This window comes from Crinia signifera, chromosome 3 (genome assembly GCF_055691185.1).
Source record: "Crinia signifera chromosome 3, ASM5569118v1, whole genome shotgun sequence".
NCBI lineage: Eukaryota > Metazoa > Chordata > Amphibia > Anura > Myobatrachidae > Crinia > Crinia signifera.
Window position 1 is genome coordinate 52,233,661 of NC_139219.1, and position 288,358 is coordinate 52,522,018.

At 45.5% G+C, this 288,358-nt stretch overlaps 5 protein-coding genes across 6 annotated transcripts; 2 read left to right on the top strand and 3 right to left on the bottom strand.

Moving 5' to 3' along the window:
• Positions 1-42,566: 42,566 nt before the first annotated feature.
• COMMD1 (copper metabolism domain containing 1) lies at positions 42,567-163,069 on the bottom strand. Its single transcript, XM_083175805.1, has 3 exons — positions 162,846-163,069; positions 117,007-117,288; positions 42,567-42,741 (listed from the first exon to the last, which is right to left on the bottom strand). Exons 1-3 carry the CDS (start codon positions 163,020-163,022, stop codon positions 42,634-42,636), a joined length of 567 nt encoding a protein of 188 aa, XP_083031931.1. The 5' UTR covers positions 163,023-163,069; the 3' UTR covers positions 42,567-42,633.
• A 3,762-nt stretch (positions 163,070-166,831) lies between these two features.
• On the top strand, positions 166,832-180,635 carry CCT4 (chaperonin containing TCP1 subunit 4). Its single transcript, XM_083175807.1, has 14 exons — positions 166,832-167,145; positions 168,788-168,840; positions 169,030-169,119; positions 170,818-170,926; positions 171,089-171,231; positions 171,939-172,060; positions 172,354-172,486; positions 172,724-172,863; positions 173,991-174,087; positions 174,678-174,788; positions 177,013-177,143; positions 178,230-178,464; positions 178,553-178,666; positions 180,487-180,635. The coding sequence occupies exons 1-14, from the start codon at positions 167,010-167,012 to the stop codon at positions 180,499-180,501; spliced, it is 1,629 nt and encodes a 542-aa protein (XP_083031933.1). The 5' UTR covers positions 166,832-167,009; the 3' UTR covers positions 180,502-180,635.
• Positions 180,636-183,644: 3,009 nt separating this feature from the next.
• Positions 183,645-201,571, top strand: FAM161A (FAM161 centrosomal protein A). 2 transcript variants are annotated; one of them, XM_083175808.1, is made up of 7 exons: positions 183,645-183,867; positions 190,280-190,518; positions 191,892-193,049; positions 193,677-193,838; positions 195,488-195,587; positions 197,281-197,435; positions 198,528-201,571. In XM_083175808.1, exons 1-7 carry the CDS (start codon positions 183,715-183,717, stop codon positions 198,682-198,684), a joined length of 2,124 nt encoding a protein of 707 aa, XP_083031934.1. In that variant the 5' UTR covers positions 183,645-183,714; the 3' UTR covers positions 198,685-201,571. The 2 variants fall into 2 exon arrangements, with proteins under 2 accessions (XP_083031934.1, XP_083031935.1); XM_083175809.1 differs by lacking the exon at positions 193,677-193,838 and having other exon boundaries at positions 183,649-183,867; positions 198,528-201,570.
• Positions 201,572-205,339: 3,768 nt separating this feature from the next.
• On the bottom strand, positions 205,340-208,191 carry LOC146062487 (uncharacterized). The gene is made up of 3 exons (XM_083174610.1): positions 208,044-208,191; positions 207,193-207,316; positions 205,340-206,159 (listed from the first exon to the last, which is right to left on the bottom strand). The coding sequence occupies exons 1-3, from the start codon at positions 208,150-208,152 to the stop codon at positions 206,027-206,029; spliced, it is 366 nt and encodes a 121-aa protein (XP_083030736.1). The 5' UTR covers positions 208,153-208,191; the 3' UTR covers positions 205,340-206,026.
• Positions 208,192-210,331: 2,140 nt separating this feature from the next.
• Positions 210,332-228,723, bottom strand: LOC146062866 (uncharacterized). The gene is made up of 5 exons (XM_083174875.1): positions 228,213-228,723; positions 227,008-227,133; positions 217,743-217,934; positions 213,549-213,644; positions 210,332-210,433 (listed from the first exon to the last, which is right to left on the bottom strand). The coding sequence occupies exons 1-5, from the start codon at positions 228,645-228,647 to the stop codon at positions 210,332-210,334; spliced, it is 951 nt and encodes a 316-aa protein (XP_083031001.1). The 5' UTR covers positions 228,648-228,723.
• Between the last annotated feature and the right edge of the window lie 59,635 nt (positions 228,724-288,358).

The window sequence follows — 288,358 nt, forward strand, 5'->3', positions numbered from 1 at the left end:
ATTATTTTATTTAACAGTATAAATATAACTATAAATATATATATTTAAATAATGGTGTTTAGTTATATAAGGTGCAAAATGTATATACATATTCATAGATAACACATGGGCGTAAATTGGAATGAAAAAACGTTGTGCACTTAGCATGATGAACGGGTTAATGTAAAGTGGTAGTAAAGTGTTTAATGATCAATTAGAGAAATAATAGATGACCATTAAAAAAAATCCCTTTTGAATGAGGTTGGCTAATTGCATAAGCGGGTAATGGCACAGATTTGGGTCTTATGAGAATAGTGTTGATTTGTGCGTAAATACTCCGCATCAGTGCGTACGGCCAGCTTCCCGTACGTTCTGACGCGGTAAGACCGTGCTTACGCAGTAAGGCCGTGCAGAATCTGTACGTGTCCACCGCACATGCACGGTTTGTATGTCGTCCGTACACACGCCCTGTTCTTAAAGAGTGAGTCCGTCCGAATGCGGAGGACTCGTGGGCGTTTCTACGGACGTTGCCCGTACGCCACCGCACAGCGTGGCGTGCGGACCACACCGTAAGAATTCGGGAAAGTACGCACCGATCAGAATAAGGGCCTATGCTATGATTTGATTTAATACACCGTTTTACACGCTGAGTGCCGCCTCCTGTTTTTCCATTCATTTGGACAAATTTGCTTGTATATATATATATATATATATATATATATATAAGAGAGAGAGAGAGAGAGAGAGGTGGTGACCTGGCACTCCTGGTTAAGTGTACGATTACCTGGGTGCCTCTGCAGGTATACAGATATTCTATAGATGATGGTAGCCCCTGGGGGTAGATCATCGGCGTGGCACTCCAGGATTTGTGGGGGAAAAAAAACAATTTATTGTGCAACAGTTTCGGGGAGTATTACCCCTTCCTCAGGCAGAGGAATACTCCCCGAAACTGTTGCACAATAAATCGTTTTTTTTTTTCACAAATCCTGGAGTGCCACGCCGATGATCTACCCCCAGGGGCTACCATCATCTATAGAATATATATATATATATATATATATATATATATATATATATATATATATAGGTTGTCTTTACACTTGCTGTGAATACACGTTTTTACAAAGACCTGCGAGTGCCAGTCTCTTTCTTTGACTATATATATATATATATATATATATATATATATATATATATATATATATATATATATATGTGTGTGTGTACAAACAACAAGATGAGAAGGAGCGTCTCCTAGTGCATTAAAAGAGTATTTTAATAAGGGTAAAAACTTCAATCCAGGGTACAAATATTGGGGACTCCTACCAAAGTAAAAGACACTGTGGGCTGGTTACCACATGGCATGTATATAAAATACCACGGCAATGCAGCTGGGTAACAGGGTATTCGTCTGGCCACAGGTCCCGAAAAACGTCCACACGCTGGCTTGCAGTGCAGACCGGAGCCAGAGGATCAGCCGGGTGTCAGCAGGGGGAGCGTCCGCAAGCCACGCCTTCGTCAGAGGGCCCTGCTTGTAGAGTTAATTAAAAATATTTGCACCTCGTGCATCCAGATTTTTACAAACATTTTAAGGTCAATTTGAGTAAAAAAGAAACATAGAAAAAGACATAAAGAAGAGAAAAATGTCAACAAAAAAATCATAATACTTTTTTTTTATCAATGCACCCTTGGCTAACGTTATCCTGAGATGACATTAGGAGATGCTGTAGGGCAGAACTGCTGGTTTATGTAAATATTTGTTTTCTTTTTTTCGTTTTAATGTCAAATTACAGAGAGGTTTGTAATAATTCCCATAAAAGTCCATTTTGACTCTCTGGTGTAAAAAAATAAAATGTGGAAAAATCCGAAGAGGGTGAACACTATTTATAGCCACTGTAGTGTACACATTTATCACTGTCATGCATTTTACACTGAATGTGCAAATGGCATTCGATGTTTCCTACGCTTTGCCTTAGATGAACCCTCCCAATGGCTTTCTCTTCCCTCCCGAGTTGAGATTTTTTGTTACTATTCCTTTTTTAGCTCAACAATCTGTGACATTGCATCTGCCAGGAGACAGCTTTTCTCGTCCTCCCCGAGTTTTACACTACCGTGACCATCATCTCTCTGGATCTCTTCTCGCACTACCTCTGTCTGTCCCCAGGCCTCTCTCCTCTGTCTCGCTTGCTGTGTATGCTCACTCATGCCTGAAGTGTTTTCCACTTGCTGCACTGGAAATCCTGCTCGCATTTTATTATTTAAATAGAATAGGATGGATGTAAAAATATCTTTTGAGGATGGTAATGCCAGACATTGCAGGAACAGCGGGGCCAATTCAGAACCATTTGTAATGGGCCGAAATTGGCCCCGTCTCCAATGGTCGGGATTTCCACATGAGTGAATATGCACATGTGCAAATCACAGGAGCAAACAGCTTTGGCAAGTTTCACACTCGACCCAGGAGGGGAGGAAGCAGGAGAATCGGCAGTGTTTCAAGCTTCAAAAAGTGATAACGTGGAGAGTTATAAACAACCAGCCAATCAGGTCCTACCTGTCATTTTTGATTTTCCCCATGTGCAACACTGCACATGCACATAGCGTCTATTCACAGAGACAGAGGGACAGGGGTGTGGCCAGAAGCTCACAGAGCGCTGACCATGGCCCCATAGTGACATGGAAATGGGGGAGTGGCTCACGGCCGCTACATGCCCATGGGGTCACACCACCTTTTGCAGAGGTTATGCCCCCTTTATGCCGCCGGTGCAGCTTCGACGCACATGAGGTCCCGTCTGCAGCCCATGGAATGTTGTGAGGTATGACAGCTACAGTACATGGAAAGCCCAGAAAGAAACCCAGACCTGACTACTGGATATTATGGTTCAAAACAGAAGAGAAGCATCCGGATTAGACAATAGATGTCCCATTATCAGGTGGAAATGTCTATCCAGTAAATAAACAGGTTTTGGGGCTGATTCAAAGGTGGAATCCCAGCTACTGCATCGTTATACACATTGGCTGTGGTACAACCGGAGAAAATATGGGGTGAACCCGCCCCAATGGTGGGGAAGGGATCTAGGGGGCGCTTGGTAGGAGTGGCTTCTCAGCAGCTGCTCAAAAAACAGGTTAGTTAGGCCTGTATAAGTGTACAAAGAAGAAGAAAAAGGGGGTGGTAGCAGCGCTCAAAATTAAAATTGGCAAATTGGATGATCTTTGGTTGCTTGCAATGCCCTAAATGCCGCTGTTGGAATTTGGGGCGGCATCAGGAAATTTTCAAAAAAACAGGGAGGTGTCAGCCCCATTTCTGGGTGTGCCGGAGACAGTGGTTGCGTCCTCAGAGGCAGTTTCACTGTAGCGTGGTTTCAGCGGACATCCTGAGTATCCTTGGTTGCATGTGCATGCCAATCCAATGCCTCAACTTCGGACGTAGCAGTGGGTCACATAAACTGGCTGCGGTGTATTCTTACTTAAGACACCACAGCCGATGTAGAAGAAAAAGGGGGTGGTAGCAGCGCTCAAAATTAAAATTGGCAAATTGGATGATCTTTACACAAAATACTTTACTGAGGTAAAAACAATGACATAGACAAATGTATACATAATAAAAACAATATCATAAAATTTGCAGTAAATTGATGCCCAATTCCACACTATGGTAGTTAAGAGAGTCCGTTCCTATTTGGCCCAGATGGGAAAATGGAAGATTGTATATTTACCGCTCCACACACTGTAATAAGAATGTGCTGGTGATAAAGCTGCAGTAGCGGCGAAACACGTCAGAAGTGCTGTTACCCCTTCTTCCACCATCACCACTTTGGATTGTAGTCCGGACCAGCCCAGGAAAATTATTTGTTGACACCATCGTATTGGGATATTTGGAATCCGCTATTTCACCACATCACCCCATATTTCAACACCCAGGTACCTGAGGACTTTATCATCTGTCCTTGATTCTTCCAGTGGATTTCGGTTATTTGTGCCAATCTGGGCCGACCACGTGGACACCAGGACATTCTTATTATAGTGTGTGGAGCGGTAAATATACAATCTTCCATTTTCCCATCTGGGCCTAATAGGAACGGACTCTCTTAACTACCATAGTGTGGAATTGGGCATCAATTTACTGCAAATTTTATGCTATTGTTTTTATTATGTATACATTTGTCTATGTCATTGTTTTTACCTCAGTAAAGTATTTTGTGTAAAGATCATCCAATTTGCCAATTTTAATTTTGAGCGCTGCTACCACCCCCTTTTTCTTCTACATCGGCTGTGGTGTCTTAAGTAAGAATACACCGCAGCCAGTTTATGTGACCCACTGCTACGTCCGAAGTTGAGGCATTGGATTGGCATGCACATGCAACCAAGGATACTCAGGATGTCCGCTGAAACCACGCTACAGTGAAACTGCCTCTGAGGACGCAACCACTGTCTCCGGCACACCCAGAAATGGGGCTGACACCTCCCTGTTTTTTTGAAAATTTCCTGATGCCGCCCCAAATTCCAACAGCGGCATTTAGGGCATTGCAAGCAACCTCGCAGACCCGGATCTACACATGTTCAGAGTGGCTTCTGCGCATGTAGTTCTTAAAACATGAATGTTTAGCAAAAACAACAAAATAGTGTCCTCCCACGTCTGAATCAGCCCCATTATCATGGAAGTGGCTAGTAATTGTTGAAGTTGAAGAGCGCTACTGCCCATATTCCATGTTTGGTCTCAACAGGGAGGCCTCAAATTCCTAACCAAGAAGGCCAACGACCGTACCTCTGCACATGTGAGGCACCCTCTTGTCTCTGTTGCAGTGTCAGGTCTTCTTACCATTGTTTCATTATTTCTATCCAGTCTTGTTGCCATTCCTTTATTATCAGCGCCCTATTGTTATATTCTGTCATTTTTTAAATCATCCTGTGGTTTAGCTGATTATCTTTATAGGTTATTAGCTCTTGGGTGTACATTTATTAAATCAGATTTGATTTATCATTTGTCTAGCACCTTCTAGTAGATAATAGCTACATTTTGATTGGTCGCTTTGGGCAAAATCATTCACTTCCAAAAACTCACACCTTAATAAATTTACCCCCAGGAGGGGGGGGGGGGGGGGTTATTCAATCTTGGACGATATATCCAACAGTTGGAAATATTGGACGGACCTCCAGATTAGAATTGTTAAAAGTCGAGTCTGCATTATGGAACACGGCCGCTGGATTGCGAAATTCGCATCTGTTTTCGACTATCGGTGGCTATTTTCACGGATCCACGATTGTCCAAATCTTTTCTGACCGTTGGATAAATGTACCTGACATTGAATAGGTAAATAGAATGTAAATGCTTTTTATCGAAAACGGATGATGTTTCCACCTGTTGGAAATATGGCCAGGAATCGAATAACCCCCCCTAAGTATCGGATTACTTTCTCTGGACTCCTGACCATGCCTTGCTTGCTGTCGTTCCTTATATTGGTTGCTATGTCTGCCTACATTGCGTCTGAGTCCTATTTACTGTATGCGACGCGTCACCTTTCAACTGACCGTATAGTAGGAAATACCATATAGTTGGGTTAGCAACAACTCCCTTCTTCTGCAGGGCACTAATCGTCATCAGTGGCCTCATAAAGATGTATATCGATCTTGTGTGTCTGGTCTAACCAGCCTGGTCAGCATTCCGCCTCAGCATTTACTGCACGGGTCCCTAAGGGGATGTAAACAAGACACCATTAAGGCTCACCTTTGAACAGGCAAAGACCATGCCAAGTTTTCTAGTGACCATGGAGATTTCCGAATTCAGTATGATGCAATGTGCACTTCATAGATCTCTAGATCTATGGCCAAACATGGATCTGCTTTGCATAGGACAAACTAAGTTTCATATACCCCTTTTACACCGCCGCAAAAAACGGGTCATCGGCGGGTCAGACCTGGGTCAGTGGTGGTGTAAATGGATGCCGTGTCCCTTTACACGGGACTTCTACCCAGATCCTGACCTGGGTAGAACACGGCTAGGACCTTGGTAGAGGGCGGTGTAAACGGGTACACCGGGTCAATGGGGGACTTAAAACCTGTGGACCGCAGTGTCTACAGGTTGGACGGGGGGGGGGGGGGCACACACAGCCTCAGCTGCTATCTGCTATATTCTGCAGACAGCAGCAGAGGAGGTGAATGGATGCCTGTGTGCGGCATCCATTCACCTCCCGGATGAGGTCTGGGGGCAGCCCAGAGGATTAACTTAGTGCTGGGCTTGCCCCCAGTGCAGCGGTCCATGTCCCAGTGATCGGCGCTTGGAGATTATGTAATTTCCAAGTGGCGGCTCAGAAACTGCCTGCGTCAGGTGGGGGGAGTGCTGGTGTAAAAGGGACCAGACGCCGGATCGCACCCGGCTTGAAGCTGGGTCTAAAAACCCGGGTGCGACTCTGCGTTTTGGTATAAAAGGGGTATTATTGAAGTTTCTTATTGTGAGAAGTTTGTTATTGTGAAATATCAGAAAAACATTAAATTACATAAATTGTGTGTATAATTAGGTTCAGTTATGTGGGACAGAATTTGTTTCTATTTGCCCACAGAGTTTATGGTAGGAAGTTATACTGTACATTGACCATAAATCATTTTATTTAGTGGTTCTCCAATTCTGGGCACCCCTGGAAACCATTGAGCTATCAAGGGCACACCTCTTCAATCTCCCAGATATATTATACACAGGAAAGTGTATTTATACCGTCCTGATTGTTACGGTATTTTATATCTACAATGTCTAGGTAGACAATTAAAAGGTCGACAGGGTCAAAAGGTGGACAGACAAAAGGTCAACAGGGTAAAAAAGTCGACATGAAAAAGGTCGACGTGAGTTTTTTTTTGTATCTATGTCGACATAGGCTGGTAAGGACACTGTCTAAGGGCGGTATTCAATGATCCTGATTCGCCATGTTTTTATGGCGAATTTGTGCTGTTTGGCGAATTTTTTACTAAAACGGTGAATCACCCTATTCAATGACCAGATGGCGAATACATTTGAAGGTTTTTTTCGCCATGATTCACAGAGTAGCAATCGCTATCTTTTTATGGAGAAGTGGAATGTGAATTTTAAAATAAAGTGTTTTGTTTTTTACATTTGGTGTCAAAAAATCAGGAATTTTATTCTGAGGAGGGGCATGCTATTTTTATTCATGTGCTGTAAGCACATGAATATATATTTAATTTAAAAAATATATATATATTTTTTTTTTTACACAGCAGCCAGCAGGGGGCGCCGGAGCCGAGACGCTCATTAGATATTCATATATTCACTGCACCCGATCGTTACATATGCACGATCGGGTGTAGTGAATATACCCGGTCCCCTGCTGGCACCCCCGGGGGGCAGCCTGTGCTGCCTGGCACCCGGGGAGCCCACCTCCCCCACATACGCTCTGGGGCAGGCAGAGAGACTTCCATCTCCCTGCCTGCCACCGTCCTCATGCTCCCTGCGTCGTTCGCCGCAGGAGCTCATATTCGCCGGTCAAGGGCAGCGAGCCCCTGACTCGTTGAATACCGGAGCCGGCGAGGCTCCGGAACGTGGCGAATGTGCAGCGAATCCTGTTTGAATACCGCCCTAAGTGTGCCCCGCTTACCCTCGCATGGCTCTCCATGCTTCGGGCACACTATTATATTCTCCCTCTGCGCGGTAGTGGATGATAGGGCAGGAAATACTGCCTGACTGCACATGTCGGCTCAATTTTATATCAAAAATTCATGTTGACCTTTTTCATTTCGACCTTTTGACCATGTTGACCTTTTGACCCGGTAGACCTTTTGGCTGTTGACCTGTTGACTGTCAACCAATAGTGATTGACCTTATAACTGTCGACCTAGAGTCAATCTATCATGAGTCTGGATGCCGTCCTGATGTCCTTCCTCCCTCTTGTGACTTATTTAAGACATAAGTGAGCAGTATTTTACAAGGGAATGGAAAGATTTTAGCTCATGCATCAATAGTATGGCCCAAAAAAAAAACAATAATTTCTGGGGCAGTGTCTGGACAATGCAGGCATGTTCAGACCATTTGGGTGGGACCGTGACGGCTGCCTGACGTCACTCACAGTGACTCGTAACATGGCGACTGTGTGCCGGCAGCGCTGCCAGGGGCCTACCGGTGATGTGCCATTGTTTCACTGTGCAATGCAGCACTCATACAATAGCGATGCAAATGCAATACACTTACAAAATTACAATTAATGCTTAATTAGGCCCTATGTGTGGTAAGGCCGGTTATACACTACAACAATCTTGGAACAAAATGTTGTTTCCGGAGATATTTGCATGGCATTTAGGCCCGATCATTCAGTGTGTACCCGCGATTGTTGGTTGGTCGTTGTACAAGGCCAAACAGAAGATGCGTTGTACTTTGACATATTGTCGCATGCACCATGGCCTGTCGTGCCATTGTCCCCTGCAAGTTTGTATGCGCGGCAGAATGCAGAGTCCTATTGGATCGGCAGGGAACACATCACTCCTCGGTTTTCGGTGAAGGTGTGGATGACTGTGTTACTCTGGGGTCCATTTTTGATCAAGTTTTAGCTATTTAGAACTCATTATATATGATAACAGAGTATGAATTCATAGAAAAAGTGCTATGTAAGCTAGGGATAATGCAGAATACAATTATCTGATCTGTATTTCAGAACCCAATACACTTTGGGCATGATTCAGATTTCTATGCCAATGTCCGTGCAACAGAGCAATGATTGACCGACTGTGCAAGTGCCGTGATCTCACTACACATGAACCATGGAACCATAGTTAATAGTAATAATATACATTTTCAATATGATCTGCTGGTGGTGAGGCTGAAGATGCCCACACTGGTGCTATTTGGGCCAATTTCACCAGACAGATCGGGCCAAGAAATCGAGTGAAATCGGCCAAAATCAGATGAGTTTGATGTGATCAGATGATTGGTCCCCTGCGCATTGGATCAGACGTGCTCCACATAAGATGAATCGTATGTGCAACGTTTGCATACTGATGCAATTAAGCAAGACGATGGGAATAGCTCACACTCTACTGTACATTGGAGGAAACTGTTATGAATACATACTTTCAGTCTGAAATAAGCAATACTGTATCTTTGGTATAATAGGCCCCAAGCAGTAGGGAAATAAAACACCTTGTGATACATCTTGTGTATATGTAAACAGGTGTAATGGTTGTATAGCAATAACAAGGCACGAAAGACGTAACAATAGTTCCAGAACTCCAGTGTGTACTGAGATGTGGTAGACAGGAACATCATCTACAGGCCTCTTTGTGAACATGGGTCAGAAAACATAATTGGGTGTATCCTATGAATTAAACAATTAAATCATTTTCTGTTTTTATTGGATTGGATTGGATTTAGAGGACAAAAGGCAAAAATCTGGCCGATAACCTTCTTTAATATCCTAATTTGAAAAAGGCTATTTTCACACCTATTTCCTGATATTTTAGTATCACCTAAATGTGTTAAAGGGCTTTTGGAGCATCTTTGTAAAAACTCATAGGTAGATCCGATCTGGCCAAATTTACGAAAAATTGGAATGTGGATAAAAAAACAGCTGTGAGTCCTGTGATAAGAATGCCAGCTTCAGCTGACAAATCACAGGGCTCATATGCGAATTGGCGGTTGTGCCCCTAGGCAGAGAAAGCAGTGCAGGGACAGAGCCAGGGTGATCAGCTTTATTTATTCAGACCATGAAACAGCCCTTGAGGCTGAGATGCCAGCTGTGGCACCCCAAATTGACAAGACAACTACAAATTCAGTCACGTAAAGTAGAACGCCAATGGCGTAAATCTCATAATCTGACTGATTTCCTCACATATAAGTCTATCTACCACTCCTACTGCAATGCTTTTCACACTGCCAAACAAACGTACTTCCCATCTCTCATCTCTTCGCATGACACCAACCCTAAGCGACTTTTTAACACATTTAAGTCTCTTCTGTACCCTCCCTCTCCTCCCCCACCACTTACCATCAGTGCAAAAGAACTTGCCTCCTACTTTAAGGACAAGATTGATAACATCCGAGATGAAATGGTGTGCTCTTCCACAACCTCTAACCCTCTTTCCCCACCTGAACCCTCTGGCATTTTCTCTTCATTTGAACTCACAAATGAAAAGGAAGTTTCCACTCTTCTTATCTTCCTAATCTACTACCTCTCCCCTTGATGCTATACCTGCACAAGTCATTAAAACTCTGGGCGAGATTTATTGTGTTTACCGTTTTTCTGAAAATGCGATTTTTGCTCAAATCGCCCTGTATCGCCGTTCTTTAAAATCGCATTTTTTTCCACAAATCGAATATTTAATGAGGTGTGTATTCCAGCATGAAAAGTGCGAGAAAGTGCGATGTGGGGCGATTTTCGGGATGAAAAGTGCGATTTTTTAGTCATGAAAAGGTGCGATTTTTTAAAAATGTGCAATTTTGTGATTGAAAAAAAAAATGGCGTGAGGTCCCCCCTCCTGTTTATAACCAGCCCCGGGCTCATGGAGCCGGACCTGGTTCCAAAAATACGGGGGACAAAAAGCGTAGGGGTCCCCCGTATTTCTGAAACCAGCCCCGGACTCTTGGACCGGTCCTGGTTCCAAAAATACGGGGGACAAAAAATCTGGGGGTCCCCCGTATTTTGAAACCAGCACCGGGCTCCAACAGCCCGCAGTGTCATGCCACAGCCGGGGGACACTTTTTAATCAAGGTCCCCCGGCCGTACCATGATCACCGTGGCTGGTCAGCCTTGGACAGGGTACCTGGAGGCGTGGGGACCCCCCAATAAAGGGGTCCCCCCCCAGGCTTCACCCGTCCAGGGCTGAAGCCCGGGGCTGTCACTGGCGTCCCTGGCCATTGGACGCCGGCCTGATAGTGTTAAATTCTCATTCCTAACATTGCTTAATGCAGGAGAACTACAAGTGCCAGCAGACCTCCCCCGCAGGCTGGGACTTGGAGAACCACAAGTCCCAGCATGCGGGGCATTAATGGGCCCGCTGAGACTTGTAGTCCACCTGTAAAAAGAATGTTAAAATAAAACACACACACAGAAAAGTGTAACTTTAATACATACACACACACACACACCTCACTTTTACACCGCTATACATACCGATCCAGGATCCAGCGCTGGTCTCTCTGCAGCAGAGCCGGACAGCCCGCACTGACAGCGGGCTGAACCGGCTTCCTCCAATGCAGCTAACAGCTTCTGTCGCGCTGTCCCAGCGTTAAAAAAAATTGCACTTTCAGAAAGTGCGATTTCGCGGCAAAAAGCACGATTTCGTGGCAAAAAGTGCGATTTATGCCGCAAATCGCCACCCATTAAGTAGTCGATTTGGGAAAAAAATAAAAAAACGGCCGTTTTTGCGATAAAAATCGTCAAAAACCAAACATCGATCTGTAATAAATGTCACCCTCTGTCTCCTGTTCGTATCCCAACCTTAACTAAAATATGCAATCTCTCTCTTGCTACTGGTACTTTTCCTTTTTTGCTCAAACATGCAGTGATAACTCTCTCACTAACTATCGTCCTATCTCTCAGCTTCCATGCCTCTCCAAGCTACTGGAGAGACTTGTCTACTCTCGCCTCACACACTTTCTTAACTCTCACACACTATACCAACACTCCACTAAAACAGCACTGACTAAATTGGTGAATGATCTGGTAACTGCTAAGTCTAAAGGCCGGAACTCACTACTTATTCTTCTAGATCTCTCTGCTGTGTTTGGCACTGTTGATCATTCTCTGCTCATACAAATACTGCACTCCCTAGGTCTTATTGATACAGCCATTTCCTGGATCACATCTTACCTATCTGATCGCTCTTTCAGTGTTCACTTCTCTGACTCTACTTCCTCCTCACTACCTCTGTCAGTCGGAGTTCCGCAAGGCTCAGTCTTAGGTCCTCTGCTTTACTCAATCTATACCTCCTCTCTTGGCAAACTCATCAGCTCTTTCGGATTTCAGTATCATTTATATGCGGATGATACTCAAATATCTCTATCAACCCCAGAGTTGTCACCAGTGGTTTTTGGTCGACTCTCTGAATGCCTCTCTGCCATCTCATCTTGGATGTCTTCTCGCCACCTCAAACTCAATATTTCCAAAACGGAATTACTTATATTCCCACCAGCCAAGAACAGTTACCATCAGTTACCATCCTGATATCTCCATCACTGTTGACAACTCGACAATCTACCCTACCCCACAAGCTCGTTGCCTAGGGGTCATCCTCAACTCTGAACTGTCCTTTGTTCCCCACATTCAATCTGTCACCAAATCATGTTACATGCATCTAAATAACATATCCAAAATACGACCCTATCTCACTCAAGACACTACTAAATCTCTTATATACTCATTATATCCCGCATTGATTATTGCAATAGTCTCCTAACTGGTCTTCCCAAGAACAGACTCTCACCACTGCAATCCATTCAAAATGCTGCTGCTAGGCTGATCTTCCTAGCAAGATGCTCATCGTCTGCTGATCCGCTCTGCCAGTCCCTTCATTGATTATCTGTGTTTTACCATATTCAATATAAAACCCTTCTACTCGCATATAAAGCTATTAACCATTCTGCACCAGCATATAGCTCTTTACTTATCTCAAAATATCTCCCATCTCGACCACTCCGCTCTGCACAAGATCTGCGTCTCTCTTCTGCAAGGATCACCAGCTCCCATTCACTATTACAGGACTTTCATCGGGCTGCTCCCACCCTATAGAATGCTCTTCCACGCACAATAAGACTCTACTAGCCTCCAAACTTTTCAAGTGTTCCCTGAAAACTCCCCTCTTAAGGAAAGCCTATCATATTTAAATGTCATACGCATAACCCTCTGAGACACTTGTGTATTATATAGTTTCCCTTCTGGACCTACAAGCTATTCTATTACTGGTGCCTCCTATATTCCTATAGATTGTAAGCTTGCAGCAGGGCCCTCTTACCTCCAAGTCTGTCTGTTGTTACCCAGTTTGTTTTATCTCTTTTTGCAATTGTAAAGCGCAACGGAACCTGCTGCGCTAGATAAGAAACTGTAAATAAATAAATAATAAATACATTTAGTCAATGAACACACAGGCTGATCAGTGTAAACAATATTCAATACCCTACTATGGGCAGTACTGGTGGTATAATGGTTAGCATTACTGCCTCACATCACTGAGTTTGTATATTCTTGCATAGTACTTGCATGGGTTTCCTCCGGGTACTTCGGTTTCCTCCCACAATCCAAAAGTATACTGGTAGGTTAATCGGCTACCAACAAATTAACCATAGAATGTCTGTGTGTGTATCCTTGTGGTAGGGAACATATATTGTAAGCTCCACTGGGGCAGAGACTGATGAGAATGTTCAAATGTTCTCTGTAAAGCACTGCGGATTATGTGTGCGCTATATAGAAACTGTTAATAAATAATACCCAGGGACCGGTGATCCCTACTCTGGTAAGGGCTAACAATCTTCTGGGCTCCCTGCTGCTCTGTGCAGTAAAGTGAGCTTACATTACAGCACTGTAGGGTGACCAACTCATCCCTTTAATCCAGGACACATATTAATTACACAGGTTCTGTGGCAGTTTAAAACCAGGTGAAATGGAGTCTTGAGGTGTGGCAGTTTAAAACCAGGTGAAAGCCAGCCACAGAACCTGTGTAATTAATATGTGTCCCGGATTAAAGGGATGAGTTGGTCACCCTACAGCACTGGGGGTTACAGAAAGAGGAAATACAGGGTGAAATGTAATAGGATGAGAGAATCAGAAAGTGAGAGATTTGGTAAGAAAGCTCCAGGTTTTTTTTAAAGCGGCAACCAATCAAACTGGTTTTACAGTGTAAATGATTGCCGCTTTAAAAAAAACTTGGAGATTTCTTACCAAATCTCTCACTTTCTAATTCTCTCACCCTATTACATTTCACCCATGTGATGTTAGTGTATTAGAATGCTTAATATTTGTAGACACTCCTTTACTAATATGTGTAAGCCTGAATCTTCGGTGATGGTCCCTAGGATCAGGGGAATGCTGGGAAGTGGGTGGTCCTGAGGCAGTGTGTCTGGAGTATGATGGAATAAAACAGCACAGCAGCGAACTCACATGTCTCTGTGTCCTTATGACTGAATTTACAAACATATGAACAAAACATGGTGTCAGAAGAAGTTTAACTTGGACTGCTAGTGCTCTCAGAGTGTGAAAGATCCTGCAGTAGTCTGTAAGGCTGTGATACTCAGTGGGCGGTATTCAATGAGGCTGATTCGCCAGGTTTTTATGGCGATTTTGTGCTGTAAGGCGAATTTTTGACAAAAACTGTGAATCACCCTATTCAATGACCAGATGGTGAACACATTGCAAGGTTTTTTTCGCCATGATTCACCGAGTAGCAATCGCTATCTTTTTATAGTGAAGTGGAATGTGAACTTTTAAAATAAAGTGTTTTGTTTTTTACATTTGGTGTCAAAAAATCAGGAATTTTATTCTGAGGAGGGGCATGCTATTTTTATTCATGTGCTGTAAGCACATGAATATATATTTAATTAAAAAAAAATATATATATATATATTTTCTTTTACACTGACCAGCCAGCAGGGGGCGCCAGAGCCGAGCCGCTCTTTAGATATTCATATATTCACTGCACCCGATCGTTACATATGCATGATCGGGTGTAGTGAATATACCCGGTCCCCTGCTGGCACCCCGGGGGGCAGCCTGTGCTGCCTGGCACCCGGGGAGCCCACCTCCCCCCCACATACGCTCTGGGGCAGGCAGGGAGACTTCCATCTCCCTGCCTGCCACCGTCCTCAGGCTCCCTGCGGCGTTCGCCGCAGGAGCTCATATTCGCCGGTCAGGGGCAGCGAGCCCCTGACTCGTTGAATACCGGAGCCGGCGAGGCTCCGGAACGCGGCAACCAGTGGCGAATGTGCAGCGAATCCTAAACAGGATTCGCTGCACGTCGCCGGTATTCACATTGAATACCGCCCAGTGTCTGCAAAGCCTGCCGTGTGCTCCTCTCTTCAAACAGTGAGTAACCATGGATAAACTGGCTCCTCCAACCGGCATGCTGATGTCTGGTAACTTGTCTGAGAACTGGAAAAGATTTAAGCAAAGGTTTAATATATATCTTGCTGCATGTGGAGCTGATAAAAAGGCTGACAAAACGAAGGCATCCATTTTCCTCCATGTCGTTTCTAAACTATAAGACTTTTAGAGTAAAACCTAAAATTCATCCAGCCAAAGTGAAAGTTACGGTACACTGAGGTGTAAATTCCTGTGAAAGGTACATGCTTAGTGACACTGAAATATAAGGGACAACAGTTTAAAACATCTCTACTGATTGTGCTGTAAGCATCCTCCGCCAGGTTACCGCAGCGGGGGGGCATCACCAGAAAAATCTGGCGATGCCCCATAGAAGCCAATGGGCTTCTACCGCATCCCACCGCCGCCCCGCAATGACCCCCCCGCCGCCCCGGACGGACCCCCGCCGCCCCGCATCGCCCACGGACCTGTGACCTACTCCCTGCACTGATCCTCTTCCGGGTGCAGGGAGGAGGAGAGCCCGGTGCAGCAGCAGCAACGCCGGGTGTGGGAGGGAGGGGGGAGCCGCTGGCACCTGCTGGGACCCGGCGACTCTCACCACAAAGGACAGCTCTTAACGCAAGAGCTGTCCGTTGCTATAATTATCGCATATGTTAGAACATATGCAATAATTATAATTACGATGGGAGGCGAAGGGGGCGTTTTAGAGAATCTCCCCCCCTGTGAAAAACTTAGCTTGCTAAAGAAAGTTTTTACAGTACGGTTCTACTTTCACAAGTAGAAGATGACTGCAAATCGATGTTTACAGAATACAGAGACTTGTCTGAAGGTCTAGGTTGCTTGCCTGGAGAGCATAAAATAAATATAGACACGCAAGTTTCTTCCGTGATTACACCCCTGTAAAAATGTGCCGTTTGTGCTGAGAGAAAAACTGAAAAGTGATACAGAAAGTTGATGAGCCTACTGAGTGGGTAAGCTCCTTAGTAATTGTTGAAAAGAAAAATGGACAACTCAGAATATGTCTAGACCCCAGAGATTTAAACAAAGCTATTAAACGAGAACATTTTAAACTACCAACTAGAGAAAAAACCATGTCGCAATTTGCGGGAGCAAAATGATTCAGTAAATTGGACGCATCTTTAGGATTCTGTCAAATGAAGCTAGATGAGTCCAGCTCAAAGCTTTGTATATTTAATACACCAGAAGGTCGATACAGATTTCTTCGACCACCAAATGTTATTTTGTCTGCTCCAGAATTATATCACAAAAATATACACATGATTTTTGAACATATTCCAGGTGTTGAAACAATGATGGATGACATTATTGTCTGGGGATCTACAAAGGATGAGCACGATTCTAGATTGAGACAAGTAATGGACAAGTAATGTAACTTGTCAAGAAAGTGAATCTAAAGCTAAACAAGGACAAATGTGAATTTGGCGTGAATACACTTACCTTTATGGGCGACGTGGTCTCTGATCAAGGTGCCAAACCAGACCCAAGGAAAATATCAGCCATAGTGAACATGGAACATCCTAACAAAAAAGACGACGTCAGAAGATTCCTAGGAATGATTACTTACTTAGGAAAGTTTATTTCTCAACTCTCTGAATGAACAGCCTCTCTTAGATAGTTGTTGGACAAAGATAACGAGTGGATGTGGTCACACGAACAACAAGAGAGTTGGCAAAACTTGAAACAGAACATTACAGAGCAACCGGTGCTAAACTTCTTTGATCCTGCGAAAAGAATAAGAATTGCAGCATATGCTTCACAATTTGGCCTTGGCTCAGTGTTGTTACAAGAACATGAGGCTACATGGCAACCAGTAATTTATGCATCAAGAGCACTGACAAGTACTGAAACAAGGTATGCTCAGATAGAAAAAGAACTTCTAGCGATCACATACTGTATGCATGTGAGCGATTTCATCAATTTGTGTATGGTCAAACCTTTACAGTCCAAACTGACCACAAGCCATTGGTAGCTATCATGACTGAATCATTACATGACTGTCCCATGAGAATTCAACGAATGCTTATCAGACTACAGAAATATGATGTACACTTGCTGTACTGTCCTGGTAAATACATGTACATCGCTGATACACTTTCTCATGCTGGTTCCAAAAGTCTGATGGATGAAGAGATAGAAGCCTATGTTAATTTGATCGTAACTTCTCTTCCAGTGTCTCTTGTAAGACAAGAACAGATTAGGAAAGAAACTGAGACAGGTGACACAATGAAAGTGTTGAAAGATATCATTCTGAAAGGTTGGCCAGCAGGAAAACATGCGTGCCCGCTGTCTATCCATGATTACTGGATGTACCGCAGTGACTTTACAGTTGTCGATGGTATTATTTACAAAGGCAATAGGTTTGTCATACCTGCACGACTAAGAAAAACGATGCCGTGCAAGATACATGAAGGCCACTTAGGAGAAGAAAAATGTAAGCGGAGAGCGTGTGAAGTTATGTATTGGCCAAGAATGAACCAAGACATAGCACAGACTACAGCTACATGTGAATTATGTCTTACGTATAGACCGAAACAACAGGTCGAGCCACTGAGTCCTCATGCAGGGCCAGAGAGACCGTGCCAGAAAGTTGGTGCAGATTTGTTTGATTGTAATGGGAAAACGTACATTGTCGTGAGTGATCATTAATCTAACTACCTTGAGGTGAAGACACTACATACAGCTAATAGTAAAGCCGTAATCAATTGCATGAAGTCAATCTTTGCAAGGCATGGTGTTTCTATGGAAGTGTTCACTGACAATGGTCCTCAGTTTTCCAGTGCTGAATTTAGACAATTTGCTGATGAGTGGGAATTTGTCCATATTACGTCAAGTCCCCACTATCCATGCTCAAATGGCTTGGTGGAAAGTTCAGTAAAAACTATAAAGAGTCTCATGATAAAAGCTCAAGAAGGTGAAGAAGATTTCTACAAAAGTCTTTAACTCTACCACAGTGCACCTTTACAGAATGGGCTTTCTCCTGCACAAATGCTGATGGGAAGGAGGATTAGAGCAAATCTCCTGGTACATGATGAACTGCTTAATACACATAACTCAGCGTTGGTCAGACTGAGTAAGGAATGTCAACAGGCGAAACAGAAACTGTTCCATGACAGGCGAACAAAAATCTCAGCTGATCTAAAATCGGGTGACCAAGTCCGTCTCAGAGATCACGAGAAAGGTATTTGGTTGCAGAAAGGTATTGTGCAAGCACAAGTAGCATCAGGATCTTATACTATACGTACAGAGCGTGGAACGGAAGTAAGAAAAAATCAGGTGGATTTAAGATCTCAACCTAACCATAATGAAGACAACATGACTGAAGAATACCCTTCATCTGACATGTATGATGATCCTGATAATGGTGAACAAACCACGATTCTAGAAAGGTCCAACATGGTTGATGAAACACAGACTGTGTATGAAAGACCCAAAAGGGAAATACTCAGACCTGAGAGACTCATGGAAACGTGTTAGATGATGTTTGTAATATGACGTTGTTAATTGTTGCATTGAAGTGTACAGGGCTTATCTTTAAAGAAAAGAGGATATGATGTTAGTGTATTAGAATGCTTTATATTTGTAGACACTCCCTTACTAATATGTGTAAGCCTGAATCTTCGGTGATGGTCCCTAGGACCAGGGGAATGCTGGAAAATGGGTGGTCCTGAGGCAATGTGTCTGGAGTTGGATGGAAAAAAACAGCACAGCAGTGAACTCACATGTCCCTGTGTCCTTATGACTGGATTTACAAACATTTGAACAAAACAACCCATAATATTTTTTTACACAACATTTTTTTTAATTTGAATTTATATAACAAATGTGAGCGGCGCTGGCATTTTTAGCATATATTTTGAGCATCTCTCACAGATGTTGACACTGAAACGGTTAAGCACAGATGGCTCGGCACACATGCGATGCTCCTATGATGTGTGGTGAGCATGCTTATAGGCAAAACCCTGCAATCTAAGCAGCAAAGACAGTGCATGCACTGTTTATCTCTGCGGGCAATGGTGACAGGCAGGACCGCACATTGCCATCTCTATAGGGTGTACACACAGAGCAATGTGTGCTTCATTTCTAAACGACCTAGTCAGATCGCTTAGAAATGGGCTTTAATCGTAAATGTATGTTCCTTAAGCAGCCAGTTTGCTGGGCAGTGTACAGTACATTTGTGAGTCTGCAATTGCTAATGTTTAGTGCTGTTAATGATTCCCCTGTAGAGATGAGGTGTCAGGTGTAAAGCATCCATTAGAGACTGATTATCACAGGCACATGGCTACACACAGGATGAGATCGGAACAGACAGAGGACACATTTTGCCAGTTATCTCCAGAGATCTCACAGCCAGTGACACTGGGAGATGATGCCAACCTGTTGCTAGGTGGTGGAATATACAGACTGGAAACAAAACAAGTGTCAGCAAGATGGCAATGACGAGCGTGGAGGAAAGCAGGCGCTTTCTCCACAGGTCACAGATCAGTCACCAGACATCTTTAAACTGTTTTGAAAAATATTCGCCAAGTTAACTCTATATCTGAGATTATGTTCTCAGAACCTGGCAGAGAATCTCATTTATCACATCCCAAAATATATTTAGCCGTACTCCATCTATTGATAACAGTATGATGGCATAGTCCCTGGCACCGTAGGAACGGTCCTCAAAAGACTTAAACAAGGCCCAGGGCCCATAAATTCTTCAACTATCTGTGAGTTTTATTTAGAGTTTAAAACAGTATGTGCAAGCTATTTCTGTATGTTATAACCCAGATACTGCTATGGCTATATTAGTGTTAAATGCTCCTTCAGGTCTTTTCATCTGATTTTTACTGTGTTAGAAGATTCTGGGCCAGATGCACTAAGCTTCAAAAAGTGATAAATTGGAGAGTGATAAACAGCCAGCCAATCAGCTCCTACCTGCCATGTTACAGGCTGGGTTTGAAAAATGACAGGTAGCAGCTGATTGGCTGGCTGTTTGTCACTCTCCATTTTATCACTTTTTGAAGCTTAATGCATCTGGCTGACAGTCTTGGACATTTCCTTTATCCTAAGGCAGTGTTTTTCAATCAGTGTGACGTGGCACACTAGTGTGCCCTGAGCTGATCTCAAGTGTGCCCCCAGATCTAGAGACGCCCAAACCAGTTTACAGCCACCACCAGTACAACTATTTTTTACTGGTCTCTTCTTTTCATGTAAAGGGCCAATGTATTTTATTTTTGTTACCTGTGGGGACCAGTGTGATTGTTTTTTATATGGGTGCCAATAGGTTTGCTTTTTTTCCTGTGAGGGCAAATGTGTTTTGCCCTGTGAGGGAGGATCTCATGGTGTGCCTTGGAAATGTTAAAATCTTATTTAGTGTGCTGCAAGGTAAAAAGGTTGAAAATCACTGCCCTAAGGCTTTATCCTAATAAGTGTGTGCAGAAGTGATCCTCAGCATCACCCAAAGCCGGATCCAGGGCCAAGCTCTAAGCTCTAAAAGTAATAAAGTGGAGAGTGATAAACAGCCAACCAATTTTGGGCCCATTTCTACTGCCCCACCCCAGGTTAGTATTTTGCCACATGACAGTGGGTGGCAGGGAGAGGCAGTAGTTGACAGGTAGAGGGAGATGGTGAAAGGGTGACAGGAAGAGGTAATGAGTGACAAGGAAAAACAGAGGGCGATGGGGAAAAAAAGATGATGAAGAGGGAGGATGGTGAGTGGCAGAGGGTGAGGGGCAGAAATAGAAGGTTATGGGATGAAGACGAGGAGAGGCAGAGGGTGATGGAGATAGACGGATAGTGATGGAATGGGCAGAGGCAGGGACTCACTGGGTAATGCTCTGCTGGTTATTGTGTAACTCATACACTGTTGTGTCTGAACCTGCGATTGGACTATGGTCTCATTACAGATACCAAATCGGTTCCAGTCCAATGCCACTCTCTATTGGTTCCAGTACGATACCACTCACCATCGGTTCCAGTTCGACACCACTCACCATCGGTTCCAGTCCAAAACCACTCACTTCCAGACTGATGCCACTCACTACCAGTTCCAGGCCGATATCACAAAAGAGGAAGAACACCTTAGGCTGTGTTGCCCCCCTGGCAAAGATAGTTTGCTGTTACCGCCATTGGTTATGGGGCAGATTGTATACAACAAAACAAGTTGGATTCTGCCTTAAGAATAGGAGAAAGATTATAAACCAAAAAACAACATATGACAATAAACTATCTGGTGTGATTCCTTAATACGTCACGTTGGGTGTACAATATATGCAGACAACAAATAAGAATAGAGAAGACTCCTTTTTGGTATTACTTTGGGTGAGAGATAGCCCCAGGTTCTGTAGTGAATGATTCCCTGTAAATAGGGTGGTGAAGCACAGCCAGGACGAGGATTCCGGAGTTAGGTACAATATGTCTCAGTGGAGTTTAAATAAGTCACATATTAATTGCTCTTTATTGGAATCTGCAACCATTTAGATTGTATTAGAAAGTCCAAATATATACATAGAATGCCGGAAACAATTCAGGGACATAATTAGCCTATTAAGTATGCAAATTCATATATCATCATTGCAAATATAGTGAATCGGTATTGTCATCAATTCTGTTCATTAATAAGAAGATTATGTAGTTACACGATCGTTTATATACTCATAGTCTTTCTGTCTAAAATCCCACGTTGAAAAACTTTTTGAATTGACCATCAACTCAGCAATTGAATGATAGCAGAAATGGTAAACATCGACAAAGGAGCTGTCAGGTAAGTTTCGCATCAAGATCTTAACATGGATCCCAGGATTTGTTCTACATTTGTACAGACATTTTGGAACCAAGTTAGTATCTATCATGAAATATGGATCTTCCAGTATGATCCTGAGACAAAACGCCAGTCCATACACTGGAAAACCTTATGTAAGAAAGTATGTCAAAGCAAATCCAAATTCAAAGCCATTTTATTTTTTGTATTTTTTATCGAGGGTGTAATTTTGGCACACTGGGTACCAGAATCCACAACATTAAATTACATAAAAACTTTTTAGAATCATTGCAGGAAAGAGTTAAAAGAAAGAGGCCAGAGTGTTTGGCCGATAAACAAATCACAGTGCCAGAACACCTTCCATATTTGCCAGACCTAGCACCATGTGACTTTTTTCTCACTCCTAAAATCAAATCTGTACTCAAGGGAACCTGTTTTTCATCAAATACAGAGTTAAAGAAGAAACTGACAGAGTTTCTGAGACAGCTGACAAATAATGAGCTACAGCATGGCTTTGACCCAGGCTGGACTGGCCACCTGGCACTTCTGGTAAATGTTAGAAAGGCAGATGTCCAAAAGGGTCAGTTCTGCTGTCTGTAGTTAAAAAATGCCCCTTCCAAAATGACTGCAACCTTACAGGAGGCAATTGAGAACAGTAGCACCTTTAGTAACTGGGAACAGCGCATGTGCAAACAGGGGTACCCAAGTATACAGGACATGGGACGGTGGGCATCCCCAATTACAATAACTGCCCCTCCATCTATTTACAGATCCACTAGCTGTGGGTGCCCGCTACAATCTTCTGAGGAGAAGGGAGACAGTAGCAAAGACACCCTGCCCTCCCATGTATCCCTAGCCTCTGCTCCCACAGCCTTTTTTTACCCTTCCCCTAACCCTAGCATCCAGTCCCGCATCCTTAGTATAACATCTCCTGTAACTCTAACCTCCGCTCATGTAGCCTTACCCTAACTTCCCCCCTAACACCAGTGTTTAGTGCCACAGCCTTTCCTAACCACTCCCCTAAACTTAGCTTCTACTCATGCAGCCTTAATCTAACCTCCCAGGAACAACCACAGCCTAATCCGAACCATCCTACCCAGTGCCTAACTCTTTCTGTGTAGTATATGATATAAGGGAATCGGTACATCTGTCAGAATGAACTTAGGTCTACAGTCATTAGGTCGACCCCACTAGGTCGACTGGCAGGAAGGTCGACCTGATTTAAGGTCGACATGGGCCAAGGTCGACATGACTTAAGGTCGAATTTGCATAAAGGTCGACATGAGGAAGGTAGACTGGTCATAAGGTCGACATGGGTTTTCACTGTTTTTTGATCCGAATGTCGTCACAGTCGACATGGACACAGTTGGCAATGAGAATCGGACCCTCGCATCGCTCGCAATGCTTCGGGCACGGTGGCTCGCTTCGCTCGCCACAGCTTTAATAATCTCCTCCACGCCCTAGTGGATGGTAGGGCATGAAATACCGCCTGTTGGCACATGTCGGCTCAAAAAACAGTGAAAAACCCCATGTCGACCTTATGACCAGTCGACCTTCCTTATGTCGACCTTTATGCAAATTCGACCTTGGCCCATGTCGACCTTAAGTCAGGTCGACCTTCCTGACAGTCGACCTAGTGGGGTCGACCTAATGACTGTAGACCTAAGTTCATTCTAATAGATGACCGCTTCCCGATATAAGACATGAGGCATTACCTTGTGGATGTAATGTGAATAAGGGGCATTAGTGTGTGGGATAATTTGAATTGGGAGTACCATTATGTGGTCACAATAGTGGTGAAATCATACTTTTTTTTACGGCATGCACTCTCCCTCCATAAAGTATGGAGGGCAGCACTAATGCACTTTATGTAACCAGGGCACTAAGTTGTGTAGTTATGGTTATTCTGTGGTTTGCACAGATGTGTTGTCTGTTGCATCTGCCCTAAACACTATATAATCCTATACAGCCAGGGCTTGGTCAGTTGGGAAAATGTCTTTCCTATTCTTTGTGTGTGACCTGTATGTAGTCAATAAGAATTTTATTCTGAAGCTGGGTACACACTAGACTATGTTTACCCAGGGGAACTATTTTTTACTGGTCTCTTCTTTTCATGTAAAGGGCCAATGTATTTTATTTTTGTTACCTGTGGGGACCAGTGTGATTGTTTTTTATATGGGTGCCAATAGGTTTGCTTTTTTTCCTGTGAGGGCAAATGTGTTTTGCCCTGTGAGGATCTCATGGTGTGCCTTGGAAATGTTAAAATCTTATTTAGTGTGCTGCAAGGTAAAAAGGTTGAAAATCACTGCCCTAAGGCTTTATCCTAATAAGTGTGTGCAGAAGTGATCCTCAGCATCACCCAAAGCCGGATCCAGGGCCAAGCTCTAAGCTCTAAAAGTAATAAAGTGGAGAGTGATAAACAGCCAACCAATTTTGGGCCCATTTCTACTGCCCCACCCCAGGTTAGTATTTTGCCACATGACAGTGGGTGGCAGGGAGAGGCAGTAGTTGACAGGTAGAGGGAGATGGTGAAAGGGTGACAGGAAGAGGTAATGAGTGACAAGGAAAAACAGAGGGCGATGGGGAAAAAAAGATGATGAAGAGGGAGGATGGTGAGTGGCAGAGGGTGAGGGGCAGAAATAGAAGGTTATGGGATGAAGACGAGGAGAGGCAGAGGGTGATGGAGATAGACGGATAGTGATGGAATGGGCAGAGGCAGGGACTCACTGGGTAATGCTCTGCTGGTTATTGTGTAACTCATACACTGTTGTGTCTGAACCTGCGATTGGACTATGGTCTCATTACAGATACCAAATCGGTTCCAGTCCAATGCCACTCTCTATTGGTTCCAGTACGATACCACTCACCATCGGTTCCAGTTCGACACCACTCACCATCGGTTCCAGTCCAAAACCACTCACTTCCAGACTGATGCCACTCACTACCAGTTCCAGGCCGATATCACAAAAGAGGAAGAACACCTTAGGCTGTGTTGCCCCCCTGGCAAAGATAGTTTGCTGTTACCGCCATTGGTTATGGGGCAGATTGTATACAACAAAACAAGTTGGATTCTGCCTTAAGAATAGGAGAAAGATTATAAACCAAAAAACAACATATGACAATAAACTATCTGGTGTGATTCCTTAATACGTCACGTTGGGTGTACAATATATGCAGACAACAAATAAGAATAGAGAAGACTCCTTTTTGGTATTACTTTGGGTGAGAGATAGCCCCAGGTTCTGTAGTGAATGATTCCCTGTAAATAGGGTGGTGAAGCACAGCCAGGACGAGGATTCCGGAGTTAGGTACAATATGTCTCAGTGGAGTTTAAATAAGTCACATATTAATTGCTCTTTATTGGAATCTGCAACCATTTAGATTGTATTAGAAAGTCCAAATATATACATAGAATGCCGGAAACAATTCAGGGACATAATTAGCCTATTAAGTATGCAAATTCATATATCATCATTGCAAATATAGTGAATCGGTATTGTCATCAATTCTGTTCATTAATAAGAAGATTATGTAGTTACACGATCGTTTATATACTCATAGTCTTTCTGTCTAAAATCCCACGTTGAAAAACTTTTTGAATTGACCATCAACTCAGCAATTGAATGATAGCAGAAATGGTAAACATCGACAAAGGAGCTGTCAGGTAAGTTTCGCATCAAGATCTTAACATGGATCCCAGGATTTGTTCTACATTTGTACAGACATTTTGGAACCAAGTTAGTATCTATCATGAAATATGGATCTTCCAGTATGATCCTGAGACAAAACGCCAGTCCATACACTGGAAAACCTTATGTAAGAAAGTATGTCAAAGCAAATCCAAATTCAAAGCCATTTTATTTTTTGTATTTTTTATCGAGGGTGTAATTTTGGCACACTGGGTACCAGAATCCACAACATTAAATTACATAAAAACTTTTTAGAATCATTGCAGGAAAGAGTTAAAAGAAAGAGGCCAGAGTGTTTGGCCGATAAACAAATCACAGTGCTAGAACACCTTCCATATTTGCCAGACCTAGCACCATGTGACTTTTTTCTCACTCCTAAAATCAAATCTGTACTCAAGGGAACCTGTTTTTCATCAAATACAGAGTTAAAGAAGAAACTGACAGAGTTTCTGAGACAGCTGACAAATAATGAGCTACAGCATGGCTTTGACCCAGGCTGGACTGGCCACCTGGCACTTCTGGTAAATGTTAGAAAGGCAGATGTCCAAAAGGGTCAGTTCTGCTGTCTGTAGTTAAAAAATGCCCCTTCCAAAATGACTGCAACCTTACAGGAGGCAATTGAGAACAGTAGCACCTTTAGTAACTGGGAACAGCGCATGTGCAAACAGGGGTACCCAAGTATACAGGACATGGGACGGTGGGCATCCCCAATTACAATAACTGCCCCTCCATCTATTTACAGATCCACTAGCTGTGGGTGCCTGCTACAATCTTCTGAGGAGAAGGGAGACAGTAGCAAAGACACCCTGCCCTCCCATGTATCCCTAGCCTCTGCTCCCACAGCCTTTTTTTACCCTTCCCCTAACCCTAGCATCCAGTCCCGCATCCTTAGTATAACATCTCCTGTAACTCTAACCTCCGCTCATGTAGCCTTACCCTAACTTCCCCCCTAACACCAGTGTTTAGTGCCACAGCCTTTCCTAACCACTCCCCTAAACTTAGCTTCTACTCATGCAGCCTTAATCTAACCTCCCAGGAACAACCACAGCCTAATCCGAACCATCCTACCCAGTGCCTAACTCTTTCTGTGTAGTATATGATATAAGGGAATCGGTACATCTGTCAGAATGAACTTAGGTCTACAGTCATTAGGTCGACCCCACTAGGTCGACTGGCAGGAAGGTCGACCTGATTTAAGGTCGACATGGGCCAAGGTCGACATGACTTAAGGTCGAATTTGCATAAAGGTCGACATGAGGAAGGTAGACTGGTCATAAGGTCGACATGGGTTTTCACTGTTTTTTGATCCGAATGTCGTCACAGTCGACATGGACACAGTTGGCAATGAGAATCGGACCCTCGCATCGCTCGCAATGCTTTGGGCACGGTGGCTCGCTTCGCTCGCCACAGCTTTAATAATCTCCTCCACGCCCTAGTGGATGGTAGGGCATGAAATACCGCCTGTTGGCACATGTCGGCTCAAAAAACAGTGAAAAACCCCATGTCGACCTTATGACCAGTCGACCTTCCTTATGTCGACCTTTATGCAAATTCGACCTTGGCCCATGTCGACCTTAAGTCAGGTCGACCTTCCTGACAGTCGACCTAGTGGGGTCGACCTAATGACTGTAGACCTAAGTTCATTCTAATAGATGACCGCTTCCCGATATAAGACATGAGGCATTACCTTGTGGATGTAATGTGAATAAGGGGCATTAGTGTGTGGGATAATTTGAATTGGGAGTACCATTATGTGGTCACAATAGTGGTGAAATCATACTTTTTTTTACGGCATGCACTCTCCCTCCATAAAGTATGGAGGGCAGCACTAATGCACTTTATGTAACCAGGGCACTAAGTTGTGTAGTTATGGTTATTCTGTGGTTTGCACAGATGTGTTGTCTGTTGCATCTGCCCTAAACACTATATAATCCTATACAGCCAGGGCTTGGTCAGTTGGGAAAATGTCTTTCCTATTCTTTGTGTGTGACCTGTATGTAGTCAATAAGAATTTTATTCTGAAGCTGGGTACACACTAGACTATGTTTACCCAGGGGCATTGCAGACCACGGGACCCGGTAGGAGTTGTATCAGTAAAGGGCGTACACACTTGCCGATGATGGTAGCATTGAGAGTGCGCATTGTCAGTGACATAGCAGGGACACATTAAACGATGTGCCTGATATGTCAGTCCATCCCATTGGATCAGATATATCATCTAGTGTGTTCCCAGCTTAAGTAGGCAGCTCCTGTCATTAGCTTCATATTCTACAGAGTACATATTCTACATTCTACATATTCTCTGTGTGGTATACTATGAGGTTTCAATGAAACCACTGTGTGGTTTCAATTAATTGGGGACACAGCTGTGTTGTATCCTGCAAATGGGTCACCAGAGATTGGCATATAGCTAGTTCTTTTAGGCATTGAAGGGGCACATGTGGAAGTCTGATGACATGTGTGGTGGTCTAGGAGGCATTGAAGGGGCATATGTCAGGACGATGAGGTCCTTCTGCTAAAATGATAACCAAGTCCAGACCAGTCTCTGTGTAGTAAGTAAACTTACAGTATTGTCAACAAAATAATAATTTAGTGTGCTCCCTCCTAGACCAGATATGCTTTAAGCTGTTACTTTTCCTGATATCATAGTTAATGCAGAAGTTATGGCATTTCTAAAATAATAAGACCTGTGGTGGCACCAGAGGTGGGGCTGCAGAACAGTTTAAAATTCAAATAAGGGAACCACACCAACTGCCACTCCAAACTGACTCACTGGCAGTTGCTGTGCCTCCCCTATTTTAATTTTGAACTGTGCTATAGCCCCATCTCTGGAGCCTCCACTGAGTAAGACCCACTAGAGTGGGGAAAAGTCCATCTCCGTGATACCAGCGTACCCAACCCTGACCCTTAAAATTCCTTAAACCCCCAACCCCATTTATGGCTGCTCCCATAAAATTCCTGGGCTGCTCTCCCACCTTAAACCACCCCTGTCCTTGATGTTTCCTATTTATTATAGCCCACTGATTCCTATTTATTACTCAAAACCTCACGCGTTTCGCTTAGATCTAGAGAAATAAATGGGAGAATCTGCAGAATATATAGAACACATAATTTTATTATATATTTATTTACAGTTTCTAATATAGCGCAGCATATTCTGTTGCACTTTACAATTGGACATAATCTTCATTATACTCAGAACATATTATAAAAATGCATAATAGAGTAACATAAAATGACTTTTATACAGCAAAAATAAAATCTATGGAATGTGGGATTACAATCAGTAGTTACAATACAGTACAGTAGCTATATAACTATCCTATAAACATGGGTAATTTAGTTATAATACTCATATAATCCTAGTTCTCTACACATTAAGTATAACATTAACTATATAAATAAAGACCTTGAAAGATTTGCAAACCATCAGTTACGTCTTTATTGCCTAGCAACCTACATCTGCCCTGTGACCTTATGGCTTGGGACCAATTATTAATCAACTAGAGTGGAGGGGGGGGTCATGACCATTAGTGTAACTTTAGCATCCGTCCCTTGATCCTGTTTGCGAATATTTCAAAGATATTTAGGTGGTGGTAATAAGCCTAGGAGATACATTACCAAGCTCAACCAGTTAGCTTCTTACTGACACTTTTAAAACTCAGCCTGTAGCATGACAGTTAAGAGCTGATTGGCTGATCCTTTATCTCTCTCCACGTTCACTCTCTCCATGGCTTAGTGCATCTGTATAATTAATCAGACCTTGATAATGTAATATGTATCGGAATTGGATTTTTTTTCTAAAGTAAATTTTAGACTTATTTTTTAGATTTATTCCCCATCCATAGGGTCAGTTACGGAGTGGTGGACAGTGTTGTACTTATAGATAAATAGGGATATTGTACCTGTGCACTGAGATGGACTAGATGCAAACACGGAAACGGTTTGACCGAAATCATTATAGATACTTAGAATATAATATTGGATTTGTGTTGCGCTCTGTCCTTTGACCAGATTCTCTAAGCTTTAAAAGTGATACATTGGAGCCAGCCAATCAGCTACTACCTGCCATGTCACAGACTTTGTTTGAAAAATGTCAGGCAGGAGCCGATTGGCTGGCTGTTTATCACTCTCCATTTTAACACTTTTGAAGCTTTGAGAATCTGGCCCCTTATGTGTCTGGTATATCTACTACACTGTATAGGTGATAAAGTTGGAGTAGAACCCCTCCAATTAACCCCTTCATGACAGAGCCAGTTTTTGCCTTCCTGACAGAGCCCTTTTTTTCAAATCTGGCATGTATCACTTAAGTGGGGATAACTTTTTTTTGCTTTTACTTATCCCAGTGATTTTGAGATTGTTTTCTCGTGACACATTGTACTTCAAGTTAGTGGTAAATTTTCGTCGATACAGTCTGTGTTTTTTTGTGAAAAATACCAAAATGTCGTAAAAAAATGGAAAATTTTGCGATTTGCAAAATGTTAAATTTTCTGCTTGTGAGACAAATAATCTTACCACTCAAAATAGTGAATAACTAACATAGACCATATGTCTACTTTATGTTGCCATCATTATTTCAACCTCATTTTCATTTTTTTGGACACTAGGAGGCTTCAAATATGAATAGCAAATTCTCAAATTTTCAAGAAAATTTCAAACTCTGATTTTTTTAGGGACCAGGTCAGTTATGATGTGACTTTGAGTGACTTGTATGTGAGACACCCCCATAAATGATGCCATTTCAAAAACTGCACCCCTCACAGTATTCAAAACAGCATTTTGGAAGTTTGTTAACCCTTTAGGTGTTTCACAGGAATTAAAAGAAAGTGTAGGTGAAATTTCCAAATTTCATTTTTTTTGCAGATTTGCAATTTTAATACATTTTTCTAAGGAACACAGTAGATTTTACTAGAGAAATGTGACTAAAAATTGATTCCCCCAATTCTTTGGTTTTCATAAATATCCTATATGTGGCCCTAGTGTGCACGGTGACCAAACCACAGGCTTCATAATAGAAGGAGCACCTACTTGATTTTGGAGCCTCCTTTTTATGAGATTATTTTTTAGGCACCATGTAGGTTTCTAGGCACCATAAGATGCTAAAAGTTAGGTACCCCCCCACAAGTGACCCCATTTTGCAAACTACACCCTTCAGGGAATTCATCTAGGGGTATAGTGTACATTTCAAACCCCCAGGGGTTTCACCAATTGTGGTACAACTGGGCAGTGAAAATGAAAAAAAATAATTTTTCATTTTCACAGCTCAGTTGTATCAAAATTGGTGAAACCCCGGGGGGTTTGAAATGTACTCTATACCCCTAGATGAATTCCCTGAGGGGTGTAGTTTGCAAAATGGGGTCACTTGTGGGGGGGTTCCACTGTATGGGTGTTTCGGGGGTCATTCAACCAGAATCTGTGCTGCAAAATCCAAAAATCACTCCTTCCCTTCTGAGTCCTGCCATGCACCCAACTGGTATTTTTTGGTCACATGTGAGGCATTGCCGTACCCGGGAGAAATTGGGGCACAGATTTTGGGGTGCTTTGTCTCCTTCATTCCTTGTGAAAATGAAAAATTTTGAGCCAGATCTGCATTTTTGTGTAAAAAAATTTAATTTTTTACACAAAAATGCAGTTCTGGCTCAAAATTTTTAATTTTCACAAGGAATGAAGGAGACAAAGCACCCCAAAATCTGTGCCCCAATTTCTCCCGGGTACGGCAATGCCTCACATGTGACCAAAAAATACCAGTTGGGTGCATGGCAGGACTCAGAAGGGAAGGAGTGATTTTTGGTGGTGGAATGAATGGCGGGTGCTATGTCGCATTAGCAAGACCCCCGAAGCACCAATACAGTGGAACCCCCCCACAAGTGACCCCATTTTGGTCACCAGCTTTGGGAGGGGGGCTGGCGCTGCGGCTGGCGGGGGGGTGGGAGGGGTGCTGGCGCTGCGGCAGCCGGGTGGGTGGGAGGGAGGGGGGCTGCCGGGTGGGAGGGGGGGGGGGGCTGGCGATCGTTGGTGATCGGTGCGGTATACGCACACACACACACACACACACACACATATATATATATATATATATATATATATATGTGTGTATATATATATATATATATATATACATATATATACATATATATACACACACATATATATATATATATATATATATATGTGTGTATATATATATATATATATATACACACACATTTGCACATTTTTTAATTTTAATTTATTTTTAACTTTTCCAGCAGCAGCATGATGCTGCTGCTGCTGCTGCGGGGGGGAGGGGGGAGGAGGGGAGCGCAGCGTGCGCTCCGGACGTAGCGGTGGAGCCGCTGGAGCTGCTGCTGCTGCCGGGTGAGTGCCCGGCGGGTGGGAGGGGGGTGCTGCCGCTCGGTGGTGATCGGTGCTGCACCGATCACCACCGTTTTCTGTGTTACCGAGCGGCTTAGCCGCCGGTAACACAGGAAACGCTGTGATTGACTGTTCAGATTTGAACAGCCAATCACAGCGATCGCCGACCGGGGGGGGCACCCCTGCCCCCCCTGGGCGACGAGGGGGGATGTCTGCTGTCAGGGACAGCAGACATCACCTAACTGTCACTGCGTCTCTAGACGCAGTGACAGTTAGAAGTCATGACGTATATATACGTCAACGGTCGGGAAGTACTTCCCGACCATGACGTATATATACGTCAAATGTCGTGAAGGGGTTAAGTGAGTAATCTTCAGGAGTGCATGTTCTATGATGGAAGTACTGTAACAATGTGGTTTTATCAGATATTTTCTTCAAAAAAGTTCCTGCAAATGCTTAATACTTCAAAATACAGCAACGGTATTATACAGTGATGTTACAGTCCTGATTGAGACAATTCATATAACACCGAGCCCCGGTTTGTGCGCGGGGGTTTAGTCCCAGTAGAATAAAGTGGGCAGCAGTGGTCTCTAAAATGTCTGAAGAGGTGTGTGAGATTGAGTCCAATGAAGCCCAAATTATATTCCAATCCGGGAAATAAAGTCTCTAAGCACAGTCTAAAAAGTATCTGAATGCAGGGTCCCACTGTTCAGATATAAGTGATGCAGTTTTCAGGTACCCCTTTAACCAGGTGATGGTGCACTGGTTTTTAGCCTAGCGGGTGGAGATGCAGCTTAGGATGTGCCGGTGTGTCTCTGCTTATCCTCCAACAGCCTGGCGCAGCACACGTGTGGAAATACAGCGGTCAAATGGCTGCAGATATGGCCATTAGCAGCGCGTCCCCCATTGTGTCTGGGATCCCTCCTGCCTCACTCTCCACTCACAACCTCCTACTACCACTCCTTGCGGTCCATTCATACGATTTCTTCATCCGGTTCTGGCTCCTGCTCAGCTCTGCTGGTGTTCCAGGTGGTCTCCGTTGCGGGTATGGGAATGTGGTTCCCTGATGCTTCGTTATGTCAGTGGTGCTTGCTCCAACGCGTTTCAGCTCGTAAACCTTCTTCAAGGAGATTATGTATGAGACAGCACTGTTTAAATTTCAAATAAAGGAGCCCCACCCACTGCCACCAACTGCCATTCCAAACTGACTCACTTGTAGTTGGTGTTTCTCCCCTTTTTGAATTTGAAACTGTTCTGCAGCCACCCCCCCTCCCCTGCTGCTAAACACTCCTCTTTCAGCAATCGACTACCTTTGACTATCAGCCCTGTCATGCAATAATCTTTCTTTATGGGGCCTATTAATATTTGCAACATACCCACATCAAAGACTCCTGAAAATATTTAGGGTCCCCCCCTCCCCGAATATATGAAGGAGGGTCTGCAGAATATGTGTCTATACCTGACTCGGGCTATTTCCAACCGCAACCACAGATCCAATGGTCCTGCAAAATGATGGAACAATGTATCCGTAATCTCAGCATAAAACACTTGAATCCCCCCCATAGATGTCAGGAGCGGCATTTTACTATATAGGATTTGGGAACATGTTATTGCTGCAAAAAACAGTGCAATGAAATTTTGGTACTTATGTATTATCTGGGCTCCCATGTTAAATGCACCCCATTTTTTCATACCCCTACTATCCAACTACGCACGGAGTTGATTTTATATAGTGTGGCGAGCGCAGTGAGCCACGCGAGGGGACGTGGTCTCATAAGAAAAACGGAAGCCCAGATATTACATAAATACCAAAATTTTTATTATGAGGCTTAAAACTGAATAATTAGTAAATATGCACCATGTATAAAAACATCTTTTCTTCAACTTTCTTCTTTTAAATAAAACTTTTCACGTCATTCTCTGATCCTTCTGTAATCTGCACAACACAATGCACCATAAATAGCCTCCTTTCCTCGGAAGAGAGAGAAAGATGTTTATTGTGACCACCACGAACAACATCATCTATTTATAAAGCAGTACAATATTTGCAGCATCAGACAGACCACATAACAAATCATACATAGAAACAGAACAAGGACACAGGAGGTGCAGACATGAGATAGAGGGGGGGAGAAAGAGCTTACTACAATACTCAGTGGCAAATGCAGGAATCATAGCGGGGGGGGGGGGAATTGGAACAAGTGCGGGAAGGAGTCTAGGGGAGCGGTAGAAGAACCTAGGAATGGCCCTTGACATTAATGTAAACATTGGTCTTTTTTATACACTGGATTCTGCATGAAATACAGTATTAATAACCAACACTATAGATGGTTTCCAGTATAGGCGGTATTAAACTTAAATAATATAAATAAGTAGAAATGGTTAAACGTACCATAAAAAAAATACACAAACTAAAGACACATAATAGAACCAGTACTGTACTTTCTAAGCACACATTCTCCCACCTCTTGGTAAGGCACCTGTCTCTTCTTCATGGTAGCTACTCTCCAGTCCAGTGCATTAAATGAAGATCCACACACACAGCAAACATGGTAGAAGTAGCTGCTACCACTGGTCATGTGCAGCAGCTCTGCTGTTCCTTACACTGCATGATGTAGTAGTAATTGTATTATATGAGAGAGAGAGAGAGAGAGAGAGAGAATGAATTATATACCGGGTTCTGTTACACCCATTTATAAGGGCTTTTAAAAATTGACATATACTTTATAAGGGTCTTTACCGTCATTAATTTTTTCCTTAGACCAACCAATTCTGGGAAACGTAGATGATTGCAGTCCCCTCCCGAGTTGTGTAAATCACAATGAGTTTGCACACACACATTGGTATGTATCATTTCAGTAGCTATTGTTCTAGACGCTTTTTTATGACACATGCTCTCCTACATGCTCATTTACAGGATCAAATGTTTTCAGATACCATTTGAATGATCACAAAAGTAGTCTAATGTGACTTACCCTCTTACTTTAATCATAAAGAGACCCATTCATCGTTTAAAGAAAAAACATTTTTTAAAAACCTTCTACAGATGGTATGGGGATATGTATCTCTCCAACTAAAGATCCACTTGCTAGTAGTTATGAATTAGTGTTTAAAAGGCTCTCTTCCTGACCACCTAGAATCTTGCCTCTGAGGAAGTCATGATGACGAAACACGTTGGATGTTGAGTTCTACATTTGTGGACAGTACGATTACATCAAATAGATTGAAAATGTGTTCATATGTATTGCTTTTATGTTTTATTAAATATACATGATTAATTCTTCAAAATGGACTGTAAGAATTGTAGTCACCAGTTCTGTTGGTGGTGGTACCAACTTCAAAAATCAACTCTTACTTACAGCTGAAGCCAGGAAAGGGCCAACAAAGAACACTAGCAGCGATCACAGTTAATAGAACAATCAGCACCCATAAGATATTATGTTCAATAGAATGGAGTATGGGGTTATTGGAATTGGCTAACGTGCTGTTACGGCAATTCTAAAAATAAAAACCAATGAAGTTTTATCTTTGACATCAGTGTATAATTATCTCCATTAAATTATTTTATTTAATTTTCTGTGGTGTTGTGCTTTCTCTTAAAACAAATAATGCTGTGTGTACATTTTGTAATGATGTGCATCCTCTATTGCTTACTGTACATTGTTTTGGCTCTTCCATGTAGAATAAATAGAAGAAAGCCATTTATAAGTCTATTGTTTGTACAAAGCAGAATGAAATTAGATGTTTACCGTCTATTACTGAGAAATGATCGGCGAAGCCCTAATGAGGTTCTGACATTGGTATATCTACTTACAAAATCAACATTCAATTATAGTCACCTTTATATGTGTATGAGATGCTCACAATTGGCTGCCCATTTAGAGCAGTGTATGACTGTGTAGAACAATAGATCCTTTTGTTTTCTAGAAATGTTGACGTTCTATACTCAGATGTGTTAAAGAAACTGTTCCCCATTGTATGCTGTGGAAAGAACAGTACAGTGCCAAGTATTGGGGAAGTATATGACGATGATTTAATTGGGTGTTTGGTATCAGGTGGCCCGAGAACCTATGCAGCCTTCAAATAAGTCATAGACTTGGATTTAATGTTTATCAGGTTTTATATGTCTACCATGTCATACAATGAATAAAATAAGTATTGAACACATCAACATTTTTCTCAGTAAATATATTTGTAATGGGACTACTGTGATGAAATTTTGAGCAATTGTCAGCAAAGTTTGGGAACCATTGGTCGAACAGACTCCTCTACATGGAACCATGGGTTGCTGCGGAGCATCTGCTCCTAAGTAGGATGAGCTGATACTAGCAGGCTGGTTAGTATAGAATTGTGGTATAAAATCCGAATGGTTCAACAAACATCTGAAACACAGAATAGTAAGTCCAGGTTGATCTGACTTGCCAAACCAGACCTCGAGATCTACAACCAGTTCACGTTTTCCAGACACCTATCTGGTCCACAGTCAGGAATGAATGCAGCATGTTTGAAAATGTGACAGTTAGTGATGACTGCACTACTAACTGTCACATTTTCAAACATGCTGCATTCATTGCTGACTCACACGTTCTACAGATCCTCAGGTGGCCGGGAAAACATGAACGGTTGGTAGACCTTGAGGACCATTGTGGCCACTCCTTCTCTAGTCCGATTTTGGTGCACTGAAGACAGCAGCAGTTACATAATAAAATCTGGTGACTGCTCTTCTACATCAGACCAGAGAGCACCATGGTGATGGCAAAGATACAAAAGATCACTTATTCCAGTATTTAACAACCTATATGGTCTGTGGGGATATTATTAATATGTGGTATTTCTGACATTAAGTTACTTTAAGTAGACCAGCTGAAATATATGTTCTACTGCCAACCCAAGCTCATGATTAAAGTATAAAATGTGCATAACTTTAGGAACTAATTTACCCAATGTCCATCCTTGTGTAGCCGCAACAATCTGGAATACAAACACACCAACCAGGCTCCTGCTGCGCCCAAGCAGCCATACTTAAGAACCTCTGCCCTGCTCATAATGGAAGTGCAGCTCTGCTCTTGCTTCCTACCAACATGCTCTGGTCTGTCTAACATGGACAACTTCATACTTCCCTATTCACACAGGGTGTGTATCACATCTCCAGGTATTGCTTATCCCAATGAGATCCATGTAGTGTGTCCAACATGGCTTCCTCACCGGTTATGCTTGTGGGTAGAATTATCCATCTAGTTAACGGATGATTCTGTTTGCGTTAAGACTCTGCGTTTCATAACCAGTATTCACCCACCACCGTTGTGTTCTCAAGATCGCTGCCTCCTTCGCAACCTGGTTTATTGCAGCATATGGAAACCGCTTTGAGTCATTTTGGAGAAAAGCACTTTATTAATAAACAGTAATACTATTAACAATAATAATAGAAAGAACAGTGCCTGTGACTTGCAGTCTCCGTGTCTTCTGGTAATGAGATAGCTGCTCATATAGCTGGTATGGGCAATCATGTGGAGCACAATTCTAGGAAATACTAATTTACTGAAATGTGTGACACGTGGTTTTGCAGCGGCACTACACCGCAGAAATGCGAGACCACTTTTAATGGATTTCAACTGAACAAAGGGGCAGATGTATTAAGCCTTAACAAGAGATAAATGCAAGGGTTATAAGGAGAGATAAACGTCCAGCCAATCAGCTCCTTACTGACATTTTTCAAACACAGCCTGTAACATGTTAGTTAGCAGGTGATTGGCTGGATGTTTATCTCTCCTTATCACCCTGGCATTTATCTCTTGTTAAAGCTTAATACATCTGCTCCAGAATTTGTTTTGTGTATGTGATCATTATTGTTACACAGTGGATTTGAAGCATTTTATATGAAAAGCCCATTAATTTGACTACGCAGTATTGCAGACTGATGTCATATTTAGCAAACTCATATTTCGTACTTATTTTATAGTTACCCACTTTCAGGCTTCCCCCCTCTGAGAGACAGCAACCAGGTGTGGAGTGTGCGGTAGCCAAGTGGGTGACACAGATAATGGATCATCATCATGACCCTTCCACTAGTGCCTGATTAACCAATAGGCTGATTAGGCTGCAGCCGGGGGCGGGGCTTTGCAGGTGACCGCTGAGGAATAAAGTGAAGGCCTTATTTATTCCATGCTTGTTAGCTATCACCCGTCCCGATGTACTGTGGCGGGGGGTAAAGTTCTTAAGGTGACATTACTTTATGTACATTGTTCTACAGCACCAGCTGGGCAGCCTAAAGCTAAAGCCTCCTTTACACACCACAAGCACTGGGATGGGACTGGGGGTTGGACCATTGCAACCCCATTAAATGCTTACCATTTGATAGCGATAAAGTTGCCATCACAACAATAACATGGCTGTGAACCATTGCGGTGTTATGTCTATCCCTGATTTCACCCCCCATCCCCTTACCCAGACATTGCCCCTCCTGATTTGCAGGAGTGTGGGTCTCGGGGGCCTAATGAACACTCCTGTCTGCTACAGCGGATTCCTGCACTTGCAGACAATAGTTCATGGGCCGTACTATTATTTTTGGTAATGGATCATTAGCTCAATCAAAATTAGGTTGACTTGCACATTGTTGACTAGTTGTAAAGGTCAACAGGGTCAATTTGTAAAAGATATACACCTGAAAAGGTCAATAGATATAAAAGGTTGACAAAGTAAAAGGGTCGACACAGGGTTTTTTAATTTTTGGGGTGCTATTTTGCATCAAGTAAAAGCCAAATAAGTGGAAACTTCTAGCTTCGCCCACCATGCTTCAGGCAAGGTGCTTTGCCCCGCTACCCAAGAACTTGGCAAAGGTTACTGTTCCCAATCGTAGCCCACACAGATGGCACAGTATGAAAAAGTTGAAAATAGAGAAAACTAAGCTTCAAAAGTGAGAAAATGGAGAGTGATAAATAACCAGCCAATCAGTTCCTACCTGCCATGTCACAGACTGTTTGACAACTGTCTGGCAGGAGCTGATTGGTTGGTTATTTATCACTCTCCATTTAATCACTTTTTAAAGATTAGTGCATCTGGCCCTCTAACTTTTGTCAACCATGTGAACCTGTCCAAGCACAGTTGATTTTACATTTAGACCTTTTGACCTAATTAACTTTAACCATATAGGGTTGATCAATTGACTGTTGACCAATCATTGGACACCGTTATATGTTATGCGCAGGGAAAATACAATATTGCAAGCAGCCATATGTCATGCACCTAGTTCAGAGCATATTTATAGAGAAGCAGTTGAAACAAGAGATAATGTATAGGCTGATAAAGGATACACGCCAATGTCCGGCAGTCAGAACATAGACGGTAGCATCCTGATGGAGGGAAGTATACTTACTACCACCCTAACCCTCCCTTGTAGCAGCCAGATCCTACCCCCACAGCCTAATCCCAACACTCTTTGCTAGTGCCTACCCCGCACACCCTTTCTTCTTAACATAATTCCCTACCCCGCAGCCTAGCCGTAACCGCCCTCTTCTACGTACCCTGACGGCACTTCTGATGGCAATCGGGAAGTCAGCGTTGGTAAAGACCACTCACTAGCGCTACAGATGAGAAATATGTCCTGCACTTTAAGCAAGTGTGAAGGTAGTGGAACAATGAATGTAGTCTTTTTAAGTGTTGGTTTCTAGAGCTGCTGGTCCTTTGGGAAGATAGTGACACCCCTAATTATTTGTAATCTACATTATGTTGTTTTTCAGGAATGAGTCAGACACGTGCTTAGGTGTGAAAACTAATTACAGGCACAATGAGTCATCCCAGGCTTCATGTAAACATAACACTACACCACAAGTATAGTAATTATACAGACACTGTACAACAACACACTGAGTTGTGTACATGGAATAGATTCCCCAGTTACTGAAAGTGACGGTGTCTGGATGAAAGAAAATATTGTTAAAATGTTACAATAATGATTGGGTAGAATAATTATGCAGGTATATCAATTAGATGTAGCTTTTGCTGTAACAAGTCCTACGGCAGTGGTTCCCAAACTGTGCGCCTAGGCTCCGGGGGGGTGCCTCGGAGCACTTGCAGGGGTGCCTCAGGTTGGTGGTCCAAAACCAATTACAATTATTTATGGCCAATGAAATAGGCAAAATCAGTGCTTGTGGCTTCCAATTATAAAATATGTGGGTAAACAGAAGTGAATCAGGTTCCTCACCATATAACTGGACCTAAGGATACAATTTAATCACAACTTATTTGATTTAATATTTTTTCTGAAACTCTCAGTAACAAACTTTTGGCCTAGGGGTGCCTTGAAAAATATTATGATAAATTTGCCGTGATTCAAAAAGTTTGGAAACCCCTGTCCTACGGCATTCACATAATAGCAGATGGAACCGGTGGAGTGTGGCGTTTTTCTGGCCGATTTTTACAGCCTAGTAATGGAAAATGCCGGGTTGGGTGGATAAATAGGATACACTGCATGTTATGTAGACACAGACATGTGGGGTTGTTTATAAAGGTTGTTGCTGAGAGATAAATTATAGAAGTAGGCTCAGTTTCCCCAGGCTACTTACAGGGAAATTCAGGTAGCCATGATATTTTTGGGGCGCAAGTTAATGGCCCAATGTGTTTTCACTGCTGGATTTGTGAAAAAAAAAAATTGGGCATTTTTTGCCTAAGCCTAAAAAAATCCCTGACAATAGTTGCGGTGGCCACCGCTTAGGGACTAAATGTATAGGCTACAGTTACGAACTGATTGGCTGGTACTTTATTAAAGGCAACTTTATCACCAGGCTTAATAAATTTGCCCCACATTCACAAAGGTCAGATAAGTCAGGTCCACACTGTTTTATTACGGATATAATGTGTCAGGGATGTTAGGGATCCATCTGATGAGGTTCAACCTTGATGTAGTAAATAGGCAAGAATCTTTGGCCAAACACGTACCAAGAACTTTATTTATTTATACTTTATTTATACTCCATGAATTTTGTAGAGTGTGTAATTATTGATCAGGAGTCGTTGGGCTTGGAGTGTGCACCTGCATTTTCACAGCATGCAGGGGCATAGGTGGGTGGAACACCCGGAACCGGTGCTCCAGATGCTGACGGAAGTGTAGGGTGCTGTCCAAACCCTTCAACACTTTGGGCTATCAACCAGTGCACCTTGGAGGCCAGAGCAGGTAGACCACTGCTTCCCCTCATACACTGTCCAGGTTGTGGCTGTGCCTCCTCCCTGGGTATAGGAAGGAAAGTCTGGAAAAGGGCACAGCAAAAAGCAGAAAGCATAGCCACACCCACTTCAGGGGAAAAATATATTGTACAATGAAAATGGGGACAATGGCCCCCTACCGGACAGTTTCTTTCGGCCCAGGTCTGGGTAATCAGTAGCAGCTCCGGTCCTCTCTGTCCAGCTGATCATATTGCACTGCATGTGTACAGCAAGATGTCTGTATGCAGACACCTGCAATGAAGATGAAATCTATAGATGGACAAAGCATCTACAGTACTGTAGATGGTTGAGAAACAGACTTCTGTGTCTGACTAAAGCTGGGTACACATTGGACAAGAAGCATGGATGCTCGTTTTGCAGGATGAGAATATGTAAATAACATGAAGAAATCATCAGTTTACCTTCCAGCTACAGCTTTTTGTGGATGGACATTTCTAGGACAAATAAAAAAGACAGCTCCGAAAGCCCTATCAGTCTCATGATTGATATAGGATATAAATAAACTGAACCAGCCAATATTTCACACGATAGGTTTAATTGAATAAAACTGTTCCTACAGCATTAGGCAGCATCTACACATTGCTTTTTGATAGGTCCCTTTTAAAGGAGCCTGAACATTTAAATCTATGGCTGTGTCTACACATTGGGGCATCACGGACGGTGTAATGGTTAGCATTACTGCCTCACACCACTGAGGTCATGGGTTCGATACCCACCATGGCCCTGTGTGGAGTTTGTATATTCTCCCCGTGTTTGCGTGGGGTACTCCGGTTTCCTCCCACAATCCAAAAATATACTGGTAGGTCAACTGGCTCCCAACAAAATTAACCCTAGAATGTCTGTGTGTACGTGTACATGTGGTAGGGAATATAGATTGTAAGCTTCACTGGGGCCGGTACGGATGTGAATGTTCAACTATACTCTGTAAAGCGATGCGGAATATGTGTGCGCTATATAAGAAACTGTTAAAAATTAAATTGCCGTTTAGCAGGATGCAGTAAAACAGGAGCTGTGTAGCAGGATGCGTACTCAAGAGGATATATACACAAGCCTGCAATGTGTAAACACAAAAAGCTGCATCCTGCTAAACAGGATCCTGTTCAACTGCATCCTGCTAAAACGCAATGTGTAGATGAAGCCGTAGAGTGTGAAGCACCAACTGCATCTGTGCTCACTAGAATGAACACAATTTACACACATCTTTGCTGCAGTCACACCAAGCCGGGTAATATGCACTGTCCAGAACTCCACTCATTGGAGTAATATCTGCCGCAGACTAGTGCCTTCCTCACTGTACACAGCATTACATAACCATCCACTCCCAAGTTTGCATTCACCTCAGGCATCTACTTCGTTGTTCGTTACATTCAATCCCGAATGCCGCCAGCCTGGATGGTTAATAGGCACTGCCTGCATGCCTGATTGTGTATTAAATCTCATTGCCCCTTTAAATACAGCAGATGAGCCCGCCAAAGACACGCTGGCTTTGAAAGCAGAACATCTATAGCTTTAGCATGGCCTTATTTAGTAAGAAAAGACAAATTCATTCTTTTAAGTGCTTTATTAAAAAAAAAAAGTATAAGAAAAAGAACAAGCGTCTAGCGAGCAATTAGCTGACTTGCGTTAATGCAGCCAGGCTTTCCTCCACCTCTGACAGTTTCTTCAACATTTCATTCATCTTTGCTTCATTGAATTCTATGCACACAAATTCAGATTCCTGAAAAAAAAAAAAAGTTGAATTAAATTAGAGTGGAGTCTTTTAACCCTTTCAGTGCCAACGTTGTTGTGAGCGATTATCAAAATATCCGCTAAAAATGCCAGCGCCGCTCCCAGCAACTGTTCTTTTAGTATAAATAAATACAAATACAGCCAAGACAAGTCATTGAAGTTCAGTTAAATACTACACCATAAAAAAAAAAGAACAGTCGATGGAAGCGGCGGTGGCATTTTGAACGGATATTTTGAGGATCGCTCACAACAATGTTGGCACTCAAAGGGTTAAATGGCCTATTTCACGTATCAGTTTCATCATGGGACCAAAACGGATTTATTCTGAAATTATTCTCACTGAATAAGATAAATGATTATGTACAGTAAGTTATAATGTATAAACAGAATATAGATCTTTACTTAATAAAGTTCTAGTAAAAAAAAAAAATCAACAAATTGATTGGTAAGATTGTTAAAAAAACATTGGGGCAGATGTATTAAGCCTTAACAAGAGATAAATGCAAGGGTGATAAGGAGAGATAAATGTCCAGCCAATCACCTGCCAACTGCCATGTTACAGCCTGTGTTTGAAAAAAGTCAGTAAGGAGCTGATTGGCTGGACGTTTATCTCTCTATCACACTTGCATTTATCGGTACCTGTGTAGTTTCACAGCACCACTGCCCGCGGATGGCATCGCATGCAAATCGTGTAAAACAAGCCTAAAGCGTGGAGAGTGCAGCGAGCCCTGCAAGGGGCTGCAGATTACTTGACGTGTATTCCGCATCCCCACGCGGGGCTCGCTGCGCTTTATGCTCGTTTTCCGAGTGCGCTCGCCGCACTTTATAAAATCAACTCCACGTTGATAGTGGGGGTATGACCAGGTCGGGAGGACGCTTACCGCGTCCCCTCACCACGCTTCGGGCTGACGTGGATAGTGGGGGTGTGCTAAATCGCATCGCAAGCGAATTGCATGCGATTTGCGTGCGTTGCGATCCGCGGGCACTAGCGCCGTGAAACTACACAAGTACCCATTTATCTCTTGTTAAGGCTTAATACAGCTGTCCCAATATTTCTCTGGAGTCCATCTGTGTATATTTAAAGTTTAAAAATAAATAAATGTTGGGTATAGGGCTTATGGTGTGTACACACGGTAGATGTGCCTTAAGATCCTATCCACGATCCGATCAGATCAGATCGTGGATAGGATCTTAAGGCACATCCGATTTGCATCCTATCTTGACTATATAGTGCAGATCTGCACTATATAGACAAGGCAGCCAAGACTTTCTGGCTTCCGATACGTGAACGCGCATCGGGATCGGATCGGGATCGCAAGGGTTAAAACCCTTGCGATCTGCATCCGATGTCGATCCAAAGTGGACTATATCGTCAACATCGGAAAGGAAATCGGACCGTGTGTACACAGCATTACAGTACATTATGCATTTTCCCATAAGCTTCATCAGGAGGAACCAACAATATTTAAAGGAAATTCAATAATGTTATTAATGTTTTGGTCTCCCAGGCAGCACTGTAAAAGTCAATCATAATATAATGTAAAGGCTATGGAAAATGTGTCTACCCTGTTTCCCCGATAATAAGACACTGTCTTTTTTTTTTTTTTTATAAAAAAACACCATAGGGCTTATTTTTGGGGTAGGCCTTATTTTAAGCCCCCAGTCCTCCTTCTTTAACCCCTTACCGACGCAGCATGTTTTTGCCTTCCTGACAGAGCCCTTTTTTTCAAATCTGACATGTGTCACTTACTGTGGGGATAACTTTTTTTTGCTTTTACTTATCCCAGTGATTTTGAGATTGTTTTCTCGTGACACATTGTACTTTAAATTAGTGGTAAATTTTGGTCGATACAGTTTTTTTTTTGTGAAAAATACCAAAATGTCGTAAAAAAATTGAACATTTTGCTATTTGCAAAATGTTAAATTTTCTGCTTGTGAGACAAATAATCATACCACTCAAAATAGTTAATAACTAACATAGTCCATATCTAAACTTTATTATTACATCATTATTTCAACCTCCTTTAATTTTTTGGGACACTAGGGGGCAGCAGAGTCTAAATTTTACACATCACACAGTAAACGCTGCTTTTGGCTGTTCACGTTTGAACAGCCAATCACAGCGATCGCCGATGGCGGGGGGCATCGCTGCCCCCCCTGGGCAATGAGGGAAGATGTCTGCTGTCAGGGACAGCAGACATCGTCCCTCTGTCACCGCGTCTCTAGACGCGGTGGCACTTTAAAGTCATGACGTACATTTACGTCATGTGTCGGGAAGTACATCCCGACCATGACGTAAATGTACGTCAAATGTCGGGAAGGGGTTAACATGCCCCCAGGCCTCCTTCTTTAACATGCCCCCAGGCCTCCTTCTTTAACATGCCCCCAGGCCTCCTTCTTTAACATGCCCCCAGGCCTCCTTCTTTAACATGCCCCCAGTCTTCCTTTAAATAACATACCGTCACAGTCACCAAAATTAAAGAACTTTCCAGTTCTTCTTGGCTGCGCCACTGCTCTGTGCTGTGCTGCAGCCGCATGATCATCATGTGCCGCCCGCAGTGCATAACTAGGACCGGGAGCTGAAGCGGAGGTGAGGGGGGTTAGCGGGGGTGGTGATGGGGTAGAATTTAGTGTCTGAACTCTGTATAAGGAAATTTTACTAGGGCTTATTTTCGGGGTATGGCTTATTTTGGACCAGTGTCCAAAATCAAGGGTAGGGCTTAATTTCGGGGTTGGTCTTATTATCGGGGATACACGGTAAGAGGCAGTCCATGTGAGAGGCCTATGGCAATAGTCTTCTATAACTAAAAGTGGGAAAAATTGTCCAAGAGCTAACATAAGCTGGGAGACTTCCCAAATCTGGACTTTATAGGAGTATGGCAGACAGAAAGATGTTAAAGAAAACTCAAATGAAAGTTGTGCAAGACATGCTGGGGACTCATAGTTCCACAACAGAGGTTGCTGGAACGTGTTTTTTTTTTAATCTGTTCAATGAAAGCCCATCATGTGCTTTACAACAAGAGAAATCATGCTGTAGCTGTACACAGGATCCCTATGAACATGTAACGTGATCGTTGGCTTGTGCCAAACATACTGTCAAAGCGCTGGCAGATCATGAGATTAGCTAAAATAACAATGGGTCATGACACGAAAACTCGGCATCATTCGTCCAATGTAAATCTTATTGGTGGTGGCAAGTGCAATATATCATCATGTCTGCTAGGAAATAATTTTATTAGTGTTTCTTACGTCCCTGATCTCTATTTATAGAGCACAACTATATGTTGCACAGTTTGGTACAAGGCTATAGGGCTGCCATGACTGTTTTACACTAGGACTGAATAACACCAGGAAGGCTAGTAATAGGCCTGGTTCTAGGGAGATCCGCCTCAGCATAAGTGTGTCAATCAAATAACTGCATCTTCCAATGACATCTGCATAGTAATTTTATTTATTATTTATTAACAGTTTCTTATTTAGCGCACACATATTCCGCAGCGCTTTACAGAGAATATTTGAACATTCACATCAGTCCCTGCCCCAGTGGAGCTTACAATCTATATTCCCTACCACATGTACACGCAGGGCCGCCGCTACCCGCTCAGCGGAGGATGCAAAACAGGTAGGCGCGGCGCTCTCCCTGCTGTACATCCTCTGCTGTCCTCCGTGGCTGCCGGCTGCTGCTGCGCCTGTCACACTGCATGACAGGCAGCAACGCCGGAGGCACAGATATCCCTCCCGGCTCCTTATCATCTGGTCATCGTCAGGGACCGAAGGGGGTGTGGCTACATAGATCAGAAGGGGTGGAGCTACAAGGGAGCAAGACTGACTGAAGACACAAGGAAACAGGAGAGGATGAGCTGCAACCATTGTAAAATGTGAGTGTAATGTCGGCAACTGATGTGGGCACGTGTATAGGCAGCGCTACTAATGTCGGCAACTGATGTGGGCATGTGTGTAGGCAGTGCTACTAATGTCGGCAACTGGTGTGGGCACATGTATAGGCAGCCCTACTTATGTAGGCTACTGGCCTGGGCATATGGTTACACAGTGCTACTAATGTAGGCACGTGTATAGGCAGTGCTACTACTGTTGCCAACTGGTGTGGGTGTTATGTATAGGCAGCACAACTAATGTCGGCAACTGGTGTGGGCACTTGTATATGCAGAGCTACTAATGTCAGAAACTGGTATGGGCATACGGTTACACAGTGCTACTTATGGTCGGCAACTGGTGTGAGCACATGTATAGGAAGTGCTACTAATGTCGGCAACTGATGTGAGTGTATGCATAGGCAGTGCTACTAATGTCGGCAACTGGTGTGAGCATGTGTATAGTCAGCTCTACTAATGTCAGCAACTGGTGTGAGCATGTGTATAGTCAGCTCTACTAATGTCAGCAACTGGTGTGAGCATGTGTATAGTCAGCTCTACTAATGTCAGCAAATGGTGTGGGCATATAATTTAGCAGTGCTACTACTGTTGGCAACTGGTGTGGGCACTACGTATAAGCAGAGCAACTACTTTTTGCAACTGGTGTGCGTGTTATGTATAAGCACAGGTACTACTTTTGGGAACTGGTGTGGGCACGTGTATAGGCAGCGCTACTACTGTCGGCAACTGGTGTGGGCTTTACATATAGGCAGCGCTACTACTGTCGGCAACTGGTGTGGGCACTATGTATAAGCACAGCAACAACTTTTCGTAACTGGCCTGGGCGTTCTGAATAAGCAACGCTACAAATGAGGGCATATGCAGGAGTACTCGGGGCATTATGTGTAGCATAATATGTGTCAATGTCATATGAGCATTACATGTATGGCATATTGTGTAAGGGGAATTATGGCCCATAGGAACCAATCAGATTCTATATAATTTATCTAGCACCTTCTAAGATAATAGCTAAATTGTGATTGGTTGTTATGGGCAACATCTCTACTTCTAAAACCCTGCCTTTTGTAGAATACTTAGTTGATGGCGGTCATTAAAGCTAGCTGGTCTCCAAGCAAATTTTTGGCATATATGTATTACAATGACAGGGATGGCCATTGACATGTTCGCCATGGTGATAGTAAAACAGTAGCATACTACGTCACAGATGACCATCAATGGTTTCGATGGTGATCTATTTTCTGTGACTGATTGGCCCGTGAGCCAATCGGAACTTGGGAACACAGCTTCACAGGCATACTGGGCGGAGCTATGCTCCGTGTCCTGGCACCTTCAGGAACATTTTGAAAAAAACTATTTTGTGGTGCACAAGGTTTCCTAAGTAAATACTTGTTTGATGGCGGTCAGTAAAACCAGTTGATCTCCAAGCAAATTTACACAATGATGTACTACAAACATGTAACGCAAAGAAAGAACCGCACAATAGTGTGATAAATGGCACAACAACTTCTTTCCTACATGCACTGGTCACACACGGAGTACTGTAAGTATAGGCCCAGTGAGGTAGCTCGCCACTATGAACATCTGGTGCTATCATGTGAGCTTATAGCGCATTATATGATCCACAGCATCTACATGTGAATGGTCTAACCTCACAGATATGACCAAACTGGTGCACAAGGTTTCCTAAGTAAATACTTGTTTGATGGCGGTCAGTAAAACCAGTTGATCTCCAAGCAAATTTACACAATGATGGACTACAAACATGTAACGCAAAGAAAGAACCGCACAATACTGTGATAAATGGCACAACAACTTCTTTCCTATTAAGCGCTGGATTTGAAAAGAAAGTGTTGTACCATTTGTCACACTATTGTGTAATTCTCCGTCTATGTATGGAGTCCTTCATTGTGTACATACGCTTGGAGACAAACTGAACGCCATCAAACAAGTATTTACTGTACTTAGGCTGCACATCTCATCTTTCGGGGCGTCGAGGGGGACCGTCGGCGACGGCGGGGTAAGCAGTGGGGACCCCTGCCAAGCTCCGTTGCCACGGGGCGTGCGAGCGTCTCACGCTCCCCTGGAGGTAGCCGGCCGCTGGCGGGGGATGGTGGTAGAATCGCCATCCCCTGCAAAGATGTGGCTGGCAACATTTGTACTTTGTGGCCAGTGTCACACAGGGAGCGGCCTGTTCCCTAGAACATTCAGTAACAAGTTTAAAGCAACCATCAAACCATTGTTGCTGTATAAACACTGCCTGTGATGGGCACATTCTAGTTTGTAGATATCCATATTTTGCTGATTTTACAGATAGCTTTCCTAATAGATATAAAGAAATAAGTTCTGTTTGTGAAAAAGCCAAAGTGACGTCCTAACCAGAATAAATAAACGTGAAGTCTTATCATTAAATTATCAGGAATAGCGTCTCTCCCCCGTAGACCCGTTACTCTTTTTCCAGTAGATGAATGCCTGGATCCATCTATATTGTCCATCTTCAATTGATTTGGTATTTTTCAGCATGTGGCCAAGTCTACAGGTTTGTCCTGCCCCAGAAAAACCCACCACAGATCATAGGAAGCTCCCCCCCCCCCCACCTCCGCTCCGAACATCCCCGAGCCTGCCGCCTACGTCGCTGCTGTAATGGCAGGGGAGCTCCGGCATACGATCGCCGGAGCGGAGGGGGGCCGACAGGAGGGGGGTGACGGGGGTGCGTGTGTGATGCTTTAGAGGTGGTGTGCCAGTGGTGCACACCTAGACACCACTGGCTCACACCTATTCTATATTAGTGGTATGCCTGGAAATTTTCCGGGACAGCCCACTGCGGCTACAAAACCCCCAACAAATCAACATAAAATAAATAAATAATAATACAAAATCAAGCACTGACCATGTTAAAGTGGTCTCTGAAATGTTTCTACATTATCAAGGAAGGGTATACTCAGAGCTTACAGCAAATATTAATCAGGACATTAAGTGCAACTGATTGGTGCTTTACACATGGGTAGGTTCTAGAGATAAATACAGCATTACATACTGTACTTTCAAAGTACTAGCATTAATACAATGACATTTACAGACACTTCTCTAGAGCAATAAATGTACTTGAAAAATATCATTCATTTAAGTAGACAGGTTTTGAAGAATATTTATGTAAATGGATGCAGAAAATACTATGCTACTAGAACTAATGATTCTCAATGGCTAGTGCATTAGTCTCCACTCTGAGTCACCAGGAGAGAGAATAAACAAAACAATATGGAACCAAATCTCTTCATCTTCAGGGGAATTTCATGTCACTACAGTATAAATAAAGGGGTCTATGTACCAATGGGGCCTACACTCGGGGAGATGCTGCGCTGCGTTCTGAGCAATTCTGGATCGTTCAGCACACAGCAATGTGCCAGCTTTGTGTGCTGAGCCATCTCTCAGGGCCAGTGTTCTCCGGCAGGGCTTAGGGTGAGATGTACTAAAGGGAAAATGCGGTAAAACGGGGGTTTTACTGCATTTTCCGATTTACCATTAGCCGCCCGCTCCATCTCCGCTGGTCAGGGGCGATACCCTATAGAAGCCTATGGGCTTCTTTCGCCGCCAGCCGTCCGCGCGCCCCCCCCCCCCGTCCTCCATTGTCTCCTCCTCCCGCAGCAGGTGTCACAGCCGGGAGGACATCCGGCTGCAGGGGGGAGGATGAGACGCAGGGGGACACTGCCAGCCGCCGGGATGTGACGGAGACCCCCGCAGACCACATCACAGGTATCGCGGGGGTCTCCGTCACCGCAACCCGATGCTAGCCGCATATGTTAGTACATATGCGGCAGCATCGCGGCGGCTGGCAGGCGAAGGGCGGCGATGTAGATTAATACATCCCGCCCTTAAAGTGGTCATGCATAGGTGGGGGAACTCATTTTTTTTTGCCACATAACTTTGCCCCCCCCCCCCCATTAGGAAGAGACTAGAACACGTTTTCGGTACTTGTGAGTTATCCGGGCTGCCGATTTTTTGATTGTATGCCTTAAGTTAAGGCATACAATCAGATGCGATGCGATATCGCATCGCATGCGACCATCGGATGCGATGACCCGATTTTTCCATAGGAATCAATGTTAAAATTGACTGAGTCCATTTTAACATGGAATTCAATGGGAAAAAGGGGTCCTTTTCATACCCCTACTATCCAAGTGGGCATGGAGTTGGATATAAACCTGTGGCGAGCGTAGCGAGCCACCGAGCCCGAAGCGTGGCGAGCGAAGCGAGCCCCGCGAGGGGACGGTATTCTGTGTCCCCTCGCGGGGCTCGCTACGCTCGCCACGCTTCGGGCTCGCTACAGGTTTATATCCAACTCCATGCCCACTTGGATAGTAGGGGTATGAAAAGGACCCCTTTTTCCCATTGAATTCCATGTTAAAATGGACTCAGTCCATTTTAACATTGATTCCTATGGAAAAATCGGGTCATCGCATCGCATCCGATGGTCGCATGCGATGCGATGCGATGTGCCCGATCCGACCCGATTTAGAAATCGGCAGCCCGGATAACTCACAAGTACCCTTTTCTGTGAGAATTACTGTGCAGTGCCAATGTGGAGGTTAAAATGTCCCACCTCACAGTTAGAGGTGGTGGAACTCTGTTCCACCACATTCCCCCTCACTTTACCCCTGTTGAGAACACTGGCCCTGACCGGCGATTAACTAGAAAGCCGCACATCGCTATGGCCTTTAAACACGGAGCGATGTATGGGCGATGTAAGATGCCCATACAAGGGATGTATGGGCATCTTCAGATCGCTTAGAAGATGCCCTGGAATCGCTACGTGTGTAGGCCCTTAAGACTTTGAGAGAGATAAAGGGGACGGATATAATGTACAAGACACTCAGCTGCTATCATTTTTGAAACATAGGGGGCTATTCCAATGCGATATGTCAGACAGTCTGAAATATTGGCACATACCTATTCAATCTCTGACTTTTCGGGAGTCTTTCCCAATGCAGATTCAACTTTTTTTAAAAGTGGAATCTGAATGGTGGAAAACATGCGCTTGATTGTTGAATCTGACCGCTTGACAAAATACATATAGGAAAAGCTATGAACCTCAGGTACAGTTACAGCTGCTGTATAAAGGAGTGTGTAATGCTCCTTATATGGTTAAAGACAAGAAAAAACAGAGGAATACAGCGCTTGTGTTTGTCCTGAAAAATAATTACCTAAAATACAAGAGAATTCTCTAAATGTTGTTATATGTATTGTTTTGAATGTAATAAATGTTTTTATATAGCCTATTGTAGGTAATTATTTTTCAGGACAAACCCAAGCGCTGTATTCCTCTGTTTTTTCGTTTGACAGACTTTTCCGGCAGTTGGAGATTAAATAGCTATTGGCGAATTGGCTTTTATGTCCGACTGTCGGAATTGTTCTGACAGTTGGAAAAAAGATTGAATACCCCCATAGACATGACAGTTAGGAGCTGATTGCACGTACTTTAACTCCATCCACAGCTTAGACCGTGTTCATACGCCAAGTGTGAGCAACACGGCTTTTACCCAGCATTTATATGCCGGGGACTGCAGCGCCGGACCCCCGTTCTCACTGCTAGGCAAATTCCCGGGTGAAGCAGTTTTACCCAGTAATTTGCCTTTCAACACAGGTTTTTTTTTCCAGTGTCAACAGGTCAACCCCGGTCGGCATACTGGGTAAAGAGCAGGGTTGGAGACCTGGGAATTTAGACGCGAGTTGACCCTGAAAAAAACCTGTGCTGAAAGGCAAAATACCGGATCGGCCTGCTTATATAGATGATCTATATCTATCTATTCCTTACCTATATGAGGTGAAGTACCACCACTAACCACTAGGGACCACTCGATAGACCAAATGACTATTTTGTGTGCTAAAAGAAGTCCTAACAGAAAGTGAAAGTAATTTTTGCAGGGACATTGGTCTGTTTCATATGGATATAGAGAGAGGGAGCTGTGAAGACAGAGATTGGAGGTAGGTGCAGATAACGACTAGGGTGGCGTGGAGAGTTTGTGGGCTAAAAACTGCCACAGCTCAAAGTGAAAGTACATCGCACAAGCCCTCCATTTGACAGGCTTTTAACAAATTACAACATTTCAATGTGATATGTATTAGTGGCAATAAATGTTACATACAGATCTAGCTGTTTTTATTGTATTTCTGTCTACTACAGAAGGCCAATAATCCTGCATACAACTATACGGTGTGGGTGAAAACTGGTGTTGTTACTGGTTGCGATGTGTCGTTCTGAAACGCCACACACTGCGGCTCATCCGCTCACTGATTTCAAATATTCTCTTACCCCTCTCTGTCTGTCTGCTGTTACCAGGTCTTGTTCTATTACAAATGCATTCCTAATTCTAGAGAGCAACAGAATATGCTAGGGCTAAGCAACTGTTAAATAAAAATATTATATCATCACATTATATCCATGTCTTTATTGGTGCTTTAATTGGAAATATGTGGAATACAAAAATTAATTATGTAATCTCTGAAGACTACTGATTGCATGTGGCTTCCTGATGCCACAACAATAATCCGGACTGCACATGTGCAAGTCATGGTTGGCGACTTTCTGGCTGCCCTCTCCGGGAGAGGGAGGCCAGCTCAGTATGGCACGGTGCGGGGCCAAATCCGTGAGGAGAAAGGGGCGGAGCCACGACCGTGATGATCAGTTTAGGGCTGTGGCTAGAGTGGTCGTGCCATTTAGCCACGCCCCCTGTCGTGCAATGCTGGTATTTTATGCATTGCACTGCGGGGAGCATGGTTTAAATGACGGGATCGAGTCATTTGACCCACGGACCCCCCTCCGCTTGAGATGCAGGACAATGTGGGAGGGTTGCCATCCTTTCCAGGGGGGCCGGGAGAAGGACCTGATTTCCGGGACCCTCCCGGCCATTCCGGGAGGGTAGGCACCCTGGTGCAAGTATAAATGCTACGGTAATGGAGACTGCCAAAGAGGAGCAATCCAAGTCAGGGAGAAGTCATCCAGGACAGAGGCAGCCTCACGCTACACCTTCTGTGCTGTTCTCAGCATCAGCCTAGACAGGAAATGTGATTACTTCCTCTTCCTGTCTGAGGCTGTACACTAATGGCGTCCCAGAGGCCATGGAGCGGTAGCTGCAGGAAATGAACCAGCCACCACACACACAGTAACAGGGCAAGAGCTGGGTGTCAGAGAGACATGGGGCCAGATGTACTAAGCTTCAAAAGTGATAAAATGCAAAGTGATAAACAGCCAGCCAATCAGCTCCTACCTGCCATATCACAGACTGTGTTTGAAAAATATCAGACAGGAGCTGATTGGCTGGCTGTTTATCACTCTCCAATATATCACTTTTGAAGTTTAGTGCATCTGGCCCATGAGAGTGGGGCTGTGGGGTTTGATACCATTGCTATAGGGCAGGGATGTGGAACCTTAGGCCCTCAAGCTGTTGATCTAGACATCCCAGCATGCCCTGCAACAGTTTTAGTATGGCCAAATAGCAAGACTGTAGCAGGGCATGCTGGGATGTGCAGTTCAACAACAGCTGGAGGGCCAAAGGTTCCACATCTCTGCTATAGGGGTGGGGTGTCCGAGAGACCTGGATACTGGGGCTGTGGGGTATGATACCACTGCTATGGGGGGTTGGGTGTCAGAGAGACAGGGACAGTGGGGGCTGATAACACCACGTCAATTATGACCTGCACCTGCCTGCTGGTGTATATGCTTTTTTTCAATTGATCAATGGTGAATAATTCACAAAATAATTGATGTTCTATTCCCTGACTTAAAAAGACAATGGAAAATATGACAAATACGGTGAATTATTTTTATGACCACTGTGTACATTACTTTGTCGATATTGTACAGCGAGGACATTTTCGCTGCAGGAGCCAAAGGGATGACTGCAGAAATATGGACATCAATCTGCTAATGTACAAGAGAGGAGCTTTTCGGAGATCATCTCAATATATGCAATCTACTGAAAGCTCACATGCTGCCATATCAGCTGCCCGCAACTTCCCACTCATGAGACATAATCTGCTGATAGATTGTCAGATCCAGTCAAGCGGGAAAGCTGAAGGGTGATATTATCAAATCTGAAGTGTTCCAACATTTGTCACACAAACATTATTGTTATTGTTCTAGAGCGAGTGACCCATTTTCATGTAAACAGACACAGGAAGACAATAAACGTTATTCCAAAACGTTATTTTAAGACATGCTGCTGTTGGCCTGAGGAAGGGTGACCTGTGTGTTACAGAGCTGTGCTGGTTGTGTCAGAACAATTGAGGTAGGACGGGTAATATGTAGTAAGGGGAAAGAGGATTATGTGTGAAATTTATTTCAGTAGACAAAAACATTGACAAATAATCCCAGTCCCTCCAATTGCCTTACAGATGTGTCAGCATACAGGTTTCTGCAATTGCACCAAGCAGCCTCTCTCGGCGTGCCAAGTGTGACTCTGCTAGTGTCAAGCGTCTTGACTGAAAATGCTTTTGTTGCAAAAAAGGTGCGACTAGTACACACTGGGAGACTGTGCTGATTAATCGATATGAGACACTTGCATATCTGTGTGCGAATGAGTCTCTTAGGGGATATTCAATCTCCCGCAGCCATCTCCCGACAGGGGAGATGGCTGCGGGGCCCTATTCAATGCTGTCTTCCTCTACAGCATTGTACAGGGGATCTCGGCAGAACAAGCCGGACTTCACAAGCAGGCGGGAATTGACAAGCTCCCGGCCGCAGCTTGCCGATTCCCAGACACTTTTTGTGGCCACGCCCCCTTCTCATCCCGTGGAAGGCGGGACATTGAATCCCGCCTGCAAATTCTCGGTCGAGCAGACCGAGAACGGGACAGGGTCACGGCTGTCGGGCCAGCCCGACAGCCGTGACCCAAAATTGAATACCCCCTTGAATCTGCATACAGGAGGTGCTATGATGCAGCAGTTGTGGCTTTTTTCCATGCAAAGTTCCGTTGTGCTCCATATATAGATTCAGTCGCAAACAGAGATATTTAAACACTGAAATAAAGATGTAAAATTGAAAAAAAAAATTATAACTTTTTCAATTTAAATAAAAAGTGTAAATCAAGGTTACCTACATTATTATTCTCCCCTATGGAGAAAAACATAGTGGGGTGGTGTTAACAATGGGGGGCATTTAGCTATCAGGGTGGGTATACAATTAAAAATGGGGTCTGGGGGGCCATTTCACATATGAAACAGGCATCTGGGTGCCTGTACATATAAAAATTGCGTCAAATTGCGTCGCATCGCATGCAATGCGATTGTATGCGATACAACGCGATTTTAAGGTGCGATGAAAAAAATCGGGCCCCCAGATAATACACAAGTACCGTAATTTGCTTATGGTGTGAAAGGGATATCACAGGCATTCATCCAACAAATGTCTTCATCTGTTTCCCCTCTACTGACGCACCTATGAAGCAGAGCAGCAAACCGATCACTATGGAAGGCCACTGGAAGCTTGTTTTAGAAGTGGAAGACTCTACATCAGTTTAAGAGACCAGCATCACAACTATACGATATACATCACACTAAGCAAAACAGCAATTTCCACCAGTGTTTTGGGCAAATTCGACTCACCCTATTCAATGCCAGTACTGATTTTTCACATAGGTGAAATTGCTGTGAATTTATGTGGTTTTGGCGAATTCACAGCAGTTTTTGCGGTCGTTTCCCCCCCCCCCCCCCCATCCTGATTCAGCAAGGAAAAAAAAAAAGTGAAAGGGCATCGGCGAAAATGGACTTTAAAAAAAAACAACACGGCCTAAAACGCCTGTGATTGAATACTAATCAGCGAATTATTGCCGAATTTTTCGGCTGGTCAGGAAATTTGGCCAGAATGGAATACGCCCCATAGACCGTGACCAGAATCTCCCAGTGTGTACGGGGCTTTACCCGTGCAGAGAGATTTAGATTTGGTTGGGCTATATTTTTTTGTGTGCAAGGTAAATACTGGGTGCTTTTGCATGTAGCCCACAATTACTGGATAGATATATTTTTACACTTTTAAATATATAATTTAACTTTTTTTTTCTTTCATTAAAAAATTGTTAAAGTGGGAAAAACATCAGAAAGGAGGGAACATCTTTATAGCAGCTGTATATTATTGTCACCGGGTCTTTAAAATGATTTTTATGTTGATCTTAGAGATCAGAAAGGACAAGAGAAAATCTATAAAAAGACTGCCATTAACCTAGTTTCTTTGTAGGGACAATACATATTTTATGTGGCTGCCACTCTACATGTTTCAAAATCCCAGAATCCTATGCATTCCTATTTATGTATCTTCTGTTGAGATTTCATTGCATTGCCAATGTCACACTCCTAATCATAGGCTGAATGCCATCATGTCTATTTGTTAATTAAATAGGTGCTTAATTAATACAAAGAGCTGATGTGTGTGATCTGCCAGCATTGAATCACAGTTCAGAAACCTGGCCAATCCCTTCATTAGAATATATTGCAATTAACTGCTGCACCTCCAATAGAGTGCCAGGATAAATGCCGCACTCATTACTTAGAATCAGGCCATAAATAGAGATGTTGCTAGTATAGAAGAAGTCAGACACCTGCGTGAGGTTAAAATATAAACCCTTTGTGGTAGAGTGGTTAAAGCAGCTTGCACTCTGGCATTATTGGTAAGCATATAATACTGTTGGTATTGCTGAAGCTAGAAATACATAACTACTACAGATAATAGAGGTGTTCACATTTTCTGACAAGCATTCGCTTTGCATCAATATCGATGGTGCCTGCAGCAGCGTTAGCTGTAGGTAAAACTCAGCGGTCTGTAGGAATACTCCTTAAATACATTGTACACTATGCCGCAGGGAAAATTGAAACACATTAATGAATAGGCTTCTAAAGCTTTGTTAAAGCCTGGGCTTTAAATGTTTGTCAACACATACATGTACAAACTCTAAATATGTTCCTTCCCCCTTTAGCGGTCAAATTAAACAACCCTGTTCCATCTGCACGAACGACTTCTGTAGTGTCCATTGTAGCACCCGCCATCTTTGAAAACCCATGCAGTTCCTCTTCCCTGTCTGGGGTGTCGCTGTCTGCTGTAGTGCTTCTAGTACAATGTGGTCTGTATATCAGAACTATTATGCAAAATAGACCTGTGCTAGAAACACCACAGTAGACAGCGACACCCCAGGCAGGGAAGAGGAACTGCATGGGTTTAAAAAGATGCCGGGTGCTAGAATGAACACTACTTCAGTGAGCAATCCCATTAGGTGAGAATTCCCATTAATATGATTTTAAATGTATGACTTTCTGTTACCTTTTGGCAAAAATAAATAAAGTAGAATAAACTAATCAAACATGCCCAAAATACATGTTTATGAGATAAAGAAGGCGTAAATGGTAACCTGGCCTGGAATCGCCTCTGGCCCAGTACTGGATAGTATGCCTTGTATTACTGGAATGATGAGAAAACATTGTAATGGTGTGGTTGTGTTCTACAGGTATTGCTAGATTTTCTATCCTGTCCTGTAAATGAGCTATAATCACCTATGTGGGTCAGAGTTCCTCTGGGCAGTCAGAGAATTTGCGCAAGCCATTTTGCTGGGCTATTCCTGCCGGCATTCAGCTTGTATTGCCCGTTAGCTGTGGAATCCCTTCCAGCCAAAGTGGTTTAACTCTGGTATGAAACTGACTTATTTGGAGTTTATGGTCAAGGAAATTGGTCTTGTGTTCTATCCCAACTTTGTCAAGACTACCGGGATCTCTTCTCTGCAGGTGGTAGAACTTGGTTGAGGTCCAATACCATTTTCCATTAAGCATGTATGCAGCACAATGGGTTCTAGGTTGGGTTTCACTGAAGAAATTGTGGAAAGTGAATGGGACGTAAGAGATAGCTAGGTGACCATGTCCCTGTTGAATAGGAGACATTACTCCTATTGGACTGGTACAGAACTGTTCCTGTGTAAATACTAAAGCAAAGTTTACTTTACCTATAGCCCTGCTAATGCAGGCGGACATAGGGTGGTATTCAATGCCGCTGGCGAGGGAATGTCTTCGGCAAGGGTGGCTGTTTCAGCGAGGATCACCGAAAACAAGCCATCCTCGCCGTTTAACCCCCGCAGGCCACTCACCATATTCAACGTTCCGGGGGAATCCTCACAGTCACAGCACAGTGAAGAATTCCCCCGAAGGGCGAGGTTCGCGGCTAAAGCAGTTTAGCCGCGAGCATCGCTGTTTCAGCCGTATACGCCATTTCCACCTCGCTGTAAAAACCCAGCGAGGTAGAAACGGCAGGTGCAGGGGGGTCAGTTGAATACTGACCCGCGACTGCATTTGGTAAGGAAGGGTAATACTTCGGAGTGTTCTGTTGGATGAAAATCAGGAAAAAGTTTACATTTCCTTATGTACTGTCCTAGCTTTTCTGTCTCCCCGGCTCCTCCAGGATCCATATAGAAGCTAAATATATAATAGTTCTTACTTTATTTCATATTTATACTAAGTTCCGTTGCACAATAAAACAATGAAACTCACTGGCTCTATTTTTGCTGGCCATGCACTTGATAAACAACCGTTAATAATATATTAACCATTTTAGATCAGTTCATTCTTTATGATTTAAAGACCCCAGTCATAGGCGCACGGGGGGTGCCGGGGGTGCACAGGCACCTCCTAATGCCCACCGGCACCCCCCACGCGATTGCACGCTAAATGCAAAGCAGCACCGTTAGCCGGTGGCGGTCAGAACAGCCTTACTTGCCTGCCGCCGATCTCCAGCCCGCAGTGCAAAAATAATACGGTGGCCGGGTGACTAGGAAGCGCTGGCTGGGCTGTGGGCTCCATTCAATTTAGCCCCCGGCCCCGCCTCTATAGATATCACATGCTAGCGTGACGTGGTGACGTCACAGCACACACCCATCCTCCTGGCCGCACTCCTGTTCTCCTGGCCACGCTCCTGCGTTCCTGTCCTCCTGCCCACGCTCTCCTCCTCCTGCTGCCTCAGAGAGCCAGCCCAGCAGCACGCGCCCTGGCAGAGGCAGTGAATGATATCCACGCTGACCAGGAGCCAGCGTGAGTCGTGACCTAGCTACCTGCAGTGTTCCTCTAGCAAACTAGGTTAGGTATTTATTCATAGGAAAAAAATTAGCAATAGCAATTAACCCCTTGAGTGGTGGGTTTTGCTTGGGCAGGATAAACCTACTAGGGCAGGTTTGTCCTGCCCCAGCAAAACCCACCACAGATATTAGGAAGCCATCGCCGCCGTTAAGGTGCTTAATTGGTTGGTACTTTAAAACCTTATTCATGTTTGCTGATCCCTGCCGACGCTGATATTTTGGGGGAGGGAGGAGGTCAACATCGGCAAGTGTATAGTCATATACACAATTGGTGATGCTGGTTGCAAGGGAGCCGATGGCAGGTGGAAGCAACGGTTGTGCTGTAGCATGACCGTCATTAATGAGGACTCCCTTGTCCGAGCATGTATAGACGATGAAGATGGTCGTTAATGATGTACAGTGTACACACTAGGCAATATTTTTTTTTTCCCTGCTACTGCTGCACTATCGTTAGAGGCCATTTAATTTATTACTGTCTGTACAACCCATTTCCCATATGCTTCAGCACAGCAAAGAGGGTACTCTGGGTGTGGGTTAGGATTACTGTTACACACTTTATTTACAAATTATGTGTATTTCTTTTCTATTCCAAGCATGATAGACACGCCCAGTAGGCGGTGATAGACACGCCCAGTAGGCGGTGATAGACACGCCCCTCCAATTGTGCACCCACTAATAAAATGGGCTGCACACGCCTATGACCCCAGTACAAATGGCAGTGTGCACCTTTACACAGATTATAACAATTAACCCATAAAAGCATAAATGGGAGTATATTGCTGCGCTACTGTAAACTTCACAGACACCTTGTGAAGATTGCAGCTCCCATGGCAATTCCCAGAATACCCTGCAGATCCAGTAATAACACTGATCAGCACATTATGGGAAATATCCTGCTGGCTACTTTACTATTGGAATATGGGCGACGGACAGGTTCCATCAGGAGTTATAAATATATAAAAAATAAATCAACCAATGAAACGCTTGCTTTCATTTTCTTAAGCTGACAAAAAACAACAACACAACAGCTAGGGTTTGATAGGCTGCAATGGACCACACCCCTTTCCGGTACAATGCCCCAAATCATATTATTATTATGCAGAGTGTGCAGCGCCCCATCTTCTCATAAGGTTCAGAAGCCCCAAAAATTAGCACAATGAGAAACTAAAATTTGAGGCATCGGATACAAAAATTAAAAAGTTTCCTTACACTTTGTACAAAGGCAAATGTACAGAACCGTCTGGCAATTTCATCTAATGCCTTAACCATGGTTATTAAACATTTCAGACCTGACTGCTTGGGAGAAAATAAATTGGCCAGCAGGTATTTACTCAACCTTCTTTCAACCTTTCGCTGTACGACCGCCAAGTCAGATACACAGGAAGGCTTAGGCTGTATAAACCCCTGCTCAGTACCGTGACACAATGAAGCCACACAGAACATTTCATGCTTCAGGTTAAACATGTTCACAAAGTAATACTTGACTACCAAGAAGAAAAAGAACGCCAAATTAAATATTTAAATGAAATGAATAAATACTAACTTAAGTATTATTTTTAACCTTTCTAATCAGGCCACCAAGAACATAAATGAAAAAGGAAAAAAGAAAAACAAAGTTATTTTTTTCAAAAACACATCTAACATTTATTTTACACAATAATTGGGGTAAACTTAGCCCCAAGCACCAGTTCATGCTAGAGCTGTTGGAAACAGTAAAAATGACTGAATTCCAATACTATGGACTACAGGACAGCCGGGTGTGGTATAATTCACCGACAGTCGGGATTCCGACGTCGGAATCCCGACTGCACAGCGGGTGGAGTGCGAGCCACCAATTCTATTCTCCCTCTATGGGGGTCGTGGACCCCCACGAGGGAGCAGTCGGGATTCTGACGTTGGAGTATTGACTGTCGGAATCCCGACTGTCGGGGAGCTGTCCGGCACCCGGACAGTCGACTGGTCAGCCAAGCAGCATCCAATCAACTGCAATTCTACTGAAGGTAAATGGATCGATGTGGCGGCCATTTTTGTGGAGGATGTTTCTATACAGAAAAACAATAATATGCAGCTGCAGAGGCAGGCCCTATCTCTGTCTGGGTCTAGTACCGGAGTCCCGGTGGCCCCAGTCACTGTGGACAGAGCAGAAAAAAAGAAATTGCAATGGAAAATATAATACTAATAGGGTGGTTACCGTTGATAAGATCTATAGTGTCTCGGTACACAGACAGTCAATAGGCCTACCCTAAAAGGTGGACATGCAGATGGTCAACAGGGTCAAGAGGTCAACATGAGTTTTTTTAATTTTAAAGCGGCTTGTTCTTACTTCACTATTCATATTGCAGAGGGAGATTATAGTGTGCTGAGCATAGCTAGGCAATGAGCCCAAAGCGGGTGTGGTATAGGGTTCTGACAGTCGGGATCCTGACAGTCATTAGCCAGACGTTGGGATCCCGACTGGCCGGACTCAAACAGCATGGCGAGCGCAACAAAGCCGCTCGCCACGCTGCGGGCACGGTGGCTTGTTACACTCGCCACCTATTCTATTCTCCCTCTATGGGGGTCGTGGACCCCCACGAGGGAGAATAGGCGGTGGTAGTCGGGAACCCGTCTGCCGGTGTTTTAACAGTCGGTATCCCGACGTCGGGTAAATGACCGTCGGGATCCCGACTGTTGGGACCCCGTCCGAAGCATGGCTAGCAGAGCAAGCCATGTTAGGGGCCATGGTAAACTTATTGGTGGTCCATGTCAACAACATTGACATCCAAAACACGTGAAAAACGCTTGTTGACCTTTTTCACTTGTCTACCTTTTTCATGTCGACCTTTCCCATGTTGACCATTTTGACCCTGTCGCCCTATTGCATGTTGACCTTTTGGGGTAGACCTATTGACTGTCCATCAACACACTGTCTATCCAATAAGCCACACCCCTAATAGGACAAGTATAAAGAGGACAAATAGATTCCCTTAGCTGGCGATCACTGGCGGGGAGGCGCTCCAACTGACGGGGACACGCAAGCATCTCACACGCTCTCGCGTCCCAGTCACTTGGTGTGGAGCGGAATCCCTGCCCGTCTCCGATTCAGGGAGACAGGCAGGGTTAGGGGGGAGTGCAAGGGGCTACGAGCAAGATGGGGGATCGGTGGGAAGGTAGCGGAGAGCTCTGTTGGAATGGGGTGCGCAAGCATCTTGTGCACCCCCTTCCAGCAGATGGCGGCGCCAGGCGATTCCCTTGCCAGGAGCAGTTCAGAGGGGAGCTGCTCCATCTGTACCTAACTTTTATTACATATTATTTAATCCAAATTGCATTCACTGCTGCTCAGGACTACGCATCACCGAAACACCTGCACTTCTCATTTATCTATACTGTCATATAGATAAGACAATAAGGCATGTTGGAGGGAGATCCCTCAAAGCTACAAAAAAAAAAAAAGTGGAGGAAAGGGCAAGTGGAGAAGTTGCCCATAGCAACCATAATCATTTATTTTTTTACATATACACTGAATCTAGAGAAAAGAAGACTCTGCAATAACGCAGCAGAGTTTTTAATTGTTATTTTAAATGTTAATTTATTTTAAAAATGTACATGGTTCATGTGTTCTGACAAAAGGAACAGTAACCAATTATCCTAAAAGTTCTAGTTTATAAATAAACAAACACAGATAAAGTATATTATATATATAAAATGTTATTTGTAGATAACAAATTCTTTAGATTTAGTTTCTCTAATAAGAAGTTCTGGGGCCTAGCCAGTGCCGGATTAGAGGATATTTCAGCTCAGGAAAGGTGTTGGATTAAGAATTCCAGACCCTGGGACTAGCGCCAGAACATGGGTGGTATTATTCTCTTGTGCAGGACATCAAAAGCTTATTATGGTGGACTACAGATGTTTTCCTGAATTGGGGCACCTTCAGGGTCAGCGTCCATTGGTGGAAAACCTGCTCTTCTCTATTTGTGTTACTATTATTAGTTTAAGTTATGCAATCATGTTTTTGAATACCATAGAACTCTGCATCTTTTTGATCTTGTTTTTGTATATTATTCTTTATTTCTGCAACCTTCCATTCTACGCAACTGATATTATTAGGACACAATTCATTGAATTTTTTTTTTACCAACGTAGAATTTTTCTCATGCTCTATTTTTTTGTCTAGCGCTGGGGTAGCCAACCCTAGTCCTCAAGAGCTACCAACAGTGCATGTTTTGCAGGTCTCCTCACAGAATCACAAGTGAGCTAATTAGCTCCATCTGTGTATCTTTTAAAATGTGTCAGTGATTAATGAGTGCAGCTGTGCAGCAGCTAGGTTGTCTGGAAAATGTGAACTGTTGGTAGCTCTCGAGGGCTAGGGTTGGCTACCACTGGTCTAGCGCATGTCCGGTGTGTACAGTGACGTTCCAATATTGATCTAGCGAGCTCACCAGGTAACTGCAGCACAGGAAATGAAACACTACCCTCTAGAGCAGTAACGGCTAACCTTGGCACACCAGCTGTTTTTGAACTACACATCCCAGCATGCCCTGCTACAGGTTTACTATTTGGCCATGCTAAAACTGACACAGGGCATGCCTGGATGTGTAGTTCAACAACAGCTGGAGTGTCAAGGTTAGCCATCACTGCATCTAGTACAAGCCTTAATGTACAGTATAGTTGCAGTGCCAGTACATATATTACAGTAAATGGTTCTGTGTGGCAAATAAACAATGGATCAATCAGCATCGTAGAAGAAGTTCAGATGCTACCAGTTGTACAGTATATACTGACTACTGTTGCTAATGTAGTCTGTGACTGACAACAAGCTTGCCGTAACAGTGTAATGGACACTTATCGGTTTCACAGTGAATTAACTCTAAGCTGCTAGTGTCCAGTTTCTCACAATCTGGCTGCTCAGACTGCAGACATGGAAAACAACACAGATACTCTGCAAGATAATAGACATTAGTGATAGGTCACCAATAAATATAATGTCTGCTTATTTTAATGCTGGAATTTAAACAGCAAATGAAGAGGGTTTTTTTTTTGTTTCATTGTACAGATGACTTACATATTATTATTATCATCATCATCATCCTTTATTTATATGGAACAATAGGAGTTCTGCAGCACATAAAAAAAGTATGCAAAAAGCAGTGACTAACAGTACAAGATATAGGACACGTACATGGTATACAACATGGCTGCATCAGGGGACATCACAGTAAAATAAGCATCAGGATGGCAAAATTTGAGGGCCAGGTGCCGTTGTAGGGAGGATAGAGTACAAGGTAGTAGTCAGCTGTATTCCTTTAAAAAAGTGATATATTGGAGAGTGATAAACAACCAGCCAATCAGCTCTCAACTGCCATGTTACAGGCTGTGTTTGAAAAATGACAGTAAGGAGCCGATTGGCTGGTAGGTTATCATTTTCCATTTTATCACTTTTTGAAGCTGGATACATCTGGCCCTAATGGGGCGATTTCAGGGCATTTTCTAACCAATCTCATTAGATCGTTTAGATAATGCCCCTACATTGTTCCGTGTGTAGGGGCCATAGCGATAGGGATGCGTGGCCCTGCGCACTGCTATCGCCCGGATAAATCTAATTGAGCACTAGTCAGTGCCAGTGTTCTGATCGAAGAACGCTGGCCCTGAAAGATCGCTCAGAACACAGAGCTGTGCAGGATGAGGCAGTGACTTAATCTCAGGATGGTAATATGGAAGGATGGGGGGGATCCAAATGATCGGTCAAAAGTCAATATGTTAAAAAAAATTTGATCAGCTTGCACAAGGATGACACTGGGGTGTATTCAATGATTTTTTTGATATTCAGTGTTGACTGCTCGCTGTCACAGCTCGCACGGTCAATATTCAACTGACCCCCCCCTGCACACGCCCTTCCCACGTTGCTGGGTTTTTACAGCGATGTGGAAATGGCGTGTGCGGCCGCCAGTACAGCGAGGCTCGCGGTTAAATACAGTGGGCTCCCTGCATTAGCTGCGAGCCTCGCTGTTTGGGGGAATCCTCATCTGACAGCGAGGGTTCCCCCTGAACATTGAATACGGTGAGCGGCCGGCGTGGGGGTTAAACGGCGAGGGTCGCTTGTTTTCGGCGATCCCCGCCATTTTACCCCCTCACCGGGCACATTGAATACTGTCCATTGACAAACGGTTGAAGTGGTTATGGCCGACAAGTTTTTTACAATTTTGTTTAATTTTTTTGTTCATAATTTCTTTCTTTACTTCCCATGCTTTACAAACCACGTGGATTCCGATTGGGTAAGAGGACTAGCGGCGCTAGACTGTGTGGTCCCACCCTGCGATGTTACCGCAGTACATCGCTAAAGTCCGAGTGCTTCACTACACAGCGAAGCACTCGCACATTACCAGCTGCCCACTGGCTCTACAGCCTAGCTTCAAAGCAATGCGCATGTCAGCCATGTTTGGGGTCACAGCGGCTGCTTGTGACATCATACAGCAGCCACCGCACCTCCCACAAAACGCTGCATCGCCACTGCGAACTCCATTTCAGGGATGTCATATGCACACTGCCGCGACTTTCACAGATTTGTGTAGGGTCTGAATTAGGCCCTTTGTGTGGTGTTTGTATGGTTTGTTGTGTACATTCTGGTTTCTTCCCACTGTCAAAAATCCTACTGAAGAGCGAACTGACTGCATGTCGGCCAAGAGGCAAGATGTCATGGACAAAGCAGTATTACAGACCAGCGTTCCTCAAAAGTCTGTGTATAGAGCATTGGTTCCCAAACGGGAAACGGTCATCTGTCAGACCACACTTAGGTCGACAGTCATTAGGTTGACCCCGGAAGGTCGACTGGCCCCAAGGTCGACATGTGTCAAGGTCGACATGACTTAAGGTCGACATGGGCCAAGGTCGACATGGGTTTAGGTCGACAGTCATTAGGTCGATACGAGTTTTTCACTGTTTTTTGAGCCGACATGTGCCGACAGGCGGTATTTAATGCCCTACCATCCACTAGGGCTTGGTGGGAGAATAAAATAGTGTGCCGAGCGCAGCGAGTCACCGTGTCCGAAGCATCGCGAGCAAAGCAAGGGGCTGCGGTTCAACTCCAACTGTGTCCATGTCGACTGTGTCGACATTCGGGTAAAAAAACAATGAAAAACTAAAAAAACAATGAAAAACATTAGGTCGACCTTCCGGGGTCGACCTAATGACTGTAGACCTAAGTCTGGTCTGACAGATGTACCGATTCCTCCCAAACTGTGTGCCTAGGCACCCTGGGGTGCCTCAGGACACTTGCAGGGGTGCCTTGGGTTGGTGGACCAAGATCAATTCATATTATTTATGGTCAATGTACCAGGCAAAACCAGTGCTGGTGGATGCCAATCATAATATATGTGTACAAACAGAAGCAAACCCTGCCCCTCAACACATAACTGTGACATATACACACAATGCACTTCATTTAATATTTTTTTCTGAATTTCTCGATAAGAAGCATTTGGCCTAGGGGTGCCTTGAAAATATTTTGATGCTCTAGGGTGGCGTGATTCAAAAAAGTTTGGGAACCACTGGTATAGAGTATATTGGAAAACAAAGCAGTAGGTTGTACTAGTACATCAACCCTTTGCTGCATTTACACTGTGCGCTTCTACATCTGTATTTATATTTTCTATGTTATACTTACAGATGCTTTTAAATAGGGCATTTTTTTAATGGACATAACTGGAATTAAAAATGTCAAAAACGCTCTGGGATCCACTGCACTCAATGTTGTAATGTAATAGGCCTGTTCTGGTCAGTGCAAAGTTTGAACAATTAAATTATCTTCTGTGTTCAAATTGAATTACAGATTATATATAGCTAGTGTACAGATCGGCAGGATGATGCCAACATAACAGAATACACTCCAAGCGCATGAGTAGCTGAAACATAGAATTTGAAGGTAGATAAGAACCACTTGGCCCCTCTCGTCTACCCCTTTTTACCCTTTGATCTCTATTGATCCCTAGTTCTTTGTAAGGATAATTACAATGAAAGTTACAATCGAGGATTAGTGACCCAATTAGGGCTAGTAGTGAACTGTAGGTGTTTTATTTAACTGTATTGATATGGTGTTTTTGGGCATAAGATGACTGGCGAGTGCCAATTGAAGATATAGGGGGTACTCAATGTTGCCCTATTCAATACTGCTGCTTTTGGATGCAGGTTGGACTTTGTTTAAAGTTGATTTTTCATCTGTGGAAAATAGTCCAAAACGGCTGCGTTTTTGACTAAAGTACATGGATCGGCAAGTAATTCACCAATCCACTTTTTTTGGACTGTGACAATTTTTCTGCAAAAAATGCAGATTTCCTGACTGTTGAAAAAATCGGCGTGGATTGAATACCCCTTATCATTGGGTCTGCTTTTGATCCCAGTGGATAGTTGAATGTATGCAATGAGTGTGTCGGTACTGTGGACACACACACATATCTCTAATAGCAACATACAGATGGAGCCGGCGTCAGCCAGCCTGCCCAATCTCCAGATCTCATGTGCTGGCACAGGCTGGCGGACAGCGGACTGGCTGAGAGGGAGACGCTAGCAGCTCACTCGTGTGTCCCCGTCAGCTATGCGGCGGGGACCGAAGGCTTCCCTGCCTGTCTCCGCTTCTGGTAGATGGGCAAGCTTGGGCAGAACGGCCACACCGGCTGCTACAGCCTCCGACAGAACATGCGTGTGAGCGTCTAGTGCGCACGCGCCCCATTCTGTCAGAGGACGGCGGCTGGTGGCGGAGGGCGCATGGCCATACTATTGCCAGGGGATGCTGTAATGACAGCGACTCCATCTCTAACTGCTACTAGTGAGGGTAGAAAGGTTTTGCTACAGGGTATGGGTCATTGGGTCGATCACTTAAGGTTGACAGCTGAAATAAGTTGACATGAGTAAGGTCGACAATGGGAAGGTCGACATGAGTTTTTTTGCATTTTTTTGGGCACGAATGTTGACACAGACACCGTGAACCACATCCCCTCCTATGGCTTGCTGCACGGGCATGGACCAAATGCATGTCGACCCAATGACCTTATCCCTTGCTATAGGTATAAAGGTGAGTACACGCTAGATGATCTAATAAACCATACACATATTATCGATGTTCGGTAAGGATATTTTTGTGTATATCTTCTAGTGTGTACGCGCTACATTGTCACTGATGAACGCTCCGGCGGATCCTTCGCTGTGTCTTCCATTGTTTGTACAAACCGGAGAATGGAAAATATTGGGTACTTGTGTATTATCTGGGCACCCGATTTTGTCATCGTAGGGCATGCGATGCGATTGGACCAGATTTTTAATTGCACAGGCACCCAGATGCCTGAATCCTATGTTAAATGCCCCCCCAGACCCGATTTTTTATTGTACACCAACCCTGATGGGTAATGACTATGTTAAGTGCCCCCCACTATAAACGCCAACCCGAAGCGTGGCGAGCACAGCGAGCCCGCGAGGGGCGGAGGTACGCGTCCTCTGACCTTTTTATAGCCCCACTATCCACGTCGGTGTGGAGTTGATTTTAAATAGTGTGGCGAGCCCGAAGCGAGGGGACGTGGATTACTTCACATATAATTACGCGTCCCCTCGCAGGGCTCACCACACTATATAAAATCAACTCCACGCCGACGTGGATAGTGGGGGTATGAAAAGGTCGGAGGACGCGTACCGCCGCTCCTCGCTGCGCTCGCCACGCTTCGGGTTGGCGTTGATAGTGGGGTGACATTAACAATGGGGGGGCATTTAACATAGTCATTACCCATCAGGGTGGGTGTACAATTAAAAATCGGGTCTGGGGGTGCATTTAACATGGGAATAAGCCCAAATCGGCTATGGTCGCGTCACATCGCATGTCATGTCATTATAATGGCATGTGATGCGACGCAATATAAAAATTGTACACTCAGGTTTTAAAATCCCTGAAATCGGGTACCATCGCATTGCATCGCTTAATTAGTGGCATGCGATGCGATATATCGGGCGCCCAGATAATACACAAGTACCAAAAATTGCTATGGCCAGATGCACTAAGCTTCAAAAGTGAGAAAATGGGGAGTGAAAATCAACCAACCAATCATCTCTTGCCTGACATTTTTCAAACACAGTCTGTGACATGACAGGTAGGAGCTGATTGGCTGGTGGTTTATCACTCTACATTTTATCACCTTTGAAGCTTAGTGCATCTGGCCCCTAGTGAGAGCAATGCAGAGAAATACAGCATGACCCCCCCTGCTTCCAAACACCAATTGGCGAATACTACTTTCACACCAGAAAATGCAGGGACCCACCGGGAATACGGCCCAGGGATCATGATGGAGCATTCCCGGGTGGGCAAGCAGAACTCAAGAGGTGGGATGGCGGCGGAGGCGGGCAGGCGGTGGACAGTACTCACCCCTCCCCTGGTTTGCTGGTCCTCGGTGCAGGCCGGGGATCCACACAGGCTGCGGGCGCAGATGATGCAGCTCTCCGGCTGCAGTGAGGGCGCTGGAGAGCTGCGTCATCTTCACCCGCCTCATGTCCTGTCATCTGCGCCTGCCACCTGTGTGGATCCCCAGCCTAACCGCACACACGGAGGACCGGCCACCCGGGTGAGTACCCCTACCCCTTTCACACCGGCCAGGACCCCGGGTTGAACCTGGGAACAAACCTGTTCCATAGCAGGGTTGAAATTCCGGCAATTTAGGCTGGTGTGAAAGGGGTATAATATGTACACAGCTTAAGTATTATTGCAGATAAGAGAAAGGGGGGAAACGTCATCTGCAAAGGAGAGGGTTCATCCCTAAATAATGTACCATTAGGTTACCTCAGCAATAGGGATCACATGGGCATAGTAACAAAAAGGTTCTCCTTTTCCTTTAGTAAATTCTACTTGTTTAAGCAACTACCACCGCAAAGACTCTCACCTATTGTGGTTTGCAATGACTAGAGACAGGATTATATGCATTTGCATATTTATTTGCATATTTCACCTAAAATCTAGTACTGGTGCATATTTAAGGCCCTGCCCCCTTTCCACCCGCAAGTCACAGCACTGCTTTGCCCTGCTGCTGCTGGCCAGATAGTGGTAAAGTGTGCAGGCTGGGGCAATATGTGCGCAGTGTGGGGAACCTTGGATGTACGCTATGTCTGACACTGCTCTAGGCTGCCAATCCATGTTGATAAAAGTCAGTCGGGGCGGATTCCATTACGAAGCTCCTGAACCTTTGCCTGCCCCTGGCCTGGGACTTTACTCCAAGAGACAGACTTCTGCAGCAGAGGAGACGGGCAGAAGGGTTGTGATTTCATGCAGCACGGAGGAAATGCCGTGTCACAGTGAGTATGCTGCGCAGGGAGGAAGCTTTCCACTGCGCCGTCCTCACACGCTATGCTGACATTTGATCCATCGGCGCTGGAGGAGGGTCCATGTAGTTTATGCAAGAAGAGCTTTGGACTCTGCAGTCGGTTGCCGGACGGGTTCCCGACAGTCGTTTACCCGACGTCGGATCCCGACAGTCGTTTACCCGACGTCGGGATCCCGACAGTCGTTTACCCGACGTCGGGATCCCGACAGTCGTTTACTTGACGTCGGGATCCCGACAGTCGTTTACTTGACGTCGGGATCCCGACAGTCGTTTACCCGACGTCGGGATCCCGACAGTCGTTTACCCGACGTCGGGATCCCGACTATCAGAACGCCGACAGCCAGGTGCCCGACGGCCACCCGCTATTTTCCCTCGTGGGGGTCCACGACCCCCATAGAGGGAGAATAGAATAGGTGGCTCACGTAGCGAGCCACCGTGCCCGCAGCATGGCTCGCCATGCTGTCTGACTCCGGGCAGTCGGGATCCCGACGTCGGGATAATGACTGTCGGGATCCCTACTGTCGGAGTCCAGTACCACACCCCTGCAGTCTGCTGTAGCAGCCAGGAAGAAAGAAAATCCTGTGTATAGCACTAGACTTCTGCAGATGCTGTGGGCCTATTTTTGAGGTTTAATTGCAACTAATTGTATGCTGATTATTAAATAAGTTAAAAATGACTTTTTTATTATGTAATGTAGCATATTTTAAGTATTTTTCATGCATATTTGCATGCATATTTCAAGCTTTTTATGTTGCATATAATCCTGTCTCTAACAATGACATTTAGCATTTAGCTCAGGAATACACAGGCTTCGTATTACAGATTTCAAAGCCTATTCCTAGATCATTTATTACTCTGCTCCGTAAATTGCTTATATCACATAAACATTAATGCTTTCCAAAAACTTTGATCTAAAAATGAGCAGCGCATGAAATATTAATAATTCTCTGCAGGTGAAATGACAGAATTGGGAAGAACTCATTAATGGGTTTTGTGTGTACACGGTTGTTAAAGCTTAAAACTTTGCTAATGTTTTTGCTAAAAAAAAAAAAAAAAAGTCTGCTGCCATGGAGATCCAGTAAGTATTTTTACATAACGGAACTTATAAGATGGAAAAACTTATAAGAGCTTTGCAGAGTAATATTTAGTCTGTGAAGATTAAAAAAAATACAAATCACTCAAACGGGACAGATGTCAGCAATTGCGGCCTTGTAACAATAGACTCACTGGTGTGTTGTAGACCAGGGTTTCTCACACTCAAAGCCAGATGTATCAAGCTTGAAAGAGTGATAATATAAAGAGTGATAAACAACCAGCCAATCAGCTCCTGCCATGTAGGCTGGGTTTGAAAAATGATAGGTAGTAGCTGTTTGGCTGGTTGTTTATCACTCGCCATTTTATCACTTTTTGAAGCTCGATACATCTGGACCTCAGTCCTCAAGGCACCCGTGCAATCCTAGTTGTAAGGATATGCATTGTTGTGTTCAATGGTATAATGAAATTGACTGAGGTGCAAATGAAGTCACCCGTACTTAAGAATGGATATCTGAACTGTGAAGGTGCCCGTTTACTGCTCTAATTTTGGTTGTTGTCATCCGATTCCGCTGGATTGGATGAAAACTGGCCAAATCGGCTTGGCATCAAGTCCGATCCGATGCGCGTTTCAGTGCAATGGGATTGAAGAATGGAGACCTAGGATGGGAGTTTTTAAATCTCCTGACTGCCGCTACCAAGGTACTCCGGGAGTCCTTTGACATATGATTTGTTTACATGCAAAAAATCGTATGAACTAAATGGCACATCAAATGCCAAATCGTATGAAAAACTCCTGGGTAGCTTCAAAGAAAATCAGGAAAGGGCAGGTTGGACCTGCATATAGGGACCTTTAGGTTTCTTATAGGACAGAGTTTGGGAACCACTGATGAAACTCATAATGAGCCCGATTCAGAGACGGACGCCGCAGTGGATCAAAAACGCAACTATCATTGACCATTTGAAAAAGCCAAAAGCTTAAGCCCCATACGAAATAACTGATTTCATTTATTTTTTTTAACAGCTATTGTTCCAAAGGGCCCTTTTGAGCAATATCAATAAAGAAAAATGGGTAAAGTGTATGCTCAATATGTACAGAAGCGAGCATTGTTAAGGACTCTCCCGTCCTTTGTGCATGCTGGACAATCGGACTATTTTGTCGACTGCATGCACAGGGGGGGTCCCAGTGAGGTCATCTAATGATATCGGTTACAAAAGATTGAATATACCCAGAACAATCTCTGTTTGACCAGTGGCAATGCCGATATATAGCGGTGCTGCTAGGCGGCAAGTTTGTATGGGGCTTTAAACAGAACCGCCACCTACTGATTGTGAGGCCACTAAACCTGAAATGCAAGACACACACACACACACACCAGCCAAAATGGTCTCCGTTCTCTGTAAAACACAGGAAATCCCACCTCTAAACATCCACAACATGTCAATCATGCTGAGGCTTGGGGACACCATGTGCGATCTTGCAGGACTCGTTCAGTCCTACAAACATTGAATATGTACATAAAACATCATCAATTCCCTGTGTCAGTCTGTGGGTTCTATTATTTGTGGTTGTGTAGTAGGTCTATTCTACCGAGTGCCCAGGTTTTCTCACAAAAGTCCAGAAACCTACAGGTAAGTTAATCTTTTTCAAAACTACCTCGGAGAAATCTGGAAAGGGAAAGTTCAGAGTGAGAGTTGTGGGGATTACCACACCATGAACTGCCTTGCCCCACTATTGGTTGCAGTGGGTGGAGCTCTGATGACTTCATTCATAGCTGTATGTGTCATCATGGACAGGCACTGCTGCCATATTCTAGAAGTCTCCAAGAAATTCAAAGTACGTAGACAAGCAGGAAATGACTGGCTTCTGACTAAAGGTATACAGAAACCGAATAAGCCATATTAGATTGTATAGCGCTGTGTAATTATTAAAAATATTTAATATTTGCCCTATATAAATCTGGTACATTAATTATAGAGAAAACAGAAAAAGTGATTTGTTAAATGAAATATTTATTAATAGAAAAAAAAATAATGGATTTCTGCCTTTAGCCAGCCTCCCACTCAGTATATGACCTACAGCTGCCTGGATATACACTTTCATCTTTTATTGGAAAATAAGGTCACAAACACTTTTATACTCCATAGGGGTCTTATGCTGTGAAGAGTAATTCCCCAAATGGGGGATGTGCTTCCACTAACACAGGGGGGCGAGTCAACAAGTTTCTGAAACATATTCAAATGATTTTTTCTCTTACGTTCCCCTGATCTGGCATAAACACAGACCAGAGAAATGAATAGGCTTGCTTGTGTAGTGAATGCAGAAACTGTTTTCCAGGAAAACAACTCTGGTTGTACAGTGAAGATGGTTACACGGCCAAAGCCTGCAGATTTTTTCCACGCAGCACACGTACATAAGTCATGTTTGAATCCCTGTACTTGTTTGTCTTTTTCTAGTACGCTTTCATCCCTCCTGCCGACCGCTCGAGAGAATCGTGACAGCTAAATTAGACACTGGAGACTCTGTCACTCTACATGAAGTGAGACATGAAGAAATGGGCAACAAACACTCCAGAGGAACTAATAAATATTAGAGATGCGCAGATCTGGATATACCCGGATTTCAAAATGGGATCTTATTTGCTATCGGCTGCCACATGTTTTGGTTTCAAAACATGTGACAGCCCTATAACCAATAAGGTCCCGTTTTGAGATCCGGGTAAATCAGTATAGGCACATCTCTAGTAAAGATTGTGTGGAAACACAAAGATTTTGCATGTCAGAATCATCTATATATATGTCTAGTGTCCGTGAGTCTCCGAAACACTGCCATCTGCTGGCAGAGAGTGAAACTACATTGCTTTCTCACACATGTACAAACACAGAAGGTAGCAGACTAGCTTTCGATCTTTTGCTTCGAGCGGGCTTACTAGTAGAAATAGATCTATCTATCTATAAGCAAATCATAGCAGTTTCCATTTTAGGACAGCGCCACCATGTCCCCCCATTCTAACAAGTTTCAGGGATACACTCTCTGGACCTAGGAAGTGGCGGTTCCAGAGTTGGGGCCGTATGTAATATGAATGGGAGCACTACATGCAGTGTAGCGTGAATAGGACTGTGCTACTATTTGGAGTAATTTGAATTGGGGGTACTATTGTGTGACCATGCCCCTCCTTGTGAGACCACTACCCCTTTATAAAATATTGGCAGTAGGGCACAAATTTATAGTTTACAGGGAGTGCCTGAAATCAATAGTAATGGCCCTTAATCCACCTAATTGGGTGCAGGGCAAATTAGCTCCACCACCCCTCCAAGACCACTTTAACCCTGCCGGCTGACAATGTTTGGGGTAGCAGTTGGAATGGCTGAACTATTTGAATTTTGGACTTAGCTGCAGCCCAACCTCTGGAGTTGCCACTTCAGTAAGCTATAAATGTGGCACCTTAATAGACCGAGGTCATGGTCATTAGCCCTCATGTCAGCAGCACCAAAACTGTTGACCTGTGCTAAGGAAGCATATGTGGGTAAAGGGAATGGGGAAATTGACCGGTGCACAGGTTAAGCTTATTCGTTATAAGCTATGCGAGGTATGAAATGCGTTAGTATTGATCCACCAATCTGTTCGATATAGGAAGGAGTTTTTCTCCTAGAATTTATTGTGGTGGTGGTGCGCCCTTGAGAGTAATGGGGTATTTCAAGCAGGAAAGACTCTCTTTTTTTGGGGCACTCTTGTGGAGAGATTTAGTGAATGTAATCTCGGTTTTAAAGGATAAAGAGTCGAATTATACTCACCGATAATTCCTTTTTCTTCCTAGAGATCCCATGGCAGCCATACATTGGGATATTCCCTTCCCCCATCAGAGCAGACAGGATTGATTTCTCTTGGGACCGCCCACCTTGGGTATAATAGACCCCTCCTTCCCCTCTGCTGTATCTTTTGAGTGTCTCCGTACCAAGGTCCCTAGAGAAAACACATCATAATACAAGGGAGGGTAATCAGTGGCTGCCATGGGATCTCTAGGAAGAAAAAGGAATTATCGGTGAGTATAATTCGACTCTTTCTTCTACGATCCCCATGGCAGCCATACATTGGGACATACCCAAGACAAATAAACGGGAGGGTAGTGTTCAGCATGAATATTTTTATTATACAGAGGCATCCGCAGATACTGCCTCTTGGAGAACATGCTTCCCAAAGTGGGCAAGAGAAACATCAAGTGCATAATGTTTTACAAAGGTGTGTACTGACGACCAGGTAGCAGCTTTGCAGATCTCGGTCACTGAAGCTTTGGCCCTGTTCGCCCATGACGCCGAGACTGCCCTTGTGGAATGTGCCTTCACTATGGGAGGTACTTTCTTGCCTTCCAGTCTGTAGGCTGCCACGATCGTCTCTCTTATCCATCTGGATATGGTTTGTTTTCCTGGTTCTTTTCCTTTACGAACACCACTCGGGATGACGAATAGGTGTTTGGTCGCTCTAAGGACTTTAGTTCTTTCCAGGTATATTGAGATGACCCGGACTAGGTCCAACGTATGCCAACTTCGTTGTTCCTCATTTTCCGGTTCTGGGTAGAAAGTAGGTAACACAATCTCCTGATTGAGGTGAAATGAGGATATCACCTTAGGTACGAACTCAGGATGTGTCCTAAGTACCACTCTATCTGGGAAGATAACAAGATAAGGCTCCTCTATCCATAGAGCTTGGAGCTCACTTACTCTTCTGGCCGAGGTGACTGCGACCAAGAACACCGTCTTCCAAGTCAGATATTTTAGAGGACACTCTGTTAAAGGTTCAAAGGGGTGTTTAGCTAATACCGCTAACATAAGGTTTAAGTCCCATGGTGCCACTATCGCCTTGACTGGTGGTCTGATCCTCCTCATGGCTCTATTAAACCTCTTTATCAGCCTTTCTTCAGCCAAAGACCTATCTAATAGTACTGCTAGTGCAGAAATCTGAGCTTTTATTGTTGCTGGGGCCAGACCCAGCTGAAAGCCGTCATATAGAAACTGCAGGACTCTATCTGTTGATATTGATGAAAAGTCACCACAGAACAGACCCCATTCGATGAACTTGATCCAAGTTCTATAATAGGATAAGGAAGAAATGTTCTTTCTGGCCTTCAGCAACATTTCCACGACTTGGGATGACAAGTTGTGCCTACTTAATATGCCCCGCTCAATCTCCATGCCTTTAGCGACAACCTTGCTGGCTCTGGATGATAGACCAGACCCTGATGCAGTAGGTCCTGCCTGTTGGGCAGTGACCAAGGCTCCCGAATCGCCATCTTTAGGACGTTGACGAACCAGGACCTCCTCGGCCAGTAGGGCAGTATTGCCACTACTTCGACCCGATCTTCTCTCAGTTTCTTTAAGACTCTCCCGATCATCGGAAAGGGGGGAAATATGTAGCCCAGTTTGAAGTTCCATTTCACTGAAAGGGAATCTATGGCTAGAGCCTGCGGATGAAATGATTTTGAGAAGAAGTTGTTCACCTTTCTATTCCGAAAGTTGGCCATCATGTCTACTTCTGGGGTACCGAATATTCTCTCTATCTGGTAGAAGACTTCTGTATTCAGCTCCCACTCCCCTGGCGATATCACCTCTCGACTCAGGAAGTCTGCTAGTACATTCCTCTTGCCTAGGATATATACTGCTGATAAGGACTCCAGATTGTCCTCCGCCCAGCTCAGTATCTTTCCAGACATATGCATGAGTTTGATGCTTCTTGTGCCCCCCTGGTGATTTATGTGGGACACTACTGTCACATTGTCTGACATTACTCTCAGATGTGAATGGCGAATGTCTTCCTTCAGGAGTTGTATGGACTCCCAGACCGCTTGTAATTCTCTCATGTTTGAAGAGTTCCTTGCTTCTTTCCTTGTCCAGGAGCCTTGTATAGATCTTCCCTCTATATGAGCTCCCCAACCGGACAGACTGGCATCCGTAGTTAGTATTCGGAATGTAGGATTTTTTAGACTGGTACTCCTTTCTTCTAAACCCTGTTGCCACCACTTTAGGTCTTGTCTTACCTCCTGACTTAGCATGAACCGGTGATGATCGGCATAGCCGCTCTTCTGTAATGGGATGATGGACCACTGAAGTCGTCGCATTCTCCACTGCGCCCATGGGATGATCCTGATACAGGATGCCATCATACCCAACAACTGGATAGCCATACTCAGAGGGCAGCCATCTTTCCGTAACATTAGGCTTGTTAGCTCTTGAATCTTCAGACATCTTTCGGTCGACAGGGATATTTGGAACTGAACTGTGTCTATCATAGCCCCTAAAAACTGTATCCTTTGTGTCGGAGCAGTCTGGCTCTTTTCTGTGTTTATCACCCAACCTAGAAGTTGTAGCAGGTTTATCGTCTTCCTTACATTGTCCTCTGTTTCTCTCACAGAGTCTCCTGCAATGAGTTGGTCGTCTAGGTAGGGCCATACCTGAATCCCTCGGAGCCTCAGAACCGCAATCACTGTAACTAGTACTTTGGTAAAGACTCTCGGAGAAGTTTTCAGCCCAAATGGAAGACAGGTAAATTGAAAATGACGATTGGCCACCGAGAACCTGAGAAATTTTCTGTGTCCCTGATTTATTGGGATATGATAATACGCATCCTTTAAATCTATTGATGCAAGGTAGTCTCCCCTTCTGATTCCCATAACTATGGAACTCAGGGTCTCCATCTTGAATTTTATTTGTCTTATGTAGACATTCAGATCTCTGAGATCCCGGATAGTTCTGAACGTACCGTTCGGTTTCTTCACCAGAAATAGATTCGAATAAAAGCCCTTTCCCTGTTCTTCTTTTGGAACCTCCTCTATGGCCTCCGTCTGTAGGAGTTGCTCTAATTTCAGAAGTAGGGCTTTCTTTTCTTCGGGTACGCCTGGTATCCTTGATCTTACAAATCTGTGATGGAGAGGTGCTATCTCGAACTCGATATAGTAGCCCTGATGAATTATATTCAGCACCCAAGTGTCCCTTATTATCTCTTCCCAGTTCGCCACGAACCTCAGTAGTCTGGCGCCAATACTGTTCTTTCGGAGATAGTCATAGTTTTCCTTTCTGGTTCCAATCCTTTTCAGGCTGGTATCTGCCACGAAAGTTTTGACGAAATGACTGTCTAGAGGTACTAGTACTTCCCCTCTTGTAATACGTCTTCCCCGGACGGTATGTCTTCGCCTCTCTGTATGCTTGTCTTGTGGAGGCGGGAAAATTAAACCGATTCTTCTTCTCTTGGGGTAGGCGGACAGATTTTCCCCCTGAAATTCTCTGTATCATGGTATCAAGTTTGGACCCAAACAAAAATTTTCCTTCAAAGGGTAAGTTTGCTAGTTTATTTTTGGAATTAGCGTCCGCATTCCAGGGTTTTAGCCAAAGCGCCCTGCGGCCTGTTACGCCTGCCGCCATAGTCTTTGCTGCAAAAGAGACCCCATCAAGAGAAGCTTCACATAGGAAGTCAACAGCCTTCTGTATAATGTCCAGATTTTTAATAAGATACTGTTTAGATATCTTCTCATCTATGTCTGTCTTTAGATTAGAGGACCACAATCTAATCGCCCTGGCTACTGAGGCCACCGCTACATTAGTCCTTAGGGAACCCGCTGATGCTGAATGGACCTTGCGAAATGATGTTTCCATTTTCCTATCCATGGCATCCTTAAATGCCGCTGCGTCCTCTACCGGAATGGTGGATTTCGAAATAATTTCCGCCACCGCCGCGTCTACTTTAGGTGTAGTGCACCAGCCGAGAAATTCTTCATCTTTGAACGGGTACATTCTTTCCACCCTGTTCCCTAGGGTGACTCTTGTCAATGCTGACCCATTCCTTAAGTATCATCTCTCTTATGACTTTATTTACTGGAAAAGTTCTCCCTCTTTTGTCCCTGTCTTCATACAGTGGATCTTTGGTCTCAGAGGTAGATGCCAGCTCTTTAAAGTTCATAGCCTTGTATATGTGTTTTAACAAGTTTTCTACCAGATCCAAATTAAATGTTCTGACTTCTTCTAGTTCGCCTTCCTCTGACGAACCCTTATCCTCACATTCTAAATCCTCTGAAGAATCCTCTTCAGGTGTAAATTCAGCCTGCACTCTAGACCTCTTTACTGACTGGCTCTGGGTAAACTCATTTTTAGAGACAAAGTTCTCCTTCAGCCAGGCCATTAACTCCTTAATGACCTCAGTGTGTTCTGATTTTTTCAACACTTTAGTTTGTGCCATTTCACATAGGTCACATATTGCCTTTTTCTGTGCTGAAGCGAAGGACTGGTCACATGTCATGCATATGGATTCAATGAACTTTTTCTTAGCTGTTCTTTTCTTATGCTCCGGAGAAACAGGCACACTAAAAGAGAGAAGCTACACTCAATATCTATCTCAAAAATAAACAACTGATGCCCAAAATCAAAGGGCTTACCTCACTGGGGCATCATCCGGCTTCTGGGGAGAAGGCGCATCCATGGTAGCAAACACAGCACACAGTGTAGTACTCCACGCTGTAACCACTTTACACGCCGCTGAACTCGCCATTACTCCGGCTATTTAACCCCTGAGTTGCCGCCAGAATTTGCGCGTGTATCAGGATAGCCGAGCGGAACCAATTCCCCCGTCCCGTGTAACCAGGGGACTGAATTGCGAGACGCACTACCGGCGTCTATGGGCGGAAGTGACGCGTACTCGGCACTTCCGCCCCCTCTGCCTTAGATGCTGTCGCGTGCAGCCGCGGCTTCCAGCGGGGCTGACGCTGTGGGGAGAACATACGTGGACTTCCGGAAGCCTTGGTTGGAGCCCGTCCACTCCAGAATCCTCCCAGCCAGCAGCAGGGTATGTGCGCGCAAGGAGACAAGTTAGACTGGCCTCCTGCGCCCTCTTCTCCCCGGGGAGCCACCCCTTCAGCTCCATGCTGCCGAGGTAACCCTGTTTAAACAAAAAATAATTGCCTACTCTGTCTACTCTAACACGGAGACAGGAAAAAAGATACAGCAGAGGGGAAGGAGGGGTCTATTATACCCAAGGTGGGCGGTCCCAAGAGAAATCAATCCTGTCTGCTCTGATGGGGGAAGGGAATATCCCAATGTATGGCTGCCATGGGGATTGTAGAAGAAATTATTATGCAAGAATTTTTGGAAGGAGAAACGTCACACAGGAGTACCCTAGAGGTGCCCCTCGTAGTGACAGTCAAAGCAGACTAGTATCACAGATAGGAAACAAGAATTTATGTGTAAAGGATTTTGAGTGTAATAAAAATTAGCTTTTATTTCTAATTGCCATAAAAAAGAGAGTATTTCCTCTTTCATGCCTGTGCTAAGGAAGATATGGCGTGGCATGAGGACAAGCAAAACTTGGGTTATTAATTAACAATTATTTATATAGCGCACACATATTCCGTTGTGCTTTACAGAGAATATTTGTACATTCACATCAGTCCCTGCCCCAGTGGAGCTTACAATCTATATTCCCTACCATAAATACACGCACATACAGTCATTCTAGGGTTCATCTTTTTTTTGTTAGGAGCCAATTAACCCACCAGTATATATTTGGATTGTGGGATGAAACCGGAGTACCCGGAGGAAACCCACGCAAGCACGGATAGAATATACAAACTCTGCACAGTTAGGGCCATGGTGGGAATGGAACCCATGACCTCAGCGCTGTGAGGCAGTAATGCTAACCATTATACTGTCTGTACATAGTTACGGACTATGTATTTCTATGACCACCTCTCTTTATAGATTCACAAAAGTGTAATTATAATATCCTTAGGGCCTCTCCAAAAATGAATAATCTGATAACTATAGATGAAATTATCGAATCTCGATCATCTGTATGTGAGACATTATTTAGCTGAATGCTGCCGACAGGGGAGTGTGTGTGTATATATATCCTTTTATAAAAAATTGTTTTACATTTTTATGTTTAATAGCTCTATCTTAGTATTACAACATGTTGTATTATTCCCTCATTCCCAGTCGTGTGTTCCATATCAAGTGACAGGCATCTGACTAGAGGTTTAAATTCCCATTTTCCAATCATCTCGTCTTCAGCGGCCTCTTCCTCACAAGGCCGATGAGTCTCTTTATCAACAGCAGTCATGTGCTGTCCCGATGAATGGGCTGTGGAGAAGCGGGCAGTCTGTAAAGGGATTACTAAGAGATCTGAAACGAATGAGTTTGACAGGTTCACAATGGCCTCTATGAGGCAGGGTATAAATAACTAAAGACTGCATTTTCAGAATGAACTTCTGTTCCATTTTCCAGTCTATGAATTAAAGCTTTATTCAAAAAGATGATACATGGTTTCTGTTACATACATCTGTGAAAGAGGTCATAAATAAATGAACCAACTGAGTAGGTAACCCATGCCATTAGTCTGTCGCTGTGAATTTAAAGCCTCGCCTATTTGCTCTATCAATATTACCATCTGATATATATCAATATTTCAGCATATGAAAATCGTAACAAAGTGGAACAAAATGTTTGCTGCAGTAAAGTGTAAAAATGCAACAATAATAAAATGTGAAAATCAGACAGGTTATGCAATAGCTTTGCTTATTGAAGAAATTATGTACAGGTTGTGTATCCCTTATGCGAAATGCTCGGGACTATGAAAATTTTGGATAAGGGATTACTCCGGATTTCAAAATATATATATTTTTTCATACTTACCTGGTCCCCCGGCGTCCATACGGATCTGTCTTCAGCGGCATCCCCGGTCCCAAGGATGCATTGCGCAGGTGTGCCGGTGACGTCATGGCGTCATCGGAGCACCCGCGCAATGCATCCTTGGGACTGGGGATGTCGCTGAAGAGGATTTGGGGACAAGGCGAGTATAAAAAAAGGTGGTTTGGGGGGAGGGGGAAATAAATCCCGAAATATTCTCAAAACCTACGGTTTTCTGAATATTTTGGATAAGGGATCAGGTTAAGGGATACGCTACCTGTATTACTATTTATATTATTCATACTGCACCAGCCTATACTTTTGCTTTTACAATTGGGAACAGGACAGTAATAAACAAGACTGTCTAAGGAGGTAAGAGGGCCCTGCTCGTTTAAGTTAGGTACACACTATAATATATATTGGGGTAAATGCATGAAGCAGTGATAAGGGAAGAGAAAAGTGAGCCAGAGGATATGTGGATCATGGCAACCAATCACTCTGAAGTGACATCTATAATTTGCATAATATATAATTATACTGAGCGGCTGATTGGTTACCATGGGCTACTTCTCCTCTGGCTCACTTCTGCTCCCTTATTATTTCTTCATACATCTACTCCCTTGTGCCATACATCATTCCTATGTGCACCGGAACAATATACTGTATTGTTTACATTATATAGTGTGTATACAAAATCCATCATTTTCAGCCATTGCTCAGTCAACTGTCTCCTGGATGTGCTGCATGTTCAATAGGTTGAAATCATTGCCAACACGGAGTAGTTACATGCAGCTATCATCTGTCAGTATATTGCAGCATCGTACATTGGATTGTATTAAGTGCATGGCTGTGCGATGTACAGTATGGTTACATCAGGGTTGACTACCTGACCCTCTCCTTCAGGGAGAAAATGCTCTGTTCCTGGGCTTCCCTGGTAATGTAGGATGGCCATCACCTGTGGTGACACCTTTCTCATCAATTACCTAGCTCCCCACAGGTGATGGCAATCATACATTACCAGGGTCAGGTAGGCAACCCTGGGTTACACGGACACATCTCACTGATGGTAGGAGTGTACCCAGCTTCACAATCTAAAATCCCAGAGGTTCCCAAACTGGGTGCACAGAGTAAAGCCCCGTACACAAGGGCCAACAAGAGCCTCATGCTGAGCAAGGTGCTTCAGCACAGATCACTCAACACACATTGCTGGCACACATTGCTATGCACCAGTGATGTGTGCTGAGCGATCTCTGTGGGCCAGTGTTCTCCCCTTGGCTGCTCTGACGGTAAAGAAATTTTTCCTTCTAAGGCAGTATTTTTCAACCATTGTGCCGTGTCACACTAGTGTGCCTTGAGCTGTTCTCAAGTGTGCCCCCAGATCTAGAGATGCCCAAACTAGTTTACAGCCACCACCAGTTCAAGTGTTATTTACTGGTCTCTTCTTTTCATGTAAAGGGCCAATGTATTTTATTTGTGTTACCTGTGGGGACCAGTGTGATTGTTTTTTATATGGGGGGCAATAGGTTTGGTTTTTTCCTGTGGGGACCAATGTGTTTTGACCTGTGGGGATCTCATGGTGTGCCTTGACGATTTTAAAATCTTATTTAGTGTGCCGCAAGGTAAAAAGGTTGAAAATCACTGTTCTAAGGGAACAAAATCTTCTTTCTTCTAATCTAAACTCGTGCCCTAGATTCCTTTCTTGCAGTAAAAAGGGTGCTTGGCAGTTCCTTATATTGGCCCCTGATATATTTGTACATGTTGAGCATGTCCCTCCTTAAATGTCTCTTCTCTAGTGTAAACAGTCCCAATTTGCTCAATCTGTCCTCGTAGCTTAAATTCTTCATTCCACTAATTATCTTTGTGGCTCTTCTTTGTTTTTTTTTTTCCAGTTCTATGAATCCAGCCCATAGGGCGTACACACTGAATGATATGACATTATGCAAGTCAATATCACGCATGTCATTTAAAATTTAGCAAAGTATGTATGCATCTTAAGCCAAGGATATCTTTAAAACTTGCATAGTTAGCCTGCTTTGGGGACTGAGTTTGTGAACCACCGCTATAGACAAACAGAAATTGCTACAGGAGGATAGCCGCTACATATAGCAAACTGGTCAAATTTTTCCTCACAACTCTATGAGCTGCGAAGTTCAGTCCAACCGCGGGGCCTCACGTGTGCAGGGTATTCCCTGTTAATTCAATACTTTTGGCACAGTAATTACCCGCTTTGAGTGAAAGTGTGTTTATGGGAAGACCAGTGAGGAGACTATTGCAACACTCAATGTGGGAGATCATGAGCGTATGAAGTAACATTCTTTGCAGTGTTCTGTGTGAGACCTTTTTTACTTTTTTATGTGTGTCGATATTATAAAGATGGTAAGCTCAAGTGTAATAGGGCCTACTGTGAATCACTGGGGAATAGGTGTGTATTAGCACCGTAATGGTTCAATATACTGTATATACAGACAATTGTGGAATGGCGCCATGACAGAGTATAATCTCCCGATAGACCTTTAACCATATGTCAATTCTTAATCCAAATGACATGTGTAAATGAAGTCCATACAAAAAGTAGGCTACAGAGCCTTGTGTGAGTACACATCTATTACTGAGAGGTATATTACCCATAGGTGTATTACCATTGGACCTCATCCGGGCCAGTATAGAATTGACCTTGTCCTGATAGGGAGAGTACCCTGGTTTTTAAAACCCATAGAACCGGCCAATAAGCCCCTATAGAGGGTGAAACCCTTCTGACACCAGAAGAGATATTTGGAATTAAAAACTTCAGTGTGATCACATTAAAAGAATAGACATGGATAACATCTTGTTGTGCAGAGTTTGTATATTCTCCCTGAACTTGCGTGGGTTTCCTCCGGGTACTCCGGTTTCCTCCCACAATTCAAAAAAAATACTGGTAGGCTAATTGGCTCCCAACAAATTAACCCTAGAATGTCTGTGTGTGCATTTACATGCGATAGGGAATATAGATTGTAAGCTCCACTGGGGCAGGGACTGATGTCTGCGCTATATAAGAAGCTGTTAATAAATAAATAAATAAAAAGATCGACTTGTGAAGTCAAGCACCCAGTAGGGTGGAAAAACCTCCCTTTTGATTAACACTAATATACAAGGTCTCATTTCTCAAGATTTAAACATAATTTTTTGTGTTTCGAATATATCCAGTTGAAATATGTACTTGCTAACCCTTGATGAACCCTTGATGAAGTCTCGCCAGAGATGAAACGCATTGGGTGATTCAGCTTGTTAAATACCAACTATACACTGAAAAGTCTTCATTGAATATTACCTTGAAAAAAATAAAATAAAAGACTCTCAATTATAGTAGTGCCGATATGGAAAGGCGCAGAACAGTATGGTCATTTGGTATCAGCGGACATAACATGTGCTGCTACCATTGCATACCCATAACATAGGACTTTGCACCTACCCCTTTAGTCCTTTCCTAGACCGGACTACACATAAAAAGACATCATATCCTATTACCTATTATCACAGGGTTTTTGAATATAATCGCTTGTAATGTATAGATACAATAAAAAGTTGTATTTAAAAAAAAAAAAAAAAAAAAAAAGTTTTGTTAATCTATGTGCAGGTTTGGTGGAACCAACTGTGTGTTTTATGTGTCAGGCATGCTGCCAGTGGGAGCACCACAGTCAGCCTTTAAACCTAAAAAGTAAAAAAACTGCATCAATTAACAATGAGAAGGCAACTGTGGCAATCCAGCATACCCTGCAACAGTTTTGAGCAGGTCTTAGAAGCCAAGCTGATGTCAGTAGTTGGCTAGTGTGGAGTTTACTGCAATGTTAGCCGAAAAGAAAATGAGTAAGACAGAATTGTAGAAGCCGAAAGAAACATGGGTCTTCATTGCATATTGGTCACTAGAATGCGCGATATACTTTATGCCACAAAAAGGTTCCCTGCAATTTTATAGTTTACGCTTCTGGCAGCCAGCAGAAATGCGGGATCTACACTTCTGGCGGCCAGCAGAGTTTTTAATAAAGACAATAACCAGAGAGACCATCTATTCACTAGGAAATATCGATGGGTTCCTCAGCATGAAAGCACAGGTTGCATTTTAATTCAAATTTAATTCAAATTGGTTCAACATGCAGATTGGCTAGCTCCACTAGATGCAAGGGATGTAAATGTAAAAAGAAATAATCAATGTATACTGAATAGTGTTACATACGTCTTTAGACATACCACATAAAGCCGTCCACTTATAAAAAGCTTTGGTCCTGTGCAATTTCAATTAAGAAAAATGATTATATTGCAAATAGTGGTGCCCACATGGCACAAATGTTCGTTACATGGGACGGTAATGGTTTAATTGCTGCCATTTCCTTAGCTAAAGCAATGAAAATAATTACTTCTTGTGGATAAATGAATAACTCCTTCTATGACCCTTCTGAGAACACACAAGGAAACGGAAAACACTAATGACGGGGCTACTGGGACACTAACACAGTCGAGAGTTTCATTAAAGACATGGGCAAAATCTACTGCAGAATGATGGATACGGGTTGTAACATGATTTTCCTCTTATGCCTACTGCGATGTAACCAATGTTTTTCTCAATATTTTTTTTTCATTTATTCCTTTAATTTTTCTTTGTACTATCCCAGAACCAAGTATAATCTACAGCATAACTTCTCTTGTCATTTAACAATCAGTATATAAACTATGAATAATAAAGGGTAGCAAATACAAAAAAAAAAAAAAAAAAAAAAAATTATAGTGGGTAATTCCATTATATATGGTAATTTACCGTAGGTGTGAAAAGGGTGAAAGCCTTTGGATTTAATAAGGCCCAGACTATTCCATTTTCCTCACCCAGTAAATTAACCTGATAAGCCTGTGAACCCATGTGGTTTTATTCAATTAGATGGGAGTTCTATTAAAGATGGGATTATTTATTTAGCACCTTCTAGAAAAGGCATGTCCAACGTTGGCCCTCCAGATGTTTTGAAACTACACATCCCAGCATGCTTTGCTACAGTTTTGCTATTGGAGAATACTAAAACTATTGCAAAGCATGCTGGGATGTGTAGTTTCAAAACATCTGGAGGGCCAACGTTGGACATGCCTGTTCTAGAAGATAATAAATAGAATTTGGTTGGTTAATCATAGCAACATCCCATCAATAGAACTCCCATCTTCGCATATAACCCTTTATAATTTGGGATAAATTCCTGGACCAATGGGTTAAACTGTTCGCTGCACCCATACATCAGGCCATTTATGGTGATTTTCTTTTCAAACCTACTCAGAATTGAAAAGAAATACTCATTATCTGCAGGATGCTATTTAATTGAATAGCCCATAATGCAGTAAAATACTTCAGCAAAAAACATGCAATTATAAATGGTAAATACAATAAGCCCTCACCCCTGATATGACGAAACTCCGCCTCAATGTGCCTGTATTGCGATCAGCACAGCGTTCACTGTTCTATGACGGAAAATGACACAATGGGCCTTATTCTAGTTCACTCTTTCTGACAAAATCCTTCTTAGATGGACAAAACCATGTGCACTGCAGGGGGGCAGATGTAACTTGTGCAGAGAGAATAAGATTTGGGTGGGGTTTTACTTCAAAGTGAGAACTATATTGCAGTGTAAGAATAAAGCAGTCAGTATTTACCCTGCACAGAAACAAAATAACTCACCCAAATCTATATCGCTCTGCACATTTTACATCTGCCCCCTGCAGTGTATATGGTTTTGTCCGTCTACGAAGGATTTTGTATTCTAAAAAGCAGAAATATTCCAAAAACCAAATAATTTGAATGTTGACATAGACGACGCTCACACAAAGGTCCGTCCGCTGCCCGCATGCAGATTGCACCCGCATGCATGTGAATGGATGTTTTGCATAAACATCCATTTGCAGCTTGCGTGCGGGTGTAAAATCATTCGATGATCGCCGACCATCGAATGATTTGTACATCGCTCGTAGATCTAAGACACTCTCGGTTGCCTTAGATCTGCGAGTGCCCTGTTCGGGAAGCCTGGCACACGCACCATCAGCAAATTACTGAAACGCTGGGCGTTCCCATGGGCGTGACAACGGCCCGCCCCCCCCGCGGTGCTGAGTACGAGCGGCTAACGAATAATCAATTCATTGTGTCCGGTCGCACCAAGCGGCTGCGCATGGGCATAAATGTTTATGCGCAGTCATGAAACATTGCTCACCATTGCGAATTCGCAACAGTGAGCGAGAACCAGAATCATCTCCTGTGTGTATAAGGTGTATATGAAACATAAATGCATTTTGCGTACAGTAGACTTGGGCCCCATCCCCAAGGTATCACTTTGTGGTATGAAAATATTCCAAAATACAGAGAAATACAAAGTCCACCTAAGAATTTTGACTATGGGAGACTCAACCTGTAAATACAGTAAGTAATGGCCGTGTAACAAGAGAACTTCAAGGTGTATGGAGACAATTTGCAATTCGGGCTACGTTATTTGCATTGAAAAGCATTGCAAATACATTTGCAAAAGGTAACCAAAGAAACGGGATTAAGGATTTTTTTTTTTAAACATGTAACATTGATAGAGGATGATTCTATGGTTTTCTATATGAAAAAAAGTGTAGAAAAAAAAATCACTTTGATAATACGCTGGGGCAGATGTAGAATGTGCACAGTTATGCTGCCCATATACGTGTGCAATCGGATTCCATACGACATCAAAGTGCGATGTCCATCGAACCCGATCGCATCTTGTGGTGCTAAAGTGCCCCCTTTACAGCACCCGATGTTGTATGCCATCTTGAGATGGCACATCGGGTGCTGGAAGAGGGCGGGCAGAGGGCGGCGTTGTGTAGTGCAAGAAGTAGCGCTGGCGAGTGGTGGGGGGTCAGTCAGCGGTGGCGGCAGAAGTGTTTAAAACACTGGGCAGCCCTCTGATTGGCTGAGCTATCTCAGCCAATCAGAGCGCTGCCCAGTGTTTTAAACACTTCTGCCGCCAACGTGACTGCCCCCCGCCGCCCGCTAGCGCTACAGCTACAACGCCACCCTCTGCCCGCCGTCTCCCACGCCGCCAGCAGTCCCTCCGGCCCCCCCATCCCCACGCCATTAAAAAAGCGTCAGATTGTGGAAGTTAACAGCGTGCAGGTGAAATTAGCAGGATCTACAATGTATTTACAAACACAGTATGTACTTTTTATTTATTTATTAACAGTTTCTTATATAGCGCAGCATATTCCGTGGCGCTTTACATAGGGGACAGTGATACAACAAAACAGGGTATTTACAGACAGTCAAAATGTAGGAGAGCCCTGTTTGCAAGCTTACAATCTATAGACTTTTGGCCTTGATCTATAAAATGGAAGCTTCCTATTCATTTGTAGAAGCAATGTTATCTGAGAGCAGAAGTCCGCTATCCTCTTCATACAGAGTTGCTGACGGTCCTTCTCTCTGTGTTAAGAACCTGCTGGATAGCAGTAGTTCAGGCACGGGTGAATGCCGCAATATTTTGCATTTCAGTTTGCATAGAAAAGCTGCTGTATTTTACAATTCCTTCGTTAATATAGAGACCATCATGCTGCGGATACAAGTGTCCTTGGAAAATCATACCCAAAGGTCATGTTCAGATCCATGTTCCCAAGGAAAAACACTACTGCTACTTTGCTCTATTGGGAATTATAAAAATTTGTTCCCAAAAGATCCTTTCTTGCCAGAGATGGAAAACGCTATGACTTGAAATGTAAAAATACAACTTAGTTATAGGACTAGAGCAGAGATGACCAAACGATTTGGAGTTTTGCCTTGTAAATGATTGCCGCTTTAAAAATACGGCCATTCTTGGCTCACATCCCACCCCTCCAGCAAACTCTGACCCTATCACATATATCCCTAGGCGTATCAGGACACATCTGTACTAAGGCTCATGTCACCCATTAATCGGCTCATGTAACACTCTTGCTGGGCAATGGGAAGCCTATAACTGCACTGGATTTTCTATTTAATAAATAGTGGTGCAGATGTATTAAGCCTGGTGAAGTGATAAAGTGGAAGGTGATAATGTACCAGTCAAACTGTGATTTAAAAAAAATGACAGTAGTTGATTGGTGCATCAGCACCTTTTTTACTTTATCACTTCACCAAGCTTAACCTCTTGAGTGGTGGGATTTCCTGGGGCAGGACAAACCTACCAGTGCTGGTTTGTCCTGCCCCAGAAATACTCACCACTGCAACCGCTGGTCTTCTGCAGCAGCCCCTGCTCCTTGGGGCTGCTGCTGCCAGCTTTGGCGGTTTGCAGCTGCTCTGTGAAGTTTGGGGCCACTCAGGAGTGGCTCGGGTCAGTTTGGGTGTTTGTGCGCTCTGGCAGTCTGTCATTCATATTTTCGGTTGCCCGAGAGGAGACGGGGAGGATCGGCGGTGGGGACCGGCAGCAGGGACCAGAGGAGCCGGCATCACTGATGGCAGGGTGGGAGGGTGTTGGAGCTGCTAAATGGTTATGGGCCAGTGGTGCACCACTGGGGCACACCTGCCCTTCAGTGGCATGCCCGGAAATTTCGCAGCTGAGAAGATTTCCGGGCACACCACCGAAGCAGTGAATACATCTGCCCCATTGTTTATAAACATGTTTTTACTGACAATCATTTATTATTTAATAAACATCTATGCACAGTGCCGATGTACAGCTTTCATGTGTATAATGTTATTGTGGGATAAACCGTTGTTATACCCATCTTATGAAGAAATCACTGATATATTTATTGAATTGCTAGTTATATACTTTGTCTTTCTGCAGATCTAACGTTTCTGCTCTTTACCCAATTGCAGAAGATAGAAGATTTGGCAATAACCTTTAACCCCTTCCCGACATTTGACGTACATTTAAGTCATGGCCGGGATGTACTTCCCGACACATGGCATAAATGTACGTCATGCCATTTAACTGTCACCGCGTCTATAGACGCGGTGACAGTTTAAACATGTCTGCTGTCCCTGACAGCAGACATGTCCCTGCATGCCCAGGGGGGGCTGCGATGCCGCCCCCCCGTCGGCGATCGCTGTGATTGGCTGTTCAGTGTGAACAGCCAATTACAGCGTTTTCTGTGTCACCGGCGAATAACGTTCGCCGGTGACACAGGGATCGGTGGTGATTGGTGCTGTAAAGTACAGCACCAATCACCATGGGGTGTAAGGGTGACACTGGTGTCACCCCAACTCACTTCACCCGCCCCCAAAGGCCGTGATTGGTTCGTCGGACCGACGGACCAATCACAGCCATGGAGGGTGATTTAAACTAACGGTGACTGCACTGCAGACGCCATTCCGGTCTGGAATTGCGTGCAGTGCGGTCACCGTGCCTATCTGCCGCGATATACTGACCTGATCCTTGCAAACACTTACCTGATCACTGCTTGTAGCGTTCCTGGATCTTGTTACTTCTTGTGACTTCCTGTGTTGTGCTGTGCTGTGTTGTGCTGCTGCAGTGTGTTCGAGTTATAGATAGAGAGATAGAGAGAGAGAGATAGAGAGAGATAGAGAGGGCTAGTGACAGAGAGTGCTATATTTTGTGCTGCTGCAGTGTGATAGAGTTATAGATAGAGAGATAGAGAAAGATAGAGAGAGATAGAGAGAGATAGTGACAGATTGTGCTATATATTTTTTATATATATACAGCTGTACTGCGTGTGTACCCCCTTTTGTGCTGATCAGTATAAATTAACTGATCAGCAACTTTTTGGGGGCGCAGGTTTTTTTTTATATATATACCTGTCAGTGCTGCTGCTGCAGTGTCATAGAGTGATAGATAGTGAGAGATAGAGAGATAGAGAGAGATAGTGATAGAAAGTGCTATATTTTGTGTCTGCTGCCCCCCTTTTGTGCACCCCCAGCAACTTTTTGGGGGTGCAGGGGTTATTTTTTATATATATAACTGTCAGTGCTGCTGCTGCAGTGTCATAGAGTGATAGATAGAGAGAGATAGAGAGAGATAGTGACAGAGAGTGATAGAGAGTGCTATATTTTGTGTCTGCTGCCCCCCTTTTGTGCACCCCCAGCAACTTTTTGGGGGTGCAGGGGTTATTTTTTATATATATAACTGTCAGTGCTGCTGCTGCAGTGTCATAGAGTGATAGATAGTGAGAGATAGAGAGAGATAGAGAGAGATAGTGACAGAGAGTGATAGAGAGTGCTATATTTTGTGTCTGCTGCCCCCCCCCCTTTTGTGCTGATCACTATATCTGAGGTGATCAGCAACTTTTTGGGGGTGCAGAGGTTTTTTTTTTATATATACCTGCCAGTTGCACTGTCAGTTGCACCAAAGGTTGTGCACCTGCTGCCCCTCACTGGTAATCAGTGTAGCATCACTGATCACCTTTTTTTTTTTTTTTTGAGGGTGCTGTGGGGTCTTTTTTAAATTTTTTTTTTTTTGATCAAATTCCTGTTGCCTTTGAGCGCTGTTCAGTGACGGACGTTACAGACCAACATCTGTGCTAAATTTTTGGCGCAGGACCTTTTTTTTTTCTGCACTACATACACACTACACACTACATACTACATACTACATTGAAATAAAGTTTGTACCCCCCCTACACTATACACGTGTTGAAACATTTCACTACCAAAAACACAAAAATAAAAATGGCATCCCAAATGTCATCCCAGTCATCCAGAAGAATGTATTCAGCGGAGGAGGCATATGCCATGCTTGCCTCTGACTCTGACACAGCCAGTGAGGCAAGCGGGGAATTTGAAGGATTCATCTTAAGCTCCTCTTCCTCCTCTAGTGATGAGGGACCCCGTCAAAGACGCCCCCGTAGAGCAGCTGAGACCCCCCCCCCCAATAATTGATCTCGTATGGACCCCACCACCAGACAATTTTGAGCCCCAGGTTCCTGAGTTTTTGGCCATCCCAGGAATCCAATTTGATTCCACAGGTCTCAGAGAAATTGACTTTTTCAAATTATTTTTCTCTGATGATTTTATAAATTTAATGGTGGACCAAACTAATTTATATGCCCAGCAGTTTATTGCTCAAAACCCCACGTCATCATTTGCTAGGTGGACCCCTGTAGATGCAGTAGAGATGATGATGACGTTTTGGGGTCTGGTGTTTCATATGGGCATAGTAAAAAAGCCAGAAATTAGGCAATATTGGAGTACAGATGTTCTGTACAGCACCCCACTTTACCGTATGGCCATGACCCGGACTCGTTTTGAGTTAATCCTTAAATTTTTGCATTACAACGATAATGCACAGTGCCCACCCAGAGATGATCCCACCTTTGACCGGCTATTCAAAGTCAGGCCGGTCATTGATCACTTCAGTGCCAAATTTGAAGAGATGTACATCCCAGATAAATTCATTTGCATAGACGAGTCCCTTATACATTTTAAAGGAAGGGTTAAATTCCGCCAGTACCTTCCCAGTAAGAGGGCAAGGTATGGCATAAAAATGTATAAGCTGTGTGAAAGCACCTCAGGGTACACTCACAGGTTTAGGGTATATGAAGGGAAGGATTCAAGAATTGAACCGCCAGAATGCCCCCCCTCCCTCGTAGGTGTTAGTGGAAAAATTGTCTGGGATTTAGTGCACCCCTTCCTGGATAAAGGTTATCACCTCTATGTGGATAACTTTTACACCAGCATCCCCCTGTTTAAGGCCCTTGGTTCAAGAGGTACAGCAGCTTGCGGTACTGTGCGCAAAAACCAAAGAGGCCTCCCAAAAACACACATTGCCCAAGTAATGAGAAGGGGTGAAAGCAGGGGAATATGCACCGAAAATATGTTGTTGGTCAAATATAAGGACAAGAGGGATGTCCTTATACTGACAACCATTCACGGAGACAGTACCACCTCCGTCCCTGTACGAGGTACCAGTACCCACACCTCAAAACCTAATTGTATCCTGGATTAAAATAGGTACATGGGCGGAGTGGATCTTTCAGATCAGGTACTGAAGCCGTACAGTGCCCTGCGGAAAACAAAAATCTGGTACAAGAAGCTGGCCGTGTATATCATCCAGATGGCACTGTATAACGCTTACGTGCTATTCCGTTCTACCAGCCAGAGGGGGACATTTATGCACTTTCAAGAGGAAGTCATAAAGGGCCTAATATTTGGGAACCAGCAGGCAGAGGGCCCCAGTACTTCTAGTACTGGCCCCCGTATTGTACCAGGGCAGCATTTTCCTGATGAAATCCCCTCCACTGGAAAAAAGGGCAGGACACAAAAAAGGTGCAAAGTTTGCTATAAAAAGGGAATAAGAAAGCAAACTATTTTCCAGTGTGACACTTGCCCCGACAAACCCGGCCTATGTATAAAGGAGTGTTTTAAAATATACCACACATCTATGGATTATTAGGTTCATAATTTCACCGTGCTTCGGGGGTCTTGCTAATGCCACATAGCACCCACCATTCATTCCACCAGAATCTGAGCCGCAAAATCCAAAAATCACTCCTTCCCTTCTGAGTCCTGCCATGCACCCAACTGGTATTTTTTGGTCACATGTGAGGCATTGCCGTACTCGGGAGAAATTGGGGCACAGATTTTGGGGTGCTTTTTCTCCTTCATACCTTCTGAAAATGAAAAATTTTGAGCCAGAACTGCATTTTTGTGTAAAAAAATGTAATTTTTCATTTTCACTGCCCAGTTGTATCAAAATTGGTGAAACCCCTGGGGGTTTGAAATGTACATTATACCCCTAGATGAATTCCCTGAGGGGTGTAGTTTGCAAAATGGGGTCACTTGTGGGGGGGTTCCACTGTATTGGTGCTTTGGGGGTCTTGCTAATGCGACATAGCACCCACCAACATTCCACCAGAATCTGTGCTGCAAAATCCAAATATCACTCCTTCCCTTCTGAGTCCTGCCATTTTTTGGTCACACATGAGGCATTGCCGTACTCGGGAGAAATTGGGGCACAGATTTTGGGGTGCTTTTTCTCCTTCATACCTTCTGAAAATGAAAAATTTTGAGCCAGAACTGCATTTTTTGTGTAAAAAAAATGTAATTTTTCATTTTCACTGCCCAGTTGTACCACAATTGGTGAAACCCCTGGGGGTTTGAAATGTACACTATACCCCTAGTTGAATTCCCTGAGGGGTGTAGTTTGCAAAATGGGGTCACTTGTGGGGGGGGTTCCACTGTATTGGTGCTTTGGGGGTCTTGCTAATGCGACATAGCACCCACCAACATTCCACCAGAATCTGTGCTGCAAAATCCAAATATCACTCCTTCCCTTCTGAGTCCTGCCATTTTTTGGTCACACATGAAGCATTGCCGTACTCGGGAGAAATTGGGGCACAGATTTTGGGGTGCTTTGTCTCCTTCATTCCTTGTGAAAATGAAACATTTTGAGCCAGAACTGCATTTTTGTGTAAAAAATTTAATTTTTCATTTGCACAGCCCAGTTGTATCAAAATTGGTGAAACCCCTGGGGGTTTGAAATGTACACTATACCCCTAGATGAATTCCCTGAGGGGTGTAGTTTGCAAAATGGGGTCACTTGTGGGGGGGTTCCTAACTTTTAGCATCTTATGGTGCCTAGAAACCTACATGGTGCCTAAAAATTAATCTCATAAAAAGGAGGCTCCAAAATCAAGTAGGTGCTCCTTCTATTATGAAGCCTGTGGTTTGGTCAACGTGCACACTAGGGCCACATATAGGATATTTATGAAAACAAAAGAATTGGGGGAATCAATTTTTAGTCACATTTCTCTAGTAAAATCTACTGTGTTCCTTAGAAAAATGTATTAAATCTGCAAAAAAAATGAAATTTTGAAATTTCACCTACACTTTGTTTTAATTCCTGTGAAACACCTAAAGGGTTAACAAACTTCCAAAATGCTGTTTTGAATACTGTGAGGGGTGCAGTTTTTGAAATGGCATCATTTATGGGGGTCTCACACATACAAGTCCCTCAAAGTCACATCAGAACTGAACTGGTCCCTAAAAAAATCAGTGTTTGAAATTTTCTTGAAAATTTGAAAATTTGCTATTCATATTGTAAGCCTCCTAGTGTCCAAAAAAATTAAAAGGAAGTTGAAATAATGATGGAAACATAAAGTAGACATATGGTCTATGTTAGTTATTAACTATTTTGAGTGGTATGATTATTTGTCTCACAAGCAGAAAATTTAACATTTTGCAAATTGCTAAATTTTCCATTTTTTTACGACATTTTGGTATTTTTCACAAAAAAACACAGACTGTATCGACCCAAATTTACCACTAATTTGAAGTACAATGTGTCACGAGAAAACAATCTCAAAATCACTGGGATAAGTAAAAGCAAAAAAAAGTTATCCCCACTTAAGTGATACATGTCAGATTTGAAAAAAAGGGCTCTGTCAGGAAGGCAAAAACATGCTGTGTCAGGAAGGGGTTAAGAACTAATGGGGCCTACATACAGGCCACTGTGCTGATCGATCTGAGCAATGTAGATTGCTCACACACAGCGCTGCACAGCGATGTGTCAGTGCTGTGTTCTGAGCGATCTGTCAGGGCCAATGTTCTCTGGATAGAACAATGGCACTGACCGGCGGCATTACTAGATTTATCCTGCATGCAGGATATTAATCGCCGGGCGATAGCCATCGCTATGGCCCCTACACACGGAGCAATGAGGGTCATTTTCTAAGCGATCTAGTCAGATCACTCAGAATATGGGCTGAAATCGCTCCGGGTAGTAGGCCTCATAAGGCAGGGTGACTTATTAGTGTAATTAAGAAGGTGTATTCAATTCTCAGCCCCTTGCACTTGCTTATTCAAATGCAAATTATTTGCTTAATATCGGTCTAGGAACTCTGAATTATATGCCCAACATAAGGATTTTTGCTGTGTCAGATCATTAAAATGCCGATATAGAGCTACAAGCAAGTCAGTTATGTATGCACTCCCTGTATTGCACTGTGCGACAGTAGACAGACCATACGCACCTCCGTGCATCCACGTCAATTCAGAATTGAAAGCATAGAAATTCGGGAGACAATTCCAAGTTGGGAGAACACTAAAAAAGCAATTCACTTTTATTTTTGCATGCTGGATAAATACTGGCTGCTCTTGCATGTAGCCCAGAAACACTGGACATCTTTATTTCTAAATTTTAATTAAGGTTTGAGTGTGGACACGCCTCTCTCACCTGGCCCACCTGCAGTGCAGCATGGGTTCACAAAGGTGCAATGTTATTTGCCGTTTCTTTGCTCCAACTGATGCTGGGTATACTTTCCAATCATCCTCCCGATGTGACAACTGGGCGGACATTTAAATGTCCCCAACCAGTTGAGATGTCATTTACTACACCAAACGCACTGGCGGGAAGTAGACTGCCCGTACTCAGAGCCAGATGCGCTGATATATCTGTGGATATAGCAGACAACTCTGAATAAATATGCCTTTATTGTAATGGGTACAGATCATTAGATAGACATGAACTAGGTCGACAAGCAGGAAGGTCAACATGTCTTAGGTCGACTGGGTCATTAGGTCGACAGTCAAAAGGACATGGGGTTTTTCACTTTTTTGGGCAGGAAAGTCAACACAGTCGACCTGGACACTGAAACATAGCAGTGCGTCCCCTCGCATGGCTTTCTGTGCTTGCCCTGCTAGTGTGCCGAGCATAGCGAGGCTCCGTGCCTAAAGCATGGCAAGCACACAAAGCCATGCGGGGGGACGCATTGCTACGTTTCAGTGTCCATGTTGACATTCGGGCCAAAAGAGAGTGAAAAATCCCATGTCGACCTTTTGACTGTCGACCTAATGACCCTGTCCAACTAACCCATGTTGACCTTCATGCATATCGACCTAGTGGTGTCGACCTAGTGTCCGTATCCCATTGTAATTCTGTGCACCACAATATCTAATAGATCGGATTACAGATTGGCATATGAACAGTAGTGCTATTGCTGGAGCTGTAACAATGTGTTTCGGGATGTTTTGGTTTTAGAAAAACAAATAATATGTGGAATATTACATCACTGTCACCGCCACATCCTTTGCCATGTGATTTTATGAATGAGGCCCTCAGAAAATCCTCAGGGTAATGGCAATTAAGCTCTGCGTACAACCTTAAACTTAATTTCCTGTGTTTTCCATTGTTTGCAATAGAACCTTAATGATGCAAGTTGTGATTTATATTTTCCTTGTTATTTTCCTTTGTTTTTGTCAAAGCAATTTACATTTTAGTCTGCTGGCATGAGATTTACGGTCATCAAATGACTATTTCTTAAGGCAAAAGCGGAACAGACCTAGAAACTTCATTCCATTGGGGAAAACAAGAAATATTCTGTTGCTCCGGTTTATGATGGATAGATGAAAGCTGGCCTTAAGGGGAGATTGCCGTGTTTGCAGGAATATTTGCATAACAAAAAGGAAGAACTTGTTAATGAATGATAAACAGGGAGATAACGGATTGCATGGAATGTGGTCCAACAGTCTGATCTCAACAGTGAAATCTCACAGGTAAGTACTGGCCTTGGGAGTAAGCTCAGTGGAAGGGTTAGGGTTGGGCTGCAGGGTGGAGGTGGAGTTTTGGGTTAGGCTGGGGATGGGGAGGGTCAGGGCTAGGCTGCGGTTGGGGAGGGTCAGGGCTAGGCTGCGGATGGGGAGGGTCAGGGCTAGCTGCGGATGGGGAGGGTCAGGGCTAGGCTGCGGATGGGGAGGGTCAGGGCTAGGCTGCGGGTGGGAAAGGTCAGGGCTAAGCTGCGGGTGGGAAAGGTCAGGGCTAGGCTGCGGGTGGGAAAGGTCAGGGCTAGGCTGCGGGTGGGGAAGGAAAGGGCAAGGCTGCGGATGGGGAAGGTTAGGGCAAGGCTGCGGATGGGGAAGGTTAGGGCAAGGCTGCGGATGGGGAAGGTTAGGCAGCGGATGGGGAGGGCTAGGCTGCGGATGGGGAGGGCTAGGCTGCGGATGGGGAGGGCTAGGCTGCGGATGGGGAAGGTTAGGGCTAGGCTGGGGATGGGGAAGGTTAGGGCTAGGCTGGGGATGGGGAGGGTCAGGGCTAGGCTGCGGGTGGGAAAGGTTAGGGCTAGGCTGGGGCTGGGGATGGGGAGGGTCAGGGCTAGGCTGCGGGTGGGAAAGGTCAGGGCTAGGCTGCGGGTGGGAAAGGTCAGGGCTAGGCTAGGGATGGGGAGGGTTAGGGCTAGGCTGCGGATGGGGAAGGTTAGGGCTAGGCTGCGGATGGGGAAGGTTAGGGCTAGGCTGCGGATGGGGAAGGTTAGGGCAAGGCTGCGGATGGGGAAGGTTAGGGCTAGGCTGCGGATGGGGAAGGTTAGGGCTAGGCTGGGGAGGGCTAGGCTGCGGATGGGGAAGGTTAGGGCTAGGCTGGGGATGGGGAGGGTTAGGGCTAGGCTGGGGATGGGGAGGGCTAGGCTGCGGATGGGGAGGGCTAGGCTGCGGATGGGGAGGGCTAGGCTGCGGATGGGGAGGGTTAGGGCTAGGCTGCGGATGGGGAAGGTTAGGGCTAGGCTGCGGATGGGGAAGGTTAGGGCAAGGCTGCGGATGGACATGGGGTTTTTCACTTTTTTTGGCAGGAAAGTCAACACAGTCGACCTGGACACTGAAACATAGCAGTGCGTCCCCTCGCATGGCTTTCTGTGCTTGCCATGCTAGTGTGCCGAGCATAGCGAGGCTCCGTGCCCAAAGCATGGCAAGCACACAAAGCCATGCGGGGGGACGCATTGCTACGTTTCAGTGTCCATGTTGACATTCGGGCCAAAAGAGAGTTAAAAATCCCATGTCGACCTTTTGACTGTCGACCTAATGACCCTGTCCAACTAACCCATGTTGACCTTCATGCATATCGACCTAGTGGTGTCGACCTAGTGTCCGTATCCCATTGTAATTCTGTGCACCACAATATCTAATAGATCGGATTATATATTGGCATATGAACAGTAGTGCTATTTGCTGGAGCTGTAACAATGTGTTTCGGGATGTTTTGGTTTTAGAAAAACAAATAATATGTGGAATATTACATCACTGTCACCGCCACATCCTTTGCCATGTGATTTTATGAATGAGGCCCTCAGAAAATCCTCAGGGTAATGGCAATTAAGCTCTGCGTACAACCTTAAACTTAATTTCCTGTGTTTTCCATTGTTTGCAATAGAACCTTAATGATGCAAGTTGTGATTTATATTTTCCTTGTTATTTTCCTTTGTGTTTGTCAAAGCAATTTACATTTTAGTCTGCTGGCATGAGATTTACGGTCATCAAATGACTATTTCTTAAGGCAAAAGCGGAACAGACCTAGAAACTTCATTCCATTGGGGAAAACAAGAAATATTCTGTTGCTCCGGTTTATGATGGATAGATGAAAGCTGGCCTTAAGGGGAGATTGCTGTGTTTGCAGGAATATTTGCATAACAAAAAGGAAGAACTTGTTAATGAATGATAAACAGGGAGATAACGGATTGCATGGAATGTGGTCCAACAGTCTGATCTCAACAGTGAAATCTCACAGGTAAGTACTGGCCTTGGGAGTAAGCTCAGTGGAAGGGTTAGGGTTGGGCTGCAGGGTGGAGGTGGAGTTTTGGGTTAGGCTGGGGATGGGGAGGGTCAGGGCTAGGCTGCGGTTGGGGAGGGTCAGGGCTAGGCTGCGGATGGGGAGGGTCAGGGCTAGCTGCGGATGGGGAGGGTCAGGGCTAGGCTGCGGATGGGGAGGGTCAGGGCTAGGCTGCGGGTGGGAAAGGTCAGGGCTAGGCTGCGGGTGGGAAAGGTCAGGGCTAGGCTGCGGGTGGGAAAGGTCAGGGCTAGGCTGCGGGTGGGGAAGGAAAGGGCTAGGCTGCGGATGGGGAAGGTTAGGGCAAGGCTGCGGATGGGGAAGGTTAGGGCAAGGCTGCGGATGGGGAAGGTTAGGGCTAGGCTGCGGATGGGGAAGGTTAGGCTGCGGATGGGGAGGGCTAGGCTGCGGATGGGGAGGGCTAGGCTGCGGATGGGGAGGGCTAGGCTGCGGATGGGGAAGGTTAGGGCTAGGCTGGGGATGGGGAAGGTTAGGGCTAGGCTGGGGATGGGGAGGGTCAGGGCTAGGCTGCGGGTGGGAAAGGTTAGGGCTAGGCTGGGGCTGGGGATGGGGAGGGTCAGGGCTAGGCTGCGGGTGGGAAAGGTCAGGGCTAGGCTGCGGGTGGGAAAGGTCAGGGCTAGGCTAGGGATGGGGAGGGTTAGGGCTAGGCTGCGGATGGGGAAGGTTAGGGCTAGGCTGCGGATGGGGAAGGTTAGGGCTAGGCTGCGGATGGGGAAGGTTAGGGCAAGGCTGCGGATGGGGAAGGTTAGGGCTAGGCTGCGGATGGGGAAGGTTAGGGCTAGGCTGGGGAGGGCTAGGCTGCGGATGGGGAAGGTTAGGGCTAGGCTGGGGATGGGGAGGGTTAGGGCTAGGCTGGGGATGGGGAGGGCTAGGCTGCGGATGGGGAGGGCTAGGCTGCGGATGGGGAGGGCTAGGCTGGGGATGGGGAGGGTTAGGGCTAGGCTGCGGATGGGGAAGGTTAGGGCTAGGCTGCGGATGGGGAAGGTTAGGGCAAGGCTGCGGATGGGGAAGGTTAGGGCAAGGCTGCAGATGGGGAAGGTTAGGGCAAGGCAGCGGATGGGGAAGGTTAGGGCTAGGCTGCGGATGGGGAAGGTTAGGGCAAGGCTGCGGATGGGGAAGGTTAGGGCAAGGCTGCGGATGGGGAAGGTTAGGGCAAGGCTGCGGATGGGGAAGGTTAGGGCAAGGCTGCGGATGGGGAAGGTTAGGGCTAGGCTGCGGATGGGGAAGGTTAGGGCTAGGCTGCGGATGGGGAAGGTTAGGGCTAGGCTGGGGAGGGCTAGGCTGCGGATGGGGAAGGTTAGGGCTAGGCTGCGGATGGGGAAGGTTAGGGCTAGGCTGGGGAGGGCTAGGCTGCGGATGGGGAAGGTTAGGGCAAGGCTGCGGATGGGAAAGGTTAAGGCTAGGCTTGGGATGGGGAAGGTTAGGCAACAGGAGGTGTGTATTAGGGTAAAAATACTTACTGAGATCCGCTGGGATTCTAACCACCAGGATCCCTCCGTTAGTATGCTGTTGGGATCACAGCTATAGGGATAATGGGGCAGATGTATTAAGCCTGGAGAAGAGATAAACTGGAGGTAAAGTGAAAAGAGATAAAAAACTAGCCAATGAACTGTGTTTGAAACTGAAGGTTGGGAATTGATTGGCTGGTGCTTTATCTCCTTTTACTTTACCTCCAGTTTATCTCTTCTCCAGGCTTAATACATCTGCCCCATTGTACCCAACCTGGTTTAAATTTAACGCATAGCTGTGAACATTACATACTGCATAATGACACTGCAAATTCATGCGGTGGAGTAAAGGTTAGCTTTCTGCCTTACGGCACTAAGGTCTTAGGTTGAATTCTTGATCGGTGTGGATAGGCGAGATGAATAAGGAATACACACCCAGCAAAGTGGGACTCAGGTGCTTTGATAAGAGCTGATAATCAAGAAAGAAGCAGCTGCTAGAAACGAGAGGGTAATCAGCCCTCACAACAGTAAGCAAAAGAAAACTGTAGCAGCGCTTAATGATAATGAGAAGATCAAGTGAATGTTATAAGACCATACTTCACTAGCATAAGAAATAACACACACAAGCACACAATTAAATGGAAGCGAATAAAGGTTCATACACACGGAAAGATTTAGCCAAATATCCACTCTCGTTAACGATTCCTCAGAACTCCTGGACAAAACGATTTGCTGTCAAATAGTGAACGACTGTACAAGCACTTGCACACGAACGATCGATCTTTAACGATGGTGGAGGCGAGTGGGAGGCAGTCAATCAGCTTTACCAAATTGTTCATCGGGCATACACATGAAATGATTGGTGCACATCGCTAAATATTGGTCTATGATCTTTCTGCATACAGGAAAGACCATAGACCTCTACCAAAGACCTATGGGTACATGCATCGGCAACGTTATCGTTCATACACACGGAACAATTTCATCGATTGTGCGTTTCAATCGGTCGGGAACACCCAGATCTTTTGCCAAATCTATCCGTGTGTATGCACCTTAAGAATGAGTTTAAAATGACACTTTCAGGATTATTGGGGCTTTCAGCAATGGGGCACGTATTTGGAGTTAAGTTCATACGCACTTTACCACAAGGTATCATCGCTGGAGGAGAAGGCCTGCAGCTGCGTTTAATCGATGCAATGTGTCCTCTCTAGTGAAGAAGGCAGATGGAGTAAGCTGCTGGAGGAAGGTATCTAAAGCAGTCACCCAGTAGATCCAGAAATATAAAGTCCTCTCTAGTCTTGTCTTGCGGTGTTGGAATAATGATACCGGTGATGAATACCCGAAGTGGCTGAGGTTGCTCGAGCAGTAGGTGTTCAGTTCGGATATGCTGGGAGAGTCCTGGAAAGTGGGAGCTTGCTACAAAGAATAATAGCATGTGGAGCGCAAAGAGGCACCGTTGTCCTTGTCGATTTAGGTCGACTTTTAAACGTGTGTATTTTGACTATGTCTGCATAATCAAATGTCGGCATTTTGAACATGTCTGTATTTTGACTGACAGCCAATGCTTGTTGGTATTTTGAATGTCGGGAAATCCTACTGAACCCCTTGCAAGTGCCCACAAGTATGTTCCTACTTACTAGCAGGAAGCACCTGGCTACACCTTTGCACTTTCGTTTTTTCAGCAGACAACTCATTGGAAGACTCATCAGGCCTGTTCCTGATTCATAACATCATGTAGTAAATGACACAAAACACTTTCAATGTGATAGGCGTGGATGATTTCCTTGCATTGAGCACAGGAAGACAGAACACGGTAACAATTTCCTGTTGAGCAGATATTAATTCTGCAGCCTACATTATATTTATTTTCACAGCCTGTGATGAGCGTTTTCCCCAGCCATTGTTCCACGGGCACTTGATAAATTGCATTCTAGCATGGGATTTGAACAGAAACTATCATTCTATCAATATAAGCTGCTTTATTATTTTTATATTTTTATACATAGTTTTAAAAATGACTGCAGAAATTGCATAAAGAAAACTCCAAAATAGCTATCCTGGGAAACCTAATTCAAAGAGATGCTTCACAGAACCATACCTTTGAGAAAGTGGTCTTTGAACAACGAAACGCGTCAGCAGACACAATGGGACATTTCAGGTCGATTACAACCCTATACTCTAACCAGCTCAGCCGATACTTACATCACTCATTGAAGGACTCCCCCATCTACCCTTGCTTACGATTTGAACACCACTGTGCGCTACAGTCTACACTTCGCTGACCCTGCATCTCGACACTACTGTGAGGCCACTGCCTGCTCAATCTGAGCATAAAGATTCTTCCTACAGCAAGTTCCAACTTAGTCCGGATCAAAGATAAAGCGGTGACGTATATCATTTAAAGTGGATATAAATTGTAGGGGCCCCTTACAAACTTTTGAATGTGAGGACTGAGCAATACCCCAGACACTCCATCAGTATCCTCTATGTGTCCCATATATGTGTATGTATATATGAATAAATGCATGAATAAATTAGAACGTGTTTCATTCCAACCAATCAAATCGAATTTATCATTGTCATTACCAGTGCTATGCTTTGTTGTTTTTTTTTCTGTAGCTTTGTGTTTCTGTCACTCAAAAATAAAAAAACTTTATTGTTGATGCACAAAAGCTAAAACTGACAGAAGGTGGCAGTAGTAAAATAACTGCATTACTAAACTTATACGATGTACAGACATGATGCAGGATTGAGCCCAACCACAAAGTTGCTAACCTCTTATTTGTCGAACGTTCTGTGCAATACGCTGCAAGGAGACATACAGTAAGTAGTGGCTGGTAGTGGATATTACGGTATAACTGTAAACCAAAGCTGTGTAGGCATATATACTTAAACATTGTGTTTAAATACCAATTTTGGGTACCTCATTGTTCCTTAGTGAGACACTCCTATTCCCACCATTAACATAAAATGTCCCCGAGTATACACCTTCCCTATTTGCTGTTTGTACTAAAAGGGTGTGGCCTAGTTCCAAGGCCACGCCCAATTTTAAATGGGTTGTGGCCTAGCGACAAGCAGCACATTTATGCTATATAATCTTGGGACAGCTCAGTTTCAAACTAGCATCACATCTCTGCCAGGGTTATAACTGCATCAGTGTCCACTGTTGCAACGGTCTTTTTTATTTACCATGTACTTGTCCTAATTTGCATTTGTACTGTAAATTACAATCTTTCTTGTATTGTTCTTTGCTCATCTATGTATTGTCCGGTGCTGCGGAACCCTTGTGGCACCATATAAATAAAACGATAATAATAATAATTTATGCTTTTTATCATCTTTATTTTATACCGGCAGCACATTTAATGTCGTATTTTAGCACTACAAAATACCAAATGAGACATTACTATATTAGGTACTTGTTTCCTAGCATGGCGCCCAGATTTTCTACGTGCGCTAACGTAGTGAAATCGCATCGCATGCGCTTTTTGCATGACATGCGATTTTCCATATTTTCATATATTTCAGTAAAAGTTACAGTTCTTAGTTAACACATGCCGTCTTTACTGTCTCAGATGTATGATAGGGCTGGTGTGAATGTGTTTGTAAAACATCCCCACTATCCACACCACCCCGAAGCGTGGCGAGCCCCGCAAGGGCCGGCGGAACGCGTCCTCCGACTTTTTCATACCCCCACTATCCACGTCGGCCTGGAGTTGATTTTATTTAGAGTGGCGAGCGCAGCGAGCCACCGAGCCCGAAGCGTGGCGAGCCCTGCAAGGGGACGCGCAATACTTTACATGTATTCCGCGTGCGCTCGCCATGCTTCGAGCTCACCAACTATATAAAATCAACTCCACCCCAACGTGGATAGTGGGGGTATGAAAAGGTCGGAGGACGCGTTCCGCCGCCGCTCGCCATGCTTTGGGGTGGCGTGGATACTGGGGGTGACGCAATTGCATAGTAAGCACCCATCACATCACATGACATGGGTGCTTACACAATGAAACATCGCATCCCATTTGGTGCCATGCGATCCTATGCAATATTTCATTATATAAGCACTCCTGTGCACTTAATATGAACATCGCAGAATAGTTATCTAAGCTATTTGCTTAGTGGGCGCCGTGCTAGGAAACAAGTACCCTATATTATTCTTGCAGCACACAATAGCAGGCTAAACCTACAGCTGAATTAGTCCCCACCACTAGTGACTAATAATTTACAAGCCTAGGAAAGAAGCTGGTCCAATAGGGTGACGCACTGGAGAGAGCAACATAAACACACCCCTGAGGAGCTGAAATAAAGATGGCCACTAAAATGGTCTTCCCTGGTATCTTCTCTTATAGGGGGTTATTCTAGTTCATTCTTTCTGTCAAAATTCTTCTTAGATGGACAAAACCATGCGCACTGCAGGGGGCAGATGTAAAATGTGCAGAGAGAATTAGATTTGGGTGAGTTATTTTATTTCTGTGCAGGGAAAATACTGGCTGCTTTATTTTTACACTGCAATTTGGCTCTGACTTTGAAGTAGAGCTACACCCAAATCTAATTCTATCTGCACATGTTACATCTGCCCCACCTGCAGTGCACATGGTTTTGTCCATCTAAGAAGGATTTTGTCAGAAAGAGTGAACTAGAATAACCCCATAATTTCATACAAGCAAGAGGGCTGGGTTTGCCAAGGGGGGGGGGGGGGGGGGAGGGGAGTCAAACCCAGCCCACTCCTCACACGCGTGTCAGCTGCTGTCAGCAGGGAATTCAGCGCCATTTCACCCTCTACACTGTCTCTGCCGGTCCCCAGGCGCTCGCTCTCTGTTGGCCCCCCCACCCATGCATCCGTCCGCACTCTCCCAGCCGCGTCCACCCAGCCTGCCCTCTCTGCTCACCCACTACTGAGCACTTCCCAGCGTGGTGCCGCATAAGGAGGCCAATCCGAAATCCCGGGATTGAAAAAAAAAAAAGGCCCGAGATTGGCCACCCCAATATGGCTGTTACACACAGACGGTAGTGACAGAGCTCACTCTCCTGCCTCTGGGGCCACTAAAGCTTCTAAAAATAAAATAGGTGATGTTGCCCATAGCAACAGATCTGTCTATCATTTTCTAGGATGCAATAGAGAATTGATGGACATAATCTGATTCCTATGGGCATCCCCACCTCTTTTAATTTTTAGGAAGCTTTAGTTAATATACCCCTGTCTGGTAACAACAGTAGGAGTGTCACAGAAGGTTACAGACGATAAATTAAGTTGGGGGCAGTTTCCTTGGCCTTGCAAGTCACCCTGTGACAGGCATGCCTAGTAAGGATAGACTTACTCGGACTGCAGTGACAGAGCAACATCAGAATGTATTTATTCAATCGCAGTTGCAGGCAGAGCGTAGTTTGCAGGTGGGGGGAGGGGGCAGTGTGCAGGCAGGGGGGGGGGGGGGGGGGCGGCGGTATGCAGGGGGGGGGCAGTATGCAGGCAGGAGGCGGTATGCAGGCAGGGGGGCGGTATGCCCCTCCTCCTACATTTGCATTGCTAAGGATCGCATATGCTCAGCTGCTGCAAACAGCCAATTATACGCAATCCTTACTGAATCAGCCCATAATTCCCATGCTGACACAGTGATGCCACTTAAGCCTCTAGGTTAACATGGCATTCAGAACATCATGCAGGAATAGGTTCATAAAGGCAGAGCACTGTCCTTGGACACTGGATCCGTTGATATTCCCAAACAATCCTCTATTCATAATAGCCATGTCACAAATTGCTTTCAGTGTAACCAAAGCAGCCAGAAAGTCATTACTGTTCACAGTGGGCTATTGCAGAGCATTAAACTAACAGCTTGTAAATCAGGCACAACAAAGCCACTGTAAGAGGACATATATTTGGTTAAGTCATATAAATACAGTTTGACAGCATCGACCAGTCACGTGCGGGACACTTAAAGGGAACCAACACAATTTATACGTCTCCATGGAGATTTCCATCCTCAAATAATATAGGTCACCCACCAAGCTAATATTTATATAGTCTTACTACTGCAAATCCAAATCACCTTCTGCAGCAGCTCGGGCTGATATCTTATTAGCAGCTTTCTAGCTCGGCATATATATTGTGGGCTGGGTAGCTGACAGCCGTATCTCCGAACGACATTCATGTTATCAGTGATGCATTTTTATTATTATCTGTTTGCCGCACAGTGCAAAGTCAATGGGCTGAGTGTGCGGATATATACACACGTACCACAAACAACTAATCACAGCCACAATGAGGGCAGCTATTGCAGCACACAATCCATTATATAGGTGTCACATTGGAGCAATAGTATCGGTCACCTGTGACACTTTGTTCCATCAGCCGGGTCGGGATCCTGCACAGCCTGTACTGAGCTAGATGATGCACTCAAGGGAACAACATGGACCCTGCACTGGGAAACGTCAGACCAGGCATCAAAGGGCTTGTTCTCCAAAGCAACCAAGCTAAACTCTACTACGCTGGAGAAGGCCATTTATACTGTAGTTGGGTCACACAAATGAAAGCACACAAAGCACACAGCAGTGTTCAGCCTAGGTGTAGGGTGCTGATCAGTGAGGAAGGCAAGCTTACAATGTGAAGGGCAACATTGTAGACATGATTTATAGCTACAGTAGTAAAATGTTGTCCTTCATAATGTAATACTGCCCTCCTCACTGATCAGCACCCTGCACCTGGGTAACCACAGTACCATGGACTGGTGTAACGATGTAGGTTGATTAAGCTTGCAAAATAGTAAACAAAAGAACTACCAGCAATGGAATGCACCATCTCCAGCCATCAGCCCTGTGGGGATATTACCTTCATTGTCCCAGTTTCCCCAGTTAGATTTCATTCCTAGCAGAAACCAATCAGAATCTAATTCTTATTTATTTAGCACCTACTAGAAGATAATAGAATTGTATTGGTTGCTTATAGCAACATCCTGTTAGCAACAGAACTCCCATATTAGTAAATAATCCGCTTAGGGTGCCAATGTTGGTGCGGGGTGCTGCTACCTGCATTTTTTTCTGTGTTGATAGTAATAGACCATATCAGTTTACATAGGGGTGCATGGCGACAAAAAACAAAAAAGCAAACAGAAAAACAACAAAAGGAGGAACACATGGCGGACGGCCAGGCCTGAAAGTATCAGTATCCCTACTGATACCTGTATACCAAAGGAGGAACACATGGCGGACGGCCAGGCCTGAAAGTATCAGTATCCCTACTGATACCTGTATACCAATGGAGGAACACATGTCCCCCAGTGCAGGTTCTGGATGTAGAGTACAGAACAAACTCTTGAGTACTGTACTATATACTGTATTAGATCAATATAAAGTGTTTTTTTTTTTATATATATATATCTTTAATGTTACACTCTCCAATGGCTCCTGGATGTCTAGAAAGAGTTCATGTGGGTTCCAGGGCATGGGATTAGTAAAAAACTAAACCAACCAGCCCTACAAAGATTAGTCCATGTTCTGGTTACTATAAGCAAAGAACACTGTGGAACTTCCCAAAATCAGGCTACCACTACAAAAAAAAACACAACTTAAAAATAAGGAATTTGGTACTCACCGATAATTCCCTTTCTCCAAGGCAGCAGGGGACACTGCAGAGTCATGACGTATGGGATAGAGTTGGTGCTGTGGAGTCGGCACTTTAAGATGCTTTTGAAGTGGCTGGCTCCTCCCCCCTCTATCCCCACCAAGCCCCAGTCTTAGTAAAACTGTGACCGAGAGAGGAAGAGAAACAAGTGAAGAAGAACTAGAAGGAGGAGGATATACAACATACAACATGTAATATTTAATCAGATGAACGATCTGAGTTAGTAAGAGAGGTATAGATAACAGAATCATCCAACATAATAACAACATGAATGATATAAACATATTAACTGAGTCCCCCTGAGGGAGGACCAACCTGTAGGAACATGTAGAACCTATATAACCTGGTTAGAACACAGCGCTGGGAGGGCGTGCAGTGTCCCCTGCTGCCTTGGAGAAAGGGAATTATCGGTGAGTACCAAATTCCTTATTTCTCCCTCGGCCAGCAGGGGACACTGCAGAGTCATGACGTATGGGAAGAATACCAAAGCACTACTCCCGGGTGGGAGAGCGCTGAGATTCCCCCAGGACAGCCCTGCCAAAGGATGTTTCAGCCTTGGCAAAGGTGTCAAATTTGTAGAACCGGGCAAAGGTGTTTGCACTTGCCCAAGTTGCAGCTCTGCACACCTGAGAGAGGGAAACCCCTCTTGCCAGGGCCCACGATGTGCTAACAGATCTTGTTGAATGAGCCTTAATTGTTGAAGGGACATTCCTGTCTGCATGTCTGTAGGCTTCTTTAATGGTGATGCACATCCAACGAGCCAAAGTTCTTTTGGACGCAGGCCATCCCCTGCGTTCATGACAATAGAGAATAAAAAGACTATCAGTCTTCCGTAATTCTGACGTTTTCTCTAAGTATATTCGCAATGCCCTTACAGCATCTAGGGAAGCAGAGTCTTCAGTGAAAGCTGGAATGATAATCGGTTGGTTAAGGTGAAAAGAAGAAACCACCTTAGGGAGAAAAGAACTATTAGTCCTTAATTCTGCCCTGTCAGTAAAGAATTGTAGGAAAGGAGCCCGACATGATAGGGCCCCTAGCTCCGAAACACGACGCGCTGAGGCTAATGCAACTAGCATAACGGTTTTCCATGTAACATATTTTATGTGTACCGAGTCTAACGGTTCAAAAAGGTCTGATTGCAAGTATCGCAAAACCACTGATAAGTCCCAGGGCTCAGTGGGTGATCTGAAGGGAGGTTGAAGCCTCAACACCCCCTTTAAGAACGTTTGTATCTCTGGAATGACCGCTACCCTGCGGTGAAAGAAAACAGATAGCGCCGCTAGTTGCACCTTCAGGGAGGCTAAACGAAGACCCTTGTCCAGTCCTTCCTGGAGAAATTCTAGTAACCTGGAAAGGCTAAACACCGCCTTAGGATAGCCAAGCTTTTCGCACCAGGAAATATATGACTTCCAAATCCTGTGGTAATGTGCCGAAGTCACACTCTTCCTAGCATGGAGCATTGTTGGAATAACCCTGGATGGGATACCTCTGCGTTTCAGCAATTCGGCCTCAACAACCATGCCGTTAAATGCAGAAGCCGTAAGTTTTGGAAGGTGAACGGTCCTTGTAGAAGTAAGTCTTCTCTTTGAGGTAGGGGCCACAGGTTGTCTATTGACATTAGTCTTAGGTCCGAGAACCATGCCCTCCTCGGCCAGTTCGGGGCAATTAAGATGGCTGTTGTTGATTCCCTTTTCAGCTTCTTCAGCACTCTTGGAAGTAACGGGAAAGGTGGAAAAATGTATACCAGTTGGTAGTGCCATGGTATTGATAAGGCATCGACTGCCACCGCTCCTGGATCCAGGGACCTGGCACAGTAGAGAGGGACCTGATGATTCAATCTGGAGGCCATCAGGTCTATGTCGGGGGTCCCCCATCGAAGCGTCAGTTGATGGAAGACCTCCGGGTGAAGGGACCATTCCCCTGGGAGGAACGTCTGGCGGCTTAGATAGTCTGCCTGCCAATTCTCTACTCCCGGAATAAAGATTGCTGAGAAGGCCCTGGAGTGGGCTTCTGCCCATTCTAATATTGGACGAACCTCTCGCATGGCTGCCCTGCTCCTGGTGCCCCCTTGTCGGTTTATATATGCGACTGCGGTCACGTTGTCTGATTGTATCCTGATCTGTAGACCCTGAAGCAGACTGTGAGCCTGTAGTAGAGTTAGTCTGATTGCTCGTAGTTCTAAGATGTTGATTGGAAGCTTTGCCTCCTGCAGGGACCAGCGTCCTTGGAATCTGTGGCCTAGGGCGACTGCTCCCCAGCCCTTGAGACTGGCGTCTGTTGTGACTACTGTCCATGTGCAAGGGCTGAAGCTGCGTCCTTGAAGCAGGTTTGGGGTGTGAAGCCACCAAAGCAGGGAAGAGCGGGCCTTCTGAAACAAGATGATGCGCTTGTGAATTTGAAGGTGTGAGCCCGACCATTGTGATAGTAGATTCTCTTGGAAAGTTCGAGAATGGAAGCGACCGTAGGGGACCGCCTCGAACGCAGCTACCATTAAGCCCAAGAGTTGAGTGCACAGATGTGCTGAGAGTCTTTTCTGATGAAGTACCTGTCTGACCTTTGCTTGTAGGGCTATGATCTTGTCTGGTGGAAGAAAGATCCTTTCCTCTACTGTGTCCAATATGAGGCCCAGAAATTGTAGGCGTTGTGATGGGTTGAGTTGTGATTTTCTGAAGTTCACAACCCACCCATTTTTCACTAAAAACTTGCAAGTTGCCATGGCATCTGCTATCAGCTTTTCCCGAGTTGGAGCTTTGAGGAGGAGGTCGTCTAAGTAGGGGATAATAGTTATCCCCTGTAGACGAAGAGCCTTGGTCATACATGCCATTATTTTTGTAAAAACCCGAGGAGCGGAAGAAAGTCCGAAGGGTAGTCCTCGGAACTGGAAATGGCGATCCTGTAGAGCGAATCTCAAGAATCGCTGATGAGGTTCCCAGATTGGGACGTGTAGGTAAGCATCCTTTATATCTAGAGAAAGGAGAAATTCTCCCTTCTCCAGGGATGCAATAACTGACCGAATCGATTCCATTTTGAATTTGTGGTAAATAACAAATTCGTTCAGGGGTTTCAGATTTAAAATGGGTCGGACAGATCCGTCTGGTTTTGGGACCACGAAAATGCTTGAGTAGTATCCCGTGCGCTGCTGATGAGCAGGCACCGGGATAACTACTCCCGCCTCGAGCAGGGTTTGTATGGCCCCAACTAGGCTCAAACGTGCGTCTACCAATGGAGGTAGGCCTATTGGGAAGAATCTGTTTGGAGGTTGTGTGGCAAATTCCAGTTTGTACCCCTGAGAGATAATCTGAAGAACCCATGCGTCGGTGCAATGAGACCTCCATTCCTCCGCGAACAGTAACAATCTGGCGCCCACCTTGGGATCCCCCAAGTGAGCCGGTAGGCCGTCATGCCACTGGCTTATCTGAGGTCTTTGTATTGAGAGAGAGATTTGCAGTGGTCTGGGGGGCTCTGGCCCCTCTGCCTCGGCGGCCTCTGAAGGAAGAGAAACCACCTCTGGCTCTCCCCCTGAAGCCAGCATTACCCCGAAAGGACCGAAAGGAAGGACTTACAAATTGCCTCTTAGGTGCAGGAGCTGAAGAGGGCAAAAAGGTCGACTTCCCCCCGGTGGCCTGGGAAATGAGCTTGTCCAATTCAGGTCCGAAAAGCATCTCTCCTGCGAAGGGGAGGGCTTCCACCGCTTTTTTAATTTCCGGTTCGGCCTGCCAAGAACGTAGCCATACAGTGCGTCTAGCCAAGACGGCAGACGCTGACACTTTTGCTGCTAAAGTGGAAACATCAGAGGCTGCTTCGCCAACATAGGTAGAAGCATCCCTGATACATTCTGCCAAGGATAGCAATTCCTCCTTGGGGGTATCCTGTTCCAGGCCCCTAATTAAATCAGCGGCCCATGTCTCCATTGCTCTGGCTACCCATGAGGAGGCGAGAGCTGGACGTAATATAACACCTGCGGTAGTGTAAATATTTTTGAGAGCACTATCAAGACGCTTGTCTGGTGCTTCTTTAAGCGATACTGCTCCCGGAATGGGGAGGGTGGTTTTCTTTGATAAACGTGACAAAGAGGCGTCTGGAGTGGGGGGAGTCTCCCATTTAGCTCTCGACTCAGCCGAAAATGGGTATAAGGAATGAAATCTTTTTGACATCTGAAACTTCTTATCAGGTGTCTTCCAGACTTTTACTAAGGGGTTATCTAATTCCTCAGAGTCTGGAAAGGTTATTGGCTGTTTCTGAACCCTGCCAAAAATAGATACCTGAGGCGGTATCGGTGAGTCCGCAATATTAAGAGTAGATCTGATCTCTCTTATGAGACCCTCAATGCCCTGAACATCTTGATCATCTATATCATCAGTAGGTAGATACTGGCAAGGATCGTCTATATAGTCAGGGTCTGGTTGGTTATCATCATCTGTGACAAAAACCACTGAAGTAGCCTTCCTTTTCCCCTGTCCTGATGCAGTCACCGACTGCTGCAGGGAATCCACTGTGGAGGAAATTTGAGTCAATTGGGACTGAAAAACCTCCCTGTCCCTTTTTGATGCTGCTAGCTCTGCTGTGAGGTTAGCCAGAATAGCCTGCAAAGCCTCTGGGGACTGTAAGGGTGCCTGAGGTGACTGGCTTACACTGTTTCCCTGCTTAGATGCATAGCATGACTCACAGAGAGATACTCCCTTAACATGCTGCGTGTATTGACCTTTACAAGTCTTACAGGTGTAAACCTTTTGGGCTGCTTTAGAAGAAGTGGTCCTGTCAGCCATGACAAACAGTGTATAACAAGTAACACACACTCACACAGAAAAAGCAAATACAGGACAGTTGAAGGATAGGTGAGGCTTGTGCTTCGATAGGAAGAGAGGAGCCACAACCCTCCCAATACAGGCTGCCAATATATATATAATGGCGCCCCCAAATTCAACCCCTTAGACTCACAGTGTCCCTGTGATCGTCAGGGAGAGCGCTGACTACAGCCGGCCCCCTTGTGAATGGCGCTCAGCGCCGCTTACCCGTAGGCAGCTCCTGGAGTGCGGGGGATAAGCCTTGGACCCGTCCTGCTAAGCTGCGTGCAGCCGCTACGGATCCCCAGAGCGGTGGCTCTGGTGGCATGGGTACCGGAGGAAACACTGCGTGCAGTGTCGACCGGACCCCTCCAGGTCCCACGTAGCAGGCAGATGCCTGTCCTCATAAAAATTAAAAGTTTCAAATAAAAATTATAAGAAAAAAATGGAGTCCCCTAAGGGGACTCACACGCAGTGACCGACTCCATCGGGCACTTTTACTAAGACTGGGGCTTGGTGGGGATAGAGGGGGGAGGAGCCAGCCACTTCAAAAGCATCTTAAAGTGCCGACTCCACAGCACCAACTCTATCCCATACGTCATGACTCTGCAGTGTCCCCTGCTGGCCGAGGGAGAAATGATGTGTGTATAATACTGAACTGAATAATACATCAGGACAAACTGAAGTGCTGACACATCATGGCAGCCTGATCATGAATATATTTGTTTTAAGAGGGAGGTCCTTCTCCTACACTCGGCCATCACAGTGCAGATTTTAGGAATATTTATGTTTGAGTCCAGAAGGTTAAAATTAAATGAGGCACTAATTAAGTCACCTGTACTCCATACCTATCATATTTATGGCTGCAAATCAGCCAAGTTGCACAACAGGGAGGCTTGTTTCCAGAATAAGGGGCAGCCCGGGGACACGGAGATGCAATCATGTCACCACCTTTACATTGGCCACATTACAGACACTGGCCCTTATTCTGGTCCACATGCAAAGGCAAATTCCTTCTCAAAGGGACAAAACCATGTGCACTGCAGGTGGGGCAGATGTAACTTGTGCAGAGAGAATTAGATTTGGGTGAGGTTTTACTTCAAAGAGAGATCTATATTGCAGTGTGAAAATAAAGCAGCCAGTATTTTCCCTGCACAGAAACAATATATCTCACACAAATCTAATTCTCTCTGCACATGTTACACCTGCGCCCCCCCAAGTGCAGCATGGTTTTGTCCATTTGAGAAGGAGTTTGCCTCTGAGAGTGAACCAGAATAAGGGCCACTGTCAAGCATGTGGGGGGCTACAATGACTAGATTTGATGCAAATTGCATCACTTTTCATCTGTGAGCGTAGAGCGCGAGTAGGATGCAGGATACCAGCACACTTTTCCCGGTGGCCAGGAGTGCCACCGACTTCCAGGAGCCTCCCAGCCATTGCAGGAGTGTAGAAAAGTATGCTGTAGCCAAACATGGATATCCTTGAAACCTGTAGTGCAGTGGAAAAGTTTGGGCAACTCTGCACTGACTGTACGTTTAAACATAGTGCCTTGGATTGTCGGGGTAAAGCTGAAAAATATTTAATTCACATTTGTGCTTAAGAAAAGAAAAAATCTAACTTGCTTTGTCTATAAAACATTGTTATCAAAGCCAGAAAAGCATGGACCAGCAAACATTAACCTCATAGGATGGCTTGCACACAAAACCCAACAGCATGTGCGTGTGTGTTAGTGTATGTGTGTGTGTGCCCTTCAGTAAGTAAGAGATCTGTCTGAAAACAGATGACATGAAAACATCACGATGTGCAGCATATTAATGACTCACACCATCTGCTTCCGAATGGGTTTTGTGTGCGAAAACACTGATAAGTGCAGATGTCCAATACCTTGTCATTTGTTCCAATCTCCATCTCCACAATGGCAGCAGAGCTGTTTACTTGATCTGTGCGCCTGGACTGGGATTTTAGGTCTATCCTCCACTTCAGGCTCCTAAGAGTATTTTCCCATCTGGTGTGACCGATCACGCTTTCACGAATTTTCTTCTTGTGGTTTTTCCAGAATTTTGCAATGACCAGAGACTGCTCCGCCGTGATTCCTCCTTGTTTTTTAGTCTGGGCTGTCAGAAAGGCATCGATCTGATTTAAATCCATATCTGCAGATGCAATGGACTGAAAAGAGAAAACAAAGATAAGCTGCATTACATGTCCAGAGCCATATCGATAGGTTGTTTGCATTATTCATGTGAGGAGAACACAGTGGAGGACCCGGAGAAAAATATCAAATTGTGAATTTATTATTTAAAAAGCAAAACAAAAACTAACTTTGAACTGTATGACAGTAGTAGAACACGGCAAATATTTTGATTCAAGGGCCTTTATTCTGGTTCAATCACAAAGGCAAATTCCTTCTCAAATGGACAAAACCATGTTCACTGCAGGTGGGGCAGATGTAACATGTGCAGAGAGAATTAGATTTGGGTAGGGTTTTAAGTCAAAGTGAGCTCTTTATTGCAGTGTATAATGCAGCCAGTATTTACCCTGCACAGAAACAAAATAACTCACCCAAATCTAATTCTCTCTGCACAAGTTACATCTGCCCCACCTGCAATACACATGGTTTTGAGAAGGAATCTGCCTTTGCGAGTGAACCAGAATAAGCGCCAAGAAGTCTGTGTGAGAGACAGCTACATTTATAGAATGTGCAAGAGTATAGCTGGTCATAAACTAGGGCCACTACTCCCCGCGATCCCCCTTGAGCCACACGGAACCTTCTGAAGCTGTTACAAGTTGCAAGCTCTGGTGCAATGCACACGGGACCGCACATCAAAATCGGACCTGCTGTCAAACGCATGCAATGTGGACGCTTTTTATGCAATGGATTGCCACAACCGCATACAAAGTGGCCAAATTGCATGTATAAAGTCTAGTGTATGGGCACCTTAAGATAAGACAGGAATTAGTATAGTTTTCCATTTTGGGGCATTTCAATTGTTTTTTAGGTGGTGCAAATTAATAGGTGCCTGATGCAATTTAATTGTTGCTCTGATCAGGCCTGAGTACTGTGGTCCCCGACATGTGCTCGCAGCCCCTGTAGGTGGGTGGAGAAAGGTGCGAAAAGTCTGTGGTTTGAGCACCCTAGTACTTTAGACAGGTTCTGCCACTTAAACTTGGTTCTTTTTGGGAGTCCCAAGCATAATAATGGGCAACCAAAAACAATTAAATTGCTCAGTTGGGTGCCCTTTAATTATCACCACCCCAAAAAACAAACAAACAACTGAATCGCCCCCTTTGAGTTTATGTTATGGTCAGGTTAGGATAATGGCGAGAGTTAATAACAGTGAAGTTGTGGGCCAAAGACATTTGCCCTATATATAAACATAATTTTATAGCACGCTATCTGGAAGATAATTGGTTACTGTGGAAAACGTCTCAAGTCTATAGAAGCTTTTACACGTCTGCTCCAATGTTTGCAGTTATGCTTTCTATGGAGATGAGGAGATGCAGGCTGTCCTAGAGGCCTCTACTGTATGTCCAGCTCACTTTGAATTTGGTTCTGCATGTAGGATTGGTGAGATTTAAAGGATACATTTATTATATTGCTGGTTTAAAAAAAATTGTTGCATGCAGGAACTATGCAAATGATAGTCTAGACCAGGCATGTCCAACGTTGGCCCTCCAGATGTTTTGAAAATACACATCCCAGCATGCTTTGCCACAGTGTTGCTATTAGAGAATGCTAAAACTATTGCAAAGCATGCTGGGATGTGTAGTTTCAAAACATCTGGAGGGCCAACGTTGGACATGCCTGGTCTAGACAATGGCAAATAAAGGGGCCTACACATGGGGAGATGTGCTGGACGCTCAGCAAGATCTCTCAGCACACAGCGATGTGTCAGAGCGAACGGTCAGGGCCAGTGTTGTCCAGCGAGAACACTGGCCCTGATCGGCAATTAACTAGATTTATCCAGCATGCTGGATATTAATTGCTGGGCAATAGCGTCACGTGGGGTCACACATCACCATTGCCCCTACACACGGAGTGATGTAGTGGCATTTTCTAAGCAATCTAGTGAGATCGCTTAGAAAAATGCCCTTTATTCACCCCATGTGTAGGCCCCATGGGTGTGGTACAGGGTTCCGACAGTCGGGATCCCGACAGTCATTAGGCCGACGACGCGATCCCGACTGGCCGGACCCAGACCGCATGGCTAGCGCAACAAAGCCCCTTGCAGGCACGCTGCGCTCACCCCGCTGCGGGCATGGTAGCTCGCTACACAAGCCACCTATTCTATTCTCCCTCTATGGGGGTCGTGGACCCCCATGAGGGAAAATAGCCGACGGCTGTCTGGAACCCGGCTGTCGGTGTTTTGACAGTCGGGATCCCGATGTCGGATAAATGCCTGTCGGGACCCCGTCCGGCACCCGGCCCCATAAGTGTTTGTAAATCTGCACTTCGTTAAATTTTTTTTTTTTACCTATGAATCATTAAGGGAGATGGATGAAAATATATAGAATATTAAGATAAAGATAAATAGCAAAATGTAGATAGAAATAAGCAACAAAGACGTCCATGTGTCTCTTTAATGCGGTTTCTTAGCGAAGCGAGATTAAAATTCCCAACAACAGTATACACATGTAAGAGGTTGTTTTTGTTAATAGAACGTAAGTGTACATTTAATAAATGTTTTGGGTTTAATAAATTACCGTAGTTTATAATCTATGTTGAGTATCCCTTATCCAAATATCCGTTATCCAAATAATTCTGAAAACCATAGTCTCCAAAATATACTTTTTTTTACTAAAAACCTCATGGGTACATCTGTAACTGGCACTAGTGGGGAAATAACATGTAACTGGCACTAAATATGTGCAAGGACATGATGGCTTGGCATGTTAATTCAGTGTCTGAGATAGGACACAAACTTTGTGTCATGTTTTAAAACCTTTGTTTCATGCACAAATAATATATATGTGTGGGTATTTCAGGTGTTTGATGTGCTTATACAACATAAATGCAAGGGTATACCGTCGTATTATCGACCACACTTAGATTGACAGTCATTAGGTCAACACTGTTGGGTCGACACGCAACAAGGTCGACAGGGGACAAGGTCGACATATCAACAGGTCGACGTGGGTTTTTCACAGTTTTTTGAGCCGACATGTGCCGACAGGCGGTATTTCATGCCCTACCATCCACTAGGGCGTGGTGGGAGATTAAAATAGTGTGCCGAGTGCAGCGAGGCAGGGGCTGCAGTTGACTTCTAACTGTGTCCATGTCGACTGTCGACATTCGGGTAAAAAAAAACTGCGAAAAAACCCATGTCGACCTCGCCACCTGTCCCATGATGACCTAACACTATGTCGACCTAAACCCATGTCGACCATGTCCCCTGTCGACCATGTCCCCTGTCGACCTATTTGCATGTCAACCCAACTGTGTCTACCTAAGTGTGGTCGATAAAACAATCCACACCCAATGCAAGATACCTCATTCAAATATAAAAATATTCCAAAATACGGAATAATCCGTTATCCAAAATTCTTCTGGTCCTGAGCATTTTGGAAAAGGGATACTCAACCTGTATCTGGATCATTTCATAATAGATGTAATCTACTGTATGACCTTGTTTTATAGATAGAACAAACCAGCCCTTCCTCGGGGGGGGGGGGGGGGGGGGGGGGGGGGGGGGGCAGTCATATTCCACGGACCTCTTAATCTGGGGGCCAGCATGTGCCACAGACCCGTGCCTCTGATTTTTTTCCATACAATGGATGAGAGTGTGTGTGTGTGTGATCAAACTGGGCTGGACATGTAGAGAGAAAAGTAGTTGAGGGCGAGACGTATTTTTCTTGCACGTAGATAAAACTATTATGATAACTTCTGTACAGTGACTGCTGCGCTGCATCGATAAGGTCAAGTGATGGCAATCCTTCCGCAGGCCCACACGCGGCTTTCAGGTCAAGAACACTACAGCCTCAATTCACCTCTTCATGCCGGCTGACCGCGGGGAGCAGCGATGGAAGTTCTAGCACAAAATGTGTTTGTTGTTTGGAAGGATTGTTAGAATAGAGACGCTCGCCCATTAGATCTTGGTCTGACAACCTCGGAATGAAATCTTTTGTTATGCACAGTAGTGGAAATGTACTGAACCCGACCCCATTCTTTGCCAAAGTGGACAGGATTTTCTTTAGTTAAATATTTTCGCCGTGTCTGCCAAATATTTTCCATCAAGGAAATTCAATTACAGTCCCACTGAAAGGAATGACAAAACGAAAGGTTTCCCGATGAACAAGTCCTTTGATTTTCTAGTACAGTTTGTGTTTCAGGGTGGTGTGAAGGGCATTTATCTGTCCAGCACTTTAACATTTAAAAAACATTTGTGCCCAAAAAAAAAAAAGTGATATTTTTAAATAAATATTTCTTGGAAAATAAAATGTGCTTTATCTTCCGCAGAGAGCCGCACATTCCAAAATCACTGCATGCAAATGCCAAACATTGAGGTTCATGAGAATAGGGCTGCTTTGCTGGACGTGTCTGTTGTACAACACAGTCCTGCTGAATGGCTCACAATGGCCATGATTCAGGCCGGTTCGCTAGGCTGCATACACTCGCCCGGTACCAGAACACATCCCCTCGAATGCAGCCGAAGGGGGAGAGAAATCATTAGATGGTCGCGGACCATCGAATTATTTCTCGCCGCTTTGGTACTAAAAGGCAGTCAGGATTAAAGTCAGGGGTTGAACTCAGACGCGAATGAACGGGTCTGAATAGGCCCCAAGTTGCCTTAAACAAGAGGCAGATAATGATGGTCTGATATGAACGCCATGCAAAATTTATTTTTCTTCTACGATCCCATGGCAGCCATCACATTGGGATATCGTCCCATTCCTTGAGTTAGACAGGTTACCTTTTTTCCCAGGCTCCTCCCCTCTTGGGTATATACCACTGCTCCTCCCTTCCTCTGGTGTCTTTTTTTCCTGTCTCCTTGTTAGTTAGGGCAGGAAGGTTACTTTATTTTGGGCTCACCTTTAGATACAGGGGTCACTCAGGGTGGTTGCAGCTTGGGAGCGTGACCCTTGTAGGGTTCCTGTCCATGCCATCTGGAGTACAGCAGGGAGCAGTTGGTAAGCCTCCTCTCTCCTTCATGACACCAGCACACTAGCGCCAAACAGCGTGTGCACGCTTCCAACAGCAGGGATTACAGGACGCTGGCTTCAGCGTGTGATGCTACAGCGCGGACGCCGGGATTTGGACTACAGGAGCCAGAATCTTCCTGTAGCGTACTTCCGGTTTCGGCAGTATGCGTCGAGACTACAGGCTCCAGGATGCTTTGCGCTATTGCGCACTTCCGGTACGCCAGACGGCGTTTGCACGCTTCCCAGCGCGCTCTGCTTGAATAAAAGATGGAGCCTGTCAGTGTCTGCTGTGAGGCAAAGCAGCAGTGGAGTTCTGTGTAACGGCTGTAAGGTAGGACGCTGGGTTACTTTCTGCTATCATCATTTTTAAACGCAGTATATCTGTATATACCTATGGGCTTTTATGTTGCTGCAGATATTGGTGTTGTGAAATGGATCTGCCTTCCCCCAGTAGAGAAAACAGTGCCCCTGTGAGGTGAGCCTTATTCGTTTTTGTGAGAGGGAGTTTTAGAGTATTATTTTCAGATTAGTAATAGGGTTTTACTGTTGTTATAGTGTGCCTTCTGAAGCAAGGAAGAAAGTTGTTAAGAAGAAGCATACAGAGATACGCTGCATGGCTTGTGATAAAGTGATTGATGCTGCACTTGACAAAACTATATGTGACAGTTGTGAACCACAGCCTGAAGCTTCTGATAATCAGTCTATAATGCTGGAGAAGTTAATGGACTGGATGAAGAAATCCTTTGTGGCCAAAGAGGAGTATTTAGAGCAAGGGTCTAAGAGAACAAGAGACCAGGCTGGATTGGCGTATGAAGGGAATAATACTTCTGATGATGGGGAGGAATTTAAGGATTCCTCGGATGAGCCAGGGGAGATCAAAGAGGATACAAGAGCGTTCAATTTTGAAACAGTGGAATATATGCTGAAGCATATTTATAAATCTATGAATTATAAAGAGACTGTCACACCCGTAGAAGGGGCAGATTTGTTGTTTGAGGACAGATCCAAGAAGGGTCGTTCCTTCCCGGTCCATCGTGTTATGAAGGAGACTATTGTGAAAGAATGGTCAAATTTGGAGAAAAAACAAGGGAAATTATTCCGTGTTGATAAGATGTATCCTATAAAGGATGAGGAATTTCTTAAATGGTGTGGGATACCCAAGATAGACGCGGCTGTGGCAGAGGTTACATCTCGCACTACATTACCATTGGAAGATGGGGCCTCATTCCGGGATCCAATGGATCGGAGAATGGAGGGTTCATTGAAGAAGCTGCATCTTTCCACAGCGGTATCTTTGAAATCAGGGGTAGCGATGGCTTCAGCCACAAGGGCTTTGAGGATGTGGTGTACTACACTTCATACAGACATAGAGGAGAAGATCTCGAGACAATACATCATGAAGAATCTAGAGGTTATTCAAAAGGCGGTTGAATTGCTTTGTGAAACGTCACTGTATGTTACCTCCTTTGCGGCCAGAGCTATGGCAGCAGGAGTAGCAGCGAGAAGGGCTCTATGGTTGCGATCCTGGTCGGCTGATTCTCATTCCAAAAACCGTCTGGTCTCGTTACCGTTTGAGGGATCGTTCCTCTTTGGCACCAAGTTAGATGCTCTGATTCACAGGCTTACGGGGGGGCAAATCCCTAAAGCTTCCTCAGGATAAAAAGAATAAATTCCCGTATCCAAGTACCTATAAGCAAGCCTTTAGAGATGCCAAAGCATACAGGCCGGGTAGGCCATACAGTCAGAGAGGCTCCTTTTCCGGCTCCAGACAGTCCTTTCGGCAGAATTATAGAAGAAGTGGAAGACAATGACAACCAGCTATTTCCCCCGGTGGGAGCCCATCTGGCCCAATTTCCAAATGTATGGGACATTTCAATTCAGGACAGATGGGTACAGAGGATAATTCGAGAGGGTTAGTCTTTGGAATTCAGCCAGATTCCCACCACAGATTTTTTCCAGGTATCAAGAAGACCCAGGTCGGCCCTAGAGTCAAGAGAATTAGAGAAGATTCTGACCAATTTATTGTCCATCAAAGCGGTGGAAACGGTGCCGAGGAACCAGTGGGGGAAAGGGATTTATTCCAATCTATTCCTCGTAGAAAAAAATACGGGGGGGTTCAGAACTATTATAGACTTGAGAAGACTGAATCAATTCTTAATAGTAAAAAAGTTTCGTATGGAGACCATGAGGACCATTACGGCAGGAATAAGAAGGGGGGACTTCATGGTGTCCCTGGACCTGAAAGATGCTTACTATCATGTCCCAGTGCATCCGCTGCATCGAAAGTACCTCAGGTTTTGCATAAAGGGGAAGCATTACCAATTTACGTGCCTGCCCTTCGGTCTTGCGGCCTCTCCGGGGGTCTTCACGAAAGTGTTAGTAACTCTGGTGGCATTATTAAGAAGAAGAGGGATTCTTATTTGGCCGTATTTAGACGACATACTCATAGCGGCTCCATCCGAACAGGTGTTGACACAGCATGTACAGATTGTGATCAATTGTTTAGAGACGCACGGGTGGCTAGTGAACCGTCAGAAGAGCCAGTTGACGCCCAAAAATTGCCAAAAATTGTGCTAAGATTCTCAATTTTAAATATATGTTAAAATGTAGAGTTTATTACAGTTGTTCTAATTACCAGCGTTCGTGGACTGCATGGTAGAGTACGCTGCGCGAGGGTGGATGCCGTTGATACCATCAATAGTCTGGCAAAGCGGATAATCCAGCACGGTCGTTTATTGTAAAATCAGAATGATATCAAAACAATATAGCGTTATTCACTGTTCAGTGAGCATAAAGATACGAGAAAACACTGATAGATGTATACCGGTGGTTCCCAAACCCTTCGTTGCCACGAGACACTTGCAGTGATGCCTTGGGATAGGCAAAACAAGTGCTGCTGGCTGACATTCATAAAATAGGTGGATAATTAGAACCACAACTATGTCCACTACTACATAAATGGACCCAAGGGTGACCGGTATTCACAATTCACATATACATAGTGTTCATTTTAGCATCCGCCATCTTTGAAAACCCATGCAGTTCCTGTTCCCTGCCTGGGGTGTCACTGTCTGCTGTGGTCTTTCTAGCACAGGTCTGGTTTGCATATTAGTGCTGATATACAGACCACACTGTGCTAGAAGCACTACAGCAGACAGACACCCCAGGCGGGGAAGAGGAACTGCATGGGTTTTCAAAGATGTTTTTTTTTTTTTGCGAATTTGTGGACTTTGCGGCACTCGACAGCCAGTACATTGAATACTGACTGTCGGCCTGGATTCCGACTGTCAGGAAGTTCAGACAGTCGAAATCCGGGATTGAATACCCCCCATAGTCTATAGTTAATATCTACAGTTTATCAATTTAGAGCAGGGTCCTCAAACTATTTTGCTCTGGGGCCCCATTAGACAATAAAAATACTTACAGGACCCCAGCAAGTGACTGCAGAAGGCCATCACATCACATGGGTGGTCAGCAGACAGCACATACATGGCAGCATTGTGGAGGCCTAAAATGATGCGAGTCTAACATAACAGACAATTCAACAGATTTTCAGACTCCTTGAATCACTGACTGAGATTAGAAAAGTCATCAGCCTGATTGTCAGTAACATGGAGTCGCAACCCCATTCTGAGATGGTCGGGACCCACTTTGGGGTCGGGACCCACAGTTTGAGATCTGCTGACAGATACGGCAAACTGCTATAAAGACGGGGGAAAGAGTCTACAGTCAGCCGGCAGGGTGACTATGGACAGATACCGCAAACTGACTGTAGTTGCGTACCCCGTCTTTATAGCAGTTTGCCGTTATCTGTCCATAGTCACCCTGACGGCTGACTGTAGACGAGTACCCCGACTTTTGTTTAGGTTCTGTACTTACGCCTCTTTGTTTTGGTATGCCCTTAACCCAGCCCATTATGATAATTTTGTTTATATACATCGTGTCAATAGCCCAAATTGAGAGAGTGTGTACGGTGGTACAATCTTTTTCTTGCGACTGTTTGGACGGGAGTACATCGGACGTCGCAAGTAATATTGTACAGGTGTTTGTATGCGCGTATCGGCTGTTTGTGGACGGTCCGTTGCGTCTATGGTCCATCGAATGGTAGCAAGAAAACAGGGATTGTATATATGTGTACCCAGCTTTAGAGTGTTCAACTATTTGAGAATAAATGTACTGTCAAACATTCACCAGGAAACACATTTATAATAAAAGGTATAAACAGCACAAGCTGAACAGAGCAACACTGAAATATACCAGGCAGGACAGATAATATAAAAGTAATTTTTCTATTTATTCTTATACACAGAAAATAGCAAATTACCTCACGATTCACATAGCATAATGCATGAATATTTGACTAAAGAGGATTGCTGCAGTGTAATGGAGCGTGCCCAGTTCTGACAAAGCTGGGAGAGAAGCAATATGTTAACTAGACGCTGCTTTATCTTATAAAGTGCATCAGCCGGCCAGGAAGCCAACCACAGCTTCCCCTACTTGCCAAGCTCATTCCCAAAGTGGCATTGGACAAATGGCCTAGCAGCAGCCATTAGCAGAAATGACCTATGTGGCCTGGGGCTCCCACCTACTTGTGGCAAGGGGCCAAGCTGTAGCAACTACTCAGGTCTATCACTCAGTTGCTCATTGCACATTTTGCTGCAGAACAATATGCCGACATTGGTCCGAGCCAGGATAAGGTACAGATACATGCAGCCATTACACCAGCCAATGAGATCATGCATATTTCCCTATGGCGCTTATTCAGATCTGATCGCAGTACAAATTTGTTTGGAAAATGGGCAAAACCATGTGCACTGCAGGTGGGGCAGATGGAACATCTATAGAGTTAGATTTGTGTGAGTTATTTTGTTTCTGTGCAGGGTAAATACTGGCTGCATTGTTTTTACACTGCAATTTAGATTTCAGTTTCAATACACCCCACCCAAATGTAACTCTCTCTGCACATGTTACATCTGCCCCACCTGCAGCGCACATGGTTTTGCCCATTTTCCGAACAGATTTGTACTGCGATCAGATCTGAATAAGGGCCTATATGCAAATCACAATGTAGGTGAGCTTGAAACCACTATTAAGTCATATAACATCTACTCATGCTCCATCACAGGAGTACGCAACCTGAGGCCACCCTAGCTGCTGTGGGACTACACATCAGAAGATGACAGGTCATAGTTTTGCTGTTCGTTCATGCTGGGCAGTGCATGCTGGGATGTTAGTTCCACAATAGCTGGTTAGCCACAGATTTCTATCAGACGTCTTATGGAAATTTCAGACAGTGCAGAAGGATGATGACTGAGATCATGTGTGTGGGGTCATCATCCGAATGCACTTTTGCCCGATATGGTCTGGTCATTCCTCCTGTGAAATGGTATAAATTATCCATCTCGTGGATATGGAGAGAAGGAGCTGTGAAGACAGATTGGAGGTAGGAGAAGATAGGGGCTAGGGGTGGGGCGGAGAGTTTTAAGCAAAAAACTTGCACAGCTCAAAGTGAAAGTACATCACAGAAGCTGCCATTTCAACGCCCTATTAAGTAGTCACGATATTATATGTGTTGTGCCAGGTGCAATCAACAGGACGGTTCTGTTGAAACCTTGAATACAAAGGCCACGTGGGCAGGAACACCTTGCTTGTTCTAGACCAGGCATGTCCAAACTATGGCCCTCCAGCTGTTGCAAAACTACAAGTCCCATCATGCTTTGCCACAGTTTTGCTATTAGGGAATGCTAAAACTATGGCAAGGCATGCTGGGATGTGTAGTTTCACAACAGCTGGAGGGACACAGTTTGGACATGCCTGTTCCAGACTTATTTCCCACAGATATGTGAGCACAGAGAGAAGATTTTCTGACCATTGTAACCCATTAGGTGCACAGCCGCATGTTCCCTGTATCTTCCACCATGCGGCATCACCTCAGATATCCCTAGAAGTGAGGGGCAAATGATCTCCACTCCAGCGCATGTTGTTCATCCTCACCAGTGTGTATACAAGACACGGTTTGAAAGTGATGTTAACAAGAAGCTGCTAAATGTTATTTCTGCAAGACTTCTGTTTATTTTATTGTTAGCCAAATGAAATGCTTAACACTCCCCAAACAACTAGGACAGCATTTTGTGGTCATTATGTAGGACATTACAGAACAGCAGAGGCATAAATATTTCCATCAGTGGGTTTGCAGGTGTTCTCTTTCCAAAATTAATTCTAAATTAAATCAAGAACAATTACGGAAACTGCCGCTGTATGGAAATTGTGAGGTCAACAAACAGGATGTCTGCTAATTATTGTAGATGTACAACAGGGGATGAAATTGGTACCGTGTTTCCCCGATAATAAGACACTGTCTTATTTTTTTTTTACCAACAAAAAAGACCATAGGTCTTATTTTCGGGGGAGGGCTTATTTTAATAGACATCTTAAATATGCCCACAGTCCTCCATCTTCCACATGCCCCAGTTCCCCTTGCGTAAACATGCCCCAATTCTCATTGAAAACATTCCCCAGTCCTCCTTTCAAACATGCCCCCACATTCCCCATTTCTTTTATTTATGCCCCCAAACTTCCGTTATAGAGAGGTCATGTTTACCGTTTATTGACTTGTCCCTCGATGCTACAGCGCTCTGTGCTGTTCAGCAGCCAGCCGCGTGATGTGCGCGGCGTGACGTCACGCCTACCGCAATGCATCCCTGGGAATGGGAGAAGTAGCCGATTCTGTGCTCAGAGTACAACACAGAGGAGCGCAGCTGAGATTTTAATGGCTTTAAGTAAATTTAATGGGAAATTTCATAGGTCTTAATTTCGGGGAGGGCTTATTTTGGACAAATGTTAAAAATCTGGGGTAGGCCTTATTTTTGGGGTAGGTCTAATTATCGGGGAAACACGGTATGTCCAGGATGCCAGGATGATGTCTGAGGAGCACCCCTAGTGGTGGATTGATAGATTACTTTTCCACATTTCTTAAAATTCGGAAGGGGTTTATTCAAACCAGATTGCACGGCTGCAAATTCGCAGGCAGGGAGATAACGAAACGAGTATACATAATAGTAGACATGCACAAAGCCATCCTGGGCTAAAATCCTGGTACTCTTTTTCCTTTTAAAACCCTGGTCATACATAACGGAAGTTGATTCAAGAAGCCAGCGTGTGGGGGGTGGATGGTTTCTGGGAGTATCAGGAAAAAGCAGGCATGCCCAGGGGTTTAAAGGGAAGTCATCTGACATCAGCTCTGGCCCCGATCAGCCTGCTTCTATACCAGCCACCGAGTAAGTCCTGGGCTACGCACACGGAGGTAAAAATCATTTGATGGCGATTGGCTTGCATATGGATTTGCTGCTATTAGCTAATCAGTGTCATTTTTCAAGCCTTGCACATCGATTTGAAGGCTTGCACAGGGCAGGATGTCACTCTGGCTGGGCTGCAATTACCTAATCGTCTGGCTCTGCAAATTAGCAAAGAGCGGATTAGGTCTGAATAACCCCCTAAGGGCCCAATTCAATTTGTGAATTCGCAGCTTGAGCGATTATCAAATGACTATGAATGTGTACTGATGGTAGCGAGCATGGAGAGGAAATAGCGATAGAAAAAGCCTATCAATCGTAATCACCCCTCAGTTGACCTGACAGGAAATCGGTGTTTGGGGGTGGTACCTGGCCGTTTTCTGGGAGTGCCAATAAAAATGTAGTCATGTTGAGGCGTTTTAAGAGACTCTGGGGGCAGATGTATTAAGCCTTAACAAGAGATAAATTCAAGTGTGATAAGGAGAGATAAATGTCCAGCCAATCAGATCCTTACTGACTTTTTTCAAACACAGCCTGTAACATGGCAGTTAGCAGGTGATTGGCTGGACGGTTATCTCTCCTTATCACCCTTGCATTAAACTCTTGTTAAGGCTTAATACATCTGCCCCATTCTGTGCTGTCAGCACTGGCCTCAATCAGCCTGTTTCCGTTGCAGATGACCGATAAATTCAGAATTTTGCACAGACTTGAAAAATCATACGATGGTTCGTGAATTGCGTATGAATTTGCAGGTGGTTAGCAAATAGCGATCAGTTTGCAATTAATTTGCAGATTTGCACGGGCCGGGTTTTCTGCCTGTGGTACCTATCTACTCACAGATAAGGGATCAGGTCTGAATCAAAACTTTCCGTTAACCATTTCCTTATTTAGTGCAGCTGAATAATTCCCCTAGAAACCACACTTATGCAAAAAAATTGTCTAACGTAAAATACTACACATGAACAGCACAATAAGGAGGCTTGGCGCTTAACATGGGCTGTGGGATTTTTGAGGTAATGTATGCATTTCAGTATAAAGGCTATGGCTACTTTTGAAAGTTTTTATCCAAATTGCTTTGAATAGATTACCGTGGCAACCACAGTCGAATGATGTGTTGTTCAAGAATCTGGAACAGCTCAATAGACTATGGTGGTTATTCTGGTTGATTCGCAAGGCTGCGAATGCTGGGCCACCTACCCACCCTCACAGTGTGTGTTTGCACGCACTGGCTGCGAATGGATGTTTAACAAACACCCATTCGAAGGCTGCAGGGGAACACCCACATCATTCGATGGTTGTCTGCACATGCAAACGCACAGGGGGGGGGGGGGGGGGGGAGCGAATGTTTCTGAAAATGAAGTGTACTTTTTTTTTTTACATCTTAAAATGAATCTTTCATTCAAAAAGAAAAATCCTTTATATGATATAAAATGAATTTAATTTGTGTGATAAATATTTTAACTTTAACTTTGTACATAGACTAAAGAACAAGTTTTCTTTGTCAATAGTTATTGACAAATAGATATCAATACACACGGGGAGATTAAAGTGATCAGACTTAATTTGACTAGATAGCTTAGAAAATGCTCCGTGTGTAGGGGCCATAACAATGTGCGGCCCTGCGCACCGATAAAACCTGGTGATTAAGATCCAGCACGCTGGATAAATCTAGTTAGATCGCCGATCAGGGCCAGTGTTCTCACCAGAGAACACTGGCCCTGACAGATCGCTCAGCAAAATCTCTACGTGTGTAGGCCACATAACCCACAAAGAAGAACAGATCTCTTTTCCAGATGTGAGCAATATAATAACGGACTGATTACACACTGAGCCGCTTTTCCCCTGCCCGGCGCCGACAGTGCGGGGGGGTGTCGCATACCGCAACGCTATGCAAAGCCATCCTCAAAGCCACTCATCTGCTGGTAGATGAATGGCTTTCACAGTGATGATGCGGGAGCGCACAGCACCGCTCACCGTCGGGCCATACAAACTGGGAGGCTTTGAGCTAAAAGCTGCTCAAATATGCTGTTTTGAGCGACTTTCAAATCAAAGTCGCCCAGTGTGTATGGGCCTTAACTGTGGCTACCTGGGGTTTTGTTTTTCCAAGGCTTTTTTTTATAAACAATAATGCAGTGGAGCATCACTGGGAGGTGTGGTCCTGCATATTAATTAAATTATATATCAGGAATATTTGAAAGTTTGAAGTTACATGCCTGAGCATGTATACAAATTATAATTAAGGATTTTATTAGTACATATTGTCCTTGAAAATAAATTATTAACCCCTTCATGACAGAGCCAGTTTGTGCCTTCATGACAGAGCCCTTTTTTTCAAATCTGACATGTCTCACTTAAGTGGGGATAACTTTTTTTTGCTTTTACTTATCCCAGTGTTTTCTCGTGACACATTGTACTTCAAGTTAGTGGTAAATTTGGGTCGATACAGTCTGTGTTTTTTTGTGAAAAATACCAAAATATCGTGAAAAAATGGAAAATTTAGCAATATGCAAAATGTCACATTTTCTGCTTGTGAGACAAATAATCATACCACTCAAAATAGTTAATAACTAACAAAGACCATATGTCTACTTTATGTTGCAATCATTATTTCAACCTCCTTTTCATTTTTTTGGACACTAGGAGGCTTCAAATATGACTAGCAAATTCTCAAATTTTCAAGAAAATTTCAAACACTGATTTTTTTAGGGACCAGTTCAGTTCTGATGTGACTTTGAGGGACTTGTATGTGAGACACCCCCATAAATGATGCCATTTCAAAAACTGCAACCCTCACAGTATTTAAAACAGCATTTTGGAAGTTTGTTAACCCTTTAGGTGTTTCACAGGAATTAAAACAAAGTGTAGGTGAAATTTCAAAATTTCTTTTTTTTTGCAGAGTTTCAATTTTAATACATTTTTCTAACGAATACAGTAGATTTTACTAGAGAAATGTGACTAAAAATTGATTCCCCCAATTCTTTTGTTTTAAAAAATATCCTATATGTGGCCCTAGTGTGCACGTTGACCAAACCACAGGCTTCATAATAGAAGGAGCACCTACTTGATTTTGGAGCCTCCTTTTTATGAGATTTTTTTTTAGGCACCATGTAGGTTTCTAGGCACCATAAGTGCTAAAAGTTAGGAACCTCCCCCACAAGTCACCCCATTTTGCAATCTACACCCCTCAGGGAATTCATCTAGGGGTATAGTGTACATTTCAAACCCCCAGGGGTTTCACCAATTTTGGTACAACTGGGATGTGAAAATGGAAAATTACATTTTTTTACACAAACATGCAGTTCTGGCTCAAAATTTTTCATTTTCACAAGGAATGAAGGAGACAAAGCACCCCAAAATCTGTGCCCCAATTTCTCCCGAGTACGGCAATGCCTCACATGTGACCAAAAAATACCAGTTGGGTGCATGGCAGGACTCAGAAGGGAAGGAGTGATTTTTGGATTTTGCAGCACAGATTTTAGTGGAATGAATGGTGGGTGCTATGTTGCACCAATACAGTGGAACCCCCCCACAAGTCACCCCATTTTGCAAAGTACACCCCTCAGGGAATTCATCTAGGGGTATAGTGTACATTTCAAACCCCCAGGGGTTTCACCAATTTTGATACAACTGGGCTGTGAAAATGAAAAAATGTAATTTTTCATTTTCACAGCTCAGTTGTATCAAAATTGGTGAAACCCCTGGGGGTTTGAAATGTACACTATACCCCCTGATGAATTCCCTGAAGGGTGTAGTTTGCAAAATGGGGTCACTTGTGGGGGGGTTCCACTGTATGGGTGCTTCAGGGGTCATTCAACCAGAATCTGTGCTGCAAAATCCAAAAATCACTCCTTCCCTTCTGAGTCCTGCCATGCACCCAACTGGTATTTTTTGGTCACATGTGAGGCATTGCCATACTCGGGAGAAATTGGGGCACAGATTTTGGGGTGCTTTGTCTCCTTCATTCCTTGTGAAAATGAAAAATTTTGAGCCAGATCTGCATTTTTGTGCAAAAAAATGTAATTTTTTACACAAAAATGCAGTTCTGCCTCAAAATTTTTCATTTTCGCAAGGAATGAAGGAGACAAAGCACCCCAAAATCTGTGCCCCAATTTCTCCCGAGTACGGCAATGCCTCATATGTGACCCAAAAATACCATTTGGGTGCATGGCAGGACTCAGAAGGGAAGGAGTGATTTTTGGAGGTGGAATGAAAGGTGCGTGCTATGTCGCATTAGCAAGATCCCCGAAGCACCAATACAGTGGAACCCCCCCCACATGTGACCCCATTTTGCTCACCAGCATTGGGAGGGAGGCTGGTGCTGCGCCTGGTGGGGGGGTGGGAGGGGTGCTGGCGCTGCGGCAGCCGGGTGGGTGGGAGGGGGGGCTGCCGGGTGGGAGGGGGGGGGGGCTGGCGATCGGTGGTGATCGGTGCTGTACTTAACAGCACCGATCACCACCGATCACTGTGTTACCGAGCGGCTTAGCCGCCGGTAACACAGAAAACGCTGTGATTGGCTGTTCACATTTGAACAGCCAATAACAGCGATCGCTGATTGGGAATCAGGGACAGCAGACATCTCCAAACTGTAACTGACAGTTAAAACCATGACGTATATATACGTCTCCGGTCGGGAAGTACCTCCCGACCATGACGTATATATACGTCATATGTCGGGAATATCTTTCTATCTATCTGTATATCTATCTGTATATCTATCTGTATATATATATATATATATATATATATATATATATATATATATATATATATATATATATATATATATATATATATATATAGACATATATATATGTGTCTATACACACACACACATATATATATATACATACACACACACACACACACATACATATATATATATATATAATTCAGTGTGTCTTTTTTTTTTTTTTTTACTTTTACAGCAGCTCATGCTGCTGCTGCTGCTGCTGAGCCTGGCGGGGGGGCGGGAGGGGGGAGCGCTGCGTGCGCTCAGCGCTTCCCCTACTGAGGACCTGCCGGGCGAGTGGGTGGGGGGGCTCCTGCTCATCGGTGGTGATCGGTGCTGTATTTAACAGCACCGATCACCACCGTTTTCTGTGTTACCGAGCTTCTTAGCCGCCGGTAACACAGGAAACGCTGTGAATGGCTGTTCAGATTTGAACAGCCAATCACAGCGATCGCCGACCGGGGGGGCACCCCTGCCCCCCCTGGGCGGCGAGGGGGGATGTCTGCTGTCAGGGACAGCAGACATCTCCTAACTGTCACCGCGTCTATAGACGCAGTGACAGTTAGAAGCCATGACGTATATATACGTCATGTGTCGGGAAGTACTTCCCGGCCATGACGTATATATACGTCAAATGTCGTGAAGGGGTTAATCACTGTATAAAGTTTATTTATAAGTCACTTGTATTATTATAATAATAATACTAAATGTCCCCTCAACAATGTACACGTAAAATCAAGGACAACAATAATGGGGCAGTACGGATGGTGTAATGGTTAGCATTACTGCCTCACAGCGCTGAGGTCATGGGTCCAATTCCCATCATGGCTCTAGTTGTGCGGAGTTTGTATATTCCCCCTGTGCTTGCGTGGGTTTCCACCGGGTGCTCCGGTTTCCTCCCACAATCCAAAAATATACTGGTAGGTTAATTGGCTTCCAACTAATTAACCCTAGAATGTCTGTGTGTGTACATGTGGTAGGGAATACAGATTGTAAGCTCCACTGGGGCAGGGATTGATGTGAATGTTCAAATATTCTCTGTAAAGCACTGCGGAATATGCGTGCGCTATATAAGAAACTGATAATAAATAAATAATAAAAGCCACACCCCAATTCATACAAATCCACCTCTGCACAGAAACATCCACTTTTGGTTTGGATAGCCGCTTTAAAAAAAAACAACCTGGAGATTTCTTCCCAAAATCTCTCACTTTCTGAATCTCTCATCCTTCTAAATTCTATTAATGTCCTAACACCACCTTGCAGAGGACTTCATGTCCACTTATCAGTATGCTTGCAGCTAGTGATATCAGTGACATACTAAATGCACCAGATATACCAAGTGTAATTCAGCACTACAGCACGGTAAGAACTGTTTTGTCCTATACAGCAAAGCCCATTCACAACAGGTTCTACTGCTGTGAACAGTGGCGTAACTACAGAGGGTGCAGCTGCTATGGGGCCCGGGCCTTTGGGGGGCCCCATAGCAGCTGCATCCTCTGCACCCTCTGTGCAGCGTGCGCAGAGGCTGCGCCAGTGTGTCCCCCTTCATTGACGGACACCGGGCAGGAGGTCGGCGTATAGGAGAGCGGCGGCTCCCTCCGCCGCTTGCAGACAGGAGGACACACAGCGCAGGGGAGCGGCGGATGCCAGAGCCACTTGCAGTAGCCCCTGCACACAGAAAACCTGGCGTACGGCCAGGAAAGCAGGGGCTACCTATGCCCGCCGCTCCCCTGCACCCAGTCACGCCCCCCCCCCCCCCCCTGATCAGTGATCACACTGGGTGAGCAAAGTGAGCGGCTGCATGTATATGGAGCTGGCCGCGGCACGCCGAGCACCCCCCCTTCCAGTGGTGCAAGTACGGCGTACCTTTAAAAAAGATGTTGCAGGTACGCCGTACCACCTCATGCCTCCCTGCAGGCGCCCATCCGCGGATCAGTCCGCCCGTCACTCCCTCCCTTTGTTGTGTGCCGCTGCTGCTGATTCCAGTTCTAAGGGGAGGAGACTAGTGCATCGCGCACTTCTCCTTCCCCTCACTGAGTATACCTGAATGACTGGGCCGTCAGCCAATCAGTGCTCACGTGGCCGGCAGCCAATCAGGAGCCGGCCCGCGAGCTTTGATCTGTAGACGGCCTGGTCCCAGGCACAGGGAGAAGAGGAGACGTAGCGGAGGAGCCTGCCAGCCCAACCCAGCCAGTCCCGGACTCTCCTTTCCAGGAACAACAACAGTAAGTTCACCTGGCACAGTGGGGGCATACTTGGCGCAGTGGAGGCATACCCATTTCTTGCACAGTGGGGGCATATCTGGCACTGGGGGCATATGTGTGCCACTGTGGGGGCATATCTGACACTGGGGGCATATGTGTGGCACTGTGGTAGCATATCTGGAACTGTGGGGCATATGTGTGGCACTGTGGGGGCATATCTGCCATTGTGGACATATGTGTGGCACTGTGGGGGCATATGTGTGGCACTGTGGGAGCATATCTGGAACTGTGGGGCATATGTTTGGCACTGTGGGGGCATATCTTGAACTGTGGGGCATATGTGTGGCACTGTGGGGGCATATCTGCCATGTGTGCTGTATAATTTCATGGATCTGCCATGTGTGCTGTATAATTTCAAGGATGCTCCATGTGTGCCCTATCAGTCCAGGGGCACCACCATGTGTGCTGTATCAGTCCAGGGGCACCACCATGTGTGCCGTATCAGTCCAGGGGCACCACCATGTGTGCCGTATCAGTCCAGGGGCACCACCATGTGTGCCGTATCAGTCCAGGGGCACCACCATGTGTGCAGTATCAGTCCAGGAGCACCACCATGTGTGCCATATTAGTCCAGGGGCACCACCATGTGTGCCGTATCAGTCCAGGGGCACCACCATGTGTGCCGTATCAGTCCAGGGGCACCACCATGTGTGCCGTATCAGTCCAGGGGCACCACCATGTGTGCCGTATCAGTCCAGGGGCACCACCATGTGTGCCGTATCAGTCCAGGGGCACCACCATGTGTGCCGTATCAGTCCAGGGGCACCACCATGTGTGCCATATTAGTCCAGGGGCACCACCATATGTGCAATATTAGTCCAGGGGCACCACCATATGTGCAATATTAGTCCAGGGGCACCACTATGTGTGCCATATTAGTCCAGGGGCACCACCATATGTGCAATATTAGTCCAGGGGCACCACCATGTATGCCGTATCAGTCCAGGGGCACCACCATGTGTGCCGTATCAGTCCAGAGGAGCTGGCTTTTTTTTTTATTAAAAGAAAAAAAAAATTGCCATGTGTGCTGTATAATTTCATGGATCTGCCATGTGTGCTGTATCGTTCCAGACACTATTGATGCTTTAGTATTGCCTGCCACCGATGTCTCTAAAGGTCCATACACACTGAGTGGCTTTTCCCCTGCCCAGCACTGATGGAGGGGAGAGGATGGCGTTGCATAGCACAGCGCTATGCAAAGCTGTCCTCAATACCGCTCATCTGCTGGTATTACCAGTAGATGAGCGGCTTTCCCAGCAATGATGCGGGAGCGCACAGCATAGCTCACCGCTCATCGCTGGGCCATACACACTGGCCTGCTTTGAGCTGAAAGCCGCTCAAACATGCTGTTTTGAGAGGCTTTCAGCTCAAATTCGCCTAGTGTGTATGGGCCTTAAGTATAGTGATGTAGTAATGCCGCCTACTGTTATTCTGTCTCCACCCATTATTGATTTGTTGCCGCCTACATGAGGCCACTTCCAGGAAATTCCAGGGCCACTTTTAGTCCCCAATCCGCCCCTGTGCAGGCCGATACGGGGCACATTACTTAACGTAATACGGCTTGGTGCTGCTCAGCTGCTGGGACATCTGTGCAAAGATGTTTATATAATAGTCGTCCCAGCAGCAGTTGATTGGTGGTGGGCGAGTCTCATGTTCCCTCTCGCGGCAGAGCCCGCCACCGCAAGCGCCGGCCCATTTGACCTGCTGCACTACAGAGCATGCGATGGGGTTCTCCTGTTCTGTGGAGGACAGGTGAGAGAAGGATGTTCATGCTTTATTGTACAGGTGAGGGCTGCGCTGGCCGCTGCGGCTTTCCGGTGCATGGGTAAGTGACAGGAGTAAGAGGGTGCAGGACACGGTGTTCAGGGGGAGGAGGGGGAGGGGTAGGTAATGGCATATTGTGTACTGTGTATGTGTATGTATATATATATATATATATATATATATATATATATATATATATATATATATATACATATACATATACACACACACACACACACACACAGTGTGACAGCTGCTCAATCAAATTTATATAACTTGCATGTCAGTGTCCACTGTGCCTGGTCCTGCCCCTCCACTCCCCTATCAGACACCAAACCAGGGGGCCCCATTTAGAATTTTGCTATGGGGCCCACAAAGGTCTAGTTACGCCTCTGGCTGTGAATACAAACCAGTGCTGTACTTCATTACTACTTGGGGACTTCTGGGAAATGAGCAGGTCTCTCGTGTACCATGGAAATGACGCACAAAGACAGTGCATCCAGACAAACTTGTACGTCTTGCTTTCTTTGTTGTCCCGTGACCCCCGACCGAGACCTCCGGTGGACTGAGAGAGATTAATCCCAGCTCCAGGTGAGCCAACCAGCACCGCCCCCCAGCCGGGAGGTGCCCCAAGGAATGGGGTGGCATTCGACTCCAGCGGCGGTACGAATGACATGAGCCCAGAGAGGGCCCAACTCCAGCCCCTGGCCTCACTGACTCACTCTTATGCTGTGTACACACGGGGGCGATAGGGGCTATAATCGCTGGGAATATGGTCGCAGGCGACCATATTGCCAGTGATGGAAGTGTGCCCCGGCGATAAATTGCTGGGTGCGCGCTCCCGTTTTCTGCCCCATTGTAATCGCTGGTCGCAGGAGCTTGCTCCTGCGACCAGCTAATTACCTCTGCGGCACCCCCAGCAGAGGTTCCTTTTCATCAGCGACCATCTCTGGTCGCTGATGAAAAGGAAAGACTGAGCAATATATTGCTCAGTAATATATTGTAAGCAATATATTGCTAGCAATATATCTCCCACCCATGTGTACGCACCTTTAGCAAGAAGAAAACATGAATAACAACAACAGCAAAAAAAAAATTTTTCTGCCCATGCCCATTATGGACTCAAGTAAGAGGAAAAAAAAAAACTGAAGCAATTTTTTTGCAAGAGAATCAACGTTTAATAGTGAATTCAGTGACCTGGGTGCAATAATCTGACAGGTGCACAGCAACCCTCCAATTAATGAACACGCAAATTCTGGGTCTGATTTACATATGGAGCAAAGTTCATTCGTACCATGTAAACCAGTGACCTGCACTGTATCTTACACATTCTCCAAGGGATTGGGAATGTCACACAACCTGCATTTCACACGGTGAGTTAGGGGCATGCAAGTTAGTTATAGTATAGACATGGTGATACAAGACAGACACGCTCCTTAGCAATGCGAATTATTCATCTTGAAAGTACGCTGTTCATTAACTTTGCACAGCCCTGAAAACCTGGAACTAGTTTCCAAGCGGACGACTGCGCATCTTGCTGCTTGCCGGATCTATATGCATGTTAAGAACATTGCCTTGAGCACCTTCACTGATTAAACCAAATTCATTTGTTTAAAACAACAAATCACCTAAGGTTTTATGCGATTTAAGAGCAGAAAGGAATTTGTGCGCTTATGGGCCGATTCAGAACTGTGAGCAAGGCTGCAATTATTGCAGATGGACAAAAACATGCTGCACTGCAGGTGGGGCTGATGTAACAAGTGCAAATAGAGTTAAAGGGCCTACACATGGGGAGATTTGCTGAGCGTTCTGAGCGATGCTAGAATGCTCAGCACACAGTGATGAGCGACGTGTCAGGCCCTGACCAGCGATCCAACTAGATTTATTAGATTTATCCAGCATGGTGGGTATTAATCGCGGGGTGATAGCAGCGCACGGGGCCGCACATCGCTATCCCCTATACACACATCTAGTTAGAACGCTTAGATCAAATGTCCTGTAATCGTACCTTGTGTAGGCCCCATTAGATTTGGGTGTGGTGAAACTGAAATCTAAATTGCAGTGTAAGAATAAAGCAGCCAGTATTTTCCCTGCACAGAAACAAAATAACTCCTCCAAATCCAACTCTCTCTGCACCTGTTACATCAGCCCCACATGCAGTGCAGCATAGTGTTGTCCATCTGCAATAATTGCAGCTTTGCTCACATGTCTGAACTAGGCTCTTTAAGGCCCCCATACATTAGGCCGACTTGTACTTAGGACAAGTCGGACCCAACTCTCCTGTGAGCTGCCCTCCATCTCTCCGGGAGGCTCACATACAATTTGGCACTTGATGGCCCATTTTTTACATGTGAAAAATAGCTTGCTTGTAATGGGGAGCTGCAGCGGGCGGTCATCATCATCATCTGCGGGACGCCAGGGCGTGCAGCGGGTCCTGACCTGGACAGGCATGTGAACGCAGATATCATCAGCGGGACGGGCAGTGCAGTGGCAGGCATTCGATTTTTAAAATAACCTGTCAAATGACTAGCCGTTCTCCGATTGGCTGAGAGCTATCGGCCCAAAGTACCGAAATCGACCCAAAATCACATAGCGTATGGGGGCCTTTAGTGTCTTCCCCTCTCCAACAGTGGTCATCATTCTTTTCACATCTGCAGGCTTGGTTCTTAGCCTCCTTCTCGCTTCACTATACCCCTGCTCGCTTACCATCTCCTTAGGACCTTAGTACCATCTCTATGATGATGATAACCAACTGTACCATGTTCCCCTGACCTCTCCCCATTCCTCCTACCAGCTATCTCTTCCTTGATATCTCAAGCTCAACAGTTTCAGGATCCACCCTTCTCGAATCTATGTCCCTCCCCAACCATCTATCACTGTGGACAATACCACCATATCTTTAGGCATCTGCCTGGGATTTCAAGTCATTCACTTGTCATATCCAGCCACTTAACATCTTCTCTTAAGGTGCGTACACACGATTGGAGTGTGCGATTGGAGTGTGCACCGGCGATTAATCGCTGGGTGTGCGCTCCCGTTTTTAGCCTTCTTCAGATCGCTGGTCACAGGAGCTTGCTCCTGCTACCAGCTGATTCCCTCTGTGGCTCCCCTGGCAGAGGTTCCCTTTCATCTGTGAACATCTCTGGTCGCTGATGAAAAGGAGAAACTGAGCAATATAGTGTCCCCCGTGTGTACACAGCTTTAGTTCCATTGCTGTAACATTATTGCAGTTTGCATTACACCAGGGATGGGCAATTATTTCAGCTGGGGGGGCCACTAAATACTTCCAACAGATATTCGAGGGCCGCACTTCAGAAATAGGGGGTGTGGTCACTCAAAAGGGGGGGGGGGGGTGTCTTTGAATGTATTGTAGTACACCATATACCCCTTTTACACATCATGCAACACAATAGTAGGCCACTTACATTAGTCATTCCACACACCAGCTCCCCCTTAGTTGTTCCACACACCTGCCCCCATTAGTAATGCCACACACCTTTAGATATTCCCAACACCTGGGCGCCAGCCTTGAAAAATGTCACCATCCATTTTCTCTGATTTAGTGGCCTGTGGACCAATCAAAATGCGGGGCTTCGTGGGTGTCGTGGGCGGAGCTATGCTCGGTGTCCCGGCACAGTAGGGAAAAAAGCAAAAACGAAACTATTCGTTTAAGCTTTACATCGATGGTGGGAAAACATCTGGTTCTTCCCCATCGATGGCAAAACTATTCGACATCAGCCATAAACCATCGATGATTTCTAATCATCGATGGTCGATGGCCATCCCTATCCTCGGCTGTGGCTCTGCGGCTGTAGTGACATGCGGGGGTCGGTCTGCTAGGCGCTGCTGTATGTGTCCGAGGGCGGCTGTGTGTGTGCGTGCAGCGTAGTCCTGCATCATTTTGCACATGTGCTGGGCCGCGCCTGCTACACATAGGTTGAGCATCGGCTACACCGGACTACAGCGCATATATACACAGCTGCCATTGTACATACAGCAGCACCGAGCGGCGGGCCAGTCAGGAGCTGTTCATGGGGCCCGCTAGCCACCTGTTGCCCACCCCTGCATTAGACCCTTCCTCTACCCTTGTATCTTACCTCATCCACTGCAATGTTCTACTCTCTGGTCTCCCAGTCACACACCTGTATCCTCTTCAAAGTCATTTAACACTGCTGCCAGACTGAAACATCTTTTTTATGCTTCCTTCTGCCCGCTCTATATTCTTCACTAATCCTTCAAAAGCTTCCTCAAAACTCACCTATTACTATTAACGCAGATAAACCTAAACACTAAGCGATCCCTACCGACCTGTTAAGCATTTACCTACCCTTGTACCACACCACTGCATCCTCTGTACCTCTCACGAGCAGGGCCCTGCTCCTTCTCTAGAACATCCCTCAACCGGATGTTAACTCCTGTCATTTTGTACGTTTCTACCCTATTAACTGCTCTGTGTGACGCTGCAGAACTTCATGGTGCGACATAAATAAATAATACATTTCATGCCTACTTATTCCATCTGTCAAGCAATAAATCTCCCTATACCGCTGAGAAATGTAAATAGTAGATGTCAGAATTACTTTCCTACCATGCAGAGTCAGATGTTACAATAAAGCAAATAATAGTGTAAAAACCAGTTTCCTGAAAACGTTTCTTATTTTTCCAAGTGGGTCGGTCTGAAAATCTTACATGGGAAAACTAAAACAAATGCGATTTATGGTAAACCCACAGCTAACAAACCATGAGGACAGATACTTGAAAGACCTGCCAGCACTTCTGCCAGATCACGGAATGTTTTAGCCTTATAAGGAGACGAGGAATTATTCAAATCTGCTCTTAGCACAACGCCGTCGTCCAAACATTAACAAAACGTTACTGAAAGTCCTGACCACATGTTCTCCTACACGCTGCACAAGGGAAACCACAGCACGCAGGAAAAGTGATAAATACACACCATACACATGACACACATTTATATAGTATTAAATACAAGTATTATTTGGATAAGCAATGAGTCAGCTGCAGGTCCCTGATAGGGAGCCATGTGAAAGTAAATATTTAAGAAGAAATGAAACTCACGCTTCTATTGTGAATGCTGTGTGGGAATGGAAACTACCGCCTTGCCTTTCCTACAATGACGGAAGTGAATTGGTTAAGCCAGTGGTTCCCAAACTTTTTGAATCACCCTAAAGTATCAGAATATTTTTCACGGCACCCCTAGGCCTAAAGTTGGTTACTGATTTCTGAAAAAATATTTAAAAAGTTGTGTTTTAAATGTTTTCCTTAGGTCCACTTATGTGGTGAGAAACAGGATTCACTTTTATTTACCCACATATTCTTATTTGGAAGCCACAAGCACTGATTTTGCCTATTTCATTGGCCATAAATAACTTGAATTGATTATGGACCACCAACCTGAGGCACCCCAGCAAGTGCTCCAAGGCACCCCAGGGAGCCTAGGCGCACAGTTTGGGAACCACTGGGTTAAGCAGAAAAACCATTATAAGTTCCTAATTGTAAGCTAATGTACAGTATTTGTATAGAAGATCTTCCTGCAAGTCACTGACTTGAATGAGCACATATGTCATTTGGAGACAAGTTTACATGGTGGGATTGAACTTCCAATTTTTAGCAGTGGGAGTTCTGTATATGAGAACACTCCGTCGCATCTCCACGGGTATGGATCATTAGGTCTATAGCAGTTAGGTTGACAAGCATTGGGCCGACACCATTAGGTTGACATGGGTCTAGGTCGGCATGTCATTAGGTCAACACAAGCATTAGGTCGACATGGGCAAGGTCGAAAGTCAAGAGGTCGACATGGGGGTTTTCACTGTTTTTTTTACCCGAATGTCGACACAGTCGACATGAACACTGAAACGTAGCACCACTGCGCTTGCCATGCTTCGGGCACGGTGCCTCGCTAAGCTCGGCACACTATTTTATTCTCCCACCATGCCCTAGTGGATGGTAGGGCATTAAAATACCGCCTGTCGGCACATGTCGGCTCAAAAAAACAGTGAAAACCCCATGTCGACCTTTTTACTGTCAATCTAATGCTTGTGTCGACCTAATGACTGTATCCCATCTCCACCTGCAGATGGACATGTGTAACTGAATGGCATTGGGAGCAATAACAGTACTGTACTGTATACAGAGATGGGTCTAAAAAACAGCAGTAAAGGCCCATACACACTGGGCAACTTTGAGCTGAAAGCCGCTCAAAACGGCCTGTTTGAGCGTCTTTCAGCTCAAAGCCGCCCAGCGTGTATACCCCAGCGATGAGCGGTGAGCGCTGCTGTGCGCTCCCTTCATCATCGCCGAGAAAGCCGCTCATCTGCTGGTAATACCAGCAGATGAGCGGCGTTGAGGACAGCTTTGCATAGCACTGCGCTATGCAACGCCGTCCTCCCCCCTCCGGCAGGGCCGGGCAGGGGGAAAGCCGCTCCGTGTGTATGCACTGAGCGTCTTTCCCCGCATCAATGATTGACATCATCGCTGTCCATACATGCTGAGCATAGTCGCCCAGTGTGTATGGACCTTAAAACCTCATAAGAGATGCCCCACAATGTCAGAGTGTACATGTCTATTTGGTTAATGTACATCAAGAGTCAAATCCTTTTTTTAATAATCATCTATCCATGTGGACTATTTAATTGTGAGCTGAAGCTGCCAACTGCCAAGAATGTACTTCTCCACTTTAGTTTTCTTTTTTACCAAAATACATTTGGGAAAGTCACACTGCATAGTGAAACGTTCTCTCTCTTGCTCGGTAATGTACTGCTGCCACCTAGTGAAAATAACACATCACTACAGGTGAAATCATTGTCCTCACTTTACCATGCACACACCAACCATAAACGAGTACCATCTGTAATTTATTTTGCCCTCATAAATGTATTCAAAGTATAAAATGTATAATAGTGTAAATAGAAAACTGCCCAAAGCATCCACAATAAATCACTTTTACTGGCTCAAATTGCTCGCGCAGCTAGAACTTATTTGCACAGACGTGGTTAAAACAAATAAGTTTACCCTTTGAGTGCCAAGAGAATTTGTCAAGCACACATTGCAAATTGGCACTATGAGGGTAAGTCCTACTATACATATATGTTCAGTGTTAGTCTGTGGGACTGTGTTTGGGGCATGGGACTCTTTGGCTGCTGATGCTGGGCTGCTCCACGGCATCACATCGTACACTTTCCATCACCCCTTTAGTTTGTTTAGTATATATGTAGCACCCTTCACATTTATTATTACCTCTTTCTTAGGTAAGTCTTATCACATAATTTCCCTTATCCCTTTTTACTATCATTTTAATTTCACCAATGTGATGCCATGGGGTGGTTCTGCTAGGCTGGCCTGGGGGGTCCTGTGCCCTGGACCTGTCTCAGAGTAGTGTTAGGGACTTGTCCTATTGAGGTAACCTGGACGCAGTGGACAAGCCGATAATAATGGCCATCATTATGCTAAGAACCTCAGAAATGCAATATAGCAATGATATTAAAAGGTCCAGCATTTTTATTCATCTTAATGACCTGTAATGTTTACCTGATATAGGAAATGTAATCTTTTTTTTTTTTTTACATATTTTTTGGTACTCTTTACCTAGAAGGGCGCCCGTCGCGGGCATCGCGGGCACATTTATGTGTGCCCGCGACGCGACCGACGCGATGACCGCGATTTCCCATTGAAACCCATGTTAAACATGGAAATCGTGTCGGTCGCGTCCGGCCATAAATGTACCCGCGATGCCCGCGACACGATGCTCCCGATTTCCCATAGGAATCAATGTTAAAAGGCGCGATGGACCCGATTTTACTGTTAAATGGCTCAATGGACCCGATTTGGCCATAGGAATCAATGTTAAATGGGCCACAGAGCCCATTAACCCTTAAATGTCCCCCCCAATTTTTAACGCCACCCCACGATCCAAGCCAACCCGAAGCGTGGCGAGCGCAGCGAGCCCGCGAGGGGCGGCGGTACGCGTCCTCCGACCTTTTCATGCCCTACTATCCACTAGGGCGTGGAGTGAGAATAGAATAGTGTGGCGAGCGCAGCGAGCCACCGAGCCCGAAGCGTGGCGAGCCCCGCGAGGGGACGCGGATACCTTCACAGCTAGACGCGTCCCCTCGCGGGCTTCACAGGTGTCCGTGGCGACGCCGACACCTGTGAAGCCCGCGAGGGGACGCGTCTAGCTGTGAAGGTATCCGCGTCCCCTCGCGGGGCTCGCTGCGCTCGCCACGCTTCGGGCTCGGTGGCTCGCTGCGCTCGCCACACTATTCTATTCTCACTCCACACCCTAGTGGATAGTAGGGCATGAAAAGGTCGGAGGACGCGTACCGCCGCCCCTCGTGGGCTCGCTGCGCTCGCCACGCTTCGGGTTGGCGTGGATCGTGGGGTGGCGTTAAAAATTGGGGGGGACATTTAAGGGTTAATGGGCTCTGTGGCCCATTTAACATTGATTCCTATGGCCAAATCGGGTCCATTGAGCCATTTAACAGTAAAATCGCGGTCAATCAGCCTTTTTAACATTGTTCCCTATGGAAAAATCGCGGGCATCCCGATTTACCCGCGATGCCCGCGATTTTTACCCCCGACGACCGCGATTTCAATCGCTGGCGCCCTTCTAGGTAAAGAGTACCTATTTTTTATTTGAATTTATATAACAAATGTGAGCGACGCCGGCATTATTTGCTGCTTTTTTGGCACTCAAAGGGTTCAACCATACATTTTTAAATGTTGACCAGCCATCAAACTATTGCTCTTGTCTGCTTATACATTGGTCACTGCAGGTATTTTTGGTGACATCAAGCCAACTGGACAATATGTCCTGCACTATTGCAGCATATGTGGGCAGAATAGTAAACAGGGCTTGCTGGGTTCTGCACAACTTACGTTTGTTTTGCTCCTCTGGGGAGCTTGTAGCTTGTCTGCACACCAATTTATTTTATTGGATAATATAAAGAGACCCCAATTGTTACATAAATAGGCAGTGGGGGTGCTGTTCCTCACAGTCAATTGTACAAGAAAAAGAAAAAGGGGACTGTTTGATGGGGAACGCACAAGTAGCTGAATTTATTAAAATATAACTTTTATTAGATTATTGTATTGTTTAATATTCCCTGTATCACAATGCGGGAATTAGGACAACAGTGAAAAATAGAGGTAAAATCACGTATACATAGACATATACATTGAGTGTATTTAAAGAAAGAAAATTAGTGTATTTAAAATTGCACAGAGACCTATCCCAAAGATGCTTGTCTAGTAGCTAGCAAATATCTATTTGCTACAGTAGCTACTAGACAAGCATTTTTCTGATTGGTCTAGTTTAGTATCGGATCCCCTTAAAAAGGTATTGTGTGCTTGTGGTAAGGCACAGTACAATATTTAGCAGGTGGATCAGTGATACATTTTAATATATGGTATCACTTATCCCTGTATTTTTATATCTATTAAGTTTTTAATGCCACCTGCTGGTCATTTATAGTAATGCGTGCTATGCTCATTTAGTAGCATGCATCAAAGGGGTATATAAGCCCAAGATGAGGCACATATCTTTTTAAGGTCAGAGGGATATTTATCTGGGGTCCCAACACTGGGGACTCTCTCAGACAGATTCCCTTCTGGCCCTGGCCCCACGGGGATCGTTTAATGGAGTACTAGTTCAGCACAACAAAAATAACACTTCTATTGCTATTGCTATTTCTAGCTAACAAGCATTTCGGTCTTGGATCAGGCACTGATCAAAAAATTAATAAAGTCAATTATGCTTGCTTGTCATCCTTAGGCTCAGTTAAGTGGTGGTGGACCAGGTCTGTGCACAAATTAGTGAAGGCTAATAGGCTGTTTTAGCAGGGCACCGCACCTTGCCTGATTTTTATAGAGCAAAATGTGTGCTGCCCCTTTAGCGTCGGCCTGTTAAAACAGCCTGCCTGCGCCATCACCGCACAAATATATTCTCATTAGCCAGACAGCTTGGGGGGGGGGGGGCACCTCCATAGGTGCCGGGCATGCCTCCATCAGTGATGTCAGTAGGGCCACCCCTCCCCATGATCATACCAGTGGGAGCGTCCTGCCCACATCGCTCCGCACTCATGCTGCTCCCTATACTCTGCTTTGCCATGATCCTAGTGGGAACAATACATATGTTATTATTTGAAACCGCCCGCACTGGTTTAGCCCATTACATAGACCATAAATTATTTGATGTGGTCCTAGATTACCTGCAAGTATCTGGGGGCTGCTGGAACCAGTGTATTACTCAACTTGTGGCACAATTAAAATCACAATAATGGCAGCATATAACGAGTATGTTGGATTTACTGGTCTAGTGACTATCTTCTCTATATCTGCCCACTTACAGGTGTGATCTAATGCCAAATAATTCCACCTATGGAATACAACAAACACCTTGTGCACCAGCTAAAATAACTTCTGCAGGAACATTGCTATGCCCACAGAGATTTGACTAACAAACGGCCTTTTTTTCCCTTCTAAATATACAAATGTGAACACTCTCCTTTTAAACGGTTTAATTATTCATTCCTGAGACAGAGGCCTACATTTACTAAGCTGCAAAACATTTGGTGGTTTAAGATGTTGTAATTAAAAGAGGTGTTGATTTTAGACATAGTTTTCACATGACTGCCCCTTTAAATCCTGCACCCAAAATCAGGGGGGATATGAAAAAGTGCCTCTTTGTAACCGTATAATTAAAAATACTTTAATGTGCAGATAATGTACATAAGGAAATCATAATTCTAGGGGTCAACATTTCACGAAGGACAAACTCTGCTACCTTGGTCAGTTCACATGTGCCAGAGATTTGCTTAGGGGGGATTTAATGGTTCATCCCCCAGGCAGCCACTAGATAGCGCCAACATTTTAACTCATTGGCCAAAGGTGGTAAGCTAAAAAATTACTGTTTGGACACCCAAATGGCACTTTTCGCATCACGCCCAGCACAGCCAGATTTAGCCGTTTTATGCTTGACTACCCTAAAAAAAATGACCTTGATACTTGTTTACTATCATTGGAAGTTCTAGCAGATGAATACGATGCTTCTCAAAAGGGGATGGCCGGCCTCTTCAGCTTTATGAGGAATGTGACTTGGGTAATATCAGGAGATGTGGACAGGAGCTTTATTAATGACATCAGCCAATGTTAGCTATTAGGGTATATTTGTATGTTTCTTTTCATATGAATATATATTTCATTCTTCCATGTTCATATGATATTTCATTATGTTTGGTAATATAACTCTGCATAGCCTCCTAATGCCCAGAGGGATGGGTAGTCCTCCAGCCATGGGTCCCCAGAGGTTTCCCCCACAGGGGGTTTTGCCTCTCCTGAGTGCTGAAGGATGACTATTTGAGCCACGAAGCTACCACCAGCTTGGTCCTCTTATAGGATAAGCTTGTATTAAGGACTGACCAATCTTGGTCAAATATTTCCTAATTTATAATGCAGAGTAAAAAAAAAAAAAAAAATATATATATATATATATATATATATATATATATGGTGATTCATCGCGCCCTACGGGCGCTCTTCACACCGTCGTGAGGGGCTGCGCCCCCTTAATTTGTGAACATTTGCATATGAGAAAGATGGTTAAAATTGTATGAAAGATGGCCTGTATTGCAACTTGAGTTATAGGTGAAATGTGTTAAATAGAGAGCATATGATGTGGAAGGGGGTGTGTATTGTTTTGTTTAATTAAAAAGCGGTTACAGAGTAAGATGTACATTGATAGTGTGGATGGTACAGTGACATTTGTGGGTGTGGGGGGGGGCTGTGTGTGCATGTTGTTTAGGTGTGTGTGTGTGTGTGTGTGCAATAGTATAGTAGGGGGTTTCTGAGTCAGTGGCTCCCCACTGGCGGAGGTCACGACACAGGAAAACAGGAGGCTGGGTAGTGATAGGGGTGTGTGTGGGCATAAGGGGGACTAAAGAGGAGGGTGGGAGATACTGTGCAGCTTCTGCCAGTGGGTGAGGGTCCAGCATGGCAGTACAGGATGGTGGCCCTTAGTCAGTGTCTCCTCCTACTGGGTGGGAGTTCGGGTGCATGAGAGCAGGAGGCTGGGCTATGAGGCATGATAGGGGCATGTGGGCAAAACAGCGTCAGCGACTCCCCAGTGGTGGAAGTTACGGTTCAGGAGAGCAGGCAGCTGGGTAGTGATAGGGGTGTGTGAGTATATGGGGGACTAAAGAGGGGCTTAGGGGTGCCGTGAATTGCGGGAGGGGCGCGGGGGTGCCGTGAATCAAGGGAGGGGGGGGCGCAGGTGTTGGCGAATCGCGGGAGAGGGTCCGCAAAGCGTGGGAGGGGGCGTGAATTGCGCGAGGGGGGTTGCGAATCGCGGGAGGGGGGTGCGCGAAAGGTCCGTGAATTGCAGGAGGGGGGGCACGGGGCGCGATGAATCACCTAGTTAGTTATATATTCTTGTAGAAGGATGGTAGGATGTTGCTGTCATTCAGAATGCATTTACATAAACAGTAATAGTAGCAGTAAAAGGTCTGACTTAAAACACCTACAGTAAAACAGAACAGGTGTTATATATTATACAAAGAATTGGTTGATGATGTGTAGGTTGACGGGCACATAGTTCATAGTTGTCACTGGAAAAAAATTGCTACAAGAAAAAATCAACACAGAAAGTTCAACACATGTAAATGTTGACATAAGTGTGGCACTTCATCGGTGTCCATGTTGACACATGAGAATGAATATGAAATCATTCCAAAAAAGAAAAATAAATCTTCAAAAACTCATGTCAACCTTTTTCATTGTCGACCATAGCCGTGCCAGTGTTTTGCATGTGCCATTTAATCCTGGGGTTGCCGTGAATCGCGCGCGGGGGTTGGGGGGGGGAGGGGGTGAGGGGTGTCCGCTAATCACGGGAGGGGGGGTCGTGGGTGGATGCCGTGAATTGCGGGAGGGGGGGGGTCGCGGGGGGGGGGTATGGGTGCCGCGAATTGTGGGAGGGGGGGCGCGGGGGGTTGCAGTGAATCGCGGGAGGGTGGGTCGCGGGGGCGGGTGGTTGCCGCAATGACAGGAGGGGGGGTCAGGGGTGGGGAATCGCGGTAGGGGGGGTCGTGGGGGGCAACGTGAACCGCGGGAGGGGGGGCCGGCACGAATCGTGGGAGGGGGGTCGCGGGGTGCCGCGAATCGCAGGAGGGGGTGGTGTCAGGGGGTGGGGCCGCGAATCGCGGGAGTCACCGGGGGTGCCGCGAATTGCGGGGGGGTGTGCTGCAAATCGCGGGAGGGGGGTCGCGGGGGGTGCCGCGAATCGCCACAAGAAAAAATCAACACAGAAAGTTCAACACATGTAAATGTTGACATAAGTGTCCATGTTGACACATGAGAATGAATATGAAAACATTCAAAAAAAGAAAAATAAATCTTCAAAAACTCATGTCAACCTTTTTCATTGTCGACCATAGCTGTGCCAGTGTTTTGCATGTGCCATTTAATCCTGGGGTTGCCGTGAATCGCGCGCGGGGGTGGGGGGGGGAAGGGAGGAGGTGAGGGGTGTCCGCGAATCACGGGAGGAAGGGTCATGGTTGGATGCCGTGAATTGCGGGAGGGGGGGTCGTGGGGGGGTGTGGGTGCCGCGAATTGTGGGAGGGGGGGCGCGGGGGGTTGCAGTGAATCGCGGGAGGGTGGGTCGCGGGGGCGGGGGGTTGCCGCAATGACAGGAGGGGGGCCAGGGGTGGGGAATCGCGGTAGGGGGGGTCGTGGGGGGCACCATGAACCGCGGGAGGGGGGGCCGGGGGGTTGGCGCGAATTGTGGGAGGGGGGGTCGCGGGGTGCCGCGAATCGCAGGAGGGGGGGTGTGTCACGGGGTGGGGCCGCGAATCGCGGGAGTCACCGGGGGTGCCGCGAATTGCGGGGGGTGTGCTGCAAATCGCGGGAGGGGGGTCGCGGGGGGGGCCGCGAATCGCCACAAGAAAAAATCAACACAGAAAGGTCAACACATGTAAAGGTTGACATAAGTGTGGCACTTCATTGGTGTCCATTTCGACACATGAGAATGAATATGAAAACATTGAAAAAGTGAAAAATAAATCTTGTCAACCTTTTTCATTGTCGACCATAGCCATGTCAGTGTTTTGCATGTGCCATTTAATCGTGGGGATGCCGTGAATGGGGGGGGGGGGGGGGAGGGAGGTGCATACCTCCCAACATGACCCTCTCCAGGAGGGACACATTGCTCTGTTTCTGGACTTTCTTCTTAATTTATGGATTACCATCACCTGTGCTTAAACACCTTTCTTATCAATTACCCTCTTTAAAACAGGTGATGACAATCATAAATTGAGATGGAAGTCCACAACCCAGCGTTACAGCTCCAGACACACTTTGAGTGACAGATGTAGCCAAATATATAAGAGATAAGGCTGTGGTCCCAATTAAAAGAAGAGTCCTTAACACCAACACGTTTCAAACTAAAAAGTCCTTCCTCAGGGACTTTTTAGTTTATTTTCATGTGATTTATACTAAGTGACGTTTAAAGATACCATTATGTGAACATCTCCTAGTTATGCTAGGTGAGTCGGTTTGGGGTTCAAAGTGTGGAAATTGAACAGTGTTCCAGATTGTGCTAAACCAGATAACTGTCTTGTCTTTTCTTTACACGGCTTGAGAATCTTTTTTGGAAACATTCCCATTTGCACTAAGGGAGACTGATAAGATCCAGGAGATAGCGCTGTGGAGATCCACCTATTTCAATTGTTTATCTTGGTTGTACTTGGGAATTTATTACTCTACCTATAAAGGCCCCCATACACTATGCGATATGGGAACGATTTCACCTGATTCGGATGAATCGGGAAGTGAAATCGGCCCAAATCGCACTTGTAGACATCCCCTCCGATCCGATGCGCGGTCCCGTGCGCATCGGATCGGGGTTGGGAGGTCGGACGGCTGCACATATGATTTGCCAAATCTTATGCGCAGCCCAGCCCCGGAGCCGTGTGGGGGACAGCAGCGGGCAGGGGGATGCCGGCTATAGAGAGCCAAGCATGGGGAGGCTGCATATGGCGCCGGGCTGGAGGAAGCTGTCGCGGTGGGGTGACAGCGGGAGGCGAGTAGGGAGAACTTGATGACATGACGCTGGCTGCCGGGCAGCACCGCAGCGGCGGGAGCCGGGACTCGGAGCAACAGATAACTTGGAAAGAAAAATGCCCATAGAGATGACTAGCAAGCCCGGCAGCCAGCTTCATGTCATCAAGTTCTCCCTACTCGCCTCCCGCTGTCACCCCACCGCAACAGCTTCCTCCTGCCTCTCCCTGCTCGGCTCTCAATTAGCCGGCATCCCCCACCCGCTGCCGTCCCCCCGCACGGCTCCCTCCTCCTGCAGCTCCCCGGGGACTGCACTGCATATGATAAATCCATGCGATTTATCATATGCAAACCTTGGCACATCAGTGCCTAATCGTGTGTCCCCCCTCCCGGGGAGCTGCAGGGGAAATCAGGTCCGACTTGTCCCTAGGACAAGTCGGACTAATGTATGGGGGCCTTTAGTGTCCCTGTTTTAAATGTATTATGTTTTACTTAGAAACATAGGATTTGGTGGAAGATGGTAACCATTTGGCCCATCTATTCTGCCCTAACCACATGTACACACACACACACACACACACACACACACACACACACTTAAGGTCCATACACACTGGGCAACTACGCCCAGAGTGTATGGACAGCGGGGAAAGCCGCTCAGTGCATACACACTGAGCAGCTTTCCCCCTGCCCGGCGCCGACAGAATGGGGGGGGGGGGGGGGGGGGGGAGGACGTCGTTGCATAACGCAGTGCTATGCAAAGTCGTCCTGAAAGCCGCTCATCTGCTGGTATAACCAGCAGATGAGCGGCTTTCCCAACGATGATGCGTGAGCGTGCAGCAGCGCTCACCGCACGGCCATACACACTGGGTGGCTTTGAGCTGAAAGCCGCTGAAAGCCGCTGAAACCTGCTGTTTTGAGTGACTTTCAGCTCAAAGTCGCCCAGTGTGTATGGGCCTTTACACACTAGGGTTCATTTGTATCAATAGCCGATTAGTCTACCTCTATTTTATTATTGTGAGAGGAAACCTATGGTACTTGTTTTTTTTTTTTATATATGTCTAACGCATCCCCCCCCCCCCCTATCCACACCACCCCGAAGCGTGGCGAGCGCAGCGAGCCCCGCGAGGAGCTGCAGAACGCGTCCTCCGACTTTTTCATTACCCCACTATCCACGTCGGCGTGGAGTTGAATTTATATAGTGTGGCGAGCGCAACAAGCCCCGCGAGGGGACGCTGATTACTTTACATGGATTCTGTGTCCGCTCGCCACACTTCGGGCTCGGTATAACAAATAACTATAGTTCTGGCAACTATATACAGGTCATTGATCAGTATGATGCCATGGAATGCTGGGTATGAATGAATGGATTAGAAATAACATCCACATTACAACTACAGCACTATTTACCAGTAGTGACAGAAGAGTACTCCAGACCCTGATCCACACATACCGATATACATGAGTACAGGCGTCTAATGGATGCTGATGTACTGGAGCCTAACAGCACTAGCGCATTCGCAGGTCCCTGGCTACTGGAGTATAAGTGGTCACCATAGCTCGCTGGAGGCAGGTACTCAGCCCCACTTGCCATGTGTCAGTCAGAAGAAGTATACAGATGGGGCGAAATGTAATGGAAGGCGTTTTGTTTTTTTTTTGCGATTTTTTCCCGCAAAATATGCCGTTTTCGGGCATTTCCCGAAAATCGCATATTTTATAGGGTGCGATTTGCGGGAAAAAATCGCATTTTTTAAAAGGTGCGATTTTTAGTTAGACTAAAAATCGCATCCAGATGTTTTCCCATTAAAAAGGATAGGACTCGCATATTTAATGGGTTGCGATTTTTAGTAAAGGTTACTAAAAAAAAAATCGCAAAAAAAATAGACCAGGTTCTGCCTGGCGCTTTTATCAGAAACATGCACAGATCATTGAGATCTGTGCATGGTTCTGTTGTAAAAAAATAGCTAAAAGAAAAAAAACGGCGTGCGGTCCCCCCTCCTAAGCATAACCAGCCCCGGGCTCAAAAAGCCGGTGCTGGTATAATAAAATCAAAGGAACAATCAAGTTGGGGTTCCCTGGATTTTATAAAACCAGCACCAGGCTCAAGGTCCGGCGCTGGTTCCCAAAATACGGGGGACAAAATGACTAGGGGTCCCCCGTATTTTAAGAACCAGCACCAGACCCAACCAGCAAGCAGGGTAATGCCACAGCCGGGGGACAATTATTATATAAGGTCCCGCGGCCAAAGCATTAACCCCCTGGCTGGTCAGCATGGGCAGGGGTCCTGGGGAAGTGGGGACCCCCCCAAAGAAGGGGTCCCCCCCCCTCCAGGACTAACCAGCCCATGCTGAAAGTCCGGGGCTGTCCCTGATGCCCCTGGGCGGTGGGCATCGGGCTGATGTAAAGTGTAAAAAAAAAAAGAATATAAACTATTGTTTTTTACTGTAGAACTATGAGTCCCAGCAAGCCTACCCCGCATGCTGGGACTTGGAGAACCACAAGTCCCAGCATGCGGGGCATTAAAGGGCCCGCTGGCACTTGTAGTTCTACAGTACAAAAATAGTTAAATAAAACACACACTGACACCCAGAAAAATAAAAGTTTAATACAAACACAGCCCACACATACTGATACTTACCTACCTTGAGCCCGTAGGTCGGTCCCTGGATCCTGGGTCCGGGCTCCGGGGTTCCAGGGCAGAAGAGTCCGGTTCCGGGGCCTTGGTCCTGGTTCCGGGGCTGGTCCGGGGGCTCCTGAGCTGAAGAATCCGGGGTCCAGGATCCGAAGTAGTCCACAGGGGTACCTGAGGAAGGAAATCCTACTAACCTGGTCCCCGGCATCTTCAGCTCCAGGCGCGCTGCTCCCGGCTGCTGTGGTACCCCCTCAGTGACACGCACTGGAGAGACGCAGAGATTTTCATCTTCCGCGCCTTTCCTCCGGATGATTCTATTGGCCGCCTAGCGGCCAATCAGGAGCCGACTTTCTCGGCTCCTGATTGGCCGCTAGGCGGCCAATAGAATCATCCGGAGGAAAGGCGCGGAAGATGAAAATCTCTGCGTCTCTCCAGTCCGTGTCACTGAGCGGGTACCACAGCAGCCGGGAGCAGCGCGCCTGGAGCTGAAGATGCCGGGGTCGTCGCCGGGGACCAGGTGAGTAGGATTTCCTTCCTCAGGTACCCCTGTGGACTACTTCGGATCCTGGACCCCGGATTCTTCAGCCCTGGAGCCCCGGAAACCCCGGACCAGCCCCGGAACCAGGACCAAGGCCCCAGAACCGGACTCTTCTGCCCTGGAGCCCCGGAGCCCGGATCCAGGGACCGACCTACGGGATCAAGGTAGGTAAGTATCAGTATGTGTGGGCTGTGTTTGTATTAAACTTTTATTTTTCTGGGTGTCAGTGTGTGTTTTATTTAACTATTTTTGTACTGTAGAACTACAAGTGCCAGCGGGCCCTTTAATGCCCCGCATGCTGGGACTTGTGGTTCTCCAAGTCCCAGCATGCGGGGTAGGCTTGCTGGGACTCATAGTTCTACAGTAGAAAACAATAGTTTATATTCTTTTTTTTACACTTTACATCAGCCCGATGCCTACCGCCCAGGGGCATCAGGGACAGCCCCGGACTTTCAGCATGGGCTGGTTAGTCCTGGAGGGGGGGGGGGACCCCTTCTTTGGGGGGGTCCCCACTTCCCCAGGACCCCTGCCCATGCTGACCAGCCAGGGGGTTAATGCTTTGGCCGCGGGACCTTATATAATAAGTGTCCCCCGGCTGTGGCATTACCCTGCTTGCTGGTTGGGTCTGGTGCTGGTTCTTAAAATACGGGGGACCCCTAGTCATTTTGTCCCCCGTATTTTGGGAACCAGCGCCGGACCTTGAGCCTGGTGCTGGTTTTATAAAATCCAGGGAACCCCAACTTGATTGTTCCTTTGATTTTATTATACCAGCACCGGCTTTTTGAGCCCGGGGCTGGTTATGCTTAGGGGGGGGGACCGCACGCCGTTTTTTTTCTTTTTTTTTTTACAACACAGCGCACTGTACTGAAAATGTGCCGATTTTCATAATTGAAAATCGCACATTTTCAGGACTAAAAAAGCGCCCGAAATCGCATTATATCTTTTTTTTTTTGCTGCAAATTCGCATCTCATTACATATGCGAATTCGCTGCAAAAAATGCGATTTTTAAAGGTGCGATTTGGTGCGATTTTTTTCTTACGAAAAAAATCGCACCCTATTACATTTCGCCCAAGGAAAGAGAAAGTGTGTCATGGTGTGGTGCACCTGAGAAAAATAATTGTACTCATAAAATATAGCCTTTAATTGGATATTTATAAAAATGCGAAATATAAAAAAAACATACAAATAAATGACAAACAAAGTGAAAAAATAGTGCGTGTTTAAAAACAGCACGTGTGTGGACTGTTGTGTCTTGCCTTGATAAAGCGCTAAGCGAAACACGCACCGGCAGCACGGCCGTGTGTGTGTACCCATGTGTGCTTGATCTCTCAGTCACATATCTATCGTTTAGCGTTTCAAATATCTAGCCCTTTTCAGGGCTCTAATGTGAAATTTTTTATTTATATGTCTATGTTTGGCCAGTTCAGTAACCCGTAGCAGCGGCCACGCTTGAATCAGAGCTGGCACCGCTGTCACACTGAACTATACACCCACCTTACTGACACTCGGTGTCTAGCTATATAGTTAACCTAGACGGCAGCATAATTATAACAGAGGTTCCTTTCCCTGTAAATGCAGAGCACCGCAAACAGCATCTTTTCAGTGTGTCAGTTTAGGAAAGGGTGGATGTTAGATCTACCATTGTGTACACTCGATAACCAAACCTTTCAAGTCAATGTATTTGTTGCATGCAGAGCTCAGTTATAAAGGAGACTATAATAGAGGTTATTATACCCTATAAATATATATATTATATCGCCCATGGAACTGCTAGCATGTCAGACAAATAGGGTTATTTAAATGATTATTTTGGTATTCATATAACAGTACACAAAACGTATACATACCACTGGTAAATACATGCACATGTCCTGCCTTTTATAGACAGCCATTGCATGAAACAGTTTCTGGACATCTAGGATTTCCTCAGTGAATGCAACAGAATCCTTTCACTGAGGTGATTACATCCCTCCTAGATAGTAACTGTTGCCAAACCTGACACCATTGAAAACGCTACTTTGTTACCATAATATAGAGACAGTTAATACACACAACAGTCCACACATGTGCCGTTTTTAAACACGCACTATTTTTTCACTTTGTTTGTCATTTATTTGTATGTTTTTTATATTTCGCATTTTTATAAATATCCAATTAAAGGTTATATTTTCTGAGTACAATTATTTTTCTCAGGTGCACCACACCATGACACTTTCTCTTTCCTTCTGTATACTTCCAAATAACAGTGTCAGTGGTAGCACACCCCTGAACTCATTGGTCAACACCATTGTCTATAATAATAGAGGGCCGCTATATTTATTATCTCATCTAATACTAAATCCTGTGCGGCAGATTCTCCCACCCTGTCTTCTGTCAGTCAGAAGAACCAAGATCTCAGGCAAATGCCCCATTAGATTAGTGCCAGTGGCCTGCACAAATTACCTGATTACAGGCCCCAGACTACAGACAAGACCCCACATCAGGGCCCTTATTCTGATCGGTGCGGCCGGATCCGAATATGCGGCCAGGACCGTGCGTGCGAAACCCCGCCTTCCGTACGGATCGCCAACTCCATCCGTACGTGGTAAGAAGCTGGCCGAACGGACCGCACGTGTATTTCTCATGGAATACGCCTCCTCCATCTCAGGGAACCTCCCCCATCATTCGATGGTCGCAGACCATCGAATGCAGGACCGAATGGTCCACCAGCTCCTGCAACCTCAGACCACACGGGCATTCCACACGGGAACGCCCATGAAACGCGGGGCGTATGCATATGGTAATGAGCCCAAATAGCCTTTCACGCCCCTCTCCACCCCCTGTTCGGAGTGGTCACATTTCATGCGGGATTTGGCCGTACGCCCCGCTTGCACATGCGCAGAGACGCCTCTGCACATGCGCAGACACAAAACATCGGCGGCCCGAACGCACGCGGATATTACCGCACCAACCAGAATAAGGGCCCAGGTGAGAGCCAGTAGTTCCCAGACTGCAGATAGGAACTTCCTCAGAGACAATGGCATCTAAACAGGAGACCCCACTCAGACTGCTGACAGGAGCCTCCCTCAGAGCCAGAGCCCGCCTCCCTCCCCCACACTGCCAAAAAGGTTCCCCTCTTAGAGCCAGCAAACCTCCCCCCCCCCCCCCAATGGAGACAGTAGCCCCTACCTCAGACCCAGTGGACCCCCAAACTGCATACAGAAGCCCCCTCAGAGCCAGCACCCTCCAGACAGTAGTGCCCTTTAGAGCCAGTGGTCCCCACACTGCAGACAGGAGCCCCCAAAGAGCCAGTGGTCTCCACACTGCAGACAGGAGCCCCCAAAGAGCCAGTGGTCTCCACACTGCAGACAGGAGCCCCCTCAGAACCAGGGAACCCCCCCCCACATACACAGTACAGACAGGATCCCCCCAGCACCCTGCTCCCGCCAACACACACTCAGTTCCTCCTCAGACATGCCGGTATAGCGGTACCGGCATGGCCACCTTGTCCAGCCTAAATCCCTCAGGTTTGGGGGGGACCCCCGGACACCCATCTTGGGAGAGGGAGGCGCACGGCCACCGACGCCGGGGTCACGAGGCGGCAGCGGCACTCGGCGTACAGGAGAGCCGGCCAGGAGCCCACCATGGCCGGGGTGTGAGTCCTCTGTAGCAGGTCACCGCCCGGTGAAAGGGGGGGGGGGGGTGGTGAGGGGGACACGACACCCGGACCAGACCAGACGCAGAAGGACACTTCCCGTGTGCACGCTCCACACTGCTGTTGTAATGAAATTGTGCTCCATCCATTCCCGACCATCTAGGGAGACTGCTGGGCTGAGACACCTGGGCACCGGGGTCTGGGCAGCGAGGACGGGCAGGAGGTCTCTGCTGAATGCCCATATGCCGCAGGGACCTTCTGCCCACCCGCGCTGCCCAGATCATGGTGCCCAGATCCCACCTGCCTCCCAGGGCTCCCACAGAACTTAATTTGTCAGTGGCTGCTATTTACTGTGCAGGGTGGCAAAAAACGGGCAGGACGGAATTCAGCAGCCTTTAAAGGGGCAGGGCGCAGCGCCCTGTGAAATAAGCCTTGCGGGAACACTACATATATGGAGATATTGTGAATAGAGATTGTCAGTGGTGGCTCCTACCTTATGGTAGGAGGGGGGCTGCCGCTGGCTTGCGATGCTGGCTCCCCCCTGCCACCGCTGCTCCTCCTGGTCTCCGCTGCATTGTTCCCAGTGCTTGTACAATGATGACAGGCACCGGGACTGGTGCATGCCCAGTACCAACCTCTGTACTGCGCATGTAGCCAGCTTCTATGGACTGCTTCCAAAACAGCCCTAGAAGTGAAATCACAGTCCCGGAGCCTGTACAATATAGGGACCAGCACATGGACAGTACTGCCGTAGGTACTGCACATGTGCAGACCCTGGATTTTATGGGCTGCCATGCAGCAGCCCCATAGAGGCATCCCAGAGGGAGGGAACACCTCCAAGTCCCAATGGGACGGCCTTGGGTGACTGGCGGGTCGGACTTCCAATAGGAAGTCAGTGCCAGTCACAGTGAAGAGAGGAATCTTTTAAAATGAAATATCCAAGTGTAGATGAGCCCCAAAGAAGTTAGTGATGCCCCTTTCAGACCGCACTTTTAAAACGGTAAATTGCCGTTTTTTTACCGTTTTAAAACGGTAATGTGTGCGGTATGAAAGGTCCAGTTCCACTTAACCGGTTAGAAAATGCCGTTTTTTCTAACCGGTTAAAATGCAGGGTCCTACCCGTTTCTGAACCGGTATTTTAGCGCAAAAATCGGCTCAGAAACGGTATTTAGGACCCAGCCAATGAGCTGGGTCCTAAATTCAGCACAGTGAATACTTAATGAGCGCTCATTAAGTATTCACAGCACTGGAGCCCCCCCGCGCGTGTCGACACCCCCCCGCGCGCGCGTCGACGCCCCCCCGCGCGTGTCGACCCCCCCGCGCGTGTCGGCGCCCCCCCGTGTCGACTTACCCCGTGCCGGTATCTCCGTTGTGGTTCCCGGCACTGCAGCTCAGTATGCTCGGAAAGCACTTATGAAAAAAGTGTCTTTCAGAAAATGGCTGCCCCCCATACGGAAGACAGTTTTTTTAAACAGGGTTTCCTATGGGGCAGCCATTTTCTGGAAGACACTTTTTTCATAAGTGCTTTCCGAGCATACTGAGCTGCAGTCCACAACGGAGGTACCGGCACGGGGTAAGTCGACGCGGGGGGGGGGGCGTCGACACGCGGGGTGGGGTGGGGGGCGTCGACATGCTCTCGGTCGACACGCGAGGGGGGGGGAGCTGCACGGAGGGGAGGGCTGAAGGCTGCACTGGCTTTGACCCTGTATTTGGAAAGTTTCCAAAAACGGGTCTGCCAGTGTCAAAAAATCGGCACTTAAACGGTAATATACCGTTTAAGTGCTGCGGTGTGAAAGGGGTTTTATCTGGCAGACCCGTTTTTGGAAACGTTTCCAAATACAGGGTCAAAGCCAGTTATGCGGTCTGAAAGCAGCATGAGAGATACTATACTTGCTAAAGTGCTGGGAAATGGTGCTGATGACTAAATGTAAATGTATCTAGCTCTCATTCCTTTTTTCCCAAAAAAATGTAACAGTGTAATGCGGGCTAGGTGTAATGAGGGAGATTACTAGACTAATGCGGGAGATTGCTGTTATTTCAGGGAGTCTCCTGCAGAATGCAGGAGGGTGGGTAACTTTGCAGCACCCTCCATTGTGACATCACACAAAAAGCACCAGAGGAGTACTAGAAGTTCTCAAAGTTGGTCCTCAGGACCCCACACAGTGCATGTTTTGCAGGTCGCCTCACAGAATCAAAATAATTAGCTACACCTGTGGATCTTTTACAATGTGTCAGTGAGTAATGAGTGCACCTGTCGGGTGACCTGGAAAAGGTGTACTGTGTGGGGTCCTAAGGACAGAGTTTGCGAACCACTGAGATTGGTATTTGTTTTCCCAGTGTGGCACTTCACTTTCCAATGTGATCCAGCCACATGACATGATCACAACACACTGCAACTATAATATGGAGACACAAGTCACAACACCAACCCCAACCAACATCAAAGGACCACATACTAACCGTAACGCAATTCCAATAATAATAATTATAATAACAACAACAACAACAACAACAACAACTTGTACAGTGTATTATACTATTATATAAATACGTGGGTAACTGTGAAAAATAAAAAAACATTTAATGCCAAAATAAGTGACACTGTGTGTAACACAAGTGATGGGTGTGCAGTGGTGCTGGCATTAGCACTGTGCATGTACCTTTATGATGCCCTGCATCTTGCTATGTAACGGGCGGAACTCATCCAGCGGCAGCCCCGGGTACAGCTCCGTCCTCAGCAGCTCCTCCGTGATCTCCGTGTTCCCATAGTACAGGCTCTGGGCGATGCCTTTCAGCAGCCCGCTCAGAGCCTTGCTGCTGCTCTCCGCATCAGCCATGACAGCCGGGCTAGTAGGCTTAGGCTACCACCATGTGACCCGGGGGAACCTCGGTCATGTGATCCATAGACTTTGGATGGCGGAACTGTAACTACGTTTGTCTGTTGCCAGCCATGTTGTGGTTGGTAAATTATAACTCCTCACCATGTGTACCACCCAGCTCAAACGCCTTGCATATGTCCTTTGTTTAAAAATATCAACTGATAAAACATTATATTTATGTCATCTTAGAATTGCAAACTAGGTTAGAATTAATTTTCCCTTCAGAACCATGTTGTAAAATAAAGAAAAAGAATAATAACAAAAATGTCCTTAAAAATTATTAATTAGTTGATATAACATAACTTGAAATGAAATAGGTCGACATGACTAAGGTCAACATGGTCGGAAGGTGAAAAATTCATGTAATCCTTTTGACTGTCGACCTTCCCTTTGTTGACCTAATACTTGAGTCGACCTTCCGACCCTGTCGGCCATAAACATGTCGACATATGTTATGTGTCGACATAAGCCCTGTCGACCTTTAGTATGTCGACCTTCATAGTGTTGACCTAACGACCATGTCCCTTAACAGCATTGTGGGCCCTGGGCAAACAATGCACTGGGCCCCTACACATCCAATCATGGGAACCAATTTAAATAAATCATAACAAGCCCCTCCTGTGGTTCTGCACTCTCTCTTCACAGGCTTCCATACAGTGAATGTCTGCCTGTACTCTGCGTGTGATGTGTATCTCCGGCTGTGCTCCTTCTCTACAGCAACGGGCCTCCTCTTCGCAATCCCCGGTGCTGGGCCTCTTGTCTGCTATCCACCGCCCTGGGACCTCCTCCTCTGATCCTTGGCGCCAGGCTTTCTCCTCATGATCCCCAATGCTAGGCCTCATTCTGGTCTAGGGTTACCACCTAGTCCCTTTAATTCCGGACACATGTTAATTACACAGGTTCTGTGGCAGTTTAAAATCAGGTGAAGTGGAGTCTTGAAGTCAGCCAGCCACAGAACCTGTGTAATTAATATGTGTCCGGAATTAAAGGGACTAGGTGGTAACCCTATTCTGGTCCCCAAGCCGGGCCTCCTCCCTGCGATCCCCCGGTGAAGGGCTTCCTCCCCGCAATCCCCAGTGCTGGCAGCAGAGGGCTGCATTTCTCTGGTACTGGGTCTCGCGCTCCAGCTCAACAAAGCTGCAGGGGAATCGCTGACCCCCCCCCCCATGCTATTTAAAGGAAAAAAAACCTTCAAGAGGGTGCAGGGGTATTCGGCTGACCCCCCCGGGCCCCCATGTCTTCCTGGGAATCCAGTCCCCACAGTCCCCCCTGATGGCGGCCCTACAAGGACCCATACGAATTAAAAACACCTGGGCAGTGTGAGAGGACAGGCTGCTGTGGCAGCACAGCCTCTCTTCCTAGGCCAGCACACGCTGCTTGGTGCATTGTGCTGGGCAGGGAGAGAGGGTCGTAGGCCGTCCGCCCGCACCCCTGCTAAAAACAATTTTTCAACAGGAAATGCCCACGTCCCTCCCATAGGTCACGCCCCCCCTTTTTTTTTTTACAGGGGCCCAGCGGAACTGTTGCCACCCCTGTTCCCTGTTCAAGAGCACATACATGATTATAAAGTAAAAGGGTGTGCTGGATTCCACTCCCTAGATTTAAACATAAGAGGTGCTACCATGCTGAAAATTGTAGTGTCGTGCACAATCTAAGCATTAAATACTGATAATTTCTCACTAAATATTGCAATCTCTTGTTTCCCATTCAATGTGGTCACCCTGAGATCAGGACCGCCGAGAAGGGGGGGGGGCAAGTACTAATTACCCAAGCCCATGCTTGCTGGAGAGGCCCGGCAGTGGCCCTGGTCTGACCACCCTGTCCCTCCCGGGCAAAAGCACACACCTCTACAGCATGGGGTTTGCTGACAGCAGGCTCAGCATGAGTGTCTCACTGACGGTGTGAGAGCTAATGCTGAGCCTGCTGTCAGCACAGCACATGCGGTAGGTGTGTGCTGCTGCTGAGGGGGGACACAATAACACACCCTCAACTTTAGAGTGTTTTTTCACCCCCCTCTAAACATTTAGGGGTCATGGCCTAATCGCGGGAGGTGGCCACGCCTCCTGCAATTAGTCCACACCCACAATTTTTACTGGGGCCCGGCATACCTCTCGGCTGCCCTGCCTGAGATGTTATCCCTCAATTGCTGAAGCCGTCACCACATATAGAGAAATCTCAAAATTTGTTGTTCTCCCAGGTTTTGGGTCATATATCCAACTATGACCTTTTTATTAGCAGAACCTACATACTGAACTAAGCAGAGCAGCAACAGGCAGATGGGACACCCAACTGCCGGCCCAGGGTGGGACATGTTTGGTGGTGGTGGTGGGGTTGTAGCCTACTCTTCTACAAATGCATACTTCCCAACTTTTTGTGTCCATAATGTTTGTCTTTGTAAACAAAAAAGGCATGTTTTTTGGTGCACAGTCATAACATGCTGGGGGTATGCCAAACACCTTTAGAGATGAGTAAAGGTGCCCATACACATTGCGATAAGCAACATGGGTACTTATGTAGTATCTGGGCTGCCGATTTTTTGATTGTATGCCTTAAGTTAAGGCATACAATCAGATGCGATGCGATGCGATATCGCATCGCATCGCATCGCATCCGATATCGGATGCGATGACCCGATTTTTCCATAGGAATCAATGTTAAAATGATTCCTATGGAAAAATGGGTCCTTTTCATACCCCTACTATCCAAGTGGGCATGGAGTTGGATATAAACCTGTGGCGAGCGTAGCGAGCCACCGAGCCCGAAGCGTGGCGAGCGAAGCGAGCCCCGCGAGGGGACGGTATTCGTCCCCTCGCGGGGCTCGCTTCGCTCGCCACGCTTCGGGCTCGGTGGCTCGCTACGCTCGCCACAGGTTTATATCCAACTCCATGCCCACTTGGATAGTAGGGGTATGAAAAGGACCCATTTTTCCCATTGAATTCCATGTTAAAATGGACTCAGTCCATTTTAACATTGATTCCTATGGAAAAATCGGGTCATCGCATCGCATCGCATCGCATCGCATCGAATCGCATGGTCGCATGCGATGCGATGCGATCTCCCGATCCGACCCGATTTAGAAATCGGCAGCCCAGATACTACATAAGTACCGCAACATGCAATGCGACACGATGCGCGCTCCCGCAGGCATCGCACAGTAGAAAAAGTATGTGCTGCACATACTTTTGTACTGCCCGCGGATCGCATTGTATGCAAATCGATTGATGCATTGCGATCCGCCCGATAACTCGTCGCATCGCATTGCACGCTGTTATCGCAACGTGTATGAGCACCTTTTGTGCCACAACCTTTTGTGACAGGCACTGCAATGGTGTGTGATAAATGTCAGCAGTGCCTGCATTTAGGACATTGGCTTTGTTTCTTTACAGTTGGTTTTTGCTTGTGTTGCTTCATCAATGGAGCCATAATTATTGATACCGAACCACAGATTAGAGCAAAGGCTATTGTATTGTGGCATGTACTGACAGTATAATTAGGGTTATCTCATAAGAGATGCCCTCAGCCCACCTGATGTGTACACAGGGTTCCCTATCAGACTTCATTGTACTACATTATCCCACACTCCAGGCCAGAGGTTTCTACACTGAGCACGCTATTACAGCCTGCAAACTGCCTGTGTGTGTGTGATGTTCACTATAAGTCCCAGCACGCAAGAAGTTTAGAGTTTCTTTCTGCCAGCAGTAAGTGAGGGCAGAACTGAACAGGAAGTTATACACGGGCGCAACGTGACGTCATCACGCACAGCGCAGGTCAGCCGACGTCCCCCGTGCCGCGCCTCCAACCGGCTTTTCCTTCTAGAAGCTTCAGGGTGCTGTTGGTGGCTGAGTCTCGCATTATCCGCCTCCATCCTGCGCCTAGCAACACTCCCCGGCCCGGACACTCCGCCATCCTCTGTCACCGCTCATCGTCCCAACGCCCGGCGCCAGCATGACCAATCCCTCCGCTCCCAAACTCATGGCAATGCCGTCCGGAGGCGTTAACAATGCGAGCAAGAATAAAGGAGCCTACCAGGACCGGGACAAACCGGCCCAGATCCGCTACAGCAACATCTCCGCGGGCAAAGGTGAGGCCCAGTGTTGTGGCCGATGCCCTGATCTGCTGTATTGTCCCCTGGGATGGGAGAACCGGCGTTATGTGCATAGGGGCAAAGGCATTTAGGATTGCCCCAATTTGGAGACGACAGGGTCAGGTTAGGACCTCCCTTTTCTTCTGTCACAGGGATAGGATGCCCCCGGGTACATGGTGATGGGCACAGTAATGGTATGTGCCCAGTCTGTACTAGTACATGCATTGTCAGGTTACAGCCATAATGACCCATACATAACATATTCATGGTAAAAGTCAGCACATTTGATGATTTATATCGGGCAATCCTCCGATATGTTGATGTTTGTCGCTGGATCAGAGACCTTAAACATGTATTAAAATATCAATTCTGTCAGGGATTGTTTAATGTTCCCAATTCACAGATTGATTGCCAATCATCGCTTCCCACTGATCAACGCATGTTGTCTGTGTGACGGCGGGTCGGGATTGTGTACATAAGACACCTCAGGGGGTCTGCAGTGCCCAATTACAGAGTACATAAATGGGAGAAGTAAACCGACTTATAATACCCCTTTTAGGGATAAGAACATGTGTCCATCCCAGAAGTGACCCAGCAACTGCTGTCTGAAAGCTCTGCATCTGACCCGGCTTATTGCTCCATACTGTCAACGGGAATCTGGTCACCCATTCACACTACACCTTGACATGGGTCAGAGCCGCTTCAGGCCCTTGTGACCAGGGTTGAAATCCCGGGTTGCTTTCACATTGCACCTCAACCTGGATTTGTGATGTAACAACCAGGCAATAACCCGGGTTGAGAGTACTGTCTGAAAGGGGTATAACAGATAAACATGGTTCGAGAAGGTTATACACATGACAGAAAAGGGCCCTGCTTGTGATTGCTTAAGGTGCATACACACTGTACAATTTTTTTTGACCAATTTGGTTGAAAGACATTTCCATTGAACCCAGTGTCCTGGACGAAAGATGTTGACAAAAGATATTGTCAACAAACGATGAATGATGATGCGCATACCCGCCAGTTGTTCATCAAGATTGTTCGTCAACTGTGCATGCAGCTCAATTTGAATATCTTTCAAAAAGAACCTAAAAACTGTAGCTAGATCTTTTGTCTGTCGTCAATATCGTTAGTCAACCTCTTTAGTCCAGGACGCTGGGTTCAATGGAAATGTCTTTCAACCAAATTGGTCAAAAAAATTGTACAGTGTGTATGCACCTTTACATTCTAAAATAGAGGGGCAGGCAGATAGTGGTGACAATATGATATATCAGTCATATTTTCTTGGTTGTACCCCCAATACTGCACTCCTGCTGGTTGGCAGCTGGGTTGTCCCATTGGGTATGCTGCCATGAATGACACATGGTGCAGTGTGTACGGTTGAGCAGTTCAATTACGATATGGGAGGTTGTTGATATATTACAGATCTGTCCTCATGCAGTAATGCTGCAAGGACAGTTATGTATGTATGTATATTAGCCAATATTAAAATCCTGATTTGACAACAGTGGATAAAGTACATTACATGTTTTCAGAATGATAATCGTCGTTGTTCTGCTTGCACACATTAGGTTACCAGAAAATATAGAAGTTCTGGAATATATGTGCTTAAGTCATTTTTTGAATTTGTCTGTTTTAGCTGTTGCTGATGCCGTTAGAACTAGCCTTGGACCAAAGGGTATGGACAAAATGGTAAGTTAATCTCTCCTTTTATATCTTGTTAAACCTTTTAGATGCCATCCATGTTTCATTGTTCTGTTTTTCTCTGTATTCTTAAGATTCAAGATGGTAAAGGGGATGTAACTCTCTCCTTTTATATCTTGTTAAACCTTTTAGATGCCATCCATGTTTCATTGTTCTGTTTTTCTCTGTATTCTTAAGATTCAAGATGGTAAAGGGGATGTAACTATCACAAATGACGGAGCAACAATTCTGAAGCAAATGCAAGTTCTGCACCCTGCGGCTAAGATGGTGAGTTGACGTGTATACATCTCTGGTTTCTAGGTCTATTATCCTGCAGTTTGTGTATCATTTCTGTTTAGAGAACTGATTGTAAAGCCCCATAAACACTAAGCGATATTTTAAACAATCTCTCATTTCCCCCTTGCTGAGCAATTATCGTTTAAAATTTACCTTAGTGTGTATGCTAAATATTGGCAAGGATGAGCACACCTGTGGGTCATTAACAATGCCCTTTGTTATCCTGCATGTATAGACCATGGAGAGCCATGCTTGGCCCCTGCTATCGCTCACTCCTGCCTGCATCAGAAAGTGATGCCCGGTTCCCACCTCTGCTAATATCGCCGGGTACATATATCATGTAATGTGTACCCGGCTTTATGCTTGTCTAGGTACTATGTACTACAGTATAGTATGAAGTCCGTAAGAGTTAATTTGGGCTAAAAGTGGTCACGTGTTATGTAAATAAGGAGGTAACAGCGCTGGCTTGAGTACTATAAAAGAAGTTTATTTTTTTTTATAAATTTTATATTGTTTTTTAGTATATTTTTACTTTGGAAGTGGATTGATAATTCTCATACCAGCTGCTGTTGGTAGCACACACACTATCTGTCCATCCTCTAGATGTGTGTTATGTAGGTGTATTGAGCCGACCAGTTGTGTAAAATCATCTCTAATTTCCAGTCAACTGATGACTACATATGAAGATAGATTTAAGGTATAACCAATTGCTGGTTTGTCTTCTATTCTGGAGGAAAAAAATTCTGCATTGTATCAGTTTTAGTTGCTGGTTATAACTAGTGGATGCTCAGATATGCTATCTCGTCTCATTTGTGATCTATTGTGTTCTATATCATTCTGTTGTGGATTGTAATGATCTGTCATACACACTGTATAGTGCAGTGATGGCTAACCTTGACACTCCAGCTGTTGTTAAATTACACATCCCAGCATGCCCTGTATCAGTTTTACTATTTGGCCATGCTAAAACTGATGCAGGGCATGCTGGAATGTGTAGTTCAACAACAGCTGGAGTGTCAAGGTTGGCCATCACTAGTATAGTGTGTACCCCCGATTCATTGTTCATTGAGTTGCTACATACCCAATGAGAATATTCCACTGCTGTTTGGTGTATTGTTGCACCGTTGGAAGGGGTTTACCCAGGTTTCGTCCATGTGAGAATAGTCCTAATGGGATATGTGCTGTGATAATGAACAGCTGAGTTGAATAGAACTTGGGCAATTCTATTCTAGTTTATATTGTTAGCTGAGGGTTCAGGGCTCCTGAGAACACCATGTGTGCAGGAAACAAGAAGACACCTGTAATGCACAAAATCATTCAGATCATTTCTTTGCCTAATGCTGTTCATATGCATGTATGCGACTGATTCGGTATGGAATCCTGGCGGTCAAAATCCAGATTCCGGAATCCCCCTGGAAACTTTCTCCCTCCATGGACACCCAGACACCCACGGAGGGAGAAAGTTTCGGGACTTCGGCGTTTGGGATTCCGGTGTTGGGATTTTGACCGCCGGGAAATTAACTGCATCCCGTATGCAACATAAGGCAGAGATTGCTGTTGTGACTACCAGCTCCCCCCCCCCATTGTGATTCGTGTTTACTTCTTAAGGCACCAGGTGTGAGCGTTCTCTCACGTTCATGAAAGTGGTAATCTAACAAGAAATTATTTTGCTTTTCTTAATATTTGCAGTTGGTTGAGTTATCCAAGGCCCAAGATATTGAAGCTGGAGATGGCACCACATCTGTCGTGGTTATTGCTGGAGCTCTCCTAGATGCTTGTTCTAAGCTGTTGCAGAAAGGTAATGTTACCCGTCACATGGAAATCACATCCGTTTAAGCCATAAGGAATATAGAATCGATGTTCGTATAGCACTGCAGAATGTCAAATTCTCTGTGGTTATGAAAATAAATGAAATGGTTTATAATGTGTTCCCTACCCCCACCCCTCTCTCCCTTTATAGGTATACACCCCACTATCATATCGGAGTCATTCCAGCTGGCTTCAGAGAAAGGAGTAGAAGTTCTGAGCAATATGGCTCAGCCTGTGGAGCTAAGTGACCAAGAAACACTATTAAACAGTGCAACAACATCACTGAACTCCAAGGTACTTATCATTTCTGATATACAAAGCTGTCTGTAGCTTGGAAGGCCTTACCTAGGCTATTCATTGGGGCATATGTATTAAACCTTAACAAGAGATAAATCCAAGGGTGATAAGGAGAGAGAAATGTCCAGCCAATCACCTGCCAAGTTACAGCCTGAGTTTGAAAAAAGTCAGTTAGGATGTGATTGGCTGGATGTTTACCTCTCCTTATCACACTTGAATTTATCTCTTGTTAAGGCTTAATACATCTGCCCCATTGTTAGCTAATGTCCATTGTGTTCAAACATGACATATGTTGTACAACACTGAATGAAAGATCCGCGTGTATTCTACTATATGTACCTGTTCTAGGTAATACTGTAAGGCCCCATCCACTAGGGCAATGTATCGCATGCAATACCACGGCAGCTGCCAGGCGGCAAGATTGCATATGATACATTGTATGAAGTGTTTTAGCTTACAATGTATCGTATGCGCTTCCAGCAAGGGCTACGATAGCGGAGCTGCTTTACACACACACACACACTTTCTCCTCCGCTGCCATGGAGTACAGCTCCAGGGGCCACGGGTTGAAGACCCTGACCTAGACAAAGTCTATTACAAAGGGTGCATGCAGAGTAAGTACGGTCTGCTTTCGTTCTTAGATTGCTGCTAGTAATTTATCACAATACAATTTGCATCACATCTTTTTGCTTGTTTTTCTTAAGGTGGTGTCTCAATACTCCAGCCTGCTTGCGCCAATGAGTGTAGATGCCGTAATGAAAGTCATTGATCCATTGACGGCCAGTAGCGTTGACCTTCGGGACATTAAAATTGTCAAAAAACTTGGGTAAGAAATGTCTGCATGTTAAAGAAACTATAATAACATAGGTCATCCCTGTGCGTTATCGCCTCAGCAATAACTACTCCGTTCCTTCATTCTGTTCTTAGATTATTTGTGGCATTTATTGCTTTGTACAGGCAGTGTCTTGCTTTCTTCCACAACCTATTTTATTTCAAATGTTTTGATGTACATATATGCCTATGATCAAGCTGACGACAATAGAACATTTCATACTGGTGTACTGTGCATGGTCATGGGTGAAAAGTTAGTTGTTAAAAAGGTCTTTTTCCTCCATACAGTGGCACCATCGATGACTGTGAGCTGGTGGATGGCCTCGTGCTGACACAGAAACTGTCCAACACTGGAGTATCTCGGGTGGAGAAAGCAAAGATCGGTCTGATTCAGTTCTGCCTATCTTCACCAAAAACAGACGTGAGTTGGTCTTGATTTTTTTTTTTTTTATGCGGATTAAAAGGCTGTACTCGTTTTCTATAGGTGACATGGCATTTAGTTTTTGAGCTTTAAAATATTCGACTTTCATCCAGTACTTGTCTAATGGCATAATATTGTACTTGGGCGTTTGTGTGTTGCTACATCAGTCTGTGGCGGGGGCATGTTTCAGTTTGGGGTATTTTACAAGAATTGTAACACACTCTCTCTCTTTTTCAGATGGACAATCAAATAGTCGTGTCAGATTATGCCCAGATGGACAGAGTTTTAAGAGAAGAGAGAACCTACATCCTTAACCTTGTGAAACAAATTAAGAAGGCTGGCTGCAATGTGCTTCTCATTCAGAAGTCTATTTTAAGGTATGACAACCCCCCCCCCCCCCCCAAAAAAAAAAAAAACACTTCACAATTACTCCTCGGTAATGATTTTGTTAAGAGCTAGTTTTATTCACATGAGCAGCTACTTAAGTTCTTTGGGCGTTCTGGGATGGGTAGCACTGGCATTCGGAGTCTTTCCTTAATACTGGTATTTTTTTGTTTGGAAAGCATTGGCATCCTACCCATGTGGCACTGCCAGCAGCATGGAATCGCTTCTAACATGAAATCACGAGACGATGCCACACTTTGTGCAGACTCCTATATGGGGTGCAGGTTACATGAGCAGAGTTCTCTTCCTAGATAACTTGCAGTGTAATAGCCTTGTGGTCTGCCCATTGGTAACATACTAATTATAGTACAGCTGTATCGCCCTCTTCTATTTATGTTGGAATTTTATTTTGAACTTATTGAGTCTTCAAACTGCAATAAATTGAACCTCCTGATAAAAATACATTACAGCAATATTGCTTCTGAAAACCATATGTATATTTCTGTACATAAGTCATCTCGATTTGTTAGTCTATCCACAAAAGGGGTATTCAGATTAGATGATTAAAGCTCTCCACTTGGCGGTAGATCTGTCTTCATGGGTGGAGACTGAAAAGAACCTAAAAATCTGATTGAGATCATGTAATCGGAGCAAACAAGTTTGTGCAAGGGGCTTGTGCATACATGATTCTAATGCTTAGGGGGGTATACAATCCTGGGTCGCAACAGTTGTGACCTCGGTCCGTTCTCGGCCCGCTCGACTGATATTCGGCAGGCGGGATTCAATGTCCCACCTGCTGAGCGCCAAAAAGGGGACATGTCTGCGAAAATTGCAGTGGATTGGTGAGATCCACGGACGTGAGCTTGACAATCCACGGCCATTCTTGGCAAACGAGCCCGACTGCTTTTAAAGTGGGGTCCATTCTACCGAGATGCCTGTTCAATGCTGAGGGGAAAGCTTTCCCCTATCGGAAATAGCGGCGGGGATTGAATACCCTTAATGGGCCCTGCAAAGCACACTTCATTGTACAGTCTTGTTACATTGCTTTCCTTTCACCGTATCATTGGGTTTTAGTTCCGTTGGAGTTGGTCTGATGCGCTTTCCTTGTTTGTTTTCTCAGGGATGCACTTAGTGATCTTGCCTTACACTTCCTACATAAAATGAAGATAATGGTCATTAAAGACATAGAGCGAGAAGACATTGAATTCATATGTAAGGTAAATATAACCTACCACTGATTTTGATCATAACATACAATTTGCGTTTAGTGGCCTTCATAGGTGTGATCACGAAGACTAAGCATCTCGGAGCTATACCATTATTACCCAAAATAGCGCTCTGGGATTTGCTGCAATGCAGCATTCATGGCACGGCTAGCCCTGAAGCCCTACTTATCAGCGACTTTGGCTCACGCCTCAGGAGGGACCAGCAGTAATCTGCCATAAGTGCAGCTTCGTGACAAGTCGCAGGATGTTCTTGGATAGCGTCTAGCAGCTAAATTCCAACAAGTGTATTGATTTTGCCCCTTTATTTGTTAACTCTTGTGTCTGTCTGCCAGTTGTAAAGACACAGCACTGAATGAGGGAGGAAGAGGGATAAGATGTCATTTTTATAGGCTTCAGGGGCATTCCAAAGAGACTGCTCACAATGACACACATCATTCATTTTTTTGTTCGTGGCATTTCTGCATTAATCCTGTTGCACATGTATAACACACTGCTCCGTAGTACAGGTGGGGGGATTGTTATAGGAACACCGGGATAACCCCTTTTAAAAAATGTTTAACTTCTAATTGTCTGTCCTGTAGACTATCGGAACAAAGCCAGTGGCCCACATTGACCAGTTTACACCAGACATGTTGGCATCAGCTGAGCTAGCTGAGGAGATTAGTCTGAATGGTTCTGGGAAACTTGTGAAGGTGAGTAATGCTCTAGCAACATTCCCTTTTTTTTTTTTTTTTTTTTTTTTTTTAGATTTACCTTTCATGTACTAATAATGGTACTGGCCCCACTAGGGAGCTTGTTTGCACATCTGCACACCGAATAAATGTGGTATTTTTAGGAGAGGCCCCAAATAATCTGATCGATAGAGGGGGTGCTGTTCCCAGCAGTCAAGTATACAATGATTTTTAGGACAAGAGAAAAAAGACTACTGTGTGGGGAACGCACTAAGAAAACAAAGAATCATAAAATGTAACTTTTATTTATTGAATCATTAATATTCCCAGAATTTACTATACGGGAAATGGGATTTGCAGCGAAAAATAGGGGTTCAAAAACTTTATACATACAAACATACATTGTGTTCAAAGAAAGAAATAGTGTTTTAAAATCACATTTGAATCCAATTCGAAAAATGTTAGTTTAATTTCTGTCAGTGACGTTGTGCAACATGTGATTTTCTCCCTCTGTGGGTCACCGTTTATAATGGTGTAACAGGCTTCTACTGACCTGTTGTGTCAATAAAGATTTATAAGGTTTATATAATATCCAATAAAGATCTCTGAAATGTTTTGTGTTCTGTTGCAATATATTTTATTTATCCACCATTTGGTGCCACCTATTGGTGATTAATTATATTGCACTGATTTCATCAGATAGGGATCTTGTTGGAAATATCTTTATTTTTTACCATTTAGTTATAAATGATCTTTTGGTGCCACCTACTGGTGGTTAATGGTAATGCACTGATTTTCAGTGTAATATACACAGTGGAGCTTTATTGTGACACACAGAAGATTTATCAAAGGGAGAGAAATAATTCTCAAATATTTATGAGAAGCAGAATAGTCAATTACACACAGGATTAGGGGTATCTGTATGAATATATTAGTACACTTGGGAAGATATATTGCTCAAGTGTACTCGTGTGCTCAGGTGGACGTGTCCTATATATTCTGTGGCAGGCTTTAGGTTATTCCTTGTTGCCCTCAGGTATATTGATGTTTGGCTGGTTTAAAGCCCAATGAGGGTCACTACCTGTCTCACCCTAGGTGTGGTAGTTAACACCTGGGAGATCTGGATTGCGCACAGTTACACTAACATCACATTATTTCTAATACATTTCAACTAACAAACATAACATATCAATTAGGAACCAACGCAAGCGTTTCGCTGACTAGATCAGCTTTGTCAAGGCCAACCTGATTGTCCCAGCTGGCTTATATTTATTCATTGGTGGCCAACCAATGGGAACGCTGTCCCTGTGTCATGTGTGAATTGTGTCCAATCATAAGTCCGTTTTGGTTCCCAAATACCTCCCCCTGGGTTTAATATATTCATGTCTGGAGGCTGACGTTTGTGGTCATGTGACCGCGCTCCTGTATCACGTGGTCGGCGTCCCGTGCCACGTGATCGGCATCCGTCACACTATCAGTTTATTGGAGCATATTCGGGCTAGTGGTCACATGACCGCCCGGCGTCTATCTCCTTCGTATTCTCAGTGCGGACATGTGACATAGTCATGTGCCGCACCATGTGATGGTTTCTCAGCCAATCACGGCAGTCGCCTATCTTTCACCAGGAAGTTATTGTATTATCCCCCAGCCCTGGAATCGGCATGGTATATAACATTTATGATTGGTAAATTAATTAAGATGTTCTTGCACAAATAAAGCCTATCAATTAGTGCTTTTCATGTCTCCAGTGTCCTCCTTGTTTGGTGGGTGGTTATAGGTGCTAATATTTCGGCGAAAGACTTGGTTTATATTAAACATCCTATTAGTCATCCACCTCATTTCATATGGATAACCCACTGATGAGGTAATGCATAATTACCTACATTTTCTTGTGAATGGGTGCTACTAGATATCATAAATGATAAGGTGCTGGTGAAAATCACATGTTGCACAACGTCACTGACAGAAATTAAACTAACATTTTTCGAATTGGATTCAAATGTGATTTTAAAACACTATTTCTTTCTGTGAACACAATGTATGTTTGTATGTATAAAGTTTTTGAACCCCTATTTTTCGCTGCAAATCCCATTTCCCGTATAGTAAATTCTGGGAATATTAATGATTCAATAAATAAAAGTTACATTTTATGATTCTTTGTTTTCTTAGTGCGTTCCCCACACAGCAGTCCCTTTTTTCTCATATACTAATAATGTAATTTTTATTTTACGTTTTGCCATTGCAGATAACTGGGTGCGCCAATCCTGGAAAAACGGTTACTATTGTTGTTCGTGGTTCCAACAAATTGGTGATTGAAGAGGCCGAGCGCTCCATTCATGATGCACTTTGTGTAATCCGCTGCTTGGTTAAGAAAAGGTACAGGGTTTCTCCTACGTGGTGGTATAGGCGCTGTCCACCCTATGGGGAGGAAACAGTTTAACTGGGGATTTACCTGCACCAGGATTTGAATGGCATTATTACATAATGCTAAATAGTGGGCAGTCTATATAGATCACTTTTTGCCTTACAGTTTTAATGCTGTGGCAAATTGAAAAGCCTTGTATTGAGAATATAACTTGGACTTTTTTTTTTACACAATCAGTGTTTATTGAAGTCAAACAACAAACATACAATGTGATGTAAACAATTTCAAGGGGACATCAAGGAATAGAAAGTATGTCAAATTTAACTAAACCTATAGTCCCATATAAAAATGTTGATTTAAACAAGTGCATAAAACACATAGTTAAAAGGTAACGCACAGTGTTTTAAAAGTAATACACAAAAATATAAGTAGTAACAGGAGAACGTACAAGGCAAAGGAAAGGAATAGATTAGGAATTAATTCAGATAGAAGAAAGGATTCAGTACTGAATCCCAACGCCGGAATCCCGACAGCCGAAATGCCGACAAGGGGGGGACGTGGATCGCCCCCCCTTGCGGGCTCGCTGCGCTCGCCACGCAGCGGGCCCGGTGCCTCGCTACGCTCGGCACACTAATTTATTCTCCCTCCAGGGGTGTCGTGGACACCCACGGAGGGAGAATGTGTTGGGATTTCGGCGGTCGGGATTCTGAACGCCGGGATCCCGACCGCCGGGATTTTAACTGCATCCCAGAAGAAAGAGAGAGAAGGGTAGGGAGCATTCTAGCAGTGTCTTTTTATGTTTATGGAACAGTCATGGGTATGGGCGTATTGACATATGAAGTGTAGTCAGAACTCTCTTTACCACTTCCTGGTCCCCATGGTTACATTTTAAAGGCAGTGGAAGGTTATTTGGAGGCAGACGTAAGATCTTCCATGAGCATGTAACGGTCAAGTCTTAGTCAAGTCTTAGGAGCCACTGGGAGATCGGGGGGCGTGTATGGGATCTACAAAAACAGGGTATAGTTGCTCTTGCAGCATTCATTAAGTGTCTATAACTTGGACTTTAAAAGGTCTAACTATTTTCTTCCATTTTATAGAGCACTAATTGCTGGAGGAGGTGCCCCTGAGATTGAGCTTGCCTTGCGTTTGAACGAATACGCCAGAACTTTGAGTGGCATGGAATCCTATTGTATCCGAGCATTTGCAGATGCCATGGAAGTGATCCCCTCCACACTGGCAGAAAATGCTGGGCTAAACCCCATATCCACTGTAACAGAGCTGAGGAACCGGCACGCACAGGGGGAGATAACCGCTGGGATCAATGTGCGGAAGGTAAGTTACTCTGTATCCTGGCTGTCCAGACCACAAGCAACCAATGGTATCGCTGTCTGTAATCTCCTAAATGCGTCTCTGGTTACAGGGGGGAATCTCTAACATTTTGGAGGAGCTAGTGGTTCAACCGCTTTTGGTGTCAATCAGCTGCTTGACTCTTGCTACAGAAACTGTTAGGAGTATCCTGAAGATTGATGATGTGGTCAGTATTAAACTCATTTCTTAAGTAATGTATATAAGAATATTCTATTGTATTCACTGCAGTAATATGTAAATATGCGTTGTATGTTTACTAGTATAGCACAGTGACGGGGGTGGAGTGGGTTTTGTTTCTGGCTTGTGGACATAAACACATTGATAATATTTAGATGTGGTTTTACACAGTGGAAAATGTGAGCTGCATGCACAATTTCTGAAATATTTTCCATTACTTCAAGAAATAATGGCTCAAAATCAGTACTCTAAAAATATTTGTGCTATGAGGTTTAAGTTCAATGAACCATAGGAAAAACAGGTTGGTCAAATATGAACTATGAAACTAAAATACATTTGATATTTTGTATTTTTCTGGGGCTCTGCTGCACGAACTTTTTACATCTTTGTCTTACTTGTCTGGTATGCATTTGGATATTGTTGGACCGATTTGGATGAAACCACAACATAAGGTGGATTGATTCCAGTTTAGGTTCATGTCCACCAAGACCCCAAATCCTCACCTGAAAAAGGTGTCCGGCCACTAAAAGTGGGTCAGGGAAGCAAGATATGGCCAAGTTGCATAACATAGAGGGGGTAGAGGACATCGGGTTTCAGGAAAAGAATGTGGCGAGATCTGGAAGCCAACCACAGAAGTGTATGCCAGGGACGCCATGGGCATGCGGATCATGTTCAGGGCCTTCCGCTGGGTGGGTTTGGATGAGAACTTCAGATGACGTTGGAAGAGCTGTCAAGCTTAAAACTTACGTTCAAGTAATGTAGCCCATACATGTGTGAGAGATTGCATGAAATCATTTGATTTTGACCACATCTGTTCGATAAATCGAATGATTGTATGCACATTTTAGGGACCATGCTATGCGATGCACAAGTCTGCCATCCGAATGTCTTGTTGATGGATCTGATGTGCTGCACATATCTTTTGAAATGCAGGAGCGATCGCATTTGGTTTTTAACCACATATCGATCTCTCCAATGCAATCCACAGGTTGGGGGCGGAGGGAACGCTTTAGGCAGCGGCTGGTTTGGGGAGAAAGGGCCAGAGGGGCCGCTGCCAGTGTCCGTCTGGGTACTTTAGCGCTATAAAGGAGCGCTAGTGGGGGTTCAGCGTTGACGGCAGAATTTTTTAAACCACTGGGCAGCCCTCTGAGCTCTCTCAGCCAAAAAGAGGGTCGCCCAGTGTTCTTGTTTTTTTTTAATTCTGCCGCCATGCTGACCCCCGCTAGCACTACTTCATAGTGGTACGCTACTCCGCCTCCGGCTTCCAGCACCCGATGTGCCATCGCAAGATGGCATGTGACGTCGGTTGCTGAAAGGCACTTTTTGCACCATAAGATGCAATCGAATGCGATGGACATCGAATCCAATTGCATAAGTGTATGGGCAGCATAATGCTATAATTGCTTAACCAAACCAGTGCAATGCCTGGTACCTCAGCTTTATTTATAATAAGTAAACAACTTCTCTATTAATAAAATGTTTAACCTTGTTGCGTTAATGGCTAAAGCGTGGTACCCAATAGTCTGACGGATTGGCTGCCTATCTGTAAGTGCACACACACTTAGCAGTTGTCTGCCCAATATGTTGTGCCTGACATCACAACTTTTCAGGCATTTACATGTGCCCATCCAGTTGTCCGTTAACTGAGGCCTCTGCCTGTAGAGCGCCTATATCGCCCATTGGCTGTGCAGCAGGGCCAACAATGTATGAGACATTATTCCAACCTATTGCACACATTATATATCCGCTATTGTGTAATCAGCATTTAATACTACATGATATATAATGCATATTTTTATTTTCTTGCAGGTAAACACACGGTAGACTTTGCAGGTGCTGAATTGTGTACGAACTGTGGAAAGAAGCCTCATTTGCTCTTGCTTTCTGTTTGCATCAAAGCTGGCTGTATAACTTTTGTCGGCACTTAATTTAATAAAATTGTTACATGAACTTCCAAACGTTGTTTCTTTTATTTTTATTAATCCTGTTATTTTTATTAATCCTGTGCTTCCCATCTAAAAGTAGGGTGAGTCAAAAGGGGCAAAGACTTAATAGGCAAGCAGAGAGGGGTAAATTGTATTAGTCTATGATGCCCAAGCCACAGGTACTCTATAAAGCTCTCCCAGACAGTAAGAAATTGCATAACCAGATTCTTTATACAGCGAGGCTTCCATGCTGTCCATAAATTAGAAAGAAAGGTTAATAGGAAGGGGATGTTCTGGAATCTGGGAGTGTAAACTTTTACCCCCTCTACCGAAGTCCAAGAGAACCCCCTATCCTTGTGTAGCAACCATTAACATTAACAATGGCCTACCTTGCCAAATTTCGACTGGGCTTTTTTTTTGTACCGATGACTGTACAATTATTGTATGCAATTTGGACTAGATCGCATTGCATGCGTTTTGCAATGCAATCTAGTACAAAAGGTATGTGCAGCACACACTTTTTTTTTTTTTTAGATGTGCACGGGAGAGCGCATCTCATCGTGTATGGGCACCTTTAGTTCATAAACTGGTGCAAACATTGTAAAGTGTTAGGTGTAGATAGATATTCCAACAATACACTGTATGTTGTAAAGTATTTCTTATATTTTAAACTGTAAATACATATTTATACAGAGATGTGTCGTAGGATCAAAACCGCTAATAGTGCGTACACACTGTGAGATTTCTTCTATTTTCCTATTCAGTTTTGCTTATAGAAGCAAAATTTGGAATCTAATGGTTTTTCCACATTCAATGCAGATTTGATCCCGACGCATACTCCGATATAGTGTAAATCGAATAGAAAAAATTAGTCTTGGCAGGCAAGACTATATAGTGAAAATTGAAAAGCAGTCGAAAAACTGAATAGAACAAGTCATAGGCCAAATTGAGTCTAGATTGAATCTAAAAATGAAATCTATGAGGGTACACACTGAGATGAGCACTCATTTTTCTATTCGATTTTGCTAATAGAAGCAAAATCAAACGTTTTTTTTTTTTCTACAGATTCGATCCCAAAGCGCACTCCCATGTAGTGTAGATCGAATAGAAAAATAGTCTTGTCAGACAAGACTATATATTCCAGATCTGTACTATATAGTCAAATCGAAAGCATTTTGCGTACCAATCGAATTGCAAGCAAAATTGCAGCGTGTACCAACTATCACCGTGTGTGCGCACTATTAGGGTAGAATTATTAATGCTATGCCAAATTTTCACAGTACCTACATGTTATTAGGTGGTGCTTCTGCTGCAGTAGCTGCTTGTTATGAGTACACCACATGCACTCCCAGCTCTTCTAAGGCTTTCCTACCTTCTCTAAACTCTGAGGTGACAGTTATTTTGGGAAGGACATCTGGTGTTTATATGTTGGGCGCCCACTAAGCTATTTGCTTAGTTTTCCACGTCCCCTTGCCGGGTTCGCCATGCTTAGGGCTCAGTGGCTCGCTGCGCTCGCCACACTATATAAAATCATCTCCATGCCGACGTGGATAGTGGGGGTATGAGCGTACAAACTATAGTGGGCGCCCAACTAACATATAAGTACCAGACATTTTATAGTGTTCCATGCTAAGTACAGTAAATATGAAATGCTGTTTGCAGTACTGGCTGTGGCTGCAGGATCCCAGGGCCATTGATTGGCTAGCTTTAGAAATGGCCTTGGTCATTGGAGGTGTTCCAAGCCCTGTAGAGTAATATAATAAATGAGAGACTTCCAACCAATCTGCTCCAGTAATTTATTTTCAAACACCGCCTGTAACATTACAAATTACAGAAGCTGATTGATCGGTACTTTCTCTCTCCACTTCATCATTCTGCATGACGGTACATCTGCCCTGTGAGGTAAATCATGTGGATTTTAACAGCACAGTATCAGGCATCTGTCTTGCTATTTCCATAATAGACCTGATATACACCAGCAGTAACCTAAAGAAGATAGAGCAATGTATCAACAGGCCCTATAGCAAACCTTTATGTAGGGACACAGTGATGCTGTTGCAGTCTCCAGGGCCCATCCCCCTCTCTGTTCTAAACCAGCAGAATGGGGTCTACGCCATCCTTTTTGAAATATAAGAAAAGGCCTAGGGCAGTGGTTCCCAACCTGGGGTATATGTACCACTGGGAATACTCTGCACACCAGTTGGGGGTACTTGAAAATTAGTAATAGTAATGTTGGAAGAAGTCTCTTGTTGCCGTGGCGATGAACCATCTTGCGTTACTTCCATTTCCATCAGCAGCGTGATTAGCATCTCCTCGTGCTTTTGCCTGACCAGCAATCCACTGGGAGCTACCCTTGCTTCCCTTAGACCAGCAATCCACTGGGAGCTACCCTTGCTTCCCTTAGACATCAGTATTCACATCAGTCCTCCATGGGTGGAGTAAGCAACTGCATTAATCCCACAAGCGTTAGTGGGAACCCCGGAGACAGTACACGGCCAGGACCCAGAGGGTGCAGGGATGGGTGGGGGGATTTATGAGCGGAGGGGGTACTCATAAATGAAAAGCCAAATGTTATGGGAGAGAAAAAAATGTTGGGAACTGCTGAGCTACTGTAAGAAGCACATCAGTGGCTGGATCCCATGGTAAGCAAGGTGGAGAACTGTCTGTGATCGTGCCCAAGTTATAAGTTTAATAATTACATGAAATACAGATAATACATAAAAGGAGTCTGCCAGTCACTTGCTGCAGTACATCTGTTCCTACAGGATTCAGGCAGAAGTGTGACCATAAGCAACGAGGACTGTTATGGAGAATGATTGGGTAGAAGCACGTTTTCTAGATCTAGTGTGTAGTGAATGAGGTATAGAGAGCTGTAGAGATGTAAGAGCACTGAGGCTGCCTCCCCTCTCCTGCTGCACCCAGGTAACACACACAACAGATGGCCAGCCACGGTTCTATTATTATCACACTATAAGCTGCTTTGTCTCCCAGCCCCAGGTGCCGCCCTGCTGCCCGCGCTTTCACCTTCCTGTTCCCTCCCGAGTCCCGCCTCCCGTAGCGTCCGCGGTTACTAGGCAGCGCCAGTAGCTTCCAGGTGGCGGCGCCGGACACCATGGCGAGGTCTCACCGGGACTCCGTGCTGGCCGCGGCGTGCGTCCACACCCCCGTGCACCCCCACACGCGGGGCCCGGTCACCCTGTACGAAAGGCAGGAGGCAGAGCGACAGCGGCTCGTCAGCGGCAGCAGGGCGCCCCCAGGAGGAGAGGTGAGCGCCAGCTGTGCTCAGCATTGCCCGCAGTGTGTGCCAGTCTTCTGTGTGTGCTTACCCAGCCGTCATCCTGTGCTGCCAGCCCTGCTCCTATCTGCTACCGGGGATCAGGGTCAGGTGACGGGATGATGTGTCCATCAGGGAAGAGGGGATAACTAAAGAAGTTGCCATAGCAACCTATCAACTTCTGTTGATAATTTCCTAGAATTAAGGGGCCCAAACACCTGCTGTGTATTGGGGGCGATCACCACCCCTGACCATCACACCATGGGATTGGGGATATTAAACCTGCTTAAAAATCCAAATTCCTTTATCCTCTGTGGGGATCGTGGAGTCTGGACCTTTTTTATTTAACATGCTCAATTTCCCAGATCCTCTGACAGATTGCTGATCATCAATACCTCGGCGTCAGTGGAATGGGAGATTAATACCCCATTCACATAAGCCTAAATTACCGGGTTGAGTCCGGGAACAACCCGGTACTAGCGCTGGTGTGAAAGGTTCCCGGGACAAAATCCCGGGCAAATTTCAACCCAGGGTTATTCCCGGGTTCAACCCGGGGACCTGGCTGGTGTGAAAGGTACAGGGTATACTTACCCGGGTTGCCGTGTCCTGTCCGACGGGAATTAATGCAGGCGGCGGGCGCAAATGACGGGACAGCCGGTGGATGATGATGACGCAGCTCTCCGGCGGCAGTGAGGACGCCGGAGAGCTGCGTCATCTTCATCCGCAGCCTGTCCCGTCATTTGCGCCGCCGCCTGTGTGGATCCCTGGCCTGCACGGAGGACCAGCAACCGGGGTGAGTATTCTCCCCACCCCCGCCGCCTCCTTCCCGCCCCCTTCTCACACCAGAAAATGCAGGGACATTTCTGGTGTGAATGGGTCCAAACCCGGGAATGTCCCGGGAACTGAATTCCCGGGTTTGTCCCTGCATTTCTGGTGTGAATGGGGTATAAGCCTGCAGATGTATGGGCTCCTTTACTTGGCACTAGGGATGCCGATTCCAGGGCATTTTTTAAAATCCCGGGATGCGGGATTGGAAAATGCTCAATCTTAACATCCCTGGATTGGCCTCCCTAATTGAAAATAAATCTCTGCCCCCCTACCCAAATCCAGTCACCCCGCACATTTACTCACATAGGCGGTACAGCAGAGCGGGGGTGCATATAAAACAGCATTGGATCAATAGTCCCAAGGCATAACAGAAAACGATCGTCTCCCTGGATGCAGATGGTATGGCATTCTCAGTTCCTGGCAGCCTCTCCCAACAGGTGGACTCCGCATGCAGCGCAAGGGAACGTATCCAACAGCAAGAGCCACATGTAACGCATTTATGACGCATGTATGATTGCCATCACCTGTGCTGAAACACCTTTCTTATCAATTACCTAGGTGATGGTAATCCTACATTACCAGGGAATGCCAGGAACAGAGCATGTTCTCCCTGAAGGAGAGGGTCAGGTAGGCAGCCCTGAGTTACTATGTGGTCATAGAGACGGATATGTGTCCTTTTAGGATGCGGTCAGATGTAAATCTACACACTTTTAGTCAATTTGAAGCTATTTTAGAGTTTTCAATTAGTAGGACCTGCATCAAAACTTTTTCATTATGGTTTCATTATGAGAGGGTCTGGATCCTTCTCTTGCCATTGAAGGCAGCAACCCCTACCAATTTGCTTATAAAGCTGGGTACATACTATGCAATATAATGGCTGATCGTGTGTACCCCCAAATCCACCCAATTCTTAATTGAATGAATTGGGTGGTCCATCATACCTTTATGGAAATACAATATATCATTACATTGCATTGCTGATGTGTGTACCCAGTCAAGTAGGTTTATGTTATTATTATCCTCTATGAAGCACCAACATACTTCACAGGGCTTTACAATTGGGAACTTACACAGTAATAAAACAAGACTAAAAGTTGGCCATACACTTATCCGAGGTGTCACATGCAGCTTCGCATTCAATACCTCTGCAACTTCTCATGAGGGAGCCATACATACATCTTATGCGACCTCTGCAAGTACTGCTGAATCCGATAAATCTCATGTACAACACTTGGCGATCTCTGGATCCGTTCTATTGCACCTGGCACCGCGCATAAGATCGGAGTCGGAGGTTAGGCACATACGATTTGGGCACTTTTTACCTGATTTCTCTGCCCAATGAAAAGTGCCCAAATCATATAAATGTATGGGCTGATTGGTCCCGATAAGCCGGCACCTATGACGTATGCACATACTTTATTTTCAAAATGTTTATTGGGGGAGGGGTGTATTTTTAGCTGTTCAAGCTGAGTGTCAAATTGCATAGAAATTACCCTGTTTGTTTTACCAATATACCATGAGGAGGCAGAAACTTTTTTGACAGGGGGAGCAAATTTTATAGTTACGCCACTGTGTACGATACTAGAAAATATTGCAGTGCAGCATTTTTTTAATGTACATTTGCACCTATGGTAAAACATTTCACATTAGTTGGTTTATGGATTAAATGTACTGGCCATCTGTGCAGGCTATTTCTGTGACCATTGCATCATATCCCTATTATCTAACTCAGCAGTTCCCAACCTTTTTTCTCTCCTGTTCCCCTTGATTAGGCTTTTCATTTATGAGTACCCCCTCCTCTCAATTTGAAATATTCACAGTACTTATGAGTGGAGTGTAAGTGAGCGGTATGTGTATCTTTATGCGTGTCCTTATATTAAGGAGTAGCGGATGATTAGTGTACAGGCAGGAATCTGGTCCCTCTGTTTCTGGCTGTGTACTGTCTCCGGAGTTCCTGCTAACGGTTGTGGGATTAATGCCGCTGCTTCCTCCACCCATGTCAGTGTGGGGCAGATGTACGCTGATGTCTGAGGGCAGCAAGGGTAGCTTCCAGTGGTTTGCTGGTCGGGCACGAGAAGATGCTGATGACGCTGCAGACAGAACTTGAAGTGACGCAACGTGGTTTGTCTCCATGGCAATGGGAGACCTCTTCCGCCATCAGGAGACTTCTTCCGTCATTACCAATATTATTTACAAGTACCCCCAACCGTTCTGCAGAGTACCCCCAGGGATACAAGTATCCCAGGTTGGAAACCACTGGTCTAACTAATAAATTACCCTTTTCTTTATATATAACTACTAATAAATGGACCCACCCTCTGCTCTGCCTGGCTCATCTAGCTCCCTCCTGTCCCCATCCTGACCCCCACTCTATTCTGTTCTTCCCAGTCCCCCTTTGTCCACTACACTTCTTCCGGGTGTGGTATGCGACTCCGACAGTCGGGATCCTGACAGTCATTATCCCGACGTCGGGATCCTGACAGTCATTATCCCGACGTCGGGATCCCGACTGCCCGGAGTCAGACAGCGTGGCCAGCGCAAAAAAGCCCCTTGCGGGCACGGTGGCTCGCTACTATGCCCCCACGAGGGAAAATAGCGGGTGGCCGTCGGGCACCCGGCTGTCTGCGTTTTGACAGTCGGGATCCCGACTGTCGGGAACCCGTCCGGCACCTCTTCTTCCTACGCACCGCTCTGCCCCACTCACACTTGTACAGTATATGCCACCCTGTCCCCCTTCATTGTCTCATGAAGTTTAAAGCCAGCCATACATCTACAAATGAATTGTCAGATCTGGCTGGTTGGAACAAAACCCTGGTTAATGGATGAGAGCAAATGACAGTTGACCATTTGCTTTAAAATGATGGAAAACTGCCAAAAACTGTCAGTCAAATATTACCACGTTTTTGTTCCAACCAGTCAGATCTGACAATCGATCTGTAGATTTGCTCTACAACCATCCACCTTCTGCAGCTGCGTACTTGCTGTCAGTCTTCCTCCTCTACTGCTAGAATCTGTCCCGTCACTTTAGCAGTGAAAGATGCTGGAGAGGCAGCGGGTGGCCAGGCAGGCTGCCACTGCATAGGCATGTAGTAGACAGGACAGAGTTTTGCATATTAATTTATTGATCTCCTACAGTGTGTTTAGGGCAAATCCAGTAGAGCGCTGGAGTACCGACCCCCAACCCTCACGGTGCCAAACTGAACTTGGGCTCATTTATAATTGTAAATTGTATGAGCTGCCTCAGAACGAGCAGTACATGTTCATATTACATACTATTGAGTTATTATGTAGGGTACAGCAATCTATTTATTATGTAATATGTTTATTGTGGTGCTCATTACGACCATATTCTCACCTATTACATAATATATAAGCTTCAAAAAGGGATAAAGTGGAGAGTGATAAACAACCATCCAGTCAGACCCTAACTGTAATTTTCAAACCAATTTGGTTTATTAGACGGCACTGCACGGTTTTTCAATAATCTTTGTGATGTGAATGTCCAAATATCCTCTGTAAAGCGCTGCGGAATATGTATGTGCTATATAAGAAACTGTTAATAAATAAAAATAAATAATCAATTAGTGAGAGTATACATTACATGAGAAAGTCCCACCACTGTATCGCTACTAACATCAGACCAAATTTGGCATGGTCACAGTGGTATGGCTGTAGGTAACTAAAAGTAACTAGTCCAATGAGAGTACAGTGGAAGAGAGATGAAGAGTAGATATAGATAATAAAGATATTATATCAAACTCCGGTACTTGTGGATTATCACGGCTCCCATCGCATGCCATATATAGTGGCATGCGATGGGATGCGATTTTTGCCGTTTTTTAACAAAATCGCATGCGATTTTTCACATAAAAGCATCCAAATGCATTGAAATTATTATGAAACATGTTCAATGGCCCCCAAATGGCATTTTTGAGGCTGTACCACCCCCACTATCAACGCGAACCCGAAGCGTGGCGAGCGCAGCGAGCCCGCGACCTTTTCATACCCCCACTATCCTACGACCTTTTCATACCCCCACTATCCACGTCGGCGTGGAGTTGAGAATAGAAAGTGTGGCGAGCGCAGCGAGCCACCGAGCCCGAAGCGTGGCGAGCGCACGCGGACACCTGTGAAGCCCGCTAGGGGACGCGGATACCTGTGAAGGTATCCGCGTCCCCTCGCTGCGCTCGCCACGCTTCGGGCTCGGTGGCTCGCTGCGTTCGCCACACTTTCTCAACTCCACGCCGACGTGGATAGTGGGGGTATGAAAAGGTCATAGGACGCGTACCGCCGCCCCTCGCCACGCTTCGGGTTCGCGTTGATAGTGGGGGTGGTACAGCCTCAAAAATGCCATTTGGGGGCCATTGAACATGTTTCATACTAATTTCAATGCATTTGGATGCTTTTCTGTTAAAGATTTTTTCATGTGCGATGCCCATCGTGGGAGCCGTGATACTCCACAAGTACCCAAACTCCTGCCTCTCCCTGCTACCCTGTGCATCTTCCTGCCAGCCACTACTTCAACCTCTCTCCTACTGCCACACTTTGCTTTGTCCTGCCATCCACTGCCTTTCCCTGTCATTCACTGCTTGCCCAGTCTCCCACTACCTCTTCCTGCTATCCTATGTCTCCCCCTGTCATCCACTGCCTTCCTGCCACCCCAAAGACTTCACAGCTTTAACATTTGCATGAATATATAAATAAACACATGCAGGGCAGGGACTCCAAAAGGATTTTGTCTCTTCATTGTCTAACAAATTGAGTTATTGCATTAGTGTTCACTTCACTTTGGTTTAATGTCTCCACAATGCTGCGGTACATGTGCAGTCTGCTGGCCACAAGTGTGGTGGCCATTCTCCGGTAAACTTGCTGGTGTTGTGTAATAATTTTAAGTGTCTTATGGGGACCCAGAGCAAAATAGTTTGAGAACCCCCTGAATTAGTAGATCCACTATAATAATGAATGGGGTGTAAGATAATCTCCTCAGTCAATAGATACTTTAATAAAGTGTAGAAAGCATACACAAAATATGAAGGAAGAACCCTGCCTAGTGTTCATTCTAGCACCCGCCATCTTTGAAAACACATGCAGTTCCTCTTCCCTGCCTGGGGTGTCGCTGTCTGCTGTAGTGCTTCTAGCACAGTGTGGTCTGTATATCAGCACTGATATGCAAACCAGACCTGTGGTAGAAACACCACAGCAGACAGCGACACCCCAGGCAAGGAACAGGAACTGCATGGGTTTTCAAAGATGGTGGTTGCTAGAATGAACACTACCTGCCAGTATACATTTTTCCTCTTCTGTTCACCCTGGTGGATAGTAGAGGGTACAGCCAGCGCTACTGCAAGCACCCTGTATGCACCATGGAAAAAGCTCATTCCGACTCGTATGTAGCATTACACAAACTTTACCTGGGCACTTTTCGGGTTGTGCCAGCACTTTGGTTTTGCCCTGCGTTCTTCTGTCACTTTAGATGGAAGATTGGGTGTTCAGAAGGATTGAATTCACCCTTCAGTGTGACATAGAAAAAGACAACCTACCCAAAGTATCACCTACATATTGTAATGTTCTACAGGATGATTCTGACTCACAGTCTGACGCTGATGGAAACGAGCCCTGCAAAATGTGGAACTGTAAGGACTGGTCCTTAGACATCTCGAAACTCCAACACTCAGATAAAGAATACTATATGAAGCTTAGGAGACTGAAAAATGCCCACATACACAACATGGAACAGCTGGAGGAAATGTATGACCAAAAGCTGCACCTAAAAGGGGTTGAGAACAAGGCGGCTGCTGGCAAGAAAGGTTTCCGGTAAGCTGCTTTATTTATTGTGTTGCGTCACTCTCTCTGCGCATGTTACATTTGCCCCACCTGCAGTGCACATGGGTTTGCCCATTTTGAGTACAAAAATCTGTCAAGTCTGAATTAGGCCCATTGCCTTTTATCTGGGCACCCAGAACTGAACCCTACCCCCACCCCCCACCCCTGCTGCCCAATGTGTTTTAAAGAGTTAGTAAATCAGCATTTCAGTATTGAAGTAACTCATATTGGCACATTTAAATGGACAAGTAAATATAAAGTTGTCTACAACCGCTTTCATTAATGCGCAAACAATATACAACAAAAGACAGATGTGTCCCACACTGGAGCTACTACAGGAGAACTGTTCACCTTTTAAACATGAAATGGTACTTTCCTAAAATAATGTCAACTTGTAGTAATTCTCATATACTCCATTTTTTTCCCTAAAAAGACTTCAAATTGTGATCCAGAGGGACCTCTGGTATCTTCCTGTTTATCCCCATCTTTATTGATAAAAAAACCCTTTTAAACATTTAAATGGACCTTTATACAGACAAAAAACTTCAAGATTGCAAAGGTTAATAAAAAAGGCAAGGTGAATGGTACTCATTTAAATGTTCGTACATTCATTTGGTCTTGAATATGAAATTGTCATTTCTTGGTGTACAGCAGCCTACAGTTTATTAATGGTTCTTGGTCAATGTAGTAGACTTCCGCTTTTAGATGGCCCTGTTTGCAGTGAATAGGCCTTCCTCACCTCAGAGTGCCTGCAGCTGCTCCTTTGAAACCTTCTGGATGTCACTATACAGAGAAAGACTCTCTCGGGTCGTTCTGGCAGACCAGGAGGGAGTTACCACCTCAGTCCGCCATTGCCGTCACTGCATATCCCGGGTGGGCCATGGTCATCTTTCCTAGGTGCCGCTTAAGTAGAACTGTCCTTTACTGTAGAAGCTGGCCACCCGCGGTCACCCAGACACCACCACCACCCCTGCGCGTCAGCCTTCACAAGGACCCCCCAGCCGGCCGGTACTCTACCTCTGCGCCACAGTGGCCCGGAAGTTGGGCCGGAGTCTGGAACCCCCGCCGGCCGTTACCCAACATCAATCAGATCAGCGCCACGGTCACCTGAATTTTGATGAGCATTCACCATGCCTTTTCTGTTACCCTTAAAAATCTGTGAGGTTTATTTGCCTCCCTCTGTATAACATTAACAAATTCACATTCTAAACCAACAGGCATTCCATCAAATGACTTTTGCTTGATTGCTACATGTATTGTTGTGTTTATACAATTTCTTTCAGCCTGGTGTTATTTCTTTAGCTGTGTATGTAGTTAATTTCTACAGTTAAGACTTAATTATTTTTTTTATTTTTTATTCTTAGGTCTGCATGGGAGCACCAACATCCAACTGAAATTGATCTCTGCTTGTGCAAACATGATATTAGCCATAATGTCTCCGCTGGCTTATCGGAAATTTCTCTAGATGAACTGTCTGACGGAGAAGACGACAGTGATACCCAAGGTTCTACTTCTGCCAGGGAGAAAATTGTCCAAATGTGGAATGGATTTACAGTGGAAGATTACATCAAGAACACAGGATTTGAAAAGCAGAGGTCCAAACACAAAACTAACAAAAGCAAGTCTAAAGAATGGTCACATAGACTTACTATTCCTGAACCTTTTGAGATGACCATTAGGGAGTCCAAGAAAAAAGAGGTGAGTGCCAAGTCAAAATCAGAAATTGAGATGGAGAACAACTTGCTGAAGAAGAAACTGGAAGAAGAAGCAGAATGTCAAAAGAAGTTTCGAGCAAACCCTGTTCCGGCTTATGTTTACCTACCGCTGTATCAGGAGATAGTGGAAAGAAACGAGGAGAGACGCAAATTTGTCAAAGAGAGGAGCAAAGAGATCCTTCGGGCATCTCAGAAACCTTTTTGGTTCATTGACCGAGAGGAGCGCAAGAAACAAGAGAGAGAGGTGCAACTAGCTAATCTTCCAGATGCCTTCAACAAGTCTAAGCATTTTAAAGGCAAACCTGTGCCAAAATCCATTTATGGAACCTCTGTTAATGAAAGACTAAAAGAAGAACAGCTGTATCGGGAGATTAGGATACATATGAGATCCCAAGAACTTTTGCACAAATCTTTTTATCCCACCAGCACGCTGGCTTGCAAAAGCAAAAAAACAAGATGTTATGAACCTGAAAAGGAACAGCACAGGCCAAAAATCAATACACAGATACCTAATTTTGAAGTTCTACACCAGAATCAACAGAGACGCTCCTTAAAAACCAAAAATAGCAAGCATGTGACCATTTGTGACCCCTTTCAGCTACGTACTGCAAACCTTTCATCTCATAAGGGAAAAATTCTGAAGGACATTGAAGAAGATGAGGAAGTCTTAAAGGAGACTCGTTGGCCATATAAATCTCCCAGGAGCCAATCATGGAAAAAGTCCACAGGAATGCCTCCACATGAAGAGGCTCCGGTCATCAATCCGAAATCCACAGAATCTTCTAAACGAAGAGAGCAGGCTGTTAGGTAAATACAGTTTTGGGATAGCTGTCTGTTTGCAATCAGAAACATTTTGCTGTTCATTGATTGTAGCAGTGTTGTATATATTAGGGATGCCCTCAATCTTTGTTTAGATTTCTACAAAATTCCTTAAAAGCAAATTAGAACCCATTGTGTGAATTTATAAAAAAAATGTGCCTTATTAAAGGCTCCAATAATAAATGGCTTTGACTTTTTATGTTAATATGGGAATAGAAATAAATGCTGAACAATATTTGAGTAGATTTTATTGCCATCGCTGTTTTCAAACGATCAATCAAAGCCACAGAGGATCAACCGCTTTGACAAACCACAACCACCTTAGTAAATTTATCTAAAAGTCTGAAACTTTGGTTTAAAAATAGAAACTGCAATGAACACAAAAGCATTAACTGCGATTTTCCAGCAACTTTATAATGCAAGGCACATTTTCCGATAAAGGTAAGGTGTTGTATTCATTTAAACTAAATGTGAGATTTGGTGCATCCCTAGTATAAGTTCTCACCTGCTCCCCCTACCATTAATAGTGTAGCTGTAGTTTGAGTAGAATGTAGCTCCCATGTAAAGGGACCATCTCCCAGTATGCTCCTTCCAGTTTATATCGCCCATCCCCAGGAAGTTTGTTGAAGAGAAATTAAAAAAGGAAGACGATGAAATAAAAAGACAAGCGAAGAAGAAACAGAAAGAGAAAATACTGAAGAAACACATAAGTAGGAAGGCTAAGGCTATTCATCCAGAGCAAACTCAAAAGCCACATAGTAAATTAAAAGAATTGAGGTAATAATTACTAGTACATCGTGTTTTTCTTTATGTTTGTAAACTATATACAGAATTAGTCAAAGGGTCTGGGCATATGCCGGGTCACCTCAGTCTATGCCCAGCTATGCCTCCCCACTTACCCACCCCACCCTCCTCTCTGCTGGTCCATCCCTCCTCCCCTGTCCTGCTCTATCCAGGGTTCTCCCCACCTAACCCACGTTCTTCCCAAGGCTTAGTCCTTGATAGATTTCATGGAATAGTAGATCGTACCATAAAAAAAAATTATTGATGGAAAAATAAGACTGCAACTGTTACAAGCAACATGGATTTAGTGTGACGGAAACATTGCAGGAGAGGTGTGATCTTTGATGAATTATCTTTGTAATATTATCCTTATCTGTCTAACAATGTTTTAGAGTAAAAACATAACTCTTGTCTGAGCTGCTACAAGATGCTCCTATCCCAGTCTCAAGAGGTGGGACGACAGCTTATCTGTCAAAACTATAAGCAAAAGCGATTTAACCACTTCCAAAAATGGAGGAGCAGAGTATGTCCATTGTATAATATCACTTCTTTATAGCTACAGTGATAATAACAATTCAAGTGGTGGTTATTAATGGTAAATAAATAATTGTGGTCACAGAAAGAAACAGCAAGTAACTGTATTTTCTTGGGGGAGGAGGGCAGGGCATATGTAGCATGTGCAGTGAGGTTTAAATTTTAGAAGGGTGTGTCCAAATTTATGTCCTAATTGCAGTGTACAAATAAACCTGCCCAGTATTTGTGGGCTACACACAAAAGCAGCCAGTATTTACCTTGCATGCAAAATATTCAGCACGGTTTGTCCAGGTGCGCTGTTGCTTCCTCTCCGTTGCTTTATTTCCACCTCAGTATCAGGTGCTTTAAGTTATTTAAAACTTTGAGTGCCAAGCGGATATTTTGAGGATCGCTCACAGTAATGTAAGCAATCCTCAAAATATCTGCTCACAGCGACTGTTCTTTTAGTATAAATAAATACAAATACAGCAAATATATTTTCATCTGTAGTTTTGATTTAAAAAGATCTTCAGCATTTTTCTGCTTTGTCTAGTTTCTTCTTCCTAGAAAGGGATAATGGGCAAAAACCAGTATTCCGTATATTGACTGACATGGTGACAGTGTTGACATACAGGATTTATCTGTTTCCTAAGACTGAAGTCAACGTTTTAGTGTCAACATAGTGAATGGCGACACCTTGACTGCCCTAAGGCCAGCATTGTATATCAATATCATGTGAAACAAAATCGTTTAGATGTTGGTTGGACTAGCTGAAAGATATGATTGGCTAATAATTGTGTTAGCTTGTAAACGAGTGTGCAGCCTGAAAGTAAGCCGCAAGTACCTTCAATCATAACTTGTAACGCAGACTATAATTGGGCTGTCAGAAAAATGTGGCGGCTGATATCTGTGTGGTTGTTCAGTGAGCGCATTGTTCTTGCGTGAGTGCAGCCATCTTTAATCTCTACATTTTACAGCAGTTCTTGGTAATCATATTTGGTTATTTGTATTTAAGCTGTGTATTTAAAACCTTATGTGTGTTTATATAGATCTTTTTCTGCTATAGACTAAAAACTGATGAAGCTGTAAATCTAATTCTATGATAAATAATATGTTGCTAATTTGTACAGGAAAACGGAAAAACGGAGGACAAAAGAGTACATGCAGGAGCTGAACACGATGAAGGAACGCGTTTCACAGACACCTTTATTGCTGGAAAGGGCAACACAGGTTTGTGAGCAATACATATCATCTATACATATAATACATCTGTAAGGATTGTACCTGTGTATAGAATTTGTTTTGAGAAATATACTTCTAGGGAATGTTTATGGAGACGAAAAATAAGAATTCTGATGTTTTGTTTGTTCCGGAATTATACAAAAACTACTGGATGAATTTGGATTGCTATTGTATACACAACAGATGATATATCGTTAACTATACAATGAACAATAACAATATATCGTTCATACCAGCTAGTGTGAATGCTTAATATTGTTAGCGATGCACGCTACCACAGGGCTGTTAACGATGTCCTCAATAGTCTGTATATGCAGCCCACCCTGGACTATATCATCATGTTCACATGGGACCCGATTACATGGCCCTTATTCTGGTTGACTCGTTCGGGCGCGAATTTGCATCCTTTCGAGTCACTCTAACCCTGCCTTGCGAATGGTTAGCCGGCGCCACCCATTCGCATGTAGGATGCGTCTGCAAGTCTTGCGGAGGGATGTTTTACATGAACATCCATTTGCATGCCAGTGGGAACCTCCCCCATCATTCGATGGTTGCTAACCATGGAATGATGGTGAAGGCACACGTATATGTTAGAGTGGTCCAGACCACCCTTACATATGCATGTAGAATTGCAGGGAATTGGGCGGGCAGCTGACATCCGGTTATGTCAGCTGGCCGCCCCCCGCACGTGCGTCACGGACACATTAGCATGTGTACGCCCAGCGTTTTCATGCGAGCGCCCATGAAACATAGGAGGACTTAGCACATAGGAGGACTTAGCACATAGGAGGACTTAGCACATAGGAGGACTTAGCACATAGGAGGACTTAGCACATAGAAGCAGAGGTGCCGATTTATGTTTTTGCTGGTGGGCGCTCAAGCCTGTTGAAAGGCTCAACACTGTTTGCAGCGTCATCTACTGCACTGTGAGGATCTTCACATAGGAGGGCACAGCACATACAGTAGGAGGACTTAGCACATAGGGCTAAGGGTTCACACCAAAGCCGGAGGTGAAAAAAGGAGTTAATAGGAATCAGTTTTGGTACTTATGTATTATCTGGGCTGCCGATTTTTTGATTGTATGCCTTAACTTAAGGCATACAATCAGATGCGATGCGATATTGCATTGCATCACATCGCATACGACCATATCGCAAGCGATGCGTTGACCCGATTTTTCCATAGGATTCAATGTTAAAATGGACTGAGTCCATTTTAACATGGAATTCAATGGGAAAAAGGGTCCTTTTCATACCCCTACTATCCAAGTGGGCATGGCGTTGGATATAACCCTGTGGCGAGCGTAGCGAGCCACCGAGCCCGAAGCGTGGCGAGCGAAGCGAGCCCCGCGAGGGGACGGTATTCTGTGTCCCCTCGCGGGGCTCGCTACGCTCGCCACAGGTTTATATCCAACTCCATGCCCACTTGGATAGTAGGGGTATGAAAAGGACCCCTTTTCCCATTGAATTCCATGTTAAAATGGAATCGGGTCCATCGCATTGCATCGCATGCGATATGGTCGGATGCGATGCGATGGACCCGATTTCAAAATCGGCAGCCCAGTTAGTACATAAGTACCTCAGTTTTTTCTCAAAATGTACAAATCTCAGGGCAGGACCAAATGCTGTTAAACCCTTATGCCTACGTGTATTAGACCATAATATATGTGACTTTGTTGCAGAGAAACGCTCGTCTGTGTGCTGAGAAGCATTACTCCAAGGTGCTGAGAGATCTGGGATTATGTGATGATTTTGTGTCCCAAAAAGGGCAAACTTCTTCCCTGCAGGATCCTGTCCATAGAAATGAGGATTATATAAGCTCGTCTGATGAAGAGAGGTAACACTTATCATACATGTAATAACACAGTTAAACATGTCATTTGAAAATTCTTGCTTCTAAATTGGCTTAACTATACATTTACAGAATATGCATTTACTACATTAATGGTTCCCAGTATGCGCACAAGGGGCCCCAATCACCACGGTACAGTTTGTCTCCATTCCATATTCAGGTGCCTCCTTACTCTTTCTGGTTTGTCGCAGCATCAGCAGTAGAAGATCTCTTTCATTTTTAACCTGCACAGATCACTCCATCGTCACCTGTTCACTTTGTATGCAAGCAGGACAGTACAACTGGGACTTTTAGAACATGCAGATTTTAATCTGCATGTTCTACAGTATAATATGATGTACACAGTGGCAAAACTAGAAATATTGTGCCTCCCTGCCAAAATAATTCTACCCCCCCCCCCCCCCCCCCCCCAATTAATTTATTATAATATTTTTGACCAAAATGCACATTGCCAGGAGTTATATCCTCATTGGGAGGGGTTTCACGCTCATTGACAGGAGTTATATGCTCGTTGCCAGGGGTTTTATACTTGCTGCCTGGGGTTCACTTTGTAGACTAAGTGGAAGCAGCCGGGACAAGGGCACTCAAGGATGTTCTGTTTAATGCCTTTCAGGAGGCGTACTACACTTGGCGGACACACTGGCCCAATATAGCGCAGGTTCCACCGGAGCTGAAGCTGCTGACAAGATATCCACCAGCACTGCAGCCGGTGGATAACTTTATAGGATGCCCATCGGCAACATAAAGAAGCATTAGCAGGTGCACAAAAAACTCAGCCGTTACTGCTACTGCGCCTGCCTTACAATCCCTCCCATGATTGATGTTCATGCGCACGGATGGAATTTTTATCAGCACTTCAGTTTTATTATATTAATAAGTAATTAACATTGCTTGAGGAAAGGGTATGGGGCGTTTCACCTGTCAAACCGTAACGCAGGTGTCCTAAGGCGAGCTCAAGGAGGACAGAAACCTCCCATGGTGCAGAAGGGTCATCTAGATAAATAATGAACATGGCTCGAGGAAATGGTACATATGCATTTAACTTTCTCTGTAAAAAAAATTCTCTTGTCTTCCCAGCAACACAGAAGACCCATTGGAGATAGGAGACTTGCAGGAAGATGGCTGCGACAAGGAGGAGGAGGAGGGAGAGGACAGGGTCTGTGGGAATGATTCTGAAGATGAGACGCCAGGAGAGTATAGCAGTGATGAAGATCACAGTGAAGATGCAGTATAATACTCACACCACGTCTGCTGAATGCTGGTCACACTGAGTTAGGAAAGGTGCTGGCAGAAGATTTCAAATACAATTGTAGGTCTGACCACTCTATGTTCTTCGCTGTTGTGGCTGGTGGCTACCCAAAAAGCTAATGGAGACAATTGTCTGATCCAGATTACCACGCTGACAGATTTGTCCTGATCTAACTGGATCCCGCTTCCACCTCTTAGAGGATGGGGCCATTTGCAAAACCACTCAGATTTACCATTAGGCACCAAACAGGTCTGTAATAGCCATTCTATGTGAACTGCAAGGCATTGTGGGGAGTATACGTCTGCTAACCACAATAAAGGGCAGCAGCCGCTTCTACCTCAGGGGATGTCAGATCAGTTTATTGAACTTTCTGGGTATGTGCAACGCTAGATGCAAACCGGTGTAGTACTCACCCAGCATCCGCCCTGGGAGTGACTGGTGGCATGGACAGCGTTCTGGAGAAAAGCTCAAGAACAAATACATTCCTAGATGTGCAAGTGGGAAGGAAAATCAGCTCAACATTTAGGGCCTGATGTCCTGAATCATGAGTAAATACTTCTCATATGTGCAAACTTACCCCCCCCCAAAAAAAAAACTTTAAGTTTCAATTGCATTTTTCCCCTTGCAGAGAACATATTGCATTTGCTGGCATATACTGGGCAGCTTTAGTTGATCACTGTGATGCAGCAATGAGTTAGTTAGTACGTGCTCCCTCCCAACTCTGCAGTAGTTACCAGCACAATTTACTCCTAACCCTAAAGCTCCGTACACATGGAGCAATTTGTTCGCCGAGCAATTTTGACTTGATATCGCTCAGTGACCAAATTGCTGGGTGCCCCATTTTCATCAGCGGCCAGCGATGATCGTTGATGAAAACGTTGTCACTGTAGGCGAATGCTGCTCCAGCGACCAGTACTGTGCTGGTCGCAGGAGGGTGCTCTTAGCGGCCCTCGCCCCATACACATGGGGATATGGTTACTCAGTGGCCATATCCCGTCGATGTAGGCTAAAATCGCCCCATAACTTGAACTGGTTATCCTAGGTCAATGCTTCTGAAACCTAGTCCACAAGCCACACTAGGCTGGGTCCACATCTAAAGATGTATGTGCAGATCCATTGATCTGTAGATATATATGGATTGCACAGTGTGTTCTGCATAAACACTGACTGATCAGTTGTGACTGACTTCACAACTGGGCGGGCACATTTATATCGCCGGCTTGTGCGGTGGATTGCCCATACACACAGCATGTTGTGCCTATATATCTTTAGATAGATCAACCATCGGCTGTGCCACACAGCTAACGCATTATGGGTATAAATCTAACTCAATTGGTTCACACGGAGGACCGATGGTTTTAATGCGCATGTGCAGCTGATGTGTACGAGCGCCCACAGCACTCGCACACAGAAGTCCATGTGGAGGGCATGGAGGAGCGTGGGGCTGCGGGACGAGGAATATGATTATGGAAATGCCCAGTGTTTCATGGGCGTTCCCATGAGAATGCTGGGCATTCCCATGGTAATTCCCTGATGATGCAGGTGCGTGGAGCGCAGTGGCGTAACTACTGTAAGGCAGCCCCAGCTGCCGCTTGGGGGAGCAAGCGGCAGCGAGGTCTGTGTGGACACCGGCACCCGCTCGATGCACTGACATGCTGCTGCCTGCCTCTGCCCACTGGCTGAGCCCCGGAGGCGAGTCAGCTGCAGTGTGGGTGCGGCCATGGCAGAGAGGACAAATCCACCTAACTTATTCAATTGACTGTACACAGAGCCGGCTATTGGCTACTGTGTACAGGATGGGTGGGCAGATGGACGTGCTGGGGCGGCCTGGGATGCGTCGGAGCCAAGGGAAGCAGCAGTGTATGCTGGACTCTCTTCCTCTCTCCTGCTTCAGCTTCTCCGTTATGCGTGTGACGTCATCACGTCACATGCTGGGGAAACACACTGGAGAGAGGGAGGGGGCTCCACAAACTTGTTGGCAGGGGGAGCAAAATTGATAGTAAAGCCACTGGTGGGGCGTGCAGCTGTCCGCCTGCTTCCTGCACAGGGTGCTCGCAGGTCTAGAGGTGTCTCAGATATACGTGCGCTGAAGAAATCAAATGACCATCAAATGATTTCTCCCCCGCACCCATAGCTGCGAATCGATGATTATGCAAATCACCTATTCGCATGCCTGGGGGGGGGGGGGGGGGGCGTCTGGGGGACTCACAAGGCTGCGACTTTCGCAGCCTTGCGGGTCAACCAGAATAAGGACCTATGTCTGTGACACTATTGCTGGTACACACTGGTCAATGAACCTGCGCTATATTGGGCCAGCGTGTAACCAGCATACCCGCACAAATTCTAAGGATATTTATGCTTAAGCACACATGGCTAAATACAAATGACTGAGATAACAATAAAATGACCTGTGCTCAAGGACAGACATCCTTAACACCTGGACTGTTGGTGAGCCTTGAGGGCCAAGATTGGGAAGTACTGCACTAGGTGATATCCCAGTGGTTTATAAACTGGATCCATAAAGGCATCCTAAGAAGAGTCAATGTTTTACGGATATCCATGATTGAGAATTGATTTTTAAATAAAATTGAGGTACGAAAATTTACATTTTAAATAATCAGACCTAGTAATCAGCTTAGTGTATTCTAGATCTACAGAAGCTAATGTTTTTTTTTTATATTGTATAGATTATGTAATGGTATTTGGTACTTATGTAGTATCTGGGCTGCCGATTTTGTGATTGTATGCCTTACCTTAAGGCATACAATCAGATGCGATGCGATTCGATGCGATTTTGCATAGGATTCAATGTTAAGAAGGTCCTGTTCATTTCCCCACTATCCAAGTGGGCATAGAGTTGATTTTATATAGTGTGGCGAGCGCAGCGAGCCACCGAGCCCGAAGCGTGGCGAGCGAACGCATATTTCTTAAAAAGTATTCTGGCTACGCTCGCCACGCTTCGGGCTCGGTGGCTCGCTACGCTCGCCACAGGTTTATATCCAACTCCATGCCCACTTGGATAGTGGGGAAAGGAAAAGGACCCCTTTTTCCCATTGAATTCTATGTTAAAATGGACTCAGACCATTTTAACATTGAATCCTATGGAAAAATCTTGACCATCGCATCGCATACGATTTGGTCGCATGCGATGCGATCCGATCCGATTTCTAAATCGGACGCCCAGATACTACATAAGTACCTGGTATTTATATGCTATCACCTTGTCTTTAATTTGTTTGATTAAAAATGTTAGATTTATTTTGTAATAATTTATTGTAAGAAATCTAGTAAAACATTACATTTATTATTTCTTCAATGATGTGTCTTAGTTTATCAATATAACTTACTATAGAGGGTACCCTATTTTTATTGTGTGGTTTATGGCACCATCTAGTGACACGTGAAGTGCATGAAAGAAAAAAGAAGAAATAAATTGGTTTTAGAGATATTTTACATCACACAAAGCAAACTGTTAATGTTATGGTACTGCCATAGCATGCCCGCTATTCTTATGTACAGGTGAAATAGTACTTTCATAATAATCCCAGTGGCCCAGCCTCCTCCATGCATCTGCTTTTATGCTGTGGGTCCTGATAAATAGTCTTATATCACATTGCAAACTTTATCTAGCTCATATATTTTCCGGTATATAGTCACTAGGTCGACAAGAGGAAGGTCGACTTGCATGCAGGTCGACATGGGGATATATCGACAGAGTTCTTAGGTCGACACATGCCCTAGGTCAACATGAGCTAGGTTGACAATCAAAAGGTTGACAAGGGGTTATAAAACAGTGTGCCGAGTTTAGCGTGTCCAAAGCATGGTGAGCGGATGCAGTGCACTTGTTTAGTGTCCACATCTACCGTGTCGACATTTGGGATAAAAAGTGAAAAACATGTCAACCTTTTGACTGTGGACCTTGCCCATGTCGACCTCATGAATTTGTCGACCTAATGACCCTGTCGACCTAACCCCATGTCGATCTCCAGACATGTCGACTTTGATGTTTGTCGATCTTCAGTGGTCTACCTTCCTCTTGTCCACCCTATGACCTATATTTCTCATAAACATGTACTGGATTCTTATGTCCAAGCAGCGGCATAGCAATAGACCCCGCAGTATTTGGGGTGGGGTAGGGGGATTTTCTCTCAGGGGTGTGCCGAGTTTATTGCTACACCACTGTGCCCAAGATAGTTTGGACACATCTCTAAATGCTTGATGACATTTTGAAAATACAGCAAAGTTCAGTCACTGAGATAAAGCACCAACCAACCAGCTCCTGTCATTTTTCAAACACAGCCTGTAACATGGCAGTTTGCTAATTGTCTGATACTTTATCTCCTCACTCCGTAAGCTTTGATGAATCTCCCTCCTAATTTTAAAAAAGAAACACATACAATTTTTATGGCAAGATTACCATTTTCTGGAAAGCTGTCATTTACTACTGTAGGCACCCAAGTTCACAGGAAGAACACATTGTATGAGTGTGATATACTGTACTATTATTTCCTTCCTCAATCACCAGAGGACCTCTGCTTCTTCTCCCAGTCTCCACCATTCTCCTCCCAAACTGTGCTCTCACTTACAGCAATACGCAGGCCCTGTGCAAACCCCTGCAGCTTTCTTTCCTCTCGTATTCCCAAAGTGTTCCCTCACCTTCCACCCCAGTAGCGCACGCAGGTGGGGGGTTTCTGAGTATCCAGAACCCCCCCTAGGAGTGTAAGTACCCTAGGCTGAAAGCTGAGGGTCCCCTCTTTCCATGGGTACAAGAATTTTAAAAATCGGCCCTTGGGAACCGGAGATATCTGACTTCAAAGCAGTGGTCCCCATCCAAGCCTGTTAATTGCTCTTCCCAGTCGGATATTTCAGGTTCTGTCTGACTTAGAGTTTTTCTGAGGCTATATTCCAAAAGCTGAGACTCTCCCCCTTTGATAGACACTAGTAGTACTTGTCTCTACTCTTCCCAGAACCAGAGATATCAGCCTTCCAGCAGCTGGTTACTGCTCCAGCTCCACACACCTGGTATGTAGTATTATATACTGATTGGCAGATTGCTCTGCCTCCTGAACTCTGATCCCCTAGTCCTCAGTACCATTTGGTAGGTGGAATTCTCTAGTTTTTAATTCCATTAAAATCTAAGAAATCTATTTATGGGAACTGGAGATATCTGCAGTCAAGCAAGCTGTCCCCCCACCAGAAAATTATGAATAATAAGCCCACTCCACTATACACCACTCCTTTGCATATTAAACATCCTCTACCACCCTGGAAGTTATGTATCAGGGCCCCTTCATTCATCCCAATGCCCCTTCTCCCACCCCATGTGCAGTAAAGGGGTAATTAGTGGAAATTACTGATCCAGGCCCTACATGCTGAGCGGTTGATATAATACCCCCTACCACCCGCGGGACATCAAAGCTTCCCCCACCCCTACCGCTGGAGGATCGGTAGGGGCCCCAATACATTGCTAATTAATAATTTAATGCCCCTGTATGTATGTATATATATATATATTTTTTTTTATTATTATTTTATTATTATTATTAGTAGTATTTATATACATTTGGTCTATCTATAATACTTTAACTGACCCGGCATATACTGGGTCACCTAAGTGTCCATCTCCGTGCTTTGCTCCGCCCCTCTGGAAACCCCCTTCTGAAAATCCTGCGTTTGCCACTGCACCCCCCATAATGTAATGTTCTTAGAGCAGAGTAAGTGAGCAGCTATGTATATGCTGGATGCACCAGAATAAAATTGCATATAGGCACCAGGGGCGGATTGGTAAAAAAAGCGCCAGGGAAGATCTCCTGTGGGCCGATGCACCTATGGCTCCACCTGTTGCTGGGAGGGTGGCTGGCTGTTGCTGTGCGTGTATTATGGGGTAGAGGATGGCAGCTTGGTGAAGGTGTGTAAGTGTGAGTAGAAGGTGCTGGTGTGGATGTGTTTAGGGTAGAAGATGTTGGGCTGGAGGTGTGGGCGTATAAAGGGGCCACTTTTTGGAATTTTTTCCAGGGCCACTTTAAATTCGCAATCCGCCCATGGTTGGCACTACACATCTTGTTCATAAATAAGCTGCAGACATCAGGTCTGTAGCCATTTGGGGGTGGGGACATGGAGCAATCTAGAATATGGGGGTGGCTTGTCCTTGTGCGTGCCGAAGAGAGTGGCTTTGTCCTTGAACACAGAGGGCCCCTAAAGTGTCGTTTTGCTATATAACGAGTGCAGCCTGAGAGTTACGCAGATCTCTGATAGACTGGCCAAGGTTAGTACTGCAGATCTGATGCTGCGACTTCAGATGCAAGCAGCAGATCAGAGAGGTGGGCATCGTCTTTGCATCTTGAAGCCTTTGCATATTTTTGCAAGACACAGCAGCTGCGGCAGTCGACATTTGCCTCCACGTCTGAACCATGCCCAAAGCTGGGTCAACCATAATCATTTCATTCCGGTGTATAGTATGGTCAGGATAGGACCATTGATGCTGAACTCTGCCAAGCAAAACATGCAAAGTTTAGGGAAAGAAAATTGAATGTAAAAGGCTTTATTTTATTTTTTTCAATATAAATCAGCATTTACTTTAGCTATTCTATTGCTGAAAAACGACTTCTTTATAAAACTACTTATCTTATTTGTTGGCCGATATGTTATATGAAGAGAGTTCCTTTGATGAAATGCTATTATTTTAAAATACTATATATTTATGATATGGGCGTACAGAGTGACCAGTAATATATACACATATATTTCATACATAATTCTTAGCAGTTACTTATATAGCACCAGCATATTCCATTGCGCTTTACAATGGATACATTTCTCCTGGCTGAGTAGAACCTTGGCATCTTTCAAAATTCAAAAAGTTCAAAACTAAAAACTGTGATAACAAGCATTGTATTTTGCCTTTAGTGTTCCAGTGCCATTTAGTTCCTGACTTTTAAGTTTTTCTCATAATGTGTTGGTCTATTCAGCCACCACATGGTACGACCATGCAGTTCCTAAGCAGGCCCTGCCGCTCCATGCACCGTGCAAGACGAATACAGGTGCTGTAGGGCAGCCTTGGTTTTTGGGCCCTGTGTCCATGTCAATCTACTATATTTGTTTTACTATGTTAATATAACTGTTAGCAGCCATTGTACAACATGTATTATACATCTTCCTTTGTAATCAAGTGAATTGTTCTATTAGTCCAACAAAATAAACAGAAGAGCAACATTGTATTTTTTGGATTCTGTCCGCTCTGGACCCAGTGCCTGCAGTGTAGCGCAATGATCCCGGAGACGGAACATTAATGCTGGCACTTCAGATAAATATCACACATTTTCCGCTCCTATTCTGCATGAGCTGACAGCGCTCCACATTTTCTCAGGGCCCTCCTGACATGCGGGATAGCTTCATCCACAAACCATCTTCTCTCATACATAATAACCATGACGTCCAGTAACAGGTTCCTCTCCCGTTTCCTGCAGAGATGGAATCAAAATATCAAAAGAGCTCTAATGATCAGGATCTTGTTCATTGGCACTTCAGCTGTAGACTAGTACGGTATAATATGTAGCATCTCTTTCACAAGGTCAATATTTATCCGATTTCTAATTTTGGGGGGATCAAAGAGTAAGTAGTAAATCAAGGATTTAATAAAGACAAAAACAATAAAAAAATGTACAAAAACAATTTTTTTTTACCAAACTTAAATATTGGAAAACATTGATGTTTATCCATAGAATACTACAGGAATACCCACATTTACTAATGTCGTTCTTTTTAACTATCCAAAAGCTGACCTCAAAATTGAGTGTCAACCAACCTAAACAATAGACCTTCTTAGTCTAGCTTGGGAGAAGCTCCTCACAGGTCACTATGCTTCTTAGGGTGAAAAGTATTTGAAATACTGTTTTTTCAAAAGCAGTTTTTCTAATCCAGCCAAGAGGGGAATATGCCAAAACAAGGAGACGCACATTACTGGGTCTGCTGCCATCACGTAAACCTTGAAAGAGCAGTTGAAAAGATGGGATCGGTGATAATATTGTCTCCAGAAGTCCAAGGGAAAGCCGTATTTGTATAAGAGAGAATGGGATCTCACAGCGTTTTTTTTGAGAACCAGAAGCAAGTATAGTGGCCATGAAATTAGATTCAAATTGGATCGTTATATATTTCTTTATAGCTTGAATAAAGACACTGTTGTTCTTTTTTCTACGTGCGTCTATTAGGGTTTTTGATTTGTAAAGTGAATGTAGCAAAAACGAATTATTTCTAAGATAAATGATAGGTATAAAAATACATCTATGGTTTTATCGAATTATCATGTCATCATATTTTAGCCTCTAGAAAATATTTATTTTCTAACATTATACTTTTATTAACTGTCCCCCCGTATACACCACAGATAGCTTAAACTGCTGTGTGCTGTCTTCTGTAGGTCAGGGTCAAACTAGTGTTACTGTAACTGTAACCATTTTATTTGGTGACATAGAAGAAGCTACAGTGAATTCTTACATCTGCTTGTAGATCTCCTTCACTGCAACGTCTTCCTCTGCCTGAGTCACTGCACTTTTATTGGAAGATAAACTTAAATTCTGAAGGGTTCTGCTACAACTGCACATCTCAGGGAATTTATAATCTGAAAGACACCAAAAAATAAATTCATTTAATAAGTGGGATCCAGTTGTCGCCCCATAAGGCGGAATCTACAGTTTACCTGGAACTTAATGGCTAATAGTTTATTGGCTCTGTGGTGTTCCACAGATATGTTCCATCATCATCATCATCATCTGCACATACAATAGAGAGTGAAGGCAATAGTGTTAGACCAGACCCTCAGTATAATAAGCATAGTAAAGCTGAAGTTCCTGGCAGAGGGCAGACACTACCACAAGACATGACTATGGTAGCCAATCTCGGGGCATTTTTGCAATCCCGGGATTGAAAAATGCTTGATCCCTGGAATTAAGCAGCGGAGAGGTGCAGCAGACAGTGTGGAGGAAAGAGAGGAGCAGTGGATCTGGTGGGGCGGCAGAGAAGTGTGGCAGCCTGACCTCTCACATCAAGTCACGCTCCGCATATCCACAGTCGGGCAGCGTATAAATGGGTGCTCAGATGCTTCACGGCATTCGATTGCGCATGAACAAAATAGCCTTCTGCGGCAAGTTGCTTTGGAACCAAGAAACGTCATACAGATCTCAAGAGATAACAATGTACTGTATATTTGCAGTTTAATAATGTGATCCGTAAAAAGGAATTGTCAGTCATAAACTATAAGGAGCAATCCTTTCTGTTAATATAGGAAAGGAAATTACTCTGTTTCACTCACATAACAACAGCAAATGTCTACAATGAAGTATCTTTACCTGTGGCACCTGTATGAGCGTTTTCTGGAAATGCCTGGTGGGAAATGAGCAGAACCTCCGCTCTGGCTGAGTACACATGGGGACTGAAATTAGATGACCTCTTCTCCATTTCCTGTTGCAGGACCCTGATGCTTTCTGTTAGAGACACGTTCTCTGTTCTCACCTGCAAAACATTTCAAAGTTCAACTTTGAATTACATTTAGTACATAAATGACTCAAGTCATTTTATTTCCCTCAAACACTACAATATACAGGGGCAGATTGGCCATAAACCTTACAGGGAAGATTCCAGGTAGGCCAATACAAATGAGCCCTCCTGTCTACCACACACAACCTTTGCCGGTGCACAGAGTAGAGTACCCCAAGTTGCAAATACTCAATATATATCCATTGTGACATCTGTTAAAGGGACAGAAGTGGTTGCTATCCAGGTGTGTAACAATTTTCGGGGTTTACTGGACTCCAATGGGAAGGGGTGGTTATTTTTGTGACATGCAGGGGATTATGGTAATGAGTTGTTTGTCTTCTTATGGATTGAGCGTGCCAGACCACCCAATACCATATATCAGGCCTGGCCAACCTGTGGCTCTCCAGATGTTGTCAAACTACAAATCCCATCATGCCTTGCCTAAGTTTTGCTATACGGGTGTATAAAACTGTGGCAAGGCATGCTGGGATTTGTAGTATCACAACATCTGGAGAGCCACAGGTTGGCCTTTCCTGCCATATATAATGACTTTAGGGGATTCCGCATCAATCTTAGCACATTGGATTCATATTTATAATAATGGTGTTTTTAATATTACATTAATATAGATAGTACATGGATGCTGTAAATAGTTATATAAATGATTGTGACATACAGTATACACAGTAAACATACATTTTCTCTTGATGATCAATTTGTTAGAACCATGGTAATACGATGTATTTTCTTATTGATCATTCAAGTTGTCATAATGATGGGGTGTGGTTAATAAACAGGATCATTTACCCAGTCTTTATGGAGTAAAATGATGAATGTTTTATTGTTTGAAAAACTGATAACTTTTCTAACATTTCTAAATACTGTATGAAAAGTAAAGAGGTTGTCCAGAACCCAATGAGGCTATCATTTCCTCTTGTTAGGTGAGTGAAGCTGATAAGTCGTTTGAGGACAAGTCAGAACGCTGTATCAGACAATGTGTACGCTCAATCTGCATGGTCGCATGCAATGCCCCCATGGTCCGGTAAGCTGCGCTGCACTGCCAACCGGATGATATGCATGCGGTGGCGTACAGTGTAATGAAGAATGGATTGAGATGTTCTGCATTACCACAGTCTGATGGCACGGTATGTTGGCCTGTCATCTCAGCATGTACCCCGGTATACTATACAGATTGAGCTCTCTCCATCCAGCGGGGGTCTGGTGGTCAGATTGCCAACCACCAGCTCCTGCCAGCCTCCTGAAGGGGATGCGCGCGCGTCACCTACCATCGGAGCTCCTCATCCCCGGTCCCCGCTTCTCGCCACCACCTCCCCGCTCCCCCCCCAACCCTCGCATCCCCTGCTGCCCGTAACCTGGGACGCCTGTGCACGTTGAACACTCGTGCGTCCCAGTCAGATGGAGCGCCATCTCGCCAGCGGGGGCATTCTGGCGAGCCCCGACGCTGGCTGAGAGGCGCTCCATCTGTTTATTCCTATCAATTTCACTATATAGCATTCATAAAGTTCGTCTGAATATAAATGGAAGGTTGACATGTTTGTCTCTGGCATCAGTAGTCACCAAAACTAAGGAGGAGATGTATCAAGTCTCGCAGAGAGCTAAAGTACCAACCAATCAGCTTCTGTCATTTTGCAGGCTGCATTTGAAAGGTGGCAGTTAGGAGCTGATTTACGGATACATTATCTCTCTTTACTGTATTTCCCTCTAAGATTTGACTCCTCCTAAAGGGGCCTACACACGGGGAGATTTGCTGAGCGTTCTGTGGAATGCTAGATCGCTCAGGACGTTCAGTAAGATCCCTAAGCACACAGTGACGTGACAGCCGGATGAGAACACTGGCCCTGTCCGATGTTAATAGATTTATCCAGAATGCTGTATATTAATCACCGGGCGATAGTGATGCTTGGGGCAGCACATTGCTATCGCTATGGCCCCTACAGATGGAGCAATGTAGGGGCATTATCTAAGCAATCTAGTAAGATCGCTTAGAAAATGCCCTGGAATCGCCCTGTGTGTATGCCCCATAAGGATATATTATATAGCCAATTACATTATATTTTTCATTTATAGTTAAAAATGCATTTTAATGATACTTTTTGTCTCTAAATAAATGTATCGGTGAAAATCCTGTCTGTACCTTCTCAGAGTACGCTTTTAGCTTCTCAATCTCCAGCAAACAGCAATCCTGAAAAAGAACATGCAACCTTCAAAAGAATAATGTTCATGATGCTCAGTCCTTTATTTAGAGATATTTGAAAGATAAATGAGCAGCATTTAAATAGGAAACCACTTCAGAAGTCTGCTGACGTCTCTGAATAGACAGTACTTTATAGAGGAATATACTATATATAATACAAGTGAATAGTCCTTGACTTCAGTAACTTTCTAAAAAGTAAACTGTATTTGCCTGAACAATTTAATTTGATTTTAAAATGATTTCTTCCCATGTTGCATATATTAGATTGCATATGGGGGGAGGGGGGGGGCAGTGCCTTGAGTGCAGGACAAGGGGGATATTGAATCCTAGCCAAATTTCCTGAATAGGTGAAAAATCAGTATTCAAACACAACAATTTTTTTAATTTTTTTGTCTAGTGAAAAGTTTGCCCAGGATTGAATACTTCCAAAGTCACACATTTTAGCTCATTAGCAAAATAGTCAATTTAGGTGGGAATTCAATAATGCTGTGCACCTAGCTGGTCGTCTATAATAATGGGTCATCCTCCGGAACTATTCAATTGTTGCTACAATCAGATGCAGTCCCCAGAGGTGCGAAAAAACAATGTGTTTAAAGTCCGCAGCTTGGGCGCCCAAACCCAGTCTTTAAGATGTTCAGACAGCAACATAAGACGGGTTTAGCCGCATTAAATGCTAATGAGCAGCTGATAAGAGCAGAAATTGAATTGCTCATAGACGCCCATTACTATATACATCCAGCAGAGGGATGCCGCACAATTGAATTCCTCCCTATAAAGAACTGTCTTATTAGCAAACTGGGGGCAATTTCTGTACCATATGCAGGTTGATCAATGATTTTCCAGCACCTAATGGTCCAACCTTTGATAAAGCCGTTTTGAAATGGTGACATGCCTACTGCCCACACCAAAGTTATTGGACTGACCAGCCCCAGACGGCACCATTCTTAAATTGCCCACTGCTCTGGAACAGAATACTCCGCCACCCTCCCTGCTCCAGCTGCTCAAACTTTCCCCTCCATGGTGGACAAGATCTCTGCCAAAACCAGCCTGGATACTGAATACAAGAAGGTATATGGAAGCTTTGCACCAATTACATATGGTGGACGGTAACTAACCATTCCATTTTGCTTTGACTTGGCACTTGCTTACATAATCCTGGGGCATAATAGGAACAGACAGCCAAATTTGATACTAAAAAACATGTGAGGCATTGTTTTTAACAGTGTGCATATGTGATACTAAATGGTTTTATACTGGTCACAAAATTTATTTTTGTTAATTAAAATGTATTATTGTAAAATCAGTCCAATTGATTTTTAAAGAATTATACCAATTTCTATAGAGCACTGCTATTTCTCCTTTTTTGGGTGTCTGTTAGACTTAGAAGAGGTTGTGTAAGGGCTTAGAGAGGCAGCCGGAGGGCTTAGTGAGGCTGTTGGGGTAGTCGCATTACGGGAACTGAGCAGTGTTGCGAAGGCTGAGATGCGCTGTGGGTAGGGGACGAGCTGTGATGGCAGGGGGGAGTCGTGTTGCGGGGGACGTGCTGTGGGGGGCTGCTGTGATACCGATAATAATAATCCGGCAAATAAAGGATATCTGGCCCAGTGCTAAAACCTAGGGGTCCGGATTATTGGTGGACTGTACCACGAGGGGGCAAATATGGAGGGAAGTTAAAATGTACAGCTTATTATCTTGAAGTGGCTTTATTAGATAGCTTTAATACAATCCATAACCTACAGCTACAGTAACATTTGCTTCCTTGTATAATAGAACTTACCAATCATTGATGAGACTGTGTAGGTTAATTTAATGAATGGAGATATTGGATTTAAACTGCCGTAAGAATGCATGAGGAGGATCTGGCATTTTAGTATCACCCCTCGGAGGGTGACACCCAGGTTTGGTACACACCCCATGCACTCCCCCTTAACAGCATTGTGGGCCCTAGGCAAAGCAATGCACCGGGGCCCCTATTTAAGTAAAAAAAAAAAACATAACTTCCTGTGGTGTCTCTCCACCGGCTATCAGCCATCCAGCAATTAGCAGCTTACAGCCAGTAACTGTTTGGCTGCAGGCCGGTAGAGAATGTGTCCCAGCAGCTCTGATTTTGTGTAATTCATAATTAAAGCATCTGGAGAGCAATCTCTACTAGCCTCACAATAAAGTACATAGGCACCAGCAAACCCCCGCTCAAAGGGCCCCTAGAATTGTGGGGCCCTAGGGCAGCTGGCCAAGTAAACCCATGTGCTAAGATGGCCCTGCTTTGTGGTGCCTCTGGTCACAGTGAGTGGCATTACTATGGGGCCGACAAAGCTCTGCTACACCAATGTCTATTTATCAGGTGTATATATTATATTTATACATAATGGCCCATATTCTGGTTCACTTGCAAAGGCAAATTCCTTCGCAAATGGACAAAACCACGTGCACTGCAGGGGGGCAGATGTAACATGTGCAGAGAGATTTAGATTTGGGTGGGTTATTTTGTTTCCGTGCAGGGAAAATACTGGCTGTTTTATTTTGACACTGCAATATAGATCTCACTTTGAAGTAAAAGCCCACCCAAATCTAACTCTCTCCGCACATGTTACATCTGCCCCAGCTGCAGTGCACATGGTTTTGTCCATTTGAGAAGGAATTTGCTAATATATATTGGCCAGAATAAGGGCCAATATATATTTTATATATAAGAGGGATAGAGAGATATTCCTAAAGACAGTGGTGTTTTAGTATTAAGCAATAGGGGACTTTCCCAAGCCATTCTCTGGTGTATTGTGGGTTAACCTCTGGAGGTTTGGGTGGAGACACTGCCAACAGAAGGAGAACGATGACTCTCAGCAGAGAAAAATCAGAAGATCCTTCCAGGTGAGCCAGGGTTACATTTAGTTGAATGTGGAGAAAAAGGTTTAGGGCCAGATGTATCAAGCTTCAAAAAGTGATAAAGTGGAGAGTGATAAGCAACCAGCTAATCAGCCCCTAACTTCCATTTTACAAACCCAGCCTGCAACAATACAGTTAGGAGATGATTGGCTGGTTGCTTATCACGTTTTGAAGCTTGATACATCTGGGAAACACACATGATAATAATAAGTATATAACACACCTTTTCCTTGCGTAACTCGGCTATTACTGATGAACGTCTTTTCCTCAGCTTCTCCAGTTCAGCATTTGCATTGTCCAGATGTGTAAGTATTTCTACCTGTAGAGTATGGAATGGAGGATAAGAAATAGCCTTTTGGATAACTGCTGTGTCACTGATTAGAAACACACAGATGATACATATATGGGAACCATTAGTGTAATCCATCCAAGGGAGTACGGTATTCTGCGTGAAATATAATAACGGATCCTGCACTTTCCAACATTGCCCAAGCCACGACCTCAAACAGCAGTGCTCCTCGCAGTGATTTGGCTGGTCTGAGTATGGGACACAGGCTGATTCAGCATGAGAATATGCAGCGGACTGCAAGGAGAAAGCCGCTGCCCAGACATAGAATTCTTTATTTAGTGACCCATGCTGAATTAACCCCATGATTAACAAATGTAATGATTTACTTTTTGTTTCCATTTTGGTCTTTGTTTATTTCTGAATAACGGGTTTCTGCACATAAGATCCTGTACTTGCCATGCATGCTAACGGTAAAGGTCCATGCACACTGGGCGATTTTGCCCAGCGTGTATGGACAATGATGGTGGAGAAAATTGCTGACCTGAAAATTGCTCAGTGCATACACACTGAGTGATTTTTGCCTGTCCAAGTGATTTTCCTGGGGGTGGATGACTTTTCATAGCAGGACGCTATGGAAAGCCGCGTACCCCGTTCCTCATCTGCTGATAACACCAGCAGATGAGTGGAGGCCGCTGGCAAAGATGCGGAAGCCCGCATCAGAGCTCACCGGTCATCGTTGGCCTGTACACACTGGACGGCTTTTGAGCTGAAAGCAACTTGAACGACAAAACTGAGCTGCTTTCAGCTCAAAATCGCCCAGTGTGTATGGGCTTTTAGGCTTAAAACAAAATTAATATCAGCCATCATCTCCAACTGGGCTCCTCAGTCTTTAAATTGTTACATCGATAAAAGAAGCGACACATGTTGCATGAGGGGGGGCGACACATCTGTACTGTATAGATGCCCCTATCCATATCACCTTGGACCTCTATGTGCCACTTGCATTGGATTTAGTTGATGCCTATAACTTACCTGGTGCATCATATTTATGACTTTTTAAAAATAAAATGCCTCGATGACACCAAAAATACCATCAAACAGCAACCACACCCCTTGAGTGGTATGCAGAGGCGTAACTATAGCACTGCAGCCCCCGCGGACTATGAATTGGGCGCCCCCCGCCGTTAATGGGGGGCGCCCCCCGCCGCACCCCCCGCCCACAGCCTTACCTGTCTTGCTGGTCCCATCCCGGCTCCCTTGCTGGCTTCATACTTCTGCTAGTGAGACGGACCACCAATAAAATGTCCGCCCCATATAGCAGACAGTTCTCTGAAACTGTCTGCTGTATGGGGGCGAACATTTTCCGCGGTGAGGGGGCAGTTGGGAGATCCCTTGTCACTCTCCTGCTCTGATCAGCAGAGCAGCTGTGAATAGACACTGCACCAGAGGCAGAACTACTATCGGGGCAGCAGGTACATTGCTCTGGGTCCCCTGAGGACTCACTGCTGCCACCCAGTGGTGTCAAGAGGGGGAGGGAACTTTTTTTACCTGGGCCTGGGTCTGCTGGAGGGTCCCGGGTCCCCACTCCCCCCTCCCCCATTGCAGGGAGCCAGACAGTGGGGAGAGAAATTACAGGCTGCTGCCACAGCACAGCCTCTCTCCCCAGCTCAGCACACGCTGCTCAGTGCCATGTGCTGAGCTGGGGAAAGAGACAACTGCAGCGCCAGCCTGTCCTCTCTCTCCCTCTCATTTTTTTTCACGGGGACGTGGCTACGCCCCCTCCTGGATGCCCTCCCCCCCCAGTGACCACAACCCCTCCGTTTTACCAGGGCCTGGCTGACCTGTCGGCACCCCTGCTGCCACCCACTGCTGTGTGCATATTGTGAACTTGGGTTGGAGTGAGAGCCCATATTATATTTTTGCACCTGGAAAAACCACTTACAAGTTCCACCACTGCACTGCGCGCATGTATCTCCCGGAGAGGATACTTTTACTGGTTTGTATTACAATATATACAGTATATACACATATGATTGTGTTAAATCAACTTAGTATACAATGTAGGTAGACTAATAGGGTGAGTAATCAAACCTTATAGCGTGGACAAGTGGAAGTTTTGTCCCTACCAGATACTGGTATCATTTTTTTTAAATGTACAAGCTAAATGATAGCTTGAATCGGTACTTCTTTACTTTCACGGCGCCACTAGATAGGACAGATATGACAGATGGGTCAGATGGGATACTAGATAGGATACGATTTGTATGCGATTTGACATAAGATATCGCATAAGATATAGGATAAGATTTACTATCCATTTCATTACCCCACTATCCACTAGGGCGTGGAGTTGATTTTATATAGCGTGGCGAGCGCAGCGAGCCACCGAGCCCGAAGCGTGGCGAGCGCAGCGAGCCCCGCGAGGGGACACGGAATGTATTTTATGGAATTGCATGCAAATGGCATGCGATATTGGGGACTTGCTTTCAAACAACATCCGTGTCCCCTCGCGGGGCTCGCTGCGCTCGCCACGCTTCGGGCTCGGTGGCTCGCTGCGCTCGCCACGCTATATAAAATCAACTCCACGCCCTAGTGGATAGTGGGGTAATGAAATGGATAGTAAATCTTATCCTATATCTTATGCGATATCTTATGTCAAATCGCATACAAATCGTATCCTATCTAGTATCCTATCTGTCCTATCCTATATCTTATGCGATATCTTATGTCAAATCGCATACAAATCGTATCCTATCTAGTATCCTATCTTTCCTATCTAGAGTGGCGCCGTGAAAGTAAAGAAGTACCCTTGAATCTAATTGGCTGCTATACCTCCCCTTGCCCTCTGTGGTATGTTTGATGCATTTCCCCCAAAATCCTCTATGGGCCCGATTTACACCTGCTCTCACGGCCACGAATGTGCACGCTGGGCGATTATCAATACACTGTGCATGCGTATGGTTTGCAGTACGCATGTGCGAGGCCGTGCTGCGAAGAAATCCGGCTACTTTTTCTATTCGCACTCCATTCGCAAGTTGATTGACAGGAAATAGGCATCTTGGGTGGAAACTTGGCATTTAATGGGAGTGCTAAGAGAAACCCAGGCGTGCCTAGAAAAACACTGGGAGTGTCTGGGAAAATGCTGGGGGTGCCTAAGCGTTTAAGGGTAAGGTGTGTGACGTCAGTTTTGGTCCGGATATGCCTTTATCCATCGCAGCCTCAGCGTAAGGGGGGTATTCAATGGTAGTCGTGCTCCCGCAGCCATCTCCCGACGGGGGAGATGGCTGCGGGGCCCTCTTCAATGCTGTCTTCCCCGATGAAGCTGTCGAGCTCGTTCTGCCGAGAAAAGCCGGAAATAGGCGAGCTCCCGGCCGGAGCTCATCTATTTCCGCCCTCAGCTCGCAGCCACGCCCCTTTCTCGCCGCTCGGCGGCCGGGACATTGAATCCTGACCGCCGAGCTCAAGTCGAGCAAAGCGAGAATGGGACAGGGGCACGGCTGTCGAGCAAATAATAACTTACTTGGCTCAATCCTGATTTGTCACTTGAAGCAAAAAAGCATCTGAGACAGCGAAAACTTTCTAATTACTACCAAAACTTTCTGGAGAACTTTGTAAATCCTGGATTTATTTTGTTCTGTGTATTCTATTTACTGTGGATTTAGTCACACGCATGAGGTCTATCAATAGTTGGCAAAATGTTTCTTTTTATCGTGTTACTTGAAGTACCTTTCTCAAAGGAAAATATTGTCTAGATCAGGGGAAAGAATCTCACAAAGATATAACAAATTGGTTTCTCCTGTATTTCTTTTGAACAAAATGGAAAGATAATACCGGGACTTTTAGTTTACTGAAGTATATGCGACCTTGACACCAAAATGGAAGGTCATCTCCTTAATCCCAGCCTCGATCTACATAGCGAGTACGGAGAGGCAATTGCACTTTCTTGTTGTTGATAAAACATCTCTCAAATCAGATCAGAATGAACAGAATTAGCAATGGGATGAGATAATAGATTGCCTCTGTATATAAGGTCTCCTGCCTGTATATAAGGTAGACACTCTCAGGTGATATTTGGTTACGATGAGCAGTTAGGCGTACCTTTGAAATGATGTTTCATGTCCACATTACCTTCTCTCTCTCCAGGCAGGAAACTTTCAGCATTTCCTGCTCTTTTTCCTTCTCATACTGGGACTTTAGGTCTTCCATATCAGAGACGAGTTTACTTTTCTTACTGTTGAACAGTTGTTCCTGGTTCCGTTCAGCTTGCAGTCTTGTACTGAGGTTTGCAGTAAGCTTCTCAATTTCTATCAGCAGACAATCCTACCACAGGGAATCAGAACAAGGCTAATATGAGAAACACATGTATAATAATGAACAGATACTAGCAAATATGGGTAAGAGTGATTTGTGTGTTGGCTTATGTTATATGCACTATTGCAAACTAAGCTACTTACTGTTATTTGCAATGTCGGTACTACCTCATCTTTTGCGGCCACCGCTTATGCTAGTAACTAGGGATGCCAATCCTGGGGCATTTTTTCAATCCCGGGATTAAAAAATGCTCAATCCCGGGATTCCCGGGATCCCGAGATTGGCATCCCTAGTTCACAGGCGTGTAATCCATACCCACCCCCACACCGGGCGACCCGCACATTTTTTTTTTTTTAATTTCCATATGTTTTTATTTCCATTTTTTCTAAAATATATACACAATTCATACATTCCCGCATTTCCCCACATTTAGATTACTTGGATCTTCTGGATTCACATAATTTTACTTCCAAAGTTTTAGGAGTTTGGCGCCTCAGCATGGGATTGGGCTAATGTTACCGGTTTTCCGTGCTCCCCCTGTGTTTCGTGTGCTTTAATTCTAACTTTATTCCCCCCCTATCCCCCCCTCTACCCCCGTGGTAATTCCTATGTGTATCCTTATTCAGAGGGGTTTCCCCCATTATTCCCCATATTCCCTTCCCTCCCGCCTATTATGTGATTATTGTTTACTTGTGACCGTGTTACTCCCCTACATTCGTCTCTGTGCTTTGGTCCCTCCTCCATATTGTGACACCAAACTCTACATAAGATTCCACATATCCTACAATGCAAATCACGCATTGAGGTGCACACTGTATATTGCCACAAAAACCTACAAACAACAATGTGACTGTACCTATTATAATTACGTGCAATGTATTAAGCCGGTAACTTATGACCACCATGCTCCGCCCTTCCTACCTCCTATCACTACTCCTCACTTCCCCCCAACAGATCCGTTCTCTAACCAACATCCATCTAAAACCCAGCAAGTTTACTCTTCCCTCCCATGTCTAGGTTCCCTTCCGCAGGATCCTCCAGCCTTTTCAATTTCATCCATCCAATTGCTTCCTCCTTGCGATTTGTTATTTAACCTAAGTTAATCCATCTCTCCCATATTTCCAAGAACTTCCCTTCTGTCCCCCCCACCATATACCTATATTTTTCATGTTCCATTGTGCTATCTACAAGGGGTACCCATTCTGCAAGCATCGGTCCACTTTCTGCCATCCATTTCCTGGCTATACAGATTTTTGCTAATGTACACAGATTTATCACCAAGAGCCAGAGGTTTCTTTGTAAGACAAGTTCTCCCTTTATCGCCAATAAGCATAATTTGGGGGTACATTTACCCTGTGGGACTCCCAACCGCTCAAGGGTCCGAATTACCTGGGCCCAAAAGTTCTCCACCATAGGGCATTCCCAGAGTAGATGGTAAAAGGATCCTTCCCCCCTCTTACACTTAGGGCATATTTTGTCACCCCTTCCCCCAAACTTATACAGGCGCTCAGGGGTTATATATGCTCTATGAGCTATATACAATTGGACCTGCTGAAATTTGGCCTGCCCTGTTGCTCTCTGTACATTGGATAACGCCTCCCTCCATTCGTCCTCATTTATCTCCCCCAGGTCCTCCTCCCATCTAATACGTAGTGCCCCCAAATTGTCCTTCTTTGATTCTTGTATAAGATATTTATAACATTGGGCAATCATATGACGGGGCTGGATTCTTTTAAGAAATTTTTTAGTCAACGATTCTTCCATTATAGGATTCCCCGTTCTAAATTGCATACCCAAAGCATGCCTCAACTGGAAATAGCGATATTGGAAGCTGTTCGACAAGTTAAACTCATTTTTTAAAGACAAAAAAGTACGAATTCCTGCCCCATCATATAGCTGCCCCAGTTCCACAAGGCCCCTTTCCCCCCAAACCTTATCCATCTGTAGGGCCCCCAACTCGCCTAGGTGTCACGCATTGTGGAGGGGTGTCTCGGGGTCCAACCCGCTGCTACCCATAATTCTCTCGACCTGTTTCCATACCTCTATCGCTTGCTTGATTATAGGTGGCCAATTACGATGTCTGTTTCTGGATAGTAACAAGTGCAATGGAGAGTGGCCCGGGGAGACTGTCCCCACCAAGGCACTGACTATTTCCGTATCCTGCCCCTTTTTTATCCATGAGCTAAGAAAAACCATCTGGGTTGCGAGATAGTACAACCAGAAATCTGGCAACGCTAACCCCCCTTCTGCCTTGGGCCTAGTCATATTACTCTGCCTAATTCGAACCCTTTTTTTATTCCATATCAGGGATGAGATAAGCCCTTCCAATATTCGGAATATTTTCCGGGGGAGGTAAACCGGAGAATGTTGTATGGCGTAAAGCACTTTTGGCTGTACCACCATTTTTACGAGGTTAACCCTCCCAGTGACAGTCAGTGGTAGCCTCTCCCATGTTGCAATTTTAGATTTTATATAGTTTACCAGCGGAGTAATATTCAGAGCCTCATACTCCTCTGCTCTATTGGAGATCACAATTCCCAAGTATTGGAATTTCTCCACGATTTTTAATGGGCAATTTGCTTCCCCATCTGTCACTGCCAGGACCCTCAGGGGCATTATACAGGATTTACTCCAGTTTATCCTCAATCCGGAAAAATTCCCAAACTGATTTACTATCTCCAATAACCCTGGCATGGCTGACTTATAGTCGTTGAGAAAGAGTAAAACATCATCCGCATATAGCGCTATCCGATCTTCCTTCCCTCCCACCCGAAGACCTTTCAGCTTGTCACTCGCTCTGATTAAGCATGCCAGCAGCTCCATTGCTATCGCAAAAAGTGCTGGCGACAGCGGGCAGCCCTGGCGGGTGCCTCTTTTAATGGGAAATCTAGGGGAGATATAATTGTTTACCATTACTCGTGCCATGGGACTCGAATAGAGCAATTTGACCCAATTTATAAATACTGACCCGACTCCTATCCACTCCAATGCCCTCCATAAGTACTCCCACTCCACAGTATCGAACGCTTTAGCGGCGTCTAATGAGACCACCGCAGGCGCCTCTTTCTCACCCTGTTTCCCTTGTATATGACAAAACAGTCTTCTTAAATTTGTAGCAGAGGACCTACCGGGTATAAACCCGGTCTGGTCTATATGTATAATTTCCCCCAGGGCAGTATTTAAACGGGTAGATAGGAGTTTGGCCAGTATTTTTACGTCGTTTGTCAGCAAGGATATAGGCCTATATGATTCTCTCTCCCTTGGATCTTTGTCTTTCTTTAACAGAATTATTATCAATGCTTCGGACATTGAGGGAGGCAGTGTCCCGTCCTCGCATATTTTATTAAAAAGGTCTAACAGCTTTGGGGAGAAAAACTGGCAGTGGCGCTTATATAGTTCTTGGGGGATACCGTCTGTCCCCGGGGCTTTACCGCTAGGAATTGTTCGTATTGCATTGATAATCTCCTGTAGAGTGAATGGGGCATCTAGACTGTTTTTTATCCTTTCCGAAAGTTTGGGGGGGGTTATTTGTGCTAAATATTTTTGTATCTCCTCTGGTGAATTCTCTGACTTTGCTTCATACAGACTCTGATAATACTGAGCAAAGCTCTGTACTATGTTAGGGGTTGTGTTCACTAACCTTCCCCCATCCTCCTGAATTTCCAGGACTATATTAGGTGATTGATCTGTTTTTACGATATTAGCTAGAAAGCTTCCCGGTCTATCCCCTACTGTATAATTATGATGTTGTTTGAACACTTCCCCCAACTTCGTTTTATCCACTAACATCTTATTCCAGGCTGCCTGGGCCTCTCTCCATTCCTCCTTGCTACAGAGGGTTTTCTCCTTTAAATATTTCTGCTCTAGTTTTTTACATTTATTCTCTAACCTCAGCTCTTCTTGCCGGTAGGAGGCTTTTAAACAGGCTATCTTTTTTATTAGTGACCCCCGAATACTAGCTTTAAAAGCATCCCATATTAGGTCTACTGATGCGGACCCCTCGTTAAGGTTCAAGAATTCTTCCCACTGTTCCTCCAATCCTACCCCCGGGGCTAGTTTGGATAGCCAATGTGTATTTAACTTCCAATACACGAACCCCCTCTGCCCCCCAGGAACCATAGTAATCTCGAGAGGGGAGTGATCAGATATGCCCCTGGCTCTGTAGACCGCCCCGCTCAGCTTCAGCAGACAGTCCTCAGTAGCCAGGGCCATATCCAATCTGGAAAACGTCTCATGTGTCCCTGAAAAACAAGAGTACTCATGAGCATCTGGGTGGTCCCGTCTCCATACATCCCTCAACCCCATCTCTTCTATCATTAAGGAGAAACCAGTCTTTTGACCTGTATTCTCCTGACACTTGGATCCCCATCTATCCATCTGTGGGTCGAGCACGTTATTGAAGTCCCCCACTACCAACGCTGGTGTCCCCGGGGATAGGGCCATAAATTCTGCTACTTTCTTAAGCACCACATAATTAAATGGTGGGGGAATATAGACAGTCATCAACAAAAACACAAATGAATCCAACCTGCATTTCAAGAACACATATTTCCCATTAGGGTCCACTGAGGATGATTCCACTGAAAAGGGTATACCCTTTCTTACTAATACAGAGACCCCCCTGGAGGCAGAAGTAAACGTAGAGTGGAATGTCCACCCGATCCAGGCCTTTTTTAAGGATAAGACTCTGCCCCCCTCCAGGTGGGTCTCCTGAAGACATATAATATCCACAGCATATTTACGCAATTCCCGTAGAAGCCCTTTTAATCCTATTGTTTAGTCCCCTCACATTCCACGTGAGGATGCTATACTTCATCAACCCCATTCCATTTCTTTTAACAGGTTGGCTTTAGACAAGGGGAAGCATCCCTCTAATTGGTCCTGCTCTGTACCCAGACCCCGAATTGTAAACTTGCTGCCGTCCCTCCCCCCCTCCCCCCTCTCCCCCCCCTCCCCCCTCCCTGCATGCCTCCCCTTCCTCCTGACATGCCTCTCGCCCCCGCCCCTCTCCCTCTCCCCCCTCCAGGTGTACCCACGGTGGGCTAACCTTGGGGCATCAAATTTCATGACCACCCAGTAAGGGCTCTCTCCCGCCCCTTAAACATCGCTCACAAATTTTCCCTCTCACCCCTTTTTCCATAAATGAAACTAGTATCTCTTTTCGTGCAGGCCCTAAGTGGTTACATACACCCTGTTTAAATGTCAGTCGTATACTCCAGTCTCCAATAATTCACACACAAAAAAAATGAAGAACCCCCCTATGGAGAAAGCATGATTCAAAGTAAGACATTTATGGTACACAAAATTGTCTCAGACATTGCCTATTGACCGGCTTGCCGGAAAGTTTCTATCCAGCCAGTCTGAGGCATCATTAGGGCTCAGGAATACTTGGGATTTCCCCTCGGAGACCACCCGTAACTTAGCCGGGAAAAGCATCACATAATCAAGGTGCAGCTCTCTTAATCTTCTCTTCACAGCCACGAATTGGGCCCTGTCCCTTTGGACCCCTTGGGCATAATCAGGAAACACGGAGATTTTTTTATTGTCCCACATTAGAGGTCCCTTTTCGCGACACAGGCGTAAGATTAGGTCTCTGTCGGGGTAGTACAACATTTTAGCAATAAGGGTTCGATCTGGCGCCCCTGGGGGCAGTGGCCTCATTGGAACCCTATGGGCCCTTTCTATTGTAAAGAATTTAGAAAAGGTGTCCTTCCCGAACGCCTCTATCAACCAGTTCTGGAGAAACTGCTCAGGATTAGGCCCTTCCGCATGCTCTGGGAATCCCAGGAATCTAAGGTTATTCCGCCTTAAGCGCCCCTCGATATCCGTTAATTTACTGTCCATGCTCCTCACTTGCACTTTCATAGTCTCCATATTTTTGACCATCGGAGTTACTAGGTCTTCTAATGCTGAGGTCCTTTTTTCTACCTCAGTGGTCCTCTCTTTTACTTTTTGGACTGATATACGTATGACATCGAGATCCTCCTGAATTTTCCCGATCTTGATTGCTAGGCGACCCTCACTTGCTGCTACCGCATCCAGTACTTTCTGTATGGATGCTGGCTCCAGTGTTTTGTCTGCATTTTCTGGGGGGGTAGAGGGGGGGGTTCCATCACCTTTGGCCGCTAATGTTGGGGTGGCTGGGGTTCTGGCAAATTTAGCCAGTTTATTTGCTGCAGTGGTGTCTTTAGATTTCCCCATTGTGCTGAGTATTGTTTTAACCTGGTAATACTTAGGGTGTGACCTGTATTCTCGAATCAATCGTCTCACGCACCCTTTTCAGAACCCCCAGTCCATGCTCCCCAGCTTCGTTCCTTGCACCCCACAACCCCAACGCCTCCCAGACAGATCGCCAACCAGCAGTCTAAGGCTAATTTCCCCTGAGTCTCTGGGGGCCACACAACACAACCTTAGCAATTTTTTAAATAGCCTCTCTTCTTTTTTTTTTTTTTTTTTTAAAAAAAAAAAGGTACCTTCGTGCACGGGCTCACCACCTCGCCTTCCTTCCCTGCCCGGCACTTAAACACGGTCACTGAGTCCTCTCACGACCCCCGTGGCTCTCCTCTCCACGTTACTGTGGCTTCCTGCCCGTCTCTTCTCCCCGGTTCAGGTGTCTGGTCTCTGGGCCGGGAGCTCCGGTCTGCCACCCCGTGGTCTCCAATCAGCTCAGATGTAGTCCATCTATTTTCTGTGGACTATGTCGTGCTGCCGCCACCCCACTCCGAAGTGCACTCACTGCTGGCTACGATCACTTGCACAGCGCGTCCTCCTGTCTCATGCGCTCCCGCGTCACCAGGCTTCGCCGGGCGCTGTGGTCACGCTAGCCTCTGCTGCGGTCTGCCTGTCTCGTCCACACACACGTCACCAGGATTCGCCAGACGCTGTATTACCGCTGGGCTCAGCTGCGGTCTGCCCGCCTCGTCTGCTCACGCGTCACCAGGTTTCTCTGGACGCTGCAATCACGCTGGTCTTATCTGCCGTCTCCGAGCGTCCTCACTGTAGACCCGCTCTGACTTCCAGGGTATCGCCGCCTTTCACCTTCTCCTTTCAGGCATGGACGCGTCGTTCGCAGGGGTGGTAGGGGAAAACGCAGGATACCTGCTTCACATCACAAGGCGGGAGAGAGCAACGTACACGTCCTACTCCCTACGTTCCGTGGTCACGCCCCCCTGCCGGGCGACCCGCACATTTACTTACATTGGCAGGCAGGCGGCCGGGAGAGGAGTGGGTTCGGAGGTGCACGGTGCCTCCGGGCGTGTGCACCTCCTCATCAGCAGCCGGAGAAGAAGCAGACAGGCTGCAGGTGAAGGTGTGGGTGGGCGCAAGTGAAGGTGCGGGCGGGTAGGCGCAGGAGAAGAGGGGGGGGGACGGAAAGGAGAAGGGGCATGCGGGTGGGCAGGAGAAGGGACGGGCAGGAGAAGAGGTGACAGCAGAGTGGGCGGCGTGGCCACATGCTGGGGTCAGGAACAGCCGGGCAGCGTCTGAGTGAGTGCTCAGACGCTACCCGGCATTACACTGTGCATGCGCAGTCTAATCCCGACATCCCGGGATTGTTGAAATCCCGGACGTTTTAGGGCCAAATCCCGGGATCCTCCCGATCCTGGGATTGGCCACCCTACTAGTAACATTAGCTATTTTCAGAATAGCATCATTGTCTGCTCGCCACAACTTTACTAAAGGTAATAGATGGTGGCGTGGACACAGGTGGGTGGCATGGACCCAGGGTGGTGCGCCGTACGCTACATCTGTGTCTTGCTAATCGGGACACTTGCCCATGCCGGAAAAAAAGGATTCAGCAGCGTGTGGAGGGGCGGGTATTCGGCAGGGCAGCGTCTCGGGTGCTTGGTAAGCTACTGAGCAAATTGAATCAGGACCATTTCCTCCTGAGTGAGAACTGGAACCTGCTCATTTCGACCTTCCACCTCATCCTCCCATTCTTGTTACAATCCAGTCTGAATACTACATTGGGACTGGTCTTCCTCTCTCTCGGCACTATGGCCCTTATTCTGATTGAGTCGGATGGCTCCGAGTGCGGACGGGCGGCCGATGGTTGGTGTTTGCGCATGTGCAGAGGCGTATCTGCGTATGTGCGAACGCCTCACACGTACGAACACAGCGTGAGGTCCGTGCAGAAAATGATTGTACGGAACCATCCGAGCAGGGGGTGGAGAAGGGCGTGAAGGGCTGTTTGGGCTCATTACCATATGCGTACGCCCCGCGTTTCATGGGCGTTCCCATGAAAACTCTTGGCGTACGTATGGTAATGCAGCCGTGACGCACATGTGGGGGGCGGACAGCTGACATAGCCGGGGTGGTTGGGGAGTTAGGAGCACATCACACCTAGCAACACCACTGGTGAATGCGAGTATACACTGAGCAGCCAGCTTGATGTTGGTTCAAGACAGCTGGAAGTTACCTATCGGCCCGATACCGCACCAGTTTGTACACAGTTTTAGTATCACATTGTCAATATGTTAATATTGCTTCGACTGGGCTGAGTAAGGATTGTCTGTCCTGCTGACTGTTACTGTAACGAAGATAACCAATCAGAAAACAATGAAGAAAATGTATTATTATTATTATTATTATTATTATTATTATTATTGGGAATTCTGCTGTAGAGAAGGACTTGGGGGTCAACATAGATGAAAAATTGGGTAATAGTGCACACTGCTCAAGTGCAGCAGCAAAAGCAAACCGGACACTGGCATGCATTAAAAGGGGAATGGATTTAAGGGATGCCAATGTGATAGTGCCTCTTAACAAGGCATTGATGAGACCACACTTGGAATACTGTGTTCAGTTCTGGGCATCGTACCTTAAAAGGGACATAAATGAATTGGAACAGGTACAGAGAAGGGCGACTAAGCTAGTAAAAGGTCTCAAATCACTAGACTACAAAGATAGGCTAACCAGGCTGGATATGTTTTCACTGGAGAAACGGAGGTTGAGAGGTGATATGATTAGTATGTTCAAATACAGGACTGGGAATCATATGGAACTGGGAGATGGTTTGTTCACTAACAGGCCTATACTTGATACCAGCAAGACAATACATAGCACATTCACTAACATTACTCACAATCTTCTCTTGTTTGTCTTTGTTACTCTTTTCCAGTCTTCTATAGTTCTCCCAATTAATTGCACACTTATTATTGGGATTATTTTCACAACCTTCCGTAAGGAGACAGTCTTCATTTGTCCGAGCCTACATAAAAAAACAAAATGATTAAACCATGTTATATAGAGTATACACAGAAGTAGTACCAATTGCTTCAACCATTTTCTTTGTATATACTTGGAAAAAAATGGAGAGATAAAGTACTGACCAATCAGCTACTAACTGAAATTTCACGGACTGTTAGTTATAAGTTGATTGGTTTGTACTTTGGGGGTAATTCAGACCAGATCACACGGCTGCGAATTCGCAGCCGTGTGATCAGGTGGTCTGAATTAAGCCCTTTGTCTCCACTTTATCTCTCTCTAACGTTTGATGCATCTCCCCCATAGACCAAAAAATTGACATGATGTGGAGCATTGGGAGATGTATTATATATTTAACCAAACCAATGAGGGTACATCAATCTTATTGGGGTGTATTCAATGCAGCTGTCAAGGGGGTTAAACAACGGGGATCGCAGAAAACAAGCGTTCCTTGCTGTTTAACCCTCGCGCACCAGCCGCTCACCCTATTCAACGCACCGGGGACATCCTTGCTGTCAGAGGATGCCGAGGTCAGAGGTGTTGGTCAGTGGTCGCCGAGGATTTCCCCAAACAGCATTTAGCCGCAAGCCTCGCTGTTTTAGCGGCCACATACGCCGTTTCCCCCTCGCTCCAAAAGTACTACATGGTTTTGCACAGTTGAGGGAGTGAACACTTCCTAATGGGACTTACTTGGGTGACTGGCAGGTCAATATCTCCTTGAAATTATGGGACAATAATGATTTTTTGGTTAGTCCCCTGCAGGATGATAAGTAGGCAGAAAATGCCAGATATCACGGGTCTTTGTCCCTGATACAAATCACAATCATTTAATTCCTGCCCCCCTCTTCCAGTACATGCGATTCATGGGATTTACTATCATGGGGTTGGGACCTTATTACGTGGATTCTCAGGCCCACCTCCCAAAGTTCCCAGCTGCTTCTCTTCTCCGAGTTTCTGCCTACAGAGTACTATTAAAATGTAGGGAAGTATGGATGAGTATAACTTGTATCTTAATAAACTCCACCCAAAATGAACATATTCCATAGCTTGCAGGAAAACATGGTTAATATAAATCCAACTCACCAGATTGACGGGGATGTCTTCGTGTTCTTCCTTTGCTGTCATAGTAACTTCTTCTCGTCTTCTCAACTCATCCTCTAACTCATTGACCTTCAGTTGCAAGGCCTCCTTTTCCATCTTTGTCTGTAAAAGGATCTTGTCATAATTATTTCTGACTCTCTTCTCGTTCCTGCACGACTGACAATCTGGGACCTTGACAATCTCAGGAGACAGTCGTTCTGAGGCTACCTTTTGAATTGGAACATCCAGCCAAGTTTGCTTTTCAAGTCTACAGTCTTTTTGTCCCTCATATGGAAATGTAGGAGTGCTTGCCAGATTGGTAATGTTGCATCCAAAATCCTTGGGATATTTAGATTTGTCAGGGAAGGACTTTGAAGATTTGGGGGGTTTCTCTGATGCTTTTTCCACCTGCGGCAAATTGATTTTTTCTCCCCACATTTGTCTGGAGAGATCTGAATTTGAGGCATGGTCCTTGGGTTTCTTATCCAGGGGTTTAGAGTTGGAGATAAGACTGAGGTGTATTGGTGGGAAAGACGTTTGCAACTGTAAGACAAAATAAAAAAAATTATATATATATATATATATATAACACAATAGTGGTTATGGCGCCTAATATGTAAACGTTAATGTCCAAATACCATAAGTGCAATCCAAATCCAAATGAAGTGAAAATGAGATTTCTTCCAACACTTGTTTATTTAGTCTTCACAGGATTATCGAGTAAAAACGGTAAGTAGAAATAACCCAATGCGTTTCGTCTCACAGAGACTTTATCAGGGGAATATGACAAGACAATCTTTCATTATCAATATGATGGTTTGTATGTCTATCTGGGGTATACCCAAAAACGATTGGAGCAATTTTTTAAATATATATGACGGTAACTTCCTTAATCCTATGTTCTTGATTATGCAGGAGTGTAATTAGTCTCCTCTAGGCCAGCTTGGTCGTATCACCTATATGTTAATTAAGTATGTGACCATCCAGCTATATGGTGTGCCCTCTATATGGTCTATAAATTACGTAGCTCGGGGGTACTTCAATTTGCCTCCCCTGGATTGATTTAACCCCTTCCCGACATTTGACGTATATATACGTCATGGCCGGGATGTACTTCCCGACACATGACGTATATATACGTCATGACTTTAAACTGTCCCCGCGATTATAGACGCGGTGACAGTTTAAACATGTCTGCTGTCCCTGACAGCAGACATGTCCCTGCATGCCCAGGGGGGGTGGCGATGCCTCCCCCCCGTCGGCGATCGCTGTGATTGGCTGTTCAATGTGAACAGCCAGTCGCAGCGTTTTCCTGTGTTACCGGCGAATCAGACGCTCGGTAACACAGGTGTCAATCACCGCCGGGTGTGAGGGGGCATGAGGGGGTCACCGGTGATGACCACACCTCACCCCACCTGCCCCCAAGGCTGTGATTGGTCCGTCGGACAGACGGACCAATCACAGCCAAGGCGCGTCATTTAAACTAACGGTGACTGCGCTGCAGACGCCATTCCGGTCTGGAATTGCGTGCAGAGCGGTCACCGGCCACTCTGTCGTGCTATACATACCTGAACCTTGCCTGATACTTACCTGATCACCGCTGATCACCGCTGGTAGCGTGCTGCCAGCAGCTGGATGCTTCCTGGATCTTGTGACTTCCTGTGTGCTGCTGCTGCAGTGTCATAGAGTCACAGATAGTGAGAGATAGTGACAGATAGTGACAGAGAGTGACAGAGAGTGATAGAGAGTGATAGAGAGTGCTATATTTTGTGTCTGCTGCACCCCTTTTGTGCTGATCAGTATATCTGTGCTGATCAGCAACTTTTTTTTTTTTTTTTTTTTTATATATATACCTGTCAGTTGCACCAAAGGTTGTGCTGCCTGTGCAACTGACTGCTGCCCCCCCTGCTGCCCCCCCCTTTGTGCTGATCAGTTTAAATTAATTAACTGATCAGCAACTTTTTGGGGGTCCAGGTTTTTTTTTTTATATATACCCTGTCACATTTGTGTGCCTGCTGCCCCTCACTGCTAATCAGTGTTGCATCACTGCATCACTGATCTGCAGTTTTTTTTTTTTTTGGAGAGTGCAGTGGGGTTTTGTTTTTACACCCATGTTGCTTTTGTGGGTGCTTTTGTGGGTGTCCTGTGGACGCTGATCAGTGACGTATATCACTGAACAGCATTTTTGGCACAGGGTTGATATAATTTTTTGGTACTTGTGAGTTATCCGGGCGTCCGATTTTTTGATTGTATGCCTTAAGTTAAGGCATACAATCAGATGCGATGCGATGCGATATCGCATCGCATCGCATCGCATCGCATGCGACCATCGGATGCGATGACCCAATTTTTCCATAGGAATCAATGTTAAAATGATTCCTATGGAAAAAGGGGTCCTTTTCATACCCCTACTATCCAAGTGGGCATGGAGTTGGATATAAACCTGTGGCGAGCGTAGCGAGCCACCGAGCCCGAAGCGTGGCGAGCGAAGCGAGCCCCGCGAGGGGACGGTATTCCGTGTCCCCTCGCGGGGCTCGCTACGCTCGCCACGCTTCGGGCTCGGTGGCTCGCTACGCTCGCCACAGGTTTATATCCAACTCCATGCCCACTTGGATAGTAGGGGTATGAAAAGGACCCTTTTTCCCATTGAATTCCATGTTAAAATGGACTCAGTCCATTTTAACATTGATTCCTATGGAAAAATCGGGTCATCGCATCGCATCGCATCGCATCCGATGGTCGCATGCGATGCGATGCGATGTCCCGATCCGACCCGATTTAAAAATCGGACGCCCGGATAACTCACAAGTACCAATTTTTTTTCTGCAGTTTTTTTAAATTGTTTTTTTTTTTTTGGAGAGTGCTGTGGTTTATTACACCCACGTTGCTTTTGTGGGTGTCCTGTGGCCGCTGATCAGTGACGTACATCACTGAACAGCATTTTTGGCACAGGGTTGATATAATTTTTTTTCTGCAGTTTTTTTAAATTGTTTTTTTTTTTGGAGAGTGCTGTGGTTTATTACACCCACGTTGCTTTTGTGGGTGTCCTGTGGCCGCTGATCAGTGACGTACATCACTGAACAGCATTTTTGGCACAGGGTTGATATAATTTTTTTTCTGCAGTTTTTTTAAATTGTTTTTTTTTTTGGAGAGTGCTGTGTTTTTTTTTTTTTTAAATTGTTTTTACACCCACGTTGCTTTTGTGGGTGTCCTGTTGCCTTTGAGCGCTGTTCAGTGACGGACGTTACTGACCAACATCTGTGCTCAATTTTTGGCGCAGGACCTTTTTTTTTTTTTTAACCCCTTCAATTTTTTTTTTTTTTATTGGGATCAAATTCCTGTATAAAGTATTTTTTTTTCTGCACTACATACACACTACACACTACATACCCCCTGTGTTGAAATAAAGTTTGTACCCCCCTACACTATACACGTGTTGAAACATTACACTTACAGAAACACAAAAATAAAAATGGCATCCCAAATGTCATCCCAAATGTCATCCCAGTCATCCAGAAGAATGTGTTCAGCGGAGGAGGCATATGCCATGCTTGCCTCTGACTCTGACACAGCCAGTGATGCAAGCGGGGAATTTGAAGGATTCGTCTTAAGCTCCTCTTCCTCCTCTAGTGATGAGGGACCCCCTCAAAGACGCCCCCGTAGAGCAGCTGAGACCCCCCCCCCCAAATGATTGATCCCGTATGGACCCCACCACCAGACAATTTTGAGCCCCAGGTTCCTGAGTTTTTGGCCATCCCAGGAATCCAATTTGATTCAACAGGTCTCAGAGAAATTGACTTTTTCAAATTATTTTTCTCTGATGATTTTATAAATTTAATGGTGGACCAAAGTAATTTATATGCCCAGCAGTTTATTGCTCTAAACCCCACGTCATCATTTGCTAGGTGGACCCCTGTAGATGCAGTAGAGATGATGACGTTTTGGGGTCTGGTGTTACATATGGGCATAGTAAAAAAGCCAGAAATTAGGCAATATTGGAGTACAGATGTTCTGTACAGCACCCCATTTTACCGTATGGCCATGACTCGGACTCGTTTTGAGACAATCCTTAAATTTTTACATTACACCGATAATGCACAGTGCCCACCCAGAGATGATCCCACCTTTGACCGGCTATTTAAAGTCAGGCCGGTCATTGATCATTTCAGTGCCAAATTTGCAGAGATGTACATCCCTGAAAAATTTATTTGTATCGACGAGTCCCTTATACATTTTAAAGGAAGGGTTAAATTCCGCCAGTACCTTCCCAGTAAGAGGGCAAGGTATGGCATAAAAATGTATAAACTGTGTGAAAGCACCTCAGGGTACACCCACAGGTTTAGGGTATATGAAGGGAAGGATTCAAGAATTGAACCGCCAGAATGCCCCCCCTCCCTCGTAGGTGTTAGTGGAAAAATTGTCTGGGATTTAGTGCACCCCTTCCTGGATAAAGGTTATCACCTCTATGTGGATAACTTTTACACTAGCATCCCCCTGTTTAAGGCCCTTGGTTCAAGAGGTACAGCAGCTTGCGGTACTGTGCGCAAGAACCAAAGAGGCCTCCCAAAAACGCACATTGCCCAAGTACTGAGAAGGGGTGAAAGCAGGGCACAATCCACCGAAAATATGTTGTTGGTCAAATATAAGGACAAGAGGGATGTCCTTATACTGACAACAATTCATGGAGACAGTACCACCTCCATCCCTGTACGAGGTACCAGTACCCACACCTCAAAACCTAATTGTATCCTAGATTACAATAAGTACATGGGCGGAGTGGATCTTTCAGATCAGGTACTGAAGCCGTACAGTCCCCTGCGGAAAACAAAAATCTGGTACAAGAAGCTGGCCGTGTATATCATCCAGATGGCACTGTATAACGCTTACGTGCTATTCCGTTCTACCAGCCAGAGGGGGACATTTATGCACTTTCAAGAGGAAGTCATAAAGGGCCTAATATTTGGGAACCAGCAGGCAGAGGGCCCCAGTACTTCTAGTACTGGCCCCCGTATTGTACCAGGGCAGCATTTTCCTAACGAAATCCCCTCCACTGCAAGAAAGGGCAGGACACAAAAAAGGTGCAAAGTTTGCTATAAAAAGGGAATAAGAAAGGATACTATTTTCCACTGTGAAACTTGCCCCGACAAACCCGGCCTATGTATAAAGGAGTGTTTTTAAATATACCACACATCTATGGATTATTAGGTTCATCATTTCACCGTGCTTCGGGGGTCTTGCTAATGCCACATAGCACCCACCATTCATTCCACCAGAATCTGAGCTGCAAAATCCAAAAATCACTCCTTCCCTTCTGAGTCCTGCCATGCACCCAACTGGTATTTTTGGTCACATATGAGGCATAGCCATACTCGGGAGAAATTGGGGCACATATTTTGGGGTGCTTTGTCTCCTTCATTCCTTGTGAAAATGAAAAATTTTGAGCCAGAACTGCATTTTTGTGTAAAAAATGTAATTTTTCATTTGCACAGCCCAGTTGTATCAAAATTGGTGAAACCCCTGGGGGTTTGAAATGTACACTATACCCCTAGATGAATTCCCTGAGGGGTGTAGTTTGTAAAATGGGGTCACTTGTGGGGGGGTTCCACTGTATTGGTGCTTTAGGGGTCTTGCTAATGCGACATAGCACCCACCAACATTCCACCAGAATCTGTGCTGCAAAATCCAAATATCACTCCTTCCCTTCTGAGTCCTGCCATTTTTTGGTCACACATGAGGCATTGCCGTACTCGGGAGAAATTGGGGCACAGATTTTGGGGTGCTTTGTCTCCTTCATTCCTTGTGAAAATGAAAAATTTTGAGCCAGAACTGCATTTTTGTGTAAAAAATTTAATTTTTCATTTTCACTGCCCAGTTGTACCACAATTGGTGAAACCCCTGGGGGTTTGAAATGTACACTATACCCCTAGATGAATTCCCTGAGGGGTGTAGTTTGCAAAATGGGGTCACTTGTGGGGGGGTTCCACTGTATTGGTGCTTCGGGGGTCTTGCTAATGCGACATAGCACCCACCAACATTCCACCAGAATCTGAGCTGCAAAATCCAAAAATCACTCCTTCCCTTCTGAGTCCTGCCATGCACCCAAATGGTATTTTTTGGTCACATGTGAGGCATTGCCGTACTCGGGAGAAATTGGGGCACAGATTTTGGGGTGCTTTGTCTCCTTCATTCCTTGTGAAAATGAAAAATTTTGAGCCAGAACTGCATTTTTGTGTAAAAAATGTAAGTTTTCATTTGCACAGCCCAGTTGTATCAAAATTGGTGAAACCCCTGGGGGTTTGAAATGAACACTATACCCCTAGATGAATTCCCTGAGGGGTGTAGTTTGCAAAATGGGGTCACTTGTGGGGGGGTTCCACTGTATTGGTGCTTCGGGGCAGTGTTCCCTCTAAGCTGTGCGCACGTGCGCGCGCACACAACTCGACAAGCGTGCGCACAGACATTACAACAGAGCGCACAAAGCAGCAGTGGTCCCTTTTTGCAGTTGTGGACTCAATTAATGTGTATTTCACCCAATAACTACATTGTGTGCTGTGTTTTGAATGTTTAAATGTTTAATATAATTTTTAAGTTAAGTTAACACAAATTCTGAACGTCATTTTCCAGTTATATATAAGTGACGCACAAAAATTTAAATTTCCTTCCAAAGTTGCACAGCCAAAATCTTTAGCCGCGCACAGCCTTCGTAAAATTAGAGGGAACATTGCTTCGGGGGTCTTGCTAATGCGACATAGCACCCACCAACATTCCACCAGAATCTGAGCTGCAAAATCCAAAAATCACTCCTTCCCTTCTGAGTCCTGCCATGCACCCAAATGGTATTTTTTGGTCACATGTGAGGCATTGCCGTACTCGGGAGAAATTGGGGCACAGATTTTGGGGTGCTTTGTCTCCTTCATTCCTTGTGAAAATGAAAAATTCTGAGCCAGAACTGCATTTTTGTGTAAAAAATGTAATTTTTCATTTGCACAGCCCAGTTGTATCAAAATTGGTGAAACCCCTGGGGGTTTGAAATGTACACTATACCCCTAGATGAATTCCCTGACGGGTGTAGTTTGCAAAATGGGGTCACTTGTGGGGGGGTTCCACTGTATTGGTGCTTCGGGGGTCTTGCTAATGCGACATAGCACCCACCAACATTCCACCAGAATCTGAGCTGCAAAATCCAAAAATCACTCCTTCCCTTCTGAGTCCTGCCATGCACCCAAATGGTATTTTTTGGTCACATGTGAGGCATTGCCGTACTCGGGAGAAATTGGGGCACAGATTTTGGGGTGCTTTGTCTCCTTCATTCCTTGTGAAAATGAAAAATTTTGAGCCAGAACTGCATTTTTGTGTAAAAATTGTAATTTTTCATTTGCACAGCCCAGTTGTATCAAAATTGGTGAAACCCCTGGGGGTTTGAAATGTACACTATACCCCTAGATGAATTCCCTGAGGGGTGTAGTTTGCAAAATGGGGTCACTTGTGGGGGGGTTCCACTGTATTGGTGCTTCAGGGGTCTTGCTAATGCGACATAGCACCCACCAACATTCCACCAGAATCTGAGCTGCAAAATCCAAAAATCACTCCTTCCCTTCTGAGTCCTGCCATGCACCCAAATGGTATTTTTTGGTCACATGTGAGGCATTGCCGTACTCGGGAGAAATTGGTGCACAGATTTTGGGGTGCTTTGTCTCCTTCATTCCTTGTGAAAATGAAAAATTTTGAGCCAGAACTGCATTTTTGTGTAAAAAATGTAATTTTTCATTTGCACAGCCCAGTTGTATCAAAATTGGTGAAACCCCTGGGGGTTTGAAATGTACACTATACCCCTAGATGAATTCCCTGAGGGGTGTAGTTTGCAAAATGGGGTCACTTGTGGGGGGGTTCCACTGTATTGGTGCTTCGGGGGTCTTGCTAATGCGACATAGCACCCACCAACATTCCACCAGAATCTGAGCTGCAAAATCCAAAAATCACTCCTTCCCTTCTGAGTCCTGCCATGCACCCAAATTGTATTTTTTGGTCACATGTGAGGCATTGCCGTACTCAGGAGAAATTGCGGCACAGATTTTGGGGTGCTTTGTCTCCTTCATTCCTTGTGAAAATGAAAAATTTGGAGCCAGAACTGCATTTTTGTGTAAAAAAATAAATTTTTCATTTTCACTGCCCAGTTGTACCACAATTGGTGAAACCCCTGGGGGTTTGAAATGTACACTATACCCCTAGATGAATTCCCTGAGGGGTGTAGTTTGCAAAATGTGGTCACTTGTGGGGGGGTTCCTAACTTTTAGCATCTTATGGTGCCTAGAAACCTACATGGTGCCTAAAAAATAATCTCATAAAAAGGAGGCTCCAAAATCAAGTAGGTGCTCCTTCTATTATGAAGCCTGTGGTTTGGTCAACGTGCACACTAGGGCCACATATAGGATATTTATGAAAACAAAAGAATTGGGGGAATCAATTTTTAGTCACATTTCTCTAGTAAAATCTACTGTGTTCCTTAGAAAAATGTATTAAATTTGCAAATCTGCAAAAAAAATGACATTTTGAAATTTCACCTACACTTTGTTTTAATTCCTGTGAAACACCTAAAGGGTTAACAAACTTCCAAAATGCTGTTTTGAATACTGTGAGGGGTGCAGTTTTTGAAATGGCATCATTTATGGGGGTGTCTCACATACAAGTCCCTCAAAGTCACATCAGAACTGAACTGGTCCCTAAAAAAATCAGTGTTTGAAATTTTCTTGGAAATTTGAGAATTTGCTATTCATATTTTAAGCCTCCTAGTGTCCAAAAAAATTAAAAGGAGGCTGAAATAATGATGGAAACATAAAGTAGACATATGGTCTTTGTTAGTTATTATCTATTTTGAGTGGTATGATTATTTGTCTCACAAGCAGAAAATTTAACATTTTGAAAATTGCTAAATTTTCCATTTTTTTACGACATTTTGGTATTTTTCACAAAAAAACACAGACTGTATCGACCCAAATTTACCACTAACTTGAAGTACAATGTGTCACGAGAAAACAATCTCAAAATCACTTGGATAAGTAAAAGCAAAAAAAAGTTATCCCCACTTAAGTGAAACATGTCAGATTTGAAAAAAAGGGCTCTGTCAGGAAGGCAAAAACATGCTGCGTCAGGAAGGGGTTAATAGGCAACCTAAACTATATGGTGAATAAATATATGACCTTCCAGCTATGTTGTGTGCCCTGTAGAGCGTCTATAATTAGGTGGTTCAAAAATACCTCAATGAGCCTCCCCTGGATCAATTTAGTGGTGATCCTAAATTCACGGGTAAATATGTGTCCATCCAGCAAAAAATGTGCTCAATATAGTCTCCACCTGTATTAGTAGTTCCTCCAGAGAAGGCTAGCAGAGGAGGAACTACTAACACCGGTGACAGTGAAAAGGTTGGCACATGAAAAAGGTCAACAATGCATTAGGTCGACATGATCAAAATGTCAACACAAAAAAGGTCAACATAAAAAAGGTCAACATGAGTGTTTCATGTGTTTTTTTTTTTTTTTTTCAAAAGGGCTTGTTCATACTTTACCATTCCAGTGGGCATGGAGGGAGAATATAATGGTGTGACGAGCACAGCAAGGCACCGTGCCCGAAACATGGCAAGTGTAGCGAGACACCTTTAAAAAAAACTTGTGTTGACTTTTTGCACGTCAACCTTTTCTAGACCCTTTGCTTGCGTCGACCTTTGACCATGTCAACCTACTGCATTTCAACCTTTTTCATGGGTCGACTTTTTTTGCCTGCCGACCTAGACACTGTCGTCCTAACAACCCGTACACGCAAAGGGTTACTTTGCTAGTAAAAAGGGGCGGCATTGTGCTAGAACCTGACCCTAATATAATTAATATTCTGGGTACACAGCTCTAGTCACACTGTGTTCAATATCCCTCCAACAGTCTCAGATACAGATAACAAGCTGAGATGTGAATCAGGTCTGGCAGTTGCTATAAACCAAATTATTAAAAGAACATTTCAGGACATTTAGTTCCATTTTCCATTTTTTTATTTATTCCAAGAAAAAAATAAAATTAAACTAAATGAAATAAAAGATTGTACAAGTCTGTTAGCCATATAAATGTACTAATGTTTACACTGTGATTTGTCTTGGGCTTATTTATTATCATATTTTAAATAATGAATGAGTGATTATGAATTGAAGATGAGTTTTATGCACGGATATATGAGACATATGCTGTAAGTCATTTGTATTTTCCTGAGCATTCGTGCTTCTGACTGTTGTAGGCAATGCTGTAATTGGGGCAAAGCCAGCACCTCTCGGACTGTACAGTATGCGCTCCGATGCGGTCCGCCGCCGTTCTGATCACCCGCCTGTTGCCGATTTCCCTTGGTAACATACGAGAACACATCCCCTCGCATGCCTCTGCTGCAGGAGAAATCATCAAAGGATTTATTTTGCCTTCACAAACTGACTTATTTGCATGCGCCTGGACAAAGATGGGCCAGGAGGCTGACGCCCTGTGACACCAGCCGCCCCCCCAGCAGGCATTGGCCCACCTGTGTTCCCTTGGGGATGCCCAGCCCAGTTTTTGTGGGCATGCCCAGGAGAAGCTGGGCTTCCCCATGCACCTGTCCCCCGTCTGCACCTTGCCCTGCCCCGATGCTTGCGAATAGCTTGGCAACTATACAAGTCACCAAAGCCATACGCAAAGGGGGCTGCACATGCTCATTATAGAGCATGCGTAGTCCCCAAAACATCGGGACAGGGCCAAACTTGCTATATTGCGAGTCGGACAGAATCACCCCCTATGTGTGCATCGGGCCATTTCCTAGTATTATTTCATTGGCTGTTAACATAAAAGCATGTTTTATACAACAAGCATCAAACTGGAAGAAGCCAAAATTAAACTCTAGAACCCTTGTGGCACCATATAAATAAACGTTAAGAAAATTAACCCTTTGATAGCCAACATCTCTGTGAGAGAAGATCAAAATGTCTGTGAGTGCCAGCGTCACTCACATTTGTTATATAAATTCAAATGAAAAATGTAGTGTAAAAAAAAGATTATATTTCCTATATATAAGGTAAACATTACAGGTCATTGTGATGAATAAAAATGTCTGCTTGGACATTTTAACGCCTATTTTGACAAGTTCACTTGGCACTCAAAGGGTTAATAATAATAATAATGCTCACTCTCAAAATGTACTTACTGTAGAAAAAAAAAACAACAATACATTTTAAATGCATTAATTTATGGACCTGATTCATGATTCCTGAGTTGGAAGCCAGATATTCACGCACACAGGCAACGTTTTGCGACTGCACGCACATCTGAGTCACACCGGTTTTAATATAGAGTCAGAGTCAGTTTAAGAGACTCCTACCTATTGCAAAGTAGACTCCTGCCTTGTTCCCTGAGACTAATCTCTTATACCATGGGTCCACAAACTGCGGCCCTCCAGATGTTGTGAAACTACAAATCCCAGCATGCCTTGCCATAGTTTTAACACTCACTTATAGCAAAACTGTGGCAAGGCATGCTGGGATTTGTAGTTTCACAACATCTGGAGGGCCGCAGTTTGAGGACTCATGTGACTTATACACATGAGCAGGTCTCCAAAAACATGGTTTTTGTCCTGTTATCAGAGACAAATCACGAAAGAAATGTCCACCTCACCATTTATCCTGCATCAGCAGCACCGACATAGGGACTCTGGAGTGGTAAGTGATTAAATATGGATGCAGGGTGTGCATTGTGGGCCCCCCTGGAACTAGGGACATATGTGCACCGAACACACTGTACCCATCATAGAAACGCTAATGGTCACAGAACATATGATAAACAACACCCCCCTATATGCTGCAATACACCACTACCCTACATGCTACACTCCACCCCCCTACATGCTACAATACACCACTACCCTACATGCTACACTCCACCCCCCTACATGCTACTCTACATCCCACTATATGCTACACTACATCCCACTACATGATGGATTACACCACTACACTACATGCTACACTCCATCACCCTACACGCTGCACTATACCACCACACTACATCCCCCTATATGCTACATTACATCCAACTACACGCTACATTACACCACCACACTACATGATGCACTGCACTACTACACTACATGCTACACTCCATTAGCCTACATGCTGCACTATACCACTACACTACATACCACAACAAATCCCCCTATATGCTACACTACATCCCACTACATGATGGATTACTCCACTACACTACATGCTACACCATCCGCCTACACACTGCACTATACCACTACACTACATATTACACTAAATCCCCCAATATGCTACACTACATCCACATACAGTACATGCTGCACTATACCACTATACTACATACTACACTACATTCCCCTATATGCTACACTCCATCCACCTACACGATGCACTATACCACTACACTACATGCTACACTTCATCCCCCTACATGCTGCTCTACACCACTACACTACACTACATCCCCCTATATCAGGGGTGGCCCACCGGTCCTTGAGATCTACCAACGGTCCACGTTTTGCAAATCGCCTAGCTGGCGCACAGCTGTAGTCATTACTAACTGTCACTTTTTTAAAGATATATTTATTGGATATAGGGCCAGATGTATTAAGCCTGCCAAAGCGATAAACTGGAGATCAGCAGTGTTTGAAATAAGACAGTTGGGAGTTGATTGGCTCCTTGTACTTTACTGTATTTACACTTTATCTCCAGTTTATCTCTTCGCCAGGCTTAATACATCTGCCTCAATGTAACATAAACAGGGATCCATACAATTAACACATAATAGTACATCAAGTCAATGACATCACGGGACATGAATCTGAAAGTAATAAAACACTTAGAATTATCCGATTTTTTTACATATAATAACAGTTTTCAACAGTAGGTGGAAATGTAGGAAGACTTAAGAACTGAGAGTCTGCATCCCTGTCAGCAGGGCCGGCGCTGGCCGCTCAGCAGCTCCTGCAAAGCAGGGAGGCGCCATGGTGAAAAGGCGCACTCTCCCTGCTCTGCTGCTAAAGCTGCCTCAGCCGGCCCCTCGCCTTCACTGCCTGCACTGCACATTGCCGCCCGCAGCGCTTGTCTGACAGCGCCGGGCGGCAGTAATATGGAGAGTATACAGACAGTAGTGAGAAATGGATGCTGCTCCCTGCGCCGGGTGCGCCCCGCTGTGTGCGCACACAAACCATCCAAGTCCGCCTCCTATGTAACCAGCAAAGAGCGGTCACGTGACCTCACTCACGGCGGTGCCTGGCTGTTTCCCCCTTGCACCAGTCTCCTAGTACAGCCTGTGCAGTACGACGCGTCGCGCTCGCTCGGCTTCAATGTATGTTTATTTTAATAATGGCTACTACTGACTGCTAGTTAGCTACTGGCTGCCGCAGCCTGTCAAATATTATGACAGGCAGCCAGTGGCACCAGTAGCTCCCCTCACTCACCAACACAATGCCTGCAGCCTTGCTTGATGTCATCATGGCCGCCCCCTACCCATTGCTCCCCAGGCTGTCAATCAAATGAGTGGCCAGTGTCAGCCATCTACACTCCGCCCCCTCTATCTCCTCCTTCTCTCCCCTCCGCTCCTTTCCCCCTCAGCACGAGAGGAGTGTAATGGCGTCCTGGTCCTGCCTGTGCAGATAGAAGAGGAGGGACTGGTCTGCACAAGATTTAAACAGCAGTGAGTGAGCTTCAATTCAAAAGTGTGTTCATTTCATGTTTTGTATTTATGTATCTGTATGTATGTACAGTATGTGTATGTATTTATGTGTGTGTGTGTATATATGTGTGTGTGTGTGTGTGTGTGTGTGTGTGTGTGTGTATATATATGTGTGTGTGTATGTATATATATATATATATACATATATATATATACACTGTATATATCCTGCATTATTCAGCTATCTGTTGCACCCCAACTTCCCACACATCTCACACTGTTGACGCCCCCCTTGTTCTCTACCTCTCTCCCTCCCCGCCCCCCCCCCCCCCCCCCCCTGTGCCCCCCTCTTGTGGTCTTCAACCCGGCTGCATTGTCTCTCTCCCCTCCTTCCACTATCCCACTACCCGGCTACCTTTCTTCCACCCTGTGGCAGCTGTGTGTCTGTGTCAGCATCCATATGTCAGCATCTATGTGTCAGCATTTTTGTGTCTGTGTGTGTCTGTTTCTGTCTGTGTGCCAGCATCCATGTGTCAGGGTCTGTCAGTGTATCAGCATCAGTGTGTCAACGTCATTGTGTCTGTGCGGCAGAATCAATGTATCAGCTTGTCAGCATCTGTTTGGGAATCAGCATCTGTGTCAGCTTGTCAGTGTCTGTCTGTGTGTCAGCATCCATTCGTCAGCATCTGTGTTTCTGTGTGTTCATGTTTGTATGTCAGTGTGCATTTCTCAGTGCCTGTGTCTCAGCATCCATGTATCAATGTCTGTGTGTCAGCGTATACATGTCAGTGTAAGCATATGTCTGCATGTCTGTGTGTTAGAGTCCAGCTCCTGCGTCCGTGTGTGTCACTGGCTATCTGCTTGTCAGCTTCTGTGTGCAAGTGTGACAGAAGCTGTCTGTGTGTCAGTCTCCACATACAGCTATGTGTGTGAGTCAGAGTTTGTATGACAGAAAACATGTCAGCATTTGTGTGTTTGTAAGCAGCTGTCTGTGTGTCACCATTTGTGTGTGTGTGTGCGTGTCGACGGCTATCTGTGTGCCAACGTCCCTATCCCAGTCTGCCTGATCGCCCCTGTCATCTTAAGGACATGCCCCCAGGGACCCACTAGTTTTTTTCAACCCTCTCCTACAGTACCTTCTCTTTCCTCCCTGTGGCACCTGTGTGATAAACAGGCAGCAGTGACAGGCACTTTATTCTGTAGGGGCACTACTAGTGTGGGCATTATGTGTAAGGGCCACTACTGCTTTGGGCATTATGTGTATAAATGGCACTCCTACTGTAGATGTGTATAACTTGCACTTCTACAGTGGATATTGTATATAAATTGCACTACAGTGTGGTATACATGTGTACTACTGTGTGTCTTAATGTAAATTAGGTACTATTGTATGACACTGTAAGACATAATGTGAATAAGGGGCAATACTGTCTGTGTGTTTTAACGTAAATTAGATTGTGGTACAGTACTGTTTGGCATAATTTAAATTGGAGCTACTATTCTGTGGGCAATACCTTTCCTTGTGAGAACACATCCTTTTTCTGGTGCACACCTTCAGCTTGCTCTGTCTTTTTATTAGATATGATAGAGAGGGCGCAAATTTATAGTTTGCAGGTAGGCACCAAACACCCTAGCACCGGCCCTGCCTGTCAGATAAGTAATCCAAGTGAAAAGTAAAGGCACAGAGAGTCAAGAGGAAGAACAGAACTAGAAAGAGTAAAGAAATAGAAGAAGAGAAGAAGAAACATGCTGCATTCATTCCTACTATAGATCCACAGGTTGCCTAAACAACATGAACTGTTGGTAGATCTTGCCACCCCTGCCCTATAAGCTACTATACACTACATGCTGCATTACACCAGTACACTACATATTACACTACATCCCACTATATGCTACACTCCATCCCCCTACACGCTGCACAATACCACTACACTACATACTACACTACATCCCCCCTATATGCTACACTCCATCCCCCTACACGCTGCACTATACCACTACACTACATGCTACACTACACCCCCTATTTGCTACACTCTATCCCCCTACACGCTGCAATGTACCACTACACTACATCCACATATTGTACTATACACTACATGCTACACTACATCCCCTATATGCTACACTACATACCAATTCAAGCCGTGCTATACCACTGCACTATATGCTACACTACATACCCATATAAGCTACACTACATCTGCATGCAGTACAGGGCGTGCTATACCACTGCACTACATGCTACACTACATCCCCCTATATGCTATATTCCATCCCCATACACATAAAGGAGAGAGGGCGGCCTGCTGTGCTCCTGCTAAACCGTCCCAATTATCCCTCCCCTTGAAATCATACTCAGAGACACGTTTTGGGATTAAATCATTGGCCACAGTTTTATTCACAATCCTTAACCAGCGTTTGCAGGGTGAGGACAGAGAGCGGTGGGCAAGGTGCAAGAGCCTATCAATGCCGATCATTGATTTCGCGCTGGGGCGTGCCACATACCTACGCGGTAGGCCCTCGGCAACGCCCCCTCCCGTTCTGGGAGCCAGCCCCTGCAGATCACTCTCGCTTGGCGCGCAGCCGATGGCCCGCCGTCGAAAGCTGGAGCCTGGCGTGCGGCCCCGCACCGAGGGTGAATCTGCCACCTCGGCTGGTTCCCCTCCTCCGCCTGCCTTGCGCACCGCCTCTTCCCGCCCTGCCACATACATCAATGCAATCCTGTGACAAAATAGGTAACACATACCAAATATCATTACCGTACATCCCTGTAAATCTTTGACAATAGCACATAACTTGCCAAACACCAAGGAAAACAAAAGCAAAACAACGTTACAACATCGACTTGCCCTGAATAACCTCCTCATGCACTTGTGCTATAACGAAAAAGGGGGTGGGTGGGTGGGATCGTGCTCCGGGGCGCTGTGTGCCCGGCCTGCTCCCCTGCCTGGTCTTTTAACCCCCTCCTGGCCGCACCTCCCCCCAGGTGCCCTACTGGCTGCCCTTTGTTCCCCAGGTGTGAAAAAGGGGACGGGGACACCAGCCCGACCCCCCCCCCCTGTTGTGCCGGGTCGCCGGCCGCACGGCCTGCCCCTCCCCCTTATGCCGCGTCAGCGCCATAGCGGCGCCTGTGCTCCCTTAAAGGAGAGAGGGCGGCCTGCTGTGCTCCTGCTAAACCGTCCCAATTATCCCTCCCCTTGAAATCATACTCAGAGACACGTTTTGGGATTAAATCATTGGCCACAGTTTTATTCACAATCCTTAACCAGCGTTTGCAGGGTGAGGACAGAGAGCGGTGGGCAAGGTGCAAGAGCCTATCAATGCCGATCATTGATTTCGCGCTGGGGCGTGCCACATACCTACGCGGTAGGCCCTCGGCAACGCCCCCTCCCGTTCTGGGAGCCAGCCCCTGCAGATCACTCTCGCTTGGCGCGCAGCCGATGGCCCGCCGTCGAAAGCTGGAGCCTGGCGTGCGGCCCCGCACCGAGGGTGAATCTGCCACCTCGGCTGGTTCCCCTCCTCCGCCTGCCTTGCGCACCGCTTCTTCCCGCCACTGAGGTTCCCGGGTGTATTGGCCGGGTACCGAAAAGACCCCCACCCTGCAAAATGCCCCTTCTCTCATGCCCCCAGCGCTTCCTGGAGCGCATTGTTGAACAAGTCAATGCCAATGTCCGACAAATGCACTCCATCTGTCCGATACATGCCATTGATCTTCTGGTTGATATCCGCGTGGCGGATAACCCCCCACCCCATTTCCAACACCCGCTTGGCTACCGCCACATTTACTTTTTTCCTGGTCCTTTCAATGGCTCCTCCTTTCTTTGCCCCGCGCCATACCAACCTGGGGATGATGCTGGACCACAGCACCCTAACCCCTTGCCATCGGGCTTTCACCCACTCTAAGTCGGCGCCAACCATTCTTACCAGGTCCAGGGATCTGGCATCCCCCAAGTCATTACCTCCCAGGTGAATAATTATCGTGCCTGGGGTGCCGGCCATCCCCTCCCCCCTCACCAACGCTTCCCTGAGTCCGCTCCACTTCATCCCCCTCCGCCCAAACCAAAACACTCGCCCTTCGCTCCTTGCCAGCCCTAGCTGTCTGCCGTAGGGCCTGGCCGCGGCCCTGACTTCGGCCCAGTGAACGTAGGAGTGGCCGACAATCCATATCCGTTTTGTGTTTGTATTCCCTGCGGAGGGGGGGGGGGGGTGGAAGAGTTAATTATCTGTCGGCTTGTCTGTGACTGGCCTGACGTATATCTTATAACGATCCGATTTCCACCTGCCCAGCGCTCTGATTTCAGCGCCTGCGCGGCCCTCGCTAGCCGCTGAAGTGGCCGCCCCAATCCTAAATGAATGCGAGCTAAACCTTCCTGCTGGCCATCCGCTCGCCGCTGCGCCCTTCCTCAGGATAGCTGAGAACTGGTATTTCGCTAGCGGTGACCCGTCCGCGTGCACCAGGAAGTTCCCTTTGCCCGCTGTTCCCATGCCCATGAAGTCCCTAACCGCCGCTACTGGGCACGTTGCAGTGTCCGCATGGCGGTTTAGCTGGACCCATCTACCCTTACCTTCCTGATCTGTCTTTGACCTGTGAATCTTGCACAGCACTGAATGCTCCGTTACTGCTACGTTGCTGTGCTGCAGGCCCTCCTCTGCTGATGACTTTTTTCCTGCCACTAACTCACTGATTCTGAATGCGCCACTAAAGGCCATTGCAAATGCCGCCCTGAACAGGGCTGCCTCCCTCTGATCCCGGCAGACCGTTGGAATCTGGTCCAACAAAATCCGTAACCTTTCTATTGTGATGGGTTGCCTCGCGTCTGGCTTTTTTGCCTCCATCCTGGCCCAGCCCCTCATGATCGTGCGTACTGCGAAAGACTTCGTCTCATCGACCCTGCCATTGAGTTTGTCAAAAAACGAGATGCCTGCCAGCAAAGCGCCTACCCTGGCTTTTGATGCCTGCTCCCGCCTGAGCTTGGCCAGGAAATCCAACAGCTGCTGCTGTGCGCTGAGCCTCTCGGTGCCTGCCGTGACCTGGAAATCCTTCCAGCAATTCCATGCCGCCTTGTATGCCTTCCATGTCCTTGGCGCCAGCGACCGCTCCACCAGGCTGGCTAACTCGGCTTGACTATCTGCCAGAGACATGGGGGGCATGTTAGGCCTGATGCGCTTGCATTTGGAGCTGCTGCCCTGAACGCTTCCCAGTTCTGCCGTGACAGCGCGTCCGCTATCACGTTCTTTACCCCTGGCACATGCTTTGCCCTGAATGTAATATTGTGGCGCAGGCATTCCACGACCAACCTCCTAATCAGCCTGACCACTGGCGGCGACGATGCCCGCTGGCTGTTCACTGCCTGCACTACCCCCAGGTTGTCGCACCAGAACTGAATTTGCTTGTTGGCTAGCCTCTCTCCCCAGATTGTCACGGCTACCACTATCGGGAATAGCTCCAGGGCTGCCAGGTTCTTGGTGAGACCCGCCTTTTCCCACGCCGGCGGCCACAAATGGGCACACCATTCTCCCTGCCAGTATGCCCCGAAGCCTGTGGCTCCTGCGGCATCCGTAAATAAATGCATTGCGTGATTGGGCCGCATAGGCTCTGGCCACATACGCACCCCATTGAAGTGTTGGAGGAATTCCTCCCATACTAGCAAGTCCTCCCGCAATTCCTTGTTGATGCGCAGAAAATGATTTTTCTTTGCTATGCCCGTTGTGGCTTGCTCCAGCCGTCGCTTAAATATCCTGCCCATTGGGATCACCCTGCAGGCGAAATTGAGGCTGCCCAATAATGATTGGAGCTGCCCCAGCGTCACCTTTTTTGCTCCGGCGCAGTGTCTGACCTCCCTAACCAGCTTTCCCACTTTATCCTCTGGCAATCTGCATTCCTGCTTCACAGAATCGATCTCTATCCCCAAGTAAGACAGAACTGCCTTGGGCCCTTCCGTTTTTTCTGGAGCAATGGGCACGCTGAACTCCTTCAGCATGCCCTGCAGCTCGCTTAGCAAGAGGTTGCACTGTGCCGAATTGGGCGGCCCTGCTACCAAGAAATCATCCAGGTAGTGCGCTATTGCTGCCGACCCAGTTCGCTCTTCCCAGCACCACTGCAGGAATGAGCTAAATGCTTCAAAAAATGCGCAAGATATGGCGCATCCCATCGGAAGACATTTGTCTATAAAAATGCACCCGTCGAAACTTAGTCCCATGAGATAAAAACTCTCGGGGTGAAGGGGGAGGAGCCTAAAGGCTGACTCGATGTCCAACTTTGCCATAAGCGCCCCCTTGCCCTGCACTCGGACCATCTTGACGGCCGAGTCAAATGATTGGTATTGCACTGAGCACTCGTCCCTGTCCAAGGCATCGTTTACCGATGCCCCTTCCGGATAAGACAAATGCTGAATTAACCTGAATTTACCTGGCGCCTTTTTGGGAACCAGCCCCAATGGTGATATAACCAATCCCGCCACCGGGGGGGTTGTGAATGGCCCTGCCATCCTGCCCAATGCCAGCTCTTTGCTGATTTTGTCCCTAACCACCCCTGGCTGCTCCCCGACTGATTTCAGGTTTTTTGAGCTGCCGAAGGGTGTCACGTCCCTGGTTATAGGTATTCTAAAGCCATCCCTGAACCCTGTTAGCAACAAATTGGCTTCCTGCCTCTCGGGGTATCTGGCTAGCCATCCCCGGATCCTGCCTACATCTACGGGACTAACTGCTTTTCCCAGGTCCCGCTGCTGTGGGTACCTTCCTCTGGTAATTTCCTCGCTGCCTAGTGCAGTCCTTGGCGGCATGGTTGGCACCGCAGTTCGAGCATGCGTGCTTGAACTTGCACTGGGCCCGATTGCACAAGGAGTCATTAAACGCCCAGCATTTCTGATCTGCCTTCTGCGTGCCAGGCCTCCCTGCACCCGCAGTGCTGGGCCTCCCTGCCCCCGTGTACTTTTGCTGCGCAGAGATCTTCTCCACTATCCCGGCTGACTGTGCGTTGAGCCACAGGTCAACGTCCCTAACACCGAAATCGATGGGCATTCCGCCCGCCGCTTTCGTCCTAAAATCCTCATCGTATTTCCTCCATACACTTCCCCCGTGTTCTTTATACGCTGAGTAAATGAAATCTGTGTATTTGAGCAGGCCTGCGGCTGCCTCAGGGTAGGCCTCAGTGTAGCACGCCGTATAAGCGAACATCCCGCTCATCCAGTGCTCCATTGTCTTATAACTGTCCGACTGCCTCTCCCTTTTAGGTTTGGCCTTTTCCTTGTCCCTCAGCCCTGCCTCCGTTAGGGAGCATATATCTATGAACGCCCCTTTTTCAATCTCCTTCCTTGTTAATGTTGGCAAGCGGGCTGTCACGGAACTAAAAGGCTGCCCCCCTGCGCTGCTCGCTGGGCCGAATGCTGCTGCTTTGTCCTGTCGTACCACCCCCATCTGGTTCCTGGACGCATCCGCTCCCGGAATACTACCCTTCTTATTTCTCCATTTCGCTACTGCTGCTAGCCACTGTTCCCTGAGCACCCTGCATGCATCATCCTCATCCGACTCCGCTGGGCCTAACCCTAACTCTGACCGCTGCTGCCCACTGTCCCCTGGACTAGGTGCTATCGCTGATACTTCCCCTGCCCTCACCCCGTTGCGCACCTCTTGCGCAATATCTGGCCCTCCCACAATGCTAGGCACGTTATTCTCTAACATTTCCCCCGTATTGCAAACATCATTGCTAACATTCAATGCATTATGCACCCCTTCACTTATGACATTGTTCTTACCCATCCCATGTGCCGCCCTGTCGATGCTTGTGCCGACCTCTGCAGCGAACTGCCCAGGTAGAGCTGCTCCTGCGCCGTTCATAGCGCAAGGATGTGTCCCTGGTGCCCGGCTGCAATCAGCCCTGAATGATGACGCTGGTGAGGCATCGCCGTACATAGCGTAGCCCGTACTGCTCCTGTCTCTTTGCCCGAGATCCCCGGCACATGCCTGATCCCTTGCTGGTGTGCTGTACTGCCGATTGCAGCTGATGCTGCTCCTCTGTGGTGTCCTGCTTGGCGTAATGCGCTGCCGACTGCCCTCATGCCTCAGCGGACTACGGGGTTGACCCCCTGCGTCTGGGTACTCTCTGCGACGCGCTTGAGCTTCCCTGGAGCCAGCCCGCTCCCGACTCCTTGACCGCCCACTCCGACTGGGGCCCCTGGCGTCACGCTGCTCCCTGCGGTATGACCTCCCTGGTGAGGCCTGGTGATCGCTGGTACGCTCCCTGCGTGAGCTTGCATAACTGCTGCTCCCTCTTCGTGCAGATGTGTCCCGTGGGGACCGATGCTGCCTGCTGGGCCCCCTTGCTGTATTCCTTCCGTGACGACTCTCATCCCTCCTGCGATATGCTGCCTCCCTCTTCTCGCTCTCCCGTGATGCTGATGCTTGCAGCTGCGTTAGCTCCTTGAACAATTGTGTCGCCATCAGCTGCGCCCATGCCAGCGGAACCTCCGCTGGCGAGCTCTGGTCGACTGCTGCCCCCGGCACCTGGGTAGCTTGTGGGACTTGTGGTCCCCTGGCTGCCACTGCACCTGTGACCCCGTGCGGCCCATGGTCCTGTGCCCCGTGCTCCTGGGCCTCCACATTGGTGGCTGCTGGTGTGGCCTCGCATGCTGTCTGGGGCTGGTCCTTGCTCCGCTGTTGCTTTTTTAACTGGTTATATGCTGCCAGTTTTTTATTTCCCCTTTTGTTCCCCAGTGGCCGCAATGCTGCTGTCCGGCCACCAGGGGGAGCGCCCTCCGGCCGAGCTCCCACGTGCTGCTGCTGCTGCTGCTTCCTGCTTCTTCTGGCTCCACGCTCCTTGCCGCCCCCCTCCTCCTCCACCAATCTCCTGGGCACCGTCCTCAGCCTGCTGGGGCGGGAGGTTAGGACTTCCCCGCCGACCTGCATTGTTGGTTGGCCTCCAGGACTGGCCATACCAGCTGCCCTGCGATGTGCTGCTTCTGCTGGATGTACCCACGATGTTGATGATGATCGCTGCTGCCTGGAGGGGGACCCGATTACTGCTCCACAAGGTAGGAGGTTGCGTGCTCCCACGTGCTGCTGCTGCTGTGCTGGAGTATGCTGGGTGCTTGTGGATCTCCTCTCCTATCGTGCTCCGGGACGCTGTGTGCCCGGCCTGCTCCCCTGCCTGGTCTTTTAACCCCCTCCTGGCCGCACCTCCCCCCAGGTGCCCTACTGGCTGCCCTTTGTTCCCCAGGTGTGAAAAAGGGGACGGGGACACCAGCCCGACCCCCCCCCCCTGTTGTGCCGGGTCGCCGGCCGCACGGCCTGCCCCTCCCCCTTATGCCGCGTCAGCGCCATAGCGGCGCCTGTGCTCCCTTTACACCACTACATCCCCCTATATGCTACACTACATCCGCATACATGCTGCACTTTACCACTACACTATATGCTACACTACATGCCCCAATTTGCTACACTGCATCAACATACAATACATGCTGCACTACACCACTACACTACATCCCCCTATATGCTACACTACATCCACATACAGTACATGCTACACTACAACCCCATACATGATATACTACTGTACATCCCCCTACATGCTGCAATATATGACTACATTGTGCTACATTCCCCACAATAAAATTCCTAGTATACGCGAGTATACATGGCCAATAAAGTTCATTCTGATTCTGATCATGTTAGAAGACAGTGCCTTCCTCCATGAACTGCAGCAGTGGGGAGGTGCAGTGGGAGGAGAACACAGGCAGGGCTTCCATCTGTACCTGGAAGGAAGGCAGGACATGGAGGTGTGTCTGGGTGGTGTACATGCCAGGTTACAAGAGCGTGAAGGTGTAGAGTAGCCCTACAGAAAACACGCTGAGCTGGCCACCCTCAGCTGTGAGCAGCAGCATGTAATTCACAGCAACTGAGGGAAAGCCTGAATATGGAGCAAAGGTGCACAAATCCTGGCACTGGGGGCATGTGCCACCTTACAGCCCCCCTACTTGATAAGATGTTGCTGTCTGATAGCGGTTGCGTGCAGAGACGCACAGCCGCCCACATGGGAAGACATACAGTACCTTAGGGGCAGATTTATTAAGCTTGGAGAAGAGATAAACTGGCGATAAAGTGGAGAAAAGGTAAAAGGAGATAAAGCACCAGCCAATCAACTCCCAACTGTCTTTTTCAAACACAGCTGATTGGCTGTGCTTTATCTCCTTTTACCTTTTCTCCGCTTTATCTCCAGTTTATCTTTTCTCCAAGCTTAATAAATCTGCCCCACAGCTTCTCACCCCTTGCGGATTTGTACACATCTTCAACAGTAAAGGACTTTATTTAAATGTAGCGGTAGTAGAATAAAGATGTGGCGGCTGCAGTCAGGGCCGGCGCCACCACTAGGCAAATCTAGGCATTTGCCTAGGGGGCCAGCCACTGGAGGGCGGCACTTCGCCCCTCGCCTCTCGCATGGAGGCTGCAGGGATGTCCGTGCCGGGTACCTGCGGCGCTGTGTGATCTGGCGGCGGGGTCCCTGCAGTGATGCGCGCTATCCGGCAGCCAGGCGGCGGCGCGGGAAGCGCTGATGGGTTTGAAAACATTCCGCATGCTGATTGACTGAGATTCAGCCCCCCCCCCCCGTAGGCACCGGGGCGCTCCACCCCCCCTCGCCTGGGGCGCTCCGGTGCCTTGCACCGGCCCTGGCTGCAGTTCAGAACCAGCCCCTATATTACATATTACAATATGAAGAGGAAACATTTACCTTAATTTTTCTTGTACTTATGTTTTCATCCGAGGAACCGCTCCCCATCCGCCTATTATTCTTCTGGGAAGGGCAAGCACCTACTCTCTTAAAACAAAGCATCATTACAATCCACAACGTGTTACATGTTATCTTACATATTGTTTGTATTTTACAGATACATAAAAAATAAAAAAACTCTTGCAAGTTCCTATATATGCAAACTGGCCTGCCTCTCCTTCCATTTGGTGAATGCGGCCCTTAGGGTGGATCTCTCCCTGTTCCTATTGGTCATTATTAGTTACCTCTCTTGTAATGGTGATTCCTACCATTACATCTGCTGATCATTTACAGAGCTGGTGTAAACCAATGAGGTGGCTATGTGAGCTTGTCTCACTGGTGTGCCGAGATCATTTGGAGGACTGTGCACACAGTTGCAGGAGGGAGGGTCCAGTCATGCACTGCATAGACCACCCTATCCTATTTTATGCTCAAGGCAAGATTTTAGGGGACTAAGTGAAAACCATAAACAGACAAGACCCCGGAATACCAGTGCAGACAGTCTCCATTCATCAAACTTCCGGAGCTTATACTGTCCGGTCCAGGGGGTGCCTGTCCGGGGGGCGTCCTGTCGAGGGGGGTGCCTGTGATAGCATTCACCCAGAACATGGGGAAGGGGAGATAACAGCCTCCTTGTATGGTCTGAACCATTCCAGTTTTTAATATATCCCCGGACCATACAGAGGTGCTGTAATCTCCCCCTCCTCCACTCCCTGGTGACAGGTGTCACAGACAGCCCCACTGGAAGGGACACTCCCCGGACAGGCACCCTTCAGACCGCACACTACAAGCTCCGGAATGAAAGATATTGATGAATGGAGCCTGTCCGGTACGGCATTTTGGGGTCCTGTCCGGTTACCGTTTTTGTCCATACCAAGATTTTAGTTGATGCCCTTATAATGCACGTAAGAGCTACCAGGAGGAGTGACCTCTACTAGCAGCATCACCACAGTCATTGTGACAATTCCAAAAAGGTACAAACTGTAGTGCTGCTGCTCAGAGGGCACATCTGTAGACAATTCCTCCTGTCAATGTGTACAAAGCACCCTCTGAAACAGCGGCACCCAAGGCATTTGCTACAAACTGCAGGACTCACCTACATCTGGAGCCCCCACTAATTACAGGTATACTGTAATCCAAGGGCATATGAAAAGACTAAGGGGCCCTTGTACACCTTCCATGTGGGTCACCTTCTCTCTAGCTGACTGCAGGCAGCACTGCTGAGCACTAGTAGAGTCTAGCACTGTGATTTTGGGGGTTATTCAGGTTGATTCGCAAGGCTGCGAATTCACAGCCTTGTGAGTCCACCAAACCCCGCCTGGCGAACGCACTTCCCCCCGCCGCCCCAGCAAAGTTCGGCTTCGCCTGCACAGCAGCGAATGGATGTTTTGCATAAACATCCATTTGCTTTGCTGGGGTGTCCGCCCACATCATTCGATGGTCGGTGACCATCGAATGATGTTTAGCGTGCATGCTTATATAAGTGACTTTTGAGTTACTTAGTTTAGCGTGCACGCTGGCGTGATATGGGCGGGCAGCTGACATCCGGTGATGTCAGCTACCCGGCCCACACACCCGCGTCACTGCCTCATTACCATGAGAACGCCCAGCGTTCTCATGGAAACGTCCATGGAACGCTGGGCGTTCCCATATGGTAATGGGGCAGCCCGGCACTCCCCGCCCATCTCCGCCCCCCCCCCCCCTCGCTGCCATGGGTGCGTGCACCCGGCGACCCGAAAGGTCGCCGTGGGTGCACGCACCGTCCGCCTGCACATGCGCAGAAACCCGCCTGCGCATGCGCACAACATCGGTACTGCGTGCGAATGCGCGCAGTACCGATGAAATCTGAATAAGGCCCTTTGTCTCCTAAGGTGCAGTGGCCATTTTCTTAGTGATTTCACTAGTGTGCATGTGAAAAACACCAGTAAAATGGCCACCATAACATTTTCCCAGTGATGTTGCAGAAATGCCCTGACCGATGCAGGAGAGGTAATAATTGAAGTAAATGGGTGCAGAGAGTGCGGAGGGGGACAGTTTTAGGAATATGGCTTCCATAACAAATAATTCCACAATTTCTTGCTTCAGCTTGTGTTTTTTTAGTAAACCCAAAATATTTCCTCGCAAAACATGAATTTTCACACATCCCATCGTACCTGTTCAATAATGTCTTGCATTAAGCTGGTACTGCTTCGTCGCGTGTGTTCTTTACTTAAGAATCCAAACTGCCCAGTGACCATACTGCTTCAGTTCACACACAATGAGCCATGTGGGTCCTGGAGGGGACATGAAAGCTTCAGTAATCTTTATACTTCCCACAATTCCATTTTACAAGCCTGTAGAGCTTCTTTATTAATGCTGCATTTAGGTTTATAACCACAGCATCCAGTCAGCAATTATTCATTTTGGCACAAGATATACAAAAGAAGTCTATCCCCGGTTGGAAGAAAACCCAAGATAGAATATAAGCTTACTCAAGCCCTATACACACTAGACTATTTTTTAAAAGACGTCGCTCATCTTGAACCTCCTGAGCGATATCTTTTAAATAGAAAAAGGGTGTATGCTTAATATTAATGATATCGGCAGTAAAGCCCATCGTCTACATTGTACAGGGCTCAACAGGGACCAATGTCCCAAGTCCAACCTGGTTTATTGAACTTATAGGGGCAGATGTACTAGGCGAGAGATGAAGTACCAACCAACAAGTTACTAATTGTCATTTTTCGTAAACAGCCCGTACATGACAAGCATCATTAATAATTGTTCCAAATCATTTGATAAAATTGGAGCAAATGGTTGTCCGATCAACAACCCTCTTCCCCTTTTGCTTCGTAATAGCCAATTGTACAAGATGATCCACTTTTAGACTTAAAGGGCATACACACGTAGAGATGTGTGCTAAGCAATTTTGCAAAGCTATTTAGGGTAGGCGATTTCCTGGTGTCCAGATCTCCTATGGGGAGCACATACACATGCAGAGATGTGTACTAAGCGATTTTGCTAAGCAAAAAAAAAGGCCGGGTAGTGGTTCAGAACGAGAGATCTCGATCATTATCTCTCATTTTGTACACACAGAGATATGGTGGAACGAGGGCTGTATAAGCCCAAGTGTATTTAAGAGACTGCGAATTTGAGCTTGTTTTAAATAAAGTTGTTTTAAAATGACTAGGCATAGAAGGAGGGGTCATTCAGGGCGGGAAGCCCCACCAATGGGAGTCCTGGGGGGTGGCACCCTTGAGCAAGGGTATATAACCAGGGTTGTAGGGTATAATATCCCTCTTTGAGTTTTGATCTGCGTGGGATCCGTGTACTCGGAGGATAAGTGTCAGCGCGCATTGCTAACTGAATACCTGAATTATGTCTGGTCGCCCTAAGAGGTCCGCTCCACCGCCCCGCTGGCTGGCGGATGCAGCGCGCCCGCTTAGCCATGTCCCTGGTCGCGGGGGCGGCAGAGGTTACAGGCCCGTGTCATCTGGCGGCATGGAGGCGGGATCGCGGCCTGGCTCGCCGGCCGGGAGCGGTGGATCCGGGGCGAACACTCTGGTTAGCGAGGAGGCGGGCAGGCTTGCCCCCCCTCCCACTACGGCAGCGGGGCTTGAGGAGGCGCCTGGCTCCAGCGCGCAGGGATCGCCGGGCACCGGAGAGAGCGCGTCGGGTCGTGACGCGGGGGGCGGGGAGGCTGTAGAGACGCTCCCTCCCCTCTCCGTGCCTGCGCTTACAGGCGCTGCAGATTTTTCGGCAGCGGGGGCAGTGGAGGGCGCCGAGGACGTCAGCGCGTCACAAGCGGCGCCCTCTGAGGTAATGATGGAAACAACACAGGGAGCTGGTCACGCTGCACGCGCTGGGACACCCGTGCTGCAGAGCATTGGAGGTCCCAGTGTATTACATAACATACAGAATGAGAGCGGAGCACCCCCACCCGCTGGCAGTAACCCCTCAGTGGCTGGGTTACAGCATTATGTAGAGTCAGGCAGGGGGACAAGTGTGCCAAATGTTAATATATCGGGTGAGTTGTCCAGACAGACACACGGGGATGTGGGGCATGCACGTCAGGGCAGGGGGACTAGCCCCCTCATTCAAATCACAGGCGGTCCCCAGTATGGTGGTACCAGTGATGGGGGGTACAGGCCATGGGACAGGCAGATGGCACACGTAGTAGATGGGCCCTATAGGCAAGGGGCAGCCCACCAGCAGACAGGTGAGCGCTTCTATGACCACCCCATAATGGGTCAGCGGGGGCAGGTACAGAGCGGTGTTTTCCCACCCTGGGCTCAGGGATACGGGGGACAGGCACAACCGTTATTACCACAAGGCCCATACTTTAACACTTCAGCAGGAAGCATGGTTAATCCATTCCCACAGCATTTTGCTTGGGGTCAACAGGGACAGGGTCAGTGGCCCAATTAGACACCAGCTTTTGGGAATTACGGCGGGCACCAATACCCTTATTGGCGATCGGGGCCCGGCCATTCCCTTAACCAGGGGATGAATCAGTATAGTCATCCCACACCTCAAGGGCCCTATAATCCTCCACATTATTCTATACAGCCGTATGGGGGCTGGGCTCCGACGCCACGTGAGGGTCCCGTAATAGGTCACAACGTTCCATCTAGACAGAATGAAAGGGTGGGGGAGCCTCAGAGATCAACGGCTCCTTCCGTGGTTTTACAAGTAGCGTTAGAAGTACAGGAAAGGCAAGCGCAAGCCGCACCAGTAACCAGCCAGTCCATTAATGATGGTTCTGTCATTTCAGTTTTTGAGACACGTCCCTCATCACCGCGGCTGCGGATGGAAGTGACGTCGGGCGAAACACCTGCATCGACGCATATAACACAACCTACGCCAGAGGAAATCACACCAATTTCACAGACGGCTGGGAAGGAGAGCGGAGCGCTTGAAAGGGAGAAGGTCACCGAGAGGGCGACAGCTGCCGATGAAGGGGGTGCTGCATCCCTGGAAGTTGTTGGCGACGAGGAGGAATCCTCTTCGGGTGAGTCAGTGTCTTCTGCTTCATCAGGCGATAGTGATGAATCTGGCGCTGAGAAAAGGCCGCGTAAGCTTGCCAAACTAGTAGCTAAGCAAGTTGCAAAGGAGGTTAGAGGCAAGAAGCGCAGGCGGAAGAGTAGCCCTGTGGCGTCAGGGGGAACAACGGGTGATACATCACATTGTTCCAACACTGCAGTAGCTAGAGGGCTTAGAAAAGGGGTCAAGGAGAAGATTAGAAAAGGCAAGTTTGTGGACCTTTTCACAATTACCACAGAGATGAAGAAAGATTTTGACAAAGTTAAAAAAGCTACGCCTAGTGGCGAAGCTTCTTTCAAAGGATTTCACAATTGGTTGAAGGGGTTTCTGGCATTTACATCATGTTACCTCACTATCAGGCCGACAGAATACCTGAACGTCATTAGGTACCTTCATCTTATTAACGAGACGTTTATGAATTATAAAGGTCCGGCATGGAGGGAATATGATGAAAAATTCCGGCTGTGTCATGAGGGCACACCCATCATACCCATGGGTTCAAAACACGTGGAGATTTGGTGGGAGGTGATAGGAAAGAGTCAGCCCATGACAGAGTCAGCGGGGAAGAAGTCCTTTCAAGGTGGTAAAACGTCGGGTAAATCTGGGGGGAAGGGGCGATGTTTCGCCTTTAACGATGGGAAATGTGACAGGGGTGCAAAGTGCCGATTCAAGCACGAATGCAAAATATGCGGAGCGGGTCACCCGGCCAAATCCTGCAAGAGCGGCAAAGCAGCCGACGCGGGAGAAGGGACATCGGGCGCTAAGTAAGGCCGATTCCCCTATTAATGTTAGGCAGCTGGAGCATTATTTAAGAGAATACCCCAATAAGTTGGATGTTAAGTTTTTGTTAGAGGGTTTCTCTTTTGGTTTCCGCCTTCCCATTCCCGACAAGTTCTTTACGTCCACAAATAGGAACCTTAAATCAGCCAGGGAATTGCCGGGAGTGGTTAAGGAAAAGGTGCAATTGGAAGTTAGGCTAGGCAGGATGGCAGGGCCTTTTGAGGTCCCTCCTATACCGGATTTATGCATATCTCCACTAGGGGTTGTGCCAAAGAAAGACCCGGGAAAGTTTTGCCTAATACAGCACCTGTCTTACCCTCCCGGCAATTCCGTGAACGACGCCATTCCAGAAGAATTGGCGAGCGTGCATTATCAGTTGTTTGATGAAGTTTTGAGTTTAGTCAAGAGTTTTGGCCCTAGGGCTCTGATGGCCAAGCTAGACATAGAGTCAGCCTTCAGACTCCTACCATTACATCCCGATTCTTTCAAGTTTATGGGTTTCAAGCTGGAAGGGGCTTTTTATATTGACAGGTGTCTGCCCATGGGTTGCTCGATTTCCTGTTCGTACTTTGAGAAATTCAGCACATTCTTGCAATGGTGCATTCAAAGTGAGGCAAAATCCAAAGGGGTTGCTCACTATCTTGATGATTTTCTCATTGTGGGACCGGGGGGCGAGGCTGCCTGTGGGGAGACACTAGACATAGCACTACGGGTCTTTGAGTCATTAGGGGTACCCATAGCCCACGAGAAGACAGAAGGGCCTGTAACAGTCCTATCTTACATGGGTATCGAAATTGATACGGGGGCTGGGTGCTGCAGGCTCCCAGCGGATAAGGTGCAGAGACTGCAGGGGTTCATTCAGGACTGCATGGCCCGGAACAGGGTACAGCTGCGGACCGTCCAGTCCTTGCTAGGTTCCTTTAACTTTGCTTGTAGGGTTATTCCTATGGGTAGGGTTTTCTGTAGGAAACTGGAAAGGGCCACAGCCGGGGTCAGGAACCCTCATCATTCAGTTCGCCTGGGTAGAGAAATTAAGGACGATCTGAGGGTATGGCACGAATTTTTGCGTCAGTTTAATCATAATCTGATTTGGCAAGCTGAAGCTGCCTCGAATGGGGAGCTGCAGCTGTTCACAGACGCAGCAGGGTCATTAGGTTTTGGAGCTTATTTTGAGGGAGAATGGTGTTGTGAGAGATGGCCTCAATCTTGGATAGACAGGGGATTCACCGGAAACATGTTATTGTTGGAACTTTTCCCCATCATCGTGGCTGTGGTACTATGGTCAGGACAGCTAGCGAACAGGAGCATAGTTTTCTGGTGCGATAACCTAGGGGTTGTGCATTCAGTTAACAATCAAAGGGCTTCTTCTCCAGAGGCACTAAGATTGCTGCGGCACCTTATTCTAGTTTGCTTGAAGAACAACATCAATTTCAGGGCCAGACATGTACCAGGCGTCAAAAACGATATCGCGGACGCTTTGTCGCGATTTCAGTTTACTAGGTTCCGCGAATTGGCGCCAGCAGCAGCGGAGATAGGTCTGAGCTGTCCCAAATCTGTCTGGCAGGTAGTAGAGCCGGCATGACAGAGCTAGCGTGTCGGTCATTAGCGCCTGCTACTCGCAGATCTTATGGAAAGGCATGGGAGGATTGGTGTAGATATCAGCAGCAGCCGGAATCCAGGGGTAAGTCAGTGGATGACTGCCTCCTAGCTTTTGTATGGGAACACTTTAATAACGGACGGTCCAAGTCGGCTATGGCGGCGGCTTTGGCTGGGATAGCATTTCACAGCAAATTGCGCAGGGTGCCGGACCCTACTAAATCATTTCTCATCAGTAAAGCAATGAAGGGTTGGTCGCGCGTGCAACCGGTCCAACCGGACAATAGGCGGCCCTTAGATGAAGCCAAGTTAGAAGACCTATTATCTGTGTTAGCTAAAGTTGCGGATTCTGGAACGGAGGTAGCCCTGTTTAGGGTGGCTTTCGCTTGGGCTTTTCACGGGGCCTTCAGAGTTAGCGAGTTAACAGCGCGTAATAAAAGGGTTAACTCGGGGATTCTTAAAGATGATGTGGTGCTAAGCAAGGAACAGGTGCTATGCAGGCTAAGGAGGTCAAAAACTGACCAGCAAGGCAGGGGCACCTGGATTACGCTAAAGCCACACGCTAACAAAATCATTTGCCCAGTTGCGTTAACGCAGGAATATGCCTCTGTGAGGCCTAGCGAGGCATCTCAATTTTTGGCGCATGCTAACGGGTCACCGCTCACAAAATTTCAATTTGCTGCAGTTATGAAGAAAGGTTTAGCGGCGCTAGGGCTGCGCCCAGATGATTTTGGAACGCATTCATTCCGGATCGGCGCAGCCACTTCAGCAGCGGTGGCAGGTTTGCTGCCAGAGGCTGTCAAGGCCGTTGGCAGGTGGAAGTCGGACAGCTTTAAGAAATATGTGAGAATTGACATGCTTTAACGTAGAGTATTTAGAATGTTTAAGTATTAGTGTGAGTGTAGTATGCGCCTGTTGCGCGGGTCCAAAAACGTTAAGTTTACAAACGGTTAGGGAATGATTAGCGTTCCGTAATCGGAGGTGTGGAGTGAATTTTTTGATTTTTCCTCCAGAATGCGCTTAATTCAATCTGGCCCCACACTTACAAGCCTTTCTGGTGGTTTTTTAAGTTTTTCAACTCCACTTGGGCCCTAGCCATATGTTACCTTAAAGATTTTAGTTGATAGAGTATAAGTTTGAATACTAACCATTAGGTTTTGCTTCCTTTGCAGCCCCATCCCCTCCCTTCGGTCCCTTGGGTGTAGTTTGGATAGTAGGGCACTCCTACATATTCTGGGCAGAGAAGCATTTGGTAGCTAGAAGTTCGCCCGTGCTGGCCACTGTGAAAGCAGTAAGATGGATTGGAATAAGGGGCCTTCTATGGAAGAACTTGGCAGGCCTTTTAGAGAAGGAAGCCAGCAATGGGGATAAGCCCGATGTTTTGGCAATACACTTGGGAGGTAATGACCTAGCAAAGACTACCGGCATAGCTTTGAGAATTAGGATGGAAAAAGACCTATCAGCTTTGTTGAAGAGTTGGCAGGGTCTTCGGCTTCTATGGTCAGATATTGTTCCTCGGTTCTGCTGGAGAGGAGCCCAGAACGTTGAAGCAATAGAGAGGGCTAGGAGAAAGCTAAACCACGCCTTAAGCAGGTTCGTAGTGAGGCAGGGGGGAGTTGCTGTTAGGCACCCCGAGATTACAAGGGAAAATCCGGGCCTATACAGGCCTGACGGGGTGCACTTATCAGAGGAAGGAATGGCTATCTTCTTGAGGGGAATCCTTAAAAGATTAGTCTAGCAGTTATTCTCGTTAATAGAATTGTTAGGGGATGGCGGGGCAATTGGCACTGAGCGTTGAGTAGGGTAGGGTGCCATTTGCTGTGGCGGGTCGGCACCCTCGACCAGGATTCTAGAAGGGCGTCAGGTGGTCCCTGCGCGGTATTACCCCTCTCCTTGCCAGGAGGGCGGACGAGCCTCGACTCAACGCGGTGGGCGATGAACATTTAGGCGGATATGTTCACGTCAGGCCTTAGAGGCGGGCGGGCTGTGCCTTTGGTAAGGGGTGTTTAAGAGGTTGGGAGCGACCTGGTCGTTGCCCTGGGCAACACCCCTGAACGGTCTTCGGTCTCAGGTGCCTGGTCCTTGCCATACCCTTTTAAAGGGGTCATACCAGTTTTTCTTGGTCTTAAATAAATAACTATGACCGTTTAAACTGAGCTATTGGTGTTGCGTCTTTATTTTTAGATAAGTTGTGTCTGTGTGAAGTTATTTCTAGGCCAGTGACTGATAAGGTTAGATTCACAAGCAACATAATTCGCTAGGCTACTTAGGTGGAACGAGGGCTGTATAAGCCCAAGTGTATTTAAGAGACTGCGAATTTGAGCTTGTTTTAAATAAAGTTGTTTTAAAATGACTAGGCATAGAAGGAGGGGTCATTCAGGGCGGGAAGCCCCACCAATGGGAGTCCTGGGGGGTGGCACCCTTGAGCAAGGGTATATAACCAGGGTTGTAGGGTATAATATCCCTCTTTGAGTTTTGATCCCCACCCTCCCTTCCCTTGCACATTAAGGCGTTAGCCTTCAAAAATTTGATCTAATTGGCATTAACAGAATTGGCGGGTCGGCACCCTCGACCAGGATTCTAGAAGGGCGTCAGGTGGTCCCTGCGCGGTATTACCCCTCTCCTTGCCAGGAGGGCGGACGAGCCTCGACTCAACGCGGTGGGCGATGAACATTTAGGCGGATATGTTCACGTCAGGCCTTAGAGGCGGGGGGATGTCCGCGCAGGGCGGGCTGTGCCTTTGGTAAGGGGTGTTTAAGAGGTTGGGAGCGACCTGGTCGTTGCCCTGGGCAACACCCCTGAACGGTCTTCGGTCTCAGGTGCCTGGTCCTTGCCATCCCCTTTTAAAGGGGTCATACCAGTTTTTCTTGGTCTTAAATAAATAACTATGACCGTTTAAACTGAGCTATTGGTGTTGCGTCTTTATTTTTAGATAAGTTGTGTCTGTGTGAAGTTATTTCTAGGCCAGTGACTGATAAGGTTAGATTCACAAGCAACATAATTCGCTAGGCTACTTATTGCAGTCACTTGCTAAGCAATTTGACTAGATTTTGACTGCATGCACTGACTTAGCAGGAGATACGGACTGACTTGCAGGAGATATTTAATCTCTAAGGGCATACACACGGAGAGATCTGTGCTTACTTTCTAAGCAATCTAGTCAGATTGCTTAGAAAATAGCACAAAATCGCTGTGTGTGTATGCCCCTTTACTCTAAAGGGCTCATCCCAGAGATCCACCCCTCAGTTTAGCTGAACCGTATACAGGTTCAGTATCCCTTATCCATAATACTTGGGACCAGAAGCATTTTGGATAACGGATTATTCCGTATTTTGGAACATTTTTTAATTGAATGAGGTATCTTGAGGAATCTTGCATTTATGTTGTATAAACACACAAAACACAAGAACTACACACAAATATACTTCATTTGTGCATGAAACAAGGTTTTAAAACATTTGTGTACCATCTCAGGCACTGCATTTGAATGCCAAGCAATCATTTTCTTGCACATATTTAGTGTCAGTTACATATCATTTCCCCAGTAGTGCCAGTTATAGCTTTACCCAGTAGTGCTAGCTCCATATAATATCCACAGTAGTGCCAGTTACATATCATGTTCCTAGTAGTGCCAGTTACAGATTTACCCAGTAGTGCCAGTTACATATTATATTCCCAGTATTGCCAGTTACAGATGTCTCCAGTAGTGCCCGTTACATATCATGTCCCCAGTATTGCCATTTACAGATATATCCAGTAGTGTCAGTTACATATCATTTCCCAAGTAGTGCCAGCTACATTTCATGTCCACAGTAGTGCCAGTTACAACTCATGTTCCTGGTAGTGTCAATTACAGATGTCCCCAGTAGTGCCAGTTATATATCATGTCCCCAGTGTTGCCAGTTACAGAGGTCCCAAGTAGTGACAGTTATATATCATGTTCCCAGTAGTGCCAGTCACATATAATGTCCCCAGTAGTGCCAGTAACATATCATGTCCCCAGTAGTGCCAGTAACATATCATGTCCCCAGTAGTGCCAGTTACAGATCATGTCCCCAGTGGTGCCATTTACAGATGACCCCAGTAGTGCCAGTTATATATCATGTCACCAGTAGTACCAGTTACATATCATGCCGCCAGTAGTGCCAGTTACATATCATGTCCCCAGTAGTGCCAGTAACATATAATTTCCCCAGTAGTGCCAGTTACATATCATGTCCCCAGTGGTGCCAGTTACAGATGTCCCCAGTAGTGCCAGTTATATATCATGTCACCAGTAGTACCAGTTACATATCATGCAGCCAGTAGTGCCAGTTACATATCATGTCCCCAGTGGTGCCAGTTACAGATGTCCCCAGTAGTGCCAGTTATATATCATGTCACCAGTAGTGGCAGTTACATATCATGTCCCCAGTAGTGTCAGTTACATATCATGTTACCAGTAGTGCCAGTTACATGTTATTTCCCCAGTAGTGCCAGTTACATATCATGTCCCCAGTAGTGCCAGTTACATATCATGTCCCCAGTAGTGCCAGTTACATATCATGTTACCAGTAGTGCCAGTTACATGTTATTTCAGCAGTAATGCCAGTTACATATCATGTCCCCTGTAGTGCCAGTTGCATATCATGTCCCCAGTAGTGCGAGTTATAGATTTACCCAGTAGGTTTTTAGCACACAAAAAAAGTACATTTTGGAGTTATGGTTCTAGGAATAATTTGGATAACGGATATTTGGATAAGGAATACTCAACCTGTACACTTTGCAAGGCCCCAAGGTTTGTGTGATTTTATAAAACTATTTTTTCGTATATAACAATTATAGAACTGATTGCCATAGATTGATGAACTAGAATAATAGTATACCAGGCAGGCTAGACTAAAAGTGTGCTGGCTGGAGAACTGCTGACAGGTAAGGGGTGTAGTGAGATATTGTTATACACCCCCCCCCCCCCCCACACACACACACACACACTTCTTCTATCAGCAGCTGTTGGTGCGGCAATTACTGACATACTGTAGCATTGGGCTGACAATTAACTGAAGGATGTAACTATTTAACTTTCTGATTTTCTGAAAATGGTCCTGTAGCATCAGATAGGAATGTAGTCGCGGCCAGAACTATACCATTTTATTATAAGGTTCCGTAGGTCTAGTTAACTTGACAATACCTTACACGCCAATAACCGCAGGCTGGCACACGTCCTGAATGCCTTTTCTTATGTCGACAAAAACTTTAAGAGCTGTATCTAGGAGTTACACAACATTACACAAGAGACACTAGGGGCATCAAAGGATTTACTGCATTTTATTTCTCTGGGATACACGGCCCTGTGAACAGTAAACACCATTATTGTTTTCAAGTAGAAACTAGAATAAATGGTTATAGTTTACCTCTGATTCTAATCTGCTGATGAAATATAATTATAACATGAGAATAGCTGGAAATCACAGACCCACAACAGCAGGAAATCATGTGGTTTAATTCTAGTTGTGAATCCAAAAAGTAACTAGAAGATAGGGAAGATAACAGGAAATGCATAGACTGTGCATAGCAATCGGGAGACTGTGGGTGAAACTAATACCGCCGAAAAATCCGGGTCAGCGGCGGGTCAGACCCGGATCTTCGGCGGTGTAAATCCCTAACGCCGTGTCCCTTTACACAGGACTTCTACCCAGGTCCTGACCTGGGTAGAACACGGCTAGGACCTGGGTAGAGGGCGGTGTAAATGGGAACGCCGGGTCGAATGAATGGGGAATGTCCAACCTGCGGACCGCAGCGTCCGCAGGTTGGACGGGTTGTCAGCCTGACACTGACAGCCAGCGCTGCTGTCTGCTATACCCTGCAAACAGCAGCGGCGGCGGGGGAGGGAGGTGAACGGATGCCTGTGTGCGGCATCCATTCACCTCCTGTGCGACGGCGGGGGGTGCGCGCGGTGACTGGGGGCAGCCCAGCAGCTTACCTTAGTGCTGGGCTGCCACCAGCAGCGTTCCGGTCCGGCGGCGGCGGTGATTGGCGCTTGGAGATGACATCATCCTGTCATCTCCAAGCACCGGGAGGGGAGGGGGGGGGGGTTGCGGGCCGGGCTGTCCGCCCAGTGTAAATTGCACTAAACGCCGAGTCGCACCCGGCTTGAACCTGGGTCTAAAAAAGCCGGGTGTGACCCGGCGTTTTGGTGTAAAAGGGGTATTAATAGGATGAGAGATTCAGAAATCTCCAGGTTTTTTATAGTGACAATGGTTCGGCAGCCATAACCCACACAATGTAATATGCGGTGACACAACGCTGACTGACTACGCTAACTGTGTATGCTCCGCACACAATGTAATAAGTGGTGACACAACGCTGACTGACTACGCTAACTAAGCTCCGGTTAGCCGCCAACATACTGACTACACTGACAGGGACACTGACTACGCTGGCTGCGGGAACACGCCGCTGATGCTGACAGGGACACTACGCTGACTACGGAAGTGGCACCGCGAAACTACACAAGTACCCATTTTTTTGTGTGTCCCAGGTTTCAGAAGTGTTGCCAAATTGTGTTCGATTCTTCCCAGTAAAAGGTTAATATTTCTTTGCAGTGTGGAATCTGGAATACAAAGCTTCCATATCTCAAGCTGTGCCCAGACAGAGCATGAAGGATGGACCATAATGACCTGACATGAGCAGTTGTCAAGGCTTGTGGTTTCAGACCCTGCCATACATCCGATAAGCGATCTCCTTCACTTTACTAGTTTGCATTGAAGGGAAATGAATTTATGGCCACTCAGCTCTGCATTTTGAAGTCAGCAGAGATGCTCTAGAGCCAGGAGACTGGCTGAAGTATAATCCTCAAATAGTAATACTATATGTTAATTCCTAAGGCGTAACTAGATACCTTGTCAGACAATAACCACAGATTGTGGTGGGCTACGGTACCTCTGCCCTCATTGTATCGGACAGAACTATAACTTACTTTACAGCTGTATAAACAGTGATTACAATACAGCATGTGCTTAGTGGAAGGAAATTCGAATGCCTTCGATTTGTGGAAAGTGGACGCAAATGTGTGAAAATCTATATAGAGGCCAGAAGTGAGAACAGATTGTGTCTCACTGTTTTCAAAGGTTAGCTTCTAAGTGGAAATGAGAACGTACATCTATGAGTTGTGTGTGTGAAGGCTGTAATTATTATTAAAAAGTCTGCTGTGGTCCCCGGTGATATGGGTGCCGGACGCATTCCCGACAGTCGGGATCCCGACAGTCATTTACCCAACGTCGGGATCCCGACTGTCAAAACGCCGACAGCTGGGTGCCCGACGGCCACCAGCTATTTTCCCTCGTGGGGGTCCACGACCCCCATAGAGGGAGAATAGAATAGGTGGCTCACGTAGCAAGCCTGCAAGGGGCTTTTTTGCGCTTGCCATGCTGTCTGAGTCCGGGCAGTCGGGATCCCGATGTCGGGCTAATGACTGTCGGAACCCCATACCACACCCGGTGATAGTTCTACAGTGTCTAGATAGACAGTCAATACAGTAGGTCTACCCCAAAAGGTCAACATGCAATAGGTCGAAGGTGTTAAAAGGTTGACAGGGTTAAAAGGTCAACATGAAAAAGGTGGACATGAAATAGGTCGAAAGGGTCAAAATGTCGACAGGGTTAAATTGTCAACATGGAAAAGGTACAAACATGACAAGGTTGACAAGAGTTTTTCATGATTTTTTTTAAATAAAACCATCTTTCTTATTTTACCATCCATATCGGCATAGAGGGAAAATCTAATGGTGTTCATAGCATATTGAGGCACCGAGCCTTAAGCATGGCGAGCGAAATAAAGTGAACAGAGATAGAGTACCGGCCAATCAGCTCTTAACTGATATATAACCAGGGCCGGCGCAAGGCACCGGAGCGCCCCAGGCGAGTCGGGGTGGGGGCGCCCCGGTGCCGGGGGAGGTGGGGGGGGGGTACCTGTCCTGCGGCGCTGTGTATTTAAAGCTGGCGGCGGTGGCAGAGAGCAGTCAACGAGCGCTATCCGCCGGGCTATGCGGAAGCGCTTCTGTTGTGAAAACACTACCCGCACGGCGCACGCTGATTGGCTGAATCTCAGCCAATCAGCGCGCGGACAGGGTTTTCACAACAGAAGCGCTTCCGCATAGCCCGGCGGATAGCGCTGGTTATTTCTTCTTATTGACGGCAGGGACCCCCCGCTGCCGCCGCCGCCGCCAGCTTTAACTACACAGCGCCGCAGGACAGGTACCCCCGCGGCACGGGGGGAAAAATGCCGCCCTCCAGTGGCCGGCGCCCTAGGCAAATGCCTAGATTTGCCTAGTGGTGGCGCCGGCCCTGTATATAACAGGTTGTGTGAAAAATGAGTTAGGAGCTGATTGGCTGGTACGTTTTCTCTGTCCACTTTATCTCTCTCCAAGGCTAAGTACATAGACCCATAAGTTTGAACTATGCATACACCAAACTGCCATCTGTACTTAGGACCTGATTCTTTCTTGCATGTGATAATTGATACATTTGCGCGATGTAATCAATTATCGCTTTGCGAATTGGACTACTCCCTCACTGCTTCTGCTGCTGCTGTTGTCCAACGTGGACTTGAGTCTGCTACTAAACATGTCAGATTTGGACCTGTCAGTCCAGTCCTGATGCAGCGCTGGTCTTTGCCCACCCAATGCTGCACTTCCTTGAGCACTGTGGGAATGGCCTGGGGCTTGTAGAGACATTGCTGGAGATGGAGAAGCCGGGAGGTGGTGGAACATATGAACGGGCAGCCCCACTCGCTGTAATCTATATAGCAGTGTGAGCCCCATCTAGCCTAAAAAATATCAGACATTCTCTTAATATCCAAGCCAATCCTCCGGTTCCTGATCAGAGTACACCAAGAACGCAGTCACCTGATATTTGGTTTTTGGGCCAGCTTCATTTGTGAAAAAGATTCTGGTAAATGAAGACATTTAGCGTAGCCTTGAAAAATACACTAACTGCATATCTCCCAACAGTTGGAACTTCGGATTTGGGACTTGCCGCCCTGTTTTGGCCTGAAAAGGGGGTGGGGCTACCAGGTGGGCATGACTTTGTGCAGAGGGGTATGGCCTCACTCTACAACACCGGTTTTCATAATTATAGGGGGCAGCCCCCAGCCCCCTCACTGCCCATCCTCCCTCTTCAGCGATCGCCACTGCTCTGCACAGAGCAGAGCAGCGGTGATCTTCGGCTCCCCCCGCCCGTGGGACATTGACACCAGTGGGAGGGACAGCTGGACAGTCCGCACATGTACCCACACACAGACATTCTTGGGTATATTTTTGATGGGAGCCAATTAACCTACCAGTATATTTTTGAAATGTGGGAGGAAACTGGAGTACCCAGAGAATATACAAACTCCACACAGTTAGGGCCAGTTAGGAATCAAACCCATGACCTCAGTGCTGTGAGGCAGTAATGCTAACCGTTACACCATCCGTACTGCCCTGTATGCTTCTTGGCTGCTTTCAAACTTATAACTTTGACTCCAATAGCAAACTTTATTTAATCTATAAAATATACGTCTGCCCATTCATCTTTCATTACACTATCAGAAGGAAATGCTGTAGTATTATTAATTTACAGTTTACTGGCAGTTTTGTATTTACCATCCAAGTCACATGTAGGATAAGATGGCCAAGGAAATCAAAATCACAAATTCACATTATCTGCTGTGGTTCAACAAATATGCACAGGGCCTTTTGTATGTGGGTCTGGCAGCAGATATTGTAGAAGAGTAAATAATTCACAGGTTTGCATTTTACAAAGAATATTAAGAGTCATTTATCTTAGACTCCAGACTGCTGATGTTAGGTAAAAACCCTGGAAGAAGGCAGTCTGGTTCTCATTAAGCACTGCAATACTACTCACTTTAAAAGAAATAATCTTGTGATAATATTAAAGGTCAAATTTCCATTTTATATTGTATATTATTATATAACTTATTAACCCTTTGAGTGCCAATGTTGCTGTGAGCGACCCTCAAAATACAGTATCCGCTAAAAATGCCAGCGCCGCTCACAGTGACTGTTCTTTTAGTATCAATAAACACAAATACAGCCAAGACAATTTAATTCAAGTTTAGTTAAATATTGCACCTAAAAAAAGAACAGTCGCTGTGAGCGATCCTGGCATTTTTTGGCATATTTTGAGGATCTCTCACAGCAACGTTGGCACTCAAAGGGTTAATAGAAAGGGGGTAACTACCATAGGTGCAAGGAGTGCAGCTGCTATGGGGCCCAGAGCAATTGGTAATGGTTAGGACAGGCCACAAATCCACACATGACTCTCTTAATCCCTCCAGAGATTATAGGCACCTACAAAGCTAAAGCTTGACCTATAATAGCCATGTTTGAAGGGGGAAATAAGGTCTGCCCCAACTCCAGTGCCACCAGGTCTTATGAGGAACAAGTTGCCTAACACCTCCAGACAAGAGGAGGAATATCTTAAAATCCGTAAAATTAAAAAACAAAACAGAATGTGGCACAGCTGTCCTCCACGGGTAAAGAGAATTAGAGAATCATCTCTCAGAGAGTGCAGTAATTGGATAATTATTAATTTATTATAGATAATTAATTATATCAAAGTATAAAATAAATTAAATAAATACATATAACACAATTTTTAAAAGACAAAACGGTAATAGTATATTAATAGAACACTTATATAAACATTTTTAAAAACAACCACTAATTTCCACCGGAAATATACAGATTAATTAATCTGTATTAGTGTTTCCCCTTTAATATCGGCTGGCCAGCACTTCTTTAATCATTAATGTTAGGGGGTATGGTACCTTACATCCAAGATTAGGGAAGGTATCTTATCTTTGGTTTATTCAGAAAACCACCTGAAAGTTTAGTTCCGACTTGTAAGGCAGGGCTCACTCACAGAAAGCCGGCACTGGATTAATGTCGCTGGTATGAAGGCTGTTAATGCCTATGTGAATGTTTGCAGGGCATCCAAGGGGACGTATTCGCAGTCAAATCAGCTCAGAGGGTCACTGATGTAAATTGGACCGAATGGTCGGGAAAACCCGAATGCACACAGGTATTAGATGGGTCCACTGTGGAGCGCTCACAGCTGTGACTCACCGGGTGCTCACATTTGTGCTCAATGCAGCGGCAGTTCAATTACCGGTGTTCATCAGACATTTGTGGGCTGAAATCAAACGCTTGTGAGACGAAGTAGCACACGGGTATGCTCCTGAAGGCTCACACTGTCCAATGTAAAAAGTCAACAAGACAAGTGACCCCCAAGCAGGGCCCGGAAGCCTTAAATAATAGCGCAGGAATAAGCTCTAACAATTCCACACTTAATAACCACAAATGCAACAATGCATGAAGATGTTAAACATATCCAAAAGATACTCCAAAACTAGGTATGTAAATGCAACAATGCATGCAGATGTTTAAGCAAATTAGAAACTACCAATGCAGTTCTACCGAAAGTACTATGCATGTAAGAGAGATGATATAACTCCAAACAGATAATGCGGCACATGCAAAAGTAGAAATATACAGGGATGGCAGAGGGACAATTTATTTCAAGCAGCTGGGATCATGGAGGAAGTGGAGCCCGATCCAGGAGCACTAAGCTCCAACAGGACTCAGGAACAGAGGACCGGCGGTAGCTTGTGGAAACTTTAGGGACCTTTGGCAGATCGTCTGAGGCATGAAGTATAACCGGAGTCCCACAGAAGGCAGCCAGCAAACTTGAACCAAGGCCACCCCAATCAGGAGCCCACGACTGGCATTGTGCTGCGCCATCTGCACAGCCACAAAGGTACAGCAGGGGCAGCAGGGTACTGTCTGAGCTATCTGCTGCAGTTGCTCGGCTATGCCCAGCATTAAACTAATAAAAACTGCATGCACGACTAATACCCCTTACACTAAAGCAGTAACTAGGGTTCTTGCCGGTCAACCGGGTCAGTGCTTGGTGTAAATGGGCTCCAAAGCAGTAACGGGTTCTGGGGCAGTGCATACGGGTAACCCAGGTCATCCGGCCCGGGACCTGTTTACACCAATGGGGGAGCGCATATCTCCCGACCGCAGCTTCCTGCAGTCTGGAGGTTGGGCAGTGGGCGCACTCAGCCTCTGTTGCTGTACTATGCAGACAGCAGCAGAGCCGAGGAGTAGGTGAATGGATGCCTGTGTGCGGCATCCATTCACCTAACGGACAGAAGCTGGGGGCCCATGAAGGCTGGGGCAGCCCAGCAGCTTTGCGGGGGTCCTGGTTGGTGGATTTCCTAGTGCTTGAAGATGATGTCATCTCCAAGTGCTTGCCCAGGACCCACCTCCGCTGATGTCACCCGCCTAGCATTATATCGGATGGGGACGTTGGTATGAAAGGGTCAAATGCTTGGTCCAAAAACCCGGGTGTGACCCGGCGTTGTGATGTAAGGGGTATAATCCTGAAATCCTAGGATTGGAAGCTACATTCCTGGGATCAAAATCCCAGCAATTTTAGGCCAAAATCCCAGATCCCCCTGACCCCGATTGCCGGGTTAACCACCCTAGCTGTGGGGCAGTAATGCTAACCATTACACCATCTGTACCCTAAAATTCCTTTATTTTTAAGGTCTTGGAATACACCAGATAAAGTACAAAAAGGTTATTATCTACCTTTTTAATAAACAAAAATACTCTCATAATTTTGTAAATGTTACCAAGCAAACCTTTTTGGTACCCCACCATCTGTACCCTAAAATTCCTTTATTTTTAAGGTCTTGGAATACACCAGATAAAGTACAAAAAATTATTATCTACCTTTTTAATAAACAAAAATACTCTCATAATTTTGTAAATGTTACCAAGCAAACATTCTTACATACATACATACATACATACATTATATAAACGCATTCACACTCTTTAAAAACAACCACCGCTATATTGCTATACTACAGTACATGTAATTTTCTGTTGTTACAGGCGCTGCACTCTCAGTCAAAAAACGGCAATCAGGCAGGTTAGATAGCTGATTGCCGTTTTTTTGACTGAGAGTGCCGCGCCTCCCCCAAGCCTGTAATATTGAACCAGCGAGGGCACCCAGCACAGTTGCCGGTCTTTTGTTCTCTCTCTCTCTCTCTATATATATATACACATATACACTGTATATATATATATATATATATATATATATATGTATATATATATATATATACACACACACACAACACACTTGCTGCACAGCTTAATGCAAGCTAATGTTCTTTGTTATCAGCCGAACTTTGCTGTCGGACTTGTCTACTTCATAATGCCCCTATTTTGAAGAAGTCCAAAGATGACATGCAGAGGACTACTCCAGGGATGGGGCTTGCACCTCATTATGGGCCTTATTCTGGTTGGTGCGGCCGGGCCGTACGCGTACGTTCCGGGGTTTTTCATGATCTGCACATGCGTACAATCGCCAATGCGCAGGCGCGAACACCCCACAACGCTTACGGACGGGTCTCTACGTGCGAAAAAACCTGTACGCGAGAGTACGGGCATTGGGGGCGGCATAGGGGCGTGTTGAGGGGAGCGGCCGAAATAATGAGGGAAAATGGGCGTAAATATGGGTGTACACGGGGGTGTGCACCAAAAATGAACGGTGCTACTACCGCACGATCGCCTAAAGCACCGTTCATTTCGGACACAAAACAGGCGGCCGCCAACCGCCACCTCAGACCACCCCTACAGATACCGCATGCCAGCGTGCGCCTGGGTTTGCTAATTTACGCTGATTACTACTCAAACACATACACCTGAATGTAATAAGCAATGCTGCAGTCTATTAAGTCCAAACCATGATTTCACTACCTGCAAGCCACACACAGCACTCAAACACATTGGAAGCTTATCTTTCTATACTTCTCTACATTTAAAGGTTTGTTTAATTTAAGGTACGAATCTTTTTAAGACCTGCTTATATATGCTAAGGTAGGTATTTGGTAAACAGTTATACACATTCACTACGTGCTTTCATAGACTTTACACAGTAGCACACTCAATCTACACAAGTCGACATGTGTCAACGTGTTCACTCTAATACAAACATAGGTTTTGTATTTATGATACAATAACATAAACCACATCTAACACCTACAAAGGATGTTTCAGCAATGTTTTAAGGCCATGCCCACTATTTTGTACACAATCCTCAATTGAGTTAATAGAAAACAATAATTGAATAACAATTAGAATAATTAATTAATTGTCAGAATTGTAGTTGAAAGGCAAGATTTGCAGGTCCATATATGTGAAGGGTATGCCAGCGTGCACGGACGTACGCTCACTATCACGAGCGGTGACATAAGCTGAGTTTTCTATTGAAAACAATAGGGACCGGTCCGTGCAAGCTGGCGTACGCTCAGATAGCCGCAAGAAGTCGGTGGGAAGACGGACGAGAGACGTCCGTAAACGGTGGCGTACGCTCTGTTGTACGCTAGTTGTCGGAGTGTAAGGGCTGGTCCGTCCGTGTACGTTGGCGTACGCTCAATTGTACGCCACTCCCCTTCGACGTTGTTTCTGGCCGTACGTATGCGGCTGATTTGTGGGTGGACTTAACCCCAAAGGCCGCGTACGGAGAGCGTACGCTAATATGGAACGTACGCACGTTTGACCGCACCGATCAGAATAACCTCCTATATCCACCCATGATTCAGCAAAATGGAGCAAATCAAAAGTCTGCGTGGAGTTGTCAGGGCTCAAGCAGTGCAGTTCCCTAAATATTATCTCTGCCTACTTCCTACAGACCTGCGATTCCCAGTATAATTTCATTGTCCTGCCTACTTCCCTAGTAAATGGGCATGATGCCTGATATACACCAACTCTTCTGGGTTACTGGGACTACCTGAATAATTGCCTCTTCAGGGAGTGTAAGTATGGTCCAACTATAATGAGCCACAAAGCAGTTACACAGATATGTACAGAGCCTCCAAGTTAACATACACCAGCTATCTTGGATTATTCCCTCCATATACATACATTTTGGTAGAACATAATAAGAATAGGAATATACTATATAACATTTTGTTGGAGTAAACAGAAAATGTATTTTGAATGTATGTCTCTACTTTTCAATCAGGAAAGTCTTCATGGTTGTTGTTTGAACATGTTGACTTTCCGGATGTGTTTTTAATGTGAGTTTATCCCTATCCCTAACCCTAACAGTAACCTTGGTGCTAACCCTAACCCTTACACTAACCATAATGGTTACCCTCTTTCTAATCCTAACAGTAGTCAATGTTGACATTTTGCCACTGTCCACATTCCATATGACCAGGGTTAAACGTGGTCCAGGAGAGGTGGTGGAACTCATGTGAGTACCAGGAGAGGTGGGCTGCAGGTGGAGGAAAACCATAGAGTCACCAGGATCCGAGGAAGGGGGATACCGGATGTTGCTGCATCATCTATTGACGTAGGTGGTGTTTTTCTGTTACAATTACTGTGCAGGGCCGCAGCGGAGGTGATTTTAGTTGTACCTTCTATTACAGGTGGTGGAACTCAGTTCCAACCTGTCCCCACTTTAACCACTGCATATGACCATGGCCATGTTAACATCCATCTTAGACCCTGGGCAAAGGAATGTATTGGGGCACCTATCCACCCATTCACAGGAATAAAAAAAAGTACCCCTCCTGCTGTTTCGTACAATCTTTAAGCTTGCTTCCACCATACAGTACAGATCGGGTCTCCCTTATCCGTGTATTCCAAAAAACCGAAATATTCTGAAAACAGTTGTTTTTCAGAATATTATTTCCCCCCCCCCCCCGACCTTTTTTTCATACTTACCTCATCCCCGATGTCCACGGCGGCCGCTGGTATCCTCTTCAGCGACATCACCGGCGTGCCCGTGCACTTGCGCAGTGCACCCCTGGGACCGGAGATGCCGCTGAAGAGGATACTGAAGGCCGCCGTGGATGCCGGGGGACACCGTGGATGTCAGGGGACCATTGGGGCACCACCAGGGGACTAGGTACGTATGAAAAAAACAATCTGAAAAAATTCCTTATCAAAAATGCTCATGGTCCCGAGCAGGGGCGTAACTAGATATTTGTAGGCCCCATAGCAAAAGTTTGTAAGGGCCCCTATGTACCAACCTATAGCAATAAATGCATATACCATATGCAACTTACAATGGCAAGATGGGCCCCTCTCAGCTCTGGGCCCCATAGCAATTGCACCCCCTGCACTTATGGTAGTTACGCCCTTGGTCCCGAGCATTTCGGATTAGAGATACTCAACCTGTAAATGTCAGCACTGATTAGTAGATAGCTCCAGCAATCCACCAATCAGCATGCTGACAGCCATTTCCTGTCTGGTTGGCAGCTGTGTGCTGGTACAGTAAGATGGCCTTCCATACTGTATGTCTACATTCTGTTCATTTTAAAATTTATTTTGTTGACATTTATAAGTCATCATTTTAACCATGTTAACATCATAACTGTCAACATTCAGGCTACATCTTTTCCCCATCTCATGATGAAACCACACCGCTTGAGAGAAACCCTTCTAGGGGTTGCTGTGCTCTGTACTATTTATGGGAGGGCTTAAATTCTCATGAGTACCGTTGTTATATCCCATTTCTGTGTTATTAACTTGTAAGCTTTTGATGTTCCTGACACATTTTGTTTCATTTGTCTATAAGTAATGTGATATATGCCCATAAACCACTAAAGAAACTAACAGTTGCAAAGTTAGGTGGAAAATAGTCTAGGGCAGAAGCTGAGAGGGGTCATGGTGTGCTTTACTTTAGTGTAGTCACAAAAGCCATCACAAGAATAGGCCTTTCCAGTACATCCTTTCTTACTTTAAAGTGCTTAGCAACGTAGGGTAATAAACATTCCAGATATCTCGTTAACTAACAATAGCCAGTGATACTAGTTCAGCTACAGCTATACGTTCAGGACACAAATTGCCTGCTCGCAACCAAGATGAATTCATCAAACAAAAAACTTTTCTTTCTAAGGAACGCTTTACCATAGAATGTAGACTGAAGTACGTGTCATTGCTTTATTCTCTCAAGATCTAACTTCATGAATTATCCCTACTTACATTTTACAGAGGTCATAATTATAGAAAGCTTTCTAAAGACTTTAAGGGCCTATATATTAAGCTGAAATTAATGCGGGAACGGCGGTTTTGACATGATTTAAGTATCAAAACTACTAAAGGAATGGCCAGCATAAGAGATCTCCGAGACATCCCCTACTTTAGGCAAACTTAAGCTGTCTATACATGGGGCCAGATGTACTAAGCTTGAAAAGTGATAAAATGGAGAGTAATAAACCACCAGCCAATCAGCTGCTAACTGCCATGTCACAGCCAGTGTTTGAAAAATGACAGGTAAGAGCTGATTGGTTGGTGGTTTATCACCCTCCTTTTTATGACTTTTCAAAGTTTAGTACACGATGAGATATTTTAAACAATAAGGCAGTTTTCGACCTTCTGGAATGACCAATCTTTTTCAAAAACATTTTATTAAGGCACTGTATGTTAGACAATAAAATCCAGCTTATAGGTATGCCAATGACAGTGTCGTCATTTTCAGTGAAATAAAACTGATGTCAAAGATACATACATAGATATGATTTAGTGTTAAACCTTAATATTGTGGTATATCATCCATAAGTTTACCAATAACGAATTGAGTATTCGAGATAATGAAAGATATAAAATATTAGTGACGATTAAGATAGGATCCATTGTTGTACAATAACAACCTCCGTCCATGGCAGAAACATATTGAACGAGATTTTATAATAAAATATTACACAAAAATAAAGACAAATACGTTAATAATAATTGAAACTAAAGTGTGACTCTCTCTCTCATCTCGTGACTCCCCCCCCCCCCCCCCCACCCAGCTGCCCAATGTGTAAATATTGAAATTAGGTCATTATCTCACCAAATGTGATGGGAGGGTCATTCGCTACTGGGCGTAGTAGATACCAATATATGTTCTGCAAGCTTTGGTGAATTTGTTGTCTCATATCCACTGACAATGTAGCAATATAGCTTTCCCATATTAATTTATTATTTTGTGTTCCTTGTCCAGACTGACTTCAATCCAGTCCAACCTGAACAAGTGAAATAATTTGCATTTAAATAAAAAAAATGTTGGAGGTGACGAAAAATCCATTCATGAAGAATATTTTTTCGGCCGCTGCGCTAATTGCCAGTAGGAGATGCCTGTCTCGGTTAGATATTCTCATGGAGGATGAGACAATTCCAAAAATAGCCCAGTCTGGTGTGAATGGGATATAGTTAACTAATGATGATTCCGTGTATTGCTTGACCTGTAGCCAGAATTTCCAGACTATCGTACAGGACCAAAAACTGGGGTACAAATCCGCATAAGGTAACAAGTGTGGGATGTAGAGCGACCCATTAGGAAGCTCCTGTGTTGGGATAAATATGCTCCATGGAAAATGTTTAAGAACATTTCTGTGTATGTAGAGGAGGATAAAACTTTGTCATAAGTGCATTAAGCAAATCCTTGATTTCATAATATGGGACAGCCATTTTGACTTGCCATTATTAGACTTTGAGTGGTCTAAGTCCATTTTAAAGTATCTGTAATAAAGAGATATGGCTCTCCGTAAAATGTGGGGTTTATTTATGACCAATCCTTTAAAAAATTGCAGTGTGTGGCCATGATAATGATACAATGAGCGTACTCACCTGTCGTTCATCTATCTTGCTAATCCCTTCAACATGCGGAAAGATGAAAAACCTGTTGTGCACGATTTGGCACACACATGTGTAGACATGGTGAACAATTTGGCAATGATGTGTATATGAATTGCAGTTGTTAAATGACCCATCTAATCCTCTGATTGTTTACTCAATCATTCTGTGTGTGTGCATGATATTGTCTTTGGCCAGGAGTGTTATGGATTTCAAGGGAAATTGGGGAAGATATTGGATTATTCAAAAACATCTAACTGTGTGTGGGCACCTTTACACTGCAGACCAAAGTCATCAATGGGGACTGCAGACCACAGTACCAAGCTCCACATATCTTTCAGAGCTTGACTTTGACAGCTGATACCAACTTCAGATGGTGATAGCCCCTGTAACCTACTGTATGAGGTACTTGAAGGGGCTCTCCGAATTGGGCTTTGGGACACTACAGTGTTTTCAAGGTCTCCTGTGGACTCTTTATTTTGTCTTATTTTGAATTGTATTTGGCATAACCCATCAAATTATTCATCCCACCTGCAAATTTTTTTGGCCAGTTTTCTTCCTACTTTATAAACAAGTACAGAGGTATATGGCTATTGCAGCGGTGCTCTAAATAACTGTACATGAGGAATGACTAGACTTAAATTAGGATTTGTATATATAAGTAGTGCCTTGAGTATAATTGCTTATTTGGATTGTAGCCCATAACTTTATTGTGATATTATGACATCACATGTTCAGTGGGTGGTGGTTGTGGTGGTGGTGGTGGTGGTGGTGGAGGTGGTGGTGGTGGAGGGGGGAAGGGGCACCCAAGGTGCATATCACAGTGATATCACCCTGCAAACAGCTACTTTATCTAATGTTAATAATAATAAAAATAATAATAATAAATTGGTTCATTTAGCTTCACATTACTCTATTGTATTGCTGGATTTATTTAAGAATGCATATTTCTAAAATGGGCAGCAATCCACAATTTAGTGGCTAAATCCTCTCTAAACAGTTATTTGCTTTTAGTTCATCTGTTACTTTGTCTACGTATATATAAAATAGCAGTGAGCCAGGCAATCTTAATGGTAAAAGATTAAGATCCCGTTCATGTGTCTCACCTAGATTTGGAAGGTGTGGTATAGCGCACCGATAGTTGAGATTCTAACGGTCAGTGTACCGACATCGGAATTCCGACTGCAGGTACTCTAGGAGAGCAGCCTGTTTTAAATCAGAGATGGGGATGCCTGTGATATCACAGAGATCCCTGTGTCCGCTATAGAACAGGCTGCTCACTCTGCAGCTGTCAGTGCCAAGTGAGCAGCAGCAGCAGCAGAGGACAGCGGTGGACAAGGTAAGTATGTGTGTTTTCTTGGTGTAAAATGTGTGTTAATAGACTATTACTTTTTTGGGTGTCTGTGTTATTTCCACATTCTTTTTACAGGTGAACTGCAAGACCCAGCGGGCATAATAATGCCCCGCATCCTGGGTCTTGTAGTTCACCTGTATTAAGCAGTGTGTTTTTATTCTATTTTTTCACACATCAGCCCAGCGTATACCACCCTTTAATTGGGGGGGGGGGGGGGGGGGGGGGCGCGTTTCTGACTCCCACTCGGACCCCGTCCAAGGCTGACCAGCCACAATGGTCATAATACAACGGGGACGCCTGCATAAAAGGTGTCCCCCGGCTGTGGCATGACACGGCTGGCTGTTGGAGCCCGGTGCTGGTTCGGGTTGGCCATCTAAACCATAGGGGGTCGGCCTATTCATTGCCAACCTTATTACTGTCCATCTGCCATCCGGATACCCTCTGAGATATCTACCACGAACTCGATGCTTTTTGAGCCAAGGTCCGGAACAACATAGACGTTGCCCAAGAAGATATAAAGAAACCAATTCAAAGTGTCGTGTACAATAGTCCCAACATTAATTATTGGGTGAACCAAGACTGATGAGACTATACCATTGATTTGCATTATGCCGTTTAATACCTAAATATATTTTCCACAATGGAACAATTTCACTTTTGTTTTTTTCCTGGTTTACACCAGTTTATATTCCCAGGAATGCAAGAACGTGTCCTGTGTGGTGAGAGCAATATTATCCTTCACGCACAAAGCATGAATGTATGAAAGAGAGGGAGGATGTGTAAACCAACATCTCCCACTGTGGCCTTTGTAACTCACAGAGAAGTATCAAGGGAGGTCTCCATACAACCCCCACTGTAAAGTCTAAAGCCGCTTCACAGTGATCAGCAGGCCAGCCAGCGGCGTGTATCACTTCCAGGATATCAGGACAGAATTCCAATCAATGGTCATAATTCTATTTTCATAACAAAAGTTTCCATAGGGCTACTAAGTATAAGTAAAATAATCCAAAGAATGAGATTGGTATAAAAACACACACATTTCTACATTTATAACATCTGGAACAATTTAGAGTAAAATTTGTGTTTTTATAGGGATTGAGGGTGGGGAAGGCAGGGGAAAATGGTATAATAAACTCAATACACGCATTGTCTTGGCCACAAACCTCCAGCAATACATTTCAGTGCTGTCCAATATTTAATGGTTACAGTTGGATGTGTTTTACTGTACATATACGTGCTTGTGGCCCGGATCACTTAAAGAAACAATAGTTTAATACATGTAGAGTTCATCACATTTTTGAAACTTTTTAAATACTAACAAATGTAAACACTTACACAGGGGAGGATAAACTGCCGATGTCAGGTGTTGCGGAGAGTTCATTGTGGCACTGTGCATGAGTCTAAGGGGCCCATTTACCATATGCAATGTGATCTAGATGGGATCTACTGCTCAGGGCCACATTGTAATATGCTAACCTTTTGCTGAGATTTCTGTCTCTGTAGTCGCCTGCTTGGCCGGGTGCCGGAGGTCTGCGCATGCGCAATTAGGGCTGACTTCTAGCTGACCCGGCAGTCCGTCCTGTAGCCCATAGACTACATTGGGCTAACGCCATCTCAGAATGGCAGTAGCCCCATGACCTGATACGATGCTGCCTGATACTGATACATCGGGCAGCATTGCATCCTCCATAGAAACCTATGAGGGATGCTGCTACCGGCTGGACAGAAGGGATCGCAGCAGGTATCAGAGATTCCTGTTGTGCTCCCTCGGTGATACATGCGCGGGGGGGGGGTACTTAATATATGTGGCTAACCCCGAAAAATGTGTGTTTTCGTAGAATTAGCTGCAAATATTGAATAGTAAATGGGTCCCTAAGTCTTACTGGGCATGTGTCCCAATTGTGCATGTACAGAGCACCCGCAAAATATATTGAAAATGTAGTAGCGTTCCAGGGTGGTGACAGGGAGGTGTCTTGGCGCACGTAGAGAGGCGGCCGAGGTGGACATGTTGGTGAAAGTGATTGTGTACACAGATGCACTAAAATAGACAGAGAAACTGTACCTGCCACAGGAATGGTCTGACTGATGCATACTTGCCTACTCTCCAAAATAGACCACTGCTCCCTGTCTCACAGAAAGCGTCCAGGTCTCCGGGCACAGCCACACAACGCAGTTGTTGGGGTCTAGTGGGAGGTCTGATAATGTGATTTGCACTGTCCATCCTTGGTTCCAGCCTTATTTGCCATACCCCCTCATGCCGCACCACACCCCCTGTGGTCCCGGCCTTATTTGCCATATCCCCTCATGCCGCTCCCCCCCCCCCCCCGTGGTCCTGGCCTTATTTGCCATACCCCGTTACGCCGCGTCACACTCCCTGTGTTCTGCCTCACCTTAGAGGAGACATCCAGAATGTACGGACTGATGGCAATTCTAAAGATGCAACAGATTGGTATTACAACAACATGTACAGATGCTGAAAGTGGGTGCACAGATGTATACAGGGAATGTGGTATGAGCATTAGTAATACCACAAATAATATTACTAATGCTGGGTAGACACTGGCCGATATATTGCGGATTCGTCAGTGAGTGTGTAGAGTTAGATTTAGGTGGGGTGTGTTAAAACTGAAATCTAAATTGCAGTGTGTATATACCCTGCACAGAAACAAAATAACTCACACAAATCTAACTCTCTCTCTGCACATGTTACATCTGCCCCACCTGCAGTGCACATGGTTTTGTCCATTTTCCAAACAAATTTGTACTGCGATCAGATCTGAATAAAGGCCTGTGTGAGGTTTGTATATTCTCCCTGTGCTTGTGTAAATTCCTTCCTACCACAATCCAAAAACATACTGGTAGGTTAATTGCCTCCTAACAAGAATGAACCGTAACTGTGTGCATACATCTGTACAAGATGGATCAAGTGGTTCTTATCTGCCATCAAAATCTAATCTAATTTAGATAAGAATGCAAATTACCAGTAAAACATTTGACAACATGAGGGATCAGTCTGTATTTTTGTGGGACTGACCCTCATGGCGTACCGAGGAAGGATCTAATATCATGTGGTTGGATAGTTAATTTTATTAGAAGGGGGCGCAAGCTCATTATCTTTATTAGAAGGATGCACCAGCTAACCAAGTTTACTAGAAGGCGTTACCCGATCATTATTTCTTACAATCAGGAGGATTATTAGATTGAGGCTAGAATGGGCTTTTTGATTTATTATTTGCAGTATTACAGGCCCGAGAGCTGCAGCTATCTCAGCGGTCACAACCTCGTATTTTTGGACATATTTTTGGGTGAGTTTGTTTTCAGAACATGTTTTACAACTGTGGTTTTCTGGTGATGTTTTGGCAATTTAACCTTTATTACATACAGCGGTTTTTAACCCAGTGGAAAAATCTCTCAAAAGACGGTTTTTGCATGTAACCAGGTATTACATTTCCTGCTTTATAATGTAAAAACAACCCCTCTCAGCCCTTACCCCATCTCCTCTCCGACCTTTTTCCTGTTTTTATTATCATTTTGACAGTGCTATTATGATCTGACTCTCTTTTGAGGCATGATAACTATGCAATTTCACTGTAACTTTACCACTTGGAGAATACCAAGTAATAAAATTGTCTATCATAGAAACACAAAACAACTTCAGTGTTGCTATATGTACGTGCAGAATTGAAGATATGTCGTCTAGTGGGACATTTAACCTGACGATCCCTGAATGGGACAAAAGTACTAGTTATTATATACATTACCTTCAAATTGGAACTGTCCAGTCTAAACCGGGACTGGTGACCATTTCTACAACAATTACATTTTTGCAACACACTTTAAAGGGGGCCATACACCATACATGCCGACTTTGGCATACTCCTTTCCGGGAGAAGCCCGGAGAGGAGTGAAAGGGGGCGGGTAAAGGCTTCGTTTTGGGGGCGGGGCACGGGTGATGTCATCAAGCCCCGCCCCCATGACGGGCTGAAGCCTCAATTTGCGGGTCCGTGGGTGGGGGGAGGGGCTAAAAATTACGCGAAATGCCGCGAATTGCGTCATTTAGCCACGCCCCCTCCCCGCGGACCCGCGAAAGTAATAGTTTTTAGACCGCGGGGAGAGGGGGAGCCGGGGCTGTAGGAAAATGCGGGAGACTTGCCCCCTTCCCGATTTGCGGGACCCTCCCGGCCATTCCGGGAGGGTAGGCAAGTATGCCATACACCTGAACGCTGTCTGGCCGATCCGCACAGTTTTGACGGGTCGTGCGATGAATCGTGTGCACATCATGCGTAATGACGTTACGATGCACGGTCCTTTGGGTCGGTAGGTCAGCCCCGAGCTGCACGTATGATCCGTCATTGCGATCGTAAGTAGGTTGTATGTGCTTTTAAAGCACATACAATCAATCATTTCATTGTACTTACGACATCCATTCAAACAAGTCGTATGCACGTCGTCCTGATGTATTTCCACCTTAAATGAAATACATAGTGTTGGACAAAAAATGACTTTATTTGAAATAAAGATGTATCCTTTGGCACCTGCACTCACTGTGTTCTCCAGGCATAGTCATGTGTGAATTTATAATATGACTGCCATACAGTCACTGTGTAAAACACAGCCGACTGAGCAGCTGCCACTGACACTATGACTGATTATGGATTCAATTCTCCAGGCCAACACAACTGCAGCTTTTCACAGAGAGAAGACTTAAGCCCATACACACTAGACAATATTTTGAACAATATCGCTCAGAAAGGGGCTTCTGGGCAATATTGTTCACAATTTTGTCTATTGTGTACACTCAATATCGTTAACGATGCATACTCCCGCGCATCGTTCATGGCTCCCTCCCTTGTCTGAACATGTACCTACGAGGGAGACCTTGTTAACGATGATCATATAACACATCATTATGGTGTCCCAAATCGTGCACGATAGGTCGTTCATCTTTCTGCATTTTGAATGAATCAGCGAGCCTGATGAATGGCCGGCGGGTACACGCATTGGATCATGCCTACACACAGTGGCGTAACAATAGCTCCGCAGACCCCACAGTGGCTTGAAGGCGCTAGGTAAGCTTCGGCACCGCAGGGTCTGCGGAAGGTATTGCTGCTAATGGGGCCGCCGCTGCAGAGTCTGTTGCTGTCGGCCCGCCGGACCAGCAGAGCTTCCTGTCTGCCGTCCCGGCACTCCTCCTATTTCCATTTTTCCTCCCAAAATGCCTCATCTTGCATACTAAATAATTGTCTGCTGTAAGGCCACGGCCATTTTGCAAGTGACATTTTATTTGTAACAGGAGGAGCGCAGCGGAGCAGCAACAGACCCGAAAGCAGCAGAAGCAGCAGTGAGGGGGACGCACACGTTTTGGGGGGGGGGGGGGGGGGCTGCACTCATTTTAGTTATGCAACTGCCTACACATGTAGAGTTTTTGAATGATAGATCATTCAGATCGGTCAAAAATGTCCATACAAAATCTTACCGTGTGTGGGAAGCTTTACAAACTAGGTACAGTAGGTATGAACAAAGTATGCTGCTGGGTAACAAAAGTATTTAAGTCTACATAAAAAAAGTATATGGCATTTTCTTAAAGGAACACCCAGAAATATAAAGATATTTGTTACTCATAGGGAATGCACATTGCATATACACTGGCAATTTTAGAATGGATTACAAATTATGGATACAACATGGAAGACTGACTCAGTTATGTAACAAAATTATCATTGTTTAACAACAATTCTGGTTGCATTGTACGTTTTGAAAAGCCCCGTACACATGGGGCGAGGGGTGCAGGGAGGCTGAGTGATGTGCTAAAACACAATCGCTCATGTAATTTCTATTTCTATTTGTGTGTATGCACCTTAACATGTGCAGAGAGAGTTAGATTTGGGTGAGGTGTGTTCAAACAGAAATCTAAATTGTATTGTAAAAATAAACCAGTATTTACGCCGCACAGAAACAAAATAACTCATCCAAATCTAACTCTCTCTGCAAGTTACATTTTCCATACCTGCAGTGTCCGGGCTTTTGCCCATTTGAGAAAGATTTTGCATTTGCAATCAGCTCGAAATCAGGCCTTAAGGTGCTATAACTCCGGCACTATATTGCAGAAGTGAGCAAGATCAATGGTTTTAATTTCACAAATCCATAGTGACTAACAATGTACCGGGACTTTTTCAAAAACAACTAAAATGGTTTCAATCCCCGATGGGACACAATTTTCATATTTAGAGGAACTACTTAAACAATATAAAATAAAGTGAAGGAAAATATGTTTATCCTGGAATTGATTCTAATAAATTAGTGGCAGTTTGTAAACCATCTACTAGTTAGTGAATAGCATTATCGATTAACAAAAAGCAGAAAAGTATGAACACACATTACATTTTGAAATTCTTGTCTCAATTAACTGAAACTTTTTGCGTCAATAAGTAATAGAACTATAGTAATTGAAAATGCAACAATATATGTAAAGGTTTATTTAGTAACTAGGACTTACCTGATGGCACGCTTTCTGGTCACATGACTGGAGGCGTGTGGAATCCATATTGTCATAATCATGAGCTTCCTTCCAGCATCTGGAGGGAGAGCAGCAGAAGAACTGCAGGATGAGAGGACTGTAGTGTGCACTGTTCTGTGTGACTGGTTCCCAGTCTATCTTATTCCCTGGGATTCCTGCACATGTGAGTAAGGGGAGGTTTGGGGAATGGCAGGGGAGGAAGGAGAGAGGGGTGGGCTGGGGAAGCAGGAGTGCAAAGTGGTTCTTTTTTTCTTTTTGGCAGCATTTTCTTTCAGCAACACTGAACTTTTACCACAGGCCACCCCTCTTTCAAACCCACTGGCAGGTTGAAGGAACTGCCAAACCTGGGAGCAGATTGCATTACTTAGCATGAACATGTGTGTGTACTGTACCAAAAGTAACTGTGTAACAACATATTTCTACAATTTAAAAAGGTAATTGTAATGCATCACATTAATATGATGACAAACATTATATTAGTAACCTGAAGTTTATAGATGTCATGTAATTGTAATAAAAAGGCTGTACATTAGTACTAATCTTATATCAGAACCAATTAATCTATTAAAGCACCCAAGCAGATAACAGCTATCTATAAGTATTTCCCAGAACAGCTTCAACCAGGGTCTTGTGCCATATTATTAACCATATGGCGCAAAAAGTGTTTGAGGACACAACCGTAACTATTCAAACTCAAGGTCTGGGTCACTGGGCGCATATATAAACCTCAGTTGCTGGGACATTACTCTACGGGGACAGCTGCCGAGAGGACTGGGAATAGTAGTAGAAGATTCTCTTGATATCTTTAGCTTTCTGTTACAGTATGTTACATATACCCTTTTCACATCGCAAATGCGGCGATGCACCACGGATTTGGACCATCCTGGGAGCCAGGGCAGCCACAAGGAATTTTGGGGCCTGGGATTGATTTTTAGTCTGTCCCCCATCCCCCCTTCCCCCCCATCTCACTTACCGCCGGGCTCCAGATCCCAACCCCCTGCTGTGGTGCCTGTGCTCAGCGTCTTGAAGGAAGCCCTGCTCCCAGAGCGAATACTTCTTCATTTCCAGTGACCAATTAAAATGTGTGCCGGCTGGTGAGCCAATCAGAGCTAGCTTGCGTACCGTTAATCAATCAGAGTGGCTGCCGGTACACGAGCTATGATTGTCTGGAGGTGAAGAAGCCTGTGCTCCAGGAGCAGGGCTTCATTCAGCGCACTGATCGCAGGCAGCACAGCTTAGGCAGTCGCAGGGGGGTGGGGTGCATTGGGCAAAATGAGTTGCCTGAGCCCTTCCCTCTCTCTCAGAGAGGCTGGGCTTGGGAAAGCTGTACCCACAGCATCCCTCTGAAGACAGCCCTGCTGGGAGTTCCCCACAGCTGGATCGCTGATGTCATCGGGGGTGGAGTGGCAGGGGAGAAGGCAGCACCTGCAGCTGATGCTGCCTCTTCCCTATAGTGTGAATGGGACCCGGGTCGCTCCACCCTGGTTATCCGATCCCACTGAACAGCAACCCAGGTCCGACAAGGGATTAGCCCTTATTTTAACCTGCGTCGGAATGCCGGGTTGCTGGACCTGGAAATTTTCAGAAGGCCGTTTCACACCGCAAGTCAACCCTGGACGACCTGGCAACAACCCGGGTTATTTGTAGATGTGAAAAGGGTAAAACTGCTGATACTTAATTCTGTCCGAAAACTTGGGGAAACACGTAAAAACCTAAAGTCCAGCTGT

Bases quoted from the DNA above. Each gene is read 5' to 3' on its own strand.
- COMMD1 (XM_083175805.1), bottom strand. From the start codon at position 163,022: ATGGCTGATGCGGAGAGCAGCAGCAAGGCTCTGAGCGGGCTGCTGAAA. The intron at 117,289-162,845 runs GTACATGCACAG...TTCTCTTTTCAG, and splicing joins AGATGCAGGGCATCATAAAG to TCCATTGCATCTGCAGATAT. The intron at 42,742-117,006 runs GTATTGGACATC...TTTTTTTTTCAG, and splicing joins AGATTGGAACAAATGACAAG to GAATCTGAATTTGTGTGCAT.
- CCT4 (XM_083175807.1), top strand. From the start codon at position 167,010: ATGACCAATCCCTCCGCTCCCAAACTCATGGCAATGCCGTCCGGAGGC. The intron at 167,146-168,787 runs GTGAGGCCCAGT...TGTCTGTTTTAG, and splicing joins CAACATCTCCGCGGGCAAAG to CTGTTGCTGATGCCGTTAGA. The intron at 168,841-169,029 runs GTAAGTTAATCT...TGTATTCTTAAG, and splicing joins CAAAGGGTATGGACAAAATG to ATTCAAGATGGTAAAGGGGA.
- FAM161A (XM_083175808.1), top strand. From the start codon at position 183,715: ATGGCGAGGTCTCACCGGGACTCCGTGCTGGCCGCGGCGTGCGTCCAC. The intron at 195,588-197,280 runs GTTTGTGAGCAA...ACTTTGTTGCAG, and splicing joins TGCTGGAAAGGGCAACACAG to AGAAACGCTCGTCTGTGTGC. The intron at 197,436-198,527 runs GTAACACTTATC...TTGTCTTCCCAG, and splicing joins AGCTCGTCTGATGAAGAGAG to CAACACAGAAGACCCATTGG.
- LOC146062487 (XM_083174610.1), bottom strand. From the start codon at position 208,152: ATGGAGAAGAGGTCATCTAATTTCAGTCCCCATGTGTACTCAGCCAGA. The intron at 207,317-208,043 runs GTAAAGATACTT...GGTGTCTTTCAG, and splicing joins CGCTCATACAGGTGCCACAG to ATTATAAATTCCCTGAGATG. The intron at 206,160-207,192 runs GTAAGAATTCAC...CCATCTCTGCAG, and splicing joins AAGGAGATCTACAAGCAGAT to GAAACGGGAGAGGAACCTGT.
- LOC146062866 (XM_083174875.1), bottom strand. From the start codon at position 228,647: ATGTGGGGAGAAAAAATCAATTTGCCGCAGGTGGAAAAAGCATCAGAG. The intron at 227,134-228,212 runs GTGAGTTGGATT...TTTTTTATGTAG, and splicing joins AAGACATCCCCGTCAATCTG to GCTCGGACAAATGAAGACTG. The intron at 210,434-213,548 runs GTGTGTTATATA...GTTCTTTTTCAG, and splicing joins CCGAGTTACGCAAGGAAAAG to GATTGCTGTTTGCTGGAGAT.